At 47.1% G+C, this 288,358-nt stretch overlaps 1 protein-coding gene across 2 annotated transcripts; it reads left to right on the top strand.

The window, feature by feature from the left end:
- The first annotated feature begins 55,297 nt into the window (after positions 1-55,297).
- Positions 55,298-210,574, top strand: ARNT2 (aryl hydrocarbon receptor nuclear translocator 2). Of its 2 annotated transcripts, XM_065872437.1 has the most exons (19): positions 55,298-55,319; positions 64,713-64,827; positions 71,881-71,928; positions 84,865-85,078; positions 88,724-88,937; positions 122,709-122,811; positions 125,566-125,631; positions 125,974-126,059; positions 164,336-164,412; positions 166,558-166,692; positions 169,184-169,258; positions 176,568-176,719; positions 186,708-186,780; positions 188,040-188,163; positions 193,534-193,633; positions 197,124-197,262; positions 197,948-198,113; positions 208,746-208,882; positions 210,476-210,574. In XM_065872437.1, the coding sequence occupies exons 2-19, from the start codon at positions 64,715-64,717 to the stop codon at positions 210,572-210,574; spliced, it is 2,121 nt and encodes a 706-aa protein (XP_065728509.1). In that variant the 5' UTR covers positions 55,298-55,319; positions 64,713-64,714. The 2 variants fall into 2 exon arrangements, with proteins under 2 accessions (XP_065728509.1, XP_065728507.1); XM_065872435.1 differs by lacking the exon at positions 55,298-55,319 and having other exon boundaries at positions 64,715-64,827.
- Positions 210,575-288,358: the final 77,784 nt, after the last annotated feature.

The following is a 288,358-nucleotide window of genomic DNA, read 5'->3' as shown; positions in this document are numbered from 1 at the left end:
CTACAGTAAATGCATCTGACAGCATTTGAGCTATCCTTTTTTTTTTTTTTTTTTGGTCTAATTATAAAGCGTGGGGCTGAAATCATTTGCTTTGATTTACCCAATTTCCTATTGTCAAGTGCTATGTCTGTGCTTGATGTGATTATGTTAATGTGTTAATTAAGTTCAATGTCCTTTGTTGTACATTCTGCTTTCAGCAAAACAAGAGTAGTTCTCAAAGTATGTTTTCTTTGACTGTGTTCTGGGATAAATAGGGCAAAATACCTTGGGAGGGCAGGAAATGTTATCTTTTGGGCTGAGCTGGCTTCGATACAATTTAATTTGAATAATTGAACATATTTATGAGGTACAAGAAGCAAATAAAAAAAGAGCATTCAAGCTGTGTGTGTGCCTTGCCGTCACCATTCGAGCTGCAGTAACAGTGAGCATGCAGCTTCGTGGGTCATAATGTTTTGGGGGGAACACTGGGGACACAAGCCGAGAATATTCTGCTTATGTTTTCCCCAAAGCTATCTTTTCCTTGAATTTTTTTTTCTTTTTTTTTTTTCCTTGAATTTATATCTTGTATTTTTTCTTGACTCAGTTTACAGAGACATTTTCGCTATCTTGCATGTTAATATTGCTTCTGATTTTCATTTCAAAATTCCAGAAAAAGACCTGAGGCCTAGGTCTTGTCTGAGATAATGAATATTTCTTAAAAGAGACCGAAAGAATCCGTTGTTTTAATTTGCAAATGGTCCCATGAGTAGAAAGAACTCAAGAATGCCAGTTCCCTGCTCCCAAGATTATCTTGATGGGCTTGAAGGTATCTGGTTAACCTGCACTGCCTCGAGACACAGCCAGATATCTGTGTGAGTGCTCTGTATTAGGGGACTCATAGGGCAAAGGAAGTTGACACCATAATATCAAAAACTGAGCTGTGAGCTGTGGGGTGCAGACTGGCTAAGAGCTGGGATGTGCAGTCAGACCCGAGTGAAGATCTTGGCTCTGTCTTTTACTTGCTTGGTGAGTTATTTAATCACCCTCAGCCTCTGTTTCCTCTTCTGAACAATGGGAAGAGTACTGTATTTCATAGACGCCATCAATTGTAAAATACGTTATTGATTGATGTACCACAACAAAAAACACACATGCACAAGAAACAATGACAGTTAAACTGACATGATACTTTCTTAGCATTGAAATTTTTATTTCATGTTATTGAGAGATCTTTTAGATTTATTTAGAGACTTTTTAGAAAATCATATATCACTCTTATGCATATATTATTTATTCTTCTCCTAAAAGTTGGTCACATTCAGTGTCCTTCTTCTGAATCGCTTTCACCGCAGAGCTGTCAGTGTCCATGTTTTTCTTTACAGTATAATCATGTGGGCCATCAGCAGTGTGGAATTTGGAGCACTTCTTGCAAGAATGTCCTACTGTTGTCTTCAGGACATTCTGCAAGTCTTGATGCTGTACTTTCTTGTTCCTACCAGAAAGCATCAACAAAAGGCTTTTGGTCCAAGTTGTGTCTAGATAGAGAAAAATGATTGTGTCAATGTGACACGGACTGTGAAACACCACTGACTGTAAGATAAGTCTCGATTTCAGAAACGTGCATCCTAAAATCCACGAGATACTGTAGCAGCAGTTTCCTCCCAGAGTTGCTGTGAGAAAAATTCAGATAGAACCCTGGAATGGTGCCTGGCACTTATTAAGCATTTAGTAAATAGTAGCTATTAGTAATGCTACGATAATACTTTGTGATGGCTAATTATTATGTGATGGTAAATTATCAAATAATTTGATTAATAAATTATACCCAGGCTATAATTATACAGTTATTTGAGGAATGTGTGTATGTTTGGTCTCAAATAAATGAAAAATTGAAACCAAAGTTTATACTAAATTATGTAGATAACTCAGGTGTACTAGATCCCAACTTGGAATAAAGATTCAGCTGGTTATGTTACTCATGGTTAATTAAGATCACCCCACCAGCAATGAATTCGTTATACAACTTAATTATGACACAGTCATTGTTACAGCCAGTTCAGCCATGGACTCAGATATATGATCCACGGACAAAGACTTTTATGCTTTTAAAATGTCGATGGAAACATCTCACCACGACACACCCATTAAAATGGTGAAAACCCAGAGCACTGACAACACCAAATGCTAGCGAGGATGTGGAGCAACAGGAGCTCTCAGCCGCTGGTGGGAGTGCAACACGGTACAGCCGCCCTGGAAGACAGTTTGGCAGGTTCTTACTAATTTAAACATACTTTACCGTTTCTCACTGTATGACCCAACAATCACACCTCTTGGTAGTTACCCAAAGGAACTGAAAATTATGTTCACACAAAAGCCTGTGCGTGGATATTTATAGTAGTTTTATACATATTTGCCAAAACTTGGAAGCAACCAAGGTGCCCTTTAGTAAGACGAACCGATGAACTGTGGTACATCAGATGATGGAATATTATTCTGTGCTAAAAAAAAAAAAAAAAAGCTATCAAGTCATGAAAAGACTGGAGGAAACCTATCACTAAGTGAGTGAAGCCAATCTGAAAAGTTACAGTGTCCCCCAGCATCTGCGGGAATAGGTTCCATGACGGCCCTTGGATACCAAAATCCACAGATGCTCAAGTCCCTTATATAAAATAAAGAAGTATTTGCATATAACCTACACACGTCCTCGCATATACTTTAAATCATCTCCAGATTCTAATACCTAATACAATATAAATGCTATGTAAATAGTTGCCAGGTGAGCAGTAAAGTCAAATTTTGATTGTTGGAACTTTCTGGAATGTCTTTTTCCTAATATTTTCCATCAGGGATTGGGTGAATCTGTGGATTTGGAGCCACAGATGCAGAGGGCTGACTGTACTGTATGGTTCCAACTATGTGACATTCTGCAAAAGGTAAAACTTTGGAGAGAGTAAAATAATCAGTGATGGCCAGAGTTCTGGGCAGGGGGCAAGGGGGAGGGAGGGATGAACAGGTAGAGCACAGAGGATTTTTAGGGCAGTGAAACCACCTGTATGATACTATATTAGTAAGATCAATGTTGTCATAAATTTGTTAAAAACCCACAGACTGTACACCACGAAGTGTGAATCATTCTGACCATAATTCAAAAAGATACATGCACCCTAATGTTCATTGCAGCACTATTTACAATAACCAGGACATGGAAGCAACCTAAATGTCCATCAACAGAGGGATGGATAGAGAAGCTGTGGTACCTATATACAATGGAATATTACTCAGCCATAAAAAAGAACAAGCTTGGGTCATTTGTAAAGATGTGGATGGATCTAGAGACACTCATGCAGAGTGAAGTCAGAAAGAGAAAAACAAACATTGTATATGAGCACATATATGTGGAATCTAGAAAAATGGTACAGATGAACCTATTTGCAAAGCAGAAATAGAGACACAGATGTAGAGAATGAACAAACGTATGGACATCAAGGGGGAAAAGGGTGGGTGCGTGGGATGAACTGGGAAATTGGGATTGACATATATACACTGTTGATACTATGTATAAAATAGATAACTAATGAGAACCTACTGTATAGCACAGGGAACTCAGTGCTCTGTGGTGACCTAAACGGGAAGGAAATCCAAAAAAGAGGGGATATACATATACGTAGAGCTGATTCACTTTGCTGTGCAGTAGAAACTAACAGCATTGTAAAGCAACTATACTCCAATTAAAAAAAAAAAAGAGTGAACGATGATGTAAACTATGGACTTTGAGTGACTACGCTGTGTCAGTATAGGTTCATCAGTTGTAACAAAGGTACCGCTTTGGTGCATGTTGCGCGCAGGGAGGTTGTGCTTGCGTGGGCAGGGGGTATATGGAAGCTCTGTACTTTCTTCTCAATTTTTCTGTGACTCTTAAAACTGTTCCCCGAAAAAAGTCTACTAAAGAAAAAAGTGGAAACATTTCTAGATTACAGGAGACTACAGAGACATAGCAACATGTGACCCTGGATTGGGCTCTAAGTCAGAATTCTTTTTTTCTATAAGGAACTTTTTTTGGGTAATATGGGGGAAAAAAATGAGTAGATAATTATTTCATCAGTGATAACTTCTTGATTTTAATAATTATAATGTGTTTATGTGAGAGAGAATCCCTGTTCTTGGGAAATACACACTGAAGTAGTTCTCAGAAAGGGCTGCAATGTCTCCAGTTATTCTCAAATGGTTCAGAAAAGTAATGTGAAGATGTATATATATAGAGAAAGCGAGAACACAAGTGCCGTGACATGTTAACAATGGAGGTGAAAGGTAGGATAGCTCTTTCTACTATTTTAAAGCTCTACTATGAGCCTGAAATTATTTCAAAATAAAAGGGAATAGAAAATTGGGGAAATAAACCACTTCAAACGAGGTAAAATGGATGCAAAGTGTATTAAACTCATTTTGGGCCAATTCTAAATTCCCCCCCTCTCTGACTTTTCATTATTGATACGCACATTCATAGAATTGGAATCATAGTGTTTGTTTCTTTCTTCCTGCCTTTTTGTTTTTGTAACCCAACATTACTTCACATAAGCAGTGCCTTGTGTTGGCAGAGTGTAACAACCAGCCACACTCTAGGGGCAGTTTGGAACCTACTGTGTGCCTGTGCCTCGGTGGCTTAGCTGCCTTACTATTGTTAGGAATTTCAGTTATTTCTCAACCATTTATTGATTCCTTAGTGCTTGACTCTATATATCTATCATTTATGTATCCATTATCTATCTATCCATCTATCTAGCTATTTTATACCTATCTATCATCTATATCTATTATCTATCCATCATCTATCATCTATGTATCTATTATCTATCTATCATCTATCTACCCATCTACCTTGCTATTATCTATCTATCATCTATATCTATTATCCATCCATCATCTATCATCTATCTAGCTATTATCTATCTGTCTATCTATCCTCTATATCTATTATCCATCCATCACCTATCATCTATGTATCTATTATCTATCATCTATCTATCTATCCATCTACTTGGCTATTATCTATTTATATATCTATCATCTATATCTATTATCCATCCATCATCTATCATCTATGTATCTATTATCTATCTATCATCTATCTATCTATTTATCTATCCATCTACCTGGCTATTATCTATTTATATATCTATCATCTATATCTATTATCCATCATCTATCTATCATCTATGTATCTATTATCTATCATCTATCTATCTATCCATCTACCTGGCTATTATCTATTTATCTATCTATCATCTATATCTATTATCCATCCGTCATCTATCTATCATCTATCTACCTGTCTATCTATCTATCCATTTATCTAGCTGTTATCTACTTATCATCTATATCTATTATCCATCCGTCATCTATCTATCATCTATGTATGTATTATCTATCTATCTATCTCAATACTAATACCATCATCAGTAATTGTGAGAAACCGATTCCCTGTGCACTTCTTGCTCTTGCACCTGCTCTCACTTTCTCACTGAATCTGTGAGTTCTGGCCCCTGGGCATCTCACAAAGCACCACTTAGAGGTCATCAGGTATCCTTGAGAAACACAAAGCCGAATCGCTGACTAGAATAGCTTCTGTCCACACAAAATCCCTTCATATTTTTTGGAGACAAGGCGAGGGGATAAGTCCAGTTGTCTGTGTGCAGCAACGTGAATGAATGAAAGACCTGGGTGAGCGTGTTCGTGTCGAGGAGCAGACTGTACACCTATGGCTGCAGAGGAGCAAATACGTTCATTGCGTGTTTTCCTTTGCAAGGGGCACATGACATATTATAATTACCATACATGAGCAAGGTGTAAGGAGCAGCCGTGAAACGGGTTCTCACCTGTGAAACCTGCGTGTCCACCGCCGAGCTCAAGGAGTAGCACATGACAGATGTCTAAGCCCCATGCGCCCCAGCCCGGATCTCCTTCCTCTCCCTCTCTCCCTACTTTTCTGAGTCATGCGCTTATTATTACACTGCTAGCTTTTTAATTTTACCACATGTGTATGTATCCCTTAACCATGCGTGTTTTTAACTTTACGTAACCAAAATCATGCTTACGTATTCTTCTGAAGCTTATTTTTTCTTATTCAAAGCTGTTTTTAAGACTCAACTGTGTTGATGTTCGTAGCCGTCGTTCATTCGTTTTCACTGCTGTGTATTGCTCCACTCTGGAGCACACACCACACCGTGTTTGTTCATTCTCTTATCCATGGCTATTTGGGCTGTTTCCAGTTCGGAGCTATTAAATAAAATGCCGCCATCAGCATCCTTTTGCGAATCGGCTGTGTCCCTCTGCATCCTTGTGCAATTTGGGGGCTCACCTGCTACTGTGACCCAAAGAGCTTCCTTGCCCAATTGTTGAGGGTATAAAACACAAAGTCCAATCATAAACCTTAGGAAACCCAACTTTGTACTTTAGAGAAGTTGTTTAGAGACGTCATTTCAGTTCACTACTGATCTCACCAGAAAGTTCAACAATCTGGGGTCGAATCTGTGTGCTGACATTGTCAACAGGATGAGGGACAAGGCACTCATCACAGTGTGTGTTCAGCTAGTGACCAGCGAAACCACAACAACCGGGTCTCAGAGCGGGCAGCCTGCAGGCTCCTGCCATCTGCGTGACCAGAGCTTATCTGGGGCGTTGAGGGCTTACCAGGGAAGTTACCTTTCTAGTTTGTATGTTATAACATCTATCAGTAGTGAGGGGCTCTTTTTTGCATACATTAACACTTGGAGATTGAGTGAGCAAGCATTTTTGAGTCTGATCAACCTGGGTTCAAAGATTTAGCTCTGTGACCTTGGGACAGTTGCTTAACCTCTATGAATATCAGTCACCAGGTCTGTAAAATGATAATAAGCAAAGATTTACATAAAGGGTTAAATGAAATATATACAGAAATAATTTTTCTCCCTTTAGGCACCCTTTATATAGGTATATGTGTAGATAAAGACGCAGATAGTCACATGACTACAAATGTCATATGGTTGTCCTATAGATTGTGTTGATTTAAATTAGACATTGGTGAGACCAGGATCTTCTCCAGGGAGGTCACGGGATGCCCAGCGTCACGTCGGGGCATGAACACTGCCCATGGTCTCGAACATTGTTTTTTTTTTTTTTTTTTTAAGCAGAGCTCGTCAGATGTTGAGGGACAGACTGAACTGACCAAATGCCAATCTGTTTTTAATAGGGAACATAAATACCACGGTGCTCCCAAGGGTCGGCCAGTTCATTACGTCCTTAGGTAACCAGATCATAGGTTGAAGGCTACGAGGGCAGGGGGGGGTGTGTGTTTTGGGGCGGAAGAGGGAGCGGGTACAGGCCAGATGCTGAGTGATAGGAGATTAGAAAGATGGCCTTGAGGCCAGTATCGCTGAGTCATGACAGCCTGATACATCCAAGGGGAGGAACCAGCCACATGAACAGATCCCAAGATTCCACTGGAGTCTTGGACACACTTTGCTTTTTGCGTGTTGCTTGATAAGGCTCCTCGTAGACCATTCCTTTTTGTTGCCGAAGGAGTTCTTGAGTATGTTTGTTTGTTGGTTGGTTTTTTAATTGTTAGCTGTAACTAGTCTATTCTTTGTTTATTTGAATATGGATTTATCTTCGGCAGGGCTTGCTTAGATTTTCTAGTCCCGTTCTTTCTCCTTTAGAACAAATAAAGTTCTTCTGTCAAGTCAATGTCCGCTTTAAACAACTTTATCTATTTTATGTTGACTTCCCACCCCCTGAGCTCTGGGCTGGGGGTGGAGGTGGGGGTCCCATTCTCAGCACAGGATCCCGTTGCTCTGATCAGAACTTCAGAAATGGCCATGGCAACTCGGCAAACAGCTCCTCTCTTTGGGCACCGTGAGAGGGTGACTGGGGAAGTTCCCAATTAGGAATGCACCTGAAAAAGAGAAAAAAGTGAGGGCTTCAAAGATACCTTGTATTAACAATGTCTGGGACCTGTCACAGCGAGGATGCTACTGTCCTGTGGGTTGGCTCTCCCTCTGACCGAATTCTCCTGAGTTATGTCGACAGAGTGCCAAGGGACTATACAGGGGCCAAAGCCGAATTGTTCTCACAATGAGTATAGGGATAGTCAGTATTACTTTTCCATTCAAGGATCGTGTAAGACGAATATAATTCGATGGACAAATATTCTGTTTAAATTAAAAGTTTAGAAACTCACGTGAAGAAGTGGAGACCATGTGAGGATCTGTGCTTTCTCCTAAGCACCTCCTTGGTCATTTTCCCTCAATCCTGCAGGATGCTATGCTTAAACATGAGGATGAGGAGACCCAGCCCCACCCTTGCTATCATCCCACAGTCTCTGTAACAGGGAACCTGACTTACAAGATTGAGAAACCCATGCTTAGGGAAGGGTACCATTATCAGTCTCATCCTTGTCTTATCCATTCCCCGGGAACAGCGGAGAGGAACCCACGTCTTGGTAGGTCAGGAAGGGAATGCGTGTTTCCACTTTCAGTTCTCTAGGGAAGCTGGAAAACCAGGAATTGAGGTGGGCTCTGAACTGTCTGAGGGAGGGATGTTCCCAGGTTTCTGGGAGCTGGAAGACATTGGGACTCTGGACTTCAAGGAGCAGAGAAGGCTAGAGCACTGGGTGGTGAGAGGTGTGCACGTGGAGGTAAGGCCAGGTACGCGGTACCAACATGCCCCTGGTTTGTGCTTCATTTGGTTTGGCTTGGTTTTCAGTTGATGGCAAGTTGGTGTTCAGTGTAAGTGGCAAGTGACTTACCAGAGAGAAGGGCCAGTTTCTGGAGCGGTTGGCACATGGGCCTGTAGTTAGAGACACTCTTGAGTTCTGGTCCCATTCACAGGTGAGAAGAAGGCACAGAGTTGCCCTTTGTAAACAAGGAGAGCTGAGCCTGCCCTAGAGCCAAGCCGGGACGGCAGCCAGGGTGTTGGCAGCAGTGCCCAGTAGAGCAGAAATCTAGCAGGGTTCCTAGAAGAGACAGGTGCTGACCAGGAGAGAAGTCTGGACTAAGATGTGGCAGGGAGGTGGCCACCTGGGGTGGCAAGAGGCAACCAAGACAGATTCGTGGGAAATTCAAATTCCTCGAGGACCCCCAGAGATGCCTAGGCACGGGAAACCTGGTGAAAGACTAGACTTCTTGCTAATAAGGTGGGTATTTGTGTCGTACTCTGAGGCACCATAATGGAGGACTAGGGATTTCTTCCCCTTCCTTCTAGCCATAAGGTACCCACCTTGCCCAGGATGCTAACATGGTACACGTCTCTTGCCGTTTCTAACCTTTAATTGCCTAATAGATACAATAAGCAGAAAGAACTGGAAAGTTTCAAAGGTTTACCTCTAAATTACACACGACATGGGCTTTCAGGTTTACCTCTCAAAGTCTATGACTGTGTTTAAAACAGGTAGATATTCAGAAGACCAAAACCTAACCCCTCAATGAGTGAGACCGAACATTTGCCAAATAAATGTTCTTGAACAGAAACAGATTCCCCTCTCACAGTGTGACCTACAGGAAGGGAAGTCATTGTCACCTGTCTTTTATGTGTAGTAATTTGCATGCTAGTGATTGAACAGTTGCAGACCAGTTGGTCGGATAATGAATTCAGTCTAGACGTGTTGTATCAGAGTAACCAGTGTGGATGCCAACAGAATGTCGAATATCACTTGGAAAGGGAGATTAATCATTAGCCCCATTAATTCACTTGGTATTTTTAAGCAAAAATTACCTCTGTAAATGTATAACATGGGAAAAGACCCAATGCATAATAGTATTACCTACTAAAACACCCGGAGAATCTTGTCAGGCTGAAAAAGAAAATCGTTGTCCTTTGTGAGGTGGTTTCCAAAATGGATTAATACAAACAGGAAAGCGGTTATCTATCAAAATATGAATAATTTCACATAGGTTGTATTTCTTCACTAATAAAGCCAAATCAAAAATGCCTGAGCCTGTGGAATAGTAGTGTCAGAGTGATGTGAAAGACTGGGGCACATAGGAGAGGAGTTGCTCTAATTCCTACTGGAAATGGAGTTGCTGCAATCGTTCTCATGCACCTGGAGAAAAGGAAGGCTTACACTGCATGCAGCGCTGGGCACTGGGTAGAATATCTTTTTGTATACTCATTTCCCTCTTGTTCTCTGAGGGTAACTGATGTAGCTTTTAATATGGATCAGAACTATGGTTACCAATGGGGGGAAAGGGGGGGTGGGGTGAATTGGGAGATTGGGACTGACATACATACACTACTAGGTGTAAAATAGGTAACTAATGAGAACCTGCTGTATAGCACAGGGAACTCTACTCAGTGCTCTGTGGTGACCTAAATGGGAAGGAAATCCACAAAAGAGGGGATATATGTGTACGTATAGATGATTCACTTTGCTGTACAGCAGAAAAGCGCAACATTGTAAAGCAACTATACTTCAATAAAAATTAATTTGAAAAAAGAAAGAAAAAGAACTATAGCAGGAAATTAAAAATAAAAACCCAGGCAAGAGGAGTTAAAAGATAGAGCTGCTGGGGTTCCCTATCGCTGGAAACGTGTAAGATGTTGCAGAGAGAAGCAACATTTCGTTCTGTGTATCCTATCAAGACAGTCACAGTGGGGAGGCACGGTGGGTTATATGATCACTCATGTCTGATAAGATACTCAACTGATCTGATAAGATACTCAACCACTCACTCCATAAATATAAGATACTCAACCACTCACTCCTTCTTATGGGTCAGGATATGAGCTAGGTACCAAAGGAGAAAAAAAAAAGAAAAATGAAGGCAGTAGCTCACAGCTTAATGAAGCAAAAACCATATAAAAAAATCAATCCCAGTGCAGCGAGATATATGCTAAAGTAAAGGAAAAGGAGGGATATGGAGCCCCTTCATGAAAGAAGTCATGGAGTCACTGCTTGGAAGGGAGAAGCCAATCAACAAATGGTGACCGATGAGTGAGAAGGTCATGGGGGAGGGGCAAAGGAAGCATTATGTTGTGTGTAGGAAATGACAAGTACTGGACTTTACTGGAGCACAGTTGTTGGTGGGGGGTGGAGAGTGAGTGTCAGAGGTCAAATGGATAGGTAGGTGGAGCGGATACACGAAGGTCCTTTCCAAAGGCTCAGCCCTTGGAGTAACTGATAAGTGCTTCTTTTGGGGCTTGCTAAATCACCTTCTGCATTCCTCTTTGTTAGTTTTTTTTCTCTTTCTTTAACGTTTACCCACTTTGCAGTGGCCGTCCATGGAAACGTCCCCTAGCCTTTTCATCCTTCTCTCGGAACAGCATCGCCGTGTTTTTGAGCACTGCTTCTTTGTGGCTCCAGCCACAAGGTTTCATCAGGAGCTGCGTTCTTCTCACACGATCAGGTCTCCTATCCCAAGATGGGACAGTCAAGGTCACCTGCCTCCTGGGCACGGCTGGGCTAGAGGTAGGCATCCAAGCCAGGGCCAGCCTCAGCTGCTCTCTGTTCGTGGGAGCCAGAGAGTTTCATCTCTACAGGTCAGGAGCTATGTTCTGCACTGTGTGGAGGAAGGTGGTGTGTAGTGAGAAAGAATGACCCACAAAGAAGAGGAGAAGAGAAAAATGGGCACAGTGAGTCCTGGCAATGTTCGGATGCTTGCTTCCAGTTTCCCTGAGGTCTAACTGGATCCCTGTCTTCTGTGCTTTTCTCACTCTGTGGATTATCTGGTGCTCACTGGGCTCACTCCTTTGAGCCAATATGAGTTGGGGAGTTGCTGTGGTTTTGCATTCCTTTTTTTTTCTTTTCCAATTTACCCCATCTTACCCTAGGCTATTGAACCTTACCTCTCTGATGACAGCAAAAATATCAACAAATAAGTTATACCAACCACATGCCAGATAATGTTCTAAGCTTTCTATAAATATTAACTCGTTTAATTCCCACAACATTCCTCTCAGGTGAATGCGCTCCATTGTCTCTGTTTCATGGATGACGAAACTGAGGCACAGAGCGTTTAACTCCCACAGCAGGTGAGTGGAGCTGCTGAGATTTGAACACGGGCTGTCTGGCTTTGGAGGCCAGAGCAGCTGAGAGTCTACCCTGCTAGGCTGTCTTTGCTTTACGTGGTAGATGAGGCCAATCCAGATGCCACCGGCAACTGAGAAAGTCAGCAAAAGGGCAAGGGCAAGCACGTGCTGCCCCAGTAAAACTGTGGAACTCAGACTTGGACTCGAACCCGGCCACAACCCAGACTGGAACTTGAACCCATGGTCTTTTTTTTTTGAATTTTATTTTATTTATTTTTTTATACAGCAGGTTCTTATTAGTTATCCATTTTATACCTATTAGTGTACATATGTCAATCCCAATCCCCCAATTCATCCCACCACCACCACCCGCCCCCGCCACTTTCCCCGCTTGGTGTCCATACGTTTGTTCTCTACATCTGTGTCTCTATTTCTGCCCTGCAAACTGGTTCATCTGTACCATTTTTCTAGGTTCCACATATATGCGTTAATATATGATATTTGTTTTTATCTTTCTTACTTCATTCTGTATGACGGTCTGTAGATCCATCCATGTCTCTACAAGTGACCCAATTTCGTTCCTTTTAATGGCTGAGTAGTATTCCGTTGTATATATGTACCACATCATTCGTCTGTCGATGGGCATTTAGGTTGCTTTCATGACCTGGCTATTGTAAATAGTGCTGCAGTGAACACTGGGGTGCATGTGTCTTTTTGAATTATGGTTTTCTCTGGGTATATGCCCAGTAGTGGGATTGCTGGGTCATATCGTAACTCTATTTTTAGCTTTTTAAGGAACCTCCATACTGTTCTCCATAGTGTCCATATCAGTTTACATTCCCACCAACAGTGCTGGAGGAACCCATGGCCTTTTAACCCATGGCCTGGTCTCAGGACTTAATGAAGCTCAGGTTCTTGATGTCTCGTTGCAGAAAGAATTCAGTGAGAAACAAAGTGGTAGGTAAGAAGTGGATTTATTTAGAGAGAAACACACTCCACAGACAGCGTGTGGGCCACCTCAGAAGGCGAGAGGCCCCGAAATATGGCGTGGTTAGTTTTTATGGGCTGGGTAATTTCGTAGGCTAATGAGGGGGAGGATTATTCCAACTATTTTGGGGAAGGGGCGGGGATTTCCAGGAATTGGGCCACTGCCCACTTTTTGGTCTTTGATGGTCAGCCTTGGAACTATCATGGCGCTGGTTGGTGTGTCACTTAGCTTATGCTAATGCATTACAATGAACGTATAATGAGGCTCAAGGTCCACTGGAAGTCAAAACTTCCGCCACCTTGGATCTAGTTGGTTCTAACCAGTTTTGGTCACGTTCTATGGCTATGTCGTTCTTTTAATGGTTGCCCACCTTCCCTCACGTTTCACCAGTACCTAAAGAAGTTCAGGCCTTAGGATGAGAGCATGAGAGCAACTCCCAAGAGACAGACATCTCCAGGGAGGAAGACTATGCCTGTCCCATTATGGTCTAGTCATCGTCTCCAAACCCACTCAATCATAGCCACATGCTTTCCCCTTGGGGCTGGGTGACTCTGGCCCATGCTAAGAGGAAGAGCTGTGCTCAGGCTAGCGGAGCAGAATCTTACGGTCCCACACTATGGCTGAGAGTAAACAACAAACCTCACATCAACATATCTTACATTAGCATTTGTTGTTGTTCTATCAACAACCAGAAAAAGCTTAGCCTGCACTGCCACTGTGCTTTTTGTCAGTTCCTTCTTGAATTTCTAGTAGCATTTGCTGTATACATTTTCATGTCATGCTTCCTGGTCTCTTGCTATGTTAAAGTTAAAAGAAGATAACAATTCTTGGAATCATTATACATTATACAGTGGAAGTCCTGTCTCTCATATCAAAGGGATACGAAGCAGAGGCAAGGTGATTTCTTCCCCCTACCTAGTGTTATCAGCACTGTGGCCTACGCCCCGAGTCATTTCTGGGAATACCGTACCCAGAATCGTGTGCTACGGGCTCAGCGGTTCAGCGTTAATTAAAAAAAAAAAATGCAAATCTCAGCTTGAAAAGCAATAGCCTCCTTTGGAATTTAAAAGAGTTCTAGGTTGCTTGAACGTTGAGTGGAATTCCTGAGCCTGCTAACCGGTCACAGTCTACTAGCTCTCATAATTAGCACAAGACCACTGTGCTGTGCAAACGCCACTCAGTATTCAACAATGACTAACTGCTCCATTTCAGACCGCTTACTTAAGAGTGGGGGGGTTTGCATCCACCGAGAGACAAGAGAGATGGTGAGGGCCCAAATCACCCACTCCTCTATCCCTTCACAGAACCCTGCCCATTCCACCCCTCCACCCCCCACCCCCCACATCCCAGCATTGTGGGTGACTCAGTTCCAAGTCGTGTTTGGCTACTGAGCTGTGTGACCTTGGGAAAGTCACTTCCCTACTCTGAGCTTCAGTTTCCTTATCTGCAGACTCTGGGGGCTGAATTGGGTGATGCCAAAGGTCCCTTCCACCTCTAAGATGTAGTGACTGGGGGAGAGGATCTAAGATGTAGTCACTGGGGGAGAGGATGAAATGCCTCCGTCTCTGTTCAAACGCAGACATATTTATTACTTACTGAAAACCAACAGCACGGCAGACTCCAAGCAGACCATGGTAAGTGTCCCAGCCTCTTGTAGCTGTCCATATTCTACCTTTTATTGCCATGGACAAATGCAAGAAGAAGGACTAAAGATACCAGCAGAGCAACGTTTTAGAAAAATAGGCAGAGGGCAGCAACACAGTTAAATATATGTGTGCGTGCAGCTATAATGGTCATGTTTACTACACTTTTATTTTTTAGGGAGACTATTAAAAATGTATTTGCTTGGAGATAATACCAAAATGAGCCACATGTTGTGGATGGTGTGTGAACACCAAGGAGAGGGCCTTGCTTACCTCTGAGGGGTGTGGAAAGTTGGAGAATGCAAAGAGCTTGGTGGGAGCAGGGGTACAGTGATGCTGGGGGCTATGTAAAGATGCGCCACCACAGACAGAACTGCCAGTGGGGAGCGGGTCCTAAAAGAGGATCGTTCTGGGTAGCAGAAACATTGAAGGTGGATTTTTACCTTGCTTGAGGATTGCAATAAGCCTCCTCTTCCACTTACCCTAACAAATCTTCAGTCAAGTATACTGTGTATTTATTAAGTGCACATGGGTATTTGAGGGTGTTGCTGGTTGGGAGTATGTGGAAGAGAGCCTGAGCTCTCATTTGACTGATGTTGGGGAAATCAGGGGCAGCTACTTGGATGGGGTGGTCCCAGCTGGTACCTGAGTTGCCCTCTGTCTCCCTCTCATTATCTGTCTGGAGCTGGCCCATCGTGATGCCGGATGCACACATGCCTTAAGTCTTCACCTGAAGTGTCTTTCTTTTCCACCTCTCCACATTCTGCTCATTTCTTCACGGCCTAGTTTGTGCTTTCTTGATCACTCCACCCTCTCTCTGGCCTCATTCATTCACCAGTGACCACAAGGTGCCCCAGGCAGCTGTGTGCTTCTTGAGTGCAAATACCTTAGAAGTCCAGGGAGGGCAGAGCCCCTGTGGCTCTCTTTCCACGGTCTGGCCAATACCTAGCTTTGTGCCAGGCACACAACAGACATTCAGTTTCGTGGAATCGATAAACAAATGAATATTAAGCACGTGTTAGTCAAATCAGTAGTGTCAAATATTCTCCGGAAGACAATGCTTATGCGAAAATATATCCCAAGCATTTTTTCTCTACCCACCCCTCCAAATGCTTCTTCATAAGGATTTAAGACAGTCCGATGTTTTTGCAAACATGTCTACATTTAGGGGCCATCTTGTCCTTTGTGGCTCTCACTGGGATGTGTTCATTCTTCCATGGAACCTGCACAGGGCACCCACTAGGGTGCCAGTCTTCTTCCTAAGAGCCAGCCTACCGTCTGGCAGAGAAACGATCCCTCCAGGCTCCCTACAGCCTAACTTTACCAGGATATGCCGACAAAAGCATTTAGAGAATCTTTTAAATGCTCAGGTGGTCGTATAAGGCTCCTGCAAGAACTTCAGGTGATAATCAATGACAGCCACCGAGCAAGAAGGAAAGCAGAGCTGAGAGCCTTTCTCACAGCCAAATCATCCACAAATTCCCGGGCCGCTGCCTCTGCCAGGGTGTTTGCTGAGTGCGTCAGCTGTCCGTGGCCGTGGCCTTGGAGGTGCCCGTGGCCTTGGGCGTCTCTAGCCGCGGGAGCCGAGCGGCACGGCCCTGGCATGCTAAGTGGGCAGCACTGGGGCGCCTTTGTTTCTCTCCGTCTCCGAGACCCGCGTCCCTCTGCATCTTAAGAGGCTGCCCCCCACCTTCTCCGCCCCGGCCCTCTGGCCTGCGGACAGCGCCCCTCCGTGATGCGTGCCGGACCCCCGGGGGTGGGGGAGACCCGGACCCAGCGACAAGGGAGGGGGCGCGCCTCCGGCTCGAGCCTGGGCACCTGCGCGGGCCCGAGGGGGCGGCCCCAGACTCGGGGGTCGCCCCACCCGCCCGCGGCCCCAAGTCTCGCGGTGCTGCGGCCTGGCCGGGTGAGCCGCGGCCCGGCACCCCCCGCCGCGTGACAAAGGCTGAAGCCGGAGGAGGAGGCCGAGGAGGGGGCGGAGGCGATAAAGGCGGGGGCGGCGGGCGGCCGCGGCGGCGGGAGAGCGCGGAGGCAGCGCCCGCCCGCGCCGTCCTTTGTGTGGCAGTGGTGGCGGTGGCGGCGGCGGCGCCTGGGCCTGCGCTGGCCTCGCCTGCCCCGGGTGGGGCGCCCGGCTCCGCGCCGCCCCTCCTCGTCCCCGCCCGGCGCGCGCCGAACCTTCCGAGCAAGATGGCAACCCCGGCGGCGGTCAACCCTCCGGGTGAGTAGTGGCCGCGGGCCCCATCGCAGCCCGCAGGCCCTGCCCGGGGCCGGAGTGGGCCGGAGGGACTGGGCGCGCCGAGTGCCCCCGGGAGCGCGGAGCCGGGCGCTCGACCACCCCCGACCACCCCTGGGGCAGGGTGGGGGGAGCGGCTGTCATTCTGCGCGGCAGCCTCAGCATCAGCACCAGCCGCGGCATCTTCATCCCGGTCTCTGACCCATCCCGGTTTCCAGGACGCGCCAGCTCCTACCCGCGGGCGGCGGACGCTGGCCTCGCATCCCTGGGAACCAGAAGGGCCAGTCCACGATCCACTTAAGTTCCGAAAATGCCCAGCTTTGCCTCCCCCATCCGACGCCTTTTTCTCTTCCTGTTGCGGCCCCTGTGGCATCAGGCGTCAGCCGGTCGGGGCGGGTAGGAGGGTACCGCGTTGACCGAGGGAAAAGTTTGGACCCAGGATTCAACAGGGTGCAACTCCCCGGATGCTCCCCTGCCCGCCCCGCTCCCCAAGCGCTGGTCCTTCGAGCCCTTTGCGACTAGCTACTATGTATCCTGATCTTCAATGGACACACACACACACACACACAGTCTGTAGAAAGGCAGCGTGGAGAAGCCCAGGCCGGTTCAACATCCTCTGCTTTCTAAGGCTGACCTGTTCTCAGGGTGCCGTCTATGACAACTGTGCTCAATGGGCAGATTTCAAAAAATGGGAAGAGTTCATGATCAGGTGGGAATATTGACCTGCTTTGGAATTGCAGCAGGGAAATTCTATTTTAGTTGGGAAAATGCCCTACCTTGTGAATAGGACAGCCTGAAGGGTGTCCGAGAATGGAAAGGGGGACACCTAGACAGACTGCTACAAAGTTTTGGGTGCTGTGCAGTGACTGCTATGGCCATGGCATGGTGCTAGATCCCTGTGGAGGATGCAGGGAGAGTAAGAGAGAGGCCAGCCGTCAGGGAATTCCCCGTAGAGGGAGGTTGTGGGGTGGGTGGGAGGGTGAACACCCACAATGCCTAGCAAAGAAAAAAATGTGTCATACGAGTTAGAAGTGAAGGATTCCTTCCATCTAAAGTGGTAAGGGAAAGGCTTTTGGAGGTTGGACATTTTAAAACTGGAGTTTGAAGAACTGGAAGGTTTGAATACACAGAGCCCGGTGCTGAAGCGACTTGCAGGTACAAGGGATGGCGTGAGCTATGGTGGACTTACTCTGAGCATGTGTAGATGCCAGTGGGTGTTTAGAGCATTAGGGGTATAAGAGGGAGCAGCGGAATATCACACAGACTGGTTTGGCAGTGGCCAGGCTTTAGAGGGCTTTGAAGGACAGGCTAAGGAGTATGGGCTCTTGCCCTACACATTATGAGAGAGTTCTCTGTGGTATTGAATAGGGTAGCCACATGGTCACAGTACTTGTGGAAGATTAATTTGTCAGCTAAGTTGAGGTACCATGGAAAGGAGGCAGCAAGACTGGAGGCAGGGAGGTGGGGTCAAAATGAGGCGGGTGCTGGGGAGGTGAGACTTAGCGGCACTGGCTTGGAACAGAAAGAGGAAGGACAGCACCATTGGGCAGGTGGAAGAGCTCCGACTTGCACTGCTTAGATTGGGGGTAAGGGTAAATGGGGTGGCCTAGGAGGCACTGAGGTGGGGTGTCCATGGAGACACCGAGGTGAAGAGCCTTAGTAGTTCCAAGGACGGAGGTTGCATTAGCAAAGTAGGGAGTCTTGGAGGAACAGATGAGTTCCCTGTCCAGACGCTGAGTTTGAAAACAGCTGTGCCAGTTTGCTTGCGACCGAAGCCTGCCATTTCAACCTGTTCAGCTGCTTAAAAATCAATAGCAACTTGATCGATTTAAATGTTATGACATTAGAAAAAGCAAAGGAAGTTAAATCAGGATATTTTAGTCCAATGTAGGTTTATGTTGGAAATAGGAATAAAATCAGAGGCAATGTACATTATATATAAATATATATATATATATATATATATATATATGTTTACACATATATGTACATACCATTACATCTCTGTTTAGGGCGTTTTGTCCATAACATTGTTCCGTGAGCTTAATGGAATAAATACTGGGCAGCTGCAGGGCTTGGCGGTGCTGAGCACACAAATGTCTGTGCCTTGGACTGTGGGACACTTGAATCAAGCAAGTGCAGGGCATTGTTTTTATCATTTGAAAAATAATAAAATAATTTGGCTTGCTTGATGGACAGTGATGTCTGTGTCTTTTCTCTGTTCGCAGAGATACCAGAGATCTTGAGCATGGTGAGACCTTCTCAAGGGGAAACTCCTTGAGGGGGTCGCCTTTTCTCTTACCCACCCGTCTTTTCTTTGAGTGGCCCTCCGCGGTAACCCTCAGATCTGTGGGGCAGGTTGTTCTCTCACTGTGTGAATCGCGAACCTCTTTGGGGAAAGGGTGTAGTTTCAAGAGATACAGCTGAAGGTTAGAGCCCAGAGAGAGGTTTCAGACTTTTCCTGGCAATTTACCATCAAGAGAGGCAAGGTGTCCGAGCTGGACACCCAGAGTCCACCTCTCAGAGGCATGAGTCATGTGATGCTTCGTTGAATGCCTCCTCCTCTTTCTCCCACCTCCCCCCCTCTCCCCAGATGTTGTTGCTTTGCAAAGAATAAGAGCTCAGTGAACACAGGCAAATGCACTGGGAGGCACCGAGGTTTATTTCTGCTGCTAATCTGTGTCCAGAGTACAAAGGTGACAGGCCATCACTTCCCCACCCCTACCCATTTGTTCCTTTTTCTGCAGCTGACCACTGCACACCAGCAGACCCATTTGCAATGATGCTTGTCTGTGATGTACGGCAGGGGCACTCTGGGGTCTAGGTAATGACAGATGAAGTTGGAATCTTCCTGCTCTCATGTATTCAGGTGATCTGAGCCAGGTTCAAACCTCTAACCTGCCCCTTCTAGGTCCCCTGTTTGGGTTTTCAGATTCTACCAGTTACTCTGGGGGAGGAGTGGTCTTTGGAGAAGGAAGGGTTTGTCTTCCAGACATTCTTCTCATGGCATCTGCCACAGTACCCCTGGTCTGGTTCCCCTCTCCTGGGGCCTCTGACCCCTCCCTATTTCTAGGTCATTGCAGCCCCTACCTTCGTTGCTGATATTATGGTAGTGGCTGATTTTCTCTATTCTTTCTAGATAGGAAGAACTTATGTCCTCTAGACTAGAGAATGGAACTCTAGAATCTTCTGTTCCGTATATATGTATTATTTGTTTCACTTCCTTTGGGTGATTTTTAAGCATTTCTGATTTGTATTTAATAATGAAGGTTTGAATTAGTTTCATGCATGAAAGGGTACGTGCAGCTGCAATGGCACAGTTCGGAAGGGGACTGTTTTTCCAACTCCATTGTTTCCACCTTAATCTTGTGTAACTTAAGCATGAGGGACTCAGGTTCAAATTCAGACCAGTGATCATTAGGAATTATGCATTATCGGAGCACACTCCAGAATGATTATTTGCAGAGTGTTAATAAAGCTTGCACATTTTTAAACTTCAGAGGTATGTTTTAAGAGATTTAGAATTTCTACTTTTTTCTGAAATCAACTATTAGATTTTTTTTCCCCTCCAGGTTTCTGGTCTCTGGCATTTTAGTTTGGAATTGATTGTATAGTGCAGAAGATTCTTGGCGCAAATTGCCTTAGATGGAGGGATATTTGGGTCGGTTCAGCAAACATATTGAACACCTTTGACCTTCCAAACACTGTGCAGGGCGGAGGGCAATGTGAACATCCCTTCCTCAACCTCTGGGAGTTCTGAGTCTAATAGGGGAGACGTCAAGACCAGGTTTATAACAAAAGGTGGAATGAAATGAACTTGACTAGGTGTGTATGTATCATGAGAGGAAGCTTTGTAGAGAGGTAGCTTCTGAAACTGGGCCTCTCAAAAAGAGAGAGTTTGGCCTATAGAGAATTTAGGAAGGGTCACAGAGAGCTGGGGGTGGGTGTGTGGTGGGTGGATTTGTGAAAGTCTGGGGAACCGTCAAGTGGTTGTCTTCTCAGTGCTCTCAGGGACCCAGATGGACCCCCAAGAACGATGGGGTAGAGTTAGAGCTTTGGAGAGATGCTAGCTGTGATTGCAAGCTGCCCAGCAGCACTGCCTCAGCTAGAGGTGGAACACCCAAACGAGCTGAACGTACATGTCCAACGTCTTTACACACTGCATTTCGTGCTTTCTAGAAGTCTCTTGATTGCAAGGTACATCATTATTTTATGTGCTTCCAAGAAAAACCTGCTGCCAGTTCAATGATGACGTACTATCAATCGTAAAATGCTCCTCCGTTTCAGTGATGTTTCAGAAGATCGCATTTAGAACCAGTAAAATACCGTGCATTAAGAAAAAGTCAATTTTGCTGCCTCACCACCTGTACGTAAAACATATGGTCTCTTTTTCCAGTAAAAAATGATACAGAGTTTGCCCTTTAGGCATGTGCCAGGGAGCCCAGTGATGAACCAACAGCCTTTTAGCACTTGTCAAAACTTAGGAGTGATATCTAAAAAAGAGATTGATTTATTCCTCAGTCAGTATTTATTAAGCAACTAGTATGTGTCGGTTACGGGGAGCTGCGCTAGCTTGAGGTTGGGAAGAGCTGGGCTGGTTCGAGGAGCCAGAACAGGCCAGGGGGGCCGGAGGACGGTGGGTGAGCAGGGGCGACGGGGGTGTGGGAGACCACTCACGGAGAGGCATGGATTGGGGTACGGGGTTGAGGTTCCATTCTAAGAGCAACAGAGAGCTAGACAGGTATTGAACAGTGGAGACACGTGATCCCACCCTCAGTGGCTGCTGTCTGGAGAGCAGATTGGAAGGAGGACAGCGGAGAAGCAAGGGTCCCGTTAGATGTTGCTGACGTGGACGGGGGGTGGCATTGGGCGTGGAGAGAAGGAGATGGAGTTGAGATATATTTGGGGGCCAGGACGCCATGCCGAGCAGCTCCAGGGGCACTAGTTATATCCTCGGCCATCCTTGCAGTCGGGCAGGGCGCCTGCAGCACCTCTTTTTTGCGGGTAGCACCATAACTGTAGGGTACGGGGTTGGGAGAGGGTGCTGAGGGGGAGGGAAGAGTCAAGAATGAGTCCCAGCTTTCTGTCCTGACAGCTGGGTGGTGGGAGGTGATGGGGAGATAGTGAGGCACACGTGGCTGTGGGGTGTGCTCGAGGCTCCTGCATTAGACGGTTGGGTGCAGGTGCCCAGGAGACACAGAGGTGGAGCCGCTGGGGAGACCGAGGGCCGTGTGGGCCCAAGGGATCTGGGCTGGAGAAATAAGTAAAGAGCAGCTTCTCTAAATGCTTTCCTTGGGGAAAGAGATCAAGGAGAGTGGAACACTTGGACCAAATCCCCTCAGTTCCCCAGGAGTGCCTCCGTTACTGCTTCATCGTCAGCCTGTGCTGAGATTCACCAAGATGCACGGAGGAATAATTTCTGTATCTTTTCCAGAAGCATTACGCCACTCACAGCGTCAACTCCGTGCTGGGCCGTCCTTAGGAAAGGAACGTCCAGCAGGGTTGCCCAGGAATGGGATATGCTGTGTGAGGAGCTGAGGGCGCTTTCACACACAGGCGGGTAGGAGCCGTGCAGGTCAGGCTGATGCCCTAGTTGAACTTCTTGTTCAGTGAATAAAAATGGACTCACGCTTCTAGTCAAGCCCTTCCCCACTGGAGGGCTTTTGCTTGTGCTGTGTTCCTCTTCTTGGGATGATAAACTGCTCACCTGTCCCTTCCTCCTCTCTCCCACCCCCTCCCCACACCTAACCATTTCCCCATCCGCCTCCTTTTCTTTCCTTATGGCCTCAGCTTGAATTCTTACTCCATTGGAGAAAGCCCTCCTGACCCCTTTATCCAGGTAAAGTGTGCCTGTAATGCATTCCACCAGGGCCCCCGCAGGGTGGACTTGGGTTGGAGCTCTTTCCCTCATGCGGAATGAAACAGTAAATCACCTAGATGTTTGATCCATGCCTGTGTGTCCTGCAGCTCTGGGAGCCCCCTGAGGGCAGGGAAGGCACCTGTCTCTGACGTGGCCCCAGCATCCATCATATTGCCTCCTGTACAGCGGGCCTGCGGGAAGGTTTGCTGGTGAGTGAACGTCTGGACGCCAGACAGTTGCATCACAGTTTCGTGTGTGACTGCTTTGAAATGCCCACCTTGAAGAAAAGAAAGCATGTGCAGTGTACCTGTGGTCTCTGAAACCAAATACACCAGTGCCGTCTAATCTAGATTCGGATTTTTATTGGTCGGAACTGATTTTGACATGAAAATCCTACCAGAATAATCTGTCCCCACACCAGTGCCTCTAGACTTTATAACAAGGCCTTGGAAACACAGATATTATCCTTCTCCCCAGAAGGAGGGCAGGGCAGACTGGTAGTAGCCTGGAGACCAGCTGGTAGTGGTGGAAGACCCATATCCCCACCAGATTCCCTGTGAAAGCCCCACAAAGGTCCTCCCCTTTGGGGCCTTCTGCTCTGTGTGCGAAACTGTTGCTATGGCTTGTGTAACCACCAGCAGTTACAGATAAGGTCCCCCGGGCTGGCTCTCCATCCAACTGCCCCCCCGGAGGGGCTGACACGGGTCCCAGAAAGGCAGCATTGAGGGGCCACAGGCCCTGGAGTTGGAAGCGAGACCCTTTGCAAATAAGTAGAGTCTGCGTGGCTTTCAAGACTGACTGTAACAATTGGAACATTTTTCAGGGAAATCCACAAAGAAGCAAAAATGTTCACAAGTAGGTAATTCCTGCTCTTGTACATCGTACAGTAACGTGGGGCATCTTTTACTGCTCCAGTTGTGTTGTGAGAGCAGCTAAGCAGAGCCTGGGAGGGGTCTTCTCCTAGCCCCCGCTGAGGAGTTGGCTTCTCTCTTCCCCATAATCACTTTTCCTCCTGAACACAAGAAAGATACGTGTGGATTATGAAACATTTGGAAACTGTACATAAGTGCCAAGATAGTTCTACCACCCACTATTAAGAGTTTTGCATATGTTATTACAGACTTTTAAAAAAATGTCATAAGTCAACACAAAATAGAATTGTTCAGAACGTATCATTTTTTTCCACCTTCATTAATAGGAACAGTGTATCTTACCAGAGATACTGAAGTGTTCTGATTTATGGCCTTGTCATAATTTTTTTACTTAGTTTCATATTTAGGCATGTAATATTCGGTGTGCTTTTCCACTTGTCAAAATTATACACAACGTTGTAGTGTACATCCCTGTACGTAAATATATAATTACATGACTTTTTTCCTTAGGGTAACTGCTAGAAGTGGAATTAAATAGCCAAGTGGGTTGATATGTTTTTATTTTTATATTGCTTTCCACAGAGGTTAAACCAGAGGCTCAAAGGGGTTCAGAGACTCACCTGGGGTCCCTAGGGCATACATGGACATGAGCTCAGATGCTCTGCTTCCAGCTCTGGGCAGGGCCCTGCAGCCCCCGCCAGGCTCCTCTCTGCCCCCCGGGTTCTGTCTGCACCCCAGCCCTGCCCTTACCCGTTCCCTTCTTTCACGTGGCCTTCCCAAACACACGTGCTATAACTGTCCTGGAAACCTTTGATCCCTGTCTGTTGTCCGCACATCCTCCTTGTTTGAACTATCCATCCCCCACCAGACCACCTGGCTGACCAGCCCCCAGACTCAGAGAGCACGGGGCGTGGTAAGGTGTTGTCCTTCCTGCCTGCCTTCCGTGGCATTAGACGAGCTGTGGTGGTTACTGCCGCTTCAGATACAGATTCAGGAGGTTTTAATAACGGAGGGTAAATGTGTTTGCTTTTGGTTTTGATGATCCCTGCTTTTCTTCCACAACTCTAAAAAAATAGAGACCAGCTGCAGGTGGCACTGGGCACCTCTGCACCCAGGCTCAGGTAGCAAAAGGAAAGGCTTGGATATTGGCAGCCTGGGATGATTCTGGGGTACTGTGTCCAGGGTGAAGAGCACCCCGGGGGGTTGGCCCAAGCCAAAACCAAGTTCAGTAGGTGGATTCAGAGCTTTCCGGGAGCCAGGTCAGTGGAGTGCCTTGCTGGTAGCCGAGTGAGGGACCAGAGGAGAGGAGGGAAGTCTTCCGTACACGGGGCACTCCTGGGGGCCCTACAGTGACCTACTCGTGGCCATCAGAGGTTTCTGTCTGGCCTGCCAAGCTGCCCTAACAGCAGTTAAGGAAAATCCACTGGAATCCATAAATGATTGATTATTTATCAGGAGAGCCACGTGGTCGCTCCTTACAGGCAGCAGTAGATGAGCTGGGTTCCAGACTTGGAGGCAACAGCAAGTAGCAAAGTTCATTTTGCCCCCATTTATTTCATTCATAGCTGTCATCAAATGCTATTCTCTTTCTTCTCTCGGAGACTCTGACTGAGCCAAGTGGCAGAGCATCTAAGAACCCTGGCCCAGGGGGGCCAGAGGTGTGTCCACACAGTGCCTATCGACTGGGAGACATTCCGGGTTGTTACGACATCGGGGGCGGGTGGGGAGGTAGGGTGGGAGGTGGCATCTTGGGGGTGGAGGCCAGGGATGCTGCTAAACATCCTACAGTGCACAGGGCAGCTCCCACAGCAAAGGATGACCCAGCCCCACATGTCACCAGTGCCAGGTTGAGAAACCCCGGTCTATGCGGACAGGACTTCTCATGAGCCTCTGGGCAGTGGCAACTGGGAAAGGAACCCAGGAGTTCCGTGGGGTACACAGCTGGCAGAAATGAAGGGGCTGGCCCCCGAGACCACCACTTCAGAGTACGAAAACATGGTGGCTTTAGAAACAAGATGGTACTTCTCAGAAAATTATGATATCCATAATGGAAGTTAATTTAAATGTGAAATAACACAACTGCCCGAATTTTTTATTATTATTTTTAGAACAGCATTGATGTTTCTATCACATCAGCAGGTTTAAAACGAGGCATAGTCTGGACTCATTTGCCATAATTTGATATGCTTGATGGATTCCAAGTCCCAGAAAGAATGAAATGAATGAATGTGATCAAGGATCACAGCTGTGTTCTCTCTCTTTGAAAGCATTTTACATCTGAAAACTTCTAATTTGTTTCAGCCAGCCTTCCCCGGGCACCCCTCTGCCACCCCTGCACAAAGGGTGAGGTGCCCAGTGCGGGGGGTGGCGTGTAGAGAGATGCTGAGCGAAGTAGGTTGGGCTCGCGTGTGTTCAGCCAGTGTCCACAGCAGGCAGGGGCAGGACAGTTTTATGCAAATGAGTGGCGGCTTGTTAGAGGGCAGGAGCGAATGTGACCCCGCCCCCCCCAGCTCCTCCTGAAGAGCAGAGAGAGCGTGTGTTACAGGAATGGCTCGGGGCGCACGGCTCGATTTAGCACCAGAGTACGTACCTTTTCCTGAAGTCAGCCTCACAAACCACAGGTCTCTGTTTCCCGCTGCCTGCCCGGCGTCTTGTCCACCTCTCCCTCACGTTTTGCGAAGCCAGCGCCTCCTCCACGCCCGCCTCCCCCAGGTCCCCTGTGGCAGTGAACGGCACCACACTCCATTCACTGGTCCAAGCCCGACATTAAGTATTTTAATTACTTATCCACCTAATTAAACAAATATTAGTTGAATGCCAACTCTGTGCTCACAGTGGTGTGCAAAGCCAGGCGTGGTCCCCGCCCCCGTGGAGCTCACTGTGGGGAGAGTCGGCCCTTTATTAAACAGTCACATGTACAAGGGTATTATTTAAGTTATCAGGAAAAAGAAAGGTGTCTTTGTGTCCAAATGCAACAGGAAGCCATTGAAGTGTTGTGAGCAGGGCTGTGATGTACTGGGAGGTGGATTTTGAAAAGATCCCTCTGGCTGTTGAATCAGGCCGGCCTGGTGAGGGCATCCATCCTCCCCGTCCATGGAGGGGACCACCAGGGCCTGCTCACGTGGCAGTGGACATGGAGAGAAGCAGGTGGATCCCTGAGATATTTAGGAGGTAAAGCCAACAGAACCAGATGATGGATCGGATTGAGCTGATAGAGGCGGCAGTGGCTAGGTTCCCCAGTTCAGTCACGGGAAGGGTAGGGTGCTGTTTCCCAAGACGGCGAACGTTGATGAGTTGCTGGTATTTTGGTGGAGGTGGCAGGGAGATGACAGACTTGGTCTTGGGGCATGTTGAGTTGAAGACATCACGAGTTCAAGGCATCCAAGTGAGGATTTGCCAGAAACCTCAAGTTGCTTCATTTCCCTTTTAGAGTTGGGATTTTCTTTTTTCACTGTGGTATCCCCAGTGGCTTGAATGAAGCCTGCCACATAATAGGTGCTTAATAAATATTACTGAATGAATGAATGGATGGATTGGACTCCGAGTCCCCCAAATTGCGAACCAATGAGAAGGAGCATGGCCACTACAAGGTTCCTTTTTTGTTTTTAGTAACTTTCTATGCCGAAGTAATTTCAGGCTTACAGAAAAGTTGCAAGAATAGTACACAGAACTCCTGTATTCCCATCACCTAGATTCCTCAAGTGTTAACATTCACCACCTTTGCCTAATCAATTTCTTCAGTTTTTCTCTCTCTTTATTTTCCTGAACAATTTGAGAATACATGGTAGACACGATGCCCCTTTTAATTCTAAATACTTCAGTGTGTGTTCCTAAGAGTCAGCGCATCCTTCTACAGAGCTACAATGTATGATCAAAATCAGGAAGTTAGTGGGACTTCCCTGGTGGTCCAGTGGGTAAGACTCAGCGCTCCCCAATACAGGGGGCCTGGGTTCGATCCCTGGTCGGGGAACTAGATCCTGTATGCATGCCACAACTAAGAAGTCTGCAGGCCACAACCCAAACGATCCTGCATGCTGCAGTGGAGATCCCGTGTGCCGCAACGAAGACCCGGCGCGGCCTAAATAAATATTTTAAAAAATGTTTAAAAAGGAAGTTGGCATTAATATAACAGTATCATCTAAGCCGCAGACCTTATTTGTATTTTACCGTTGCTCTTCATAGCCCAAACCTTTTTTTTTTGGCTCCAGGTTTAAACCAGGATTACAAGTTATGATGTCCCTTAGTCTCCTTTAATTCTGGAATTATTGCTGTCTTTTTTGGTTTGTTTTTTTCCCTTTCATGGCTGTAACATTTTTGCCAAGTACACGCCAGTCCCTTTATAAAATATCCCTCAATTTGGTTTTGTTTGATGTTGCCTCACGATTACATTGGGATTTTGCTTTGAAAATTTTTATCAAGAAACCCCCCTAAGTGATATTATATCACAAGGCTGCTTTTAGCAGGCATTACTTAAAAGCGAGTCTCTGAGTCGATGAAGTCAAGGTCCTGTGCAGATAAAGCTAAGGAATGATTAGTGGTTCCACGTGCCATTCCCTACGTGCTTGGCAAACCTCTTTGGGTTCTATACACCATATATAGGTAGCTGCAGATGCTCCTTGTTAAGTGCCGGTCCCAGGGTTTTTGGGTTTTTTTTAAAAGCCTGTGAGGATAACAGTTTCCTAACTAAATATCAACTTCACTTGACAAATAAAATAATTATAATCTAACTGTGTAAGGATTATCATATCTCTAATAAAGTCAATAGGAAGTTGACGTGTTTAATTACCCACTTTCCTAACATATAGGTTGGAAAGCTTTTCAGGTAAGTTACTCATGAGCAATGCCTGAAACACACTGCAATTAACAATCGGATCTTCCTTCAAGCAGTGATTAGTGTATGATTCGTCCTGCTCTTTGTGGCTGGTGCATATCCAGGTTTAGATGTGTATTTGTGTTTACTTTAGGAAGTGAATTTGCTGCTGCATTTTTTTTTCTTTTCTTTTTTTTGGCTGCACCACATGTGAGATCTCAGCTCCCTGAGCAGGGATCCATCCCGGGCCCCCTGCATTGGAAGCGTGGAGTCTTAACCACTGGACCACCAGGGAAGTCCCCTGCTGTTTCTTCTATAGTCCACTTAAAAGCAAGTTTGCATTTTATTGTGACTTCATAAAGAAAGACCTAGTGACTTAAAAATCATGTATTTTGGGTGCATAATTTGCCTGCAGAAACTTGCTGAGTTTTTCCCCAAGATCTGAGAATCCTCGTCCTCCCCCCTTCCCTCTACCCCCTCCTCCCTTCTTTCTTTCTCCCTCTGTCTCTTTCTCCTCCTCCTTCATCTTCTCCTCCTTTCTTCCACTTGTCCTTCCTCCATTCCTCCCTCTCTCCCTTGGTCCTTCTTTCCCTCCCCGCTCCCCCTTCCTTTGCGTCAAAGATCCGAAGGAACCAAAGAGGTTGGAAATGTTCGGGTCACCGCAGTAGCTCATGCTGGGTCACCTTGCTACAAGTATTTAAAAACCCAGACTCCTCTACTGTGTGAGTGGTGACGATGTGGACACCATCTACTAGGGGACAGTAGAGGCAAAGGTCTCAGTTTTCCCATCTGTAAAATGAGGTGACTTCTTCCTTGAGCACTGACTGTGCTGTGTGCTCAGGATTCAGAGGGGAGCAGAACACTGCCCCCCGGGCTCGAGGCAGGCCACGGCGGATGCGGTGACCGTGGCTCGTGGGCTGGCTGGTCACCCTCTCGTGGCCGCTGCCTCCTCACATGTACAGTGGCGCACCTCATTCGGTTGCACTGTGGATTAGACGGTCCTGTTTAACACCTTTTGGGATGGGACCTGGCACCTGGTACACACTGGGTCAGTGGTGACTTTGCTCCCTGTAATTGTTTTTCACGGGGGCGCGGAACAGGGCCCAGGGCTCAGAAGTGAAGGGCATCTTTCCAGCTGGGCAGGGAAAACTTGGGGAACAAATAACCAAATGTGCTTATGAAGGCAGGCAGTCTGATGTTACCGGGGCTCTTCTGTGCATGTGGGGATCACAAGCTGTCCCCGCTCCAGTATTCCTGCTCCCAGGCTCAATGCTGGGGAAGTCCCCGCCCTGCCTGTGTTCCTTATAGCCCTGGGAAGAAGTACATGAGCCCCAGGGACAGTCCCTCCCCCACCCTGCTGGACTCCAGGCTTTTCCCTCCTGTCGTGTTGTGACTGTCGTTCTCGCCATCCCTCCCTGTTTGCTAGACTTTCTGCCCTGGTCCTGCCCCTAAGTGCAGACCAGTGTGTAATGCCCTGCCCCCCACTTCTCTGCTCCCTGTTCTCACTGGCATAGTGTGGTGGGGGAAGGGTCCCATCGCCCTAGAACAAGTCTCCCTCCTGGCCTCTTCATACTCTGGACAGACTGGGATGGGCTGACCACCCAAGAGGGTCCCCTGTTGAATGCCTAGGGCTGCTGTGACCTCAGACATGGTGCCTGGGCGCCTGGAAGTGGCCTCTGCAGGTGGTGGCTTGGTGCCCCTGTCTCCTTCCACCTCTTGAACTGGCGCCACTGGGCCTCAGGCTGCATCCCAAGACATTTCAGTTTTGCACAGCCCTTTGTGGACAGACTAGGAGTTAAGACGTGTGTCTTCTTTGTTCAGGTTTATTCATTCGTCTGCATCCATTCAACAAATATTCATTAACTGTATGCCCTTTATTAATCATGGTGCTTAAGTGCTGGGATTATACTGGTTAGAGAGAACGGCGCAGTCTGTGCCTTCAAGCATTTACAGTCTTGCAGAGGGCAGCTCCTCCCCTGAGTCATTCAGGCTGAATGTTCGCACGGGATCTGTTAGGCCCATCTACCACTAGGTGGCGCAGTCACACAGGTAGCTCAGTCACTCAAACTCGACATGCCTCAGAATCACCAGGAGGGTGGCTTGTTAGTACCAAGTGCCGCTCTGTCCCAGAAGCTCTGTCAGTAGGTAGGGGTCGGGTCAGAGAGGGGTTGGGTTGACATTTGTGTTTCTGACAAGTTCTCAGGTGATACTGCTGGTCTCTGGACCACCCTTCAGGTCCACAGAAGCGGAAGCAGCTAAGCCAATACTGGGCCCACTGCCAACTAACTCAACCTGTCTCAAGGCTTGTGGATCTGTGAACTTAATGGATCGTCCCGATGGCTGGACGTAATAGCCTCATTTCACAGATGAGGAAGTTGACAGCTGGTAAGAGGCAGAGCTGAGACTGGCTCCGATTCTGATCCTAAGTTCACCCTCTTTCCACTGTCACACTGGCTCTCCCTGGGTGCTTTGGGAGAGAAGGAGGAAGCTGAATGAGCGGACCTGGGGAGATGTGAACTAGAAGTGTGATAGGCATTCCAGGCGGCAGGAGAGGTGGGAAGAGTGCTGTATTCGTGCCCGGTCCTGGCTCTGTCCGGCATGGGCCTGGTTTGTGCCCTTGGGCACCCCACTTTTTCTCTTTGAGCTTTTATTTTCTCATCTACGAAATGAAGGTTTGGACCGTGGTGTGGGGATTTGTTTCATTTATTGTGCTGAGTATTCAGTGGGCCCCTTCAATCAAGAGACTGACTTTAGGGCTGAATTTTTTTTTTTTTTTTTTAAGTAAATTCTTTCCCTCTAGCCTCTCTTTCTGGAAATTCTGTTAGTTAGATATAGACCTCCTGGATTGATCATCTCTCTCTCTCCTCTCCTTCCCCAGCTCCTTGATTGCTTTGGGGAGGTTTATATTTCTTTAGAAAACAAACCTCCAGTCTCATTCCTTGGGGGAAATGCCAGCTTGTTGGCATTAGGGGTTAGAAGTTCCTTACTGTCATTAATGGTGTGTCGGGAAGAAAGAGGGGATGAGGCATGTGTCACTGGCCCTCCTTTAACTGGAAACGGTGGCTTTTAAAAGAAGCATCTAGATTCACTTTTCTTTTAAAAGAAAATGATTCTCTAACTGTGTAAAACAACAGAAGCCAAACTATACCACCATGTACTACTACTTACAACTTGAAAAAAGCGATTTAAAGGTTTGAAAATAGAAGGACTGACCATGGTCTGTCAGGCCAGTGCAGACAAAAGGAAAGCTGTGATCACAGTTTTAAAATCAGTAAAAAGGAAATTATTGCCAAAACATCTAATGGTACAAAGAAATTGTTACCCTATAATTTATTGGTTTTGAACCTTAATGGACCCAACAACACTGTGTAACTGATATGAATTTCTTATGATACCTTGCGTGGAAACCCCATCTTATTGCTTTCTCTTTACCCATCAAATTAAACCTGCCTCATCTCTGCCAGGTTGGCTGTTGGAACATCCATTTTCATTTTTCCGGGGAAGATACACCCTTTGGTCATTTATGACACCTTTGGACCTTACACAACTCAGGAAAATTGGAAACAGGCGTCTGGTCTTTGGTAGTTCCCAGTGAGATGCTCATTACCCAGACCCTCAGGTCTGATTGAAGGCAACCTGCTGGCTAGCTGTCATTTAGTCCAAGTGGGCTGTCAGGAAATTATAGCATTGAAAAATAAACAAAATTAGGAAACTGATGGATGAGTTAAATAGCTACTAAACACAGATGAATAGGGAATTAATGAATTAGAAAGTGGAATGAAAGAAATGACAGAAGTCAGCATAGAGATCAGAGTTAGAACATATCAAAGAGTGGCTATGAGACAGAGACTAGGCTTCCTACTTCTTTTTTTTTTTAATTGAAGTATAGCTGATTTACAATGTTGTGTTAGTTTCAGGTGTACAGCAAAGTGATTCAGTTATACATACACATATATCTGTTCTTTTCCAGATTCTTTTCCCTTATAGGTTATTACAAAATATTGAGTATAGTTTTCTGTGCTACACAGTAGGTTCTTCTTGGTTATTTTATATATAGTAGTGTGTATAAGTTAACGCCAAACTCCAATTTATCCCTCCTCCCCGCCGCTTTCCCCTTTGGTAACCATAAGTTCGTTGTCCATGTCTGCGGTTCTATTTCTGTTTTGTGTATAAGTTCATTTGTATCATTTTTTTAGATTGCACATGTAAGTGATATATTTGTCTTTGGCTTACTTCACTTAGTGTGATAATCTCTAGGTCCATCTGTGTTGCTGCAAATGGCATTATTTCATTCTTTCTTTATGGCTGAGTAGTATCCCATTATATATGTACCACATCTCTTTTAAAATTTATTTCTTTACTTATATTTATTTTTGGCTGCGTTGGGTCTTCATTGCTTTGCGCAGGCTATCTCTAGTTGCGGCGAGCGGGGGCTACTCTTCCTTGCGGTGCACAGGCTTCTCATTGCGGTGGCTTCTCTTGTTGTGGAGCACGGGCTCTAGGCGCACGGGCTTCAGTAGTTGTGGCACGTAGGCTCAGTAGTTGTGGCACACGGGCTTAGTTGCTCTGTGGCATGTGGGATCTTCCCGGACCAGGAATCGAACCTGTGTCCCCTGCATAGGCAGGCAGATTCTTAACCACTGAGCCACCGGGGAAGTCCCTGTACCACATCTTCTTTATCCATTCATCTGTTGATGGACATTTAGGTTGTTTCCATGTCTTGGCTATTGTAAATAGTGCTGCTGTGAACATAGGGGTGCTTGTATATTTTCGAATTATGGTTTTCTCTGGATATCTGCCCAGGAGTAGGATTACAGGGCCATATGGTAGCTCTATTTTTAGTTTTTTATTTTATTTTATTTATTTTTAAATTTTTATTGGAGTAGAGTTACTTTACAATGCTGTGTTAGTTTCTGCTGTACAGCAAAGTGAATCAGTTGTACATATACATATATCTACTCTTTTTTAGATTCTTTTCCCTTATAGGTCATTACAGAGTATTGAGAAGAGTTCCCTGTGCTATGCAGTAGGTCCTTATTAGTTATCTATTTTATATATAGTAGTATATACATGTCAGTCCCAATCTCCCAATTTATTTTTAATTTTTTAAGGAACCTCTATACTGTTCTCTATAGTAGCTGAACCAATTTACACTCCCACCAGCAGTGTAGGAGGGTTCCCTTTTCTCCACACCCTCTCCAGCATTTATTGTTTGTAGACTTTTTGATGATGGCCACTCTGACCTCACTGTAATTTTGATTTGCATTAGCTTCCTCCTTCTTATGTGCATGAATTAGAATTCCAGTCAGAGATAGTAAGGAGAACAGGGGTGGGGCAATATTCGAAGACAAGAGGCTGATAATTTCCCAGAAGTAACGAAGGGCATTGAGCCTGAGATTCAGAAGCTACAACAAATCCCGGAAAAGATACAAAGAAATCCCAACCTAAACAAAATGTAGTGAAAATAGAGAACACCAAGGACACCGAAAAATCCTAAAAGCAGTAACAAAGAACAGGCAGATCACCTACACAGCAGTGGCAGTGACAGCCGACCCTTGAACAGTGCGGGGGGTTAACCCACATACAGCCTGTAGTCAGCTCTCCGTATTCCCGTTCCTCTGCGTCTGTGGATGTAACCCACCACAGACCGCGTAGCTCTGTAGTATTTACTGTTGAAAATATTCACGTATCAGTGGACCCATGCAGTTCAAACCCGAGTTGTTCAAGGGTCAGCTGTAGGTTGATGAGTGACTTCTTGACAGCAGTAATTCAAGCCAGAAGACAATAGGATAATAATTTCAATACGCTAGTTGAAAATAATTGTAAACCTAGAATTCTAAACTTTACAAAATTTTTCTTTTAAGAATGAGAGGAAAGTAAAAACATTTCAAGATAAATAAATCAAGAGAGTTACAGATTTCATCAAAGAAGCTTGTAAAGGATCTAATTCTGGGAGGTGGTAAGTAACCCCAAATGGAAGTTCTCAGGCACAGGGAGGAATGCTGAGCAAAGAGAGCGATGAACACAGAATAAACACATGTATGCTTTGAATATAAATAAATAATACTAACATGTACTTTATGGGGTGATCAGAGGTAAAGCTATGCTATTCAGGATTACTGAACTCTGCCAAGTATGTGTAGTCGTATTTCTAGAGTAGTAATTCATGCATATAGAGTATATAACCTTCGAACTAGCAGAACAACAAAGAACAGAATGGTGTATATAACCCCCATCTCCAATAAAACAGCAACAAAGGAGGGGAAAAGAAACAGAAAAAGTGGGACAAAAAGAAAAAAAGCAGTAGAAAGAAGTCTGTACATGTAAGTAGTCCCAATAAATTAATAAGCCTTTGTTTCTGGATTAGGAAACAAAGACTGTCAAATTAGATTAAAAATATATACATATAGCCACATGTGGTTTACTAGAATCATATTTAAAGTGTAATACAAGGAAGTGTGAAGTTTTTCCATTGGAAAAGTTTACAGCTTCAATAGGGCGTGTTTTATTTCTTAAGGTGGGAATGTTTTGTATAAATTTCGTTCCCTTTTGTATATCTTAACATTTTTCATAAGTTAAAATTTAAAAGTCAGCTTAGACCAAGTTAAATATCAATGGAGAAAATATTTTTAAAGTATGTGAGGAAGAGTTAATATCAATGTATGTATATCTGTACACGTGTGTGTATGTATGAGTGTGTGAGTCTATGTGCGTATACACAAACAATAAAAGGAAGACTAAAACCTTGAAGACCATTTTTGAAATAAAGAACTAAGCATTTCAGAAAATAAATAAAAATAATCACAATTATGTTTAGATTCATCGATAACTAATGAAATAAAAGTCAAAACAAGGTATACATTTTGCCTGTCAGTTTGGCAACAGTTAAAAGCACTGTAAAATCTTGCGTTGGCCGGGAAGTTCGTTTATTTCTGGTGGTAGTAAATGTGTCAACTCTCTGATTCAAGTATGTTAATCGATTTTAAGAAAATAATCAGAGTGAGAAAATACCTCATGCAGAAATGAGTTTTGCAGTGTTGTTTATAAAACTGGAAGCAATCTAAATGTCCAACAATGACAAATAATGGTTAAATTATTTGTATGTATTTTAAATGGCCTATCATTTAGGCATTACAATGATGATATACTTCTATTTTTATTGACAGGAAAAAGCTTCATGATTTATTAGTTGAGAAAAGTAAATTCTATACATAATATGATCTTATTCACATGAAATATATCTATTTTTATTTGTATTTATATATGTACAGAAAGGGGTCTGGATTCATATTCAACAAAAAGTTAACTATGGTTATCTCTTTTCGTGTAAGCTTTTTTGGTCTTGTAATTTATAATCGAATAAAATTTTAAATAGAGAATGTGTTCCTAACTTAGAGGCCATATTTCGTACTGTGTGATTAAAAGCAGTAGCTTTTAAATCCAGTGTACGTTGGTTTGCATGCATTTTAGCTCTAGCCGTTACTTAGCTGTGTGACTTTAGGCAGATTACTTAGCCTCTTAACTTTGGTTTCCTTATCTGTGAAATGGAATAAGAACAATACCTAGCTTCTGGAGCAGTTGAGCTGGACGGTGTCTGTGCCCAGTACATGTCAGCTGTTCCCATTCCTGGAATCATTCTGGCTCTGAGGACCATTTCCACATGGAGCTGAGACATGATTCTCAAGTGATCTGAGCAAGTGAGCAAGGGCAGCTTTGAGCAGTCAGTGTGGAAGCACACAGCAACTCGTAACACTAGGAGCACATACCTGTCAAAGGAATGAGTCACGCGATCGGTTATGTCACATGTCCTTTTCAGTGTCTATCGAGATAAGCACAGGTTGGTTTTTTTTTTCTTAGTTAAGCTATTAATAGATTTCCTAATGGTGAATTATCTGCGTCTTCCTGGAATAAAAGGTACATGGTAACACTGCATGGCTCTTTTAATGTTATTATTGTAAGATATGCTGGATCTGATTTGCTAAGATTTTATTTAGGGCTTTTCCATCCATATTAATGAGTGAGATTTTTCTGCAAATACAGAATTTGTAGTGTAGCCAGTGAAGTGTTGTGCTTGTCCAATAATTCATCATATATACAGATTACAAATATTTATTGTGTGTGTGAGAGAGACACAGAGAAGAAAAAGGAGAAGAAGGAAGGGAAGGGGAAATGAAGGGGGGAGGAGGGGAGGAGGAGGAGGAGAAGAAGGAAGGGGGAGGGGAGGGAGAGAAGGAGGGGAGAGGGAGAGGAGGAGGAGAAGGAAGAGGGGGAGGGGAGGAGGGGGAGGAGGAGGAGGGGAGGAAGAGGGAGGGGAGGGGAGGGGGAGGAGGAGGAGGGAAGGAAGAGGGAGGGGAGGGGAGGGGGAGGAGGAGGAGGGGGAGGGGGAGGGGGAGGAGGAGAGGGAGGGGAGGGGAGGGGGAGGAGGAGGAGGGAAGGAAGAGGGAGGGGAGGGGAGGGGGAGGAGGAGGAGGGGGAGGGGGAGGGGGAGGAGGAGAGGGAGGGGAGGGGAGGGGGAGGAGGAGGGGAAGGGGAGGAGGAGGGGGAAGAAGGGGAGGGGGAGACTCAGAGAAAATAGAATCACAATATATTTGCCAGGATTCTTTCACTCTCAAAAGACAGACGGCCAAGTTCAAACTAGCTTAAACAAACCATGCAGGAATTATTGTTCATAAAGTTAGGATCGCCAGGCGGGCGTTTGGCTTCAGATAAAGATCCAGAGGTGTTAGCACTGTACCTACGGCACTGTTTATCTTTCCTTCGGTCCTCTAGCCCTTCCTCTTGTGCTGGTTTTAATGTCAGGCAGGCTCTCCCCGAGTGGTGGTCCAGTTACATCTCATCAGCGAAACTCCTGCAGAAGTCAGATGATAGCACTGAGCCAGGGTCTGTTGCCAGGGGATGCAGTACTCTGACAGACCAGATCTGGGCATGTGCCCACCCCAGGAGCCCTCTTGGGGTCCCACTTGAGCCACATGGACTGTGAGTGTGTGTGTGTGGGGGGGCATATCTCAAACGTGATTCTCAGCACTGTCACCAAAGTGCAGAAGGGGACGGGACAGGCAGTTCAACAGGTGATTGATTATCTGTAATTGATCAGGTGCTTTTGTGTGTCCCAGGTTGTGGTTACTTCATTTGGTTTGCACACCACTCCCTTGAAGTTTTGGTTTTATGTCACTTTACTCCCGTATTTATTGGGGAGATGCTCAGAAGCTTTCCCACTTTGCCAGGACTATAGAGTGGTAAAGTCAGTCCAAGTTGAGGACTCCTCTCCCTCAGTGGGGCTGCTTCTCCGGTCAGGACAGCCTGTGCCATGTCTCCTGGAGATGCTCTCAGGCCAGCCATGGCAGTGTCATTGTCAATGTCCCACGTGGTTTTACTATGGCACCCTCTTGTCTGTAATAGTGCTGTAAAATCTACCTTCGGGTGGAAGCCAAAGTGATTGTACCCGTACTGCTTCACTATCACCTAAAACCTTTCCTTTCAGTTGTCTGAGTCATAATTTTCCTTTGGTTTATTGACAAAACAGCTTTTACTGTTTTCCTCCCAAAGAGCCCTAAAAAGACAAACAGGTAGAGAATGGATTTCTAATTTGTCTCACAAACTCAGGCTTCCAGACACAACTGAAACCCAGAATCTTTGCTTCAAAGAGGCGAATGTGGAGCTGTCTCTATCTATGGTTGCTTCCAAGAATCTGACATGAATTTTGTAACATTCCTTGTGAAAAATAAATCTTGTTTTGCAGCACAAAGCGCTGAAGTTGAAGGATCACATAAGACGTACAGCAAACGAGCTGTTAAAATAAACACTTATCACAAAGATGTTTTTGCAGAGTAACTTGGGATATTAGCCCATATCCAGCTGCTCTTGACCAAGTCTTGGCATACTGAGTGCTTTTGCTTTACAATATTGAAGGTCTGCTCAGAGTAGCCTTGTTTCTGTCAAGATGAACATAAATGAGATGATCCAGATGAGGATGAACAGGGACTCAAATGCCTTTAAATAGCTCAAGACAAGAATGTCCTTCTTGGGAGCCTGAAATGCTGTGTAATCTTTGACTTCTTAAATGTAGAGCAGACTTCCTGTTTCTGCGAGTGTGGCTCACTAAATGGCTGTTTTAAAATCTGAAACCCTAAGACGCACGTTGCTTTTCCACTCTCTTCGATGAAGATAGCTATGTCAATAGCATCTCTACAGGATGACCTCTGAGGGTCGTGATCCATATTTGCTCCCTATTTCAGGTTCCCCAGTCTATCCAGGAGGCTCGATTGAATTAAGTACTCTTTAGAAATGGAGATTTACCATTTATTTGGTGTATGGATAAAAGCGAAAAGATGGAAATGCAATTGATTGCCTTCTGTGGCCAGGGAGGTAGGTTCTTGAGGTCCATGCTTCTTCTCAAGATAAATGTGGATTATCGGTAGCTCCTAACAGCTCCTGACTCATGCTGGCCCACATATTTTCCTTCTTTTTTTTTTCTTTTAAGATTTTTTGATGTGGACCATTTTTCTAAAAGTCTTTATTGAATTTGTTACAATATTGCTTCTGTTTTCTGTTTTCGGTTTTTTGGCCTTGAGGTATGTGGGATCTTAGCTCCCCAACCAGGGATCGAACCCACACCCCCTGCCTTGGAAGGTGAAGTCTTAACCACTGGACCTCCAGGGAAGTCCCCTGGCCCCCATATTTTCTACTTTGAGCGTAACTGGACAAGTAGAGTTGGGTTTTAGGATATTATCTTAATAGGATACCTAGAACAGCGATCATAGGAGCCCCAGGCTGCCATCAGAATTCACCTCGTCCTGACCCTCTTTCCACCAGAGCAAAACCCAACTTCTTAATGGCCCCTTTCTCCCAAGGCCACTACCTAGGAAGGGGCAGGGCCGAGGAAAGGGAAGACTTGGTTAACACGAGGGTGCGGTCATCATTCGCTGGGTTGTCTTCCCTCGGTGTCCACGAAGAGGAAAAAAGTTTTCACTACTCTTAATCTGGTTAAATTGTTTAGAACACCTTTCACAAATGAGAGGCATTCTTTTTGCCTAGGTGCTGTTGACCACCTGTATTCGCTTGGGCTGCCATAACGAAATACCACACACCGGGTGGCCTCAACAACAGATATTCATTTTCTCACAGTTTGGAGGCTGGGAAGTCCAAGATCAAGGTGCTGGCCCGTCTGGTTCCTGACAGGAGCTCATTGTCTGGCTTGTAGATGGCCCACTTCTTGCTGTGTCCTCACATGGCAGCGAGACGGGGGAAGCAAGCTCTCTGGTGTTTCTCATAAGGGCACTGGTCCCATCGTGGGGCCTTCACCCCCGAGGTCTCATCTAAACCTCATCACCTGCCAAAGGCCTACCTCTGACTACCATCACATTAGGTTTTAGGGCTTCAACATGTGACTTCTGATGGGGACACAATTCAGTCCGTAGCACTAGCACAGAACTAGTTTTGTTAGATGCTTGTTGTAGTGACCCACGTTTGGGGCAGTAAGGTCGTAAACTCGGGTGGGAAGAGTGAGAAGAAACAGACGTCAGGAAGGGCAGTGAGGAGGGGCAGCAGGCCTGCGAGGTCAGGGCTCTGTGGCCGAGGCTCATCCTGCAGACCTGAGCTTGTGTGCTCTGTGTCCCTGTCTCCCACTCTCCTAAGACATTTAAAAATTACTTCTTTGTTCACAGCTCAAACTGAGTCTGTATGGGACCATCCCACTCGATTTTGAGTTTGTGGCAGGGCCTGGCATGGTACCTGATAGAAGATGGCTGCCTGGAAAACCTTAACGGAAGGAAAGCAGGGAGTTTTGAGCCTCAAGACTGAAAACAACTGAGGTTCTGCTGATGGAAAGAACGGGAGTCAGCTTACCAGATGGTTCGGGAAGGAAAAACTGAGTTCCGTTTTAGAATATAAAGATTGAGGTTAACCGTGGAACCTCTAGTCCATACATTATTGCCAAGTAGTTGAAGATCATGTAGTCATACGTCTTAGGAAGATACAGGTCATTTATTTTAACCCTGTAGTCACAGCAGGGATCCTTATGATAAAGCCATGGCCCGATAGCCCCCCACCCCAGGCCCTGCTTGGTGCATGCCCTCTTTGGACATGTTCATTTATAAGGCATTTAGACATTCCCGTCCCAGCTCTTGGAAAGTTCTCTGCTAGCCCTCAGTTCTACTATAATTCCTCCTTGTTCCTGTCATCTGAGGGCTTACAGTCTGCATCCAGCTTCCCTTCCTGCTGCCCGGCCAGCCCCGCTCTGCCTCACCGTGTCTCTCTGGCATTTATGGTTAGATCACCCACCCTCAGCAGCCGGTCCTGATGATGGTGAAGGGCAGTCTCTGCTTGTCTATCGTATTGACCTGCGGGCTGAGTACAGGGACTTAAACACCACTGGTGTTTGCATAATAAGGACTGTACTTGTCTGATGACTGGGTGGAACACTCATTGTGGGCCAGGGGCCCAAGATCTGGGTGCTTTCCTCCAGCCCTACGAGAGGCAGTGCTGTGGAATGGTTCACCCTGACCACGCCCTTGCACAGACTCAGAGGACGCTAGGGAAACTGGGTAGTGTGAGCCATACTCGTATGTGCATTGCCATATCGACCTACTGACCGTTCCTCGGACATTATCCCATGAGGCATGAGTACGTGGGTTACATCATTTACGGATGCAGCGGGGGTGGGTCAGAGTGTGGCTCACCCAGCTTCACAGGTGAGCAAAGAAGGGACCTGGATGTTCTTGTGTTCCAGCCTCAGCATTGTGTTCAACCTTACACCGCAGTTGTGCAGGGATTATCTCAGCTGCTTGAAAACCACTGTCCGCTGAAGTGCCCTCAGTTGATAGATGTGGGACGTGGTACTGAAGGAGGGTCCAGGTCACACAGAGGAGGAAGTGGCAGAACTGAGACCGTAAGCTTTGTGGCCCACATCCCTGACACACGCCTCCGCAAAGCAGATTCTTCAGTTTAATAGGGGCGAATTCCGTTCTCTTCTGGAAGAGCTATGCAGAGGATTCTGAGGAAGCAGAGAACCACTGTTGGTTCAAAGTGAACGTTATCCCTTTGATAGGCAATTCCCAACTTTCATTCTCTGTCATCTGCTCATATCCGCATCTGGCCCCTGGATCTAGAAATAGACAAAAATAATTTTGTGACGTGCAATGAACTTAACCCTCAATGTTTATTTGACACGTCCTGCAGGCCAGGAAGTGGCCTGGAAAATATGGAGGGTTTACTTGACACAGTGTAAGCCACCAGAAGGTTCTTTCTTCTCAGAATGCCTTTTCTATATTCCAAGCCTCCTTTTAGGATAGAAAGCAGAGGGAATGAACTTGACTGACTCAGCTTTTCAGAACAAAGGGATGCTGTGGCCTAATACTGCTGGGTCGAAGTTCCCAGCAGAGCCTCCGCCCAGTCAAGAAAGCCAGGCCCTTTCTCGTGCCAGCCAGGGTCACGACCACCATTCTGTCCTAGGAAGCGGCAGAAGCACCCCTGCACCCCTGCCTGGCATCTCGTCCTTTTCCCTACCCTGCCCCCCTTGGGGTCACATCCACAGGACATCACTGTCCTCTGAGAAGTGCCAACAGGGCAGCCGGTGAGGGACCACCAGCCATCATCAGGATCTTTTCGTCCCCTCAGAAGGGTTCTCTTGCCATTCAGGCTCCTCCCCAGGATGAGAGCCACGGTTCCTGGTACCACCATGGCTTCCTAGGCCTTCTGACTCGATACCACAGCTGTGACTGGGCTTTCAGCCTCTAAGATGAGTCAACAGGTCGTATGACGATGTGTGTGGTCCCGGCTCTGAGATCTAGGTGGTCTCCCCACTTCCCAGGCCCAACCAGCCTCTCTTCTCCCCTGTCCCCCAGCCATGCTGGCCAGTTTCCTGCCAGACCCTGGATCTAAGGTAGACCCGTGGGAAAATGGAAAGGTCAACTATGTGTCATTTGTATGGTCAAACCAGTCAAACCCATAGCAGAGCTCCTAAGTCAAAGTTCTTCCCCTCCAAAAGCTCCCTGGGTGTATTCCCTCTTGGGATACCCCAGAGCCAGGAAGAACAAGCCCAGAGGAGACAGAGCCCAGAGGACCCCAGATGCCACCACCGCCAGTCTCAGATTTGACACGTAAATGGTTTCAGGCTCTCCTTCCTGGCTTCTCCATACCCTTCTCCTGATGTCTTTGAAGGGTTGGATCTGCCTGATGCTTCAGGGATATTGGTTGTGACCTTGGGGTTTTGCTCTGCTCGGGTGGTCTCTTTAGCTTTAGTGACACAGAGAAATCGTCAGGATTGGGGATGTGGGAATGAGGGTCCTAATATCCTCCCGCCATCCCCCCCACCGCCAGAAACTTGAAAGCAGTCACTTAGGCAGCCGGTCCAGACCTTGGGTGGGGGGAGGACGGTGTACCTGGGAGAGCCTGTGCAGCTTTCCCTGGTCAGCTCACCCACGAGCTCAGTCTGCCCCGCTCTGTGCTGGGCCCTTCCTGGGTGGTGCGTGCACAGGGATGAATCCCACATTCTCCTGCCCCAGACCACGTCCTAGGGGGGTTTTCCACCAGCCGACACTCTGCTCGTCTTCATTGATACCATCCACCAGGATCCAGTATCACACCCCCCGCCCCCCTGACCTCCCGCCATGGGACAGTGGGCAGCAGTCAGGGCAACCGTGCAGTGGAATTCTTCTGAAGAAAAACAGTCATCGCCCGTCGCCGCCACCCCATCCCTCCAACGCAGTAAGTCCCCTACACACTTACCTTCAGGTTGCGAACTTTCAAAGATGCGAATGTGCGTTCGCACATCCAGTCACGTAAGTTAGTTCACGTGTCTGGCGAACATTGTCACGTGGGTGTATCCTGTACAAGTGGCTGTGCTTTCGTGTACTTTACTGTACAGTACTGTTTAGAGTACCGTCCTACAGTATCTTTATTTCAAACCCAGGAGGTCCAGAAGCAAACATAAAAGCAGCAGTGATGTAGCTGGTACTGTACTTTTCAAGGTACCGTGCTGTAAGATTAAAAATGTTTTTTTTTTAATTTTTTGTGTTTCTTTTTTATGTATTATTTGTGTGAAAAGTATTATAAACCTATTACAGTACAGTACTATACAGCCGGTTGTGTTAGTTGGGTACCTAACTTTGTTGCACTTACGAACGCGCTCTCAGAACGGAACTTGTTTGTATGTAGGGGACTTACTGCAAAGGCAACAACAAAACCAGAACTCAAACCCCGAATTGTCCCTGCAAAGTCAGCAGCCCAGGCCCTGCGATTAGCAGACCGTCTGCCTGCTCCGCAAGGTCTCCTTCCAGAGGCCCTGGCTCTCTCCCGACTGGTGGGTTGCCGGGAACAGCAGGTTATGATGGGTTACATGGAGTCTTTATGGCCGTTGCTCCTGCCCATGTCCCCGTCACGGGAGGACCAGCCCCCCGCCCCCACCCCGTCCGCCATCTCCAGGGCAGTCTTCCCGAGGCCCTCTTCCCGCCAACGCCTTTCCTCTGAAAGCCCCTTGGCCTTTCCTTTCCCCGGTAGCTGCGGGGCTTCCTTCAGGATCCTGAAGGCGGCACGGAGGGGCCCTACCTGCTCTGAGCCTCTTCCCAGAACGCCCGTTTCAGGACCGTCCCTCGTCGGGGCTATGGGTAGGGATGGGCGGAAGCAGCTTGGCCGGCGCTTCTTGCAGGCCAGGCCCGATTCCTCTCTCTCTGTTGCTTCATCTTCTGTCCTCTCCTGTGCATTTTCCCCTCAGGCCTCGTGGCCAGGACAGCCCCATTGCTCACTGCCAGGACCCTGGTTGTGCAACCCAGCCAGCTGTTTCTCAGCCCCCAGCCCGAGCTGTTGTTCCCGCTCATCCAGCTGCTTCTGCAGGGCTCTGCAGCCTTCTCTCACTGCCTGCACTGCTGTTGGCAGCTCCTGCTGGCCAGCCAGCTCTCTGGTCTTGGTGCCGAGGGCAGGCTCTGCATCCCTCATCCTCCTTGAAAGATCACCCGGAGGCTGAAGCCCTCTCTGGCCATGCTTGGGTGGCCTGCTGGGTGGGGATCATCTTGCAGGAGGCCAAGCAGTAGAAGCAGCTCTCTGAAATGACCAGCCACCCCTTGATCTCTGCCTGGGCCCCTCCTCTGCCTCGGGGTCAAGTCCAGGTGTGGTGGCCCCGGTCCCCTTCTCAGGTGGCCTGATGGAACTGACCACAGACCTCGTGAGGGTTTGACTTGGTGGAGCCCTCCTGGGAGCTCAGCCTCAGAGATTGGGGGTTTTCTCAATAGGTAAAAATGCAACATCTGTTTCCCATCTAACTACTACTCTTTTGGGTGTGGACCGTGATGAAATACACACACTTGCTGCGTTCGCCGGCATCTCTGGGGCACAGTGGGAGGGCAGTGCCGTGCCCACCGTCAGCTGCATTAGAGGTAGAAGATTCCTCAGCTTCTCCTGGGACCTGCTTTGGCAGGAGACTTGGGCTCATTTGCTTAGACCAGGGGTTGCAAATAGTGGCCGATGGACAACATCTGGCCTGCCTCCTATTTTTCTATGGCCCACAAGCTAAGAATGATTTTTACATTTTTGAATGGTTGGGGGAAAAAAGCCCCCAGAAGAACAATACTACAAAATGTGAAAATTATATGAAATTCAAGTATCATTTGATAAATTGGCACACAGCCAAGCCCACTCATTTACATACCATCTATGGCTGCTTTGGGACCATAACCTCAGAGATGAGTAGTTGCCACAGAAACTGTGGCCTGCAAAGCCCGAAATATCTACTCGCTGACCCCTCACGGAAGAAGTGTGCCGACCTCTGGCTTAGATGGTCTGGACTGAGGGGGACTTTTCTGCTTGGGCCAGAGCCTCTGAGACACAGAGTGATGTTCCCATGAGCTCTTGGAGCCTGGTGTCTTCATCTGTAAGTAGAGTGTGGTCTCATGATCACTGAAGGCCTCTCCAGCCCAAGCTTTCCATGGTTCTAGGAAACCTCAGTAGCTCCTTCACCAGGAGCTCACCCACTCCTCCCTTCAAGTATCAGGGTCCTGGCAGAAATTGGGCCATGGGGAACAAATCCATTTGGTTTTTGGTACCAAGGAGCACAAAAACAATACAGTAATCACTTTGAAAAGAAAACTGACTTTAATGCCTTGCATGTAAACATTGTTACTCTTTTGCACATTTTGTATTTGTAGAGTCACTCACTGTTTAAAACTGAATGCACAACGTGTTTCTCGCATGATGGATGAATTACATTCATCAAGGAATATATTCAACAGGGAAACCACTTTGTTTCATAAAACTTTTCAAAGGAGATTTTATATCTCTGGAAGGATAGTGATTTCCTTAATCACCTTTTTGTGGGGTGTGTTCCCGTTTTTTTTTTTTTTTTTTTTTCTTCAAGTAAAGGCATGTAAAGAATGAGAAGAATTGCACTTAAAGAATGAGAAGCATTCTTATTTTTTTTGTTCCTGTTTGACAAGATTTCCTGAATGAGAAACGCTGGTCCTTCCCCAGGCGACAGCATGACACTGGACGTCTGTAGACTTGAGGGTGTGTATCAATATTGCCTTTCTCTGCTGCGTTTTCCTATGGAAAGTTTACCTCATTGACATTCATCGCTATGTGGAGTCACACAGTCGCATGTGACTGCACCTGAAAACTTGAAGCCAGAGATAGAGTCCCGAGGGACAATACCAGGGCAGAGGGACCTCTGAAAGAGAGAGTTTAGGTGAAGGTGTGCATATGCTTTTGTGTCGGGAAGAGGGTTGGCGGGAATCAGAGATGTCAAAGGGCTGAGAAGTGGGACCAGCAAGCAAGGGACAGAGGGAGGAGTCAAGAGAAAATTGACAAGGGGTGGAGAGGGAGGGGCTCAAGGGGGGACAGTAATGCACCAGGAGTGCAGGGGAAGGGGAGTGGAAGGGGTGGGAGGGAGAGGAGAGGAGGGAGGGGAAGGAAATGTACAGGAGCAGGACGATGGAGGTAAGCAGGCGGGAAACCAGGAGCTTAGACTAGAGAGGTAAAAAGTGGTACCTCAAGGAGATTTTACATGACTTTTTCTTTTTTTTAACATCTTTATTGGAGTATAATTGCTTTCCAATGGTGTGTCAGTTTCTGCTTTATAACAAAGTGAATCAGTTATACATGTACATATGTCCCCATCTCTCTTCCCTCTTGCGTCTCCCTCCCACCCTCCTATCCCATCCCTATAGGTGATCACAAAGCACTGAGCTGATCTCCCTGTGCTATGCGGCTGCTTCCCACTAGCTATCTATTTTACGTTTGATTGTGTATATATGTCCATGCCTCTCTCTCACTTTGTCCCAGCTTACCCTTCCCCCTCCCCATATCCTCAGGTCCATGCTCTAGTCAGTCTGCGTCTTTATTCCCGTCTCGCCCCTAGGTTCTTCATGACCATTTTTTTTAGATTCTATGTATATGCGTTAGCATACGGTGTTTGTTTTTCTCTTCCTGACGTACTTCACTCTGATGGACCTAGAGACTGTCATTCAGAGTGAAGTAAGTCATGACTTCTTCTTAAGTCCTGGGTGCAAGGTGGCAGGTGGGGAGAGCACATAGCAGGTGGGAACGTCCAAGGCCACCTTCTCCTTGATTCTTTCCAAGTCCTTCTCCCGTGAGGCCGCACCTGGACTCTACCTGCAGGTGAGCTGCTGGTACCAGTGGGGTCTGTTCACCCGCTCATGCCCATCCCTCCCGGGACGGCTTTTACACTCCCCAAAGCCCACTTTCCAGGGAGCTCCCCATCCCTTGGTGTCTGCAGACACAGCAGGTGGCCAGCATGGCTCCTCCTGGCCCTGTGTCCTCCCTCCTGCATTTACCTCCAGGCTGCTTTTCTCAGATGCCCAGCGTGCCTCCCCAGCTGCCAGCTCTCCCCCAGGGCTTCCTCCGTCTCTGGGCTGTAGCACTTGCTCCCTTATATTTTGGCTTTCAGTGTTCAGGAACCCTTAGGCTCCAAGATTCAGGGCGTAGGAACCGCCCCCCACCCCCAAGAAGAGCCACTGTCTGGTCCTCTTGCTTTGGGGGTGGCAGAACCCACGGCTGCTGAGCAGGGGCCATTCAGGCTTTTGAACTGGCTTCCTTTCACTGTGGGGTCCCCGTCCTCCCTTCCCCACCCTTCTCATCCGTTCCACTTCCTCCCAATCCAAACAGCAGTGCCTCCTGTGTGTCTTTCTCACCACACTCCTCCATCTCGCGCCTGCTTCCTCCCCTCTCTTCCTCCACACGGAGCGGGCAGTCATAAGGATACTGTATCCAAGGTCGTTACCGGGTCAGACATGGGTGGTGTGTGGGCTACAGAGACGGCTTCGAAGCTGCCATTGGTTACTTGGCATTGATTTTGCACCTGAATAATTGAGAACCTTTTATGTGCCCCTTGGAGCAGCACTCAAGAGTAAAATGAATTCCTCCACCCATTCATTCGTTCACGTGAAATATATGTACCGAGGGGCCTGGGCGTCCCATCTATGATGCTCTGCACCAGTGAGCAAATGACCTCCATCCAGGTGTCCAGGAAACCTCCACTGTCTTCACCCAAGTCACCCCCTTCCTTCGTCCTTCCCTGTCTCTGCCCAGCTCTCACCATTATAGCGCTTCCCCCTCCTGTCTTTACCCAAGGACACGGCGGGGGCTTCATCCAGCCTGGGTGAGCCAGCTGTAGCTGAAGTCCCAACTTCTCACCAGACAGGCACTCTGTTTCTCGTTGACCTTCAGACCAGAGGTGGTGTTTTAGACTGTTTAAACTGCTATAACAAGAATACCATAGACCAGCGGCTTAAACAGCAGACATTTATTCCTGACGGTTCTGGAGGCTGGGAAGTCCAAGATCAAGGCGCTGGCCTCTTTCCCCCTTGCTGTGTCCTCATGGCTGGGAGCAGAGAGACAGGGAGAGGAAGCAAGCTCTCTCCTGTCTCTACTTACAAAGAAACTAATTCCATCATGAGGGATCCATCCTTAGGACCTAATGACCTCCCAAAGGCCCCACCTCCAAATACCATTCCACTGGGATGAGGGTTTCAACATATGAATTTGGGGGGGACACAAAGCAGTCTATAACAGGCGGGTAAATCACTCAGAAGAGCAGTTGGGATCTGAGCATTCAGCAAGGCTTCCAGGAACCCTGTTCTACGGGACCCAGTTCATCTCAAACATGGCAACAAGGAGAGCATGGCAGTCGTTGAAAGATGTGTCGAGTCCCTAAGAAAAATGAATAGACACTGCTCCCTGCCCTCGGGGACTAGAGACCCAAGCTCAGCAAATGACATATTGTAACAGCCTGATCTCGCTTCCACCCCGTGCCTCCAAGGGTCTCCATCACAGTGCCGCCTCCTTAGGGTTTGAGTGAAGGTACGGAAGTGTTGCTTGCTGGGTGCTTCGGGGAGTCTAAACTCGGCAGTGGTGTTCCCAGGTGACCCACATCCCCCAGATCATTAACCATCTAGTGTCCTGGTGGGGGTGCGTTTGCTTCATGGTATATGGGTCCTGGCGCCAGAGGTGTTTACCCACCCCTTTCACTGTGGCGTCCAGGACCCGGCGTCCACACACAGCTGCGTGCGGTCTGGTTTAATATATGTGCCACTCTGTCAAAAGTGTCCTTGTTTGGATGAGAATTGATAAGGCCACGGTATCTCTGAGACTCTAGTCTGACTCGCTTTGTCCGTCGCTTACTGGGTAAGCAGTGTTCACCACGAGTCCACCGGCTCATTGCCTCCAGAGCCTCTGGACCTTTCCCACGCGTTGCTGCTTGCGGTGTGGGTGTGCTGACACCTCCAGTTCCCGGGGCTCTGTGAACCTACCTGTGTGTCACTTCTCACACAGCCACGTGGCCTGGCCTCTGCTGGTCCTTCTTCCCTCACCTTATCAGGCTCCCTCTTGCCTTTCTCTGTATTCACCGCCTACACTGTGCCTAGGACCTGGCAAGTGCTAGGTAAGCGTCGGGGTGTGTTTGAGAGGCCGGCACAGCTGTGAGGAGTTCAGGACCGGGTCCTGGTTCTGAATGGTACCGACTGGAATGACCGGCCCCCTGTGTGTGCAAGGGAGGGGGGCCTTCGCTCCCCACGGCCCACGGGCGTGGAGAAGTCATAGACTGGGGGTGGGGGATGAGGGGCAGGCCCAGGCCTCTGGCCACCGCCGTCCCTCGTCCCCGCTTCTGAGCTGGCAGCAGCATGTCCCTCACCTCGAATGACTACTTTCCTAGTATTTCTTGGCTGGAGTCTCACCTTCTCTGTTCCTCTTCTCCTGTTTTTCTCCTCTCCTCTTGTCTGGCCTCATCTCCCCATTCTTTCCACTTTCCTGAATATTTCAGATTGTTTACCACGTATATTTACTACTGTTCTCATCAGAAGAGAATAAATACTATCTCACCTGGGAAATGGGGATGGTGATGCTCCTCTCACAGCCCTGCTGTGGGGCTCAGCAGGTACTTCATCTTGGAGCCGCGCCCCCTTCCCGCCCACCACCCCTTCCCCTTCCTCCAGGGCGAGCTTGCTCAGCTGTAGATGCTGCACGACTTCCCACCTGCCGGCCTCTGTTCCACTTCCCAGCTCTGTGCTCTGAGTTCCCAAGCAGCCCACCCACGGGTCCAGCATCCCATGCCTGCGCCTTCCCTTTCAAATCAACCACTTGCATTGTACCCCCATCATAAGAGGACTGTATTCTAAATTGTAACAACTTAGAGATACAGAAAATGGTAAGTGGGAAATAAAAATCACAGGTAATCTGACCATTCAAATATAGCTTTGTCCCCTTTTTAGTGGATTGACCTCAAGACACACACACACACACACACACACAGAATCTTTCTCTACTGTATGTGTGTATTAGAGGCGCATTGAATTAACTCCATTGGACCTAATGCTGAATCTCTGAGCATCAAAGTCAACGTTTGGTTGTGTTAGAGGCTGGAGCTGAATATCACCATCGTTGAATGAAAGCCAGACATTTTACAAAAGTAGGTTTTATTGCTATTTTATTATTATTAATTAGTAGTAGTTACATTGTGAAAGGTTGACATCTGACTCAGAATAATACATGGGCACTGTTCACGGCTGACTGCTCCTGTGTTCGTCCTGCTGCAGTCGGTGATACTAAATAGATGTTCGTTTGCGGTTGAGTTTGGGGGAGGAACGAGAGGTATCAGGCGGACTTCGTATTTCCCTAACATCTCCTCTTTTTTCTCTTTGTTTTCTTAACTACATCTAGATTGATGATGATTTCCTCTAGGATGTACTTGATTTTGAAGGTTTTCTCTCGTGCAGTTTTGAGGTAGCAAAGTTGACAAAGCTGGCTACTAATTCATCCTTGTACAGATACGAAAACTTCCAAATAAGAATTTTCCTTGAAAGATGCATGGCCTAAACAGATAAATTGTAAAAATTTAAAATCTCGACAGTTTATTGCTATGAAGGCCAGTACATATACCAAACAACTCCACAAAGATATTAATTAGAGGGCTTCCCTGGTGGCGCGGTGGTTAAGAGTCCGCCTGTCAATGCAGGGGACACGGGTTCGAGCCCTGGTCCGGGAAGATCCCACATGCTGCGGAGCAACTAAGCCCGTGAGCCACAACTACTGAGCCTGCGCTCTAGAGCCTGTGAGCCACAACTACTGAACAAGTGTGCCACAACTACTGAAGCCCCCGTGCTCCGCAACAAGAGAAGCCACCACAATGAGAACCCCATGCACCACAATGAAGAGTAGCCCCCGCTCGCTGCAACTAGAGAAGGCCCACGCGCAGCAACAAAGACCCAACGCAGCCAAAAATAAATAATTTTTAAAAAGCAGTCTTTCAAAATCTCTAAAAAAAAGATATTAATTACAGCATACTCTGATAATCTCTTTTATTCTGCTTTGTATTATTATTTATGGTTCTGTAGACATCTTAGCTCAAAAAGGATATAATAGTCTTCCTAAAGGCAGCAAGCTAACACATTCTCCCTTAATATTTGTATTATTTCCCCATTTTCTCTTACATTTAAGTATTTGAAAATTCTTAATAATTGGTTTTGCACGTAAAATTAATAGCTTTCAGCCTATGGCAATGAATTATCACACATTATACTCCTGCAACAATATAGTTATAAACCATCTGATAGGGAGAATTGAAACGTATATATAAGGAGCTTTTCAATCTTAGTTCGTCTAGAATGCCTATTGACGTTTGAAAGTGAACATTCAGACTTGAACAGTAAGTTTGCGTGGCATGCCTTGTTTTGGGATTGCTGTTGATATACTATAGATGTAGATAACAGTGGTGACCCATGTGATTATAGGGTCATTGATTACCCACAAGTTCAGGGACGCCAGAAACGATCCTGAAATGGGTATTCCACTGCTCGTCCTTTCAAAGGTCGAGGCATTCGTTCAGAAGCAGGGCAAATACTGTGACTGAAGCTGAATTTTGATGGATCCCTGACAGATATATGTTTGCCTCTAAGCTTTTGTATCCTGCTCTATTAATGTACCCTTAGCATTTTCCTATAACATTATTCTTTGAAATAATAATATTTAATGGCTGAGTGATTTTTATCTGTGTGGGTATTCCATAATTTATTAGCTTTTCACTTTATGTCAGACGTTTTAGTTCATTTGGTTTCCTTTCAACTTCAAACTGTATTTGGACAGTCAGCGCACATGTGAGTCATTCCTTTCTTCCCTTACCCTTCGTATCCTTGGCCGCCATGCCAAGGCCTTGGCAGTAATCAAGAATTGGCCTCTTCCGTTTCATACAGGAAGGTCTCTCACGTATATTCATGTCTCCTCCTGCCTCAAGGAGTTTCCTTCAACCACAGCCTGGGTTTTAACTGAAGATCCCTCTAAGACCCTCTCGAGGGCAGCCTGTCCACTGACAGACCCCGAGCCTACAGCCCAGGTGACCTGGCCTGTCTTCTGCCTGACAGATGAGACCCACTTCCCTCTGATGGTCTCTGGCTGTCGTATTTGACTCAAGCATGGGACAATTCGTGGTGGCGGCCCCGTTGTGATTATATATGTGGGCCTTTGTTTGTCATGTCCCAGAAAGTGGCCAGATTGAGTGTGGAGCTCACTCTTCCTGTCTTCCTCCAGAATCATGACCTCATCGGTAACCTCCCTACCTTTCTTCCTCTGGAATTGTTGGTTGCCCGTCTTCTTCTTGGGTCTGTGTGTTTTACCCTTTTTATAAAGTTCAAGGCAGGGATGCAGGGCCTTCAGCCAGGAGGGTGGGCTTGGACACTAGTGGGAATACAGGTGCTAACGCCCTAGTGGGCTCTGGTGCAGTGTCCGTGTTCCAAAGGGCACAGCACTGCCCACTCGGGCCAGGGAGCAGGGCTCTGCGTAAGCCAGCATTGGTAGCTGAGGTGGGAGGGCATCTCCCAGGCTGCCCTGGGACTGGTTCCAGTTCCCTAATGCCAAACCTGCCTGCTGGCTAGGAGTGACTCAGGCCCACAGCCAGGGCTCTGTGTACAGGAGGGAGACACCAGCTGATGGAGGAAAGACCTGGTCTCTTCCTCCTTTCCTGGCTCCACTGGCCGTCTCTTCCCATGTCTACCACCTCCTGCCCTGCTGCAGAGACCCCCACCCAGCCCGCCTTTGGGTGAGGGCTGCCTTACAGAGGATAGATACACGGCTGGTTAAAGTCTAGCAAGGACCTGGGGTCAGAGTCCCCTGGCTCTCGGTCTAATGATTTTTCTGTGCCTTGTGCTACAAAAATCCCACCCTGTGGAGGGCCTTTGGGAGTCATGTGCCCTTCCTTCCAGAAGTGGAAGGGACCCTTTCTCCGTTGCACGTCAGGAGGAATCTTTTTTGATCTCTGCCTGACATGTTTTGATAACAATCTAGAGATTTCAGCATACATTGTGGTTGCACGAGAAATCCAAGTCACCAATTTTTCAGAACCTAAGCAGTTAACATTAGAAATTTTGCCGCAAATAAATTGATCAGTATGCAAGAGAGTTGTCACGGCTGAATCATGGTCCACAGTTAAGGTAAACAGATCTGTGATGACATTTTCTGAGCGGAATACAAATGCAGCTCACTTCCTCCCAGAGGTTTCTGACATTTCTTCTACACGGAAAACAGATTCTCCCAAGAAAGTGCTGGTCACAAGGAAGAAAGATCTTTGTTTAATCCCTCTGAAAAGGTATGGCTGTGATATTTGATGTGCTTTCTACGAAAAGAATTGTTCTAAGAGAAACGAATCGTGACGAGAGCGTTTTTCTTGGGTTAGCTGTCCCTCACTCCCTCCCAACCATGGAGAGACCCTTTTGGTTTTTGTTTATTTGAACGGTCATTAAAATACTATGTCAGGGCTTCCCTGGTGGCGCAGTGGCTGGGAGTCCGCCTGCCGATGCAGGGGACACGGGTTTGTGCCCCGGTCCGGGAGGATCCCACATGCCGCGGAGTGGCTGGGCCCGTGAGCCATGGCCGCTGAGCCTGTGCATCCGGAGCCTGTGCTCCGCAGCGGGAGAGGCCACAACAGTGAGAGGCCCGCATACTGCAGAAGAAAAAAAAAAAAATTATGTCATTGTATTGTGAGAGTTTGCATGTCAATAACATTGTTTTGCAACGTGAAGATCAAGGGATATTATTCTTATTTAGGTTCACATGAAATAGTGGGGGAGGGAACAAAATGTTTTTTCGTTTCCTGATGTTCTTTTCATCTGTAATGCTCTCAAGTTTCACATTTTCCCCCAGGTTTTTGCTCCCTATACTGTATTTTAGGAATTCTATACACTGTGTCTGCATTTGAAACGTGAAATAGTCCTTAGCTAGATGCTGCATTGTAAGCTAGATCTGTTTTCTGTATTCTGGTGAAGTTTCAAAAGCCTCAGTGCGTACTGCAGTTGAAATGAGCTGAAAACCTGCAACTTTGTGTAAGGGCAGGCAGTCATTCCATCCCTGTGTGTAACGGAAACAGCATTTCCTGGGTTGGGGGCCATACTGGCATTTGGGGTGGGACTGCTGTAGGTGGAGATATTTCTGTCTATTTGTGCATTTGTCGTTGGTTATGACCAGGGATCTTGAGCAAGGAGCTATACAAGACGGTTGCATTTGAGGTGGGGGAATAATTCTAGATCCTGTGGGGAGTTGCAGTTGGGGTAAAAGGCCAGAAAGCTCCAGTGACTGGACATGAACAAGAGGGCATGCCCCTCAAAGCAGGGGCATGAATGAGTCTGTTCACAAATTCTGGAGCAATCAAAGGAATACACTTAGGAAAAGGGTGTCTTTTATATCATGCTTCATTCCTCCCTGAAGCGTTTGCTGTCCATTGCCAGGATAGCACAGGTGTGGCCTCCTCCAGGAAGCCTTCTTGGATCTTCCTGGTCCTTCCCACTACCCAGTGTCCAGTCTCTTGCATAGCACACAGCTCTCAGTATGAAATTACCTGGCTCTGGGTCTCCATCACACTCAAGACTGAACCTGTCAGCGGCAGGATGGGGTCTTTTCATCTCTGACCGACCAGCTTGTAGCACAGCTCCTGGCTCAAAATCAGAGCTTTGCAAATCCTGTGTGTAATTGAAACAGGCCCCATTTTCTTACAGCAGCTTCTGCAGAAGGAAGGGATGTCCTGATTAACCCCATTTCTTAGTTGGAGAATAGATGGGGAAACTGAGTCGCATAGAAATGAAGCCAGACTAGAACCAGATGCCTATTTAGTGCGTGACCCTCTGAATAAATGGACCGAGGAAGGTGTAAGCGATCACACCTCTCCTTTACGTCAAGTGTATGGTGTGGTAGATGTAAATATGCAACCGAACCAACCGTATTTTTCTTCCTCCTCCAGAAATTTTTTGCCCCATGCAGTCTCAGTGTAGGAGGATCAGGTGACCAAGGCTTTTTAGAGTCTTCCTTTCTGGGCTCTGACAGTAACACATCATGTATTTTGAGGCAGTAACATCATTTCCTTCCTCCTGAATGCCCTCTGGGTGGCTCCATCATTCAGGCCCTGTTATCTGTCATCTGGACCGCTGTGACCTTCATTCATTCACAGGAGAAGTACAGGTACAGTAAGAATGAATCACCAGAGACCAGACCTAGAATGGGAGGGGAAGGGATTGGCCAAGGACAGGCTTCCTTGGAAAAGTGATGTTTGAGCTGAATCTCAATGACCGTTAGGAGTTAACTTGATGAAGAGATGGAAGAGAGCTTTCTGGCCACAGGACACAGCATGTGCAAAGGCCCTGAGGTGGGAGGGAACACAGTGTGTTCATAAGATTGATAGGGCTGTGTGGCCAGAGCCGAAGAGGTGGGCAGGAGAGGTGGACAGCAGCCTGGCCACACAGGAACTGGCTGATCGTTGCAGGGAACTCCACACTTGTGCTGAGAGCAAAGAGAAGCCGCTAGAGGAGAGAAGTAAGAGGTGGACTGGTCAGCTCAGACTCCTGTGCGAAGAGTGGGAGAGTAGATGCCGAGGGATCAAAGGAGGAGGCCCTGCGATAGGCCAGCAGAGAACTCAGAGGACGGAGAGACCTTTAGGACGTGACAGCAGGTCTTGAGAACTGGATTTGGGAATCATCAGCACAGAAATGGCATCGATGCCGGTGCTTGAATGGGTTCGCCTGGAGGGAGAACGGAGAAGAGGGAGTGGTGTAAGTGCCTGGAGGCCTGTCGGAGGAGGGGGAGCTGGCCAAGGAGAGGAGAAGGCGGGCCTGAGAGGTGGAAGGGAGGGGATGCGGCCCCTGGCAACCCAGGAGAGAGTGCTGGTGATGGTGAGTGGGCAGCTGCACCCCACAGAAAAGGGCGGGGGCAGAGATGAGACCCCTGAGATGACGCCAGCTCCCTAGCCGGGTGACAGGGACAAAGGCCTGACTGCGGGGGATTGAAGGGAGAATGGGAGGTGAGGAGACCCTGAGGGGAGACCCGAAGGGGAGCAGTGACTTTGCCACATGTGGCAACTTTTTTTTTTAATATTTATGTTATTTATTTATTTATTTGGCTGTGCTGGGTCTCACTTGCGGCATGTGGGCTCCTTAGTTGTGGCATGAGGGATCTTAGTTGCGGCATACATGTGGGATCTAATTCCCCAACCAGGGAGCGAACCCAGGCTCCCTGCATTGGGAGCGTGCAGTCTTACCCACTGGACCACCAGGGAAGTCCCTACACGTGGCAACTCTTACTTGTACAGTTGACAATTCCTCCTCTGCTTTTAGGATTGACATGCATGTTGACGTGGTGTTCTGGTCCGTAGGATGTGTTCATGTTTCTGTGGCACTAGAGCCTCCCCTTGTTACGTGTGGTCAGCTCTCAACTGCGGGGGAAGTCAAGGTGCAGACCATGACCGCCACGCTTCTCTCAGTGGAATTCCTTGCCAGTGCCCGCCTGGGTTGCCCACAGGGAACCAGAGTCAGGTGGGCGCGGTTGGTTCATCCGGGATTTCTGGGCTCCCTTGCTGGCTTTTGTGAACCCTCTGAAGGCAGTGTGGAGCTGGGTGGGACCGTGGGGTCCCAGGGCTGTGACGGGGGCACCTGCTCAGGTGAGGCTCTCCTGGGTGAGAGCACGGTGTAGTGAGGAGGGAGCCGTGTCCACCTCAGTCCAGGGCGGGGGGTGTGCATCTGTGGAGCCCCGCAGAGACCTGGGAGAGGGGGTGGAGGCACACTTGGGGCCTGTCTGCTGACCCCTCCCTGGGCTATGGGTGGGCCAGCCACTTAAAGGCAGAGCTCTCAGCAGGGAGGCAGTGTGAGGTCAGCACAGGACGAGGACCGCGGCTCAGGCTGCCCGGGTGTGTGGCAGCCCCCGTGTCTCCCTGTAATAGCATCACCCTGGGGGGCATTTTGCACGTGGGGCTGCAGAGGAGTCAGTCCCGTGGCCACCCCCCTCTTCTGTGGCCCACTGTCACCCTTCCTGCACTCCTTTGAGACAGAGCCATAGAAATCAAATCACAGAAGTGCCCTAATTCCTTACCGTAAGAAAATGATTGTAAGTTTTGTTAGTGTCTGTGTGTGTGTTTTACTTAGCAAACGCTTAGAAGTGCTTACTGTGTGCCGGACATCATGCTAAGTGCTTTATGGGTATTAGCTTTCTTAATCCTCATAGCAACCTCATGAGGGATTTACTATTTCTTATTATGCCCATTTTATAGATAGAAGACTGAGGCACAGAGAAGCTAAGTTTTGCTCAAGGGTTATGTAAAAATACAGACACACACACACACACACACAGTGTCTGCTTTAAAAAATATTCTTTTCTTGGGGAAAGTCAAAGGGGAAATAACTTCTGCTAGGCATCTGTTATTTTTATTTTTTATTTGCCAGTCTTCTTTATTTTTTTTTAAACGACAGAAATTTATTGTCTCACAGTCTGGAGGCTAGAAGTTTGAAATCAAAGTGTCAGCAGGCTTGGTTCTTTCCGAAAGCTCTGAGGAAGACTCTTTTCCATGCCAATCTCATTGCTTCTGGTGGTTGCCCACAGTCTTTGGCATTCTGTGGCTTGTAGACTGCCAGGCGTCTTAAATGAGTGATCTTCCTTAATCCCCACAGTAACTGTGCATGATGTGGGGATATTCCTTTTTTTATAGATGAGGAAACTGGAGCTTAGGGATGATGAATAGCTTGCCCGTGACCCCAAAGCATGGACATTTCCTGCATGTCACGCAGCTTCCACCTGGGCCTGTGATTTAGAGTCTTGATGTTACAGCGTCTCTGGTTGCCCCCACCCCACCCGGGGAAGGGGTCTGCTGGCCGCCCAGCCTCTGCCTGAGCACCTTGAGGGGCAAGGGCCCAACAGGGGGTGGCTGAATGGCGAGAGGCCGCTCTGCCGCTTCGCAGTCATGTGACCGAGGCATGGCCCTGACCTCTCTCTGCCCAGGTTCCCTCGTCTGTAAAATGAGTTGACTTTATACCTCTCTTGTAGGCTGGATGTAAAGCACACGTGAAGAGCTTGGGACATAGTGAGCACTCAACATAAGTCTTATTACCTTTATACAGAAATATTTTACATATTTTTGTATAGGATGTTTATCATTATTATTAAGCCAGTCCATTGCATTGTTGGACACTCTTGTTATTAAAAAGGTATCCCCTTCCTTTATCTCTGTCTCATTCGTTCACTGCTTCTAGCTCTCCAGCTATATATGCTTTCTACTGTGGCTTACAATGAAACCCTTTAAAAATACGTATTTCTCTGTTTGTGGTCATTAAATTAACACATCATTAGATTAATGTTAAATTAACACATGTTGAAGAAAAAAACCTTGTATATTCAAAAACAAAAAGAGCTTTTAGGAGAAAATAAAACCCACCTATAATTCCCACAACAAAAATAGCCAAGTTTAACACATTGGTGTACTTGTATCTGCCTTCCGGTCTTTTTCTGTGCATATATTAAGTACGTACACACACACACACACACACACACACACACACACACACAGCTGTGGCATCCTCTTGTGAAGCATGGGTAACTTAATGTCTCTTGACACATACTGCCAACTCATCCTTCACAAAGGCTGTGTTCATGTACACCCCCAGGGGCAAGGTATGACCATGGCCACATTGTCACCCAGTAGGTATCCGACTCGATTTCCTCTCTGCTCAGTGCTACGGTCAAGGTTCCACTTTTCTTCCTTTTGGAGTGAAATTCAATAGCCCTGGAGCAAGTCAACAATGGGCTTATGGGGATACTTTCCATCTAAATGTATAATACCAGGCTCTGGGACTTTCCTGGTGGCACAGTGGTTAAGAATCCACCTCCCAATGCAGGGGACACAGGTTCGAGCCCTAGTCTGGAAGATCCCACATGCTGCAGAGCAACTAAGCCTGCACTCTAGAGCCCGCGAACCACAACTACTGAGCCCGTGGGCCACAACTACTGAAGCCCATGTGCCTAGAGCCTGTGCTCTGCAACAAGAGAAGCCAACGCAAATGAGAAGCCCTCACATCGCAATGAAGAGTAGCCTTCACTTGCTGCAACTAGAGAAAGTCTGAGAGCAGCAATGAAGACCCAACGCAGCCAAAACAAAAAACAAAAAAAAACAGGCTCTGCCTTGGAGAACCTCACCTCTGTGTGAGGGTCTCACCTGGTGACCCTCACCCGGTGAGTGACCTTCCTCTGGCCACCTTTCCTGGGTGGGTGTCCTAGGAGATTTGGTAACTTACATTCGAGTCATATGAAAAAGTTACCAGATCTGGGGAGCAGTTGTCATTTTTCCAAAGAAGGCTGACAGCTGATTACATTGGTAGATATGAACATAGATTACAGATGAGAGAGACATGTTTTTTATATTTTTATTTGAATGTATTAAGAGTGGCTCCTAAAAGACATTAGAGAAAAGTTTAACCTTTAAAGTGAATTTTAGTCTCATCGGTTGCATCTTTCACTTGGTTTGTTTCGTATCTAAAACTCTATTTTAGTTACCACAATGGCATTTGATAAAATGAGACATCCGTTCCTTGCCAACACTAAGAAAATGGGATAGGAGCAGATTTCCTTGATGTCATAAAGCATATTTGTCTTAAACCAGCAGGTCATTACAATTAAATTCAAGGACCAAGCAAGTTTGCTTACCATCACCATAATCATGATAATTTTAATCATTGCTTCCTGAGAGTCTTTTTCCCCTCCCAGGCGCTGTGTTAGGCTCTTCATATACATTATCCTTAATTTTTAAAATGATCCTTTGAAGTAGGTTATTGCTAGGAACTCTTTGAGTTGTGATTTGAAACCAGGTACGTTTCACTGCAAAGCTCTGTGGCCTTTCTGGTACCCAGTTATTGGTCATTACTATTGAATATTCTGGAAGTTCTGACCAGTGAAATAAGACACGAAAAGAAATTAAACCTTTAACTATTTAAAGTGAGAAAGTAGTGTCATTATTTGTACCCCATAGGATTTGTAAAATTAGAAAATTCAGAAGAATTAATGGTGGATCATTACAACAATTTAAAAAATTTGGTGAAATGGCAGGACATGTGGCAATGGCCCTAGAGACTCTGTAGCCAAATTTTGAAAGCATAATACATACATAGAACAGCAAGGGAGGGGAGGGCAACACCTATCTTAGCTGCTGGTCGAATCAGTTGACATCAAGCATGACAGAGTTATCGTAGCACAATTGTCTTCATAGCTAGTAACCAATCAGAAAGTAATCTGGGAAAGGAGATCTCATTCACACTAGTAGCAATGATCATAATACACAACACAACATCACATCATAATAACGTCACAAAGTACCTAGAAATAAACTGAATGAGAAAGTGGGGGGGATCTATATGATGAAAATGCAAGACTTTTTATTGAGCTAAAAAGGAAGTCTTGAGTAAATTCTAAATGTTGCAAAACTGTCACTTTTCTCCAAAATTAATTTGTAGGTTCAAGATAATCCAATTAATTTCCAAAGGAGATGAAACTTTGTATCTTAATCAAAATATTCTAAAATTTAAACGGAAGAATAAGCCAGAAGAACAAAGATAATTCTGAAGGGTAAGAGCAGTGAGAGAAACTTGCATCACTAAGTATGTTATAATGGTGCAATACTAGAGCAAGTATAGATAACTGGGTAATTGACAAAAAAAGAAAATAGATATTCTAGAAACAGACACAGTTTCTATGTACAAATAAAATGTAAAGACAGAGGGAGCATCAAAAAAACTTTGGGGGAAAAGGAAGGACTCAAATAAATGAGGTTAGGACAATTGATCTTTTCTTATGCTGTGGACTGAATTGTTTCATCTTCTCAAAATTCATATGTTGAAGCCCTAAGCTTACCACCCCCCCACCCCCCATTGACTGTATTTGAAGCTAGAGCTTATGGGAGGTAATTAAGTTTAAATGAGGTCATAAGAGTAGGGCCCTAGGATTGGTGGCCTTAGAAGAAGAGAAAATGTGACGACACGGAGGGCAGGTGGTCTGTAAACCAGGAAGAGGATTCTCACTGGCACCCAAATTGGCTGGCACCTTGATCTTGGACTTCCCAGTCCCTGAACTGTGAGAAAATACATTTCTTTTGTTTAGGCCCCCCCATCTGTGGTATTTTGTTATGGCAACCCAAGCTGACCAATACATCTTAAAACTCTACCTCTTAAAGCTTTCTCTAGTATTAAAAAATCTCTCAAAAAGAAAAAAAATCTCTCAACCTAACCTAAAAAAGCAAGCAACAGATTGGAAAAATATTGTAAAAGATTTTCAGAAAATGTGGCAAAGCTCTAATATCTTTGTCATAAAAAGAGATCATACAAATAGATGAGAAAAAAACCTCTGAGTCTCAGTAGGGAAACGGGTACATGATATACAGATGCAGTGTACAGGAGAAAATGTAAACCTAGAATGAGTCAGGTCTTCTTAGAAATGCTTTTTGAATGCGGGAGTGGTGAGGGGGTAGTTTTGGACATTGTGGATGGTGAGCCGCCATCCTTCTGTATTGTGTGTGCAGCCCCCTTTGCTGGAGATGTGTATGTGCCTCTCATTTGCAAATTATGTCGATGTATTTGCACATAAGGCTCCCTCGCTCCCTTCCCCTTATCCCATGGTGCATGGGCTCTATGACACACGCATATCACATGTAAAGATTGTAGCCGACTCAGCATATCCACCACATGGCCTTCATGAAGCATACACTTTCTCTGTGGTAGAAACTACTTGTGTCTGCCTGTCCACTTGCACTTGGTATCTCGCACCAAGCCTGGAGGGCACAAGAATATACCTAGTGGGGTCTGATGGAGGCAGGCTGGTGTGGGCCTGTCTTTGCAGAGCTGGCTCTTTTTCTGGGCCAGTGAAACTTAATCATGGGAAACAGTCCAGCAGAATAAGATGCTGATGTGACAGCAAGACTGGGCCTGCCCCTGGCCCGGCCCCTGGTCCACCGTGGGCACCCGTGGAAGTCACTTAATCTCTTTTTCCTCGCTTCCCTCATCTGTCTGAGGAAAGGATTGGACTTTCCGTATTCCTCAACCCTTGCCCTATAGCCAGGGTTTTTGTGGAACTTCACCATCTGCACCTTTGTTTTCCCCAAATAAAATGGGACAGATACCAGCTTCTTTCCTAACTGCACATTGCCTTCCGTTTTCCACTCCTTCCTCCCCACTCCCCGCCTCCGAGCTGGAGGGTAACCACACAGGGAAAGGGTGGGCCTTTCCAGGTCTGCAGACAATGGCGAAAATCTCCTCCAGCCTGACGTTTCCTTAACTCAAAGGCAGGAATGAGGTAGCTGACTTTAAAATACTTAAACTAGTGTCACGTGGAACATGAGTTGTTCGGAGAACACATTTTAAGAGTTTCCACCATTAGAGACCTTTATGATACGCTGGCTTAGTCACAGGTAAACAAACGTCCTTATATCAGGACTTCTCGGTGTGTTTTTTGGTGGGCACCGAAATCTTTGAGAAGGGGGATAAGTGTGTGACTTTTCCCTAACCTGTTTGACCACGCAACCCTTTTTCCTGGAGAATCTTAAGAGCCTGATGTTTTGTGGGACTGACTTTGGGAAGCGGTGACTTTTGTTTTCGCCCATGTTTGCACTGGCAGTGATTCAGCCTTTTAATTTTGGGACTTAATGGACTTAACGTGCTTTGGCCTCCATTGCAGAAAAAAATACAGATTTCTTATCAGAAGCAGGCAGATATAAGGTTATGAGGTCATTGCTGTTCATACTGCCTCGCTGTCACAAATCCAGTACAGGAATTGTTTAGAGAGGAGAGGATTGCTTTAAGAAAGGGATTTTTTTTTTCTCCTTGAGTACTTTCCAATGTGTACATTAGTTAAAAAAAAAACAAAAACAACAACAACAAAAAACTAATAGCTCTCAAATTTTTGTGAACATAGTGGAGTAGCTAAATTAAGATTTTGTTTATTAGTACTGTAAAATTCTTCTACAGAACTTTTGAGTGGAGTAGTTCAGGTTGACCTTAGAGTATGTTTATTAAACACAGTGTCTTCGGACATAACTGTGGATCAGCTGTCAGATCCCTCCGTGGTTTCTGGGAGGGGGCAGAGAGCAGTAACTTAACACTTCTGAGCATCACCAACGTTCCTTCACTAACAAGGGCCCAGATCCCTGTCTTTATCCCAGACTGTCTTTCTGAAATACATTTTCATAGACTGTTGCTTCCCTTCTGCCCTGAATAAGAGTTGGGCTGAGAAAATAGAGCCCCGTGGAAGTCATTCCCAAGAACAATAAACAGGATCAGAGAGGCCCCTGGAGTATTGCATTTGTCATTTAATGGTCTGAGGAAAGGTCATCTGAGTTCAAGAACTCTCCACAAAGTGGGAAGGAGAAATTCTTTAACTGTGGTTTCTTTGACATTAGGGGTGTGTACCTTGGCCTTAACAAGCTTCTGAAAGTTTCTAGCTTATAAGCAATAATACATTATGATAAAGATGTACTGGAAAGGTACTCTCGTCTAATGCCAGACATACCTGTTCTTTTTTTAATTGGAGTATAGTTGCTTTACAACGTTGTGTTGGTTTCCGCTGTACAATGAAGTGAATCAGCTATATGTGTACATCTATCCCCTCCCTCTTGGACCTCCCTCCCAACCCCCGCCATCCCACCCATTTAGGTCATCACAAAGTACTGAGCTGAGCTTCCTGTGTTTTATAGCAGGTTCCCACTAGCTATCTATTTTACACATGGTAGTGTATTTCTGTCAAACCTAGTCTCCCAATTCATCCCACCCTCCCCTTCCCCGCACCGTGTCCACATGTCTGTTCTCTGTGTCTTGTGTCTCTATTCCTGCCCTGCAAATAGGTTCATTTGTACCACACCCAGAGTCTGTCATACAGAATGAAGTAAGTCAGAAAGAGAAAAACAAAGACATACTTATTCTTTAAATTAACATTTCTTCCCAGAAAGTCCTGGCTGTGGAGAGCCGTTGTCACTGGCTTACCGTGCAGCCCGAAGGGATGCTTTTAAGGCCCCTGGACCTCACTGTCCTCGTCATGAATGGAGGGCCAGGCAGGGCTCCGTATTCGGGGATTCTGAGTCCATATTTAGAGAGGGGAACAGACTTTCTGCTTGAACACAGATGCCCAGGGTGAGGACCGAGCATCAGTGGTGGTGCTGCAGGGGATTGGCTCTTTTGGTTCTCTGGGTTGGCCCCATGTGGGCTACCAGTAGTTGGGACCAGCAGTGGGGTCCTTCCCCTTAAGCTTTGGCCACATGCCTGGATTCCTGAACGTCTTACCTGCCTCCAGGTGACAGGAGACAGGAGCTCTTTATGAAAGCTAAGTTAGCTGCGCGAACTCTTTTTTTACCACCTAAACTAAGTATGGGCATACTGCCCAGGGATATCCTTTTCCAGACAGGGGAAGGGCTCAGCTGTGTCACGTGACTAATGATGGGCCCAGGACCCAGGTCCCTGGATTCTCCTCCCAGGTGGTGCTTTTGGTCTGCCGGACAATCTTCTTGTTTATTCTTGGACTCTTCTGGCATTAACAAAACCTCTCATCTTTGCTGAATTGCAGAAATGGCTTCGGACATCCCTGGATCGGTGACATTGCCCGTTGCCCCCATGGCGGCCACTGGACAGGTGAGGATGGCCGGGGCCATGCCCGCCCGCGGAGGAAAGCGGCGTTCTGGGTAAGCAACCTCGGTGGTTCCAGGAATTGGGCTTAATACATGTTGAGCAACACTCTTGACCTGTTAGGAAAATATTGTCTCTCCCCGTCCTGGAGAATAAAAACTCAGCAGTTTGTATCCTGTTTAGATTTTGCAAGATTCCTAACTATGCATGTGATCTGCCTCTAAGTGTTTTGGGGCCTCAGCACCCAGCTGGGGACTTCTGTTTGCTTGTCCTTGTGGTGAGAATGGCTCTGTGATCCTGCTGGGCTTTGCTCAGGCCATCTCTCTGAGGGAGGGGACTTACCCATCCCTCTGCCTGAGGCCACCAGCCGGAGGGCAGCTCTCAGGTCGAGCTTCAGCCCCTGTGGGCAGCAAAGATCCCTCTGGTGCTCTCTGTTCTTTGCTCCGTCTACCCGTCTTTGCTAGGTGGTGTGCAGGAATTCCTTTCCAAAAAACTGGCTCTAGCCCAGCACCTAAAGGCGGGGCAGCTTACATTGACCTGCTCTGCCAGTAAAGTTGGTAACAGTGTTAAGTTCCGGTGGGACCAGAAAGACCATCATTCCTAAACTGATGGAGCCCAAAACGACATCTACTCATGATGTATGGTGTCTGTATAGCTGTGCAGAGATCTACGAAACCGATCAACCAACAGATCCCTGCAGGAAAAACATAACCGACATTTTCAGACTCTGTATATCAACCAACCCCTTTCCTTCATTGAATCAATTTTATTTTCAATGAAATATTTGAGAGACAAATACTTTCATGAAATAGAATAGACATTGAAATAGAATGAAATATTTGATAGACAAATACTTTCATGAAGTACAGTCAGTTTGTCCTATTAATGCAATTTCCAATAACCCAGGTCTCCCCAGGAAGACAAGGGTCCAGGCTCATTTGTAAAATGGTCCATCATTTTAAACCTAAGAGTCGCTTTTAAACCAGTGTGATTCTTAAACGGGGCTCGGGGAGGGGGAGCAGTATGTTATGAGGACCTGGAATGGAATGGAGTAGGATGAAAAAGCCTCTTCAGCGTTATAATTTGAGACGGTGAAAAGACTGCTGTGTGTGTAGTAGTCTTTAAAAGAAGGGCTAAGATTTTGGTGATTAGTGAGAGGGTAATGGAGTCTGGTTCCCCAGCTTTCTCCCCTCCATTCAGCTCGCTCCCCTCCAGGGTCAGCGTTCCTTCCAACGGGACCAGCAGAGCTCTCATGAGCAGTGTGGTGCCTGGGGCAGAACTCCTGAGATCAGCTTTAGAGTAGGAAGCAGCCTGCCCTAGGGCTTACTACAAACCCAGACATCCTCTTTTAACCAGCTACTCTTGGAGTGTGGGCTGTTGAAAGAATGCACTTGATGTCAACATATAAACTTACTGAATTTTTTTTTAAGATGCCCGGCCTTTTAAAAATTATTTTAAATGTCTGTGCTTGCTAACTTCCATTCCCTGGGGACAGAGCCTCATTGCTGGCCCAATCCTTTTTAAGAAGAGGAAGCACAGGACTCTTTTTGTTTCTTTTTTTTTCTGTATATTTAACACTTCTTTTAAATTTTTTAAATTTTATTTTATTTATTTTTTTATACAGCCGGTTCTTATTAATTACCCATTTTATACATATTAGTGTATACATGTCAATCCCAATCTCCCAATTCATCCCACCACCACCCCCCCCCCACCACCACTTTCCCCGCCTTGGTGTCTATACGTTTGTTCTCTACCTCTGTAGCACAGGACTCTTTGATGCAGGAAGGTGGGCTGGGCCAGGGCCAAGGACAGGCAGAGATGCTGGGGCCCAGTATTTGCAGGACAAGGAGCCCTCTCCGTGCAGGGGAGTCGTCGCTGAGCCTCTGCCACCCCTCCCGCAGGGTGTGTGCTGGGCCTACGCTTTGCTCAGGGCTGGGCTGTGGCGAGCTGAGGCTCCTGCCCTCCTTGACCTCCGAGTTCCTGGCGTCCAGACCCTGACATCTGCTTGCTGCCTGAGCTGATGACCGGACAGTGGACTCGGTCTCCTTTCTGAAGAGGTCCTCCAGGCTGCCCCTTTCCCTACCAGGTCACACATACACGGCGTGACACTGGAGGTGGAGGGGGACCTGGGGTGGACTGAGACAGAGCCCAGAGGTCACTTCCACTTAGAAGCAAGGAAGCACCACAGCAAGCAAAGAAACCAGAGATTCAAGGAGACCCACAGCAACTGCTGGCACGCTACCCAACCAGCAGGATGAGGGCCCGCGCCTCCGAAAAGCAGATCAAGGAGCCGACCTCCTCCGGGGGCTTGTCCTTTATTCCCCTCATTTTTGGAACCCGTGCGCCTGCTTCCTTTTCCCCATCAGAAGGAAGAACAGGCAAACCGCGCTTCCTTCTGCTAAGCCCCTGTGACTGAGGGATGTATCCTCTGCGTCTCAGCAAGGAGACCTCCATTTTTACAGGGCAGTTTCCATGGTAACTCTCACATCTGGTATTTTACGTGTTTTGCTGAAATTCTGTGATGGAGGCCGCCGCGGTTGTAGAACAACCACAGCAGTGGTAACGCTCCGCAGACCGCAGCCTGCGTGCTCAGCCCTGACGAAAGTCACATTCATCAAAAAGCAGGTCACCCCGGGCTTCCCTGGTGGCACAGTGGTTGAGAGTCCTCCTGCCGATGCAGGGGACGCGGGTTCGTGCCCCGGTCTGGGAGGATCCCACATGCCGCGGAGCGGCTGGGCCCGTGAGCCATGGCCGCTGAGCCTGTGGTCCGGAGCCTGTGCTCCGCAACGGGAGAGGCCACGGTGGTGGGAGGCCCGCGTACCCAAAAAAAAAAAAAAAAAGGCAGGTCACCCCACTGCGGCGCCCACCCCTGCACCATGGCGCGTTTATGCACGCTCCCCCGTCACTGCCATGGTGTTCTTCCTCCTTCTCTCCGAGACTGTGGGGCACAGCTGGAGACGCAGGGAAGGGGAGAAGGAGAGAGCAAAGGAGTGGGGGGTTGGGAGAGGTAAGGACCTGCCTCCTGCCTCCTATTCCCTGCCTAGGTCTTCCCGCTCTGACCTGGTGATTCCGGTGGAGGGACGTGTCCCAGATTCCCAGGATGACCACCCAGCCCTAGTGTTTCAGAGCCAAGTAGAAGTGACCCCTCGTGGGGTTTGGATGCCCCGGCCACATGCCTGGCCCAGCGCCGTGGATCCTCTGATGCTGTTTCCCTGTCCCCTGACGGCTCCCCCAGTAAGCATCTCAGCAAGCAGCGTGCTCTGCTAGCAGTTGGGACAAAGGTGAAGGTTCAGAAGTTTCAGATTCTTTGAAAAGTGGTTCCACATGTGTGGCAGAAGTGACCAGAAGCAAGTCACCTGGATTGCGTTTTTGTAGAGAACTCCCTGATTCCAGTGAGGCGGTGGGACGGCATGGGGTGGGGGGCATCCACAGGGCACACTTGGTGCTTTTCAAGTGACAGGGGAAGTGGCTGTCATTAGACAGGTTGTGCCCATCCCCAGAGTCAGCCCTTGGTGGGGAGGGAGGGTGAGGCTGGAGGGCACTGGGTGTACCAGCCCCTTCCCGCTGCCTTGGAGTCAAATGTTGGGCTTCTAAAATATCGTCACTGGAGGGAAACGATTTCCGAATTGTGTGCGGCCAGTAGGCCAGCGTCTCCCTGCAGTCTAACCCCACGGCTGCTGGAATGTGGTTGAGTAAAAGACATATTACATAAGCAGATGTTTTGCTTGGTTCAAATTTCTGCAGTAGTGTTGCTGTAGCCCCAGTCAGCTGGTCTAGGCCCTGAAGGAAGGATGTTGGCTCGCACCCGTGTCACTTCTCTTTTTCAGCAGCAGCTTCACGCTGGCCTGGGGTCGCTCATTTGCTGCACTCTAGAACCAGCCTTGTTGGCACGGCGTCTCATCTTCTCTCATAAGAGCATAAGTGAATGATTCGCTGACTCATATTTGATGATGCATTATTTTTATTATGCAATCGCTGTCAGGCAGGTCCGCAGCACTCACTCTTAACTAGCTGCAGGCTCAGCAGTGCTTTTCACGGCTTTTTATCGAGGTTAGAATCCATGCTCAGCAACAGGAAAGTGAGGTAAAATGCATTCTCAGCCCACCTTTTGAGGACCCTTAGATCATCCACTTATTGTACCGAATTCTTTAAAGTGAATACAAGAGGACTTAAAAGTCATGTTTTGATTTCTCTCCCTTATTATCCAGATGCTTAAGTATAATAGAGACACATAAAAGACACACAGGATGATTTACTCAGAGTTTTCATAGCAGAAGAAAAGCACAGCTATTGTAGTCATATTTAAAGTGGAGCATTTGAATTGGTGGCAGAAGACCCAAAGGCAGCGTCTCGGCAAGCACTCCTCCGAAAGATCCCTCTGTCCTCAGAAGTTGAATTTTTTTCTGTGTGGCTGATGAGCAGTGAGACCGCTTTGGGGTCAAGTGAGTTACCCTGAGGATCTGAACGGTCGTTTGTGTCCTGATTTCTCTCCTGAGTTCACGCCCACATTATGCGTTTCAAAATTCCTAGATGTGATGGCAGCACACGTGCGATCACACGCATACACAGGTGGGAAGGCACAGTTTCGCGGTCCCTACGTTTTCGTAGCCAGATCCTGCTTCCTAAGTTTTCAGTAGACTTCAGAAAACTCTGGCTCCAGAGCCTGACCGCCCCTCTCTTACACTCTCTGCTCAGCTGGGCTGACCTGATCCAGACTGGGACCGTTTACCGTATGGCTTGCTTCCCCATCCGTCTGCTGCATGAGGTTCAGGTAAAGAGACAGGCTGTCCTTAATGAAAACTCTGGTGACCAACCATCCTGGTTGGCCCAGGACCTTCCCAGTTTTAGCACTGAAGCCCAGTACCTCCACAGATCCCCACATTCTGGGAAAACCGGGACAGTGGGTCTCCCTAAATACCCCAAAGATCGTGCAGCCTGAGGAGGGAAGGCTGACTTAATCAACTGTATCTTGCAGGAACCAGATTATCACGCTCATATCAACTTGACCTGAAAGGCATTTTAAAGATAAACTGTGCATGTCGCACCCAGTTGAGGCTTTGCTAAATGCTTGCATAAATCCATTAGAATTTTGAAAGTGCCAGTTCTTTTTCTTAACACTAGTCTGTTTTTGCCAGCCCAGGGGTGTTAAGTAACCTGCATGTCTGCAGCAAAGTCGCTCTTACCCGTTATGAACACTGGGTGGCAGTGTGGTTCCGTAGCTCTGCAGAGACCCAGAGGCTCTGGGAGCAGGATTTTTGGTGCTATCTCCCAGACGTGGTTTTTCAGGAAAGGTGAGGTGATGGCTTAGTAGCTAAGCAGTGCATTGATGACTCTGCTTCATCTAGAAAGTCGTGCGTTCAGCCACCATTTTCCCGCAACATAGGCGACTCTGCAGCTGCTGTCTGGTGCCCGGCTGCCCAGTCTGCATTGTCGGGGATGCATGTCTGTCTCTCCCAGTGGTGTTTTAACTCTACTTTCCCTTTCTTATCACTTTTCTTCCCGGTCTTCCCTCCTCTTTGTGCAGAAGTATTTTTGTTAACATCGCTGTCATCTCTCCCAGTTATGTAATGCCTTTTGTTCTTTTATTCCAAGCAGCCAGTGCAAGCCCTGGTGCCTGGAAATCAGGGATTCCAAATTGGCAGGGGATCCCATCAGTTCAACTCAGATTAGAACTCTGGCCACCCTGCACATAAAACAGTACAAAAATAAACATGTGATACCATTTTAAAGAAGACAATGTTCCTTTGCCCTATGTCATCACAGTCTCTAGGTCCCCCAAGTAACCCCAAAGCCTAGAGAGTACGATTTATCTCATTAAGGGCCTCTCCCATGTGCTTGTCCCGTGGTGGCTCTTCCTATGCAACTGGCCATTTCCTGGTGGCCTGGGTGCCCTGTGCCTTCCCCCCATCACCCATTACCCACTGGGGCCCCCACCCTGAGAGCTGAGGGAGAGATCACATTCCCTGTGAGGCCAGCAGCCCTGGCATATGCAGCTGTGGTTCTAGAGCACACCCGCCATTCTGGTGGCAAGCTGTTGGCCACCAGGCAGGCCGGCCTCCCTTCTGCTTGGGGTCCACGGAAACTGTGTCCCACTTAGTCCCTCAGTTCCACTGAGAACAAGATGGGGCATGCAGTGGCTCTGAGACGTTCTTCCCCCAAGGAATCCCACCTCCCCCAAACGTCCAGGAGAGCGAAGACATCTGTACCATTTCTGTTTTGTTCCCGAAGACTCTGGGTACACCTTAAATAAGTACCTGCTCTGCTCTAACATCTTCAGGAGTAAAATTAACTGACCTTAGAGAGAACTGTTTTTTGTTGTTTGTTTTTTGAGAAGGAGAGTTTGGGATATCAGTTAAAGAAATATCTATCAAAACTTTTTGTTTTATGTGTATTTGGAGAGGCCCAATGAAGTGGGAATCTTGAGTATTTATTGGGTGAGTTTCAGTAAGCAGACAGGCACTTTGAGTAGCTTGGGCCCCAAACGACTGTTTCTCCCGCACACCCATTTACTTGGACCTGGAGTTTATAGGATAATGGCCTTAAATGCCCTTTCCATGTTGACTCATCCACACCAGCCAAGTCCTCACATGGCACACCCAGTAGTATATGTTTCCCTCATAATCCCTTCATTGCCCTTAAAACTTCCCGTTTTTGAAACCCTCTTGGGCTTTTCTCAGTCTGTTAATATACCACAAAATAATTTAAAGCAGGAAGTCTCCCTGTGGAATAAATGATATGGAGGGGAGCAGGTATCCCCAAAGGTGGTGGGAGATGAGGGGTGTTGACTTTTCCAGCACAGCCTGAGCAACCCACTGGCAGCCTGTATAGGGTTCTAGAAGGGTTCGAGTTGATATTCCAGCACTTTTGCAGAAGTCCCCAATCATATAATTAATGGCACTGGTGCTGTAGACCTTTCATTCTGCCCTTTCTTGTCTCGAACCTGTACAATGACTGTGTAGAGATACTGTTTTTTGCACTGCCAAGGGTTGGGATTGTTGGAGAGCAATCTGACCAAATAAAACCCCCTGTGTGTGTGACACCAGCTCATGTGTCCAGTTAAATGTCCTACGTATAATGAATGCTCACTCGTGATCTTGACTTTTCAGAATGGACTTTGATGATGAAGATGGAGAAGGTCCCAGCAAATTTTCAAGGTGAGTTTACTTTATGTTCCCTAGATTTAAAGAAGCCAAGACCATTTATCACCTCATCGGGACCAACAGGGGTTTAAATGTCTTTCGTCATTGAAAGAAAGCCGTTGCCTCATTCTGTGCCAGTACTTGGCCCGGGGACAGGTAACTATTATTAGCAAACCTGCCAACCCCAGCCTGGATGATCAAAAGTTAAGTAACAAATTATTAACTCTTTTGGCTTTTTGAATTAAATACTGACTGCCCATTTCAATGGATTCTTTTTTAAAAGACAGACCTAGAGTTCAAGTTTAGAAAAACAGTCAAGATAAAGCCTCTTTTTCTACCGTGGAAAATAAGGAGAAATATAAGAAACCTGGGTGGCCCTGTTCTGGATGTAGGATATAAAACTGGACCTTAAGTTCCTAAGAGCTGTATCACTCACTGGCCACATGACAGCATCTCTAACTAGGCTCTGTGGGGCTGTCCTGAGAACAGACCGCCTCACAGAAGGATACTGGCCCGTGGGAGCCGGTGGTGGTAGATGTACCACATACATACAAGGCCGGCCCAGCCCCATGGCTTTTTTTTTCTTTATTATTTTGTTCAAGTTATGGGAGGAAGTTTGGCAACATGGAGAAAAGGGCAAAGATCATTCCATCAGTCTTAGCAAAATGCCCATCTGTACTCAGTTTACTTATGGAAGGGCCTGCCTTGACATTCCTCCCCCGCTGCCCCATCAAAGCACTCCTAATTCTTGGTGGTTGATGCATTTGAAAACGTACCCCAGGTTACGGGTACCTTTCTCCGGTATGCACAGTCCACAGTTTGGATTGACAACCTCGGTTATTTTATAAATGTTTTTAGCAGAATGATGTCCATATTGAGCCCCGGACCCATGGCCTCCCCCAGTTTGCTCGTCCCCATGGCAGTCACTTTTGGCTGGCTACCTTTTACCCGTGTTGTGGGTGTGGATTGAGCACCCCTTCCCCAAATCCAAGAGGAACGTGCGTCTCGTTCCTATTCCTGGGCTTCCTGGCGTCTCCAATCCATAGAAAGTCTTGTCACTTGAGACGCTTTCCTCCCCGAGAACTTTGCCTTCCATCCTCCCCGCTCCGCTTGGGTGAGAAGGACAGAGAAGGTGGAGCACGCTTTGACCTCGAATGACCCCGGAGTTTCTAATCAAATCAAGACACGAGTTTCAACAACAAAAGCGTGTATTAGTTTTCCCTTGGTGCAGACAGAACCCCAGCTTAGGTGGCCACCCATTTCTTAGGATAAGTTTTAATAGCAGGGAGTGCTTTGTTCCCGAAAAGAGAGCTAGCCTCGGAAATAAGGGCACACATCTCCCCAGCCTAGTTTGCGCTCGCCTTACACAGCCTCCCTTTACAAGGAAACAATGACCTGTGGTTTCTCTGGATCAGAATTCCCCTTGAGATAACATTCCATCGCTTGTTGACCTCAGGAAATGATGGTTCCTGGGTCTCAGAACAGAGGGAGGAAGAGAGACGAGGAGTGACGTTTGTTTGACATGGAAGATCAGTGTCAGTGATGAAATAACAGTGCAGGGACACAGAGAGCTCATTGTTTGAGGTCCCATCAGGAAGAAACAGAAACCCTAGACTCTGTGAAACTGTCTTGTAAGCCCGCCAGTGAGTCAGGTTGTACATAGTCAGGGTTCAAACCTAGGCTTCTGGGAACCGTATCCTTTCCCCTGCACATGGAAAATAAGAGGGAAAGATGGGACATGCTTCACTGTACACTGGTACCCGCGGAAGCCTGGGCCCACTTCAGTGTGTGACCATCGGAGAGTTGATGGACCTGTCAGCCGGAGGGGGCATCTGAGCTGCTCCCAGCTGGGGAGGCGACTGAGGCTACCCACCCTCTGCTTCGCGAGCTGTTCTGGCAGCCTTCCAGGAGAGGGTGGGAGAGACTGCTACAGGCCGTCTCCTGCCAGTGGCGGGCGTGGCCTGCCTCGGGGCCACTTCTGTTTCCTGCTCCCGTGCTTACAATCAGCCTAGGGAGCCCTTGGGCGAGGCCCTGCAAGAGAGGGTGGCTGAGATGCGGGCATCTCACCAGCAGAATTTGCTGTCTCAGAATCGGGCCAGGGTGCTAGGCTGTGATTTCTGTCCCCCTGCTGTGTGTGCAGCCAGCTTTCCCAGGGCTTCTCAAGGGTGGTCCCAACTCAAACGTCCGACCTCTCGTCAGACGCCGCGTCTCAATTTCGGATATGGGAAATGCGGTCACAGCCACATAGGAGGTAAATCAATTGGGTTTGGTTCCTGCCTGATCACAGCAGGTCTCAGGAAGAACAAGGTAGTAGCCATGAAGCTGCCCACAGCCACCTAACCACACACATGCACACGCGTGCACATGTGCGTGTGTGTACCCAGCCGCCGCACACAGGTACACACATATGCACGCGCACATGCGCACACACATGTGTTCCAGGGCCAGAAACGCCCTGAGGCCCGCTGCACCATCCCCAGGCCTCAGCCCTCCTTCCCACACCGGTTCATGTCGCTCTGGGGGCTGTGGGACGCAGGACAGGGCTCTGCTGACCCCGGATGCTTCCCACCTCCCACACAAAGTCACGGGCAACCTGGTGGGCAGAAGCCAGTCTGCAGGGGCTGAGGACTGCACTGGGGGCTGCAGAATTGAAGCCTGGGGGAGACAGCTCGTTGAGCAGCTTGGATGTGGATAAAAAAGGAAGAGGGCATTTGGGGCTTGGGGAGGGAGACCACTCTTAAGGATGGGAAGAGACCAGGAGCACGTGTCCACGGGGAGGGGGAAGAGTGAGTATAAGCAGGGATTTGGAAGGTTCTGGAGTGGGGTTGGGGAGAGATGGGTCAAGGGAGTGGGGGAGGGGAGGGCTGGATCCAAGCCCCGCAGGAGGACCGCCCAGCCTTGGCCGCAGAGGGGAGGAGCTGCAGGTGTGGTTGGGTGTGATGCTGCTGGGTGTCTGGAGAGTTGAGGGGCTCATTCTGGTGGTTCCTCCTCTCTGGTTAAGCAGAGGCCATGTGCTGTCAGCGGCAGAGGCTTAATGGTGCGCCTGAGAGAGAAGTTTGGGATGCCTGGGTGGAAGAGATGTACGAGCTGTACTGTAGACCCCACACCCTAGCACACTGTGTTAGCGTGTGGTTTTCCCCCAGCAGCGCCCAGCTGGTTGGATGCCGGGGAATGCAGACGGCCTGTGCACTCAGGCCTGGGGGGTCCAGCAGGGGGGCGGGGTCAGCAAGGTGGTTGATGTTGATGAGAGGGCCGTTGAAGAGGTCAAGCTACAGGTCCAGCTGCAGAAGGAAGAAAGGCCAGGAACAGAGAGAAGTGAGGGTTGATGACCTGGGAGAACATGGAGGGGAGTAGACTGGAATACAGCTCGTGCCACCCCACGTTCGTGGTCTGCAATTTCAGTCAGGGTCTAACGTTTTTACCTCCGTTTCCTCCATTAGCTTCGTTGGAATTCAACCTGGGGCATCCCAGACTTCCCTCTCAGGCACACCTGTAAGCCTCTGCCCACTGCAGATGAACGAAGAACCTTCTGCTTTTGTGGGAATCTGAGGGAGCTGGAGAAGCAGCGGGTGTGTTCACGAAGTGGGGAGTCGCAGCTCTGGGAGAGGTTGGCCGAGGCTCGGGTGGGGGGATGGCTGCTGGAGACGAAGGGGGACGCGGAAAGTGATACAGCCGGGCGGGCTGGTGCAGGTCCCCGCTGTCGCGTGGGCGGCTGGTGGGGACGGTGACAAGGAGCCTGGAGGGTGGTCGACACAGGTATGTGGGAGCGTCAGGGGAGTGGGCGTTCGGAGCCGGCCTTTCTTCCCAGGCTGGGCTCCACCTCATGCCTCTGGGAATTCCAGTTGCCAAGTCATCCTCCTGTCATCGGTTGGGGTTGAGCTCTCCATCTCTGGGGAAACTGATTATACACCAGGAAGTGTTTCTCCGAAGACGAATCTCCCGGGCGGGGGTGAGTGGGGCTGGACCAGCCTTTGGGGAGGCCAGCGTGAGCCCCTCCCTGACCCCGTCCCCTCGCGGACAGCCCTGGTCTCCCTGGGAGGTGCTGGCAAATCCTGCCCAGCAGATCCTGCATCCCTACACTCGAGGAGAGGCCAGAACTCTTCCATCATGCTGAGTGGCTCAGGGTTCTTCCTACTTTAATGCCCCCTCGGTGGATAATCTAGTGAGTCCCAAAATCTCCTCTTGTGCCTGCAGCTGGGCCCAGTGGCGTCCTTTTTTTTTTTTTTAAATTCTTTTTTGTTGTTGTTGCTTTGTTGTTTTCATTTTGGCTGCGCTGAGCGGCCTGCGAGATCTTAGTTCCCTGACCAGGGATTGAACCCGCGCCCCCTGCATTAGTAGTGTGGAGTCTTAACCACTGGATCGCCAGGGAAGTCCCTCAGTGGCGTCTTGAATACTGTTTCATACACAGGACAGCTGGCATCCCAGAGCTGTCATCAAGAGAGTCAACTTTACACACCATGCTCTCCGTGTGACTTACATATATGTACATACACGTGTACGTGTATGTGTGTAATGTTCATTAAAACAGAAGAGTGGAAACATGAAAAATAGAGATCTTTTTAAATGTTGGGTTTATATCTTAGGAACAACCAAGTGTTCACTCCCAAACCCTTAATTTTTGTCGCTACGTGCTATCCACCTGATTTTTGCCATGTTCACACTCATTCTGCACCCTTTCTCAGAAGACCCAGGAGATCTCGCAGGGAGTTCTCACATCTGTTACTGTGAATTCTGCTATAGTGCATGGGACCATCTACAAACCTGGAACTAAAAGACCTCGTTGATGAGTTTTGTTAGTCTCTCTTCCACCCTTCACCCTTCACCCTTCACCCTTCACCCTTCGAGGACCGGCTCCAATTGACCTTCCCGAGGTTCCATCCATCATCTGTGTGACTCTCAGCTGTTCCCTGGGGACACAATGGCACCCAATTGCAGCAGTCCAGAAGGAGTCCTTATATTTTTTTGTAGGGTTTTGCCAGTGAACCTCTGACATTATCTAAAAGTAAAGCTGCCCACGCTAGGAAAGTTTCCACAGAATTGACTTTTCCTTTTTCATCACACCCATTTTGATATTTTCCTCTTGGTTTTGTGCAGTATTTACGCTTGTGGGCATTTTTTTTCCTGGCTCTGTGGGTTGTGATGATGTTTTAGTTTAATCTTTCCCTGTGAATCTACCACCCTGTTTTATTTAGAGCTCTGATATCAAAACCCCATTGATAAGGGAAAACTATGCAATGTGGGATTGTCCTGCAGAGATCTTTCCTGGCAGAAAAAGAAAAAGATTGTCCTTTCCCAGAATTCTCAGTCTGTCCCTCTTAGCTGAGAGAGCTGAGCATTTTGTTTCAAGGTGGGAAGATGGTCAAAGTACTTCTGATGCAGAGAGGGCAGCTGGGAAGGAGCAAGGATTGCCTTTTTTTTTTTTCTACTTTATTTATTTATTATTTGGGGCTATACTGGGTCTTCGTTGCTGCGCACGGGCTTCCTCTGGTTGCAGCGAGCGGGGCCCACTCTTCGTCGCAGTGCACAGGCCCCTGATTGCGGTGGCTCCTCTCGTTGCGGGGCACGGCCACTAGAGCGCGGGGGCTTCAGTAGATGCGGCACATGGGCTTTAGAGCACAGGCTCAGGAGTTGTGGCTTAGGGTCTTAGTTTCTCCGCGGCATGTGGGATCTTCCCGGACCAGGGCTCGAACCCGTGTCCCCCACATTGGCAGGCGGATTCTTAACCACTGCGCCACCAGGGAAGCCTGGATTGCCCTTTTTTGTTGGACTTCATCTTATCAGTGACCTTGTGGGGGACACCCTGGATTGGCCACGTGGACTCCGTTTAGAGCAGGGAGAGATTCAGCTGAGCCTTCCGCCACTGCCGAGTAAACACCCAAGGTGAGCACTGCCAACCTTCCCAAACGTTCTCCTTGCCTCGACAGCCTTAGTTCTTTTTTTTCTGGACTGTGATTTTCTTTTCTTTCTTTCTTTCTTTTTTTTTTAGTTGGAGTGTAGTTGTTTTACAATGTTGTATTAGTTTCTGCTGTACAGCAAAGTGAATCAGTCACATGTATACATATATCCACTCCTTTTTGGATTTCCTTCCCATTCAGGTCATGACAGAGCATTGAGTAGAGTTCCCTGTGCTATACAGTAGGTTCTCATTAGTTATCGTTGTTTTTTTTTTTTTGCGGTACGCGGCCCTCTCACTGTTGTGGCCTCTTCTGTTGCGGAGCACGGGCTCCAGATGCGCAGGCTCAGCGGCCATGGCTCATGGGCCCAGCCGCTCCGCGGCATGTGGGATCTTCCTGGACCGGGGCACGAACCCGCGTCCCCTGCATCGGCAGGCGGACTCTCAACCACTGCGCCACCAGGGAAGCCCCTAGTTATCTGTTTTATACATAGTAGTGTATACATGTCAATCCCAATCTCCCAATTTGTCCCACCCCCGCTTTCCCCCTTGGTGTCCATAGTTTGTTCTCTACTTCTGTGTCTCTATTTCTGCTTTGCAAATACGTTCATCTGTACCTTTTTTCTAGATTCCACTTATAAGCAATATTATACGATATTTGTTTTTCTCTTTCTGACTTATTTCACTCAGTATGACAATCTGTAGTCCATCCATGTTGTTGCAGATGGCATTATGTCGTTCTTTTTTATGGCTGAGTAATATTCCATTGTATATGGGTAGCACATCTTCTTTATCCATTCCTCTGTCGATGGACATTTAGGTTGTTTCCATGTCCTAATAGCGCCACAGTAAACATTGGGGTGCATGCATCCTTTCGAATTATGGTTTTCTCTGGGTATATGTCCAGGTGTGGGATGGCTGGGTTATGTGGTAGCTCTATTTTTAGTTTTTTAAGGAACCTCCATATTGTTCTCCATAGTGGCTTCGACAGCCTTAGTTCTTACGAACCAGTAAAGTCTGGCAGAGAAGTTGGGTAGAACCTGGCATGGTGTAGCCCATGAGCAACCAAATTACGAGGGGGTTTAGCTTGAGACCTTCTCGTCGTTTCAGTGGGTTGGGGTTAGGATTGGAGTTAGAACGCTTTGGAATGAACTCGTTTCAGGTGGAGCCAGCCCTCTGCCCTCAGGCCCATCTGGACCAGTCACCCCTTCGTAGATGTTGGGCTCTCATGCCACTGACTTCAGTTTTGATGCCCTTCTTTCCTTGCTCAGCAACCCCAGCTCCTCCTGCTTTTCTCCTGCAGAGACTAACCTAGATTTGCAATGACAGTACCTGGATAACCCCAGACTTTGTAGAGAAGGGGAGGAAATCGTTTCTGGAGTCGTAAGTAGTCCTGAGCTGTGTCTCTCTAGAAGCCGCCAGGCCTCTTCTTCCCCATAGAGCCTTCGGTATCTTTGCCTGTCAGTCTCCCCGGCTGTTCCAGCTCTGAGGCTGGGACCAGTCAGCGCTCTCCTGAGGAGCCTAGTTCAAATCCTGGGACGTCAGTACCTCTCTGAGCTCAGGGTCATCTTCCACAAAGGGCGGCCCTGAGGACCAGAGCAGTGACCAGCGGGAGAGGCCTTGGGAGGCTGTGGGGGAAGTGATCCCACCGGAATGGGGATGATCAGAGACTGGGCCTGGGCCTCCTCTGTGCAGGACTTGGGCTTTCTCAGACTCCATCTCCCTGTGTCTTGTGTGAGCCTTATCTTCAGCCTAAACACCGGGGTATCTTGCAGCTGCTTTGCAGAAAACCATGCCGTGGATGGCTCCTGGGGGTGGGGTTCCTGCCTCCTTCCCAAGGAGGAAACATCTTTTGCTCCTTCTGCAGAAGCCTTGGAGCCCAGGGAAACCGCCTCGCTGGATATGCCTCTGTGGGTCCCCTCTGCAGGGCCTGTGACCAGCGTCACTGTGGGGCTGCCCAAAATGCCCTCCTCGGGCCTTCATGGCTCTCACGGTGCCCTGCCGTGCCACCCAGGAAGGGCTGGCCAGGACAGGAAGGGTGTTCCCTGAAAGCTTGCAAGATACAGTCTCCCTCCTGTTGTCAGGGAGGAGGAGCCAGGGCCAGTCTGAGCCTGAGGCAGCTGCCAGCCGGCAAGGACTTGTGTGGAAGCCCCCCAAAATCTGGAACCCCCCCAAATCCTCCCCCCTTGGTCAGGATGGTTCCCCATCCCAGTCCTGAAGGACAGATGGTCTGCACCTCTGCAAAGGGTCTCCTCCCACAGTCTGACTCCCCCCGTGGCTGGAGGGGATGGATGCTTCTTTTACATGAGAAGTGCTGAGGACCTTTACCGAATCAGACCTTTCCTGCTGCTTGGCCGTGTGTATCCAAGTGGACAGAAGAGGCGTTTTGCTTGTTTCCTGCTGGTCTGTTGTTGAGACCATGGTGACCTGGAGAGCAGCGCGTATGTCAGGAGGTGGCGGTGGAAGCTGAGGTGTCATAGAGGAACGTGGCCCTGGTCCCACCTGGAGCAGGGCTGCTCTACCAACAGTCCTGTCACCTGTGGAGCTACTAAGCTGGCAATGGCGGGGGGTGGGTGTCAGCACTGACTTCTCAGGTTTGGGACCTGGCCGTGTGGGTGACCAGGCCCAGAGGGAGCTGGCCGTGTCCCTGATGGTGTCAGGCTGTCTGCCACCCCCAGGGCTCACAGCTGGTGACAAGAGCAAAGAGAGGCAGCTGGAGGACTTAGGTTTACCACACGCTCCTCTCAGCCAGGCCTGCCTAAGGGGCACGCAGGGTCTTGGGGCCCTCGGGTTCCTGGAGATTTCTCGGGACTTTTGTTGTAAGCCCTGTTTGTTCGTAAGTCCGGCAGAGTTAGCCTAGGTCCCCAACTAACACAGTCGGCTCTCTAGTACTGCACTGGAATAGGTTTATAATACTTATCACACAAATAATACATAAAAGACAAACACAAAAAATAAAGAAAACATTTTGACTCTTACAGCACGGTACCTTGAAAAGTACAGTAGCACAGTACAACAGCTGGCATGCAGGGGCTGGCATCGAGTGAGCAGGCAAGAAGAGTTACTGACTGGAGGAGGGAGAGGAGGTGGGAGACGGTAGAGCTGAAGGATCGTCAGCGACAGGAGACGGAGGACGAGCTGCGATGTCACTCACACCTGACGTAGATGGCACAGGTTCTGGTTCCTCGCTGGAATCAGATGCACGTTCGCGTCTTTGAAAGTTCGAAACTTGAAGGTTTATATGTGGGGGACTCGCTGTGCGCAGGGGCTGTGTCCTTGCCTGCCCACTCTCTGTTGCCTCTGCTGGTCTGTCAGCGTCTGTCCTGCCTGCCCGTCCCCAGCGCTCAGACCTGAGGTGCCCCAGGTGTCTCAGGTCTGTGGTGACCGGGAGACCTGGCCCCGGCGTGGAGCTGTCCTGTCCGTCTGCCTGTGCAGGTCTGTCGTTCCCTTCCCACCAGAGATGGGAGACTCAGCTGCCATCCGCGGAGTTGAAGGAAGATCTTTATTGAGATTTCCAAAGCACACCCCTATTCTGCATTTAATCAGGATGGACGTATCTCACTGCTCGTGAGATAATCAGTAGCTCAGTGCTCCGATTACCCTTAGGAGCTCAGCCTTGGGAGCCGAGTTGGAAGTGAAACCCAAGGCAGTGTGCAACTGCACTTCCTCTTTCTTGTCCTTAGTTTCTGCAGCCGTGCTCCTGGGCCAGGCTGGGGGCCCTCTTGTCCCAGCAGAGGTGTTACAGCCGACGGCTGTGCCTGCATCCTTAGCTGTCACTGCTGCAGAGCCCGTGCCCCGTGCCCACGTCCAGAGGGGCTCATTGCTTTGTTGATGCTGCATGTGGGGCACACGAAACTCAGATGCCAAGGGCACAGGCTGCCCCTGCAGCTCCTCCAAGCAGACCCCGCATCGGCCCGCACCCTGTGAAGGAGGTGGCCTGGGTCCTGGGGACACGTCCTTCTGTTTTCCCAAGAGGGTGTTTTTCCTGTTTCTTGCCTCCGTGATCTTTCAAAACGGACCTATATATACATACGTGTATATGAACAGACATATACATATTTTAATAGATTCAGTAGCTACGCTCATTTATCTTGTTGCTAGGTAACTGGCAGCTCTTCGTCATTTTGACCTTCTGTTGGTAACTCAGTCTTATTTCGTGGAACGATTGGAGCATTTTCTGCACTGGTCAGTCAATAAACAGTTGCCCTCACGTCTCCATCAAGCACCTGATCTCATGAGCTGGGTTTATCCAGTGCAGTGATGAAATTGCTTTAGATCCATGTTTAAGAACTTCACAAAGACTCTTCCCCCCAGATGTTTACAAGGCGAGATGGTCTGCGGCTCTTTTGGAAATAGGATCAGAAGCAGGCGTGCCCTGGTCCAGTCTTGGCGCGGTTGCTGTGGTAACTAGCCAGGGGCTTGGACTTGGCCCTGTGGGTTTGGGGCATCACTGAAGGGCTGGAAAGGGAAGAGCTGGGTTTGCGTCTTTAGAAACATCCGCCCAGTCACAGCACGCAGACTGAACTGAGGGCGATGAGATGAAAGAGGTGACCAGACTGCGGAGGCTGGTGGCACCGAGGTGAGGGGGTGAGAAGTGGTGCCAGCCGGTGGGCGTGGGCCGGGAGAAGGTAGAAGAGAACCGGGAGGTATTTAGAAAAGATCTGACGCAGACTGAGTGTGAGGGGAAGAAGCACTTCACGGTGGGCTGCCCTGAAGGTGAGGAAGAGGGGACAGCGCATTCCTGTGCTGTGAGGCGAGTGAAGGAGCTGAGCGCCTGCTGGAACACAGGGCGGAAAAGTGGGTGGGCCCCGACTTGGGGTGCGGGGGGGGTCCTAAAAATCAAGCTGAGGAGGTGGAACTTAGACGGCAAGCCGTAGGAGCAAGTTAGGGTTCGGGAGTGTCTCTGAGCAGGAGATACGGGGAAGCATGTCCAGGGCCCCCCAGCAGGGATGTGCATCCCGCATCGTAATGTACTGCTCCTGCGTGGCCAGAGTTTCTGTCCGACACACCCTTCAGCAGTCCCCGGCGGCATTCTCTGCACACCATCTCCGCTCCTGTCTGCCTCGATGAGGTGCAGGCTGGCAGGGTGGAGAGCACGCCCCCGAGCGAGCTCACCCAGGCCCTCCCGATGCACGGTGCGCAGTGGGCCAGCGGCTCCAGGCCACCTGTGACAGGTGTGTGTGGAGGGCACAAGTGGGTGATGGTGATGAAGACTGGGGCACACAGGAGTCCCCTGACCAATTGCCCCCTTCTCCCCACTGCCCCGTCTCTGTGATGGACCCCCTCTGCTTGGTTGTCTTTACTCTCTCCACAGTATACGAGCCCCTGCCCAGGAACCTGAGAGCCGAGAGCCGTTTCTCCTGAACAGCAGGCATCCTCCCTTGCCCCGGGCTGCCTCCGGCGGTTTCCTGTGCTCCCTAGTCTGCTGCCAAGGGCCCTCACTATGGGCAGGAGGGGAGACCTTGCCCCAGGAGTCCCCTTGCTGGCCTCCGCTGCCCTCTCCTTCTGCCTCCCCGCAGGACTCACCCACCTCCGAACCTCTCCCCAGCAGCCAGCTGAGGGGCGTGGGAGACCCAGGCCCTGTTACCAGCCCAGCTTCTCACGCTCCTCGTTGCTCGGCCCTCTCCTCCAAGCCCCAGGACCGCCCCTGCGCCCAGGCCTGTCTGCTCCTGCCCACAGAGGCTGCATCCCAATTCCAGCCCTTTCTTTGATCCTGCTGATTCTCCCCCCAGAATACGCCCCCTTTACCTGCTCCCTCCCAGCTCCTCCCCCAGCCCTTCCAGGAGCACCTCCCCCTCTCCTCTCTTATTCTCTCCTGGGGTCTTTACTTTCCATGTGCCTCTGGGAGCATTTAATCACATCCTGCCTTCATTTCTACTATGCAGGTTGATGTCTTACCATCCTAACTGGTACTTAGCTGCTTTAGGATAGGAGCGGGGCATTCCCTGGTTCCCTCGTCCCCTCCCCTCAGTGCTTTTTGTATAGAAGGTGCTCACCAGGCCGCCCGGCTTAGCTCGTCCCCCTTGGTTTGTTCGCGTGTTCACGTGACCCCTGCCTGTGATCAGGCCTGCCTGGCGTCTGCTCCCAGCCTGGGAGGGTGGGGTGCGAAGCCCCGTGGATACATGCAGTGTGTGAGGCAGCCTTGCCTGGGGTGCTTCCTTTCTTGCTTAGTGTCACCCTCATACTTTGAGCACCTGTGAAACCCTAAATCCTAACAACGGACGTGTGATGTACTTTTAGACAGTTCTTTTATCCAAGGGGACAGCTTTGTCTCAGTGTCGTTGAACTGGGTTGGCTGTCACTCCCTTTCAAGCCTAGAGGCGATAATCTCGAGACAGAAACATCCTATCATCCCTTTTGCTAGTTTAGCATCTTAACACGTCAGTGAGGGTTGCTCTCTGCATTCCTGGCAGCGCTGGGCTTTTTAATCGGCTCTCCGTTGTTCAGCGAGCGGGGTGCACCTGTTCTGTTACCAAGCTGCAGAGAACGTGTGGCACATACTGCAAAGCTTGTTCACAACTTACGTGATGTGACGTAGGTCTGTGGCGTGGCTGTTCAGTGACACCAAGAATGGCAAGGCTAGACGTGTTTCTCACTGCGGGTCAAAGTAAACCACGTATTTGAGCAGATGGTAACTACATTCAGTGTGTGTGCACGTGTGTGTGTGCGCACACGTCGCGTGTACAGATCCGTGGGTGCACGTGGAAAGCATGTTGAGTTCGCTTTGATGCCTGAAGGATAATGTCTTCATTCTTTATGCTTATTAAAAAGTACTTAGGTACATGGGAGCAGTGGAAAGCTTTGAGTACATATTTAGAGGTGAGTCTGAGGCATCTGTAGAAGCCTGTCCCCACCCCACCCCCCCGAGAAAGAAACTTGCTAATGTGTCGGGGAGCTGCTCTGCCCAAGATGCGTTCAAAGCCACTGAATTAGCCATTACGAGCTAGTCTTTTGGTTACTTGGCGTTAACGATGTACGTGCCGTTTTACACCGTCAGACAGTAACCCCCAGTCTGATCCTTCTCTTTCCCCCTCCCCTGATCTCGTGCTTTCGGGAAGAGAGAACCACAGTGAGATTGAAAGGAGGCGGCGGAACAAGATGACCCAGTACATCACCGAGCTCTCTGACATGGTCCCCACGTGCAGTGCGCTGGCCCGGAAGCCAGACAAGCTCACCATCCTGCGCATGGCCGTCTCGCACATGAAGTCCATGCGGGGCACCGGGAACAAGTCCACAGACGGCGCCTACAAGCCTTCGTTCCTGACGGAGCAGGTACCCCGTTCGTCCCTCACCTGCGTGCTTTTCTTCCCCGGTAATGGCATCATTGGAAGGGGAGAGAATGACTGACAGCATCGCCAAGATGAAATAAGCTGCGTGGGGAAACGGGGTTAAAGGCTGAGGTAGGGACGAAACCAGGGAATTTTATTTCCATTCTTCACTAGGAAACGCTCTTCCAGGGGTGTTTGTCTGATTTTGCGTCCTCCGCTTTTTCAATTTCCCATGTACCTTCATAAGGCATCACTCAAAAAAAAGACATGTGCTTAGCATGCTAACATAGGAAAAAGCCAAGCAAAACCACAGTTCTTCTGTGGTAGAATAGCGGTGGTGATCATGAAAGTTTTGGTAGCTGTCACAACAATCATAGTGGCAAGGATCCTAACAGCCAGCACTTAGGCCTCTGCCCTGAGCCGGGGTCAAAGTCAGATCTTTCTGTGCAGGATTTCATTGAATCCTTATTCTAGCCCGAGGAGGAAGCCTCTGTAATTCATCCCTGCTTTAGAGATGAGCAAGTGGGGGCTTAGAGAGCGTCAGTCCCCTGCTCAGTGGTGGGGCCAGGAGTTGACACAGGTTGGTCAGACCCCAAAACCATGTATTTAACAGCTGTACCGGTAGCTGCGTAGTTGGGAAGAGCAAACCCAGGAAATGGTCAGTGGGAAGTATTTTGTAACTTGACCGTTCCCTGCGCTGGAAGGCCTGTGTTCTGGGTCATGGTTCTTCTCCATGCTGGTCAGTAGTAGCGCAGATCGTCAGATGCCCTCAGCTTCTGTTTGCTCATCTGTGGATGAACATGAGCTCTCTGCCTTCCTGACTCTGAGGGGTACTGCAGGATAAAGGAGATGATAGACTTGAGAGCACTTTGTATATGGTGCAGGCAGGGGAAAGGGAAGTGATGTGCTGTCGGGGATGCAGGTAGGAAGTGTTAGGTCTCGTCGGGGGCTTCTCGGGAGAGAGCTGGCCCTGGCAGGCTGTGAAGGAGCCCCAGAAGATGCACAGAAACGGGAGAGGAAGGGATTCGACACGAGCAGACCAGTGAGCACAGAACCTTGGAGGAACAGGTGAGGAAGGCGTGTCCAGAGACAGAATCGTTTATTCTGCCAGTGTGAAGAATCTGTTCATGTCACAGGACTTAGGTTTAGAAAAAGAGCAAAGGGAGAGGAGCTAACGTGTATTCCTGTGTGGCAGGCATTTTAGCAAGGGCTTGGGTCACCCCAGGGCCCACGTGTTCCTCAACTCGAGGTGTGAGGAGGTGTGGCAGCGGATTGGCCCTCGCTGGGAGGCCACGGGGCCCGGTGGTCCTCTGTAAAAGGACCGCAGTGATGGCTCCCACCTGGCAGGGTCGTGGAGACAGGTCAGGGAGGCAGCAGAGGAGAATGTTTAACACAGGGCCGCGGTGGAATGAAGGATGGAGAGCTGGCAGGTGAGCAGACAGAAATGCATTATGCACCTCCTGACCACTAGGATCGTGAAAAGCTTTTTCTCTGCATTTCTTCAATCCTTACGTGGACCTGCCAGGGTCCATATTTGACATTAATCTCTTTACCTGTAAGTGACTGAGTTAAGAAAGTGAAGAGAAGAGAGAAGGCAGTGATGCAAGTTCCATGAGTCCTCCCCATCTTTCTCTCTCGGTTCCCAGGTAGGCTGTTGATGACAACAACAGCTACGTGTGTTAAGCGCCTGCTGTGTGCCAAGCCTTTACTAAGTCCTTCACGTGTAAGATCTCACTGAACCTCACAGAATCTCACTGAAAAAAATGTGTGAAAAAACGGAAGCCGAAGATGCTCAGTAGGGAGCCCAGACTTGCACGGTGAAGTGGAAGGGCCATAGTCGATGGTCTCCTTTTATGCCACAGTCCGTGCCTTTAGACCTAACTGTTGGCTTAACTGGAGAATACAGGCAAGGCTCATTCTGGATTCAGGGCACAGGACCTTGGTCATGAGTGACGTGCTCCCAGAAGACAAAAACCGGGGAGGAGGGTGTAGAAGGAGGGGCCCGTGATGAGGGTGAGGCTCTGTTCCATAAGCCCTTCCCACAGTCCTTGCAAAAGGGCTGAAACTGTGAAAACCTACATGGAGGCATCAGCGTCCACTTCCTCTCCTCCAAAGACAGAGAATTCTCTACTTTCCCAGACAACCTGTTTCATTTTTTACCGTCCTTCCTGTTGGCAAGATCTTCTCCATACTGAAGGTAAAACCGCTGACCCAACCTTCTGAACTGAGTAAGCATCTAAGAGACATGGAACAGCAGAAGTGCCAAGCAAGAGAAATGGACAAAATAAACTTTCCCTTAAAAAAATGCTTGTACAGCCTGCTTCCACCCTAGATTCCCAGACAGAGGATGCTACAGTTCTGACTCAGTCAAGGACTCAGAGACACTGGCAAATCACCCCAGTTTCTGCTCCCCAGCAGACTCACATTTTCTAATTTTCGGGCTTTTGGAGCCCCCTCGGGACGGGCAGTGAGGGTGGGGTCAGGTGCTCTAGACTCTACATCTTTGCCTCCATGCAGATGGCCCTTACTCTGTTGTTACAGAGGAGCTTCCACCTAAGATTACACGTGAACAAAGGATTCCCAGCAAAAAGTGCTTGCCAACCACTGACTGGAAGGATCCCTTTGTTCTTTGGGCCCTGAGCAGTGTGTGAGGTTGTTAGAGAGGTGGCTCTGGACCCCAGCACACGGGGAAGAGATAGCCCCCCAACTCCTGCAGGAACAGAGCCCCTTTCATTCAGCAGGAAAGGGCTCCTGAGCTTGATGGGAGAATGACAGGGTAGGTAGCCACACCTGAGCTGCCTGCAGGCCCTGCAAAGAGAAGACTTTATAACAGAGTTGACTTTGCCCCCTCTATGTCCCTCTCGGGATGATGGCCAGGCTTCCTGCCGCCCATTCATTGATCCCAAGCAGCTTCCTTCCTGCCTTCACTGACAGTCATGAGCTCTGTGAGTGTGACTCCAGGGCTGGTGCAGTCAGCCTCTCTTCTCACCGTAAAGTGACATGGACAATGCTAGGTGCCCCGCCACCTTCTGGGATTACTCTGAGAGTCTGTTGAGATGTTGGCTGTCAAGGAGTCGTGAAAGTTTGACAGACATGCAGATGTAAGGTGATACTCTTACATCTGCCGCCAGCATTCAGCTCAGAAAGGAAGGAAGAGAAGAAGAATGAGTGCACTCTGAGTGTGGCAGGTGGTGGCTGGGGAGACACCTGGTGCCTTTCCTTCTCTCCTCCCACTTTCCCATGGTCCCTCCCTCCCTTCCATGAGCCCCGTGTGTACCGGGCCCTTCTGCTCCAATGACGGGACTGCAGTTTGAATATGTAGGTGAGGCCATTCACACCTCTGACAACACAACACCTCCCTGGTGATCACTTCTTGCTCTCTCATTCCCCTGGGCTGGAAATTTCCTCTCTCCCTAAGAAAGGGCTGGTTAAGACAGGGTTAACAGTGTTTGGAGTAGCTGTATCTTAGGACTAGTATAAGCTTCGTGCATTTTTACAGCTCATCTTCCCAAAACAAACAAACAAAAGCCCCAAAACTGTTTGTGTATCACAATGAATTTCTGAATAAAAGTTGAAGTTTGCTAATAAGACTATTTAATTGGCCTGGGTTTGTCCATGCTTGGTCCTAATCATGATTTTTTCTTCCCAGGAACTGAAGCATCTCATCCTTGAAGCGGCTGATGGATTTCTGTTTGTAGTGGCGGCTGAGACAGGGAGAGTGATTTATGTGTCTGACTCCGTTACCCCCGTGCTGAACCAGCCCCAGTCAGAGTGGTTTGGGAGCACCCTCTACGAACAGGTGCATCCTGACGATGTGGAGAAGCTGAGAGAGCAGCTGTGCACCTCAGAAAACTCAATGACAGGTCAGTGTAGCTGTCTCTCTCTCTCTCTCTCTCTCTCAAGACTTTTCCCTGGAGAAAAATTTCTTTCATTAAACATATCAGGAAGCTGGAGGTCAGAAAAAATTGCCTACAGGTGAGGGATGTATTTGACTTAGCTTGTGTAATAGCTTCATTCATCCTGTAATGTTTTAAAACTTCATTTTTTTTTTTGCGGTATGCGGGCCTCTCACTGCTGTGGCCTCTCCCGTCGCGGAGCACAGGCTCCGGACGCGCAGGCTCAGCGGCCATGGCTCACGGGCCCAGCCCCTCCGCGGCACGTGGGATCCTCCCGGACGGGGACATGAACCCGCGTCCCCTGCATCGGCAGGCGGACTCCCAACCACTGCGCCACCAGGGAAGCCCAAAACTTCATTTTTAATACATCATCTTTTTCCTATATTTTACCTGCAATTAGGGCATGTCGCCTCTAGGAAGCACTCTTGACACATTAGTCACACCACATGCTCTGAAATGAGGGTTACGCCTCAAGTGCATGATTATTTGTGAACCTGATTACAGGCACCGATTTCCCAGACCTTACTTACCGGAAATGAAATTTCTCATTGAGACGTTTAAATACAGTCAGCTCTGCTCTAAGCCAAAATGCATGTCATAAAAATCACTGCCGTAAACAGAACCATGAAACAAAACCCACAGGGCTCAGTGGGAGAAAGCGGGCTAGGAACACAACACTCAAAAATTTGTCAGTGACAGGTAAGAACAAAACGAGGAACCTGATAAAAACGGGGGCACGGCTTGACACGTTCGATGGTGAAGAAATTTATAAATATCACCATAAATACGGCACTTGACCTTGAAACTGACTTGAAGTTTACTTACGGAAGCGAGCCTCAGAAGGGCTGCCACTTGGGTGTTCCTGTGAAATGGTGTGAGGAGAGGCCTGCGAAATAGGCAGAAATCAAAAGCTGTAACACCAGATGCTGGACAGGTTATGGCTCACAACACACACGGGAAATTGAGGCAGCTGCCGTGTGCACTTTGTGAATTCCTATGTGGCTGAGTTCAGCTGGGTGCAGCTTTCTGTGTTCATCTAGTATGTCTTGCAGATGAAACCATGCATAAGCAAACACAAAATTCACATTCTGCTCAGATTGTCCCCCGATGGATCAACGGCACTGGAACAGATTTGCGTTTCCAAAACAAGCGTTATAGTGGAGCTGACTTATACCGTAATACTTGTATTCCCCTTTATGATAGGTCTGTTTGTGCAGTGGTGTTCTTCCTGCCACACTGAGAGCTGCTGGATTCTCATCCACTTCTGTGTCTGCCTGCAGAGCCTTACTCAGTGCTTGGCATGCAGTAGGCGTTCAGCGGAAGCCTGGTGAGCAAATGAGGCAGTGCTTTGCTCGTTGTATAGTCTGCTAGGGCTGCCATAACAAGATACCACAGACTGAGTGGCTTAAACAACTGACATTTATTCTCTCACAGTTTTGGAGGCTGAAAGTCCAAGATCAAGGTGCTGACAGGTTTGGTTTCTGGTGGGACCTCTCTCCCAGGCCTGTAGACGGCCGCCTTCTCACTCTGTGCTCACATGGACTTTCCTCTGTGTCCACACATCTGTGGTGTCTCTCCCTCTTTATTTATTTATCTTTGGCTGCGTTGGGTCTTCGTTGCTGCGTGCAGGCTTTCTCTAGTTGCGGCGAGCGGGGGCAGCTCTTCGTTGTGGTGCGCGGGCTTCTCACTGCAGTGGCTTCTCTTGTTGCGGAGCACGGGGTCTAGGTGCACGGGCTCAGCAGTTGTGGCTTGCAGGTTGTAGAGCGCGGGCTCAGTGGTTGTGGCGCACAGGCTTAGTTGCTTCACGGCATGTGGGATCTTCCTGGACCAGGGCTCGAACCTGTGTCCCCTGCATCGGCAGGCTGATTCTTAACCACTGCTCCACCAGGAAAGTCCCACTCCCTCTTTCTTCTTATAGGGACACCAGACCTACTGGATTCGGGCCATACTCTTTTGACTTTATTCACCTCCTTAAAGGCCCTGTGTCCAAATACAGTCACATTCTGAGGTTCTGGGGGGCTAGGATTTCAAGATATCAATTTAGGGGGGACACAGTCCAGTCCATAACACCTATGATAAGACTGAATCAGATGTTGTCAAAAGTGACAGCAGTACCACTGTTTCTGAACGGTAATAGTCATTTTCTCAGTGTTGGTTATCGACGATACATGAAAAGGAGGGAGAAGATAAAGGCTCAAGGTGTGAGGACAGAGCCTACATTGTGCTTATCTCGTGTCTCCTGAAATGGTGACACGTGACCGTACTTGTAAAACAACGGCGCTGAAACAGACGCAAAGAAAGACGTGCTCTGCCATCCCCCAGCCTGGGGTGAATTAGAGAACTCCCTGTAGAAATCGTTGGGAACACACCTTGTAAAGTTAGGTATCTGGGAGGGATGTGAAAGGGAAATAAAGCAGCCAGGAAGTGTTGGTTTGACAGCTGAAATCACCTTCTGTGGAAAGAGCTGTCTTTTTCCAGACTTCAGTGTTTGAACACAGGATGTGGCTTTTTGAAACCAGTCAGGAGACCCAGCTGGGGCAGTTGGTGGGGGAAGTGATGGTCAAGGGCAGGTCAGGCTCTGGGTCAAGGGTTTAGCCAGCGGGCTCACCAGAGTTGGGTGGACACTTCTGTCTGTGGGAAGTCTTAATGTGTCTGGCAATGTTTAAAGGGGCAGAGTGAACCACATTTGGACAGAAATGTCCCTGGAGTGGACTCTGGATGGTGGCCTTGGCGTCCTTCACCTCCAAAAAGTTCCTTGTGCTCTTTTTTCTTTTTCCTTTCCTCTCTTCCTTCCTTTCTTTCTTCCTCCCTTCCTCCCTCCCTCCCTCTTTCTCTCTCTCCTTTTTTTTCCTAAGAACACTGAACACGAGATCCCTCCTTACTCCATTTTAAAGTGCACGTTACTGCATCCTTAACTATAGGTACAGTATTGAAAGCAGATCTCTAGAACGTACTCATCTTGCATAACTGAAACTTTATACCCATTAAGCACAAACTCCCCATTTCCCCTTCCCCCCAGCCCCTGGTAACCACCATTCCCCTCTCTGCCTCGATGAGTCTGACTACTTTAGGCACCTCGTATAAGACGAATCAGGCAGTATTTGGCCTTCTGTGACTGGCTCATTTCACTTAGCATACTGTCATCTAGGTTCAAACCTATTGTCGCAAATGATAAGACTAACTTCTTTAAGGCTGGATAATATTCCATTGTATGTATATACCACATTTTCTTTATCCATTCATCTGTCAACGGGCATTTGGATTGTTTCTGTATCTTGGCTATTGTGAACAATGCTGCAGTGGACGTGGGAGTGTAGATAGCTCTTTGAGATCCTGCTTGCAGTCCTTTTGGATATACACTATAGCCAGAAGTGGGGCTGCTCCCAGGCGGGGTTGATTCTCACCCAGGCTCTCCTCATATAACAAAAAAGGTGTTTACTAGAAGCTCTAAGTTTATGTTTGACTGGCTTTGCAACACCAGCAGAAACTGTTAGCCTTCCCAGTACTTCCAGCAAATGTCCCAGGATTGGCTCTCTTGGATCAGCTTGGGACACCCTATTCCGGTGGCTAGGGAGTCTGAGCTTCTCCATCCAAGGCACTTGGACCCAAGAGTTGGGGAGATGTGATTTCCCAGAGGAAATTAGGGCAGTCACTAAAAGTTGGCCCTGGCTGGGAGAGCCAGGCTCTGGGCGTTAGAAGTGATGCCCATGGGGAAGGATGGGCGTTCTCCTGGAGAACGGGGAGCACCTTCTCCTCTTGCTGGGAATGCTGGGGATATTGGGGTTACAGGATTCTGAGCTGAAGATGGAGCCAGTGTCAGTTATGAAGGAGGGCAGTGATCAGGTAAAAGTTTGATGGAGGGAGGGGCTGCCAAAATAATTACTGTGGGTCTTGGAGTGACCTGAGCCCCAGCTCACTGTGTGGAAGGAGAGGAACCAAGGAGAGGCCCAGGCTTTCTAGGTGGTGGCAGAGCCTCTGACTATAACTGGATGTGCCCGAGGGGTGGGGTCAGAGGGCAAGCAGCACAGAGCTGGGTGCAGAGAGAGCGAGTCCTTCTCTGTATCTTCCATGATCTATCCCAAGACCCCACCCACTCACCACCACTGTGGCTGCGGAACTCTGGAAAGCGCTGATCCTGGTGAGCAGAAACTGGAAACGCCTTGTCAGTGACCCTGTGCTGTGCAGGAAGTGCCTGGCGGCCCCAGCTGGGAAGCAGACGTGGAAGAGGATAACCCGTGGCCTTGTCAAGACTAGGTTTATTTGGCCCATTTCCCCACTCTGCTCTTCTGTGGCTCTGTTTCTGCTTGACTCTTCCTTCATTCAGAGAATTGGGTCAGCCTTTTGGTTCAGTAGAGGGAAGAACTTTGCAATAGTTAGGACTGTCCAAAGGCACAAAGAGTGCAAGCCAAGGCTGGATTAACCTTCCTTCCTTCCTTCCTTCCTTCCTTCCTTCCTTCCTTCCTTCCTTCCTTCCTCCCTCCCTCCCTCCCTCCCTCCCTCCTTCCCTCCCTCCCTCCCTCTCTTCCTTCCTTTCTTTTCCTTCCTTCTTTCCTCTTTCCCCCTCTTTCTTTATCCAGTCACTACTTTTTAAAAATCATTGGGGACTTCCCTGGTGGTGCAGTGGTTAAGACTCTGTGCTCCCAACGCAGGGGGCCTGGGTTCGCTCCCTGTTCGGGGAACTAGATCCCACATGCATGCCGTAACTAAGAGTTCACATGCCACAACTAAGGACCCTGCCTGCCTCAACCAAGACCTGGTGCAACCAAATAAATAAGTAAATAAATATATATTTTTTAAATCATTTATTCATTCATTCAACAATTACCTGTTTTGCATGGCCATAGAAAGGCCATTTGGGTTGCAGCCTCTCCTTCCCAGTCACCGACAGGAGTTTCCAGCTGTTGTTGAATGAATGGACCCCCGTTTCTTAATGGTTCCAAATTATTTGTGATAATCTGGGGAGAGCCCCAGCCAGGTCGGTCCCTGAGGCCTTTGGCTGGAAAGCTGCAGTGCATGATTCACAGGTCCCAGTCAGCTGTGATTAAGCTTCCCTATCTCCCCGAGAGCTTCGCTGAAGTCCAGAGATACTTTCAGCCTTGGATCACAGGATTTGGCCGGGCCGTGGTCCGGGCACAGATAGCAGCTCACCAGGAAGCCATGCTCAGCCGGCTCTGCCGGCTGACCTGTCATCACGCTGTTTCTGGGAGCGGTTAAAGATGCCGCATCTGCTGTGCAGTCTCCCTGCTCGTCCGCGAGAGGCGACGCCTTTGGGACCCATCGCACGTTTTGCTTTTATTTTCTCACTCAACCCTAACAGTGAACTATTAATAACTACAACAAACTCTCTTACATTCTTATAGCACGTTTTTACCACTTTAGTGGATATGAGCCCAGGCTGCGCCTGCATCTCCTAAGAGCATCTTAGAAATCATAGGCCCCCTGGGCCTAGACTCAAGATCTACATTTTAATGAGATCCCCAAGGGATTTATATGCACATTCTAGATTGAGAAGCCCTGAACTAAAGAATTTAGCAAGTTGTGGTTGGGGTCTTGCAGCTGCTGGGGTCGGGGACATCCTTCGACTGCTGGGACCGGCAGGAAGCGGTGGGATTGGCCCCAGAGACCTCTTGGATTTGCCCAGCTCTCAGGCCCGAGGCCAGGCCTTTGGGGAGAGCAGTTGGAGGAGCAGCCCTCGGAGGCTTGATGCCCAGGGCACTGGCTGGCCAGGCAGGGGCATGAGCGCAGCCCTGGGACCTTGCTCTGCAGTCCAGACATGGCAGACTCTCCACCAGGGTCAGGAGGAGGTTTGCAGGGTCGGCAGTTGGCATCCTCCCCTGCACAAGAGGAGGAGAGCAAGGAGCTGAGGGCTGGCTCACACTGCGCCCTCACGGATCCTCTGGAGCAGAAGCAAACTAGTTACGCATGGCACCGCAGAGGACAGCAGGCCCGCCTGGGAAAAGAGCTGACGGTAGTCAGCGTTCAGCCTCACCCACCCAAGGCAGCTGGGCCTCCGTCGTAACATTTTGCAAAGGAGGGCAAGGACAAAACTGTGTTGGACTCAGCCACGCAGTTGGGTCCTTCCGGGAAGAATGTCAGGCCAATAATTGGTCCCCCAGGGGTCCCATGAAGTCCACCCCTGTGATATCAGCTCTGGAAAAATAGAGTCTGTTTCCAAATGTCAGTCATGAAGGTAACTTCATGAAAACCATACTTGCAAATCTATAGCTTATTTTCTTTGGAATAGCCACACTTAGTCTTTGGACTAACGCCAGACTCAGCTCCTAAACACATTCATCAGTCCCTTTCTTGCCATATTAGGTAACGTAGATAAATGTGCCCCCCCCCCAAAAAAAAATCCTTATTTTATCTGAGTCAACTATTAACACTGTGATTGGGTTTCTGCTGTTTTGAAATAGAAATAAAGTGTTTTAGTGGCAAGCAAAGCATGTTTATTTGATTCAGGCTCCTTAGAAATTGCCCAGTTGTGTAGTAAACACGTAGGCCACCGGAAACAGCGTTTAGAGTTGGGTCGCCAGAGGTGCTTGGTAAATGCACGTGAGAGCGCAGTCGGAGAATCACGAGCTGGTTAGTTTCATGTCTTCCTAGTGACTTTTCCACTAGAAACCGCAACCTACTTAGATCTGTTATCCCAGGTGTTTCTCTGGCGCCAGTTCAGTTCTTTCTCATTGTTAAATATTTATACAACCTGCCTTGTTTTGCTTTGCTACATACATAGCATGTTGTTGCTGCTGAACTGTTTGTGTTTTTCTCACATATTTTATGTTGAACGATATTTCATGAATCTGGACAGATTTCCAGCTTGGGTTGCTGGGTTCATTATCACTCTGGTGTCACCGCGGATAAAGGAGTTGGGCATTGTTTTCACACACGTCGCAGATTGTGGCTGGACGGCCAGCTTCCCTGCCATCAAGGAGAGCAGAGAGAGCTCACCCCAGCCTGCATGTGTGCTCACCAGGGCGGCTGAGGGGTGAGATGGGGTGGGCACGGGGGCTGAGGGGAGACCACTGGGGGCCGTGGAAGCATCCCTACGCTTGGAGTCAGATGGACCTGGTGACAGTTCAGTTCATGGCCCTTTATTTTGTGTGAATGACTTAATCTCCCTGGACTAAGTTTCCTCACCTGTAGATGCAGACAATAATATGCCCCCTACAGGACTGCGTTGAAGCATGCACAACAGGACATATGGGATAGTATTAATGACTGTGTTTGAGAACTGTGGAGATTTCATGCACTTTTTTTTTTGCGGTACGCGGGCCTCTCACTGTTGTGGCCCCTCCCACTGTGGAGCACAGGCTCCAGACGCACAGGCCCAGCGGCCATGGCTCACAGGCCCAGCTGCTCCGCGGCATGTGGGATCTTCCCGGACCGGGGCACGAACCCGCGTCCCCTGCATTGGCAGGTGGACTCTCAACCACTGCGCCACCAGGGAAGCCCTCATTCACTTTTAAATAACTGAAAATTGTATTTAAATTAATTATATTGTGTTAAAATTATATTTAAACACTGATGTGGATCAGTGGTTTTCCAAACTATCTGTCTTGCTTGCTTTATTTCTCTTCTTACCCCTATAAAACCTGTCTTAGGATTTTGGGAGCCAGCCTGGGTGGGGGAAGTCAAGGTAACGAGGGTGTGGGAATTATCCTGGGGCGGTGATGCAGACAGGGGTTAGGATGGTGTCTTAGTTTCCTTGAGATGCAGTTACAAATTACCACAAACTGGGCAGCCTAAAACAACAGGAATTTACTCTCTCACAGTTCTGGAGGTCAGAAGTCCAGAATCGAGATGTCAGCAGGGTCGAGTCCTCCTGTAGGCTCTGGGGGAGACTCTCTCAGCTTCTGATTGTGGCCAGCAATCTCTGACGTTCCTTGACTTGTAGACACATCACTCCCATCTCTGCCTTCTCATCACATGGCGTGTGTGTCTCTGTGTCCAGAGTTCCCTCTTCTCACAAGGATGCCAGATGTACTGAATCAGGAGCCACCCTGATAGAGTATGACCTCATCTTAACTTGGTTATAGCTGCAAAGACCCTATTTCCAAATCTTGTCACATTCACAAGTTCTGGGTAGATGTGCATTCTGCAGACCTACCATTCAACCCAGTACAGGAAGTGCAGGGGAGTCGGAGATTCAAGACATGCTTAGGCAGCAAAACCAACAGGGGGAGATGATCCACTGACCCTAGTTCTATCACTACCCAAATTATGTTTAAAAAGCTGATGATCTAGGGCCTTTGGTGACCTTTTGTTGCTGCCTGGATTGTCACTGACAAGTTTCTTCCACCAGAAGTGAGTTGGACTGGGGAGAGCTGGAGGTACCCCCTCAGTGGCCCCGACTTGTCACGTTGAATCAAGTCACAAAGCTCATCCCTTCCCGTCATGCGTTTGCACCCCAGTGGATCCCTTTGGACCCATCAGCCTGCTTTCACGATCAGCTTGGCTACAATGCAGAATGTGCTCAGTGTACGGTGCTGGGAAGCAAAGAGACTCAGTGCTGTGCCTTGTGTATAACTGTGGGTCACCCTGCAGCGTGAGTCGACAGTGTCACGACCCCAGGACTGGGTCTTGCAGCCCAGTGGGTGGGGTGGATTTTGCGTGGCCCTCCCCCAACTATGCATGGCGCTCCTTCAGATCTGAGCCTCAGCAGAGGTAGGGCTGTGCTCTCCCAGTTCCTCTCCTTCATGCTCGCCCCCCGCTTCGCTTCCTTCTGGCTGGACCTGCTGACGCTCGCCCCCATCCATCTGAAGGAGGGGGAAGCCTGCCCGATGGCAGGATACAGAGCAGCCTCTCAGAGTTGGTGGGGCCTGGCATTCAGTCACCCCTCCCGACCGGGATGGGCAGTCTCATTCCCGCCTCTCATGCTCCCTCCAGCTCCTAGCCTGGGCTTCCGTCTCTCTCTGCCTGCCCTCCTTCCGACCTGATTCACTGCGTGATATCTGAGTCCCGCCCACTGCCCCCTGTCTTGGGCCAGACCTACCACTTTGCACTGTCTTCACGGACAGAGCAGAGCCAGCCACAGTCCAGAGCCAGGGCCAAGGCCGTGTGGTGCTGAGAGCACTGGAAGGTCGCCACGGCTGAGGGCAGGCTCAGACAGGGAGAGAGCAGGGGTCCGGGTCAGGGCCTGAAGCTAGAGAGGGAGCTGGGTGATGCTAGGATGGCCGAGGGCAGGGAACAAGCAGGGCACATCTGAGAGGGGAGGTGGAGTTTGTCCTCCAGCTTGGGCCGTGTTCTGTGACACAGACCTGGCCTGCTCAGGCCTGTCTCTGCCCGTCTTCAAGGTATAGAATCAGTTTCCAGATGTAGGACTTAGAAGGTTGATGCAGCCACTGTGCCTGCGTTTCCTGAGGCTTCCTTTGGAGTCGGGCCCTGCAGCTAGGGCAGGGCACCCATCCCCTCTCCAGACCCAGACTCTTTCCTCTTCCTGTCCTTGCCTCCCCTTGTCTCAGGACCTGTCCTGCGTTGTCCGGAGTAACAGCTTGTTGGGAAAGGGTCCAAAACTTAAGTGTGCCCAGCTTTACAAGTCTGCAAGAGGCCTGCCTAGGAATGGCACTGAATGATCGGGTTTTCCATTCATCATGGAGCACACCTCTGCAAGAGAAGTTACGGAATGGCGCACAGACTCCTGCAGAGGGGCTTCCAGGAAGGCAGGGAGGCATCCAGGGATGCAGGTGAAACAGCCGCCACTGGGAGTCTTGTGTTCATTGTATTTATGTACAGCCAAGCGGATTCTCCCCTTTGGTCTTAGAGAACCAGCCGCTTCCCCTTCAAGTGAGGGCCTCCCTGGGTGAATCGAGGGAGCCCTCGGCCTCTGCCCAGGCTGTGCCAGGTTTGAGAAGAGAGGGGAGCAGGGCTGCCATATCCAGGGAGAGAAGTAGTCTTTTCCCAGCTAGCAAGAGCAGTGAGTCTGTCCTGAGAAAGGGAGAGCCTGAGGTTAACGTTCTTAAACAGGTCAGCATACACATTTTCCATCCCATTATAAAGGTATGTGAATTAGACTTGAGAACTCTAAATCTTGCTTCAAATTCACGCCCAGATTTAACCATATCAAAGAACCACTGGTGCGTTTCTCTGAAACGCTAAAATCACCCCCTAAAGATCTGTTCCCTACATGCTCATTTCTGTATCCTGGCTTTTCTTGAACTGAGGCGCTTGAAACACAGCTGCTTTGTAAATAAGTTTTTAAATTCCCAGCCCCTGACACAGTGGTTCTCAAGCTTGATGCACATCAGAATTTTATTGGATGTTCTAAAAATTCTAATGTCAGGGCTTCACCACGTTTCTCTGATTTTAATTAATTGTGTTGTGGTCAAGCCCAGGCATCTGTATTTGTAAGAGCAGCCCTGGTGATTCCAGTGTGAACTAGAGGTTGAGAATTGCTGTATCCTGGTGTATCCCCCGCCAAATAAAACCCAATCCAATCAAATAATACGGCCCCATCTGTTTTACACTAGGAGGGGGATTTCAGCAAGATCAAAATAACAAAGAAACAAAATGTTAAAAATGTAATCGTGTAGCAACACGGTTGAAAAATGAACAGCTTCAGCATTTTAGAACCTGTTTGCGAGAGTCTTGATTTCTTAATGAGGTATCTTTTGTCCTAAGTTTGATGCTCAAGAAATAAAGACCTTTTTTTCCTTCCATGTATGAGAGGAAACTATAACAAAAATAATCTATAAGTAGCATTGTTTTTAGGCAGATGAAATTATTTGGAGTTAGTTTAGGACATTTGAAAAGACACATGGAGTCATTGCTTCCTGCTGGTATGATTTCGGTTTCAGTAATATTCTCACGTGATGGTCACATTGTGTAATGCTTTGGTTAAAAATAACTTGATTGCAGAAACCCCAGCGTGATCAAGAAAATTAAAATAGTTTCCTTTGGTTTCACTAAAAAGAGACATATTTCCTCTGAAAGGTGGTGACTCACGCCAAATGGTTAAATAGAAATGCACACATAGCACTGACCTTTCCTGTTTATTGCTCTCTCAATAGAAGCTAATTGAGGAAAACATCTACATTCGGTTTTCCCTTTGTTTTTTTAACATCTTTATTGGAGTATAATTGCTTTACATTGTTGTGTTAGTCGCTGCTCTATAACAAAGTGAATCAGCTCTGCGTATACATATATCCCCATATCCCCTCCCTCTTGCATCTCCCTCCCACCCTCCCTATCCCACCCCTCTAGGTGGTCACAAAGCACCGAGCTGATATCCCTGTGCTATGCGGCTGCTTCCCACTAGCTATGTATTTTACATTTGGTAGTGTATATGTATCCATGCCACTCTCTCACTTCGTCCCAGCTTACCCTTCCCTCTCCCCGTGGCCTCAAGTCCATTTTCTACGTCTGCATCTTTATTCCTGTCCTGCCCCTAGGTTCTTCAGAACCTTTTTTTTCTTTTTTAGATTCCATACATATGTGTTAGCATATGGTATTTGTTTTTCTCTTTCTGACTTACTTCACTCTGTATGACAGACTCTAGGTCCATCCACGTCACTACAGATAACTCAGTTTCGTTTCTTTTTATGGCTGAGTAATATTCCATTGTATATATGTGCCACATCTTCTTTATCCATTCATCTGTCGATGGACACTTAGGTTGCTTCCATGTCCTGGCTCTTCTTTTCTTATCCACCAGTTTTCTCAGGCTGTGATCCGACGGGTGGGTTTCAGTTCTCCCCTCTCTGGTGATGATGTAAGTTACTCTCCAGTGAGTGACTGACAGTGTCATTCTTTAACCTTGAGTTGAAGGCTCATATTCTGGGGATCTAGAGTCGCTAGAGCTGTGCATTGTATGGACCTCAGAGGTCACACGGGCTGACTCTTCTCTGGATCACGCAGCTCCTTCCAGAGCACGCCTCTGGAGTGGGCGCCTGACTCCTTCTGGAATGTCCACAGGGGCAGAGCTGACGGCCTCGGCAGACAGCCCTGTCTGCTTTGGGATAATATCCCTGTGCTCAGTCAGTTTGGTCACCCCAGCCCCTGTTCTAACCAGCACAGCTGACTTGTCTGATAGGACTGGGAGTCTGCACACACGCATACAACACACACACGTGGGGTGGCGAGTGAAGGACATGGACTTGGGAGACAGAGTCTGCCATGAGTCTGGGTCCTGGTTTCACTCTCGCCCGGCGAGGCAACCTTGAACGGAGGCCGGGTTCTCCCTGGGCCTTGGTTTCCTCCTCAGGGTTGGCGTACAGCTGGTGCCTAAGACGGTGCCTGGCCTGTGCTGCGTGCTCAAAGCTCGTGGGCATCCACTCCCTGCAGCCGGCAGCCTTGGTCTCAGGTGGAGTCCCCAGACACCACGCCTGGTTGGGGGTTCGTGCACACACCTCCTAAAAGAGCCCCCCGAAGAGGAATGGTGAGGGAGAGGCAGTGTGGGTCAGAGGCGGCGCCACGCCAGGTTGGGTTCAGGAGAGGTCAGCTTCAGCCTGATGCCACAGGGAGCTCGTGCCAGAGTTTGTCCCACCCGGAGGAAAGGAAGACGGCTGTCATTGGTCACAGACCTCGAGGGGAGCGTGTAACTCCCGGGCACCTTTAGGCCGGGCGGCTTCCAAGTGGCTCCAAGCACACGCCTCTGAGAAGATGCACGTGCGAGCCGTTAGCTGAAGCACCTCCAGCAGCTGGAAGAGGGATCTGCTGGTCAGATGGTACAAGAGATCCAGGGAACTTGGCTGGGACAATAGCAGTGGCCACGACATCCCTCGAAGTAAAGAAGCCCGAGGCGGGAGATGACGATCCTCAGGCTTGCCCACAAAAGCAGCTGAGGTTTGTCCTAGACAGCCTGACAAAGCAAGTCTTTGGATTCGCCACTGTCCCAGCTCTCTAGCACTGGCAACAGCCAGGCCCAAGGCAGAAGCCAGCTCCCAGGGCTTGACCACTAAGTCTTCATGGATGAAGGGGAAACCTCTTCCTGGGAGGCAAATTGCATGTCTTTATTTAATCCAACAGATATTTATTTAGCACACGTCACTGTGTTAGAAACTGAAAATACAGCTGTGGGTGAAACAAACATGGTCACCATCTATGATGGAGCTTTTGGTATGGCTGGGGGAAAATAGCAAACATGGTCAGACGAATATAGAATTTAAATGGTGATGTGTTCTAAGGGGAAAAAACAGGAGTCTAAACACAGTAAGAGGGGACCCCGGCTCCCATGTTAGCAGTAGTGGGGAGAGTGGCACAAGGAAAGTCCTCTCTGAGGAAATGATTGTTAAGTTGGGACCTGAAGGATATGAATAGGGATTAGCAATCTGTAGGGCCTGGAGTGTCAAGAACTTCCCCAGCCATGGGACCAACACGTGAAAAGGCCCTGTGGCAGGGAAGGTACTGTCGAGTCTGGGGAGGTGAATAAGGCCATGGAGTGCGATGGGGGAAAGGCCAGGCCAGTGGCAGCCACGGAGGACCATTACTCATTAGAATTTACTCAAAGTGCAAGAAGCAGTCCCTGAGCACGTTATCATGCTCCGATTTTCATTTTTATGCGTTTTCTGGTGCAGGGAAAGAAATGGTTTTATTTGGAATCCAAGAATGAAAGGAACTAATATATACATACTACCTGAGGTGCTCTGTGAAGTAACTTCACAAATATTTCTCACGTAATGCTCATGACAAGCCGTTTTTTGTTTCTGTTTTTTTACATGTGGATATCCAATTGTTCTAGCACCTTGTTGAAAAGACTGTCCCTTCTCCACTTAATGGCCTTTGCATCTTTGTCAAAAATCACCTATCGCTGTGTGTGCCGGTCCATTTCCGGACTCTCTATGCTGGTCTATTGATCTCTTTGTTCATACACCGGCTCCACAGTGTCTTGATCACTGCAGCTTGATCATGAAGTCAGGTAGTGTTCATCTTCCAACTTCTTCTCTAGAGCAATTTTGGTTGTCTAGGTCCTTTGCAGTCCCATATGAATTTTAGAATCAGCTTGTCTGATCCTACAAAAAAAGTGTGATGGGATTTTGATTGAGGTTGCATCAAATCTATTAATCAATTTAGGAAGAACTGACATCTTAACAATACTGAGTCTTCTGACTCGTGAGTACTGTGTACCTCTCCATTTATTTAGTTTCTCTTTAATTTCTTTCAGCATTATTTTGTTATTATCATGGTACAGATCTTGCACATCTGTCAGAGCCTCTCTAAGTATTTTGTATTTTTATGCTTTTGTAAATGGTATTTTTTTCATTGAAAGTTCTAATAGATGGAATATAGAAGTAGAATTGATTCTTTTTCTTGCCTGATTGCATTGTCTAGAACTTATATGTAAAATATAATGTAGAAAAGAAGTAGTGAGAGTGGATATCTTTGTTCTTTTTATGATGATACAAAGTATTTAGTCTATCAACATTAAGTATTATCTTAGCTTCAGTTTTTCATAGACCTGAGATTTGAGTTAAGTTATCTTCTACACAAAGTTTGCAGAGTGTTTTTATTACAAACTGATGTTGGATTTTGTCAGATACTTCTGTGGCATCCATCATGATAATAGTATGGTTTTTCCTTTTTAGTTTGTGCATGCAATGAATTACATTGTTTGATTTTCAGAAGTAAAGCCAATCTTGCATTCCTGGGGTAAACTTTACTTGGATGTGATGTATTATACTTTTTACGTATTGTTGGATTTGACTTGCTAACATTTTGTTTAAAAATTTTTATGTCCATGTTCATGAGGGATATTGGTCTGCAGGTTTTTTGTTTTGGGGGGTGTTTTTTTCTGGTAGTATCTTTGCTCTACTGTCTTGTCACTTGCATTGACCCCTATGAGAAACCTGCTGTCATCTTTACCTTTGTTCCGCTTTTCTTCTCTGGCTGGTTTTAAGGTATTTCTCTTTGTCATTGGTACTGAACAATTTGATTATGATTTGGCTTAGTACAGTTTTCTTATGTTTATTACGCTTGGGGTTCATTTAGCTTCTTTGGTCTTCAGGTTTATAGTTTTCATCAAATTTATTTAAAATAGCAGCTATTCATTCTTCATATTTTTTTTTCTATCTCCATCTTTCTTTCCTGTTTCAGGGACTCCAGTTACCTGTATATTAGACTGGCTGAAGTTGTTCCACAGTTCATTGATGCTCTTTTTATTTTATTATCTCTGTTTCTTTTTCTTCTTAAAAATCCTTTTATCTCTGTGTATTTCACTTTAAATAGTTTTTTTCTATGTCTCCAAGTTCACCACTCTTTCTTCTGTGATACCTAATTTGCTATTAATTCCATCCTGTGAATTTTTTATCTTAGACATTGTAGTTTTTTTTTTTGTTTGTTTTTTGTTTTTTTTTTTTTTTGCGGTACGCAGGCCTCTCACTGTTGTGGCCTCTCCCGCTGTGGAGCACAGGCTCCGGACGCGCAGGCTCAGCGGCCATGGCTCACGGGCCCAGCCGCTCCACGGCATGTGGGATCTTCCCGGACCGGGGCACGAACCTGTGTCCCCTGCATCGGCAGGCAGACTCTCAACCACTGCACCACCAGGGAAGCCCTGACATTGTAGTTTTTGTATCCAGAACTTCAGTTTTTTCAGTGTTTAAGTTTTTACTGTCCTTTCTGATGTTTCAGTTGGTGCTTTCCCTGTCCTCAGATGGTCTCCTCACATGCATGTTCTCATGAGTACACGGGTACTGATTCAAGGGGGACCCTCTACAGATCTCTGGGGTTCTCTATGTGGACCTCTCTCCCTCCTTGTACTCTGTCCTGTGGATTCTAGCTGCTTGGTCTTCCTGGTCTCTCAGCTTGATTTCCTCAACTCAGGGAGTCCGCTGGGCTCAGCCTGGGTGCCCTGTGCCTATGGTGCAGCCTGGAGTTCTCCAGGTAGTGTGGTTGGGGACTGTAGGGCTCAACCTGTGTGTTTCCTATCTCTCACAGATCCCTTTCCTTCACCGCCTCATGTCCAGTGTTTTGAGCACTACTGTTCTGTGTTCAGCTGTTCAGTAGTTTTGTCAGTTGTTTCGACTGTTTCAGAAGGGAAGGCAAATCTGGCCTCTGTTACTCTGTGTTGGTTGGAAGCAGAAGTCCTTATATTTCTTTGAATGTCTCTCCTCTGTCAGCTCTGTTTTGCAATTCCCGTGATGGATCTCCTGACTGTTCCCTCAGAATGTTAGATGTTTGCTTATCACACTCACCTCCTTTTTCTTTTTCCGTGATGTCTGGGGCAGTTTCTCGATGGATCTTTCTAATTCAGCAAATTGAGCTTTCAGCAGTATCGCTTTGTACTGCCTCCGTTTGAGTTTTCAATCCTGAAATCATGTTTTTTATCTAAAACTAATCTTTCCTGGTCTCAGGTTGTTCTCCTTTTATTTATGAAAGATCTCCTCAAATATCGCTGAGATTTGGTATTTCAAAATATTGTTTTCTTTCTTTGGAATGTGCTTCATGGAGTGGAGTGGTATTATTCCAACTTTTCAAATCACTTCCTTCCTTTTTAGGTACTGAATCTTTTCATCTATTAAGTTACCCTTCCCCCTCCCTCACCTTTTTATTCATCCTATGTTCTTAACATTTATTAAGACTTGAGATGATTTAAGTCATTGTATATTTCTTTGAAACTCAATTTGTCTAGCTTGGGGGTCTGGTTGGCTGGCAGGGGCTATGAGGTTGTGCAGGCAGAGGCCGCTGTGTGCTCTGGTTGTGGCAACCTCAAGATGGCAAGGGCATCATTCACTCCTCTCACTAGAATGCTGCCCCTTGGAAGCGGCCTTTCCTCCTCTTCGTGGAGCAGGTTGGCTGCTGTAAGTCAAGGTGATGTGAGAGCTCTGCCCCTGGCCTCTCTGGGTCCAGACTCTGGACCACTTCTCTGCTTTCTGACCCCCTAGTCTCTTTCCTGCTTGCAGATTTAGAGGCTTCTTTTAGGGGACCCTTTCACTTCCTTCCCAGGCAGCCCATTCTTTTGTATTCGTTGAGCCATGTTCATTCTCATCCCATCCTTAGATGTACTGTTTCTTGCAGAAATCCCTCCATGTTTCGGATCCACGTTTCAAGACCCCTTCCACTGTTTTTCTGCATGGGTGCACATCGTCCCTGCTACTTTTGTATTTCTTTGATCATTTCATTAGCAATTTGCAGGGGAGGCGAAGCACGGCCTGAAATTGCCTTCTCGAGCTACATGTCAACCTGGGCTCTTTCCATACACCAGGCAGCCTCTCTGCAGCAGAGGACAGAGAGCAGGGTTAATCATCCACCCTCAGGCTTGCATTTCTGGCATTTTTGTAGCATGATACCCCAAGAGGAATGTATTTCTTTAAATCACACTCCAGCACATTCTAAACAGGATGAAGAATTTGTACTTTGTCTACAGATTAAATAGCAGAAGAGGTGCCGGCCGGCCACAGTGGGGACTGCGGGGTGACGATTTTATAATGAATAGCAGAGCCCCGGGCTACAGCACGCGGCACTCCAGTGAGTCCACGTCATGTTTGGAATGTGAGCGTTGGAGAAAGCTGTTAGGCTCTGGGGCTTTTCAGCGAGGTACGAGAGCTGTTGTTTAGGTGGATGAGATGGTGTGGCCTGTCACGCCTGCTGGTGCTGTCTGCCCCATCCTTGGTACGGATTTGCCCCAAATGTTCTGGTCTTGGGCTTGTCCCTGCACACAAGGCAATTATCCCTTTGATGCTCTGTGCTGATTTCACCGCTCTCCTTTTGCAGAGCTGCTGCCTACTCCTTGCCCAGTTAGCGACTCCTTACCACCTTCCCCAGATGGTGGAGTGGGGAGATGGAAAGATTGACACAAAAACCAGACTGCTTGGCTGGGAGGCTCCTTCTGAGTGTCCGCGGGGCCTCTTAGTCACCGTGCTCAGTCCTTTATGCCAGCCCTAGCCAAGGGTCCCTGTGAGCCCTTTTGCGTATTTCGTTATTTCACAGCCACAGGGAGAGTCCTGACCCCAGCCACTAGCTTCCTTGGTCCAGAAAAGCAAAAGGGCTCAGAGGAGGGATGTTTCCCCTCAAACCTATCCCTACCCCCGAAAACAGTTCACTCTGTGGGTCAGCCAGGAGCCTGGTTCTGCTCGGTGATCATGATTTGCTCTTGCCAACAGTCACTTCTTCCCAGTATTGATTTAGAAAAAAAGCACAACCTAAAAGTTGACAGTTACGTTTTATTCGGAGACCTTACTGAGGACTATAGTCTGGGAATCAGTCTCTCAGATTGCCCTGAGGAGCCGTCCCAAAGAGGTAAGGGAAGAGCCAGGATATACAGTAACTGCCCTACATTCAAACCTGCAAGTTGTGAGCTTTCAAAGATGCAAACGTGTGTTCGCGTGTCCAGTCACGTAAGTTAGTTCATGTGTCTGGCATACCTTGTCACGTGTGTGCATCCTCTACAAGCGGTTGTGCTTTTGTGTACTTTACAGAACTGTACAGAGTGCAGTAGTACTTTATTTCAAGCTCAGGATGTCCAGAAGCAAGCCTCAAAGCCCGTTGGTGTAGCTGGTACTAGTGTACTTTTCAAGGTACTGTACTGTAAGATTAAAAGTCTTTATTTTCTGTGTGTGTTTGTTTTTTATGTATTATTTGTGTGAAAAGTATTATAAACCTATTCCAGTACAGTACTCTAGAGCCGATTGTGTTAGTTGGGGACCTAGGCTAACTGTTGGACTTACAAACAAGTTGGACTTAACGAATGCGCTCTCGGAACGGAACTCGTTCGTATGTAGGGGACTTACTGTACAGGAGTTTTTGCTAGAAACGAAAACAAACAAATAAAACCAGATAGTTGAACATGAAAAAAAATTACGTTAATCACAAAAAAACAGACATCTCAAGGATGTTAGTCCTGGGAAGAAGTGACTGTTGGCAAAAGCAATCATGATCACCGAGCAGAACCAGGCTCCTGGCTGACCCACAGAGTGAACTGTTTTCGGGGATATGGGAAGATGCAATGAGTCTGGGCTCATTGAAATCATTCCTTTGATTTCATCTTAACTATCTGGGGCCAGTAACCTGCTTTTCTCCATCCTGAATCCCCTCAGGGCGCACCATAAGGCGGCCGCAGTGGCTGATGGCTTGATGGCAGGCAACATTTGTTGTTTACCTGAAAGGCAGGCGACAATATTTTGTCCATACCAGCAAGCTTTTTTTTGCTGCGGACTGAACACTGTCCCTGGATACTTGGGACAGGGAATCCCAAGCCTGGTGTCTCTTTCCCTGAGTGTCAGAGGTAGGCAACATTGGATAGTAATGCTAGCCTTACAGGTTTTATTGCTTCTGAAATCGAAATTATTGTTATTCTTATATAAATCATACGAATTTCCCCAGACAGTTCTGGGACAGTTAGAAGTTTTGCTTTTACAATACGATGTGGCCTATGCAAAGCACATTCAACGTTTGTTGCCAAAGACATCAGGGGACGGGTGGGTCTGTCGGAAGCACATTTCCTAAACATCTGGAATCTCTGGCTCTCCTGCCTCTGTGTGAAGGACAGTGGAACAGCCCTGAAGGCTGGACTCTTCTGTTTGCTTCTGTTCATGGCGTTCTGGGTCCTGGGGTTGGGCCCCAGCCTCTCTCCCCCTGAGCTCCATCTGTACCCCATTTGCAGACCCCTCCCTCCACTGTCCTGCACCCTGCTCAGATCCCTTGGCTTGGGACACCCCTCTCCTCTAGCTCCGCCTCTCTGGACCTCCAGGGCTCCTTCTAATGCCTCCTCTTCCAGGAAGCTTCCCTTGATACCCCTTTGTGCGCTCTGACATGAAGCACTCTCTTTCTGCTCTGTGCTGCCTTTGCACTTGGTCTAGACTTCTCCTCCAGCCCTCAGTTGAGTTGGTTGAATAGCTGGCAGAGAACGGTGCCTTGTCTCCCCCTAACTGTGAGCCTGCTGGAGCTTGCACTTTGAAGTTTCTGTGGCATAGAGCCAGTTCATAGATTCTTGCTCCCTGCGAGCCTTTCAATGTTCATGAGCTTCCATGTGCCCTCTTTCGACAATATTATTTTGACAAAAAACTGCTGCTCTGTGTGGTTAATTTCCATCTCAGGGCAATTGGGCTGCCTTTTGTAGTCCCTTCTTGCCCAAATTCACCGCGTGCCAACCACCCTCCTCTCCTGCCAGCCTGAGTCATGAGCGCCGGATGTGATATGGAAGAACCCTACCCAGCATACGGTCTAGGTGGGGAGAGTTTAACACAACGTGTAACTCGAGCTGGGTAAGGAAGCGTCCCTCGGTTGCTGCCATTAGACCGTGTGTCTTTTCTTACGAAACCCCTTCCAGAGCCAAGTGCCAGTGTCCCAGTGTATAAATAGTTGTGAACTGGCTAGTGTGACACACAGCCTGCCATTCATTGGATGTCACCCAGCTTTCCCTGCCTGGATAACCATACAGAACCAGGGGCCCAGGTTACTAGGGGAGGGCCCTTGTTTACTGCCTCTGTGTTGTTGAGGAGATCTCAGGAGCTCGGCTTCCAGTAGCTGCTCAGGTTTCCTACTGCCAAAGGGAGATGCAGTGAGGCTTGAGGTGGGTGGAGGTGCTCTGAGACAGAAGCCGTAGTCCTAAAACTTCAGGGATCCTTTAGAAAATAGGGGGAGAAAAGACTCATGGGACACGCATTGGAGCACATGAAGATTGTAATTCAGCCACCATACAGTCATGACAGCTTAACCTCCGTGGTAGGTGGTGGCGATTCAGGACAGAGCTATTGGACACCAAACGTGTGGGAGACACCTGGCCTGGGGGACACGAAGAGATCCAAGTCATCTGACCAAGTACAGTAAGTCCCCTACACACAAACGAGTTCCATTCCAAGAGCACATTCCTAAGTCCAATTTGTTCATAAGTCCGACAGAGTTATCCTAGGTCCCCAACTAACACAATCGGCTCTCTAGTACTGCACTGGAATAGGTTTATAATACTTTTCACACAAATAATACATAAAAACAAACACACACAAATAATAAAGAAGACATTTTGACCCTTCAGTACAGTAGCTGGAAAAGTACAGTAGCACAGTACAAGAGCTGGCATGCAGGGGCTGGCATCGAGTGAACAGGCAAGAAGTGTTGCTGACTGGAGGAGGGAGAGGAGGTGGGAGATGGTAGAGCTGAAGGATCGTCAGCAACAGGAGACGGAGGGCACGATGCAGTTTCACTTACGCCTGATGTTGATGGAACGCACGTTCGCATCTTTGAAAGTTCACAACTTGAAGGTTCATACGTAAGGGACTTAGTAGCTATGATGTTAGGGAAAAAGGTGGGCAGTATATTCAAAGGTTCCCCAAGCTTGTCCCCCGCCCCCGCTTATTCACTCAAACGTGAATCTAGGTTCTTCTGGGAAGGGATTTTACTGATGTGATTAAAGTCCCAAGTCAGGTGACCTTAAAAAATGAAGATTATCCAGGTAGGTCTGACCCAATCAGGTAGGCTATTTAAAAGCAAATTATGGGCTTCCCTGGTGGCGCAGTGGTTCAGAGTCCGCCTGCCGATGCAGGGGACACGGATTCGTGCCCCGGTCCGGGAGGATCCCACATGCTGCGGAGCGGCTGGGCCCGTGAGCCATGGCCACTGAGCCTGTGCGTCTGGAGCCTGTGCTCCGTAATGGGAGAGGCCACAACAGTGAGAGGCCCGTGTACAGCAAAAAAAAAAAAAAAAAAAAAGCAAATCATTTTATCTGGCTGGTGACAGAAGGGAAAGTTGGAGAGATCCGAAGCACAAGAAGGATACCGTTGCTGGCTTTGAAGGTGGAGGGGGCCGTGAGAAGTGATCTGTGAAGGTCTCCCTGAGAGTGACACCCCCCACAAAAAAAGCCAGAATGGAAATGGGCACTTCAGTCCAACAGCTGCAGGGAACCGAACCTGCCAAGACCTTGAATGAGTTTGGAGGTGGTGTCTTCCCAAGAGCCTAGAGACAAGAGCCCAGCCCAGCCAACACTTTCAGTTTGGCCTTGTGGGACCCTGGGCAGAAAACCCAGTCAAGTCCACCCAAACTTGGACCTAAAGAATGTGAGCTAACAAATAGGTGTTGTTTTAAGCCTCTGGGTGTGGGGTAATTTGCTACAGGGCAATAGAAAGGAACACAGGTATTAGGAGGCAGAGCATTCCCTGGGCTGTCGGGGGTTCCCAGAGGAATAGGAGAGGATCCCTGCCCTGAGAAGCTCACATCCTGCCGTCACCAGTAAATGGTTGCATGTGGATTTGAAATAGTAGAGCAGCGTTGCAGACGAGATCATTATGAATGCATTCTTGATGAGGAAAATGTGAAAAAAGAAAGGCCTTCTTTCTAGAGCAAGAATTTTAGAGGGAAGGGGAAGGAGAAGCGCTTTCTGATACATTTCATCTCGTGACTTCCCTTTCATGTTCATCTCCAAGCATTTGCAACAAGTCAAAACCTTGAATGTGACTCAGGCAGTGCTCCTGGGGTAGCATTAATCGGTGCGGCTCAGGCCAGAGCAGCCTGAGTTCAGCCAGCTGCTCCGCTCGGGCCCCCAGAGGGTTTCTTTAGAATGGAGCTTTCCCACTCCGCCCAAGCATTAACTCCCCCTTCCCAAAGCTGAGTGAGCTTTTACTTTTTGTGAACATGTCCCGCTGAACCAGGGACTGCATTGCTAGCACACCCTGTTCTTCTGAGAGCCTCTTGGAGAACTGCCCCCTACCTCTAAAGAAAAAATGGAGACCTGTCCAGGAGCAGAGGGGCCCGAGCGAGGGACAGGAGAGCTAGGTGACCTCGAATCTAGCAGAGTTTCTCAATCTTCCTAGGGTGAGATCCATCTCTCACTCTGATTCCCTCTGAGATCACCTGTAAAGAGGGACCATAGGTATACAGTCTATCATCCGAACCTGGACACTTTGGGAGTGAAAAGAGGCCCTACTAATAACTATGCTGGGACATTGGGCAAAAGCCAGGACGGGCAGGTGTGGTCATTCTAACCATGCCCGCCCTGAGGGGTGCTGCTCCTTCCATAACTCCATCCAAATATAGACATAAATCCATTCCAGTGATGTCCGAGGAATGGCTGAGACAGGCTAGCATAACCTACAGGTCTCTATTAAATCAGAGGGAAAAACTGAAAAGCAGGAAACACACACACAGTTAAGGATTACAAGGAAAAAATCCTTGCATTTTCCTAGTCTAGGTTTCTGATCCTGAAGCAGCTACGGGCTGGCAACGATCCCCTGCAGATGGCTGACCTCTTGTCCCCCTGCCTGCCCATCTGCTTCCGTTTGGTGGCTGCTATCTTAGCATCTGCTGAGGGATATGGCCTCCCAGTTCCCCTGAGCAATCGCTGCTGTGACGAGCACAGACTCTAGTTCGGATCGTGACTCCCCACTCCCCAGTGATGAGAGACCCATCTTGGCTGAATTATTCAGTATCTCTGGGCTTCAGTTTCCCTATGGGAACAATACAACCTACCCAGGGGCTAGCAAGGAGGGGGTGGTGTTGTGAGTTTCTGCCCAGGGTGCCAGGAATAAAGGGCTGCATTGTTCATAGAGAATTAAAAAACAATAACAAAGCCTACTAAAAGTTCATCTGCTTTTTATTATCACCCTGTACCAGCAGTTCTCGGCAATATCAGTGATAAAATATTTCTCCCCTCTGAGGCTGGTGACTCCCGATGCCCTTTTTCCTTCTCCCCACTCTACCTCGGTACACCACTCTGACCTAATTCCCGGGGTTGTGATGTAGATCAAACAAATAATGCATAGAAAATGTTTAATAATATTTTATGATAATAACTGGTCCTTCCTAAGATCCTCTAAAAGTGAATCCCTTGTCTTTCCTTTTCTGTCAGAGGCCAGAGATTGTTGTATTGGTCTGGGCTATTTGGCTGCAAGTAACAGAAATTAAAATTGAACTACTTTAGGCATTAAAGAGGGAACTTATTGGCATCAGTGATTTGAACACTGCGAAGGAACTCTTTCACTGGTTTATGTCTTCACTGCTTTCTTAGAGTCAGCTTCATTGTCTTAGATCCAATTCTCCATGAAGCTGGAATCTTGGCTGCTGAAAAAGCTGTGCTCAGATTCCTAAAGAAAAAGGGGAGAGGTAGAAATGGTCACATTTTGCCTATGGAGGATTCTGATTGGCCTGGCTGGACCATGTCCTAGTCTTGGAGCCAGTCACTATGGACAGAGGAGGAGTGAGGTCCAGTGATTGGTCCAGCTTGTGTCAGGTTGCCCAGCCCTCACCCATTCACTGTGGGCACAGGGTGGATGAGGTGCTATGATTGGCCTGGCTTGTGTCAGGTACCCAACACTCAACCAATCACTACATCCCAGGAGATGGGATCTTATAAGATGGCAGCTTCTTGTTTGACTTCCATAATAAAGGAATGGCACAAGGTAACCAACAAGGTCCTACTGTATAGCACAGGGAACTCTACCCAATATTCTGTGATAACCTACATGAGAAAAGAATCTAAAAAAGAATGAGTGTATGTATATGTAGAGCTGAATCACTTTGCTCTACACCTGAAACTAACACAACAATGTTGTAAATCAACTATACTTCAATAAAATTAAAATATTTTTTTTAAAAAAGGAATAACACAAGAACATTGTGGTGGGGGAGGTTCTGGGTGGATAGAGGAGCAGTTGTCCTTAGCAACTCTACTGCCCATTCAGAGACCCCCGCTTCTGGTTTGAGAAGAAAATAGCTTGGCTACAACTTCAGAATTGGTATATTTGTACCCTCAGTTGTGTCCAAACACCTGCCAGAGATAATGAAAAATAGGAAAATGTACCCACCCTCGGTAACAGAAGGCCCATTCTCTCCCAGGCTCAGTAGCTGTAGCTCATGCTCTGGAGTTTGTTCTGGAACAGGCCTCGTGCACTCTGCTTAGGTTCCTCTGCTGTGGGGTATTTGTTCCTGTGTGCACAGCTGCTGGAATGGCTGGGCTCAGCCTTTTGAGAATGAGAACACATTGTCACTGGAACAGCAACCAAAGTCTCTTCTAGCCCCTGGGCTCCCATTTCAGGGGCCACACATTTTTGGAAGGACATCAAATATTGTCCATCATGGAGCCGTCGCTTTGCTTTTGTTGCTAATCATTTTCTCTTGTTTTCCTCCTTTTCAAACCAAGATAAGATGTTTCCAGTTTTCTTAAGGATTCTTTTGATGAAATAGTTCTAATTTATATTTGTATTTCTGTTATAGCCTGGGGAGCTGTTTTATGAGCACAAAGCCTTCTTTTGTGATCTTATCCAAGACAAACTTCTGATTCTTCTTTTATCAAAAACTTACTACTGACCAAAATACTACTTAAAAATCAGCTTACTGAAAACAATTATAGAAGGGCCCTCTGCCCATAGAAAAAGGTGCTCTGTTGTTAGACTCTTTATAATCATTCTTCTTCTAAAGTAGGAGTCGGCAAAATGTTTTTTGTAAAGGGCCAGATAATGAATATTTTTGGCTTTGTGAGCTATATTGTCTCTTTCACAACTACTCGATTCTACTGTCCTAGCATGGAGGTGGCCATGGGCAGTACATAAGTGAATGGCCATGGCTGTGTTCCAATAAATATTTAAAAACCAGAGAGTGAGCCAGCTTTGGGTCATAGGTCAGAGTTTGCCAACTCCTGTTCTGAAGCATCTTATGCTTTTTCACTGTCTTTTAAAAAGTATAGTTAAAATCCAGGATGTGTCATAATTCTTCTTTCCATTTCATGGAGCAGAAACACTGAATATTGGTCAATGTGTTAACTGTAGGGTTCACTAGGACCTGGCATTAAGAACCTTAAGAAAATGTTTTTCATTTGATGCAGTAATTCCATTTTCAGGAATCTGTCCTAAGTTGATATGGCTATTTTTTTCTCTGTAGTTATTTACCACAGTATTATTTGCCACGTAAAAAACCTGGGAACAACTTAAGGTCCCGTGGTAAACTGTCTGCTCAAAATAATATCACAGAGCCTTTCAAATAATATGTATGATTAAATCCTTTATGAGTTTATGTTGTAATATAAAGTGGAAAAATATATACCATGAAACCTCATTTAATTAAAAGAAAAGAGCAGGCATGCATAGAAAAAGATTGACAGGAAATACACCGAAGTATTAATAGTTTTTTCTCTAGAGAGGAAGATTATCTGAGTTTTTTACTGCGTGTGTGTGTGTGTGGTGTGTGTGTTTGATTTTTCTAAAAAGACCACTTTAGTTCTAGAATTTTAAAGAAGTATTTTAAGGAGAAAAGTAGTTCTTCAACCTTTTAGCCTGAGACAGTGTAGTATGCATTATTCTAGAATCTTCCTTAGAGAAGCCAAGGGGCAGGGGCTGGGTTGACTGTAGGAGAGCCTCTCAGACCTGTGCTCTGTAGTCCAGGACGGTCATCTTAGGGCACACAGAGTGGCTGCCTGGGGTCTGCCAGTCATTTATATGGTAATTCTCGAAGCGGATTATTGAGCTCTTATGTGTAAGTCTTCGAATCCCCACAGAACCTTCAAAGTAGGCAGGTCTGACCCTGCTTTCCAGTTAAAGGGACTGAGACAGAGAGAAGGGAAGTGACCTGCTCCTCTCCCACAATTGCACCTGCAGGATCTGTGTCTCCCATCCTTCCCAGCCTTTCTCTTTGAAAATGCATACTTCAGGTTTGGGATGTGTTATTCGCTCACTGATGGTTCTGCTTTGTACATCAAATTCAGAAAAAATATCTGCTTCCACAGCTGCTGGTTGCGTTGGAAGATTTCTGGGGCTTCTTCGGAAAAGTGGGCCATTGTGTAACGTGAGACCTGCCTGCTCTGGTGACCGGCTGGGTGCCAGTGCTCAGAGAGAAGCTCATGGCTTCTGTACTGAAAGCAGGAAGAGCTGATGGGTTGGGAGGCTTAGGCACTGGACTCTCTGAATTCAAAGAACTGGTGAAGTGGGAGGGCCAGAGTGAAAGGACTAGCGGGTGTGAAATTTGTGATCCAGAAGGGGATGTTTGAATGTAAAATCTCCAAGGGAGCAGTTGTAGATGCCTGGGAGTTCCAGCATACGGTGGTGGGCGTGGAGTCTGCCGTGGAGTGGGGGGGAACATACTCAGAGTTGAGGAGGGCAAGTACTGAGGCAGGGATGTTAGGTGAGTCCTCCACATGGATGCTGAACCCATCCATGGTGACAGCAGGTCTTGGGGTGAAGAGAAGGACTATGAGTGATGTGCTAACATCTAAAAATGAAAGAGGAGCAGTGACCCGGAGGTTTGAAGACTACAGAGAACGGGAGGGAGAGGGATAGTTAGGGAGTTTGGGATTGACATGTACACACTGCTATATTTAAAATGGGTAACCCGTAAGAGCCTACTGTGTAGCACAGGGAACTCTGCTCAATATTATGTAACAACCTAAATGGGAAAAGAATTTGAAAAAGAATAGATACATGTATACGTATAACTGAATCACTTTGCTGTACACCTGAAACCATCACAACATTGTTAATTAACTATACTCCAATATAAAATAAAACGTTTTTAAAAACTACTGTAAAAAAAAAATAGGGCTTGCAGGTGAACGAGGCTGACATGGTGAGTCTGGAAGGAGCCTGGGGTCATATGAGAGGAGTGCTGGTTTGGAAGGGCTCTGGGGGCCCAGGAAGATGGCACACCTACCTCTGACCCCGTAGCATATGGGATGTGAGAGAACAAGTCTCTTCTCCAGAAGAAATGCTGCCAGGGGAGCAAGCAGGTCAGGCTGGACTGTTAAGTCAGGGGGGCTGGGGAAAGGCCCTCAGCTTCTGAAACGAGCTGAGCATACAGGAGTTTGTTTATTTCAAAGTGCGTGTTCCAGAGGGCACCTAGAGGAGATGAGGGAGGAGGGGAACGGGAGGCTTGGGTCGTCGTGGTTGAAGAGGACAGAGAGTAGAGAGAGGTGACCAGGGTGGCCGGGAGTTTAGGCACCGGCCAAAGGAAAGCAGGATGGGAATCACGGTGACACCAGCCAGTGACAGGATTACAAAGGAGCGAGTCCTCCTGACCCAGTGGATGAGGTTGGGGGTCAAGGGAGATTCTGGAAGGGGTCAGCTTTGGCCTGGTTGATTGTGTTTCTAGGGACCCACTGGGAACCAGTCCTAGAAGTCCAGACCCATGTTTCTAAGCAGACCAAGGTTTCTGTGGGTCAGGAAAGAAGGTTAAGAGCGGTAGAAATAGCAGCTGTGTCTCCATGCTTGCTTCTCTTCTGGGGAGCCCCATTGTAAGTAAGCTCGACACCCAGTTGCCATGGGATGGAGCGTGATTCTCAGTCCATTACACTGGGACTCACTGCCCAGAGCCGGGGGTCGGCCCCCTACCTTCATACGTCTCCCCTGCTATTAAATTTGTCAAAAATCCAATTTCCATAAGCCTTTCAGGAACACACCTACTGCATAAAGTAGGCATGCTTTCCATTCCCAAGGAGCCTGGAATGGGGGTTCGTTGTGCCTGAGGAAATTGGAGAAGCACACGGAGAAATAAACGCTGAAGCTGTTGCCCCTCAGGGTCAGGACAGCAGACCGTGGAAATGTGTTTTTTCATTTCCTCATGTTCCAGGGCTCATGTGCTTCGCAGCTGTGATTTATTTTCACAGCACACTCTGGAATTTGACAGACTTTCATGCTGGCCTGCTTCACAGCTGAAACCATTTGCCATTTGGTAGATGATGAAGCAAGTGACAATTTCCACTAAAACAGCCCTAAAAACGAGACGTCTGTGAGTGAGACAGACAGGTGTCAAACGCTGGCGGGCCTCCTCCGTGCGGGATGGTGCCAGAGCTCCCAGCAGACAGAGAGCCGGGCGACGGGCTTGAACTGTGGGGTGCACCTCCTGCTTAAAGATGCGTGGCTCTGTAGTGGGCATGATGGTGATTACCGGTGTTCGGAGGGCTGCTCACCCCGCACCCTACAGGGCCCTGGTCCACGTGGGGAGCTGGGGAGCGAAGGCTGCAGTGTCCCAGCTGCTGCTGCAGGTGCTGGGGAAGGAGAGTTGACGCCCCTTCCGAAACCCTGCGTGCCGCCCCTGCTTCCTCCCCTCTGCTCGAAGAAGTGGGAGTCACTTGGGGGGGTGGGGCGGTGCCTTCTTCAAGGACCTTTCGATTTCAAGTGATAGAAACCCATTCAGCTACTTACTGCAAAGGTGTGGCTCTCTGACCACTTTCTTACTCTGACGTTATTTTGTTCCTAGCACGTATTTCCTCCCGACACACTCTCCTCCTGTCTCCTCCCTTCCCTCCTGCTCTTTGGTTTTTGCCGTCTATTCACGCGCTGGAATATAATGGCCTTTGCCTGTTTAACTTTCTGTGCTTATATTGGTGTTTACATATTGTAGGTGTTTAATAAATATGTATTAAATGATGGCAAGATGACACCTTGGGTAGATTGTGACAATAAATAGGAGTTAGTCAGGCAAAGGGAAGGGAGGTCCCAAGGCAGCTGCAGGGAAGGCCCAGAGCTGAGAGGTGAGAGCAGCCCCTGGGGACCCATGATGAGTCATTGTATGCCAGGGAGGGAGCTGAGCGGTGGTGGGTGACTGGTCAGCAGGAGGGGGTGACAGGTAGAGTGAGGTGAGCAGAGACCAGATCTTGGGGGACCTTTTAATGCCATGCGGCACGCGGGATCTTAGTAGCCGATCAGAGGTTGAACCCACGCCCCCCGCAGTGGAAGCGCAGAGTCTTAACCGCTGGACCCCCAGGGAAGTCCCACTGGGGGACCTTTGATACTGGGCTGCAGGACTTGGATTTTATCGGGAATCCATCGTGGGGAGCATGAAGGGTTTTCAAGGAGGAGTGTGACAGGATCATTTGTTTGAAGTCTGCTGGGAAACTCACCCTTATCGCTCTCCTTCTGTGTGCAGATCACTTGTGTATGTGTTGTATCACAATCATCCTGAAAGTGAGATCCTGCTTCTCCATTTCGCAGGAATAAAACTGTGGACTAGAGAAGCTAAGTGCTGGGGGTCACACAAGGCATAGAACCATTGTCATTTCTGTGTTTCAAGTAAAGACTTCCGGTAGCTGTGCAGAAGCCTGATTGAAGGGGGCAAGGCTGTTGCAGCACTCCATCCAGGGGAACAGCGAGGGCAGATCTAAGTAGTAGCAGTGCAGATGGACGTGCATAGACCAAGGTGTACAGGAGGGAGAGTTGACAGAATGTTAGTAATTGACCAGATGTTGGAGTGAGTTTTTCATATTCACTATTTAATAAGCAGTTATAGAGCACTTTCTATGAGCCATGCTCACTTTACAGCATTAACCCATTTAATCCTCACAACAGCCACCCGAGCAGAGTGCTATTATTATCCTCGTTTTACAGACGAAGAAGCTGAAGCACAGAGATGTTAGGTAACTTGCCCAGGGTCACACAGTAAGTGAAGGAGGCAGGATTCAAAGCTAGGTCCACGCTCTTAGCTATTAGATTTCTAGATGGAGCAACTGAGTAGTGGGAGTGCCAACGACCAAGGTAGGGAACTACGGAAAAGGCAGCTCTGGATGCTTTGAACAGGAGGACGGATTTGGTTTTGCACCTGTGGAGTTTAAGGTGTCTGAGATGCCCAAGAGACAGTTGGACACAGAGGAGCTTCCCAGAGGTCTGGCTGGAGATGACATCTTGGTGTCATCGGCATGTAGGGCGTAGGGGAGCCAGAACATTACTAGAGGGTCCTGGGGAGAGTGAGAGAGAAAAGGACCAACCCCCCCACACCCCAGGAGTGCCAGGCTGGGCTGAGGAGAAAGAGCCACCACAAGGGCTGAGAACCAGCAAAGGAGAAGCAGGAGAAAGTGGTGTCCTGGGGTAAGAATGTTCCAAGGAGGAGGGACTGTTCAAGGTCAGGGGTGAAAGCAAGAGCAACTGAATAGTGTGTATTGAATGTGGCAACAAACAGGGACCCTGTGGTCGAGGCTGGAGCAGCCTTGTGAGCTGTAGAGAAGGCAGGGTGCAGGGGCCAAGCCATCAGGAGGAGCGGGGCGGGAGACAGTGCACGTGGACAGGACGCTCTGACTGCGAGGGTTAGGGGGAGGATGGGAACTTCAGAAGTTGGCGGACAGGACGGGAACTTCCAAGAAGGATTTTTTATTTGTTCCCCACCCCACCCTGAGACACTCATGATGAAAGATACTTGATGATGTTTGAATACTGGAAGGAGCGGATGGTAGGGAGGGGAGAAGTTAGAAATAACTGGGTTGGAGGGCTCTGGCTGATGGAACAAAGCCCATTGTGGGTGGGGAGGACGCACTGAGATTCAGCACTTCTTCCTCTGAGATGAGAGCACAGCAGGTGATGGGTGCAGATGCGTGTGTGTTTTAACGTAGGGGCAGGGAAACAAGGAGGTAACAATCCATTTATACTAGCATGTTACTTAATGCCAATTGTGTTGAAAAGTCCTCTTATGGATGGGTAAAAACAACTCAGTTCAACTAGCAAGCGTATACAGTCGAGCCTCAGTATCCTTGCAGATTAGTTCCAGTACCCGCCACAGATACCAAAGTCCACGGATGCTCAGGTCTCTTAAATAAAACAGTGTAGTATTTGCGTGTGGGATCTTAGTTCCCCGACCGGGGATCAAACCCACATCTTCTGCATTGGAAGCGTGGGGTCCTAACCACTGGACTGCCAGGGAAGTCCCCCTCCTGTATACTTTAAATCATCTCTAGATTACTTGTAACACCTATATGTAATAACAATATAAATGCTATGTAAATAGTTAATTCAAGTTTCGCTTTTTGGAAATTTCTGGAATTTTTCCCCCCCAATATTTCCCATCCATGGTTGGTTGAATCTGGGAACGCAGAACCCATGAAATACGGAGGGCTGATTGTACACTGAATCAGACACCATAAGTGGTGCTAGGACACAACATTTTAAACTTGGTTCCTTTCTTCAAGGCACAGAGCTCAAGGTCAAGGAAAATGAACATGTAATTAAATCATTACGATACATTGTGGAAAGTGTTATAAATGTCTGTTTCTTCCGCCAGACGTGGTGGTAGACATGATCTTGCACATACGTGTATCCCCTGAGCCTCACAAGATGCCTGTCTCATGAAAAGCATTTGATAAATACTGAAGGAAGGAATGAAGGAGGAAGGGAGGGAGAGAGGGAGGAAGGGAGAAGAAGGAAGAAAAGGACATGAAGCTCTGCCTGAAGGACTTGGAAAAGATTTCCCAGAGGTTGTGACATGTGAACTGGTGCTGAAGGATGAGTAGCAGTTCACCGGGATGACAGTTCACGTGGAACAGAGAGAGAATTTCTGGCAGAAAGGCCATATCTGCAAATGTGTGAGGGCACAAGGCACTTATAGATATGCCTGCCTGGTGAGTGCTTTGATGAGGCCACGGTCCAGAGCTGCACTCTGTACTGCAGGGAAGCCTCTAACCACATATGGTTACTAAGCACCCGAAACGGGGCCAGTCGGAATTGAGATATGCTCTACATGTAAACTACACACCAATTTCAAAGACTTGGTATGAGAAAATGTGAAACACTCCATTAGTAATTTTTGCAGGGATTACATGTCGAAAGGATAATGTTTTGGATATATTATTAAAAGTAATTTTACCTGCTTCTTTTAACTTTTTAAAAACGCTCCTGCTAGAACATTTAAAATTACATAGATGGCTCTTAGTATGTTTCTCTTGGACAGGGTACTAGGAAATGTAGGGGGAATGAGGTTGAGTGGCAGGCAGGGGTCAAATCATGGACTCTGTAAGGACCTCCTGTAAGCAATGCAGTTTTTAAAAAATTTTTATTTTATATTGGAGTATAGTTGATTTACAATGTTGTGTTAGTTTCAGGTGTACAGCAAAGTGAATCAGTTATACATATACATATATATATATATATATATTCTTTTTCAGATTCTTTTCCCGTATAGGTTGTTACAAGAGTATTGAGTAGAGTCCCCTGTGCTATACACACTCCTATATATAAAATAGATAATCAACAGGGACCTACCATATAGCAATGCCATTTTAAGCCAAGGCGGGCACAGTCAGATGCATGTTGTCTAGACAGCTGTCAGCTGTGTGAAAGGTGGACTGAGGAGAGAGGATGCTGGGGGTTGGAAGTGAGTGAGTCTCCCTCGAGGAATGATGAGCCAGACGAGATGGACCGACTGAGTGTGCGGGAGGCAAGGGAGAGGAAGGTAAGATGACATCTAGAATTCTGGCTTTGATTGCCGTTGGATGGAGATGCTTTTGCGTGTATATGGGGAGAAGTGGGTGATGCTGCCTTCGAGGTATACAGTCAGCTGCTGGTGGTTTAGATCTTGGTGCTGGAGGTGTAGACGTAGGGTCATTAGGATAGAGGTGATCATGAAAACCTCGGAGTGGATAAAATCGCATAGGGGATGCATAGAACAAGAAGAGAAGATGGCTGAGGTCGGAGCCCCTGGGGGATGAAGGGGCAGACACGAGGAGAGTGAAGAGTGCTTGTCAGAAGCCAAGGGGAGGGGGGATTTTTGAGAATCATTGTGCCGTTGAGTAAAGTTCTGCCAAGCAGTCAGATGAGTCAAAGAGACCGCGTTTTGGATTTAGCAATGAGAAGGTTGTTGGTGACCTTGGTGAATGCCGTTTCCATGAAGCAGTGGGGGAGAAAGCCGAATTGGAGGGACTGGTGGTGATGGAATTGAACAATGCAGAGGCAGCAAGTGTGGACCACTCTTTGAAGAAAACAAGGCATTTGACTTGTGTGGATTTCATTGCTTAAAGAATGTTGGGAATTCCAGGAAACAAAGGACTTGCGATTTGTGTTGCCCCCTGTGTTTTCATTTGTAGAGCTCTCCCTGCACTTGCACCACCCCCCCAGTCAAAGGCAGAGACTTATGCAAATGTCCTTTTCTCTCTCTCTCTCTCTCTCTCTCTCTCTCTCTCTCTCTCTCTCTCAGGCCGGATCTTGGACCTGAAGACTGGGACGGTCAAGAAAGAAGGGCAGCAGTCATCCATGAGGATGTGCATGGGCTCCCGGAGGTCCTTCATCTGCAGGATGAGGTCTGTTTGGGGGAACAGTGGGCTGGGCTCTGATGGGGTTGCTCCCTTCTCACCTCCGCTGAGAGTCCTGGTGGGCTGTAAGATCACACCTTCACTCTGGTGATGGCATCTGACTGCAACATGTAAGCCTCGTCCTTCTTGGTCTGTCTCACCTGTAAATGGAGAAGATGAGTCGACAGTTGGACATATAGTTCAGGAATTCACGGGCGAGTTTGGGGCTGAAGACATAGAGTCAGGGATTGACGACAGTGAGGTGTACCTAAAGCCCTGAGACCGCATGAGATCACTTGGGAAATGAGTGTTGCTAGAGAAGAGCTCTGAGCTCAGGCCACCCCTGCACCAGGGAGGCAAGGAAGAACCAGCAGAGACTGAGAAGGAGCGGCTGGGCAGATGGCAGGGAACAAGAGAGGGAGAAGGAAGTTTCCAGGAGGAAGGCTGCTGCTGCTGATTCCCAGATACGAGGACTGAGGATCCATCACTGGACCCCAGAGGGAGAAGCAGCGGCAGCTGGAACTGCAGGCAGGTGGGCGAGGCGGGCGCCCTCCTCTCCTCCAGGAAAGAAGTCGGTCCCCGCTGGCCCGGGTACATGCTCTCCCAGGCTCTTCTTGAGCACTTTTCCCGACAAGGCCACCCAAGTCCACACCAATCCTGATTCAGCTCCAGCGCCTCCTGCCCTCTCCGACCTCCTCCCCGCCCCTGCCAAGCTTCCCGATGCTCCGATCTCAGGGCCGGGCACAGTGGAGCCACTCACTACCGTCACCTTCCTCCAGTGGTTTGCTTCTGGGACGGGGACTTACCACTTGAGCATCTGTTGGGAACTATGAAGTTACAGACAATCGATGTTTAAAATAAGTCTAAATTTTCACTAATTCAAAGTCACCTTTTAAAGCAACTCTACTTCTTTTTTTTTTTTTTTTTTGCGGTACGCGGGCCTCTCACTGTTGTGGCTTCGCCCATTGCAGAGCACAGGCTCCGGACGCGCAGGCTCAGCGGCCATGGCTCACGGGCCCAGCCGCTCCGCGGCATGTGGGACCCTCCCGGACCGGGGCACGAACCCGTGTCCCCTGCATCGGCAGGCGGGCTCTCAACCACTGCGCCACCAGGGAAGCCCAAAAGCAACTCTACTTCTTAAACAAAAACTGTTAATCTACGGGCTAGGCCATCTCAGATCACAGGTTGCCTGTGTTGAGGGGAGACCTGCCTCTCTAACCTCTAGCTGAGTCCTGAGAACTGGCAGAGGACTTGAGTATGGCTGTCCTTTCCTCCCAGTCGGCTCCTCTCCAGGCTGAGCCTTTGGAATGCTTCCAGAAGACACGGATGGAATCCCCTTCACCGCCTGCCTCAGGTCATAAGGCGGTGTTGGAGTGACAATACACGAGCATCTCCTTGTGATTTGGCACTGAGTCTGCGCAGACTGCCTTCCCTCTGTTCAGCCCACAGGGGCAAAGCTGGGGGGCTCGACTCACATGCATTAGTGTCCACCCAGGGACAGAATGCCATCAGTTAATGTAGTCCAACACAGCAAGGGCTTTCCACAGTGCTTTGGCCAATAGGGTAAATGCGCATCCTAGCTTGATGGACATTCAGTCTAGCACCAGCAATGTGAATTCCTAATTGCACCATCTAAGCAGTTGTGAATGAATGTATTGGAAGCATCAAGTTCACCATTCCTGAGTAGCCTCCAGTGCCATCATCACTGCCCTATCGACCAGATGCAGGCGGTCCGCTTCCTGCCCTGGTGCCTCTCAAGACATGCTCTAGGTAGCTTTGCCCAGTGCCAGACCCACACTACCTGGACTTACCTGTAAGGTGTGCAGCACTGCCATCTGCTGAGAGCATGGCCTTCGCCTCCAAATAAAGCAGCTTAGTTTCAGGAAGACACTGGGCATCCCCAGGCAGCAATGTCTGTGCAAATACGCTCGTGCTGGCAGCCATCCCAGGTCTCAGAGTATATAACTGGACTCTTATCTTTGTTGTATTGAATACTGAGGCATCCAGGGCATTACCTGCTATGTAGTTGGGAAGCAGAAGCACATGTAAAGAGTGGATGTCCTGAGAGCACGGGTCAGAGGTTGGCCACAGTGCAGGCTTTGGACGTGCAGAGCCTGGATGCTGAGAGAGTTACGGAGAAGGCAGAAAAGGTGCTACCAGAGTGGGCAGTGGGACGCCTTACGTCCCCTGCCTCCCAGAGAAGGACCCCAGAAAGCCCTGATTCCAGACTCATCCCTCCCTGTCCCTACTCTGACCTTTGCCATCCGCAGGCTTGCAGCTGTCTGCTTATTCCTAGTGCCAGGACGTTGCAGGGGACGAGGCAGTTTCCACACTGTGAAGCTAAAGCCTGAGAAGATGCTTCTGTTCATCAATTGGCAACATCTGTTTTGAGTTGATGCCTCTGCTCGGGCCTGAAGAGACACTGTTGCTGTCATCACCCTCTTCCCTTGTTTCCTGAAAGTCACCAAGTTACACTGAAATGATCTGCAGGACGGAGCGTGGCCAGGATCCTCCTAGTGTCTTTCTGGATGTCTGTGGCTCCTGGGCTGGGCCCTGAGGCAATTTCCATGTGCATTTCAGAATGGCTCTTGCCTTCAGTGACAGTCAAAATTCACAGGCACGCAACCCTGATTCTGCACTTTGGAAAGAACTTGGCTACAGGGTGCTCGCATTAGATAAGGCCCATATACTTGCCTGCAGCACTATGTGCTTTATAAGCTTGCCTAGGTCTTCACTCACTCTAATATATTTATCAAATCGTAGGTGTGGAAATGCTCCTTTGGACCACCTTCCTCTAAACAGAATAACCACCATGAGGAAAAGGTTCAGGTCAGTAAGCCTTTCTGTTGTATGTTCTGGGGCTATGCTGGTAGATAGCTTAAATGCAGTAAGCTAAGGAGTAGCCGAACTTGAAGACGGGGCTTAGCCTTGGAGAGCACCAAGAGACCCACACATCAGGATTGCAGTGGTTGAGATGAGAAAGGGAGTTGGGTGGATTTATTTTGCATATTCAGACCATGTAGGAGGAGGGAAAACAGGATGGTGGGAAGTCAAGATTGAAAAACACAAGGCCAACAGGAGAACCCAGTAACTTAGATACCAAAAGAGTCATGGACATCCTTGCCTCACCCCCAGATGTTGAAAGCAAACTCACAGAAGTTCTTTCTCTAGGAATGGCCTTGGCCCTGTGAAAGAAGGAGAAGCCCAGTATGCTGTGGTCCACTGCACAGGCTACATCAAGGCCTGGCCTCCAGCAGGTAAGCAGAACCTGCATATTCATTCCCAGGGGATCTCATGTTATTTCACCTCACCATGGTATCCTGTTAGAAATGCATTCTTTTTTTGTTTTTTTTAACATCTTTATTGGAGTATAATTGCTTTACAATGTTGTGTTAGTTTCTGCTGTAAAACAAAGTGAATCAGCTATATGCATACATATATTCCCACATCCCCTCCCTCTTGCATCTCCCTCCCACCCTCCTTATCCCACCCCTCTAGATGGTCGCAAAGCACCAAGCTGATCTCCCTGTGCCACGCAGCTGCTTCCCACTAGCTATCTGTTTTACATTTGGTAGTGTATATGTCAATGCTACTCTTTAACTTTGTCCCAGCATACCCTTCCCCCTCTGCGTGTCCTCAAATCCATTCTCTACGTCTGTGTCTTTATTCCCGTCCTGCCCCTAGGTTCATCAGAACCTTTTTTTTTTTTTAGATTCTATATATGTGTGTTAGCATATGCTATTTGTTTTTCTCTTTCTGACTTACTTCACTCTGTATGACAATCTCTAGATGTATCCACGCCTCTACAAATGACCCAATTTTGTTTCTTGTTATGGCTGAGTAATATTCCATTGTATATATGTACCATATCTTTATTCATTTGACTATCAATGGGCATTTAGGTTGCTTCCATGACCTGGCAATTGTAAATAGTGCTGCAATGAACATTGGGGTGCATGTGTCTTTTTGAATTATGGTTTTCTCTGGGTATATGCCCAGTAGTGGGATTGCTGGGTCACATGGTAATTCTATTTTTAGTTCTTTAAGGAACCTCCATACTGTTCTCCATAGTGGCTGCATCAATTTACATTCCCACCAACAGTGCAAGAGGGTTCCCTTTTCTCCACACCCTCTCCAGCATTTATTGTTTGTAGATTTTTTGATGATGCCCATTCTGACCAGTGTGAGATGATACCTCATTGTAGTTTTGATTTGCATTTCTCTAATGATTAGTGATTTTGAGCATTCTTTCATGTGTTTGTTGGCAATCTGTATATCTTCTTTGGAGAAATGTCTATTTAGTTCTTCAGCCCATTTTTGGATTGGGCTGTTTGTTTTTTTGATACTGAGTTGCATAAGCTGCTTGTATATTTTGGAGATTAATCCTTTGTCAGTTGCTTCATTTGCAAATATTTTCTACCATCCTGAGGGTTGTCTTTTCATCTTTTTATGGTTTCCTCTGCTGTGCAAAAGCTTTTAAGTTTCATTAAGTCCCATTTGTTTATTTTTGTTTTTATTTCCATTTCTCTAGGAGATGGCTCAAAAAGGATCTTGCTGTGATGTATGTCATAGAGTGTTCTGCCTTTGTTTTCCTCTAAGAGTTTTATAGTGTCTGGCCTTACATTTAGGTCTTCAATCCATTTTGAGCTTATTTTTGTGTATGGTGTTAGGAAGTATTCTAATTTCATTCTTTTACATGTAGCTATCCAGTTTTCCCAGCACCATTTATTGAAGAGGCTGTCTTTTCTCCATTGTATACTCTTGCCTCCTTTATCAAAGATAAGGTGACCATATGTGTGTGGGTTTATTTCTGGGATTTCTATCCTGTTCCATTGATCTATCTTTCTGTTTTTATGCCAGTACCATACTGTCTTGATTACTGTAGCTTTGTACTATAGTCTGAAGTCAGGGAGCCTGATTCCTCCAGCTCCGTTTTTCTTTCTCAAGATTGTTTTGGCTATTCAGGGTCTTTTGTGTTTCCATACAAATTGTGCAATTTTTTGTTCTAGTTCTGTGAAAAATGCCATTGGTAGTTTGATAGGGATTGCACTGAATCTGTAGATTGCTTTGGGTAGTATAGTCATTTTCACAATGTTGATTCTTCCAATCCAAGAACATAGTATATCTCTCCATCTGCTTGTATCATCTTTCATTTCTTTCATCAGTGTGTTATAGTTTTCTGCATACAGGTCTTTTGTCTCCTTAGGTAGGTTTATTCCTAAGTATTTTATTCTTTATGTTGCAATGGTAAATTGGAGTGTTTCCTTAATTTCTCTTTCAGATTTTTCATCATTAGTGTATAGGAATGCAAGAGATTTCTGTGTATTAATTTTGTATCCTGCTACTCTACCAAATTCATTGATTAGCTCTAGTAGTTTTCTGGTAACATCTTTAGAATACTCTATGTATAGTATCGTGTCATCTGCAAACAGTGACAGTTTTACTTCTTTTCCAATTTGGATTCCTTTTATTTCTTTCTCTTCTCTGACTGCTGTGGCTAAAACTTCCAAAACTATGTTGAATAATAGTGGTGAGAGTGGGCAACCTTGTCTTGTTCCTGATCTTAGTCAGTTTTTCATCGTTGAGAATGATGTTGGCTGTGAGTTTGTCATATATGGCCTTTATTATGTTGAGGTAGGTTCCCTCCGTGCCTACTTTCTGGAGAGTTTTTATCGTAAATGGGTGTTGAATTTGTCAAAAGCTTTTTCTGCATCTGTAGAGATTATCATATGGTTTTTATCCTTCAGTTTGTTAATATGGTGTATCACATTGATTGATTTGCATATACTGAAGAATCCTTGCATTCCTGGGATAAACCCCACTTGATCATGGTGTATGATCCTTTTAATGTGCTGTTGGATTCTGTCTGCTGGTATTTTGTTGAGGATTTTTGCATTTATTTTCATCAGAGATATTGGCCTGTAGTTTTCTTTTTTTGTGACACCTTTGTCTGGTTTTGGTATGGGTGATGGTGGCCTCGTAGAATGAGTTTGGGAGCGTTCCTCCCTCTGCTATATTTTGGAGGAGTTTGAGAAGGATAGGTGTTAGCTCTTCTCTAAATGTTTGATAGAATTCACCAGTGAAGCTATCTGGTCCCGGGCTTTTGTTTGTTGGAAGATTTTAATCACAGTTTTAATTTCAGTGCTTGTGGTTGGTCTGTTTATATTTTCTCTTTCTTCCTGGTTCAGTCTCGGAAGGTTGTGCTTTTCTAAGAATTTGTCCATTTCTTCCAGGTTGTCCGTTTTATTGGCATATAGTTGCTTGTAGTAATCTCTCATGATCCTTTGTATTTCTGCAGTGTCAGTTGTTACTTCTCCTTTTTCATTTCTAATTCTGTTGATTTGAGTCTTCTCCCTTTTTGTCTTGATGAGTCTGGCTAATGTTTTATCAATTTTGTTTATCTTCTCAAAGAACCAGCTTTTAGTTTTATTGATCTTTGCTATTGTTTCTTTCATTTCTTTTTCATTTATTTCTGATCTGATTTTTATAATTTCTTTCCTTCTGCTAACTTGGGGTTTTTTTTTTTCTTCTTTCTCTAATTGCTTTAGGTGTAAAGTTAGGTTGCTTATTTGAAATTTTTCTTGTTTCTTGAAGTAGGATTGTATTGCTATAAACTTCCCTCTTAGAATTGCTTTTGCTGCATCCCATAGGTTTTGGGTCATCATGTTTTTGTTGTCATTTGTTTCTAGGTATTTTTTGACTTCCTCTTTGATTTCTTCAGTGATCTCTTGGTTATTTAGCAGGGTATTGTTTAACCTCCATGTGTTTGTATTTTTTACAGTTTTTTTCCTGTAATTGATATCTAGTCTCATAGCATTGTGGTTAGAAAAGATACTTGATACGATTTCAATTTTCTTAAATTTACCAGTGCTCGATTTGTGACCCAAGATATGGTCTATCCTGGAGAATGTTCCATGAGCACTTGAGAAGAAAGTGTATTCTGTTGTTTTTGGATGGAATGTCCCATAAATATCAATTAAGTCCGTCTTTTTAATGTATCATTTAAAGCTTGTGTTTCCTTATTTATTTTCATTTTGGATGATCTGTCCATTGCTGAAAGTGGGGTGTTAAAGTCCCCTACTGTGATTGTGTTACTGTTGATTTCCCCTTTTATGGCTGTTAGCATTTGCCTTATGTATTGAGGTGCTCCTATGTTGGGTGCATAAATATTTACAATTGTTATATCTTCTTGTTGGATTGATCCCTTGACCATTATGTAGTGTCCTTCTTTGTCTCTTGTAATAGTCCTTATTTTAAAGCCTATTTTGTCTGATATGAGAATTGCTACTCCAGCTTTCTTTTGATTTCCATTTGCATGGGATATCTTTTTCTATCCCCTCACTTTCAGTCTGTATGTGACCCTAGGTCTGAAGTGGGTCTCTTATAGCATATGTATGGGTCTTGTTTACGCATCCATTCAGCCAGTCTATATCTTTTGGTTAGAGCATTTCATACATTTACATTTACATTTAAGGTAATTATCGATATGTATGTTCCTATTACCATTTTCTTGATTGTTTTGGGTTTGTTATTGTAGGTTTGTTATTGTAGGTCTTTTCCTTCTGTTGTGTTTCCTGCCTAGAGAAGTTCCTTTAGCATTTGTTGGTGGTGCTGAATTCTCTTAACTTTTGCTTCTCTGCAAAGGTTTAAATTTCTCTGTCGAATCTGAATGAGATCCTTGCTGGGTAGAGTAATCTTGGTTGTAGGTTTTTCCCTTTCATCATTTTAAATATGTCCTGCCTTTCCCTTCTGGCTTGCAGAGTTTCTGCTGAAAGATCAGCTGTTAACCTTATGGGGATTCCCTTGCATGTTCTTTGTTGCTTTTCCCTTGCTGCTTTCAATATTTTTTCTTTGTATTTTATTTTTGATAGTTTGATTAATATATGTCTCAGCATGTTTCTCTTTGGGTTTATCCTGTATGGTACCCTCTGTGCTTCCTGGACTTGATTGACTATTTCCTTTCTCATGTTAGGGAAGTTTTCAACTATAATCTCTTCAGATACTTTCTCAGACCTTTTCTTTTTCTCTTCTTCTTCTGAGAACCCTATAATTTGAATGTTGGTGCGTTTAATGTTGTCCCAGAGGTCTCTGAGATTGTCCTCAATTCTTTTCATTTTTCTTTATTCTGCTCCCTAGCAGTTATTTCCACCATTTTATCTTCCAGCTCACTTCTCCATTCTTCTGCCTGTTATTCTGTTATAGATTCCTTCTAGAGTATTTTTAATTTCAGTAATTGTGTTGTTCATTACTGTTTGCGCTTTAGTTCTTCTAGATCCTTGTTAAATGTTTCTTATATTTTCTCCATTCTGTTTCCGAGATTTTGGATCATCTTTACTAACATTACTCTGAATTCTTTTTCAGGTAGGTTGCCTATTTCATCTTCATTTATTTGGTTTTGTAGGTTTTTACCTTGCTCCTTTGTCTGTAACAAATGTTTTTGTCATTTCACTTTTTTTTTTTTTTAATGAGTGATGCTGTATTCCTGTCTTACTTGGTTTTTGGCCTGAAATGTCCAGCACTCGAGTTTGCAGTCAGTTGGATAGAGCTGGGTCTTGGTGCTGAAATGAGGACCTCCAGGAGGCCTCACTCTGATTGATATTCCCGGGGTCTGAGGTTCTCTGTTAGTCCAGTGGTTTGGACTCAGAGCTCCCACCACAGGAGCTTGGGCCCAACTTCCAGCCTGGGAACCAAGATCCCGCAAGCCAGTCGCTGGGGTTCCCTCCATCCCCTTAGGTGTCCGTGGTCCCCCATTGGTACCTGGTAGGTGCCCTAGTTGTGAGGAGACGCGAATTACGCGTCCTCCTAGTATGCCATCTTGACTTCACCAGAAATGCATTCTTAAAGAAAGAGACAGGAAAATAGTCTTATTTTCCTTTGTAACTGAAAGAAAAAGTGCTGCTACTTGAAACAAAGGTTTCTAAACAGAGCGATCCTGCAAAGGTGGTGGGAGCCTCACAAATCCTTTCTATGATCTGTCACCCAGAGCACTCTGTAAAGTCAGAGTGACATTTGAAATGATAACTGTATTCAAGTCGTTAGAGAAATACAAATCAAAACCACAATGAAATACCTATTACGCTCACTAGGATGGTTCAAATAGACAGACAATAGCACGTGTTGGTAAGGATTTGGAGCAACTAGAACCCTCACATTTTGCAGTGGGGATGTAAAATGGTGCAGCTGCTTTGGAAGACAGTCTGGCAGTTCCTCAAAAGGTTAAACACAGAGTTGCCATGTGACTCAGCGATTTCACTCCTAGGTGTATATATATATATATATATATATATATGTTCAAGAGAATTGAAAGCATATGTTCACAAAGAAAATTGTACCTGAATGTTCATCGCAGTATTATTCATAGTGACCAAAATGTGGAAACAAATCACATGTGTACATCAGTGGGTAAATAAAAAGTGGTATATCCATATGATGAAATAGTATTCAGCAATAAAAAGCAACGCAGTACTGATTCATGCTATAATATGGGCAAACCTTGAAAACATCGTGCCGAGTGAAAGAAGTTAGACGCAAAAGGCCACTCATGATTCCACTTATGTGGAATATCTGGAATAGGCAAATCCATTGAAACAAAAAGTAGATTTATGGTTTCTGGGTTTCTACAGGTGGAGAAAAATTGGGAGTGACTGCTAATGGATATAGTGTTTCTTTTCAAGGTGACAAAAATGTTCTAAATTTAGATAGTAGTAATAGTTGCGCAACTCTGCAAATCTAAAAACCACTGAATTGTACACTTTAAGATGGTAAATCTTATGGTATGTGAATTATATCTCAATAAATCTGTCGCTAAAAGAATATATACAATGTTAAACCATTTGTGGACACTTTATGGCCCCCAGAGTAGTCTGGTCAGTGAATGTTCCATGTCAGCTTGAGTACAATGTGTATTTCGCTATTGTTAAATGGAGTATTCTTTAAATGTCAATTAAATCAAGTTGATTGACAATGCTGTTGAGGACAGCTATATCCTTATTGATTATTTACCTGCTTGATAGATCAATTACTGAAAGAAGGGTGTTTAAGTCTCCAACTATAATAGTGGATCGGCCTATTTCTCCTTGCAGTTTCCTGTTTTTGCCTCACATATCCTGATGCTTTGTTGTTTGGCTCATACGGGTTATGGGTTTTTATGTCTTCTTAAAGAAATGACCCCTTTGTCATGTAGTGCCCTTCTTTATCCCTGATAATTTTCCTTGCTCTGAATTCTGCTCTGTCTGAAATTAACATAGCTTCTCTAGCTTTCTTTGGATTAGTGTTAACATGGTATATCTTTCTTATCCTTTAACTTTTGAACTTTGTCTTTATATTTAAAGCGAGTTTCTTATAGACAGCCTATAGTTGGGTCTAGTGTTTTTAATCCATTCTAACAATCTGTCTTTTATTTGGTGTATTTAAACCATTCACATTTAATATGATTATTGATATAGTTTGATTAATACCTAACATGTTTTTTTAAATTTAGCTGAATGTTTACTTTTTTAATTTTTTATTGGAGTGTAATTGCTTTACAATGTTGTGTTAGTTTCTGCTGTACAATGAAGTGAATCAGCTATATGTATACCTATATCCCCTCCCTCTTGGACCTCCCTCCCACCCGCCCCCCAATCCACCCATCTAGGTTGTCACAGAGCACTGAGCTGAGAGTGAAGTAAGCCAGAGAGAAAAAAACAAATATCGGATATTAATGCATATATGTGGAATCTAGAAAAATACCTAGCATGTTTTTGATTCATTGTATTTGTTCTTTGTTTCTTCTTTTTCTCCCTGCTCTTTCACCTTCCCTAGTTTTCATTGAGCATTTTATATATTTATTTTTCAGTCCAGCTGGTGTTGACTTTATATCTGATTCAAACATTTTATGATCAAACTGTCTAATTCTAAAACATGCCAGTTCAATACCTCATTTGCATGCTATGAGCTCCTTTTTTTAGGGCTTTTTTTTCTTTTCTTTTAAAGAGGCAGCCTTTATTTTAAGGACTCTTACATTGAAGAATTCAAAAACCGGTAGGTTTTTGGAACTTATTGGTCTGTATTTAAAAGGAACTGTTGACAAAGATTCACCAGAAATAATCTAAACAAGCAGGAAAGTACAGTTAATACTACTGAAACCTACTAAAATAATTCCAGGACATACGGCTTATCCGACATCATTGAGCATTTTATATGATTTCATTTTCTCTTCTCTCTTGGCATATCAATTATATTTCCTTAAAATTATCTTTATTGTTTGCCCCAAGTTTGAAATATACATTTACAACTAATATAAATCCACTTTTAAATAATATCATACCACTTCATGGGCAGTGCAAGTACCTTATAGCTAAGTGTCCTTCCTTCCTCCTTCCCATGTCTTCATGTTGCCCTCATTCACTTCCCTTATCCATAGGCTGTCATTGCCCAATACAGTTGACCCTTGAGCAACGTGGATTTGAACTGCGTGGATCCACTTATAAGTGGATTTTTTTCAGCAAATACATATATGTACTGTAAATGTATTTTCTTTTTCCTTATGATTCCTGGTAACATTTTCTTTTCTCTAGCTTACTTTATTGTAAGGATACAATATATAATACATATATCATACAAAATATCTTAATTGACTGTTTATGTTATCAGCAAGGCTCCCAGTCAACAGTAGGCTATTAGTAGTTAAGTTCTGGGGAAGCCAAAAGTTATACATGGATTTTCAACTATGTGGGGTGTCAGCATCCCTAGCCCCCATGTTGTTCAAGGGTCAACTGTACACTGTTACTGTTATTATTTTGAACAAACAAGTCTATTAGCTCAATTGAGAATAATAAAAATAAAATATTTTATTTTACCTTAATTTATTCCTTCTCTGATGCTCTTCCTTTCTTTGTGTAGATCTGAGTTTCTGAACTATATCATTTCCTTCTTCATGAAGAACTTCTTTTAACATTTCTTGCAGGACAGCTGTGCTGGTGATGAATTCTCACCATTTTTGTTTTTCATAGAAAGTCATTATTTCTCCTTCACACTTGAAGGATAATTTCACTGGATATAGAATTTTAGGTTGGTGGTTATTTTCTTTCCACACTTTAAATATTCACTTCATTTCCTTCTTGGTTGCATGGTTTCTGATGAGAAGTCCACATAATTCTTATCCTTGTTTTTCTATATGTAGTGTGGGACTTTTTTTCTGGCTTCTTTCAAGATTTTTCTCTTTGCTTTTGGTTTTCTGCAGTTTGAATATGATAGTGTAGTTTGTTTAGTTTTTTTTTGTGGTTTGTTTTTTTTTCATTATTTGTACTGGTTGGTATTTTCTGAGCTTCTTGGACCTGTGGTTTGGGGTCTGTCATTAATTTTGGAAAATTCTTAGACGTTATATCTTCACATATTTCCTTTGTTCCATTCTCTTTCTTCTCCTTTTGGTATTCTAATTACATGTATATGTTTTGAAATTGGACTGCAGTTCAGGGGTATTCTGTTCTGGGTTTTTTTAAATTCTTTTTTCTCTTTACATTTCAGCTTTGGAAATTTCAACGGACACATCTTCAAGCTTACGGATTCTTTCCTTGGCTATGTCCAGTCTACTGATGTGTCTTTCAAAGGCATTCATTTCTGTTACAGTGGTTTTTTTGTTTCTTTTCCTAGCATTTCCCTTTGATTCTTTCTTAGAGTTTCCATCTCTCTGCTTACATGACCCAACTGTTGTTGATTTTGTCTACATCTTCCATTAGCACTTTGAATATATTAATCATAGTTATTTTAAACTCCCAGGCTAGTAATTTCAAAATCCATGTTGTATCTGAGACTGGTTCTGGTGTTTAGTTGTCTCTTCAGGCTGTGGGTTTTTTTTGCTTTTTAGCATACCTTGTAAATCTTTGTTGATATCCAGACATGATGCATTAGGTAATAGGAACTGAGGTAATTAGGCCTTGAGTGTGAGGTTTTATGTTAATCTTGTGATGAGTTGGCAGTGTTTAATGTTTGAGACATATGTATATAAATATCTACAGATATATAGATATGTCAGTTTTATTTATATTTATATCTTACTTGTATATGTTTTTCTACTTAGACCATAATGCACAAAATTGTCAAGCTGTTGTTCGCCTAAAGGCTGGACTCGAGGACAGGGACTCAGAAGGCGCCAGTACCTTTTACAAGTGTCCAGAGCCTGGACCTCAGCTTTGTAGATCCACTGTCAAGACAGTGCTGTCAAACTGATCAGATGCAGGGTTCTCAGAAAGAGTTTTCCGAAGCTGACATGTTAATCAGGTGCATTTCTGTGATGCCCTGGGGTTTCCTCGCCACTGGCATGGATGCCCATGTCCATTGTCCAGGGAATCTATGAGGTTTGGCAGTACTTGAGACAACAGATTTCTACTGGAAGGTTGTCCAATGAGAAGCAAATAAGAGCAAAGGGATGTGGGCAGCCTGGAGAGAGATTTCCAGCAGGGACTCAGTTCACCGAGCACATGAGATGGCCTCATATGTGCAATCTGCTGAGCAAGGCTCTCGGGCACCAGACATAGCCCATCCCTCAGGGAGCGTGAAGATGTGTTAGTGGGGGACCAGCACGTGCACAGGTGACTCCAGGAGAGAGTGGGCAGGTAGTCAGCCCTGGGACAGAGGAAAGGTCCCTAACGTGCCCCGGGGTCAGGAGAGGCTTCCTGGGCTCCTGAGACCCATTACATAGACGCCCCAGTCCTGCCAAATGCAGCGTCTCGGGACAAGCGGGCCGTCTCCTTCTTGATGCTTTCCTCATTTGAACTCATCATTCTCATCATACCAGGCAATTCCTCTTCCTTTTTCTGGCGTCAAAGTGCTTTTTTCTACCACTTTATTTGAGCGCCAGGCCTACACATCACAGGAAATGCCACCATCGTGGTCAAACTAACCCACAGTATCCTTGTGGATGAGCAGGAGAAAGGAGGCTGATGCCCGAGGTGTAGGCAGGTGACTGCATCCGGAGAGTCTGCCAGGAGGATTTGGGGCATGCTTTTCTGGAGTCGCGTGGAGTTCTGTACCCGAGGGTGCTGGAGGGTACAGGGTCACAGGGGCAGGAGGATTTGTTATGCATTTTCTCCAACGACCGCCCTTGAAACTTTGCCACAGGAAAAACGGTTGAAGGAACCACAAGTGTTTATCTTGGAGAAAGTGAGACATGACTTTTGTCTTCAAGTATTTAAGGGGCTGTCATATGAAGGAGGAATTAAACTTACTTATCATAGTTCCAGAAAGCACAAGGCAGATTTTAACTTAGTAGGGAGATATGAGCGAAAGCTATGAACAGGGTGTTAAATACATATACAAATATGAATACAGACACACACTAAGCATCTGGAAAAAATTCAGCCTCCTGTTAATCAGAACCGCAAGTTAAAATAATTTTGTACCATCTCCTCTTACCTATCAAATAGCAAAAAATTCAAAAGACAAAACACACAGTATTGGTAAGGTTTAGAAAAATGGACACTTTTATGTTCTGCTGATGGGAATATAAATCAGTACAAACCTTCTGTAGAATAACTTGCGAGTATATATTAAATGCCTTAAAATGTGCATTCCTTAATATACAGGAATTGTAAGTTATTTTAGGGAATTGATCAGAGATGTGTGTGTGTTGTATAGTTAAACATTATTTATAATTGTGAAAACCTTGAATTATTGTAAATTTCAAATTCTAAATATCTAAATTTAAATAATAAAGAATTGGCTAAAAATAGCATGAAACATCTACATGATAGGCTACTGGGCAACCATTAAACGGGCATGCTTTCAAAAGATATTTAAGAATGAAGCAAAGTGCTAAGAAGTGTTAAAAAGAAAGACAGGTTATGCAACGTAAACATCACGGTCCCAATTTTATTTTTAAATTATAAATGAATAGTGTATCTATGCATTGAAAAATTGTACATAGAATATTAATCATTGTTATTTCTGTGTAGTAGATTATTGGTTACTTTTTCTTCTCTATTCAGTCTTACATTTTCCAAAATTTTACATGACTTTCATAATCAGATAAAATGACATTTTTAGGAAATCAAGCTGAATTTTCTAAACAGCATTTCAGACAATTGGATTGAGTGGTTTGCACTGCATTCAGAAATTGTGTCATTTTGTCTGTGTTTTGGTTTGGTTTTGTCGTCGTATTTAGTTGTTGTGTTTCTATAAAGATAGAGGTTCTAGAAAATAAACTTGTATCCACACGTGATGATTATATCATGCCTCCAGGGTCCTGAGCTGACGTACCTTGTTCCGCGGCTGTTAATACTAACTCCATTCTTTCACATATAACCCACCATCTTGCACTTACATTTAGATCTCTCAAGACCAAGTGCATGCTTCATTTTCTCAAGCAGTACTTAGCACATAGAATGTATTTCACACAGACTGGATGGATGGATGGATGGATGGATGGATGAAAGGAAGGAAGGAAAGAGTCTTGCCTAGACAAAAAAAATAGTTGACTTAAGGGGATGGGTATTTGAAAGAATTTCTTGCCAGAATTTCCAAAGATATTTATAGAATCCACTTTGCCAGAAATCTTTTGAGAGGGTACAGACAGTCATCTGGCCTAGATGAGGTGACTGAAATGAGGTCATTGGCATGCCTGCCCTAAAATAACGTCATGAAACTGGAGCATTGGAACAGCAACTCACTTGATGCTTGAATGATGCCCCATAAATGTCCACGAGGAATGCTGTCCCTGCTCGTTCATGGGCTTAAGCTCCTTAATTATAAACAATGACTTCGTTAGGAAGTATGAAGATTCCTGAGCGCCCAAGTTGTGAACAATATCTACAGGCCATCTTGGAAATCTCTAAAGGTGAGCAGGAACAGTAGACTTTGTGCAGCGAACAAGGGCCTCGTAAGTAATTCTTCGATAACCCACTCGCAACACGTGTGCTTATTTCTGAACCGGTGAGTCCTGCACTCGAGGTTTTGCCTGGTGCCTGTGACTCCACGGTAAACATAAACACTGCAAAAAAATTCTGCTATATTCCAGAAGCCCTTTCTATTACACAATGGCCTTCCCAGGGCCTCACATCATCTTATACTACATAGGTTTCATTTAAACTATTTGGGGTATGACTAAAGAAAAAGCAGAGTTCCACAGTTGCTTTGTCTAACCCTCCAGTCTCAAGAACAAACGCTGTGTTCAAGATAGTAAAGAAGGCATCACCATAGGTGCAGAAGAAAGCACCCACGATGGGTTGCATTTTACATTTTGTTTATTTTTATTTATTTATTTTTTTGGCGGTACGCGGGCCTCTCACAGCTGTGGCCCCTCCGGACACAGGCTCCGGACGCGCAGGCCCAGCGGCCATGGCTCACGGGCCCAGCCGCTCCGCGGCATGTGGGATCCTCCCGGAACGGGGCACGAACCCGTGTCCCCTGCATCGGCAGGCGGACTCTCAACCACTGCGCCACCAGGGAAGCCCGCATTTTACATTTTGTGAGGTATGTTCAGAGTCCAAGGGAAACTTTGAAATTCTGAAGATGTGAATTGTCTCCACCCCACTGTCATTGCCCCGGCACCTTGCATTTTGAAGACTGGAATCCAGCTTTGAGCCAGAAGCCATTTCTGTAGCAGAGGCCTCTTTTCCAGTAGTCATCATCTGGCATGCTTGGTTCATCACCGAGTCATCCACGGAAAATCTCTGATTAACTGGCAGTGTGTCTGCACAGGAGAGCCAAGGTCTGCCCGGGTGGAGGGAGTGCTTGACCAAGATCTGGTTACCTCCCCTTGGGACCATCCTGGTCAGTAAGAGGCTCGGTTCTCGGTGGCCTCGTGTGCTTTTTCATCCGTGAGGCTGACGCTCTACTTCGTTGTGCCGCTAGACTTTCAGTAAGCCTTGGCCGCAGCATGCCAGAGGCCTGAAGTTATTTTGGGGTTTTAGCTAGAATCTGCAGTGGTCAGGCCTACGTTGTCACTTTACCAGCCCTGCCACGAGCTCATCGACAGCAGCCCTGCACTTCTTGCGGTTCGCTTGTTGAACATAGTGTGTTTGGTTTTTTCCTTCATTTGAAAATCTTCAAAAGCTGCTTGTCTGTATTGAAGACATCCACCCACGAGGCAAAGCCTGGATCCCTGCTCTCTCCCACCCTCAGCCAGCTCTGTCCTGCCCACGTTGCATGTGCACATCAGGACTCAGTCTCCTGCTTATGATCTCGTTCTGATGTCCTGGTGAGACATCAGAGCCATGAACTTAGCTTGTGAGATGGAGAATAACGGTTGGCCACATCTCCCCTCCTCCTCGTTCTTAGGCAGGGCACAAGCCACCCTTCCATTTCCTTCAGTGAATACTTTCTGATCACCTGCCATGGGCCAGGTACTTTGCTAGGTCCTGGGGATCCTAGGGTGAGTCTGACGTAGTAAGCCCTTAAGGAGCTCACGGTGAAGTGGAGGAGACAGGTAGGCTTGCAGGTCATTGCAAAGCCCTGGATCAAGGGTCATAACGGAGGCACTCTTAGGGGAACGCACGTAGGAGGTAGATTCCATCTGCTGGGAACGTCAAGGTTGGCTTCTCACTCCTACACGCTATGGCCAAGCCTCACTGAAAGCCTAATAGGCAGAGTAACCTTTGAGCTGAAACATAAACATAAGGGAGAGATAGGAGTTTGCTAGTTGAAAAAGTGCTTTATAGGCACAGAGAGTGGTATGGATAGGGCAGAGGAGGTATACCGATGATCACAGTTTTCATTTGTGAGAGCCCACTAGGTGCGCGTGCCGTGCAAAGTACTTTATGCACTTCGTGCCTCAGTGTTCACGACAGCCCTAATGAGGTCCAGGCATTGTTATTATCTCCATTCTGCAGAGGAGATGCTGGAGGATTAGCATAGCGACTTAATCAGCCCAGTTCACACAGTAAGTAGCAGAGGTGGGTAGTGACTCTAGGCCTTCCTGATACTCTGATGTGGGAGAGAGATGCTGTCTTGGGAGCTGTGTATAATTCACTGTGGCTGGTATGGAGGATGGCTGGACAGATGGGTAGAGTCAGATCCTGGGGGCGAGGCCTTTTGTGCTAAGCCTGGGAGTTGACCCTTCTTTGCTCTCTATGGAGAGTCACTGAAAGCCACTGAAGGTTTTAAAGATCATTCTAGAAGTTGGAATGAAGTGAGAGGAGGGGATGGATAGACCTGATGGCAGGGGGGCCCAGAGAGGACTAACCCAGGGAGAAATTGTGAGGCCTGAATGAAGGCAGTGGCTGTGCAGATGGAGAGGCACGTGGAGAGTGTACGGACAGGGGGAAAGTGTGAGCTGATGGGGAAAAGCAGGCCACAGTCTGGGGCCGTGCTGGGCACATGGCTGGTGGGTGGTGAGGCTGGGATTCGGTCCCAAGGAGACCGACTCCAGGGACTTCCCTGGCGGTCCAGTGGTTAGGACTCTGCGTTTCCAGCACAGGGTGTGCGGGTTTGATCCCTGGTCGGGGAACTAGGGTCCCCCATGCCGCACAGCACGGCAAAAAAAAAAAACTTTTAAAAATAAATAAAAACAAAACCACGGAGGCCAACTCCAGAGTCTGTGTGTTTAAGAATTACACTAGATTGCCTCCCCCACCCCAGCCAACTAACGTGGAAATAATCTGGGCTTTAGATCCGTAATTTAGATTTTAGATATATGGTCATTATTATTTTACATTATCTACCTTTCAAGAAATAGGTTTGCCATTTGCAGTAAAGTCTGGGACTATGTTACCAACAATTAATCAGCCTCCCTGGTTCCCTCACTCCCCTCCTCACTCCCTGGCTTCTTGACCGTGCTCCCTCCATATTTTGTGTCAGCGCCAGGATGAGCCTTGAAATAATTTCTTCAAGATGGGTGAGTGGGTGCTACATTTCACAGTTCCTTGGACGTGTGAGAAGTTCCTCCTGTTGCTCTTTTACGGCTCTATGGAGGCTTCGTGGGCCACGGGATTCTCCGTCAGAACCCGGAGACAATGCTCTGTCATCTTCAGACGTCAGCGCTGTAGAGAGGCCTGAGACCAGCCTGTAGTTCTCTTTTCTCCGTAGGCTGTTTTTCTTTTCTCCCACTATGACTCTTGTAGTTTGTTTTGAGTTTACCCTTGGAATTCAAGACTTTCAGTTAGATATATCTAGTGTAGATCTGTTTTCATTAATTTTATTTGGAGCTGGATGGGCCCTTAGAGTTTTCACACTTAAGCCTTTCCTCACCAGGGGGAAATCTGTCTGGATCTTTCCAAGTTGCCGCTGCTTCTCAGCCCGCTCTACTCACACCCGGAAGTTCCGTATCCGTTTCCTAGATCTGTTCTCCCTACCACTTGAGAGTTTTGCTCATCATATTAATTTCTTTATCCTTCTGTTCTGAATTCTTGGAGAATTTCTCAGCCCCAGTCTTCTATTCATGATTCCCATTGAATATTTTAATAATTTGGCCATTGCACTTTTCATCTGAACTCAATCCTTGCTGAATACAGGCTGTGCCTTTTTCATAAGCATTATGTCCTCTTGAGTCACACTGAGTAGCTGAATTTAGATTTTTCCTCTCCTTTTTTTTTTTTTTAATAAAAAAGTCTTTTCTTTAGTGGGAACAGTTGCTGTGATTCTTTAACTCAGTCTTCTCTTGTCCACATGCTTGTGATTTTCTTCCACGTGGCTCCCCTTAGAGAGGTCGCCGTGTGGGCGTCCATCATCGAGTGCTGTGCACGGTTCCATCATGGGTCATGTGGATTCTAGGAAGAGCTCTCAGGCCCTGACAAGGGCAGAAGAGGAACGTTTAGCTTTACTGTTACCTGACGAGGAGTCCAGTTTTCTGTAGCTGAGGGCCAGTGGTGGGGTGAGGTGACCAAAGTCACAAGCAACCCTGATGGGACACACTGGCATTCTGCCGCCATGCTGTCTCCTGGGAGGCGTGAGGTCAAGATTGGCTCTCCCTGGAGACTTGGCCCGTTCTGTGCCACTGTCAAGCCGAAGCAGCTCTAAGCTTGTAGGTTGGTCCTGCTGGGGGCCCTTCCACACACTCCCGATTCCTTCATGTGCAGGGAATCATAGCTTACTCAGTTCTTCCCTCAATCCCATCTTGCCCAAACAATACCTCAACAGTTTCTCCCAATTGCTGGTCCTTTAAGGTAATCCTCCCTGGTTTCTGGTACTGACATATCCTTCTCCTATCTCAGACTTTGGTCATTTCCACAGTAATTTGGGACAGACAGGTAGCTACTCAAGTGGTCTCAGTTTGCTCTTAGGAGCCAAAAGCACCAGTTGTACTTTGAAGCTCTGCTTTGCAAAGTGGGGGGATCCAGCTCTTTAGGGTTCCCAGCAGGAACCCTGAAATGCAACATACCTGCAGGTCAGTGATTCCTAAAGTATATTCTGAGATCACAGTCCCCAAAGATACACCATGAAGAAAGGATTCCCTGGTCAATAATTTGAGTACCTTTCTCTCTCCTAGAGAATAGTACTCCAAAGTTGCATATGTCCTGAGAAGGCCTACAGTGATAAAACCTCTTGATCTTTGTTTAAACTATGTTTCCCAAATGTATTTGGCCAGAGAATCATTTTTTTCCCCTAAAACTTATTAATATTCCTCAGAGAACACTTTGGAAACATACTGTGAACAAGTGGCTGTTTTTTCCCCGTGCATTTGGTGGAATGAAAAAAATACGTCTTAATTCACATGTGAAGATGTGAATCCCAGGACAGACTCCACCCAGTGTTACTGAAAAACAACCCAACTTTCCGTGAGTGTTTGCACAGAGTTAATGCAACCCATAGTAAGACATGAAGAAGCCTTTCTGGCCGATGTTAAGTTTCATCCCAAACAGCAGTTTTCAGTTACACTAAACCTGAGTGTTGTTTCTGTTACTCAAGATTTATTTAGACCTGGCATTAGTGGAAAGTGTTTCCAGAGAAAAGGTAATTTAACATCAGGCAGAATGGGCTTGTGAAACCAATTAGGAAATCGTTGAAATCTGTTAAAATGGTAGGATTATCCTGTTCCTATTAAAAACCACTTTGAGAAATGTTGCACTTCCTGCCAGGAAAGCATTCCCTCCCGACACAGTTCTTCCCGGCCCTGGCTTCCAGCCTTGGCCGCCCGCCCTTCCTCAAAGCAGCGTGTTCTTTTCTCTGTTATAACAGTAACCACATGCATTGTGATGATCTGGTTCTGGTTCTCTGTTTCCCGCTCCAGCCATGAACTCCTTGAGAGTAGGAACTGGTCTCATGCGTGCTGAACCCTTAACGTGTAGCATACTGTCAGGCACTTGATAGGTGCTCAGAAGGTATGTCAAACTTGACTGATCGCATGGCCAAACTCTGACCTGGTGTTCGGACCGAGAATGTCAGAGTCAAAGAGAACCGTCAGCGTTACCCTGAGCCAGCCCCTCCTCTCTATAGAGGAAGAATCTAAAACCCTTCAAGGCTCTTGCATCTCAGCTGACCCCAACACTTCTCCCCTCCCCTTGACCACAGCCCAAACCCTGCGTGGGAAGCCTGCAGCCAAGCAGAGCTCAGCTACCAAGAGGCTAGCTCAGAAATGGGATGATTCCATGTCTTTTGACCAGTGCCAGGGAAGGCATTACCAGCATCACAGCAAAGACGAGAGCTGGATGTATTAAGCCCTTTGTGGCAGGGACTGTGCTGAATGCTTGATGTATACTTTCTCATCTGATGCCCAAGGCAGCCCCATAGAGGAGGAACTGTGATTGTTCCTATTTCACAGATCATAGCTATTATTATTCCCATTTCCTGACACTGACAGAGGCCTAAGGCTTTGTAGTCAGTACATAGAGGAGTCAGGGTTCCTGACTTGAGACTCCTCTGGTCACTCCAGAGCTGGAGCCCTTGATCAACAGCAAGTCACCCTGTCCCATAGACTTGTCTTCTGTCAGTGTCAATGCCTGGCATGATGACCATTTTACTTTTAAAGCATCATTTCCTGGAACCAGTTTTGCCACTCAATGCACTCATTGTGAGGCCTTCGTAGTGGCACCCCTGCCCCTGACATACAGAGAAAGTCTTGTCACCACCATTTCAAATATAAAGAAACTGCCTACCTTCCTGGATTGAGAGGTAACCTACAGCGTTCAGCTGCTGTGCTCGGAAAAATTCTCTCCTATGGCTGCAAGTGCCTTCTTTGCTCCACGTGCTTAGGCCATAGACCACTTTCTAAAAGACCCTCACGGTGGCCAGTACACTGCAGGGCAAGACAGGAAGAAGAGCTCAGCCAGCCTGTAACAGAAAGTCATATTATTCTCCTATCAAACCTATTTGCCCTTCGTATCACTTATCACTTCCTCACTGTCCAGATTCTTACTTGGGTGAGATGCACCGGAACAGATTCTGAGATGTGTTTTCCAGGGAGTCGTTGCTAGAATCAATTTCACAGGTGGAATGAACGGCCCTGAAATTGGTGACCGGTGGGGAGCCTTTGAGGTTTTTGGAAAAGGGGCTTGAAATACGGTCAAGGCTGTGCTTTGGCAAGACGAAAGTAGCGATAGAGTAGACCACAGTCAGGGAGAGGCGGGGCTGAAGAGGAAAGCGCGGTAGGAGTACCTGTTGGGAGAAGAGTCTTTGGAGCCCTGGTAACGGGAGGGTCGTGTGTAGGCAGCATCTGGAGGGGGACCAGGGGCTGTGACCAAGGGCTGTTGGAGGAAGAAGCAGCTTCTCCTGGGGAGGGGGTCACAGTCAGGGAGGTGCCTTGGAAGCAGCCACATCACAGAGCCTGTGAGAGGTAGACGGCCAAAGGTTCCGGTCTTCAGTTGCAAAGAGTAAGGTTCCCAAGGACTGAGTAGAAGGAACTTATTTGGGAGCTGGGTAGTTTTGAGAAAGGTGAGCAAGGCCAGGTGGAGGCTGGTCTTCACGGGGGGAAGACTGTGGAGGAGAACGCAGCAAGACACTGATGGTGGTGAGAGGTGATAGCAGACAGGATGTGAGGGCCATGAGGGGGACCGGCTATGGTGAGTGATGAATCAGCAGACTTTGAAGTCATGGAGGAACTCTTGGTGCCAGCCGGCCCCCAGCCTGCCCAAGACAGAAGTATGGTGACCAGAGGTTGGAGCCATGGTGGAGCCCCAGAGCAGGGATGGGTGACAGGTGGACTGCTAGACACAGCCGTAACTTCTAGATGCTTGGTCAGCCCTGGTGAGGGTTTCCAGCTTCTAAAAGGTGGAAATGGGAGAGAAGCCAGTCAATGGAGCATGTCATTTATCTCTGAACTTTTTATAACTGAAAGCTGAAAATAGCAGTGAAGTGCCACAGCTAAACTACGGAGAGGATGAGAGGTTCAGTGTCCTTGGCTTCCTTTGGAACACAGCCCACTGCTTTCCATCGAAATCCCTCCTCTGTCAGGGAAGATAACACATACTCAGGGGCCTCGAAGTGGGCAGGGGGACTGGGGGACCTCATGGCCCACTCCTCTCTGTACCCATGGTGACACCAAGGCTGGGAGAGGGGCGGCTGTCATGCCCCCCGAATTCCTTTCTCCTGATGTCTCTGCTGTACCTCAGTGCAGCTTTATTGTTACAGCCCCTTAGCCCTTTGTTTACAGATTACAATTTACTGGAAATGAAGCTCTATCTTCTGAGTCCAAGTTTATACAGAAAATATTCCTTTACAACTTTCCCTTTAGGCAAAAGAAGATGCACGTTAATTTTCATGACTTAATGGCAGTTAATTTGGCAAGAAATGTTGCATCTCTACCAAATGTTTGAGAATTAAACTTCCACCATCATCACGTGCATTTTCCCTCAATTTGGTAATCGGGGCAGAGCTCTAAAGTCTGAAGTTAAGTACACCACGCTCATGTTTCTAACCTTGTTGGACAGTGAGGTGCAAACTGGGAAAATTTCCCAGGTATGTGAAGCCCACCTTTTTAAATACCAAACACCATGGGGCAGCCTTTTTTTTATCACCTTTTTATTATTATTACTATAAAACAGACCATCTTTGTTAAAGAATTCGAGATCTAGAAAATCTTTAAAAATAAAGTAAAATCCACCTGAAAACCCATTTTTAAAAAATTTTAAGGGGTTGTGAAGTAAAAAGTAAGTCTCCCTTTCCACCGTGGTTCTGCCCCCAAGAACCAGTTCATAACACCCCAGTGCTTCTTATTCTAGACATTTTTCTATATATTAAAACAAATGGAGCTCATATGTGTATATTTCATTACACAGCCTGTTTTTTATTTTTTTTTTACTTTTCATGGATATCATAAATGTTTCCAAGTTAGTACATAAAGCGCTACTTCATTCTTTTAAATGCCTGTGTAATATTCCATCAGCTGCTCCCCAAATTAGAACATTAAGCTTGTTTTCAGGTACTTCCCTTGCGGTCCAGTGGTTAAGACTTTGTGCTCCCAATGCAGGGGGCAGGGGTTCAGTCCCTGGTCGGGGAACTAAGATCCCGCATGCTGCCTGGTACAGCCAAAAAAAAATTAAAAAAAAAAAAAGACCGTTTTCAGTTTGGGGCTCTTGCAAAAGATACCACAGTGGATATCCTTGCACATGATTGTTTGCCTATGGGTGCTGGTGTTTCTACAGGATAGTCTCAGAAGTGGAATAGTGGAATAAAATACATTTTAATAGATACCATCAAATTCCCTTACAAGGCAGGACGCGTGTCCATTTTTCCACACTCCTACCAGCTCTGAATGTTTTCCTTCTTTTGTAAGTTTTGCCAGTCTGATAGGTTTTTTTGGCGGGGTTGCAGATGACATATTTTAAATTGGATGGTCTTCATTAGTGAAGCTGAGCATCTTTCCTGGGTATATCGACTACTTGTATTTTACTGTGAGTTGCTTGTTCATGGTATATGCACATTTTCCTGCGGAGTGATTTGTGCTTTTCTTATTTACCTGTAGGAGGTCTCTATAATATTATGAATATTAATCCTTTGTCTACTATATGTTGCAAATATTTTCTTCTGGCCTGTCGTTTATCTTCTACTTTTGTTTGCAGTATCTTTCATTGCACAGAACTTTTTTTCTGCTTAAATGAGAGGCCCAGAACATGCTGTCATCTTTTTCCCAGATGATTCAGAGCTGGCATGACAAAGGTCCAGAGCTGGACAGGAATTGAAAGGACAATTCAAAGATGTCCTCAGGACTTTTCAGCCCACTGCTGCCTCCCCTGCGGTTGTTGTTGTTTTGTTGGTTGTTTTTTTGGGTTGTTGTTTGTTTCTTTTTATGCTCTGCGAGGATTCGCTGTCCTCAAATTCACCTACTGGTAGGTAATTCTTACTTTCCATGTGCCTATTTTTTTTTTTTTTTTTTTTTGTGGTACACAGGCCCCTCACTGTTGTGGCCTCTCCCGTTGCGGAGCACAGGCTCCAGACGCGCAGGCTCAGCGGCCATGGCTCACGGGCCCAGCCGCTCCGCGGCATGTGGGATCTTCCCAGACCGGGGCACGAACCCGTGTCCCCTGCATCGGCAGGTGGACTCTCAACCACTGCGCCACCAGGGAAGCCCTCCATGTGCCTATTTTTATACTGTCCCATCCAATCACAAATTGCTGGTTCTCATCCTTCATGGTCTAGACAACCAAACAGCACAACTTGTCAGTATCATGGGCAAAAGGAATAAAATAGGTTGTGAGTTGGGAACTGACAGCTTTTCCTGAGAGTAAAGTGCCCAGGCTGTAGTGAACGGCCTTTGACATGTCTGTTAGGGCTGCGTAGAGACCTTATTCTGGTTTGCTGAGATTGATAAACATATAATTTGTTGATGGATGAGGTGCTTTTGTAGGCTTTTTTCTTACATGAGAAACATTTATTTGGAGCCTCTGCCCTCTCTGCATGGGACTCAGAGCCTTGACGCTATATGGAACTGTGCCCGACTCGTTAAGACACAATACTTCACCCTCTTCCCCCTGACGCCATCCCTGGAGACATCTTTCCCCAGTCTCCGCCAGTTCCACCAGACAGACACACCCAATTCTGATGAATCCTTGTCTATAAAGCCTTCACCAGTATTCTCCCAACAACTTCCCAGCCAAGCTATTTGTGTCATGTTGAACTTTTCATTATAGCTTTTTTGCATCTGTCTGTCTTCCCTGCTTATAACAGCGCTCCTGGAAGGCAAGGACCAGATCATATGCATCTCTGTATTATATAAGCTACTGAGCGCAGGGCTTAGAACACAAAGGGGGCCTGGTGAGTGTTTGCTGACTAAATTTCTCTTTGCATCTTCCGCTCATGTACCCTGCAATACCTACTCAGAAGGAACCCAGGTTTACTAATACCACTATTTTAAATTGTTATTTAATCATTACTATTGAAATAATTTGTACAATTTTATAATAAAACACTAAGCTAAGAAAACAGAGGCGGCAAATACGTTTTATTTTATGGCCCACTTTGATGAACTGTTTTGGGTCTGCTTCAATAACTAGTGGGAAAATATACCATAACCAATTAGTGACACTTGTCATGAGTACAGGAACGGGTCCTCCCAGTTCATATGCTAGGTTTGTGTCATGTCTAACCTGTTAGAAAGGCCAAGAATAGAGTATTCACAGAGGTGTTTTGGGTTGAAATGGGTCCCCCTACAAAATTCATGTGTTGAAACCCTAATGTCTAGTACTTCAGAATGTGACCTTATTTGGAAATAGAGTCCTTGCAGATGTAATTAAGTTAAAATGAGATCATACCAGAGTAGTGTGGGCCCCTAATCCAATACAACTTGTGTCCTTATGAAAAGGTAAACCAGTTATGGTATTTGTACAAAGAAACCTATCCTGGCTGACTTTTGGTGCAGGATGGAAATCAAAATTAAACTCTCATTAAAGACTATTTTGTAATTAACCACCGTGGCCCCATTCCAAGACTTAGTGGATGTGGCCAAAACAGTGTTTATAGGAAAGTTGTGGCTTGAAATGCTTTTCTTATTAAGTGTGGGAAAACTAGGTATTTAACATATGAATTAGGAATTTAACTTATGAAAATAGAACTTATTTAACTTACAAACATGGAAAAAGAATAACAAAATACCATGAGCAAGCTAAAAGGATAGAATTAATGAAAAATAGAAATGCTAAAAATTAAACTAGAAAACAAAATTTTTATCCTATTGATAAATAGTTATTCATCAAGACTGGTAAAAGAGAAAACCTCTGGCAAGTCTATTCCTAATTTTTTTAAAAAAAAAGAAAGAAGGGGCTTCCCTGGTGGCACAGTGGTTGAGAGTCCGCCTGCCGATGCAGGGGACACGGGTTCGTGCCCCGGTCCGGGAAGATCCCACATGCCGTGGAGCGGCTGGGCCCGTGAGCCACGGCCGCTGAGCCTGCGCGTCCGGAGCCTGTGCTCCGCAACAGGAGAGGCCACAGCAGTGAGAGGCCTGTGTACAGCAAAAAAAAAAAAAAAAAAAAAAAAAAAGAAAGAAAAGAAGTGCATGTTAAGGGTGAATAGATTTATCAGAGAAAGTTAAAAAACTTATAAGCATAGTGTTCATAATTTAATTGATACATGCTAACATCTTTGGGAAGAAAGCTAATTTCTGGGAAAATTGAATCAAAGCAAGGTTTTTGTTCTCTTTTTTTAATGAGAGGAGATCAAAACTTGGCAAGAAATTGCAAAAGCTGACAAAGAACTGCTCTCCCCAATGGTGCAAGGCCTAGAGGTTTGATGAGCAAATTATTTAGACACTTAAAAAGCATAGGAAGAGATAGCATGTGTACTGCTTCGTTTCTTAAAGTTCGCACAACTTTGATACAAAAACAGACAAGGGCATTTTAAAAAAGAAAACCGTGAACCCAATTTCATTTATGAACATACAGGTGCTAAATGCAATGTTAGCAAATCAAATTAACAGTTATACGTATACATGTTAATTACAAGACTACCTTAGTGCTTTAACATTAGGAAATCTGTTACTGTAATTAATCAAAGGAGGAGAGCTAATTAATTTTAGCTATTAATTTTTTAAAATAAAAAGTTTTTGTAAACCAGTAATAGAAATATGTTTCCTTAATGCGGACAAAACAAATATCTGAAACCAACAATCAATATCTTGCAGAATGGTGAAATATTAGAAGGGTTCTAATTAAAATGAGGAATATGAGAGGAGTGATCAGTATCACCTCTATTAATCAACATTGTTTTGGAATTTCTACTCCAGACAATAACATAAGAAAAGGAAATAGGGACTTCCCTGGTGGCGCAGTGGTTAAGAATCCTCCTGCCAGTGCAGGGGACACAGGTTCGAGCCCTGGTCCGGGAAGATCCCACGTGCTGTGGAGCGACCTGGCCCGTGCACCACAACTACTGAGCCTGCACTCTAGGGCCCGCGAGCCACAACTACTGAGCCTGCGTGCCACAACTGGAGAAAGCCTGCACACAGCAATGAAGACCCAATGCAGCCAAAAATATATAAATAAATTTATTTTTAAAAAGGAAAGGAAATAAAGCATAACTACTTGAAAGGAAGAAAAGAAAGAAAATGATGATAGACTTAACATTACTTGCGAATGATATGATTACCTGAAGAACCAAATCCAATCTACTGAAAATCTTTTAGAAAATTGAATACAAAGACATTTAGGAAATACTAAAAAAATCAGTAACACATTAGACAATAGCATATGAAAAAATACCCATCTATAAAAATAGCAACAATTTAAAATACATGCTAATAACATTAACATGAAATATATTGTAGAAGATTTCTTCACTTAAACTACAAAATAATATTGAAGGATATGAATGTAGCTAATATATGAATATAGCTAAGTGGAGAGTCACGTGTATTCTTTGATATAAAGGTTTAAGTATTACAAAGATTTCAGTTTTTTCTAAACCAATCTATAAATTTAATACAGCTTTAATAATTGCCCCAATGGGATTTCTTTTAATTGAAAATTAATTCTGAAATTCATATGGTCAAATAAATATAAAAGTTGCTAATAACATTTTTTTTTTCGGTACGCGGGCTTCTCACTGTTGTGGCCTCTCCCGTTGCGGAGCACAGGCTCCGGACGCGCAGGCTTAGCGGCCATGGCTCACGGGCCTAGCCGTTCCGCGCGCGGTATGTGGGATCTTCCCGGACCGGGGCACGAACCCGTGTCCCCTGCATCGTCAGGCGGACCCTCAACCACTGCACCGCCAGGGAAGCCCAAAAGTAGCTAATAAAATTTTGATTAACAGAGTACTGGGGAGTAATTGCCTTACCATATGTGAAAATATTTTTTAAAGCCTAAATAATTAAGATGTGATCAATGAATTTTATAAATCCAATTACTGAACAAATATAAAAGACCTAAAACAGACCCAAGTATCTTTAGAGATGTGGTGTGTGATGAAAGATGCATTTTCAGTTAGAGAGTAAAAAATTAGTACATAGTTTGACGACAACTGACTGATCATTTGGAAAACCATCAAATACAGCATATCAAAAATAAGTTTCAGATTTATTAAAGGTAAATATGAAACTATAAAAGTACTGTATGAAAATATGGGTGAATATTTTACATAATCTTAGGATAAAGGTTGTGCTTTTCAAAGAATGACCCCCAAAGACAAAAACCACAGAGTAAAAACTGACAGTTTTGATTATCTATACTTTAATCATACTCTCTGCAGAAATAAACAAAGAAAGCACTTTAAAGGAAAAAAATATAGAAAGTAACTTATATGAGACCCATATATATTCTTTTTCTTTTTTTTTTTTTTTGGCTGCATTGTGTCTTCGTTGCTGCCCGCGGGCTTTCTCTAGTTGCCGCGAGCGGGGGCTACTCTTCATTGCGGTGCATGGGCTTTTCATTGCAGTGGTTTTTCTTATTACGGAGCAGGGGCTCTAGGCGCGTGGACTTCCCTCGTTGTGGCACACGGGCTCAGTAGTTGTGGCTCGTGAGCTCTAGAGCATAGGCTCAGTAGTTGTGGTGCACGGGCTTGGTTGCTTGCAGCAGGGCTCAAACCCGTGTCCCCTGCATTGGCAGGCAGCTTCTTAACCACTGCACCACCAGGGAAGTCCTGTATTCTTAATATATAACAAAAGTTTTAAAATCAATGTGGAAAAAACCCACAAACAGAACTTTTATATGGCAAAAATCACGTACAGGCTGTCCATAAAAGAACAAATGGAAAACAAATACATGTTCAAAGAAAATCAGAGAGAAGCAAATACAACTAGTAATAAAGTACCATTTATACTCTTTGAGCTGGTAATTTCACTCCAAGGGTTTTTATGCTAAAGAAATCATTGACATGCTCCAAGATTTTGTCTAGAAGGATGCAAGTAATTGTATTTCTTGTATGTGTGAAAAACTGGGGAAAAACTAAATGCATTAAGTATAAGAGAGATTGGGTTAAACAAATCACAGCACATCCATACAAGAAAAATGAAAACACAAAAATGTTTCAACACAGTGAAAGGTTTTCTCAGTAAGCTGGAAAGTTTCCAAAGTAGATTATAAAACAATATAAGAAAAAAAAAGACATTTTATTATACACATCTACACACAGTAAAGGACATAAGGATATTAACATAATTAAGGTTAACTTTTAATGTTTGTCCTTTTATTTATCTATAGTTTTCTAAATTTGCTCCAAAAAGACTGAACGGAAACATACCAAGATATCACTTTTGATATTTTTGTGGTAGGTCTTATGAGTGGTTTTTTTACTCCCCTTATTTCTACTCCCTTTTTTTTCAAAATCTTGTTTATGTACCAGCTTCATTGAGATATAATCCACATATCATAAAGTGTACAACTTGAAGTGTACAATTCAGTGGTTTGGGGTATATTCACGTAGTTTGGCAACTATCATTAGAAATAATTTTAGAACATGTTCATTATCCTAGAAAGAAATTCCATACCCATTAGCAGCTATGTCTTGTTTCCCCCCAGTTCTAGGCAACCACTAATCTACTGTCTGTATCTGTGGACTTGCCTGTCCTGCACATTTCATATAAATCGACTCATGGAATATGTGACTTTTTGTGACTGACTGCTTTCACTTAGCATGGTGTTGTTAAGGTTTATCCATGTTGCAGCATGTGTCAGTGTTTCCTTTCTGTTGCCAAATAATATTCCAGTGCCTTGGTTTGCCACATTCTGTTTACCCATTCATCAGTTAACAGGCATTAGGATTGTTTCCACTTCAGGGCTGTTATGAATATTGCTGCCGTGATCATTCATGTACATGTGATTGTGTGGACGTTATGTTTTCATTTCTCTTGGGTGCATACCTAGGAGTGGAATTTCTGGGTCATATGGTAGCTCAGTGTTTAACCTCATGAGGAAATGACAGACTGTTGTCCAAACCGACTGCACCATTTTACATTCCCACCAGCGGTATATGAGGGTCCCAATTTCTCCACATCCTCACCAGCGCTTGTTATTGCATTTTTTTAATTAGAGCCATCCTAAAGGGTATGAAGTGGTATCTCATTATGGTTCCGATTTGCATTTCTCTGATGACTAATGATGTTGAGTATCTTTTCGCATGCTTACTAGCCATTCATATACTTTCTTGAGAGTAATGTTCAGATCCTTTGCCCTTTTGTTAATTGGGGATATTTGTCTTTTTATTGTTGAGTACTGAAAGTCAAAACCCCTTTAAAAGATCATGTGTAGCTTGAGAGCATTACCCAAGCAACGCTTGGAAAATAGAGAAAATCCAAAGATCTGGACGATAATCTGGAGATCGCATATCACTGCCCTGTCAGAGGCATTTCATCAGAAAAGCATGTGAGGGCTTGATCCCGAATCCTTTCCACCTGCCAGTGCCAGAGCCTGCCCCTGCCCTCCTGTGGTTATCCGCAGCCACCTCCAGACCCTGGTGGTCTGAGCAGCGATGATCACAGCTTTCTTGGCAGTTGGGTCCCTACAGCTGCTCGTGGGATTGTGTCAGAGCCGCCTTTACAAATGTTTGTCTCCACTGTGTTAGCTGCCAACCCTTTCATGGGAAAACTGAGTCCAATGTCTTAAGGAGACCCTTCAGACAGGCACATAAATAAATTCCTTTAAGGAAGTTTGGGTTTGCTGAAGATTTTCTGGAAATTCTGCAAACACATACTTGGATCTCATTCACAACTAAAGATTACTTGCCCACTTGAAGGCCCAGACTATTTATTTAATAAGTCACAACTTTGCACCTCATTTGTGCAAAGCCAAGGGGTTATTTTAACATAATCATAGTTGGTGGATTAAAATGCCTTCTTACAAACGAGCCTGTTTATACACTTAAAGGACTTGTAGCTTGGGCCCCCATCAACTCCCTTCCTCTACACTTCTAGACTGATGTACCTTCTAATTGAGACATCTTATTTTATTTTATTGATAAAACCACCACTATTTTATTTATACTCGCAGCTTCTGTGGGCCAGGGGTTGACACAGGATGCAGTAAGGATGACCCGTCTGTGCTTCTCAGTGTCGGGGACCCCTTGTCTAAAATCCAAACAGTGTCACTTCCACTGTATTTTATTGGTCAAAGTAGTCACAAGGGAATCTAACTTCAACTCTTGACAGAAGGTACGTAAAGAGCATTTGTGGCTATTTTTTTTAAATCTGCGAGAATTCTCAGTCAACACTGGTGGAATAAAGAACGAATCAACAAATGGGTTGTGATATCTCTAGGCAGATGGTCTCAAGTATCAGCCAATGAGAGCCTCATCCTGCCCGATTCCTCCAAAGGATAGAACAGAAAAACATGGTTTCTTCATGCTGTCCTCTGCTTCCTGTTCTGGCCAATGGTATTGCACCCTCATCCTAAGTGTGGCAAAGATACATCTGTGCCCACTGCCCACAGATGTACCTGCTACCAGCAGTTGGGGAGTGAGGTCAGGGAAGCGAGAAAGAAGCTGACATTCGGGCCTTGGGCTGGGGACTCCACGCATCCTCTCATTCAAGCCTCACAGCATGACGTGAGCTATTTCATACCCATTTCAGACAAGGAAGCAGAGGGCAGAAGCGGCTGGGTCACTCTAACAGACACCACTGGTGCCCTATGGCACTTCAGCCTCAGCTGCCTGCAGCAGGCGAGCTCAGAATCACCTCAGGCTGACAGCATCCCATGTCAAGATGTGGTGTCTGGGACTTCCCTGGTGGCACAGTGGATAAGACTCCCAATGCAGGGAGCCCGGGTTTGATCTCTGGTCAGGGAACTAGATCCCACATGCATGCCACAACTAAGGAGCCTGCATGCCGCAACTAAGGAGCCCCCCTGCTGCAACTAAGCAGCCCGCCTGCCGCAAGTAAGACCCGGCACAACCAAATAAATAAATATATATATATATTTTTTTTAAAAGCCAAAGCGATGTGGTGTCTTTCTCCTCTGCACCAGGGACTCCCCTGCAAGGGTCACAGTTGGCCCAGTTGTAGGCAAAGCCCAGAGTGTGGAGGCGCTTCCCTGATCTTGGTTTTTCTTCCTTTTCTCTTTCACTCTCCTCACTGTCTCGCCCCTCCTTTCTTGGACTCACCTCCCATGTAAACTATCTGCACTAAAGTCCTGTCTCAGGCTCTGCTTTTGGGTTGACCCTAAACCAAGATACCCACTTGTCCATTTTCTGGAAAAACTAGATTTTGAAAAACTCGGATCTGAACTTGGTTTAGACCACAGAACCTGAGGAGTGGTGTGAGTCAAGTGGCCCTTCGATACTTTTTCCACTGTCAGCCAGATTCAGTGGAAGAAGAGTTGGGCGTGGGGAGAGCGTGAGGATAAAAGAGTGGATGGGACGCTTGCTTACAGTCACTGTTTCTCCTGCAGCCCTCTCTTGAATAAGACTGTTTATCAAGATGGGCATGAACAAATCAGTGAAGGAGGACGTGAATCAGTGCATTCAGTCTTCTAACACTTTAACTTCCTTCTCAAGTAATTTCTGGAACTGCAGTCAATGACAGTAGTTGCCGTACCACTCGTGAGCACTGTAGCACGTAGAGGCCTCTCCCAAGGTGGGTGTAGAGACGTCACACGGACCTCATTTTAATGCAGGCTAAGATGGAGCTTAGCCAGTGTGGCTCCAGGACCCTGACTTCTGTGTCATATATTGTCAGTGGCATATACCATGCTAGAGAACTTTCCATGAAGTGAAACTGAAGAATATGGATCCTACCCCCAAGAGGGTTTAAAAACCATCTAAGACACAAATAAGCTTGAACTTAGATCTTTAGTATCCCTTCTAAGCGGCATATGGTTAAGTCTTGCTTTTTTATCCAGTCTGATAAACTTGGCCTTTTAATTGGGGCATTTAGACCATGTATATTTAATGTGATTATTGTTATGGTTCATTTATGTATCGTTTTCTATGTTCCTATTTGTCCTTTGTTCCCTTTTTCCTCTTTTCCTGCCTTCTTTTGGAATTTTTTTATGATTTCATTGTATCTCCTTTTTCGAATTACTAGCTGCAATTGTTTTGGTATCTTAATGGTTGCTGTAGCGCTTATAATATGCATCTTAACTTATTAGAGTCTGTCTTCAAGCAATATTATACCACTTCACGTACAGTATAACCATCTCACAATAGTGTGTATCCATTTTTTCCCCTCCTGGCTTTTACGTTACTGGTTTATTTCATAGGAAAATAATCTTGGGAATTCCTTGGCGGTTGGGTTCAATCCCTGGTCAAGAAACTAAGATCCTGCATGCCGCGTGGTGTGGCCAAAAAAAAAGAAAAAAGAAACTTACCTGTTTACTCATGGTTACCGTTTCCAGTGGTTTTCATTCCTTTGTGGAGATTCATATTTCCATGTGGTATTATTTCTCCTGTGGCATAAAGATGGTTTTAACATTCTAATAATGATGGTGTGCTGGTGCTGGACTGTTTCAGCTTTTGTATGTCTGAAGAAGTCTTTATTTCACCTTTATTTTTGAAAGATATTTTCACTTGATACAGAATGCTAAGTAGACAGGATTTTTTTCCCAATACTTTAAAATATTATCTTCTTACTTACGTCGTTTCTGACAAGAAATCAGCTGTCATATTTATCTTTGTTCCTTTGTATGTAAACATGTCTCTTTTTTTCCCCTCTGGATTCTTTGAAGACTTTCTCTTTTTTTTTCTTTCTGATTAATTAATTAATTTTTGGCTGTGTTGGGTCTTCGTTGCTGCGCGTGGGCTTTCTCTAGTTGAGGCGAGCGGGGACTACTCTTCGTTGCGGTGTGCGGGCTTCTCATCGCAGTGGCTTCTCTTGTTGCGGAGCACAGGCTCTAGGCGCGCGGGCTTCAGTAGTTATGGCTCGCGGGCTCTAGAGCACAGGCTCAGTAGTTGTGGCGCATGGGCTTAGTTGCTCCGTGGCATGTGGGATCTTCCCCAACCAGGGCTCAAACCCGTGTCCCCTGCATTGGCAGGCGGATTCCTAACCACTGCACCACCAGGGAAGTCCTGAAGACTTTCTCTTCCTCACTGGTTTTGAGACATTTATGATGTGCCCTGGTGTAATTTTCACATTTCTCGTGCTTGGGGTTTATCACCACGCACTTGCAGGAAAAATTAATTTCAAAATTTAATTTAAAAGTGCTGGTTTCACTTGAGAATGTCCTTGATGAAGAAGTAAAAATATTAATAATATTAATTGTATTAAAGTTTGAAATTGTCAGTATGTATAAAGTGACTTCTGCTGCATACCAAAGCATGCTGGTTGTGTCAAGGAAAAGCGCTCGTGCAGTTGTTTGAGTTGTGAGCTGAACTAGCTGCTTTTTTCACAAACACCGTGTTTTTACTTGAAAGAACGACAACAAACTATGGTTATTCAAACTTGTGTGTTTGGCAGATAGTTTTCTTAAAAAGTTAAAATGAGCCTGTCACTTCAAGGAAAGCAGTTGATAGTATTTGTTGTCAGTGATAAAATTCAAACTTTTCAGTGAAAGTTTGAATTTTGGAAAAGTTGTAGCCACCACCATAATCATGACCAATACCTAACCATATCTTCTGATGCGATACATGGTGAAATTAACAAGTGTGATTTTTTTTTTATATTGTATAATGTAATGTGTCAACATTTAGAAGATCTGTGTAATTTGGTAAACCAGTATTTTCCAAATGACCAATACATGATGTTCAGAATCATGTATGGGTGAAAGATCCAGTCAAAGTGTTAGACCAATCTATTCTCATGTAACAGAGTATGAAAAATTCATTGATATAGTCAGTGAATCACATTTCAATTAACCTTTAAGAAACTATCACTTGTCAAGGTTCAGGAAAATGTCAATGAAGAATATCAATAATTACCTTAAAAAACTTCTCCCCCCTCCAACTAGCCTCCATGTGAGGCTATATTTTCTTCATATTCCTCAAGTAAAACAACATATTGTAATAGACTTTATGCACAGCAGATAATAGAATACAGCTATCTACTATGAAGCAAGGCATTAAAGAGATTTTCAAAGATGCCAAACAGTAATTCAGAGATCATTTTTTAGGTATCTTGTTTAGTGGAGAAACCCTTGAGACATTTCCACTAAGTTCAGAAACCAGGCAAGAACACCCACTATCTCTACTACTAGTCAACATGGTAATAGAGGTGTTAGCCCATGTAATTAAACAAGAGAAATCAGAGGCAAAAACTGTGTAAAGAAGAAGGAAAATGCTCTCTATTTTAAATTATATGATAATATACCTACAAAAGCCCAGTGAATCAATAATAAAATTAACTGAAGCAATAAATAACACAATACAAAGTTAATATACAAAAGTCAGTAGTCTTTGTATACATAAACAATACCCAGAAGCATAAGGGTAGAGAAAACCCCATTTATAATAGCAAGAAGGAAGATGAAATACTTAGGATGGGGGGAGTAGGAAGACCCTGAGCTCACCTCCATCCATGGGCACACCAAAATTACAACTATTTACAGAACAATTACCAATGAGAACAACCTGAAGACTAGGAGAAAAGATTTTCCACAACTAAAGAGATAAAGAAGGAACCACAGGGACTTCCCTGGTGGCACAGTGGTTGAGAGTCTGCCTGCTGATGCAGGGGACACGGGTTCGTGCCCCAGTCCGGGAAGATCCCACATGCCGCAGAGCGGCTGGGCCTGTGAGCCATGGCCGCTGAGCCTGCGCGTCTGGAGTCTGTGCTCCGCAACGGGAGAGGCCCACGTACCGCAAAAAAAAAAAAAAAAGAAGAAGGAACCACAGTAAGATGGGTGGGAGGGGCAAACATGCCATATAGTCAAGACCCACATCCCCAGGGAGGTGACCCACGAACAGGAGGATAATCACAATTGCAGAAATTCTCCGCATAGAGTGAGGGGTCCAAGCCCCACATCGGACTCCCTGGACGGAGAGTCCTGCATCAGGAAGACAAGCCCCCAGACATCTGGCATTGAAGGCCAGCAAGGCGTACATATATGTGATGGTGTTGGGAAAATGGACAGCACGTGCAAAAGAGTAGAACTGGACTACTTTCTCACACCATACCACAAAAAAATCAAGATGGATAAAAGACTTAAATGTAAGACCTGAACCCATAAAACTCTGCGAACTAAATATCCTATGCTCTTTGACATCCATCTTAGCAATTTTTTTTTTTGGATATGTCTCCTTAGGCTAGGGAAACAAAAGCAGAAATAAACAAATGGGACTACATCAAACTAAAAAGCTTTTGCACAGAGAAGGAAACTAGCATTAAAATGAAAAGGCAGTCTACTGGATGGGAGAAGATATTTGCAAATGATATATCTGATAAGGGGTTAATATCTAAAATATACAAAGAACTCATACAACTCAGCATCAAAAAAGCAAACAACCCAATTAAAAATTGGGCAGAGGATCTGAATAGACATTTTTCTAAAGAAGACTACAGATGGCCAACAGACACATGAAAAGATGCTCAACCTCACTAATCATCAGGGAAAGGCAAATCAAAACCACAGTGAGATAATCACCTCACACCTGTCAGAATAGCTATTATCAGAAAAACAACAAATAATAAGTGTTGGCAAGGATGTGGAGAAGAGAACCCTCACGCACTGTTAGTGGTAATGTAAATTTGTGCAGCCACTATGGAAACAAAATGGAGGTTCCTCAACAAATTAAATATAGAACTACCATCTGATCCAGCAGTTCCACTTCTGGGCATTTTTCCAAAGAAAACAAAAATACTAATTCAGAAAGATATATGCACCCTTATGTTCATTGCAGCATTATTCACAGTGGCCAAGACGTGGAAGCAACCTAAGTGTCCATTGATAGATGACTGGATAAAAAAGATGTGGTATATATACACAACTAAATATTACTCAGCCATTAAAAAAAAAAAAAAATGAAATCTTGCCATTCGTGACAGCCTGGTTGGACCCAGAGCGTATCATATTGATCCTAAGTGAAATAAGTCAGGCAGAAAAAGACAAATACCATATGATTTCACTTATATGTGGAATCCAAAAAACAAGACGAACAAATAAACAAGGTAAAACAGAAACAGACTCATAGATACAGAGGATAAACGAATGCCAGAGGTATCAAATAAATAAGTAACAGGGATGTAACGTACAGCATAGGAAATGTAACAACTTTTAAGGTGACAGATGGTAACTAGACTTATTGTGGTGACCATTTTATAAAAATATCAAGTCACTGTGTTGTACACCTGAAACTAATATGTCATTTACACTTAAATTTTTTAAAAAATTTAAGTACTTAGGAATTTTCATAAGTATACAAAGTACAAGTATATATGAGGAAAATTTCAGTACAGTTCTGGAAGACACAAAAGCAGGCGTACAAATGGAAAACATCCCCTGTTCTTGAGTAGGACAATTCAACTTTATAAAGATGTCAGTTCTCCCGAAGTTGATTTATAAATTTAATTCAGTCCTAATAAAAATAACAGCAAGCTATTTATGGAGTTAAATAAGTTGATGCTAAGTTCATGTGAAAAAATAAACGTCTAAGAATAGACAAGAAAACAATGAAAAGCTACAAGGGAGGAATAGCCCTGCCAGATACTAAAACATACAATAAATTCTCTGTAACTAAAATCCTGTGGTACTAATGCTTGATGGACAGTTGGCCTGTGGAATAGAAGAGAAAGCCCAGTATTAGACCCAAATACATATTAGGATTTATAGTATGATAAAGGTGGCATCTCAAATCACTGCATTTTTAATAAACGTTAGTGGGACAACTGGATAGCCATTTAGAAAAAGATAAAATTAAATCCAATATATCTCACACCGCTACACAAGAATAGCTCCAAATGGATTAGGGATCTAAATGTAAAAAAGGAAACCATAAAATGTCAGAGGAAAACAGGGCTGACTTTCTCTTTAACCCTGGTGTAGGAAATGGCTTTCTAATTATGGCTCAGATACTAGAGGTAATAGATTGATAAATTTGACTACATAAAAATTATAAATTTTTTCAATCATCGTAAGGGAAGTCAAAAGACAAAGGCTCACCTGGGAGAACATATTCACAACATATACCACAAAGGCTTAATATGCCTGATACACGAAGAACTCCTGAAAATTGAGGGGCAAAGGATCAAAATCCCAATAGAAAAATGGGAAGGGGACTTCACTGGTGGCACCGTGGTTAAGAATCCGCCTGCCGGGCTTCCCTGGTGGCGCAGTGGTTGAGAGTCCACCTGCCAATGCAGGGGACACGGGTTCGTGCCCCGGTCCGGGAAGATCCCACATGCCGCGGAGCGGCTGGGCCCGTGAGCCATGGCCGCTGAGCCTGCGCGTCCGGAGCCTGTGCTCCGCAACGGGAGAGGCCACAGCAGTGAGAGGCCCGCCTGCCAATGCAGGGGGCGCGGGTTTGAGCCCTGGTCCAGGAAGATCCCACGTGCTGCAGAGCAACTAAGCCCATGAGCCACAACTACTGAGCCCATGTGCCACACTGAAGCATGTGCGCCTAGAGCCCGTGCTCTGCACCAAGAGAAGCCAGCACAATGAGAAACCTGCACACCTCAATGAAGAGTAGCCCCTGCTCGCCACAACTAGAGAAAACCCAGGCACAGCAACGGAGACCCAACGCAGCAAAAAGTATATAAATTTAAAAAAGAAGAAAGAAAACCTTTTTTAAAAAAATGGGGAAGACACACAAATAGACAATTCACTAAAAGATAAGATACAAAACTGATCCTCAAACATATGAAATGATGTGCAGACTCACTAATTAGAGAAATGCAAATTAAGACAGCACTGAAATACCATTTCTAACCGATCCAACTGACCAAAATTAAATCCTTATGACAGCATATTCTGTTGGCCAAGACTGGGGAAAAAGGCCTCTCATACCTTGTTGGTGGGAATGCACGTTGATGCATTTGGAGGGGAATTTGGCAACACCTAACAAAACTACATACATATACACTTACCTCGTAACCTAGAAATCCCACTTCTAGGGTAGGTGTATCTTCTGGGTGTATCTACACCTCCAATTCTTAAGAAAGTGTGTGTGCACAAGATTATTCTTTGCAGCCTTGTTTGTAGTTACAAAGTATTGGAAACACCTGAATGTTCATACATGAGAGGGTGGTAGTATTCAACCTTGGTTACTCTACATAATACGGCAATATGCAATTCTGAAAAAAGAATAAGGAGGAGCTCTATGAATAATTACGGAGTGACTTTCAGGACATACTGTGAAGTGAAATAAACAAAGCCCCAAAGAGCATCTACAGTGCACTGCCCTTCATAGGAGAAGAGGAGACAGATGCTCATTTGCGTAAAAGAAATACAGCAAAGGATAAAGCAGAAACATAAGGAGCTGGTTACCTCCAGCCGGGGGGTGGGGGGGGGGGCGGGGGAGGCAGAGAGGAGTGTGAAGAGGGTGGTGGGAATGAGGAGGGAGTGACATTTCTCTGGCCCTTACAGCTAGAGTCGTGTTAACACTCCCTTCACAGTCTGTAGTGATGGGCTGTCACTGTGCTTGTGTGATTCCATCACCGTGAACCTTCGATCTGACCTAGTGCGAAAATACTTACGTTAAGTGTTATGCAGTATAAAAGGGAATTTTCTACTTAGCTCTTGTCTAGGAGATATCAGAGCAGAATGCTTGTTTCACTACAACAGTTCTAACCAACAACAATGAGGATTGTTTTAACCAATTCCTTCCTGTCCAGAGCACTGGTTTTTAGTGCTTAATTATCATTCCCATCACCAGTTTCTCCTTTCTATCCCTCGAAAACCCTGACTTTACATCAGAAGGGTGAACACTGGTTATGTTCTCTTCCCTGGCAAGTTAGTCATTTTGGTTTTGGTGAGTTTTGTTTTTTTGTTTTTGTTTATGATTCTGCCTCTGATGGTCTTTGATTTTTGGCAACAGATAAGTGAAATATTTACATAATTTGAAGTGCCCCTGTACACTTCTTACCGAAATTTCTCTTATAACCAAGTGTTTTAGCCAAGTTTTGCAAATGTATAAATGAATAATCTGTTTCATCTTCCTTAAATCCCTCTGCATCATCCACAGATGCGGATGACAATGTACCGTGAAATTATCAAAAGACATCAGGCAGAGAGAGGAACAGGAAATGAGCGAGGGGTGGTTAATTCATTGGCAGCTTCCCAGACCCTGCAGGGTCAACAGTGGATCTGTATCTTTGACTGTGTAAATAAAATCATGGACACTTTTACCCCTTTACGATTCATCTTGGACATGGCATTGATGACTCTGGCATTTCTCATTTCAGGAATGACTATACCCGAAGAAGATGCCGACGTGGGACAAAGCAGTAAATATTGCCTTGTGGCAATTGGAAGACTCCAGGTAAGAAAAAGCTCACAGCCTTTTTGATCTCCAGGGAAGGCTTATTATTGCAAAGAGCAAGAGCCTGTAGGTTTGGATGCCTTTTTCGAACTCCTGTGTCCTCAGTATCGTTGGGTTCTGTGTCTCGCTCTGTGGGAGAAGGATGAGGCTGAATCTGGGAGAAGAAGGGGGGCAGGGACTCTGAGCCGCGGGCGGCAGAAGCAAGCTGTCCTTGCTTCACTGAGGGCCTGAGTCAGTCCGTCCCCACATGTGCGCCAGTTACTGCAAAGTTGAGCTCTGCTCACATCACACCCGGTTTTTTAAAATATTTTTTATTCAAGTATAGTTGATTTACAATATCATGTTGGTTTCAGGTGTACAGCAAAGCGATTCAGATATATAGAGAAAGATAAATAGAAATATAGATAGATAAACAGATAGATAGATAGACAGATACATAGATTGACACGTAGGCACATAGATAGACACATAGGCACATAGATAGATATTGGGTTGGCCAAAACGTTCATTCACGTTTCTCGGAAAAACCCGAACGAACGTTTTAGCCAACCCATTGCGTAGACAGATATATCTTTTTCAGATTCTTTTCCATTATAGGTTATGACAAGGTACTGAATATAGTTCCTGGTGCTACACAGTAGGACCTTGTTGTTTCACACCCCTGTTTAATCCCCTTGAAAGTTGCCCCATCGTCTGCAGGATAAAGCACTCACTCATCTTACAACCCCACCTCCTCCCTCCCCCTTCATGCCCTGTTCCTAAACCACAGCATGCCCTTTCCACAAGCCCACCGTGCACTTCCCCACCGTTGCAGGTGTCCACGGGCTGTTCCTTCTGCCTGGTATTTCCTTGTTTCCCTTCTTCTCCTTTTACAACTCCTTCTCCTCGTGTTTACTTCCTATTTCCTCATCCTTCAAGATCCAGTGAAATGACTCCTTTATCTGCTTAGTCAAAATGAATCACCCCCTCCTCCCTACACGCCTGGCGTTACGTTTATATGTCAGTTCTTCACTGTCTGTTTTCGTATAGTTAGTTGAGGGCAGTCCCCTTCCTTGCAAGCTCCTCAAGGGCAAAAAATGTGTCTTTTTAGTCTTTTGAGAATTAGATATGCTGAATAATGTATATAAAGTCCACTGGCTTCATGCCTGGCACACACAGTAGCCACTCAGTCTTTCTCCTTGTGGCATCGAGGGCCTTCACCGTACTGATGAAGGGGCCATGACAGATGTAGTTCAGAGGACACTGACCTTTCACATCCCTGGTTTCCTAGGTCTTACCATTTTCAGACAGATGAATAAGCTATTCCATTCACATGTGATAAGCATTGGTTATTCCTTGCAAATGGGGAAGAAAGAACACTGGGTAAATTCAGTTCACAAATATAGGCTTTCCAAATTTTGACCAGTTCCTTAGACTCATTTCCCATCCTTAATAACGGGAAGGCGGGGGAAGGGAGGGGTATTAACATTTCTGAGCACCAGCTGTGTGCCAGGCGTTGTGCCAGGGTTTGACGTGCAGTGTCTCTCTGAACCTCACAACCACCCTATGAGGTTACAGCATCCTAATTCCCAGGGACTGAAAAGGAAACTGGGACTCAGAAATGTAAAGAAAGTGGTCCACTCTTCCGGTTAGTCCAGGGTGTGGCCAAGGCAGTTTGAAACGTTTTAGACTCATTGTACTCATGATCTGGAAGGATCTGTGAAATTAAATCCACATGGGGGACTTCCCTGGTGGCGCAGTGGTTAAGAATCCGCCTGCCAATGTAGGGGACACGGGTTCGAGCCCTGGTCCGGGAAGATCACACATGCCACGGAGCAACTAAGCCCGTGCGCCACAACTACTGAGCCTGCGCTCTAGAGCCCGTGAGCCACAAGTGTTGAGCCCACATGCCACAACTACTGAAGCCCGTGCGCCTAGAGCCCGTGCTCTGCAACAAGAGAAGCCACCGTAATAAGCCTGCGCACCACAACGAAGAGTAGCCCCGGCTCACCGCAACTAGAGAGCCCGCATGCAGCAACGAAAACCCAATGCAGCCAAAAATAAAGAAATTAATTAATTAATTATTTATTTTAAAAATCCACATGGATTTTTCCCATTCTCTAACTCAGTCTCCGTCACCACCCCCCTGTGGATTTCTCCATCCAGGTGACCAGCTCTCCTGTGTGCATGGACATGAGCGGGATGTCGGTGCCAACGGAATTCTTATCCCGGCATAACTCTGACGGGATCATCACATTTGTGGACCCAAGATGCATCAGTGTGATTGGCTACCAACCCCAGGTAGGTGGTTTTGAGCTCATGGCAGTCAGCTAGAGATTTAGTTTTACTTAAAATGCCCCTACTTCATTTGTTTGAGATATTGTACATCACAATATAGGGAAACACAGGATAAAAATCCATCTCCCTACCTGGGTACAGTAATGTCCTTCCAAAGCAAAAAAAGAACATTGTATGCCACTGCACTGCTTAAAATTAACTCTCCATTTTTTGTCCTAACCACTTCGTTTAATCTAAATGATTTTTCTCAAACTAGAATTAAGATGCTCTATGAAAAAGAGGCTCTCTGATTAATTAAGTTTGATTAACACCAAACGGAAAATCTCCTTAGAAACTTTAAAAGTATATTAGTGTGAAAGATGCTGAAAAGTCTTAAAGATGTTCAATTAATTTTGTCTAACTGCTTGTTTCTCAAATGTATTTGGAACCTCTTTTTACAGGGGGCACATTTTCAAGGCCTTTCTTTAAAAAAAGTCCATGAGAAACACAGAAGTCATAAGAAACACCAAAAGGCAGGAGAGATTGTTCCAAATTAAGATAAACCAAAGAGATAAAATAATAATATGTAATGTAAGAGCCTTAATTGGGTCCTCAGCCTGAAGACTTATAAAGGACGTTTGGGAGGAAATGTTAATATGTATGGAATAATGGGTGATTTTATCAAATAACTATTGATTTTTTTTTTAGGCATAATATGGTATATTATGGATTTGTGAGATGGTGTCATTTTTATGAGATACATATTTCAGGGAGAAGTGTCATGATTTCTGCTAATTATTTTCAAATGATTCAACAAAAAATTTTTAAATATATGTGTATATGAAAGATATTTCATTTCTATATATTTTATGTTTCACTTATATATTTATGTTTACATATATATGAAAGAAAGAGAAAAATACAAATGTGGCAAAATATTGACAATTGATGAATCGAGCTAAATGACACACAGGTGTTTATTATACCACCCTTTCAACTTTTCTGTAGATTTAAATTTTCAAAATAAAAAACATTTGAACAAAAAAGAAAAAAAAAAAGGAAAAGAGTTTGGGGTATGTTGATATGGGTATTTTAATTATATATATATATATTTTTATAAATTTGTTTATTTTATTTATTTAATTTTTGGCTGCATTGGGTCTTTGTTGTTGCACATGGGCTTTCTCTAGTTGCAGCAAGCAGGGGCTACTCTTTGTTGCAGTGCACGGGTTCATTGCGGTGGCTTCTCTTGTTGCAGAGCACAGTCTCTAGGCACATGGACTTCAGTAGTTGTGGCACACAGGCTCAGTAGTTATGGCTCACAGGCTTAGTTGCTCCGTGGCATGTGGGATCTTCCCGGACCAGGGCTCGAACCCGTGTCCCCTGCGTTGGCAGGCGGATTCTTAACCACTGTGCCACCAGGGAAGTCCCCCATGTAGATTTAATTTCACAGATCCTTCCAGGTCATGAGTACAATGAGTCTAAAATGTTTCAAACTGCCTTGGCCACACCCTGGACTAACCGGAAGAGTGGACCACTTTCTTTACATTTCTGAGCCCCAGTTTCCTTATCAGTCACCAGGGAAGCCCACATATATATTTTAGAACAGACCAAATTGAAATATTGGGACCATTCATATAATTCTACATCTCTAGGTTGATGCAAACTTCAGATTTTGGATTGGAATGATGGGGAAAATTAATCTCTTTCCAAAATCACCATAACCTCTGATGGCCCTCTGTTTCCAGCCAGATCCATTTATCCACCAGCACCTTCCATGGGCATCTAGATGCTTTTTGGCACACAAATAAGACTTCCTTTCCACTGTCAGTGTCCGCTCCCACTGAGGCCATTTGCGGATTTGGGTTCTGATCGATGACTTAGTTTAAATCCTTTGCCATTTAAGGCACTTCCAGCTGGACCACTTTCCTACAACGCATTTGCCTTTCGACGGTTTATCTTTTTATAGTTGGTTTCATTGCAAAACACTTTTGTTTGGGGTTAATGCTGGGTCCTTTGAATAAAACATAGAGGAGCAAAGGTAGGTAGTAAACAGGCTTTTAGCAAGTACAGTTATTTTATGATAACAGCATCTCTCCAGGCACGAGAGAGCTGCAGTTTCCCCATTTAAACAATTCCAGTTTTCCTAGGCAACACATCTGTCCTCATGCTATCATTTGCGTTCTTTTTGTTTATTAAAATGTTTATTACAGTTTGCCTGTGCAGTTTGCCTCTCCAAGGCAAACAAAAATAAAATTGCATTTTGAAGCTGCTGCTCTAATGCCTTGGCAAAATTAGAAGTCGACGTTGAACATGCCGAAAGGACTGAGGATAGCGTACCAGACGCCAGCTCCATGACTGCTCAAAGAGAAAATTTGCATCCACTTTTTTTCCCCTAATGATGGTGTGAGCTAAAGGGTTGAAGGGGGTGTATGTGAGTGCTCCTGCCTAACGGTGAGATATAAAAAAATGAAATGTGGGATTGGAGATGATTAAAGCTTGTCTCTTTATTTAGGATCTTCTGGGAAAGGACATTTTGGAATTCTGCCACTCTGAGGACCAGAGCCATCTGCGGGAGAGCTTTCAGCAGGTACCACCAGTGCTCACTTACAGGTGACGTAGAAGCCGGCTACACACGGATGTAGTCCTTCGATGTGCCAGACAGGCCAAGCAGGGTCCCACCGAAGGCATCAGTCAGGGCCCCTGCCGTGAAGGGGCTCGCAGTCCAGGGGGGACGGCAGACCATCAGGAAGGAATTTCTGTTCATGGAAGAAGAGCAGAGGAGGGAGAGGTTGACAGTGTGGGGAAGAGGCCGAAACAGTCTCTGAGGGGAGGCAACAATTGGGATGGGTCTTAAAAGATGAGCAGAGAAGAAACGACATTCTAGACTGAGGGGCCAGCACCTGAGATGCAAAAGAGCATGGCTTTTTGGAAGAGTTGTGAGTAGTTCTCACGGCTGGAGTGACACTGGCCCGCTTGTGGGGAGGAGGTGGGCAGTGGTCAAAGATGAGGCCGGTGAGGCCAAATTCTGAAGGGCCTCATGTGCCATTGCGAGGCGCTTAAATTCTCGCCTGAGTCATTTAAGTGCGGATTCCCTTGAGGATTTGAAGTGGAGCAGTGTTTTTGAAAAACAATTTTGGCAGCCCAGGTATGCAGAAGAGACAAGGGTACGAAATAACTGGAACAAAAGACAAATTGGGAGCCTGCTTCAGTCATCCAGGTGAGAGGTGGTGAGACCTGAAATAGGGTAGGAGCAGCAGAGGAGGCGGTTGTGGGGTTAGTGATGCTTTGGATAGAGACAGTGAAGGAGAGAGAAGGATTGAGGATGACCGTGAGGGTCTGAGAGGAAGGCCACACCACTGACTGCATCCCGAGCAGCATTATGATCAGCTGCTGTTTATTGAGCACCTACTCTGTGCCAGGCGCTATGGAAATCCCTTTCGCACACACTGCTTTCCCGAATCTTCACGACAGTCACGGGAGATGGGCATTATTATCTTCATGCTCCAGTGAGTCAAGTGAAGCTCAGTGAAGGAAGAGCACCTTAGGGCAGGCTTCTCACTGAGGACCTGCCACCTCCTGAGCCCGGGTCCACCTGGGAGGAGAGAGAGAGAGCCAGTTTCTCAAAGGGCTCCGGCGACTCGCTTCAGCCCCCGCAAAGAAAAGGACGGGTAATGTTACAGCAGAGGGGCCTTTAAATGACTTTTTAAGAGGGAATAATAGTTCGTCATTCACCTGAGAGAATAAGTCCTTGACATTCTGCTTTACAAGTGTTTCAGAACGAGGGCCTCTGACAGCTGAGCTCTCCTATTAAAGGCCTGGGTATGTCTGCACAAATAGATCTAGTGCTCCAATTACACGCCTCCTGCGCACGCAGATCGCGTAACCCCTCCTGCGCGCTCCGCTCTGTTCTTCCCAGACATCACCAGCTCCTGGTTTTCTTTCCACCTGTCAGACTGCTTTGTCGTCCCTCTTCTGCCTGCGTCTCCAAGCCATGATGCCCTAGGGCTCTGTTACTGACCTTCTCTCCTTCTCTCTAATATCCCCCAGGCGATTTTTTTCATTAAAAAAAGTGTTACTGGAGTATAGTTGATTAACAGTGTTGTGTTAGTTTCAGGTGTACAGCAAAGTGATTCAGTTATACGTATACATGTATCCATTCTTTTTCAGATTCTTTTCCTATATAGGTTATTACAGAATAGAGTTCCCTGTGCTATATAGCAGGTTCTTTTTTGTTTTTTTTTTTTTGCGGTACGCGGGCCTCTCACTGCTGTGGCCTCTCCCATTGCGGAGCACAGCCTCCGGACACGCAGGCTCAGCGGCCATGGCTCACGGGCCCAGCCGCTCCGCGGCATGTGGGATCCTCCCGGACCGGGGCACGAACCCGCGTCCCCTGCATCGGCAGGCGGACTCTCAACCACTGCGCCACCAGGGAAGCCCTATAGTAGGTTCTTGTTGGTTATCTATTTTATATACAGTAGTGTGTGTATGTTAATCCCAAGCTCTTAATTTATCCCTCCCCCCCCCCAGTGTTTCCCCTTTAGTCACCATAAGTTTGTTTTCAAAATCTGTGAGTCTGTTTCTGTTTTGTAAATAGGACAAATACCGGTATGATATCACTCATAGGCAGAATCTAATTTTTTTTAATGATATAAATGAACTTATTTACAAAACAGAAACAGACTCTCCCAGGCGATTTTATCCACTGGATGACTTCAGTCCAGACCATCGCCTGCGGATATATAGGCACCTACCCCACCCTTGCACTCAAATGCCCATTAACCTTCAAACATAGAATGCTCGATTCTCTTCTCACAGCCCACAATCTCCCTTGCACCACTGTCTTTCTGGTTGCAAAGGCCAGAAACCAAGAAACAGTCTTCTCTCCTCCCTTGATCTCCCTCCACACATCCAGCCCATCGAGTGCCCCTGTTACACCTCAAGAGACACCCGTAACCCGCCCCGTTCTCCCTCTCTTCGCTCCTACTGACCTTGCCTAGGCCACCCGTCCATATCTCTCATTTTGACTTTTGCTACAGCTCCCTGGCTGGTCTCCCTGCTTTTACTCTTGTCCCAGGCCAAACCATTCTGAAAAGGTAAATTAGATTTTGCCACGTCTTTACCTAAAAAGTGCCGACGGCTTTCCCGTGCACCTAGAAGCAGGTCCAAGCCCCTTACTCACCACGGCTGCAGGAACCTTGCCCTGCGTGTCTCATCCACATGTGTTCACTACACATGGGCCACCCTGGCCTTCTTATGGTTCCTTGAACACATTATGCTTTCTCCTACCTCAGGGCCTTTGCACGTGTCTCCTCTGACCCTCACTCTTCACGTGACTGACACCTCTTAGCTTTTAGGTTTTAACTCCTGTCACCTCAGAGACCCCATCAGTGACTACCCTAGCTGAGAAAGATCCCCTAACCTCCTTCTCAGTCCCTCGTTTTTCCTCCACAGCAACTATTCCAGTTTTCAATTGTTTTCTTTGTCCGTTGATTTCCTTTTTTTTTTTTTTTTTCTGTCTCCTCTACTAAAACATAAGCTCCCTGTGGGCACGCTCCACATCTGTGCTTTTCACCATCGTCTCCACCACTGGCTATGGTGTTTGCAGGTGGCTGCTCTTAATAAAGTAGTCTAAATGGACCATCACCCGCAGCAGGCGACTTTCAGTTCAGAAAAAACGGGAAATCAGAATGGTTAAACATTCAATAAACACTGCTATAGTACATCTCTTATGCCATCTTTGCTAAATATGTGGAAATTATTATAAACTGTGTGGTCTAGCATCGTCCTCTTTGGACTGGGTTGGCTTCGTTTTCATATGGAAATGAAGCTCTAGCAGTGATGGGACACCCCCCACCAATCACTGTTGGTAACCAGCCAGACCCTTTGTCATACATTATCCTATATGATCCTCAGTCCTTCACAGTATATTATCACCCCCACGTTTTTGCAGTGGAAACCAGGACTCAGAGAGGTTCAGTCACCTGCCCCAAGTCACACAGCAAGGCAATAACAGATCTAGGGCTGGAGGCTGCCTCCTTCCAAAGCATCCATCCCCATCACCGAAGCCCCACACCGGCCTCAACATTTGACAGCACCCCTGAGATTTTGAAAGAAAAAGCAGGAATTTAACATTGATCCCACGCTGGTATCTGGCTTAAGTAACGCTCGCTCTGAGAGCAGCCACCTCATTCCTCAGGCAGGAGGCAAAGCCAAAGCAACCACGCCCTGGAGGCGGCAGCCAGGGCAGGTCACAGGGCTCAGCGGGCAGCGGGCAGCAGCCACGGGGACATCCTGGGGAGCGCCAGGCCTGGGCCCCTCGCTTGTGTTCTTTGGGTTCTAGCCACCAGTGGTCGGGGTGAGGGACAAATGTTGATAAAGGGAAGTGGCTTGTTTTTGCAAAAGCACGGAGGAGGCTATGTCAGTTCGGAGTCAGCCCTTGAACTCTGGATTTAAACAAAAGTATTTGAATGGCCCTGACATGAGACCTTAGAGTGGGATCGAGTTGGTGAGGAATATTGAGGTTGGTGTCTGCTCTTGGATTCCCTCTCTGGATCCCAGCTGACCTAGAAGTCAGATGAAAGAGTGGAACCCAGTGAGATTTAAGACAGGTTCCTTCTTCTCTCCGCTCAGATGCCTTCAGTGGTGACGGTGGTAGTAGTGGTGGTGGTGATGAGTAAAGCTGTTCTCAGGAAGAGCTGGGCTAGGCTGGGTTTATGCCTGGCCTTTGTGACCTAGGACACTAGCATCGCACCTGAAAGAGGCGCAGGTGAACATACCAGCCTGGCCTCCAGGCCTGGACTGTGATACCCACACTGCCTTAACGTGCCTAGTCTCATCCCCCATTGCACCTCAGGTCTCCCCGCCCCCAAACATCCGCTCACGCTGCACCTCCTGCCAGGAGAGCCCTCCCCAGAAGGCGCAGGGTGTTCACTTGCCAACATTTTACCCAAACCCATCTCCCTCCAGGAACCCTTTCTGGATCCTGAGAAAGGCTGTCTCCTCGACTTGCTGGTAACCTGTGGCACCTGATCTTGATCTCAGGTGGCCTTGGCCTGCAGCAGCTTGAAGCAGGGCTTCCGGTTCCCGGCCAGAGATTGAGGTCAGGTCACGGCAGTGAGAGCACCAAATCCTAGCCACTAGACCAGTGGCCAGTGACAAGGCCCTGGCCCTTCAGCTTTGCAGAAAAGAATCCCACAATGACAGGAAGTAGTGAAACAAGTAAAATGTTCATTAGGAAAAAGAATATGTGTGGATAGACACACGGGCGGGCTCAGAGAAAGAATCACTTATAGGGGGCATTTCTTCCCGTTTCCTTTGTCCAGTCACCTTGCTTTGCCCGGTTCTGAGTCCGTATTTGATTTATCTCAGGGTCCTCCCATGTGTGCACGCACCTCTTAGCCAAGGTGGATTCTAGTGAAGAGGCCTACGGGTAGGTTGACATCACCTACTACGGGGTGGCTCCCCTTTCCTTTTTGACCTCCAAGGAGCCTTTCTGCGCGTGTGTAGTCGGGAAGGTCTCCTTGACTTCGAGGATGAGGAATATGTGGTCTTTTATCTCTTATCTGGGCGGGGCCCAGCTCGTCTCTCACTCCTGCAATTTTGGAGTGTCTGCCCACAGCGGGGCAAACTCCAGCTGCTGAGCCTGGGACCCATCTATCTCCTGCCTCAATCTTACGTTTCTGTAGTGGTATTTGCTCTCTCTGAGTTACAGTTACCCATGCACCTGCCCTGCCTGTGCTAGGTGAGAAGCTCTGTGGGGACAAGTGTTCTGTCTCAGCTATAGTGATTCAAGAAAAGACAAGGGGCACAGGGGTCAGGTAGACCTGGGATCCCATCCTGTCTCTGCCCCTCCTTAGTCATAAGGCTTTGGCAGGATAGTTAACTCCTTTGAGGCTCAGTTTCCAGTTACACAAAATACTGCTGTGAGGACTGCGTGAGGTAACACGCACAAGGTGCTTGCCCGTCGGCCCCGAGGCGGGTGCAGGGCTGCGCTCCCTCCCCCGGCTCTTTAGCCACAGCTCCAAGGGCTGAGCTTGCACACACGCCGTGCCTTGGGAGTGTTTGTTACATGGAGTTAAAAAATTTCACACCATCTCAGGCATCCTGCTTAGAGGAAACATGAAAAGGTTCCATCCGCGAGCTTCAGAGTGTGGAAGACGTGGTCTCACGACGGGGGCGCTGCCTGTGTCCCGTGTGCTTTGTGCGGACTCAGAGGAGGACCCCTCAGAACATCGACCTGAGGGGCATGTGGCCTTGACCTCTGGCCAGCTTCCTGTTGGGGCTGTAGGCCGGCTGGCAGGCACCCCCGAGCGCCCGGCCTGGCCTCGCCCCACGGCTATGCTTCCTCACGTGAGGTGTCAGGAAGGGTCTCCCCTCCTTGCGCTTTCGGTCTGGTTTCTTTATCACGTGGACTTTCCCACCAGGGAGCCCAGCACCCTCAGGTTTCATCTCATCCTGCTCCCCAGGGGTAGTGCAGAGAGGATGGCCGCCCCGGCTGCATCAGCCCAGGGCACGGGGCCAAAGATGCATCAGGTCGGCTCAGGAAGTGTGCTCGAGGGGCCTGCTCTGTGCCGGGCCCTGGGCTGAGGGTGGGGGAGACTCAGTGACCGAGGGGTCCCTGCCCCCAGACTGGCTACTGACGTCCAACCTGGAATAAAGCACAAGTGCCTCCCCGACCCCTAGGACCAGGTCCCCATTCTCATCTCTGGTCACACTATGGTCTGCAGTAGGGCCGGCCCGCTGCCCAGTGCCTGGGGCCTTCCCATCCTGAAGGCCAGGAGGGGGCGCTCCTGTTTGCCTTGCTTTGTCCTGGGTGCATGAGCACAGCCAGGCCCAGACGCACCAGCCATCTGTGTCCTTTCTCCTCACGTTCCTGCTTCAGCCAAGAACTGCCCCTGAGAACTGCCGCTTTCTGCGCCTGCGCCCGCCCGCCTCCGCATCTCTGGGTTTCTGTGTGTGATAGATCGTGTGTGTCTGCACAGAGCAGGAAAGCCAGCCGTGTGTCCGCTGAAACACACTTGTGGTTTGGAAGCAAGATCTTGGTTCCTGTCCCAGCTTTTCCACCAAAGTTGTCCAATCTTGGGCAACTTATTTTATTTCTGTGACACTCAGCGTTATCCTCTGTAAATAGTAAAGCCCACCTCACCTGGTTCTTGTGAGGGTTTACATTTGGAAGTATTCTGGAAACCATACTGCAACATAAAAGTAATCGTAGAGGGACTTCCCTGGCAGTCCAGTGATTAAGACTCCACGCTTCCACTGCAGGGAGCACGGGTTCAATCCCTGGTCAGGGAACTAAGATCCTTCGTGCCACACAGCACAGCCAAAAAAAAAAAAAAAAGGGCAATAATAGATACATGCATACAAAGAGATAATGCATAGAAATTAGTTATTTTATTTTATCTCCTCCCAGAGAGTATATTTAATCCAATCTACAATGTTAAACAGAGGTTAAGAATTTCTTAATGAGAGGTATGACTAAATAAACCCATGAATACAATGTCACGACATAGCTGAGTATGAGAGCCTTACTTCACGGGAGCACTGTCACCAAACCCAGAGCGCCCTAGCAGCCAAGGCAAAAAGGGAAACCCTCCAGCTTGCAGAGTTCTCATGATCTGATTTGTAAACGCTGAAACGTTCTGATATCAAATGGGCATTGACTAGTTGGTTTCTCACACGGTGGCGACAGAACAACCTAAATGCAGTGCCCTGCCTCACGGGGGAAGTGGACAGAGGGCTCCCGTCAGGTGACCGCTCTCTCCCACCCCCACCCTCCCTCTGTGCCTGTCTTTGGCTACGATGCTCCTGTCCTGAGCTCCCGCTGGCTGCCTCCCCCTCCTCTGTCTGGCACCATCCTTCCTCCTGCTGACTTCCTTCTCCAAATGTTTGCTCAGGTGGTGAAGCTGAAAGGCCAAGTGCTGTCGGTCATGTATCGATTCCGCACCAAGAACCGGGAGTGGGTGTTAATCCGCACCAGCAGCTTCACCTTCCAGAACCCCTATTCTGATGAGATCGAGTACATCATCTGCACCAACACCAATGTCAAGTACGTACCTTCCCCTCCCGGGACCCCCTTCTCAATTCCCTCCTGAGGTGTGAGACCCCAGCGCTGAGCGATGACCCCCATGGCCCTCCCGCTCCGTCAGCACAGTCGGTTCGAGGTGCTCTGGTTTCCCATGCTGTTTTCTCTGCAGAGCCCAGCAGGGCAGAGCTGGGGGCTTCCTCGTGCCCCCTTCCTCGTGCCTCTGCCGTGTACCTGCCGCCTGACCTGGTTTCGTGGTCCTGCTGCCGGGGGGCAGAGGAGTGAGGCTGAGCCTCTTGGCAGCGCTAGGGTGTCGGGGCAGGCGGCATGGGGGTGGGCGCCCCCGGGACACGTGGTCTCTCTTCTGCCTGACCACTGACGCAGTCCTCCCAAGATCTTTGCTGGCGTCACCACCGCTGTGTCCCATGCATGTTAACGCACAGACCCGAGCTCCGGTCTTGGCCCCCCTGACTTCCCAGCCATGTGATCTTGACTGCTGTGTCCCCTCATTCCTCACGTGTGGAAGGGGTGATAACACCTCCCTCTCAGGTTCCTGTGAGGATTAGATGAGGTCCGGCTCCTAGATACAGATGGGTCATGCCTCCTCTCCGGACTTCCTCTCGAGGAAATAGAAGTCCAGAGAACCAACAGGAACAAAGGCAAAATGATGTTTAGGTGTGTGGCAGGAATTGTAGCCTTCAGGGGCATGCGATGAGCTGACTGGTGAAACTGTCACCGTGGCTCCCCGTACCGGTCAGTGCACTGCCGTCCTCCACTTTCCCAGGTCCGATACTGAGTCCGTGGAGTCTGTTCCCACCTGGCCACCTCCCATCTCATCTGCTAACAGCCCCCCCGGGCACTGATGCCTCCGGGCACTCACTGTGACCTCCTGGCCTCCCTCAGGGCTCTCCATTGCCATATCCCAGCTCCCTGGGTTTGGGGGTTCCCATCTGGGTCTCACAAAGCAGCCTCCTTTCCAGGCAGCACCCTCAGTGTCTCGGCTTTGGCCCTGCTCCTGGGCCACAAGGCACAGAGCTTGACAGGTGGGTCCACACAAGATCCCTCAGAGGACAGGTGACCTGGGTTTCAATCCCAGCTCCCACCTGGGCAAGTCACCTGCTCTTTTGAAGCCTCATTTGCTCATCTGTAAAATGGGGAGAATAACAGAACACCGCCCATCCCCCCCCCCCGCCTCGGATCCTGCGCGTAGACGGTGTGTGTGAATCGCCCTGGCAGAGTGGGCGGTGGGGTCTGCAGCAGTCAGCACCAATGCTCTGGAGGTGGCAGCAACCCCTCTGCCACCTGCCGCGGCTGCTCAGGTTTCTTGGCTTGTTGTCTACGGGCTGCCCCAGATCCGCTAAGTGCGCGCTTCCTTCGAACCCTGCGCACATCGTGTTGCCTTCCAGCGAACAGAGAAGCCAGGGCCCTCCGCGTGAACCTCTCCCTGTTCACGTGGGAGTCTGTCTCCATCCCCTCCACTCCTGCTCTGCTGGCTTCTCCCTCCAGGGCCAAGCCCTCCATTTGCTTTCTAGCTCCCAGCGCATCCTCTGTCTCCCGTGGCCCCTGGGTTCTCGTCCAGTCCCGCCACAGCCTCCCTCCCAGGCCCTCACCTAGCCACGTGTCTTCCTGATCTTGGAAAAACCCTGTCTTGCCAATCCTCCTTGCTTTCCTCCCACCTGGCCCTGCCACCTGTCTGTACTGGAGCCCCCTCACCATGCATCTCTTCTTGACCCCCGAGAGCCTGGCTGTGGCACCCAGCTCTGCTAACTTGCTTTCCCAGCAACCACCAGGGACCCCATCAATAACTCGTTCTCACTGGTCATTCTTCCCAGACTGTCTGGCCAACTCCTCTTTTTGTCTTTTTCTTTTTTTATTATAATATAAATTAATTTATATATTTATTTATTTTGGGCTGCATTGGGTCTTTGTTGCTGTGTGTGGGCTTTCTCTAGTTGCGGTGAGCAGGGGCTGCTCTTTGTTGCGGTGCACAGGCTTCTCATTGTCGTGGCTCTCCTTGTTGCAGAGCGCAGGCTCTAGGCGCATGGGCTCCACAGTTGTGGCTCGTGGGCTCTAGAGCGCAGGCTCAGTAGTTGTGGCACATAGGCTCAGTAGCTGTGGCTCGCGGGCCCTAGAGCGCAGGCTCAGGAGTTGTGGCACATGGACTCAGTAGTTGTGGCTTGCGGGCTCTAGAGCACAGGCTCAGAAGTTGTGGCGCATGGGCTTCGTTGCTCTGTGGCATGTGGGATCTTCCCGCACCAGGGCTCGAACCCGCGTCCCCTGCATTGGCAGGCGGATTCTTAACCACTGCGCCACCAGGGAAGTCCCGACTCCTCTTTCTTTACATCTTATCCCTCGGCTTACTTGATTCGGATTCTTCTTACACCTCCATATTCTAGTCAGGGCTTTGCTGGTGGTGAGAATAACAGGAGGAAACATAGCTGTAGGTCCAGGTAGGCAAAAAGATAATGCTGTTATGTTTTACTAACTGACTTTGTCTAGTCACTGCTTGGTAAACTCAGTCAAATGGAGGGGTTTTTGCTTCTCCCACTTCCCCCGACCTGGGCAGGAGAGGGAGCCAAGCGGCACCTGCTAGTGCAGGCCTATGTCCCGCCCTGGCCTTGGGGAAAATGGTGAATCTCAAGAAACAGGAGGAAGAGTCAGACGGGCAGGGCTCAGGATCCCATGGCTCCTTCTTCATTCCACAGAGGGGATGTGGAGGTGAGACACAGGCCTGACCTCCAGGAGCTCCTAGGATGAAGGTAACAGGTGTGCTCATTGACCTGGAGCCAGGGACGGGCAGTGGGAGCCCCGGGGGACGAGGCTGAAGTGAGCGAGAGAGCAACAGACCTGCTCGGCATCTGTTCAAGCCACAGCTCACCTGCAGGCTCCCCCTGCCTGTCCCGGCCTCTCTCCAGCCCCGCCAGCTGCCTGTACCCGAAGCCGTGGAAACGGGCAGGCCGGCCACGCATTCTGTGTCGCGGGCACTCTCCTAGAACGTTCACCCCTTTTTTTTTGCGGTACGCGGGCCTCTCACTGTTGTGGCCTCTCCCGTCGCGGAGCACAGGCTCCGGACACGCAGGCTCAGCGGCCATGGCTCACGGGCCCAGCCGCTCCGCAGCATGTGGGATCTTCCCGGACCGGGGCACGAACCCAGGTCCCCTGCATCGGCAGGCGGACTCTCAACCGTTGAGCCACCAGGGAAGCCCCCACCCTCTTGATGCCCACCTGTTGACTGGCTCTTAGCGCAAGGTGCCTCCTGCTACGATCCTGTCCCTCTTCTCTTCCATTCATCCCTGCCTGCCTCCCTGCCCCACGCCCGCCGCGTGTGTGGTGCCTGATGTCTGTGGCTTGCTGCGAGAGAACCTCTGAGGGTGTGGCAGGAACAGCCCACCTGTCACTGAACCTGCTCAAGTGCGGGCCTCCCTCTGCAGTGGAGAGCATGGTCCCAGGCTGGGCACGGGGCAGAGTCCTCTAGACTTAGGGCAGAAGAACCGACTGAAGCTCCCTTTTTTGGGGTTTTGGTAGTTTTACCTTTTTCACCGTTCATTCACTTCTAACATGAATACAAGCTTCAGCCATCACGGTCGCGTGCCTTGTTGCAACTCAGTTCAACGCAGTGGGTAGTCACTGAGCACTGTGCCAGGCGTCCAGTAAACTCAGGACGCCTCTGTTCTGGTCTCTGCACCACCACCACCCCGCCTCCCCGCAAGGCTCCCATCACGTGGAGAGCGTGAGAAGTAGGCAGCAGGAGGGAGGGACAGGTAAAAACGCCATCACGAGGGCACAGGGGAGACAGAGAATTCACGCTTCCACACAGGGCCTCCGAGAAAGCATCCCCAGCAGGTAGCAGGGCAGCGGAACCTGGAAGGAAAGTGAAGCCCTTCCTCCTAAAAGCAGTCACAGGCAGAGGCTTCGATTATTTCCTGGAAGTCAGACATCGTTGACAAAACAGAACATTCTGTCCCCGGGGGTGTCCCTACATCTCTTCTCAGGACGATTGCTCCTGGCAGCTCACTGAGGTTAGATGGGGTGATGATGTCCCTCGGCACATGGCCTCACACCAGAGGCCTGAACTATTGTCTGCTGGACCAAAAGGTCTTCAGTGGGTAAAGATGGTAGGAAATGTTTACTGTGGACAGTAGAGGGCAGTGACAACTGTCACGAGAACCGTCCGCCCTGCTTCACATTTGTGGCTAAACGTCGCCAGCAGTAGGCAGACTTGTTACGCAGAGGTCCTTACGTGCTCTGTGCTGGCAGGGCCGGGGGCGGGGGTCGGGGTGGGGGAGGCAGGGGGTGGAGTTGCAAACCCAGTTGCATTCAGTCAGGAGCATTGAAAAGAAACTCCCCAGGGAAATGGAGTGTTAATGGTCAGCATTTGAAGCTGCTGAGAAGAAGGCCTCTTTGTCACCCTTGCCTATTTTCCTGGTACGTTGATGGAGGAAAATGGAGCGAAATGCAGAAAACACAGACTCCCATTTCACACACTGGTGGCACAACTTTGAAACGTGCCCACGTCTTAGGGTCTAGTGATCGACACTGTTTCAGGTAGACAAGCCGTGGGCGTCTTGGTGCAGGAGTCATTCGCACGGCCCAGGGGCTGTGCTTTCCTTCGCGGGGACGGAAGGCAGCCCTTTGCCTCTGCTGGGTGTGAGCCCTGTTTGTGCCACAGCCCCTTGCAAAGTCACTGTGGGTCTTCATAACCACAGCTGTGTGTTGTGCCTGTGTGTGTGTGTCCTTGAAACTCCACCACGCCCGTAGTCACGGTGGGCGTCTCAGGGCCCGCCGTCCAACCCCACGTCTTCAGGGACGGCTGTCTCGGGCCCAGCCCCGCTGGCCGGTAGTTGGCAGGATGTGGGAGCAGGGAGTAAAAGGAAGCAAAGAAGACCTACAAGGAAGGTGTCACTCCTGGTCTCTGCAGAACTTAGAGAAGGGGAAGGGGCCAAAACACCCTGTCACCAAGCCCCATCCTGGCACTTGTCTTGGGTCCTGCCCCCTCATCCACCTGCAACAGACAACCTGGCAGAGAACCGGCCCCCAGGTTCCATCTGGGGTCCTCTCTGGCCCTCCTTCTCCTCCTCTGCCCCTTCTCCGATGACCCCATCCAGGCCTTTGCCATCTCCTGGGTGAGCATCCGTCCTCCTTCCTGACTGGTTCCTCCTGCCTTCCATCCGGCCCCAGACGCCATCTCTAAAACCGCACTCACACTGCACCCTGTCCCTGATCAGAACAGTTCCAAAGCCCTTGACAGGCACCCAGAGTCCTTCACAATGGGCATGCAGACGGCGCTCAGTCAATGGTGGGTATTATTCGCCTCGCTCTGGTCAGCTGAGCTTGCCCAGCCCCTAGATGGCTCCAAGCTGGATTCCGGTTCCACCCAGGGGTGCGATCACACGCTGTCCCCGAATGCCCCCCTAATGGCTGGTTGCTCGCTTACTCAGGCTGAGTAAAAGCCTCCATTCTGGGAGCGTCAGAGATAAATAGACAGCGTCTGCCCGACATCCTGCGCCTTCCCGTGCAGGGAGGCCACACGGACAGGAAGCCTGGGCTTGATGCGTCTGGCTTCTAACCATCAGCTCTAGTCCCCCAGCTAGTGGGCAGGGGCCAGGGGGCAGCGGTCGGGGGCAGTGGCAGCCCGGTTCCCTCAGGTCCCTCCCGTGCACTGTCAGTCAGCTTGCAGCCGAGCTGCCGTTTGTCTCCCTCTCTGGAATTTGCAAGCACACCAAGGTTTATTTTTATTCCGTTGCCGTGAAATGTCCGAGAAAGCTCCTTTGGCTTCTTCTCAGGATGGGGCGGCCTGCAGGTCAGCATTTCTTCCCCATGCACTCGGCTACGGAAGCGGAAACCAAAGGCCAGGACAGAGAATCTGATGTCCGGACCACAGGGGGAGCGAGGTTAGGATCCTTGGGATTTGCCAGCCAAGGCTGAGACTTTATTTTCCTTCTACGGTGAAAGTTGCTTTCTGTGGTCTCAAAGCCCCCGGAAGCAACAGAGCTGAGAACAAACTCCCATCGTAACACCTCAGGCCCTGACCACACTTCCGTGCAAATTATAAGCCCATCTTCCCTGCATCGCAGACCAGCCCCAGGGTACACAGCAGGGTGAGTGGAGAGGTCTGGGTTTCTGCCCTGTTCACCCCACGGCCGGGCCCCAGGCACAGCAGCACAACTGCCCACTCACCAAGATTCTGTGCTTGGACTGGACACCAAGGCTGAGCCACAAGGTAGGAGTGGTCATTATTTCTTGGAAAAATGCTTGTGGGTTGAAGGTTGGGCCCTGGGAAACTTGTGAAAGGAAGAAAGGGTGGTCCACGGATTCCCGCCACGAAGGAGAGTTCACTGCTCCAAAAATCCCAAAGCACAGGTCTTTTTTTTCTCTCCCACCTGGTGGCTCAAGGTGGTGTCTTGTGGGGCCCACAGCTCTGGAATGGGAGGCGTGACGTGATGTTTCCTGTTACACCTGTGGGACAGAGTGCGGGGTCTGCAACCAGACGGACTTGGCTTTGAGTCCTGTGTGCACCACACAGAACTGTGTCACTGAGCCTCAGTTTCTTTATCTGTAAAATGGGACTTTTGCAGAGATGTGAAAACAGTAGCGAAGTACTGGCTCTGGGTACTACACTCAGATTTTAGAGGCCCTGCAAATGAAAGGTGAGGGTGCCCTCAAGATGTAAATCAAAATAAAAGAAAACAAAACTGTCAAGTAAGAATAAGAAAATATAGAAAGTTGTGATTTTTCTATTGATGATTATATCGATTCTTTAAAATGTTTTTGAAATACCCGTTTTTTTGAAAATTATTTTTAGTGCTCCTGTTTCCTGGTGTTACAAGCATAGGCTTAGACTGCCTGGTGGGCAATCTCAGGAAGCTGGTTTTATTGTTAACCTTTTCCCTGGGCTCTCACACCAAGGTGGGAAGACATACTGTGTGCTCAGATAGAACCTCATTCTTCCCGTGTCATGGCCTTAACTCAACGTACCACAATTGCTCGCCACCTTGTCTGTTTTCCTCTGGAGGTTGTCAGCTTCCCAGGGGCAGAGACCACATAGGTTCTGAATCATCACCCTCTCTCCAGTGCCTGGCACAGAGCTTGGCGTAGGTATTTCAGCACACTTCACTGAAGACATGGCTCACCCGGGCTTAGTTCCAAATAAACTATTCACTGGGTCCTCCAACTGGGGTCCTTTTCTAGGATGTCTTCCCTTACAGGGGACACACACGCCAGGGACACCAAGTGAAAGGCACGGCTGGAGGAGTGAATAGTGTTCGGACCGTACATCTCTGAATGCTGAGAAAAAGAGTTGAGAAGCACAATTCAGGTTCTTTTGTGTTTCTCCAGGGCAGAATTGGAACTCAAACTGGGAGTTGTAGGAAGGTAGATTTGGGCTGTTTTGGGGACAGACTTTTTATATTGTTTCTGTCTACAAATGGAGCAGGCTGCCTCGGAAAGTAGCGAGCTCCCCAGGACAGCGGCGGTCGGGCAGAGACTGGCCAGTGGCCCATCTGAGATGATGTATCAGTACTAGGGACTGCTCCAGCTGGGGAGCTGGGGACCAGATCCCCTCTGTTCATTCCGTTCCTAGTTGCTGAGAATAGTCAGGAAAAGGAATGCTTCCGCACTTGATGTTAGAAAGTCTCTTCGTTCTCGGTCTTCACCACCTACCAGCCTGGCGGTTGTGTTGACGTTCGTGTTTGCCCTTTGAGACCTTGTTTCCACACTCTGCCCTGTTATGTGCCCGGGAAGGGCCAACGTTGAACTCTATGGACAGGAACGAGAGGGTTTCCAGTTGTCCGGCCAGTGGAGGGACAGGCTGCAGACAGCGGGGTGAGAGGAGGCCGGCCACCTCCCAAGGCGAGCGGAGGCTGCATCCATCATCAGGCAGCTGATTCCTGCCGGCTCCCCCTGCCCCTGCAGCCCGGGGGGAGGTTGGGCTTCCCCCCACTGCTGCTAGCCCAGGGGTTCTTCAGTATCCAAGCCGAGTCTCCCTTACCACTGTCCCACACCTGCCAAGTAACCCCTTCCCTACACCCTCTTTGATCACCCCTTCCAAGAGCGCCATCCAGTCTCTGCAGCCCGGTAGCCTCTCTGGGCCTCAGTTTCCCCACTTGTAAAGGGAGTTTCTAAAATATCTACCTCGAGGGTTAGCTCACGGTGAGGCTGACGTGAGTTGCGTGAGTGCAGAGCCGTAGCAGAGGGCTGGGGCGGAGGCACAGCGGATGCCGGCGTCTTTGCCCTCCCCCCGGCCCAACTACACCGCTCCTCGGAGGGGGGCCCTCCAGATCCTGCTGATTCAGGTTGCAGTTATCCCACTGTGAGCTCGCAGTGGCCCTTCTGCAGGGACCTGCTCCCCTGACTGAGTCGGTCCACACCAGCCCACCCCTCCGTTCCTCCCCGTGGAATGTCTAGTGAGCTCTCCGTGCACCTCACACCCCGAGTGAAGGCGGGGGGGATCTGTGAGCTGTCCCTCCAGGGGTCCTGCTACCTCCCTGTCCAGGGCGTGGCCAGGGATGAGAAAAGCTTGATGTCCAGAGATGTACAAAGGGACCCCCTAGGATCATTCTTGCCTTAAAATAGTGAAATAGTGAAAACGAAAATCTATCCAATTAATGCAAGCACTTAAGATATTTTTTTCCATGTTCCAAATCTTATTCACCCACATAGGACATAACGTTTGTAGCCATAATCATAGCGTCCGTAACATTTCGTGCTGAACTTTGTCACACACTCTTATCACACCTTCTGGTGTTTCCAGGTGGTCTTCACAGTGGCCACTGCTGGTGACCGTGGAGGATTTCCTCAGCAAATTAATATACGTAGTTTACCAAGCCACTCCCCTATTATAGCCAGCTTTGCGTGGATAGCTCTTGTTTCCTGCCCCTGAATCATCTCCTTAGCAGAAACCCCAGCAGCAGGGGGACCACCTGGAGGGGAAGGGTGTGACCCTGGCCGTACCTCCTAATGTGGTCGCCGTACCGCTTTCCAAGAAGATTGCGTCCACACACGCTTCTCCTACAGAGTGTGAGCTGAGTGGTTTTAACACCAAGCCACCACACTAAGCATGTTTTTACTAACTTAGTAGGTGAAAAATTATACTTCGAGGTTATTTTAATTTGCACTTATTTTGTTTATTTTAGTGGTGAAAATATTTCCCTAATTACTTGCTTGTTGTATGTATATACATGTTATATGTATACATATTGCATATTACATATATGTCTATGCTTGAATGGTCTGTTCATGTCCTTTAAATTGAGGCACGGGCAAGGGTGGGGGACTGATTTTTGTCAGTAATTTGCCAGTAAGATTTTGTCTGACATCCCTGTTGGTGGTTAAGGGTCATCCTGCCCCGTTTGTAGGCTCTGAGCTGCAGGACTCACTGTGCCTTGAAAGTAACCCAGTTTCCATACTTTAAAACGTCAAGCAACCATTCCCTCCAAGTAGTCTTGCGGTTTCCCAAGTCAAGCAGCCCAGTACCGTGCAGAGAGCAGAGCAAGCCGGGGCAGACGCGTGAGGTCAGATCCTGGCTCTGTCGTGTCATAGTCACTTGCTGGTCAGCCAACTGGGACAACCGCTTGGCCTCTTTTGACTTCCATCTCTTAACTTTAATGTGGGGTAAAGTAACCACTGTGAAAATTTAGCGTGAGACTTGGATGGGATGATGTCACCTCCTACCAGCTTACAGGGAAACAAGCATTGGCTGAAGCCAACAGCATCGTTGGGCTTTTCTGAATTTTGCCTTAAATGTTTTTCTCTTTTAATGTTGGTGTCTTTTACCCTGCATAAAATGAAGTCATAAATCAAAACTTATTTCCTAAATATTGGCGGCCTGCACTTGAAAGACAAGGCTTGGGGTCTTGATTTGGGACATAAAAATAATGAAATCAGTCATAACTGAGAACAGTTTAGAGACCTATCGGCCATTGCCGTCTGTGCCCTTGGGGAGCGGGGACAGTTGTGGCTCCGCCCCGTCAGCACCACTTCTGTTCTTCGTGACTGCTGACTCCTTGTTTCCCAGGCAGCTTCAGCAGCAGCAGGCGGAATTGGAGGTGCACCAGAGAGACGGGTTGTCATCCTACGACTTACCGCAGGTGAATTTCTGGAAAGCGCTTTCCCAGTTGGAACTGTCTCCAACCAAAGGACTGCGGACTAAATCTATTCCTTAGCTTGAGCCCCTCAGCTCAAGAGGTGCTGTCTCTCCCTCTACCCACCCTGCAAAAAGCATTTTGGTCCCCAGAGTGGGGCGGGGGGTCAGCTGTGACTCTTCCATGCAGAGCCGAGCCGAGCCATGAAGAGTGTAAAACAGGAAGCGCTAGGAGGCGCGGTCAGCCAGCACAGTAAGTGCCCTACATACGAACCTTCAAGCTGCGAGCTTTCAAAGATGCGAACGTGCATTCACACGTCCAGTCACGGAAGTTAGCTCACGTGTCTGGCGAACATTGTCACGTGCGTGCGTCCTCTACAAGTGACTGTGCTTTTGTGTACTTTACAGTAGAGAGTACAGTCCTACAGTATCTTTATTTCAAGCCCAGGATGTCCGGAAGCAAGTGTAAAAGCAGCAGTGATGTAGCTGGTACTAGTGTACTTTTCAAGGTACGGTACTGTACGATTAAAAAGGTCTTCTTTATGTTTTGTTTGTTTTTTATGTATTATTTGTGTGAAAAGTATGATAAACCTATTACAGTACAGTACTATAGAGCCGATTGTGTTCGTTGGGGACCTAGGCTAACTTTGTTGGACTTACAAACAAATTGGACTTAAGAACATGCTCTTGGAACAGAACTCGTTCGTATGTAGGGGACTTACTGGGACTGAGATGCAGAGGCTGTGTGGGAACTAACCCTAACCCTAAGCCAGCACGGCTTTGAACTGTGTCAGCCCTGCAGCCTCCTCGCTGCTTCTCCCGCCTTTAGTCTGAGCCGCTCTGTTCTCAGCACACTTGTCCGGTCACAGCCTGTGTCTCCCACTTCACCGCCCTGTCCCCTTTCCTTCTCCCATCTCCCCAGGCCCCACTGTGGGAGAAACCGCAGCTCGTGTGGGTATTTGGCCTCTCTCTCCAATTAAACTTTATGTTCACTTTTCCCGATATTTAGACTAGGTTGATTGTTTTTATCTCTCTCCAAGTGATCAGTGGGACTCCAGTAACCTTTCTGTGGCCTCTCGTTCACACCCTCGCCCGTCTGTTCTTGGCTTTCCTGTACAGAAAAGCTCCTGCCCTACACAACACCGAAGGCTGAAACGCCAGCAATTCTGAGGGAGGGGGATCCGGTGGAGGCAAACAGGTGACCTCTGGGAGCATTTGCTCTGCACCTCACACGCAGGTTGCTCTTGTGTTTTCATGTGCAAACAGGTTCCTGTCTCCAACCTGCCAGCCGGGGTTCACGAGGCCGGGAAGTCTGTGGAAAAGGCAGACTCAATCTTTTCCCAGGAAAGAGATCCGCGGTTTGCCGAGATGTTTGCAGGAATCAGTGCATGTAAGTTTCCAAAGGATGCTGAGGTCGTGAGATTGTGGGGTTTATAGTCGCTGTCCAGCCGTTTGGAGGCAGCCACCCTTGAGGGTGAATTTACAGCGACTTCTACAGGGTAGAAAAGTAGCACCGAATACAGGGGTTCCAGTGGATCCTCTCTACTCCTGGCCTCGCCTCTCATTTACCCGTTACCTGGGGCAACCAACCTGGAGCCTCTGACATCTCATCTTCAAAATTTGAGGAATTGGAATAAATGAGCTCTATTAATCATGGTAGAATTTAGTTTTATCAAGACAAAGACATGTCCCTATAAAAAAAATATATATCTTGGGACTTACCTGGTGGTGCAGTGGTTAAGAATCCGCCTGCCAATACAGGGGGCACGGGTTTGAGCCCCAGTCCGGGAAGATCCCACATGCTGTGGAGCAACTAAGCCCGTGAGCCACAGCTATTGAGCCCACAACTACTGAAGCCCGCGCACCTAGAGCCTGTGCTGTGCAACAAGAGAAGCCACCACAATGAGCGCACTGCAACCAAGAGTAGCCCCCGCTCACCACAACTAGAGAAAGCCCGCGCGCAGCAACGAAGACCCAACGCAGCCAAAAATAAATAAATTTATTTAAAAAAAAGAATCTCAACTTAATCTCTAATGCAGAGGGGACCGCATTTTAAAATAGAAATATGCAGTAAAAAGGAAAATAAAAATTATCCAGTATCCTACCACCCAGATTTAATCTTTTTTAACTTTTTAAAAGTCGTGCTTTTTGTCTTTTTCTGCACATGTGAAATCTTTTTATATACAAAATCGAGCTCCTGCTGTTCGGTAGCTTACTTTTTCACATGACAATCTATTATGAACGTCTTTCTAGATTATTAAATGGTCTAAATCGTATTTACCGCCTGCGTAGTTTCCATTGTATGGGTGTTCCACGGCGCATCCTTCATGGTGGTCACTGGGGTGCTCACCTGTGTTAGAACTGCAGTTAGAGAAAATGGCGCCATTCTTGGGACTCCGCTGGCGGTCTAGTGGTTAAGACTCTGTGCCTCCACTCCAGGGGACTCGGGTTCAATCCCTGGTCGGAGAGCTAAGATCCCACATGCGGCGAGGGGCGGCCAAAAATAAATAAATAAATGATAAAAAGGTATAAGAAATTTTTTTAAAAAAGAAAATGGTGCTGTTCAAAGTTCAGGTGTCACGTGGAACCCACGTGTGCAGCTGCCTCGCTCGCCCACTCAGACTGCCGCTCAGATCAGCAACATATAAAACTTGGAAATGTCCTTGTCGGTTCCAAAATTTAGGGAACAGATTCCATTTTCGTGTGATCTGTGAGATACAGTGTAATCGGGATCAGCTGAAGGGAGAAACCGGCCGACTCACGCCATGGAAGCGTGGGGAACGCAGTAATGGGAAGGGACCCCCATTAGCGTCCTCCTAGGACTAAGGAACTGGGGTCAGCACGGGCCACAGGGAGGACAGAGAGGCCCCGGGCACCTTGGAGGTAGCAGATCTCAGGCCTCCTGCTGCCAGCACCTGTAGTGGAAGACCCCAGCCCTCGTGCCCACGTGGCTGTGAGCCAGATGCTATGAAAGTAGGGAGCGCGCTGGAGCTGCCTGAACTTAGAACAGCAACAGAGAACAGACCTGTGAGCATGACGGGTAGGCTCCCCTCCGGTGGTTCCCACCGGCCATCCAGATGTGCCACCCACCCACAGCGGTATTTCCTCGACTTTTATAGAGAAACGTAATTTCATCCAGCAAGAGGAAACAATAGCAAAAGCTCCTCTTCCTCTCAGATAAGCCTGAACTATTTGGTCAGATACCCACAGCATTTCTGGGAAACCCATTTGAAATTTTAATATTATACAAACATAGACCTTTTCCCATAAAGATGACAAAATAGAAAAAAAATTAACAGAAGAGGAAAAAGAAGGGAAGGAAAATATGTAATCCAAGAGTATTTCCACCAACCAAGCTGCTTTCCTATATGAAAAAGCAACGGAAAGACCTTCTCGGACATGCACCATCTACTTATACTTCCTGGAAAAAAATTACTTGCAGAAGACTGTGCTTTTTGTGAAATGAATCAAATATGGAACACAAGAATGGAAGTGATAGGTTGGAAAAGAAGTAGCGATGAAAAAGTGAAACTAGTGACACCTGGAATTAATATAACATTGTTAGAAGATAAAAAAGATATTTTTTTTTTTTTTTTTTTTTTTTTTTTTTTTTTTAAAAAAGATATTTAAAAATAAAAACCAGAGTCAATTCAGCAAAGATACATACTTTGGATCAGGGGACTAGAAACAGACATTTCTCATCAGTCTATACTATTTTATCTCTGACATATAACTTCAAGTATGTTTAAACATAACCACTAATGGATGGAAAAAAAAAAAAAAGATGGAAGGAAAGAGGTCTCGCCTCCAAACCACTTCCAAGAAAAGACAAGGAAATTTTTAGCAACTTGCAAAACACTCAGGAGAAAAATAAAGAGAGAGAGCAAGAAAATATGAATAGCACGAGTAATGAAATAAGTTGATGCCCAAGGGATTCTGACGGATAATTCTTGAATAGTATGGTGCCAAAATGTGATATAACCAAAACAAGATGAAATGAAAGTATGGAACCGGAAAGAGCGGGTGGTGAAGATGCTCTCCAAAAACAAGGAGGAAAGCAGAGAAAGAAGCCTACTGTGTACAGGTAAAAGATGGAACCTAGGGCTTCCCTGGTGGTGCAGTGGTTGAGAGTCTGCCTGCCGATGCAGGGGACACGGGTTCATGCCCCGGTCCGGGAAGATCCCACATGCTGCGGAGCGGCTGGGCCCGTGAGCCACGGCCGCTGAGCCTGCGCATCCGGAGCCTGTGCTCCACAACGGGATAGGCCACAACAGTGAGAGGCCCACGTACCGCAAAAAAAAAAAAAAAAAAAAGATGGAACCTAAAATGAAGATATAAATGTCATGAACAATGAAATGTGAAATCCAAAAATAGTTTGAAACACAAGAGATCCTGACAAAGCCAGATTATAGCAGAAAATTTCAATATGCCTTTCTTCATCTCTAGCAAATCATGTAGATCAAAATAATAAAGATATGGAATACTGAATAATTTTATGTATATATATATATATATATATATATATATATATACATATATATAAAGTGATAGATAGATAGATAGATGTAATTTTGTACCCCACAGATGTCCTGGAGCATTTAGAAAAAAAATGTTTCTTATTTAACCAACCACCGACAAACCTTAAATACATGAGAAAAAGTGGCTTGTTTATAGTCAAGAGAAGTCCAGAAGTCTTCCTAACTCATGCAACTTTTAGCCTCATCTCTTTCTCTCCAAGATTCAAGGCCTTATGATCGGGTTAGCAATACACACCCAAGAGTCTGATCTCTTTCCATCCTGTAAGGATTTCCCAATGAGCACCCCGTCACTGCAGCAAAAGAAAATGGACCAGGAAAACTGCTCAGTGCCTCCGGTTTCTCAAAACGTCGCAGAGGTTTGTTGACACGTGTGGGCTATTCGTCACATGGCCCCTGAAGCCAGCTCTCTGGGCCCCAAGCCTGTGAGCCTGAGCGTCCATCACCTCTCACGCTCACTCAATGGAGGACCCACCCGCTCCGCCCATCCCCCCACCAGCAAGCCAGAGACAGGTGCAGACGTGGGGTCTGTCCAGGCGCAAAATAATTGCCTTTATATCCTTTATTCCAAGATCTTGTTGCAAGCAGGGATGTTAGGGTCTCTAGGAATAAGATGCGTAGGGATTTTGAGATTCTAGGGAAATTGGGAGGGTGCTTCGGAGAGCCCTGGACCCCTCAATTACCAGAGGGAGTGAGAAGGCTCCCGTTCCCACTCCTGTTTCTCAAACTACCACCCTCTTCCTCGTGTTAAGATCTCACAGCCCAGCTGGGATTTGAGCCCATTTCTTCAGCCTCTCTTTGTGGGAGAGACTGCTGAGCTGAGTTTTCTACTTAGAACTCCGTGGTGGCAGAAGAGCGTCCACTATTACGCATCTTGGCTGGGCCTGAGTGTTTTCACTTGTATGAGGAGCTTGGCCTCTCAAAGAAACCCTCGTGGAAGGGTAAGGAACGCAGGTCGGGGCTGCTCCAGGTTAGCTGGAGCACCTGCTGGGTTAGGGCAGCGGGGTCAGGCAGGGTTCTGGGCCAGTGGGAGGAGTGCTGGACTTGGATTCAAGCTCTAAGTCCTCCTTCATTGGCTCATGAGCTTGGACAAACTGAGCCTCAGTTTCCACACTAGCAAGTGATAGCAAACATTTAAATGCTGTTGGCTCTGATACTGGCCCCTGTTCTAAGCACTTAACTTATGCTAACTCATTGAATTCCCACCACAGCCCTATGAGGAAGCTACTATTATTATCACCATCTTTCACTCGGGGGAACGGAGACAGGAGGAGGTTAAATAACATGTCCAAGGCCACACCCCAGATAAATAGGGCAGAGCTGGACGTTAGAGCCTGTCCTCTTAACCATGGCTCTGCACCTTCTCACGCATAAAATGAGAGGTATCGGGAATTCCTTAGCGGTCCAGTGGTTAGGTCTTTGCCTTCCAGTGCAGGGGGTGCAGGTTCGATCCCTGGTCGGGGAGCTAAGATCCCACATGGCAGACTTCCCTTGTGGTCCAGTGGTTAAGAATCCACCTGCCAGTTCAGGGGACACGGGTTCCATCCCTGGGCCGGGAAGATCCCACATGCTGTGGAACAACTGAGCCTGCGCTCTAGAGCCTGTGCTCTAGAGCCTGTGCTCTGCAACAAGAGAAGCCACCGCAATGAGAAGCCCGCGCACCACAACGAAGAGTGGCCCCCGCTCGCCGCAACTATAGAAAGCCCGTGTACAGCAACGAAGACCCAGTGCAGCCCCCGCCCCGCAAAAAAGCACAAACATATAATAAAAGGATCCCACATGCCTTGTGGCCAAGAAACCAAAACATAACACAGAAGCGATATTGTAACAAATTCAATAAGGACTTTTTTAAGAAAACGGTCCACATCAAAAAAATCTTAAAAAAAATAAAAATGAGAGGCATGATACCCACCCCAGGTGAGAAGAACTCCGTAAAATACTGTGTGAGGAAGAACCCTCTTTAGTTCTTTTCGTCTTCCCGACTCTCGGAAAGAGCCTGCCTTACAGCTTGTGGCCCAGCTGAGGCTTCAGGGAACAGCCGGGGGCCCTCAGGAGCAGCTGCAGAGATCAGGGCGGGGCGGGCTGCATGGGGATGGGCTGGGCCGCCCAGGGCCTGTGCCCTCCTGCTTGTGCACGCCGCCCCTGCATCTGTGCTCGGGGCTCCCTGCCCTGGGGTCTGCAGGGCAGGAACTCCTCCAATGTGACCCTTGCTCTGCTTTTCCCAGCGGAGAAGAAGATGATGAGCTCGGCTTCTGCAGCAGGAACTCAGCAGATCTACTCCCAAGGCAGCCCGTTTCCCCCGGGACACTCGGGAAAGGCCTTCAGGTACCTGGTGGGGGCGGGCAGCGGGGCAAGAGAGGAAGAAGAGGCCCCCCTACCCAGTGAAGCCCTGGGTCTCAGAGCTTGGCTCTGCGTGCAACAAATACTACAAACCCCACTTCGTGCTTACGCATCCACATGCCCGGGCCAGGCTCAGGAGTCCGGTGGCTCCGGTTCTGCCCTGTGAGCCCTAGGTGAGTCACCGTAAGTGATGGGGTCAGTTAACTCTGTATCGGATGTGAAAGGTGCCAGCCACTGCGTTGTGTAGCGGTGCCTGCCAGGGAGAAGGGAGTGAGGTGGCCTCTAGCCGGGACCCAGATGGGGCAGAGCTGGGGACGCCTGACAAGGGAGCAGACAGTGCCCTGTTCCCTGGTTCTGAGGCCATGGCCAACCCCAAGGGGGAGAGGACAGCTTGGCCCATCATGCCTGGGGTCTCAGCCTACAGGGCCACTCATGGGAGGTACAAGCAGGATGTCTGGCCTTCCCACAGCTTGGCTCTTAGCATCAGGGACCTCTTGTAGGTCACAGAGGAGGCTGTGACAACACCACCATGACAGTACCACCGGAGGCAAGGCCTGGCTCCACTGCCTGCCGGGGAAACAGGAGCACGGGCTGGGGAGAATGGCTAGAGGAGAGACCCGCAGCATTCAGGGAGGATGTGGGGGTACTCAAGTGAGCGTCAGATGCCCGCAGACTCGCTAGGCAAAGCATCTCCAATGCGTGCCCGGGAGGATGGGGCTCCTCACACAGCCCAGCCTCTGGCTGACTTGGCCAGAGCTGAGTTTTCAGATAAGATGCAGGCAGGGACCAAGACTGGGCAGGTGGGACCAGCCACCCCAGGGAGAGGTCCGGGCTGGGACTGCCCTCTAAGGGGACGAGGCTCATGCTTCCACACTGGTCCATGGACAGACCTCCTGGGGAAGCAGCAGGTAGCTCGGCAGCTGTGCCCTGGAACAGCAGCCTCTGAAATCCTGGAGTGGCTCTGACCAGCCGCGCAGCTGGGCCTCGCTGGATTGCAACCTGTTGGGAGTCTCTGAACAGGCAGCGACTCTCTGGTCTGGGGACAGGAGGACAAGACGACAACCCCCAGTGAGCTGCTCCTGAGCCGTCATCACTGCCGGTCTCCCCGCTCTGGTGAGCGCTGGCCGAGGCTCCAGACTCCTGCCCGGCTGCTGTGTTACTCGTGCTCTCAGCACACGGTGAGCACCTGTAGTTCCGTGCCAGGCTGTGTGCCAGCCCAGGCCCGTGTTCACCGAGTCCTCGGAACACTTGCTGTTCCCGCCCTAACCCCCTGCCGTCTGGACAGAGGGCAGCAGGGACGGAGCGGAGGCCAGAGGTGAGGAGGGACAGCCCGAGGCAGCGTGGCAGGGGGCGGGAGGGCCGCCCAGAAGCAAAAGTCAGGTGGCCACCTGCTGCCAGGGCGGGCACCCAGCCATCGGGGATCAGGAGAGATGGGGAGGCCTCGAGTCTGGGAGAAACGGAACGAGACCTCGGAGGCCTTGAATACCACGCCCGGGAGTTCGGACCCCATCACTGATGACTTGTGGGAGAAGAGGCACTTGAGGAAGCGGAGTCCTGGAGAAAGTTCAGGGTGGCAGGGGTGCAGGGGGCGCAGTGGAGGAGTGAGACGGTCCAGCTGGAGGTGCTGTGCCTGTGTGGACTGTCATCACAGAAACAAAAGAGCGGGACAGGGTGGAGGGCGGTTACCAGAAGGGAAGGCAGGCTGGTGTCTGGACGGCTGTGTAAGGAAGGAGTTCCGGGGGGGGACACCAGCCTCCGTGTGGAGGCACTCACTAGATACTGGTCTATAGAATGAATGGATGGATTAATTAAAGGGGGCTTCCCTGGTGGCGCAGTGGTTAGGAATCCGCCTGCCAATGCAGGCGCCATGAGTTCGAGCCCTGGGCTGGGAAGATCCCACATGCCACGGAGCAACTGAGCCCGTGCGTCACAACTACTGAGCCCACGATCTAGAGCCCGTGCTCTGCAACAAGAGAAGCCACCGCAATGAGAAGCCCTCATGCAGCAACAAAGACCCAACGCAACCAAAAATAAAAAGTAAATCAATCAAATAAATTTATAAATAATAATAATAATTAAAGAATACATGAGGCTTTACGCCTGTGGGATGGGCAGTTTCCTGTAAATCTGCAGGGCCTGAGCTGGTGTGAGTGGGAAGGGCTACGGGATGAATGACCCTGAGCCCCCACCATGTGGCAGCACATCCCTAAGTACGTCCCCAGCCCAAGTCCTGCTGTGGTCCCGTGGGCCCTGTGCGCACGTTAGCCAGGGCACCTTTCCCTGGACCCACAGGGCTTCTGCCAGCTCTCCAATCAGTGCTGGGAGGGAACCGAGGGCCACCCTGCCCCAGGGAACAGTGATCAGAAAAGGCCCTCCGAGCTCACACATTCATCAGGAGGGAGAATGGGAAAGGAGTCCTGTGTTAAGTGAGGAAGTGCTTTCAGGAGGATGGGAATGAAGTTCCCCTTGCTCGTGGTTAGTGCAGGAATGTCTTGTCATCTTTGAGTTCTCCTTATTTTAAGAGGGACCGGATAGCATGGAAAACATATTGTAATACAATTAGTGAAACGGTACCCGGTCTTCTTTACTGGTCTATAACCTTCCATTCTTTACAACCTGGCTGAAAACCCACCTCCACCCAGGCCTTCCGTGATTAGCCCCCTTCTTCCCACGTGATTCGCTCATGGGCACCCAGCACTCTGCCTGTGCGGAGCTGGCCCTGGGGAGGCAGGAGGAAGAGCCTGAAATGAAATGCAAGTCTTCCCTGGTCTCCTTTATCTGTAATGAGCTTGTTGTATAACTGGCGGAACTGGGAAAATCTCACAGAAGCCGTGCCTAGCAGTGCAGCCAGCGTAGGCCTAGGAGCAGAGACAGCGGTCAGGGACTGAGCCTGCGGGAGGACAGGCAGGGAGCACGGGTGACACACACAGCGGGTGTCTACTAAGGACTCATTGGATTCAACTGAAGATTCACTGAAGGGTCAAAAGAGGTAAACAGCAGTTTGCACTGGGATGCGGGCGGGCAGGTCCAGGCCCCACCCAGCAGGCTTCCACTGACAGGCTCTTTTCTCTGAAAGCCTGTGGTCTATTTCCTGAATCCTTAAGCTTTATAGGTGCCCCAAAGGAACAAATTAACCAGAGCACAGAGAGCAAGTTAACACCAAGACTGATTTTTATTCCAAGAAGCTGCTCTCTTCCTGGGAATCATCCGTTGAAAGCAAGAGACACAGAGGTGTGGGATTGGGGCTTCGTAGAGGAGTGAGGGGGAGACCCTGTGGGGAAAAAGAGGCAGCAGTGGTGGGTTGAGGGAGCCCTGGGGGAGAGAAGGAAGACCGGGGGCTCCCCCTGAGGGCCTTCGATCCAGTGATGCACAGCTCCGGTGGGAGAGAGCGGTGCGCTCCGGGAGAGGTGGCCCGGGACAGGGCGCGTCAAGCTGGGGCGTCTCCCCGGGACGAATGCGTTTTCTTCCCTTGCAGTTCTTCGGTGGTGCACGTGCCTGGCGTGAACGACATCCAGTCCTCTTCCTCGACGAGCCAGAACATGTCCCAAATCTCCCGGCAGCTAAACCAGAGTCAGGTGGCGTGGGCGGGTAGTCGGCCGCCCTTTCCCGGACAGGTATGGGTATCAGTGAGGGCACTGCCCCCAGGTGCCCAGAGGGTGCAGAGCACCTGGGCTGTGCTTACTTTGCATCCCAGCTCTGAGAAGGGGCGGCACACTGAGCTTGCAGCTGCCCACCCCGAACGCAGCCGGGCTCCCAGGGGCACTGGCCACCCTAAGGGTACTTTGAGAACTGGGTCCCCAGCAATGGTACCGAATCCGGTTTCAGCAGCCTTTTCTCCCGGCAGTCTCAGGGAAGTCCTGGGGAACCTGGGGGAGGGGCGGGCGCCCAGAGGCCCTCGATCAGGAGCGAGCCTGATCGCTTGGGACCTGCATTTCCCTGGCCCAGGAGTGCGTGAGAACATCAGCGCTGGGACACACGCGGCTCCGTGTGGTCGCTGTGAGGACGGCTGTCCTCTGGGCTGAGGGAGTCCTTGCCAAGGTCCCATAAGCAGAAGGCAGAGGACCTAGATCCTTGTAGCCCTGGGCATGAATATCAACCAGACCTGCGCCAAAGATGCAGGGCCCCAGTGCTGTGGTTCTTGGGCCGGCACACAGTGGCCTGATCCCCCAGGAGGGCCTTTGGAGCCGCTATCGGCCCAGGGCGGGACTGCCACTGCGGGTGGCAGTGACCAGCCCAGGCTGTGGACCGGGTACACCTGCTGCTGATGCTCTCCATCTCTGTGCTTCATCCCGATTGCAGCCAATCCCCTCCCAGTCCAGCAAGACTCAGTCTTCTCCCTTTGGGATTGGAACGAGCCACACCTACCCGGCCGACCCCTCCTCCTACAGTCCTCTCTCCAGTCCAGCCACCTCCTCGCCCAGCGGGAACGCCTACTCCAGTCTTGCCAACAGGACTCCAGGGTTCGGTAGGTGGGGAAGGAGGGAAAGAATGCCTGGGAGCGTCAGCAAAGATGCTTTCTGAACATTCTGAGTTTGGGGGTCTGAGCCCCAAGCTCCCAGAATCCTGGTACCAGGTCTGGAGATTTCCAAGCGCCTCTTCTCTCTGGCTATCTGGAGGCCAATCGTGTCCCTAAGAGACTGGCTGCCTAGACCTCGGCTTTGTGGATTGACTTTATCATTTTCGAGGCTCTGGGACTCTACTCCCTTGCGCTGATGTCATCTGAATGCTATTTTAACCCTTTATGGCCCTTGGCAAGGACTTTTAGGTCGCCCAAGTCAAAAACCCTATAGTCTTATTTCAAAAAACTAGAGAAGTATAGGTTATAGGGATGACCAATTGTGTAAATAAATTGTGTAAGTAATAAACACCGTAAAGTTCACTTTTTAATATTAAAAGAGGGATCCTATCCCACGTAAGAACATCTCGCCTAGCTTTGTTTGTACAACCTCAGGCCATAAAGGGTTAAGTAACCACTTCCTGTGGTGCCCTTCCCAGGAGCCCTTACCACTGCTCACCCTGCAGGTATTTCATGGATCCCCCTCAGCGTGTCTGCCAGGGTCAGGGTTCCATGTCACATGGCAGGGGCTCAGAAGGGACCGTGGGGCTGGCAAGAAGCCCGAGCTGGTGCCCGTCTTCCCGCAGTGCTGTCCCCAGAGAGAGACGGCCAACAGCGTGCTCGGGGAGGGAGCGCAAAGCAGCGCCCAAACATCTGAATTTCCATCTGAGTTGCAGGCTTCCCCTTAAGCCGTGTCAGCCTTAGGAAAGAGCAGTGCCTTGTTCCTAGCCCATACCTGGAGTTGGCAGCTGCTCGCACGCCCTCTCCATCCCCACCACTAATAGCAGCACTTCTGGCCCTGTCAGCCCGAGGTCTCGAGGTCTGGGGCCCAGCATTTCCCGACTCCTTATCTGTGGCTCCCCCTTGGACTCAGCTGTCCCCTCAGCGTGAATCCCATTTCCTTATAGCGGGTTCTTACATTCAGCCTTTAAATATTCTTGCTAGATTAGTCTGTGAGTTTAGAAGCACAGAGCCCTATTTCAGGAAGGAGGAGCCCTGAGGCAATTGCTTTCAAGTCAGCCAGGCCCTTGACAACGTAGATCCACCCTGAGGTTGGAAGCCTCTGGTTCCCAGGAGCAGTCCCGCCTCCCTGCAGTCTCTACATCCGGCTCCCTCACCGGGATATGGAGAGACTTCCCACCCTCCCCCAGCCCCAGTCTTGTCCTGAAGGCGGCCGTGGCACACTTGGCATGCAGGCACCTAGTCCTTCCTGGAAGCACAGGGCCCACCTGGCACTGACCTACTCACCAAGGCCCTCCTGAGTGCCAGGGCCTCCTGAGTGCCAGGGCCTCCTGAGTGCCAGGCCCTGGGCTGAGCCCTAGAAACGGAGGGAAGGAGACTCGGTTCCGACCAGCAGTGCAGACACGGAGGCAGGGGAGACTGATGGGAACAGAGAGACGGCAGGCCAGTGCTGGAGGTGCAGCGGCCAAGGTCTACTGAAGGCAGGAGGGTGAGGAGAGGCTCAGAGGAGACCTGGCACTCACCCCGTAAGGCCTAGAAGCACCTCAGTGTGGCTCTAGCAAGAAAGGAGGGGAAGCCACCCGCTGCCCCGACGACTAGGGCCTTTAGCTCTGTGAATCTGTCTGGTCTCCACTTAGCAAATGCTAGGCCCCGAAGTGCAAACAGAGATGGAACACAGAAAGGACAAAGCGTGGGGCTGAGGCCACCGTACAACCTGAAGACCAAGAACAGGATCACACAAACGGGGTCCAGGCTCAGCAACCATTTTCACAGCTGCCGTCCAGCTGTCTCACACTCGGATGATAACAATAATAGTTATGACAGTAGCTAACGCTTACCAGATGCTTACTACGTGCCCAGCACTTTACACATTTGAGTTCACTTAGAGCTCATGGTAGCCCCATGAGGGAGAAATTATGATGCTTCCCCAAGGCCTCACGGCTGCTCAGTGGTAGCATCACGCCTGTGGAGCCAGGTAGTGCCATCTGAGTCTGTGCTCCCATCACTACCCCATCCTGGCCGTTCTCTCTAATCCATCGTTCAGGGTACCTTAGAATTAACATAGGCATTGGATGTGTCCTGATTTATACTAATGTGAAAGGGGCTAGAACCCTTTCAATGAGTGCATGGAAGAGACTGTAAATAGAGAAAATAAGGACTGAGGAGTTTCTTGGGGCCTTACCATCAATACCTCGTTTGTTAACCTCACACGAGCAGTTCGAGTGGGAAAGGACACAGTTGGCGTGTGTTTGGAAGCCAACTCAGGTGGAGCGATGAGGTGGGGACAGGAAGCTGAGGAGGCGGGAGGCTCAGGCTGGAGGTGGGGAGGAGGACCTTCAGCGGGGTGGGCGCCAGAGTCATCTGTGATGCAAGGCTCCTGGAGGACACCTCCCAGTGCAGGCGGGGGAGGCCCAGGCAGAGGGGTCAGAGTTCACAGCAGGGTGGAGGACCATGGTGTGGAGGTGGCCTGGAGAGCGCGCGGACCACGGGATCTGTGGAGTGTGGGTAAAACAAGCAGCTCCTGCCCCAGAGGGCTTCAAGGGCAGTGGGACCTGACCCCTGGTGTGCCCTCCAGCTGGGTCACACTTCTCCGGGCCCTTTGGCATCCGGAACCTCCTGTAGGTCCCTGGGTGGAACGGACCCTCTTCACTGCCAGGTCTTGTACAGACTGATCCTTGTGTCTGGAGTCCTGGTGGAGGAGAGGGGGCAAGCTTCCGTTATGGTCAGAGAAGAGAGGGGGCATGATTAGGGAAAGGGCCTGAGGGGTGTGTTATTAACGATGGCTGCTCCAGAGCACGGAAGGGAGGGCTGCAGGGAAGAGCAGATGGCAGTGGGGGAGTGGGGAGGGAGCAGAGCAATCTCGGTAAAAGGTCAGTTTCATTAATTATTAAATAAATATGAAACCATTAAAACAGCTGGTGGTGCTTACATTTGCAACGGACATACCCTGGCCCCGTAGGTGCAGATCTGAGTGGCTTCCCCGGGTGTCCGCCAGGGCGTGGGTGAGACAGCTGTACCTCAGGGCCTGTTGGTTGGGCCTGAGGGTTACAAGCAAGGCAGCCTGGAGAAGACCACACCCCATGAAGCCTTACCTTGTTGAAGGTGTATCCCCCACAGGACACACAAGCTACTGGGGGTAAACGAACTTGCCAGAGGCTGTGGGGCTGCAGCAGGTCTGCAGAAGCAGCCTGGCAGTGTTGTGCTCCTACACTGGCTAGAGGGCGCAGGTGGACCAGAGCCAGTGGACCCCCCCCCCCAACCAGGTGGCTGAGGTTTCATGGAGAGCGCCGGCAGGGTGGAGCCGGCCTGCAGCCCTCTGGGTGATTGAGGATGCTTGCTGAAGAGTGGGTGCCCCTGGGCCTCCTGCACGCCGCTGGTAGACACATGCCGGGCAGAAAAGCCACCCGAACCAGAAGACAAGCCACTTCCTCTGCTGTGCCCGGCCTGTCTCTCCAGCTCCCTCTATTGACAAAGCCTAACATTGCACCAGCTAGCAAAGGAGAAATATTTACAGGGTCCATTTCCCATTTCACAAAGCAGGGAGGGCAAAGGAGGGTGGATTTAGAGTTTGGAGGCACTGAAATGATAACTGCCAAAGATTTATATGATGCGAATCCCGGAACTGGTTAGTCCTCTGTTTCAACTACCCGCAGGCGTCTGCTTGTTGATATTACCATGTTTCTAGGAGAAATGCAGGGAGCCAGGCAGACAAGTTGCACGATGAACGTGGTTCCGAGTTGCTGCGGCAGGCCAGGCTTTCATTCCCTGACTTGGCTCGAGGGCTGCATATATGCCTTTTCAGGGCTGGGACTTACTTACATTGTTGTCTTACCACCGTGCTTCCTGAGGTAGTAAGTTGGCGGACACGAGCGTGTCCATTGCTTCTCATTTGTCCCCCATGTGCCTTTCAGTTTAGGAAGAGGTAGCTAAAGTATCTCATTCCCTCATAGCACAAGTCACAGCTGGCCTAGCAGATTTACCTTGGAGAGGAAGATTGAAAGGATATGTCATTCCAGCCATGTCTGAAGATTCTTTCAGGGAGAAATAGGATGAATAATTAGAGATAGGGAAGCAGGGTAGGATATGCACTATGAGAGGGGATTGCAATAACCCGAAATGTTTGCAGACACCGTGCTCCTCTTACTCCCCACCTCCTGCCCCCAAAACTCAGCCCTGGGAATTCTTCAATTTCTATAATTTGAGGGAATTATAGACCATCCCACCCTTACTAGTTAGTGATAAAAAGACAAGATCTTAACCAGATAAAGCAGAAACTAACACACCATTGTAAAGCAATTATGCTCCAATAAAGATGTAAAAAAAAAAAAAAAAAAGATCTTAACCAGAAATCGTGCGAAGCAGGTGCACCTCTTGGCTGAGACCCACAGGGAGGCCCTTACCTGGAAGGCGCTCGTAAGAGGATAAGCTGCCCCTTTGGTGCTCTTTGCTGTCTTTATCCGGCAGGGCTTCTGAGCTGCAGTGCTGTGGACACTTGGCCCCAGATGGTTCTTTGTTTGTTCACAGAGGGTGTTTAGCAGCAGCCCTGGCCTCTGTTTACTGGTGCTCCTCCGTTCGTGACAATGAGAAATGTCTCTAGACATTGACAGTTGTCCCTCCAGGGTGAGGGGGCAAAATCACCCCTGCTTGAGAGCCGCTGAGCTAAACCCAACCGCTTAGGACCTCTGAGCTGGGCTTCAAGTGAACCTGGACTCTTAGGGCAACTTCCAAATCAGATGAATCTCACCCAAAATGTTAGTTAGCAAAAGTGAAATTATAACATTGAGTGCCAATGAATTTTTCTTTTAAGGAAGTTGTCATCCCCTTCCCTCTACAACCTAGAAATCTACAAGCTCCCGAAGATTCTGACTTTTGGTTTAAAAGCCCACCCAGTTGGCCCAGATTGTAGCAGCCTAAAAATATATTCTGCTTGGACCCCTGGGCTGGCAGGTGGCCCAGGCATCCAGCCAGGACTGTAGCAGCCTAGGCCTTGCGCAGGAAGCCCACAGAACACAAGAAACAGAGCGTGGCTAGAACCTAGCTCATGGTTTGCAGCCATATACATGGCTTTGGGAGCAATAAGGGGACACAGGGATGTTGGGTAACACTGGGGCTTTTTCCAGAAAGGAACTTGTGGGTACATCTTGAGGGCGGGCCATGAACATGCCCTGTTCACCATCCGTCTGCAGGCAGGTCAGTCAGGGCCAGGGTTTAGGCTAAGACCCCACATGGCTCTGTCTTCCGGGAGAGGTCGTGTCGTAGTTATGACTCGTTATTTAATCAGAGAGGTCACTAATACAGCTCAGGAAAACTTTCAGTAGCAGAGGCTGAATGGAGGGCTTTCCCCTTTAACTCTCCTACCACATGGCCGGGGAACTCATCCTGCAGATCGTCTTTGGATGTAACTTTCTCCAGGAAGATGCCGACTGAGTCAGGTCTCGCTCCTTTGTCCCTCCACACTGCCCTTGCTTCCCTTATAAGCACTCTTAACAATTCCAGTTGCCTACGTACTCATCTTTCTTTCTCAGTGGATTGGGCCATTGCAATCCATTGTATCCCCAGCACACTGCTCAGTGTCAGGTACATAGTCAGGGTTCAGTATGAAAGCTGTATGTATCAAATGAACGCACGTGGGCTTCAGCGTCAGAAAGATGAGGTTCAAACCCTGCCTCTGGCATTTATAAGCTAAATGAGTTGGGGACATTTCTTGACGTCTTTGAGCCCCGGTTTCCTCATCTGAAAAACGTGGAAGATGGACCCATCTCTTAGAGTCAGAGCGAAGAAGAAATGAAATGAAATAGTGTCTAGAAAGTACCCAGCACGTTGCCTAGCACATAGTCAGTACTCCAAAAATACTAAGTCCTTTCCCTCCCTCCTTAACTAATCTATGCTGTTTCTAAAGCAATCCAGTTCATTGATTTTTTTTTCTGTTGCACACGTTTAAGAAGAGCACTTCCCTCCCCAGAAGTTTAAGAATTTTTATTCTGAAATCTTGTCCCTGTAATTAGTAGAATCACCCCCAGATACGAATGGAGAGCTAATCTTCCTCTAATCTTCATGCCCCCTCCACCCTACCCTGTGTCTGGCTGTCACCGAGGAAGACTGATGAGAGAATGTGTTTTTGTTTCATTATAAGTCAGCGATGTCCAGGAAGCCTCAAAGGGGACTAGAAGTAGAAGTGTACAGAATGTTCATGTTTCTGCTTCCTTCTCCCCTCTTTCCCTTCCTTTTTCCATTCCTTTATTCTTGCCCTCAGCAGATACTTATTGAAGCCTCCTTTATTCCAGGCAGTATACTCAGTAAGTCCTGAGACAGACGTAGATAAGATCTCTGGCCTTAAGTTACTCACCATCTGGGGATGAGTCAGTGTAGCGTGATGGGCACCGTCCCGAGAGACAATGCAAGTGCTGCAGACGAGCGAAGAAGACAGAATGACTGAGGGAATCGGTCGCGCAGGGTCACGTTCGGTCGGGACTTTGAGCGCGAGTAGATTCCTGCAGGCACAGAGCAGGGGAAGGATGCCCACGACAGAGACCACAGTGATGGAGCGGTGTGCAGTGTGTGGGGCGGGGGTTAAGTCTACAACGGCATGTGACTGGGGTGAGAGGGGCTGGGGGCACAAAGAAGGGGGAGATGGGGTCTGAAAAACAGGAACCGTATGCCGAAGGCTCGAGTGTGCCCCCTCTGAGGAACGTGGACGGTGGGGGACTGTGTTTCTTTGTTTTGTTTTCTTTTGGCCGCGCCACGTGGCTTGTGGGATCTTAGTTTCCCGACCAGGGATTGAACCCAGGGCCACAGCAGTGAAAGCACCAGGTCCTGACCACTGGGCCGCCAGGGAACTCCCATGGGGTGGGGGTGGGGGGTGCGGCGAGGGGAGACTGTGTTAGTTTCTAAGCAGCGGATGCCGTTGTAGGAAGACCACCCCGGTAGCTGCGTGGGTCTGGGGGAGATTGGGTGCTGGCCCGGCTCGGAGCACGGGTGGCGGCTGTGAGAATGGATGGAGTGAAGGAGACTGGGCGGAGGGGTGTTAGGGGATTGGGGATGCAACAGAACCCAGTGAGTGACTGGACGTGAGGGGTGGGTGAGAGCAAAGAGTTGACAGGCGTGGTGTCCCCGTCTGGGCTGTCCGAGGAGGTGGGACGATTGTTTTAGGTGTGAGGGGTCCAAGGTGTCTGTCATACTGTTTAGACACATCTCCTAAGGTGGATAGATGGACCCGAAGCTTAGGAGAGAAGCTGCGCTGTAAACACCACCAGAGACGTGAGATGTGAGTCTGCCACTCCCAGGTCCTCCCTTCACGCCCCTCAGCACAGCCAAACATCAGTGCACAAGTCCTGGTACCTCCTTCCCCAGAATACCTCAGATCCATCCGCTTCTCTCCGCCTCACGTCTGGTGCTACTGTCACCTCCTGCGAGGATTACTCCCCCAGCCTCATGCCACCTGGGCTTCTTCCCCCTCACCTTGTCCCCTCGTCCACTGACAGGGTGACCTTCCCAAACGTGAAGGTCTGTGTGCGACGCACCTCAACTTAAGAGCCTTCAGCAGTTCTCTGCTGCCCTCAAAATCCATCACCCTCATGGTGTGGGACCTGACCCCTGGTGTGCCCTCCAGCTGGGTCACACTTCTCCGGGCCCTTTGGCATCCGGAACCTCCTGTAGGTCCCTGGGTGGAACGGACCCTCTTCACTGCCACGTCTTGTACAGACTGATCCTTGTGTCTGGAATGCTTTTTAACCCCACCTCCAAGCCTTACGCCTGGTTAACTACTAACTATTCCCCTTCTGCTCTCAAGTGAAGTCTCTGAAAAGCATTTTCTACTTGCCATAACTAGGTTAGGTATCCCTCCTAAGAGGTTTTTTATTACAGCTCTGCTCGACCTTCTTATAGCAGCTTACAACTGGATGGACATAGCTGCTTACTCCTCTCCCCCGACCATGCTGTAAAGCTCCTAGGAACTGTCTTGGATATAGGAACTGTCTCGTTTCCCAGTGTAGGTACAATAGTCACCTGGAGGCTGGCTCAGAGTGGGAGCTCGGGAAATACCTGCCCAATGAATCAATGAATCAGTTAGTTAGTTCATGGGGATAGAAGAGGTTGCCCCCATCCTGTCTGCTGATCAAAGGGAAGGCCTAACTCAGACCTCTGCATTCAGCCCATGTTCAGGGGCGGAGACATATGTAAGAGCCAGGGGGCACCTGGCAAGGAGTGGCGTAGGAGATGGTGTAGTCGGAGAGGTCAGCCAAACAATTCCAAGAAGGTGGTGGTCATAAGTGTCGATACCCAAGAGAGCTTAACAGTGAGAATTGAATTTGAATTTCTGTTGGGTTGGGCTCGGCTGTACAGAGTTCGCTGCAGAGTGATTGCAGAGCGTGGAGGAGGGAGGGAAAGGTGAGAAGACGCTGTGTGAATGGCCAGCAAAGGGAAGGAGAGGTAGGCATGGGGCTTGAGGAGCCTGTACTCGTCTGCTAGGGCCGCCATCACAAAATACCACAGGCCGGGTGACTTAAACAATAGAAACTTACTTTCTCGCCGTTCTGGAGGCTAGAAGTCTGAGATCAAGGTGTTAGCAGGGTGGGTTTCTTCTGAGGCCTCTCTCTTTGTCTTGTAGATGGCCACCTTTTCCCTGCGTCTTCACATGGTCTTCCCTCTGTGCCTGTGTCCGGATTTCTTCTTCTTATAAGAACACCAGTCATATTGGATCAGGGTCCACCCATATGAGCTCATCTCACCTTAATTGTCTCTTTTTTAAAAATATTTATTTATTTATTTTCCTGCGTCAAGTCTTAGTTGCGGCATGCGGGATCTCAGTTCCGGCATGCAAGCTTCTCTCTAGCTGTGGCGCACAGGCTCAGTAGTTGCACTGTGGCACACGGGCTCTCCAGTTGTGGCATGTGGGCTTAGTTGCCCCGTGGCGTGTGGGATCTTAGTTCCCCAACTAGGGATCGAAGCCAGGTTCCCTGCATTGGAAGGTGGATTCTTAACCACCGGACCACCAGAGAAGTCCCCTTAACTGCCTCTTTAAAGGCCCCTTCTCTGGATACAGTCACAGTCTGAGATACTGACGGCTGGACCTTCCACATATGAATTTGGGAGACACACTTCAGGCCACGTAGGAAAGAAGAGTGGAGAGAATTAATTCATGATGGGCAGGACTCCAGCATGGATCACTGTGGCAGGAAGGTCCTGGAGGAAGCCGGAGGACGTGATTCTATGAAAGAGCTCCTCCTGGCCCAGGGAGTCTCACGAGAGAGTCTCGGGTAAAGGCATTTCAGCAAAGCCAGACGCATTTTTTTTTAACAACAGAATCCTACATACACGATAGATTTAAATCCCTCTTGTGCTGAAATAGGGAATTGTATCCTTCCCTGATTTTCTAAACCCCTTTACCAACTGTGATGGTGCAGAGCTTGAAAGGCACCAGTGGTGGAGCATCCAAGGGAGTGTATGTCTTATTAAAGCCGTTTATATCTCAGGCAGTAGGTGAGATGTATGTGTGTGAGAGGGAGGGATTGATTCTTCCCCCTGCACACCGTCTAGCCATCCCCCAGATTAACCCAGTGTTCACTCATCAGGTGGTGAGTAGGGGCGCCTGTGATCGGTAGGACTGTTGAAAGAGCAAGTGGAGCCACGATGGGGCCTGTCCCGCCACCCAGAGCTTGACAGTGAGCCCATTGCCTCCAAAACGTTATCGAATGGTTTAGCACAAGAAGAAGTTCCTGTGGGGTTTTTTTTTATACACCTTAGGATAAACTACCCCCTCGGGTTGAATCTTTAAATGTTTTAGACAAAATTCTGCTCGTTTTTCTTAGTTTCCGTTTTTCCATTGGGTATTTTTTGTAAAGTGTAGACAGAAGCAAGGTTGCTCTCACTTACAAATTGTAATTTGCTGATTCCCACAAAGAGACCTGTCTTCTTGTCTAAGCTGTACCCAAATGCCTTTCCTCCCAAACTAGCGGTGCTGAGAAACCCTCAGCTAAAGAGATGGGCAGAAAGGGCCATGGCTCTTGACCCCCGTGGAAGGACCTCGTGGAACTCCACATGTGGCTTCAGCCAAGTTGCCCAAAAGGCAGCGAGGCTGCCGGAGGTCAGGGCTTGCTGAGTGAGGCTCTTCCTCTGTCAGGGCCAGGTTCCTTTAAAGAGCAGCCTGTGAGCTGAGGGGCATCTAGAGTGGCAGGGACCGCCTCTCCCTTCTCGCGCATGTCAAGGAGAGGGCTGCTGTCGGCCCCAGACAGGCCCCACGGAAGCAGGCCTCCAACAGTGATCACAAAGGGCCGAGGGCTCTGAGGCTTCCGGCCTTGGTCACCTGGCAGGTGCACACAGGAGAGCCACCCTGTCCAGCCGGTCCCTGCGCCGTTCGCCAGAGAGCCCCCTTTCCTGTTTCACCCACCCAGCTCTCGGGTGCACAGCTAACTTCTTATCTATCAGCCAGCGTGAGAGAGAGGGGCACAGCGAACACAGTCAGCCAGCTCTGGATGGAACACGCCTTTCAGAAATGTGGGACCCTCTGGGCTGCAGTGGTTCTTAGGTCTCCCAGAGCCACGGGATGGCTTTTAAAGGAAGTGTCCTGTGCGTCGGATCTTTCAGCTGAAAGTGGACAAGGTAGCGGGCAGTTCCAAGGGCGGCCCTCGGAAGTCTGGTCGCAGTGGCAAAGCCAGCACCACGGACAGCAGAGCGGTGAGCAGCAGTCCCACCAGCAGCCGGGTCAGACTGAAGTGTTCCAGGTAAATCAGCGAGCACCGCCTTCTCGTAGGTACCGGCGCCTCTCTCTGCTTCCTGTCCCCCTCGGTCTCTGCCTCCCTGCCACAGCACGACTGCCGATAGAGACTGTGAGTGCTGGCCCCTCCCAGGGAAGGTAGTAGCCCTGACTTGAGGGGGTCCAGTAGGAGGCTCGGCTCTTCTCATGAGGCTGCCTGGGCGCCTTGCCACTCTGAGTTTTTTGAGCCGTTCCTGGTCCATCCCTCGCGCCTGGGGCAGCCCTGACCTAAGCGTGCAGCAGCAGTGGACACTGCCGGCAGCCCCGTGGTGCAGGACGCAGCCCCTTCGGGGTGTTCGGAGCTCCACTTCTCAGCCAGAAAAGTTCTCACTGGGGAAAGGCTCCTGTTGGGGGCATGAACCGGCTGATGCTCCATCCACCCCACCAGGTCTTCATGAGGGAGCCCCAGGTGCCTTCGGTCATGTCCCAGAGCCTGCCCCGCAGAGCGAGGATGGGGGAGGAAGCAGCTGGTGGTAGGGCTCTGAGACCCGCAGACTAAGATCCCCCTTCTCAAGGGAGAGCTTTCCCTTTTCCCCACCCTCATCCCAAGCACCTTTCCCACCAGGTCGAGCAGCATCTTCAGAGACAAAGGTCTAGAACCCAGATGTCACTCCAGGTCCGCAAAGGGGCAGGATCCTTTTACATATGCAGAGAGGTACCCTGTCCTATAATGATTAGCCCCTCCTTCCTCCATCTATAAGGCTCAGCCCCGGCCCATTCTTATGCCTCACAACTGCCATGTAAGGCAGAATTCCCTAAGCTGGTTCTTCGTGGTCACGATGCTAAAAAGAATTCTTGGTCAAATAAGTTTGTGAAACATGATTAAACAGACTTATTCGGTTTCTTGACTGCAGGACTTATCAGAGCCTTTATTATACTAACGAAGACTGAGGATTTTTAGGAGGTAGGCAAAGTATACCTTGTTTCCCAAACTCATTTGTCCACAGAATTCTTTCCTCCCAGAGCATCTCATGGGCCAAGAATTGGACACAACACACTTTGGGACATTTGCCATAAGGGATGGAAATATAGCTCCTCAGATTTTCTGGATGGGTAGTCTGAGGCCCAGAGAACTTGAAGGACTTGTTAAAGGTGAAGTCTAACCTTGCAGGGATTTGGCCTTGCCGTAGATACATACAGTGAAGACAGGCCACTCAGCTGTTCACACACGTAGCCCCCCTTTTGCCCCTCCCCATGTTGCAGTGCTGTTGCATTTTGATCGTCGGTTGTATGTACCTTGCTTGGCACCAAGCTGGGTTCTCCCCACCAGTGGGCCTCTTGTCCACCCTGTGTCCTGGCTCAGTTTTAAATAGAGAAAGGTCGTGTCCTGAAGTTGTGTTTGTGTGCTGGAATGACAGCTCCCAGGAGAGAACAGCTTCCCAGGATCTCAGACATTTGAGGACCGTCTCAGAGCATCCCTCAGGTGGCCGGTGGCGTGTTCCTGGGCCGCCCCCTTAGAGAGGTGACCGTGAGGGTGGCTGGCAGGCTGGGCTCCTGGGACGTGCCGGTGCCCGGGAGGATGAGCCGACTCCCCTGCCCTTTCTTTTCTTCTCTCCTGCAGGACATGCTGCCCATGCCAGGAGATCCAACCCAGGGGACCGGCAACTATAACATTGAAGACTTTGCTGACCTGGGCATGTTCCCGCCGTTTTCTGAGTAGCTGCGGACAGAGCGAGGCTTCCACCGGGCAGTGCCCCCCATGCTGTGACATTGACGCCCACGTGAACGGGGCCCCCCCCGCGCCCTGCTTGCCCTGCCGCGGGACCCCCCAGCAGAAGACATCTCACGCCCCGTGTTCCCCTCACTGCCGTGGTGTTGCTCAGCTTCTAACCCACAGCTGCAGCTGCTCGGCCACCGACCAGGAGCCCAGTAGACGTTGGGGGCTGGTTGTATTTATTGTATTTTACCTGTCTGTGCTTGGGAGGCGAGCCCATTGGGTTCTTAAAATCTGGTTGTGAATAATCTCATATTAGACAATTTTCATCTATAAAAAGTTCAGTTACAGCTCAGAGAGCCCAAGCGGCACCCTCAGGCCTGCCCAGGAAGCTGGAATCTGGTTTCTTCTGGCCTTTAACTCCTGTGTCCGGGTGGGGCTTAGGGGGTGTTGGGGAAAGAGGTGAACAGGATGCACAGGCTTTGTTCTCCGAGCTAGAGAGGAGGAGCCTGGGGACACCGAGGTGGGGGGGACGCTGGCTCCTCTGGGCCCTGTCTCAGCCACGTCTGTCTGTGCGTCCGTCGTGCCGTGAGATGTGTGTACTTGGTGCAGTGTGATGTGAATCCTTGTCCTGATGGATGTGTTGTGCCCCGTGTCTGTCGTGTGCGGCCACAGTGAGGGTCTAGAATCCAGGGTGTGTGGCGAGAGTGACATCCCGGATGTGCAGCCCCGTCCAAGCTGAGCAGGAGCCCCTGTGGCCGGAGGAAGCAGGGCTCAGGGCCTGGGCGCCGGGCGGACAGGCTGACCTGAGCAGACGGGCACTTGACAGTGTCACTAGGAGTCCTGGCCGGGAGCTGCTCACTTTGATGGGTCAGTTCTTTGGTCCAAGCCCCCCACGTGCAGATTCAGAGCCCATGAGAGTGCCCACCCTTTCCTCTCTGTGTCTGAAGAGCGGCCTCTCCTGGTTCTGCCAGGGTTTCTCATCCTTGCCCTGTCGGTGAGAGCCGGGCTTTGTCCCCGCCCGATGGCTGCAGGGGGCACCCCTTGAGCTCACAGAGACCCTGGCCCCCATGGGGGTGTAAGGGGGAGGGCAGGGCACCCAGGCCTCCCGGTCCTTCTGTGCCACAGGGTGCCTTCCTGGGACCAAGCTCTAGAGATGACTGAGGGGTGAACCCTGTGCGTGGAGATGGGAGCTCTGAGACGTTCCCCACCAGGCCGCCGGAGCATCCTCTCTTCAGCCGGCTGGGAACAGTGGCATCTCGGGGGGCGGAGGCAGGGGGTGGGGGGGGATTGCAGGGCTCCGGCTCCGGTTTTGGCTCCAGTTCTGATTCTGCCACATACTCGCCAGGGCCTTGAATTCCTCAGGTGGTCTCAAGACAGAGTAAGAGCTGACTTCTAGAAGCTTCTACCTGGCTGACCTCTGAGCCCCCGGTCCCTGGCTTGCTGTGTTTCCCTCAGATTTGAGGAGGTCAATTGAAGAATCCATCCCTCCATTTTTACTTACCTCTGCCCCTCGCGTGCCCTTGACGCTAAGGAAGGAAACTCTCATGTTCTTTTCCTTTCCTGTCCTGCATCAGCATCCCATCAGCTCACCGACTCCTAAAGGGGAGAAACGCTGCCGGTGCGTGGCTGCCTGGGGGCAGCTGGAGGAGCCCATCCACGGGGAAAGCCTCCCCTTCCAGCCGACCCCTGTCAGGCACCTGGCTGGGAAACAACCCTTGTATCCCTCCTTCCATAATTCTGATGGACCAAGCAGAATGGAGTTGCTTCTAGGCTGCCTGAGCGGGGAGTGAGCCTGGCCTGCAGCAAGGAGCCAGGGGAGAGCGTTTGCTCTCATCCTCTGAAAGTTCTGCATTAAAAGCCCAGCCCTGGCTGGCATCCAGAGGGGGTGTGTGCCAGTCTTGCCTGGAGAGCTCCAGCTATAATAGTCCACCATTGTTCAGAATACCTTTGTCCGGTAGCTTTGTGTGATCCCAGTTCCTAGGCTCTAAATGAACACTGATGTTACAGTTTCTAGAGTGGCTCTTAATCCTTTTGTATGTAGTGGTGATAGGACCTGGGGTTTAGACGCACATGATATCCTTTCACCCTTAGGAGCCTTTTGGCTTCTGGGAAAATGGCACGTGGCTGAAACTCCACACACCCAGTCAGTACCAGACCCAGAAAGGGCTCCCGGGCGTGCCCTGCCCCTGGAGCCACCCCTGCCCACCCCTACCCCCAGCTCGGATCTTACCTCAGGCGGTGGGCTTAATTATTTCCCAGAAAGGCACAAGAATAGCTTTTGGATCAAAGAATCGTTTCTCAATGAAATGAAAATGGACTTCTTGTGGCATTTAGTCTCTGGGTTTGGAAGTTTGGCAGGGGATGGGGGTATGTTTGTCTTTCCTTCTGGTTTCAGAGGGCACTTGGGGATTTTCTGAGGGGCACACACTGGTCAGCACGCTGACTAGGCCCAGCCCACCTGGGCTGTGCTGGGTGCTGAGGGGATGCAAAAGGACAGAGGAGGGGGCTTCCCTGGTGGCGCGGTGGTTGAGAGTCCGCCTGCCGAGGCAGGGGGACGCGGGTTCGTGCCCCGGTCCGGGAAGATCCCACATGCCGCGGAGCGGCTGGGCCCGTGAGCCACGGCCGCTGAGCCTGCGCGTCTGGAGCCTGTGCTCCACGACGGGAGAGGCCACAACAGTGAGAGGCCCGCGTACCACAAAAAAAAAAAAGGACAGAGGAGGACAGCCTTGCCCCCAGGGACCTTTCATCTACTTCACCCACTTACACAGCATCTAGGGTGAGGACCACTCAGTTCTAGAAGGCAAGGATTCATGGGCGACTGAAAGCCAGTCATAAAGGGGGAGCATGGTGACTAAACAGACCCAACGTCCCCCTTCCAGCTTTGTCCCCAGAGCCCGCGAGGGGAGTCTGACTGCAGTCTGACCCACAGCTCGAGTTCTCTATTTTCTCTGTTCCCCATTCCACTCTTTGGCTGTGATTCTTAGAAGCCACCACGTGGCCACGAAGGTACAGAGAAGACCCAGAGGATCCCACATCTGAGGGATTCTCTCCCCAAGGAATTTTAAGACAAACTGGAGTGAGAATTAAAGCCCTAGAGGGTCTAATGACCCCAGTTTGCAGAGAAGAACCTCCCTCGCCGGTCCCCGCCCAGCCAGGAGGCCAGGATGCCCACGGCCCCTGCGTCAGCGCGGCCTTCGGCCCTGATCCCTCTCCTACTGGAGACGGAGGCAAAGCTGGGTTGGGAAGGTGAGCAACACCTAGGACTTTGGCTCTGGGACTCTTCCTCACACACACCTCATCTCACAACTACTAGGCCTTCGGCTGGCTTTCCTTAGGCTGAGCAAGCAGAAGGCTTTCCACCCAAAAGGGCCAGACGGTGGCTGCCTGAGCTATTGGTGAGCACGCAGCTGCAGCCACGCTGAGGCTCGGCCTGGACTTGGTTAGGGAACTGCGACAGTGGCTCCGGATGTTCTAGAACACCCTGCCTCTGTGTTGCTCCCCACTAGCTTGGTCTTTAGTTTTGGTTTCAGGGAGGAATAGAGCATCACAAACAGCAACGTTCTTCTCTGCTTCCCGGTTTATCAAATTCCACCCTTCTGTTGTTTCCTGAATACCTGTTGCAACGAGTAGGATTCTGATAGCTGATGGAACAGACATCGGGGAGCGTGGATCTCCTGTGCCAATAAAGAGACCGTGTTCCCCAGACGAGCCGCCCTGGACACTATCAGTGCTGCGGCCGGGCTTGGACGAGAGACGAGTCAGGCCCCGGGGAAATGAGTGTTCCCTTCCAGACACATCAGTACCTGGGCCAGTGGATGAGCAGTGAACCTCTCCCCCGCTGGGCCCACCTGCCCCCTAACAGTTACGACCTGTCATATTAGCAAGACCAAGCCAAGTCACCTAACAGCCCTAGCCAGTAACAAGTCAGGATGGAAATGCTCCTTGTTCTACTAGAAAGTATGGGTTTGGTCATGAGGTCGCTGTGCCCTGACTTGTGTCCTGACAAGTTGGGACAACCCAACTTGTCCATTGCAACCCTTCCCCCCGTGCCAGATTCTCATCTTGCATATGAAGGGAACTGGCTGTCCTCCTTTTCCTCGGCTGCCAGGCGTCTGGGGCAACTTGAAGCAGCACCACACAACGATACAGGCACACTTTCACATGTAGGTGTGCCTGGGTCTTGGGGCCAGAGCCTATGGGCCAGTGACTGTGGAGGTGGGAAAAGGGGGGGTCTCACAGGACCAGGGCAGCTTGCTTCCAGTAACAATCTCATTTTCCTTCAAAAGCGAGAGAGTTCACAGATGAGCTTCAGTGGACCATTTAAGCACTTAATCGTTTCTCTTTTAACCTTTCTTCTTATGAATGTGAACTGTGCTGTGGATAAATCATCATTTGTATTGCTTGAATGTTCTCTATGACTAACAGTTATTAAGTCAGTTGTGTATATGTGTAACTAATGTAACTGCCTTTTAAAATTTCATTACAATAAAAATGGCTTTGCTCTGAACGCTGAATAGCCCAGGCCAACTTTGTAATTGAACAATTCGTAGAACCTCCTCTTGGAGTTTGGGAGATTATCTCGTATTATGCTTCCTAAGGGCTGTGTTGTGTTGTAGCCAGGAAAGGGTGTAGAATACACATATGCTAAAGAGTGACTCTGTCAGGGGGTCTAGCTATGTAAAATTTAAAAAGAAACTAATAATTCTTGGCTTTTATGTTAGGCAAGGCCCTCTAGAAGGCTCTTTGCAAATGCAGTTTTTATTATCATTATAAACCTCTGCTCTGTGGATATTATTCCTGGTTTATAGATTAAGAAACTGGGACTCAGAGAAGTTAAGTGACTTATCTAAGAACACACAGGAAGGAAATGACAGAACCAAGGTTTGATCTTAGGTCTCATTACAAAACTCTGTATGTACTGTCCTCTTCAAACCTCTACAGTAATTATTTCTTTTTAAAATTCTCCCATAATTAAATTAGTATTTTAATATGCTCAAACTTCTAGTAAATGCTTACAGAATCTAACCTTCTCTGTTGAAAGAGGACCATTTGGATTCTAGCAAAATGGCAGACTAAAATCACTTGGAAACTCTTTTCCATCAAACGTTTAGCATTGTTATTTTTTACAGCGTTATTGAGCTACTACTGACATAAAAGAAACTACACATATTGCACACGGGAGGTGGGAATTCCCTGGCCGTCCAGTGGTCAGGACTTGGTGCTTTCACTGCCATAGGCCCAGGTTCAATCCCTCGTCGGGGAACTAAGATCTAGCAAGCAACACGGCACAGCCAAACCAAACCAAACAAAAGCAAGTACTACAGGGAAAGTAAGTGCGGAACAGGAAGTGAAGGTGACGAAATCCATCCGATTCCAAGTTTTGAGAAGTGGTGCACACACCCCATCACCAAGTGATTGTGGTTATTTAAGAAGAAAATATTTTTAAAAATAAAATAAATGTACAGGAGAAAATTTGGCGTCCTTGAGCTAGGCATAGATTTCTTGGATACTAGACCAAATGCATGACCTGTAAAAGAATAAAATGACAAATTGGACTTTAAAAATTCAAAGGTGGGCTTCCCTGGTGGCGCAGTGGTTGAGAGTCCGCCTGCCGATGCAGGGGACACTGGTTCGTGTCCCGGTCCGGGAAGATCCCACATGCCGCGGAGCTGCTGGGCCCATGCGCCATGGCCACTGAGCCTGCGCGTCCGGAGCCTGTGCTCCGCAATGGGAGAGGCCACAACAGTGAGAGGCCCGCATACCGCAAAAAAAAAAAAAAAAAAAATTCAAAGGTCACAAACGTGTATTTAAATGACAAAACTCATGAAATTGTTCACTTAAGATGGGTTCTTTAAATTATGTTTTTCATAAATTATGTCTAAATTAAGTGGATGTAAAAATCATAGCAGGAGAGTTTTTTGTAGAATTTGACAAAGTGATCCCCAATTTCCTATGGAAGAAGAAGACAAAAAAGAATAGCCAATACATTTTAATACGATATTTTAGAAAAAAGAAGAGAACGAATGAGGAAGAAGAAGAGAAGGAGAAAGATGGAACATTCAAACTACGAGGCTCCTGGAAACGTCATAATTAAAAGTGTGGATTGGCATAGAGATAGAAAACTAGATCCATAGAACACCGCAAAGAACGTACAAGTACACACATTCAGAAAAGAGAATATTTGGTACACGTGCCACTGAAGCGAGCCAGAGACTGTTATTTGCAAGAGTCAGCATTACAAATCATGGCGACCGGACAGACTTCCAATAAATGGTGCTGGGGAAAAGCACATAGGAAAATAAGTAATTTTACGCTTATCTTACACAATATACAAAAGATGAATTCCACACAGATGAAAACATCTGAGTGTTAAAAGCAATATATGTAAAATATTTAGAAAAAATCTAGGAAAATATATTTATGAAATCAAGTCAGGGAAGGTTGTTTTTTTGTTTGTTTGTTTGTTTGTTTTTTGCGGTACGCGGGCCTCTCACTGTTGTGGCCTCTCCCGTTGTGGAGCACAGGCTCCGGACGCGCAGGCTCAGCGGCCATGGCTCACGGGCACAGCCGCTCCACGGCATGCGGGATCCTCCCGGACCGGGGCACGAACCCGTGTCCCCTGCATCGGCAGGCGGACATTCAACCACTGCGCCACCAGGGAAGCCCGGGAAGGAGTTTTTAAACCAGGCACAGAGACCACAAACCAGGAAAAAATACTGTTATGTTTAAGCTCACTAAAAAATAATCAGCTTAAAGAAATGGAAAAGACAACCAATAAACTGGTAGAAATATTTGCAGTTCATATACCCAACAAAGTGGTATTCACTTTGTTGAGAGAGAATATTCACAATATAGGGATTCATAAAAATCAATAAGAGGGGCTTCCCTGGTGCTCCAGTGGTTAAGACTCTGCACTCCCAACGCAGGGGGCGTGGGTTCAATCCCTGGTTAGGGAACTAAGATCCCACATGCTGCAACTAAGAGCCCATGCGCCACAACTAAAAGGTCCCGCATGCCGCAACTAAGATTTATTTGGTGCAGCCAAATAAATAAATATATTTTTTAATCAATAAGAAAAATATCAATACAACTCGGTAGATGAATAGCCAAAGAGTTTGAGTTGCCAATTCACAGAAACTCAAACGGCATTAGAGACATGAGAAAAGACTGAACCTCACTAGTAATTAAGGGAAACGCAAAATTAAAGCAAGATAACATCTGTCACTCAGATTTACTAGGCAATTGTTATGAGGATATGGGGAAACAGGGACTCTTCCCTTGCTGGTGGGAAACAGGACAGATGCTCTGACGAGCGTTACACAATATGCCGACACATCAAAAATGTACGAGCCCTATGACTCAGTGAACACAAGTGTCTGTCCTAGGTACCTCCCATGTGTGCACGAGAGGGCCGGTAAAAGAAAATTCACTGCACAGCTTGTAATAGTGAAAAAGTGGGAACCGGCCGAATCGTCCTTTTAGCAGAGAAATGAGTAGACTGATTTAGTCACACGAAATTTGTGTACAGCACTTAAAACGATCTTGTAGCAGCGTGCACACATCCTAAAAACATACTATTGAATCTAAAAGACTGTGCATATTTGTATAACTGAAGGCAGTTACGTATTGTTTTGTGCATAAATAGATATGCAGTAAAAGTTTTTTAAAAGAAGAATCTCATGGATGGATAGGCACAACTGAGGAAGGACATAGATGAGCCCCAGACTGAGCAGCTGGAGTTTGTCCTCTAAGATGAAGATAACAGGAGGATAATAGGAGAGGCTGAGCCCTGCCCAGATAAAAGATAGAGATCACATATTTCTCATTGTTAAAGTCAAGGAGACCTTCCCGACTACACAAGCACAGAAAGCCTCCTTGGAGGTCAAAAAGGGAGTGATGCCAACCTACCCACAGGCCTCTTTGCTGGAATCCATCTTGACTAAGAGATGCGTGCACACACAGGGGTGGACCCTGAGATAAACCAAATATGGACTCAGAACCAGGCAAAGCAAGAAGATTGGCCAAAGGAAGCCCGGAAGAAATGCCCCATATAAGTGATTCACTCTCTCTCCGAGTCCTGCCGTGTGTCTATCCACATGTACTCTTTTTCCTCCTAATAAACACTTTGTTTCACTGCTTTCGCCTTTGTGGGAATTCATTTCTGCAAAGCCGTATGGGTCAGGGCCTTGTCACTGGCCACTGGTCTAGTGGCTAGGGTTCAGCACCCTCACTGCCACGACCCAACCTCAATCTCTGGCCAGGAACCGAAACCTTGCTTCAAGCTGCTGCAGGCCGAGGCCGCCAGAGATCAGACAGAGAGGGAAAGAGGGGAAGGAATGGCTGTGTGGTTGAATTCCTTAAAGCAGATTAAGACAGAGAAAAGAGAGAGGCGTTGATTGAAAATAAAGGGAAAAAGCAAAGTATCTGAAGCAGTTATGGCAAAATGTTAAACACCTGTTTGGGCTTGTGATGAGCACGTAAGAATATCGTATACTTTTTCTCAACTTTGCTGTAGAGTAGAAATATTTAATAATTAAACATAAATCAGTAAATGAAAAAAACAGCTACTTAATCTCACTATGTAGGACTTCCCTGGTGGCCCAGTGGTTAAGACTGGGCTTCCACTGCAGGGGGCACAGGTTCAATACCTGGCCGGGGAACTAAGATCCTACATGTCACGGGGCGCAGCCAGAAAAAAAAAAAAAAAGAAAGAAAGAAAGAAAGAGATCTCACTATGTAGTCAGAGAAATGCAAATTAAAGTAACAATGAGATGGCGTTTCTCACCGATGGATTAGCAAAAGTACAAAATAGTGATTATATCTGCCACAGGTAAGAATACATGGGAAAGAATTTTCTCATGTAATTTTGGTAGAAATATAAGTTTTCACGACTTATTTTGAGGGTAATGTGGCAATATCTGTAAATTTAAAATAAGCATATTTTGATTTAGCTATCTCACTTCTAAACACCCTTCCTAGTGAAATAAAAGCTTTGAAATGTATAGGTAGATATATAAGCATGTTTACTGCAGCAATATTTTCCAGTGGGAAAAAGCGAAACTAAGGCAAAGCCTTAACAGGTGAACAAACTGGAGAACATGTGTAATTAAATATTATATATAAAATAAATTAAATATTAAAATATTATATATTAATATAATTAATATTATATTAAATCTTTAATATAGCATTATTATTAAATATTATATAGCATTGCCTCAATATATTAGCAAATGAAAGCAATAATCAGAAAAACATAAATAATTTTAATCCATTTGATAAAAGCAAACATGAGCAAAAGCTCATTTTGTAGGTTCATTTATGAGGACATGATTGTGTATATATATGTGTGTGTGTGTTGTACATGTAAAGTGTATAAAAATATTCACATTAGACTGTATTTGAAGGGGAGAGAATGGTCGCAGGGATTCTAGAGGTGGAGAGAGTAAGCAAAAATGAAAATAAATACATATAACTGGAAAAGTGTTCTGGTCCCATTGCATTTATATAAAATTCTGTGTGCGTTTATATGCATGAAAGATTATGAAATGATAGTAACCTATCTCAAAATAATAGAATCTCAGGTGAATTTACATTTTATCCTTGTAATTTTTAATGTTATATGTTTTACAAAGAATATATATTACTTATAAAATCCTGAAAAATAATAAAAAGCAAATCGCCTGTTGGAGTAAGAAAATACTACTCAGTGATCTGTGGTGACCTAAATGGGAAGGAAATCTACAAGGAGGCGATATATGTATACGTATAACTGATTCACTTTGCTGTACAACAGAAACTGACACAACATTGTAAAGCAATTATACTCCAATTTAAAATGAAAAAAGAAGAAGAAAGTTAATGACTAGCAGCATACTTAGAAATTTAGATGCCAAGAGGTGGGAGAGAGAAGCATGCACTTATGCAGTGGTTAGAAAGAGCCATAGCTGGACACACCTGTGACAGACTGTACAGTGAAAGAATTGTCAGGCAGGAACAGGAGAGAAGAAATAGTGAATAAAGCCCAAATACTTGCCAGGACCTGGGCTGGTACTTCACCTGTAGCCTCTCTTTAATCCCCCAAATAGACAACTAAACGAAAATACACTCTTGTCATAGACAGAGCAATAGTTATTATTTTCCTGATGCTACTAATAATATACGCCCATCATTTTAAAAGTAGAGAGTATAGGAAAGTATGAAGAATGAAAGATTTGATTCCGATTCATGCTGTTGATGCAGGGACCCAGTGAGTAGGGAGAGGCGACAGGGATGAAGAGCAGTGGTGTGGAAGTACGAGGCTTCTCAGGATTGGAGGGGGGAACAAAGATGCAGAAGCATCACATACGTTCTCACTGTGCTCCCTACACTTCCAAGGCCGCCTCCCAGCCTCCCCGGGGTCCCAACGTCTCCTCATCTTCCACTGCGAGGAAAATAAGGTCATCTCCCCTGTTACCATTTTGAAGCCTAACGGTCGTGAACTTCTACTTCTCCCGCAAACCCTCTCAAGCTTGTTCTCTCCGTAACCACTTGCGTGGCACCTGCCACTTGCCAGGCATGGTGCTGGGGCTACACAGCGAAGACCCATCCCCACCCCTAAAGGCCCCATCCCTAGGGGAGAGAGACGAGCAAACAGAATATGACGTTCCAGAGTGTGCTAAGGGTTTAGGAGGAGAGCACACATCCTACGCCAACACAGATGGCCAAGGGGAGCTGGAGAAGGGCTGAATAGCTTGGAAGGCTGTGGTTAGTATGACTTCACCCATCAGGTCCCAGATGGGGCCCATCAACAATGGAGCCTCCCTACTGGGCTCACAGCTTGTTGGCTCAGCTTTTGCAGAAAGCACTTAATGGGTTCCCGTCTCCAAGCCCGAGACCCTTATAAGTCATGAACTAGGTATGCCACCCCTCAGCAGGACACCAGATTAAAATGACTGGAATGCAGCCTGCCTCTGGTCCTACAGCCCAACTCCTAATTCTTCCCACACATTTCACTTAAGAGTCAAATAAAAATGCCAAAAACAAAGAAACGTGACCTGGCACTAACGGGGCAAAGAAAACAACATTTCATCACAGCAGTTCATCTGTGTGTGAGCATTTCTCTTCCCGAAGTGTCCTTGATGGTAAAAGCCATGTCGACTCACATTTCTCATGGAACTTCCACATCCCTAAATGGCTACCATGTTTTTCATCATGGCCATGTTTGAGCGTAAGCTGGGCCCACAGAACTGACCTCTGTCGGTGATGACGTCACACAAGGGTGATCCCTTAGACCCCTGACTACTCTTCTGGGAGGCGTAGTTCTGAGAGCTGCCTGTGGAAGACACAGAAGTTCACCTAGTCACATCAACTCAGTCAGGAGCCAGGATCCCAAGTGCTGAGAAGACGCTAGAGGCCCTGGAGTTATGTTTTCCTAGGTTCACTTCCCTCTGGCAGAAGGAAGTGTTAATGCACTTCCAAGTCATCAGGTAAGGGTGGGAGGGAGACTTTCGTCTAAGCATGGGTGCTGGCACAGGGAGAGGGGCTGGCTCCCAGGAAGGTGGGACAGAAAAGAGAAACAATCATTGGTGTGGTGGTGAAGAGGTTTTCAGTGGAGGCCAGTTCAGGGGTTTTTTTTGGTTTTGCGGTATGCGGGCCTCTCACTGTTGTGGCCTCTCCCGTTGCGGAGCCCAGGCTCCGGACGTGCAGGCTCAGCGGCCATGGATCACGGACCCAGCCGCTCCGCGGCACGTGGGATTTTCCTGGACCGGGGCACGAACCTGTGTCCCCTGCATCAGCAGGCGGACTCTCAACCACTGCACCACCAGGGAAGCCCTAGTTCAGGGTTTTTTAAAATCAGTCTCTGCCCAGTACATCCAACAGTACATGGTGCTCAGTGACTGCTTTAAATTATAAGGAATTCCTTTGCTGTACACCTGAAACTAACACAACATTGTAAATCAACTACAATATAAAAGAAAAATTGAATTAAAAAATTTTTTAAAAACTATAAGGAATTCGGGACTTCCCTGGTGGTGAAGTGGGTAAGACTCTGCACTCCCAATGCAGGGGGCCTGGGTTCGGTCCCTGGTCTGGGAACTGGATCCCGCATACCTGCCGCAACTAAGAGTTTGCATGCTGCAACTAAAGATCTCGTGTGCCACAACTAAGACCCGGCACAGCCAAAATAAATATAAACAAATAATAAATAAAAATTGTAAGGTCGGATCTTAACAAACGGCACCACGAAACAGAGGAAAGCTTCAAGTGAGCTTTATTAGGGAGCGCTCCCGGGCGAGGTTCACTGGTCCGAGAGAAAGGGGCCAGAGAAGTCGCACCCGGGCGAGGGTTGGGCAAGATTTTATAGGGGAAGAAGGGAAAGGGGTGTGGTGAATCTGGGAGGGCGCAGGGTATTCCTTATTTGGTGGTCTTTTCGGGTATCCTCGGGGACCGTTAGTCCCACCCCTCGAAAGGCGGGAAGGCTGGGCTGGGTTCAAAGTCCCCAGGTCAGTTCCTGGAACTGGGTGGTCCGGAATGTCTCCAGCGCAGTTTCTGGAACTGGGTGGTCTGGAGAATTTTGGTCTGATGCAACCTGTGAATCTGATTGTGTTCCCCTGCCTCGGGCCAGTTGGCCTTACAAAAATAAATAAGTGGGCTTCCCTGGTGGTGCAGTGGTTGAGAGTCCACCTGCCAATGCAAGGGACACGGGTTCGAGCCCCGGTCCAGGAAGATCCCACGTGCCGCGGAGCGGCTGGGCCCGTGAGCCATGGCCGCTGAGCCTGCGCGTCCAGAGCCTGTGCTCCGCAACGGGAGAGGCCACAACAGTGAGGGGCCCGCGTACCGCAAAAAAAAAAAATAATAATAATAATAATAATAAATAAATAATTTTTTTAAGTTAAAAAAAAAACCTATAAGGAATTCATTTTGCTCTAAGTCACAAGAATTTGACAGAAGAGGCAGAGGCAGGTTCCTCAATTGTCCAGATTTACAGTGAGTTCATAATGACTGATAGCAGCTTGAGAGCCTTCTGGATAGGTCTCAGACCCCACGTCTGTGCCAGGGATGGGCATGCACACTTGTATTTTCATTCCTGTCTGCCTCAAGCAGATGGAGAGGACGGAAGTCAGTGGAGAGCTGGGATGGAGACGTGATGAGCACTGGGTCATGATGAAAACTGTCTGAGCTCAAGGGAGAGGGCTGAACCAGGCTCAGCAAGGATTCCTAAAGAGCGACATACAGGGAACGCTCGAGAATCCATGTGTAAAGGCACTTCCTGTCACCTGAGAAAACAGCTCCATGATGCCAGGGCCAGGTGATAGAGAGATGGCATGTTCCAGACAGATAACGTGAAGATAAGAAATGGGAGAGAAGCAGAAGGCCAGGCTGTGTGGCAAGGGCCAAGATGGGGGTGCTGGTCCTTAGTGTGCCCTGGGCCCAAGGATCCTGTAAAAACCACAGGCCCAGGGTCCAAGGGGACTGAGCTTCAGCATGACATCAGAAGTTAACAAGAGGGCTTCCCTGGTGGCGCAGTGGTTGAGAGTCCGCCTGCCGATGCAGGGGACACGGGTTCGTGCCCTGGTCCGGGAAGATCCCACATGCCGCAAAGCGGCTGGGCCCATGAGCCATGGCCGCTGAGCCGGCGTGTCCGGAGCCTGTGCTCCGCAATGGGAGAGGCCACAGCGGTGAGAGGCCCGCGTACCGCAAAAAAAAAGAAGTTAACAAGAAAGTCATGACATGTGATGGGGCTGAGGGAACACAGCCCTTCTGAGCAGACCACGGAGGTCCCTGTGAGTCTGTTATCCTGCTGCTGAAAGACCTCTGCGCATTTTCACACACCCCAGCTCTCTGCTTTCACTCTTTTTTTTGATTGATTTATTTATTTACGGTTACATCAGGTCTTAGTTGCAGCACGCGGGATCTTTCATTGCGGCGTGTGGGTTTTCTCTTCTCTAGTTGTGGTGTGCAGACTCCAGGGTGCATGGGCCCTGTAGTTGTGGTGCATGGGTTCCAGAGCGCATGGGCTCTGTAGTTTGTGGCACGCAGGCTGCCTAGTTGAGGTGCGCGAGCTCAGTAGTTGCGGCGAGTGGGCTTAGTTGCCCTGCAGCATATGGGATCTTAGTTCCCTGACCAGGGATCGAACCTGTGTCACCTGCATTGTAAGGCAGATTCTTTGCCACTGGACCACTCTTGGAAGCTGGGTCTCCTTGTTGAAGGACTGTCCTCAGGTTACTGGATTCTACTTTGCTACAGCACACAGAGCCAGGGGTGCCTGAGATTTTTATATCCCACCAAGAACAGCCCTTTACCAATGACCAACGAATGCAGCAGCATCCATACCCCAGCTCCCTCGCTCCTTGATGGGATATCTCTACATTGTAACTTAGTATATTTTCTCTAGAGCATCCCTGTGAGAATGCGATACACTTACCTCTGTGGAAACCTTATTTGCTTGATACTGTAGCCTGCCGGGTCTTCCTCTTCAATACCACTTCCTGGGGTGAGGTGTCCCTGGGAGCCTCCCCTGGTGTTTGAGGTCAGCTGTCCTGAGTATCCTGTGAGTGCTGTATCTTCTAGATTTGTACAGTTATGGGATGGAGGTGGTGGCAGGTCGAAGTGCCACAACACTCCTTAAGTAAATCACTTTCACAAGGAAAATGATTTCACATTTTTCTAAGATGATACTTCTGAAGAAACCTGTCTCAGACAGCCCGTCTATAACAAACACTAAACGGCAGCAAAATAAGGAATAGGAACATTCACTCTTCATTATTCTATAAGAAAAAAAGAAATTCAAAAATATTTTTAGGGACTTCCCTGGTGGGGCAGTGGTTAAGACTCCACGCTCCCAATGCAGGGGACGCGGGTTTGATCCCCGGTCGGGGAACTAGATCTGACATGCGTGCTGCAACTAAGAGTTCACATGCCACAACTAAGGAGCCTGCCTGCCGCAACTAAGACCCAGCACAACCAAATAAATAAATAAATATGTTTAAAAGATACTTTTAAAGCTATGCATACAAAGAATTTCACCTTTTCTTTTCAATAAAAATAAATTTAAAATTTTAGTAATATTTGATACTGTAGACGTGGAAAAGACTTTGTCCTCAAAGAAACCCATTTTCCCCAGGACTAGGGAAAGCTGTTTATCCTGGTTGACCTGAGATTTTCCCAATTTTAGCAGTGAAAGTCCTATGTCCTGGAAATGAAGATAACCAGGACATCTGTTCACCTACCCAGGACGTCAACATTTCCTGGCAAGGCGCACAGAGCCCTAGAAGAGGAAGGAAGATGCTGACAGGGTATAGTGGAACCACAGGTGTTTAGAGCTGGTGGGGATTTCGGTGATTACAGAGCATTTTTAGGTAACAGATGAGGAAAAGGGGTCCAGACGTTCAGAAGAACTTGTTTCCCAGAAGCTTTGGCAATCGAAGAAAGCTCCTCTCTGCCTGGTTCTTCTAGATGAATAAAGCCAAGAATCAAACCCACAAAGATCTCATTTGTGGGGAATTTTCTACATCACATTCAACCCCCCAGATGTGTGGAGAATGACCCTTGCACTTTGACCCAAAGATGGCTGACCAGGTCAAATGTGCATGTTCTACCCGAGTCCACATCATAAAGGGATTAGCAACTGAATGCAAACCCACCCTGGCAGTTTGGCTCGCTGAAGAGAACGCTTGAGTTTTTGAGGCTGAACTTTCTGAGGAGACCACGTGGTTTTTTTCCCCTGAGGAAACCCTACACAAGAGCTCTTGTCATCTCGTGGGACCCTCTGAAGAGCCCGAGGAGGATGGAGTGACTGAAACCCCAGCTTATCCCTGTGGAAGAGAAGGGAAGAGGCCCAGGGCAGAAGCCCTGGAGTGTGGCCACCACAGAGCGTGTGGCCCAGTGCTTGGCCTGCCACGGGGCTCCCAAGCCAGAGGCCATTTAGGAACAAGCCCGGTATATTAGTTTCCTCGGGTTGCTGCGACCAATTACCAAAGCCTGGTTGGCTTAAAACAACAGAAATTAATTCTCTCACGATTCTGGAGACCAGAAGTCTGAAATCAAGATGTTGGCAAGGTTGGTTCCTTCTGGGGGCTCTGAGGGAGGGTCAGTTCTGTGCCTCTTCCAAGCCTCTGGTGGCTGCCAGCAGTTTTTGGCGTTCCCTGGCTTATAGCTCTGTGCCCCCCATCTCTACTTCCATCTCTACGTGGCCTTTCTGTGTCTCAAATCTCCCCCTCCTTTCTCTTATAAGGACACCAGTCATTGGATTTAGGCCCCACCCAGATAATCCAGGATGATCTCATCTCATGATCCTTAACCTGATTACATCTGCAAAGGCCCTATTTCCAAGTCAGTTCACATTCACAGGCTAGGACTTAGATATATTTAGGGGGAGGTACAATCAACCCATTCCACAAGGCAAGGGGGTAGGGAGAGCTCCAGTTGCCTGGTCTTCCACGAAAACATGCAGGAGTCCAGACACTCTGTCTCAGAAGTGTGGAGGCCCAAACAGTATATCCAGAAATGCCTGGAGCAACGGAAAACATCACTGTTACCGACGTGCGAGGCCAAGGAAAATGTGTGTCGCTTCCTGAAGAAGCACTTGGATAAGCAGAGAAAACAGTTGCATGAGCCGGAAGAGCAGGTGGACGGGATGCAGAAACAGCAGGCCTGAGAGTGACAGCAAACAGCTGGGCATCCTCAGTGCCAGAGAGGGAAAGGCCTGAGGGTGGTCACTGTATGATTCAGACTGTCAGAGAACCAAGTGGGAGGTTCCCGTCTATTCCCTGAGACGCTCCTTTCAGGCACTTCCATCTGCCACCATGGCCACCATGACAATTGCACAGATCTAGAAGACACAGTGCTTACAGAAGGCTTGGAACAGCTGACCTCACACCCCAGGAGACAGGCACCTCACCCCAGGAGGAGGGAGGGGAGGCAGGACCTCCAGCAGAGGGTGACGTTTTCAGGATGCGAAGGACCAGTTGCTCTACTCTTCGGGAATAGAATGGATTCATTGAGAAATGAAAGATGGCGGGGGAGACAGTTTCCAGAAAGGCAGCTCAAAGTTTAGGAATTTGTTGGGGAAAAGGAAGGAGATGGAGCAGTGGCAGGAATTATGGTGAGGTTAAAGAAATGGGGCAATGGAGACCCCTGCCAGGACAGGAGCAAATGGTACAAGTCCCTAAAACCAGCACTGCCTCTTCTTGCCCAGCAATCTCCATCAGAGACGGGAGCAGGGCTGGTGTAAAAACAAAACAAAACAGAACAAAAAACAAAACAGAACAAAAATCAAGAAAGAAAAGCTGTTCTCAAAAATCTGAATCCACCTGGTTTGAGACTAATAGGTTCACTGACAAAGGTTAGGGATTTTGTTCTTTTTCCTTTTTAATTAATTAATTAATTAATTTGGCTGCATCGGGTCTTAATTGTGGTGCATGGGCTTAGTTGCCCCACGGCTTGTGGGATTTTAGTTTCCCCTACCAGGGATCGAACCCATGTCCCCTGCACTGGAAGGCAGATTCTTAACCACTGGACCACCAGGGAAGTCCCTGTTCTTGTTTCTTCTGTTTTGTTCATGTTTTGCATTAGAAATGTTGCCTTTTTATCTTTCTGGAATCTATTTCTTGGAGGCCAAGAATATGCTAGAGAAATACCCTATAATGGACAGATACCTAGGATGTGGTATGGGTAAATTCATCCCTGTGTCTCTACCTTCTAACACAACATCCAAAAAAGCGATCAAAACATGTTTTTAGTTTGATTGAACGTAAGGAAATTTATCCAAGGGCAATGATGGATTTGCCCATTGGGGTACCGTTCTCTCCATCTGTAGGCACCTCCTTGGCCTGGAGATAATGGTGACATGTCTCACAAAAACAGAGGGACTACAGGTTGTTGACCTAAATTTCCAGTTACAATTTTTACTTTTGGGGGGTATCATTCATGCAAAAGCGTGGAGCAAATCCCAGAGAAATTTCCAGTGGGCCCTGGAGACTCCCAGATGATTATGGATCAATGGCGAATGTTAGAGTAGGAAGAAGACCAAAGGAGAGCCTGGATCACCTCACATTTGTGTATTGGACAGGATCCCATCTCCAGTTCCTTTGGCCCCTGCTGCCTGACCCAGTGTCTCTGAGTCTGGAGAGACGCTCAGCCTGGGCTCTTCCAGGAGGGAACACACACAGGAACACCTGGGATAGGCAGGGACTGGACTTGGAAGTCTTGTTCAGAGACACAGGCTGTGTGTGGATCTATACATCACGATGGTTGATGCTGTTTATTTATTTTTTTGCTTCCATATGGGCCTGTCTGATTTGTGTGGCAAATCAGAAGAAGAGAGGACTACCATTTTGAGAGGAACAGTAAGACAGTGAGGCTGATTGAGCCTAGAAAGAGGGCGGGTCCACTCAGATTTCAGAGATAAAGTCCTCTGTCATTCATCCACTGTAGAGGGTGTTTGGGGAAAGCTAGGTCACGGCTACAGCACTGAGCTGAGATGAGATCAGCATGGTGTGGGAGCAGGAAGTCATCCATGGGGCAGAGCACCACGTGCGTGTGGAGGACGTTCAGCTCCAGGTCAGAAACCCACAATCACGGGCTGCCAAGTTTGCATTTCTCAGCAACAGTGACGTCCCGTGAAGGTGCTTCTCTAATGGGGTGAACGAAGGGTGGAAAAGGGTATTTCCAACTCGAACAAGATGAAGATGGACATACTCCGGAGCATCACAGGAAGTGTCCGTGCTGACCCACAATAGAGAGAGGGCTGGCATTCCCGGTGTGGGCCAGAGGCTGTGTTGGGCCACAGCAAATGTGCAAGAAGCGTGGAGCTAGAGAATGCTGCCTTTCCAGAATAGATGCACCAGCCAATGTATGTTCCCTCTTTTTTCTGTTCATAAAGAAAAACAAAAACAGAGGAGGGAGTGTGTTTTGGAAGGATTATTCTGGAAAGAGGATGGTAGTTACATTTATCAAAATTCTTCCAATGACACACGTTGCATTTTTCAAATGGAGATAAAATTCACATACCACGTTAAATTGTACAGTTCAGTGGTTTTAGTCTATAAACAAGGTTGTGCAACCATAGTGACTAATTCCAGAACACTTCATCACTCCGTAAGGAAACTCCACACCCCTCCTATTCCCCTCCTCCCTTCAACCCCAGCAGCCAGTAATCTACTTTCTGTCTGGATGGATTTGCCTGTTTGGTACATTTCATATAAATGGAATCCTACTAAATGTGGCCTTTTGTGTCTGGCTTCTGTCATTTAGTGTAAGGGTTTCAAAGTTCATCCACGTTGTGGCATGAATCAGAACTTTATCGCTTTTATTGCCAAATAACATTCTCTTGTATTAATATACCACTTCATTCTCTTAACAGCCTTTCAAAGAGCAAAAATTTTTAATTTTTAACCAAGTTCCAACTATTAATCTTTGCTTTTGTGGATGTGCTTTCGGTGTTCTTAGCTAAGAAATCTCTAACCCAAGATCACCGTGGTTACCTCTATGTTTTTCTTCTAGATATTTTATCATTTTAAGATTTATCCTATTCTTGGATACTCCCTCTCCATATGTATTGCTTCAAGTGGTTTATTTCCTCTTTGTTTTTGTTTCATTTTTTTCTAATTTTGGAGGAGGGCAGCATTCTCAGCTCTATGAGATCAGAGATCTCTGTCTGTTTAGTTCACTTATCTCCCCCAACAGCTGGAAATATTACCTGGCACATGGTGGAGACATGATATTTGATGAATGAATGAATAATTTCTGAATTTCCCTCTCCCATCTGCCAGAAACACTTCTGCTTCCTCATCTTACTTGGTAAGAACATCTTCTACTTCGTATTCTTCTTCCTACACAATGGACTGCATTGTTCTAGGTGTTAGACATCCTCCCTGTCCTTGAGTTCATAATGACAGAAAGGCCTACAGAAGAAGGAACATATCCAGATTACTAAGAGAGAAAAGACGTTAGAAGGTATATCAAAAATACTTTCTACACTAGGCATTGTTGTTGTTGCAGAAGACAGATTTATTTGATCCAGATTATTTCAGAGTTATAAGCTAAGCCTTTCCTATTAACAATATGGGCCTTTAGGCATTAGAGAATTAGCTAAATTGAAACTGCAATGAATCAGAAAAACAAACAACCCAATACAAAAATGGGCGGAAGATCTAAATAGACATTTCGCCAAAGTAGACATACAGTTTGCCAAGAAATAGATGAAAAGATGCTCAACATCACTAATCATTAGAGAAATGCAAATCAAAACCACAATGAGGTATCACCTCACACCGGCTGGAATGGCCATCATCAAAAAATCTAGAAACAATAAATGCTGGAGAGGGTGTGGAGAAAAGGGAACCCTCCTACACTGCTGGTGGGAGAGTAAATTGATACAGCCACTATGGAGAACAGTATGGAGGTTCCTTAAAAAACTAAAACTAGGGCTTCCCTGGTGGCACAGTGGTTAAGAATCCGCCTGCCAACACAGGGACACGGGTTCAAGCCCTGCTCCAGGATATCCCACATGCCGCAGAGCAACTAAGCCCGTGCGCCACAACTACTGAGCCTGCACTCTAGAGCCCTCAAGCCACAACTACTGAGCCACGTGCCACAACTACTGAAGCCCATGCGCCTAGAGCCTGTGCTCCACGACAAGAAAAGCCCCTGCAATGAGAAGCCCACACACCGCAACGAAGAGTAACCCCTGCTCGCTGCAACTAGAGAAAGCCTGTGCACAGCAACAAAGACCCAAAGCAGTCAAAAATAAATACATAAATAGATAAATTTTTTTTTAAAAAACCTAAAAATAGAACTACCATAGGACCCAGCAATCCCACTACTGCGCATATACCCTGAGAAAACCATAATTCAAAAAGAAACACACACACACAAAGACATGTACCACAATGTTCATTGCAGCACTATTTACAATAGCCAGGACATGGAAGCAACCTAAGTGTCCATCGACAGATGAATCGATAAAGAAGATGTGACACATATATATACAGTGGAATATTACTCAGCCATAAAAAAGGACTGAAATTAAGTTATTTGTAGTGAGGTGAATGGACCTAAAATCTGTCAGAGCGAAGTTAAGTCAGAAAGAGAAAATATTGTATGCCAACGCACATATATGGAATCTAAAAAACGGGACTGATGAACCTAGTGGCTGAGCAGCAATAAAGACGCAGATGTAGAGAACGGACTTGAGGACACGGGGGAAAAGGGGAAGCTGGGACGAAGTGAGAGAGTAGCACTGACATATATACACTACCAAATGTAAAATAGATAGCTAGTGGGAAGCAGCCGCATAGCACAGGGAGATCAGCTCGGTGCTTTGTGACCACCTAGAGGGGTGGGATAGGGAGGGTGGGAGGGAGGCTCAAGAGGGAGGGGATATGGGGATGTATGTATATGTATAGCTGATTCACTTGTTATACAGCAGCAACTAACACACCCTGTAAAGCAATTATACTCCAATAAAGATATATAAAAAAAACTGCAATGAGATATCATTCCCCATCTATCAGAATGGCTTAGATGAAAAATAGTGACAACACCAGATGGTGGCAAGGATGCGGAAAAGATGGATCGCTCAGACCTTGGTGGTGGTGAGTTTGCAAAATGGTACAGCCACTGGGGACCTGGTAAGAGAAAGTCCAGCGGTATAGCAAAGGCAGAATCCAGGTGCCCTTTCTGCAAGGCCTAACCCCCAAGAGCACAGACCCCAGGAAAAAGGAGGTCCCCAGACCTCGATCACAAGGCAACACCTAGGTTTCAGAAAAGCTCAGTGAATAGAGTGGGCAGCAGGTCGACCTTATGGTTCTGGGCAGAGCCAGTAGGTGAGGTCAAGAGGTCCCAGCAGTGGGCAGAGAACCAGGGGGCAGGGAGCTGGGAGGCCCTGATGGACACTTCTTATAGTGCAAGCACATGTTCAAGGTCCTATAAGGATTCTAATTCGAGTACTCAGCCCTGCTGCACTTGTACATGCTGGCTTTATACAACAGTCTTAAGAATAAAAAACGGGACCTACATGTGCTGTCCTTCCTCCACTGGTCATTATCACAGGGATACAGACTCTGTCCCATGAGAGCTAGAAAAGACCATTGCAAGTTTCGGTTTTGTTTTTTGCGATACGCGAGCCTCTCACTGTTGTGGCCTCTCCCGTCGCGGAGCACAGGCTCCGGACGCGCAGGCTCAGCGGCCATGGCTCATGGGCCCAGCCACTCCGCGGCATGTGGGATCTTCCCGGACCGGGGCACGAACCCGTGTCTCCTGCATCGGCAGGCGGACTCTCAACCACTGCGCCACCAGGGAAGCCCATAAGTAATGATTTAACATTAAACTGGGAACATTCCATTCTCTTTATCCTATCCTTCCGTACCCACTCTCCACTCGGGGAGCAGGGAGGGCCTCTATGTATCCTGCTTCTAGGGGGGAATAGAAAGTACTTTAGATAGAGAGATTACATATAGACACTTTGGAAGATTCAGCCTTTACTGAAAGTTTGAAAGAATTTTCTAGGCATTCTAGGATCTAGACTACAAAAATACAAAGCCAAGCCTGGAGGGCTGAGGGGAGTTTTTACTTCCCTTTGGGTACCTAAGATTCATGATGACCTAACAGTGATCTTCTTACCTGCAAGGGTTCCGAACGTGTCACCCCCAAACATGTCATTTTGGCATATTGATTACTTTTAATTAAAGGTCCTTGAGAAACAGCCAGTGCAAGAAAGGCAATCTGACCCTCCTTTGCCCCCTGAAAGCAGAAGATAAATCTCCCATGTGAAGTTGCCCTCCTGTACCAGGAGGGTAGAAATTATCCTCATCACAAGAGACAGGGAATATAGGGCTGAGAAAGCTGTATAAAGATACCTTGTTACTTTTTCACTGTCTTACTATTCCGGGCCTAAATTTCTTTGTTCTGTCAATTCTTCACAAATGTATTGTTTCTTTATCTGCAAGGAATAAAAGCTTCCTGCTCTGGTCACTTGAGTCTCATATTTTATGGGGGTCCCATTTATACAACCATAATTCAATTTGTTTGTCTCCTGTTAATCTGTCCTTCTATTACAGGGGGTGGATCTCAGTCAAGGACCTAGAAGCATGGAGGGAAAATTATTTTTCCTTCTCTGTGCACCCAAAAACGAAGTGAGAGTTTGAACAGAGAGCAGAAGAGGAGATTCAGAATGGGCAAGACCGGAGTGTAGATGTAGGTGGGTCCATGGTCATCTCACAGAATACTAACCCTGGTGTAGACATATGTGTGGGCATCCCAGTGGGGCTTGTGCCCTCTTTATAACAAAGTTCACCACCTAAACAGGAGGTCAGCCATGGTCAGGGTGGTCCTGAGGAAACAGCAAGAGCCCCCCAGTTCCCAGGGGGATGCGGAAATGCTGAGAGAGCTGGCGGCTGTGAAAGGTGTGGGGCCACAGCAGGGATGACCACGGGAGACTTTGTACCAAAGATGGGGAACATAGACCTGAATAGCCAATACCAGCACCCTCAATACCAGCACCCAGTGTCTGATCCTGGCTCAGTACAACACCCAGTGTTTGATCCTGGGTCAATAGAGCACCCAGTGTCTGATCCCAGGTAAATACCAGCACCCAGTGTCTGATCCCAGGCCAATACAGCATCCAGTGTCTGATCCGGGTTAATACAGCACCTAGTGTCTGATTCCAAGTTTGCCAACACAACAGAAGGAGGTAAGGACAGAAGATGGCACAGATAGGGGAAGCAGCCCCTGCCAAGATACCTCTTGGTCCCCTAGAAATTAGACCACCTGCAGGGAGCTGAAAAGTGGAGTGAAATGGGGAGAGTCTCAGATTTGATCTGAAAGATACTAACTTTTAAAGCAGAGTTGAGTGAAAGAACAAGAGTTTTCTACCATCTACCGAACTAAGCTGAGTCCAGTCTCAAAAAAATAAAGTTGTATTCACATGCAAAAGAGGTATGGCTGTACCTTGTTGACGTGCCGCAGTGACAGCAGTGGAAACTTGAACGAGGAACTGTCTGGCAGCCACGAAAATGATCCACGTGAAAAGGCTGGAGCAGCCTGCCTGAATGTGGGCATAGCCGTGAGGTGAGCAAAGAACTCCAGATTGTCTGTTCATTTTGGAGGCAGTGCCGTGTGGCTTTGTGTGCACCCAGCCAGCGAGTACAAGGGAGGTGTGGATAGGGAATTCAGGAACACCAGATTTCGGGGATTTCCTAGACGGAAGATGCTAAGCCCAAGGTGTGTCTCTAGGAAGAAGAGGTAGGATGACCACTGACTGTGGTCATGTTCTCTCTCGTTCAAGAGGCCCCAGCACTGAACGGACTAACGGATACCCCCTCAGATTTCCAGCCTTTGAGAAGATCTGTAGCGGTGTTTGACCATCAACCCAAAGCGATGGCAGGTGTCACCCTGGAGCCCATGCAGACTTGTCCAGGATGTGTGAGGTCCCATCTGGGAAGCAGGCAAAGCGAGGCTGCAGGACTTGGACAACCTGCTTCTCCCTCTGTGTCTCAGCATCTCTAAGAACACAACCAGATTAATAGCGCAGGCGTGGGGAGGGTTGTCGAGGAAGGGGGCCCAAGTCCAAACAGCACAGCAGAAAGGGGTATCCCTCCTCCAGGGATGCATGTGTGCCTGTGTGTGTCTGTGCATGTGTGTGTGTGCACGTGTGTGTGTGTGTGTGTGTGTGTGTGTATGGCAGGGGGCTGGAGGTTGTGAAGCAGAGGACTCCCTCCCCTGTCTTCCAGACTGCCTCCCCTCTTCTTTTTTTTTCTTTTTTTCTCTTTATTTATTTCATTTTTGGCTGCGTTGGGTCTTCGTTGCTACACGTGAGCTTTCTCTAGTTGCGGTGAGCGGGGGCTACTCTTCCTCGTGGTGCGCGGGCTTCTCACTGCGGTGGCTTCTCTTGTTGTGGAGCACAGGCTCCTGGCTCACGGGCTTCTGTAGTTGTGGCGTGTGGGCTCAGTAGTTGTGGTGCACGGGCTTAGTTGCTCAGCGGCATGTGGGATCTTCCCGGACCAGGGCTCGAACCCATGTCCCCTGCATTCGCAGGTGGATTCTTAACCACTGCGCCACCAGGGAAGCCCCCCCTGCTTCTAAAGACAGCCCAGCAATGAACTGGAACTTGCTGACCCCGACTGCTCTGTTTCTGGAAGGAGAAGAGAGGAACATTCTTTTCACCCTGTTCCAGAAACACTAGACTAGCAGCTCGGCCCATTTTTACTAGATATACCATCAGAAGGGCAAACCCTCACTGCCGACCCAAAGTGTTCTCACCCAGCCCTTCCCTCGTATTCTTCACTAGGCCGAACTCTGAAGGACTTTGGAGGTCTCCGAAGTCCCAGTCACGTATTTTAGCCATTGTGCAGTGTGGTCCCGCCTATTTGTCCAGCCTCGTTTCTCCTCCTTTGCGTCATCCTGTTTCCCAGTCCCACCTGACTGCTTGTGGCTACCTGTATTCCTCTGCTCTGCCTGCCGCATCGGAATACCACCAACTGGGTGGCTTCAACAACAGAAATGTATTATTCTCACAGTTCCGGAGGGTGGAAGGCCAAGGCCAAGGTGCTGGCAGGGCTGGCTCCTGGTGAGACCTCTCTTCCTGGCCTGCGGATGGCTGTCTTCTAGCTGTACCCTCACATGACCTTCCCTCTGTGTTCCTTCGGGGAGAGAGATCTCTGGTGTCTCTTCCTCCTCTTATAAGGACACAGTCCTATAGGATTAGAACCCTACCCTATGACCTGATCTAACCCGATTGCCTCCCTTAAGTTCCTATCTCCAAATACAGTCACGTGGGGAGTTAGGGCTTCAACATATGAATTTGGGGAGGCACAATTGGGTCCCTAACACTGAACGCATTTCTGCTTTCTTGCCTTTTTTCCCCTCTTTTTCTTTTCTTTTCTTTTTTATTTTCTGGCTGCATGGTGTACAGGTTGAGGGATCTTAGTTCCCCGACCAGGGATCAAACCCACACCCTTAGCAGTGAAAGCGCAGAGTCCTAACCACTGGACCACCAGGGAATTCCCTCTGTTTTCTTGCCTTTGCTCATCCCAGGCCTCCAACTGTCTGCTCTCTCTACCCCCATCCCGACTCTCTAGCTGCCAAAATCCAGACCGATTTCCATCGGTTCCCTGACCCTCCTGACCCAAGGGATGTCTCCCGTTTTTACCCTCCATTGCACTGGGAGTCTCTAAGGACATGCAATTTCTGTCTCGATTCCTGAAATTTGTGGACTTATATTTGTTCCCGCCTTTTACTGTGAGCGACCTGCGAGGAATGCACACGTTTTATTGCATTTTTAACCATCACGGCACCTGACATTGGTTGCTCAATAAATATTTACTGAACTTAATCAAAAAGGTGGAGACATGCTACTGCTGAGAGTATTCATTCAAAAGAATGAGTGTATCATCTCCGTTAGCCATCCTTGTGTACATTTTCCCATGATGAGCCCGTGATGCTGTGTTGCAATGTGTCTAGCGCTATGAGTTTCCTATGGCGATCGTAACAAATCACCACACGCATAGCGGTTTATTATACTCTAAGAGTCCTGGAGGTCAGAAGTCCAAATCCAGTCTCACTGGGCTGAAACCAATGTGTCCGCCAACGGGTTCCTTCAGGAGGTTCCGGGGAGAATCCGTTCCTTGCCTTTTTCAGCTTCTACGGGGCTGCCTGCATTCCTTGGCTCAAGACCCCTTCCTGCAGTAACTCCAGCCTCTTATTTGCCCTGTCACGTCTCCAACTACCAATTCTGATCCTCCTGCCTCCCTTGTATAGGATTCGTGATTCCACTGGGTCCACCCACATAATCTAGGGTCATCTCCCATCTCAAGATCCTTCACTTAATCTCATCTGTAAAGTGTCTTTGACCACGTAAAGTGACCTATTCGCAGGATCCAGGAATTAGGATGAGGGCCTCTTTGGGAGGTCATTGTTCAGCCGACCACACCTCCCAAGGGAAGAACAGTCTCATTCAATCAGAAGCGCTGTGGTCATCAACAAGCAGTCATGTTACAGTATGTTCTGTTCTCAGCGTAGCTTTGCAACAGGCCGAGGAGTAGGGACAGGCATCCTCCCTGTCTGTCTCTCCGGACAGTCAGGCCTGCCGCACTTGGGTGTTCTCTACTCCACATTCTTGTACTCCGTGGTTTTCGGGTATAAAAGACGGTAACACAAGGCTGCTCTGCAGATGCAAGGAGGTGATGCCTGCAGGCAATGCTCCATACACCTGCTTCATGTCGTAAAATCTGTTTCACGTCATTCATGTACCGCTCCGTCAACCCCGCTGTTTCACGCGTCCTCCGCTCACATACCTATGACACCTGCAAGTGCTGAATTTGATCGTGATTAAGTAGGCTCCGTGATGGAAGCCATGTTTCCTCCACTGGCCGACTTAAATGAGGGCCTCCTGAGTTCCAAATGCAAATGACTCACGTTTGACTGATATGCATACAATTCAGGCATGTCTTGTTTCACTGTCATTTTCAAGGTCGATGGAAACTCCCATCAAACAGACACACACACACACACACACACACGCACACACACACACGCACACACATTTACCCCGGGACGCTTGGTTCTGCTAAGTCATCAAACATTGAGTGACCCCGCCGCCCCATGAGGACATGACCTGGGCAGCTGGTGAGGGCCCTGAAGGAATGGAGAAGGGGTCGTTGCTACCCTGGTGGCTCCGCAGCCCCTCTGCAGCCTCCAAGCCCAGGCTCGTGCCTTCTAGCTGGTCTTCCACACTGTGGCTCACAAAATGTCTATTTAAAAGGGCAAATCTGATTGACGCCTCTCTTCCGAAAACCCTCCACGCTTCCCCCACGGGACAGTCCACGCTCTTTCACGTGGCATTCAAGGTCTGCCTGTAAGGCCCTGCCCATCCATCACTCCAGCTTCATGGCCAACTCTTGCCTCCCTCGCCCACTGGACTGCCCTCTGCTGCTCTTGAAGCAGCCTTCATGCCTTTGACTACGCAGCAACTTTGCTTCTGATGCCCTTGCCCTTAACTAATGACCTTCCAAACTTAGCTCAGGAAGCCTTCTGTGGCCCCCCAGCCTGACGAGGCATTCCTGCTCCATGCTCACACGTGGGGCAGGGGCCGCTTTGCATGGACACAGCTGTATGGTTCCCTTAAGGACAGTGACTGCCCCACTCGATTCTGTTATCTCCAAAGCCTCATACAGTGTTTGGCACCCAGTAGGAGAACTGGATTGAAAAGAATTCAAGAAACGTGCATCCCAGCCGAAGGAGTTAAGCTACCCTGTCCTAAGCTCTCTTAAAGGTGTGGGCTTAGCTCCCTGATATCGGTAAAGCAGCCCATAGATGCTGCAGTTTATAAAAATCTCCCTTGGTGGCAGTAAACTGTTAAGCCAACAAGTCCAGAGCTTTAGAAACTCCCAGAAAAGGACAAAAGTGACGGAAGCTGGTATTCATTACTCAACACCAACATTTGTTTTCCAACCAAACGGGATTCTTGATTAATGGTTTTGTAAATCATTTGGGAAATATATAAAAACAAATTAACGTGATGTTCTCTGATTCCCAAATCCCTGCCAGCCATCGTCCGTAACATCACCATCAGGCATCTGACGAGCATCTCTCCTCTTTGCCCAACACTTTGGAGTCATGGAGAGAAATTCAACAACCTGATTTGAAGCAACAGTCTCGATGAAGGACACATTTGATGTCACTGATCCCAGGAAGACACAGAACAGTCACCATCTCCTGCCTGAAGGCTGATGTGTAATTCCAGAGAGCTATTTTATTTATTTCTTCATTTCCTCTATTCCCTGCCCTCAAATGGCTTTGGAAAAACAAAAAGATAAATTTTCCTACCAAGATTTGACTCAACTGATGTATAAGGCAATCAACAACCAGTGAAGATTTCTTATAATAAATGTGCAACAACAGCTACCTCTTGTTGACACTAAATGTGCTGTAATTTATCCCTAACAGTATCCCAGTGCGGTAAGGACCATATTCGCATTTTACGGATGTGAGAGCTGAGGCTCAGCTTTACCGAGTAAAGCCAAGTAAGTGACGGAGGCATGATTTGAACTTGGGACAGCTCTGACTTCGAAACCATGCTCTGAGCTGCTGCATGCCGTGTCCGAGTCCACAAACTCTGCCCCTTAATCCATGAATTGATTCAGATAATCCTAGCATCCAGAGGTCATCTGACCCCATCACCTTTCTCACTACCCACAGCATCTCTGCTAAAGCAGCAAGCTCATTGCCTCCCACGGTGGCTGGATCCAGCTCTGCTCAGCAAACGTTGTGAGCCAAGCCTTTCCCAGGTTGAGTTCAAATCTACTATCGCTCCTCCCATTAGTACTAGTTTTGACCTCTGGGATCTCACAGAACCATCTTTCACAAGACGGCCCTTGGGAAGACTGAAGACATGATCCACCGTCCCGGGCTGTATCAGGACACAGGACTGAGCCCAGGGAAGAAGCTGAAATTAGAGAAGGGACTGATCTTGAGTATGTCAGTTACACCCAGCATTGTTGCTACTCCACGTAAGGTCTTGAGCCAACATCCAAATTCTCCATCTGCCAAATGGAGCTGAACTTAGACTTTTTCTCCCCTGGGGACTAGGAGAGGAATGGCTACTCTCATAATGGTCGTCCAGAGACACACTGAGTGATAAGGATGGGCCCTAGCAGGGTGAGATGCTACAACAGTGGGGTCAGTCGCTGGGCCTATCCCATCCCTCACTGCATCCAGAGGGAGCCTCATGGAAACTCAGTGGCCAGATGTAATTAGTGGTTCCCAAGCCCTGTTCCTATCTGACAAGGCTAGGCTCCCCATCTTAGAGGTGATGGTTGTGTTTTGGTTTGACTCTTCCCCTGTTCCTTTCTCTTCTCTTGCTATTGTGGTTAGTGAAAAAGAGTTTAGTACAGGGTACAGCAAACTTCCTCTGCAAAGGGCCAGAGAGTAAATATTTTAGGCTCTGTGGGCCATACAGTTTCTGACACAACGACTCAACTCTTCCATTGTAGCAAGAAAGCAGCCATAGACATAGGCATAGGTCAATGGGTGTGGTGGCATCCAACAAAACTTTCATTTTAGAAACTGAAATTTTAATTATATATATATATATATATATATATATATTTTTTTTTTTTTTTTTGGCCATGCAGGATCTTCCCTGACCAGGGATCAAACCCACACCCCTTGCAGTGGAAGTGGAGTCTCAACCACTGGACCACCAGGGAAGTCCCATTATTGTATATAATTTTAATGTCAACAATATTACTTGATTTTTTTCAAATATTTAAAGATTTAAAAATCACGTAAAGATTGCCAGCCATGCAAAAATAGACAGAGGATTATACTGGGTCCATGGGCCATAGTTTTCAGATCCTTGGTCTAGGATGTTTACTGATCCCAAGTGTAGCTGGGCTGAGAGACTCTAGACCACATGATCTCCCAAATGTTTGACCCCAGACTCTGAATCTGGGCCATGTGCAATTTATATCCCAATGACTCTTCTGGAAATAATGTGTATCCTGGCTCCACATGGCTCCTTCCCCTGCAGCTCCATTTCTCTGCCGAGGGCCGTGCCAAGTCCAACATCAATTGCTTCATCGCATCCGTTTGCATCTGAAATTTGTGGTGTCACTCCTTGGAAGGCTTGGCCTGCACAAGAGGAATATTTGACAGCTGCCTGGAGCTTTGACTCATCAGTGAAAAAGGGCCTAGGGGAAGAAATATGATTAAGAGGAAACGTGAAGGTTTAGGGACAATAGCAATTTGACAGGAAAACGGGCACTTGGGGAAGCAGGAGTGAACCAAGAGTTGGGATGGGCCATTGAGTTGGATCAGTTGAGGACTCAGTAGTTCTTCCTGGAGTTGAACACTGATCTCTTCCCATCGTAAAAAGATTTCTTAAACTTAATGTACCGTTTTTTGGCGCTGTGATGTGAGAGTTTTTGGTTGCAGCAAGTTGTTTTCCTAATCTGGAATTGGATGTTTTGTGTTCTGCTAAATATTGTTATTTCTTTTAAATGCTTTGTTTGTTTTAGGAAAGTCCCAGGGCTCTTGTTCCTGTTTGCATGTTGACTTGTTCGCCAAAACTGCTCCGTTGAATTCTGTTCTTTCCTGCTTTCTGTGCTGCCTGGGAAAAGGAAGACCACACGGTTAGGGTGGAAATAGCAGGGACCTGAGTTGGAAGACAGGGGGTATCACTAACCAACAGGTCAACAGATTCACCTTCACTGTTCATTGTTTCATACCCAGGAATAGGTATAAACTTCCCCAGGCACTGCATCATGAAGGTGGGTGAGAGGTACAGAGTATTTACAAGTGTCAGGTCTTACTGCTCATGGAAAAAAATCCAAGGTACTTTTGCCAATCACGTTCTGACCCACAACTCTGAGGAAGGAAATGAGACAAGTTTCCAAGTTGTCAGCAAAGTGATTACATGAACCACACGTTGGAGCCATTGTAAATACGTATCAGTTCACAGATTATGGGAAACGTTGAAGGGCTCTCAGTACATATGATTTCACTTATACTAGGTATCAAGTATAATCAAATTTAAAAAGACAGAAAGTAGGATAGTGGTGACCAGGGGCTGGAGGAAGAAGGGAAAGGGCAGTCAGTGTTAAACGGGTACAGAGTTTCACTTTGGGAAAATGAAGTTCTGGAGATGGATGCTGATGACGGATGCACAGTAAGGTGAAGGTACTTAATGCCACTTAAAAATGGATAAAAAGGTAAATTTTATGTTTTGTATATTTTACCACACTGAAAACATTACCCATTAACAAAAGAAATACAAAACATACACTCAAAAACCTCTAAAACATTGTTGAAAGAAATTATAGAAGACCTAATAAATGGAAAGACATCCCATGTTCATGGGTTGGAAGACTTAATATTATTATGATGGCAATACAAATTGATCTACAGAATTAGAACAAAAAATTTACAATTTGTAAGGAAACACAAAAGACCTCGAGCAGCCAAAGCAATTTTGGGAAAGAAAAATGGAGCTGGAGAAAGCTGGCGCCCTGACTTCAGACTATACTACAAAGCTACAGTAATCAAAACAGTATGGTACTAGCACAAAAACAGAAATATAGATCAATGGAACAGGATAGAAAGTCCAGAGATAAACCCACACACCCATGGTCACCTAACCTATGACAAAGGAGGCAAGAATATACAATGGAGAAAAGACAGTCTCTTCAATAAGTAGTGCTGGGAAAACTGGACAACTACTTGGAAAAGAATGAAATTAGAACATTCTCTAACACCATACACAAAAGTAAACTCAAAATGGATTAAAGACCTAAATGTAAGACCAGATACTATAATACTCTTTGAGTAAAACATAGGCAGAACACTCTCTGACATAAATGGCAGCAAGATCATTTCTGATCCTCTTCCTAGAGTAATGAAAATAAAAACAAAAATAAACAAATGGGACCTAATTAAACTTAAAAGCTTTTGCACAGCAAAGGAAACCATAAACAAAATGAAAAGACAACCCACAGAATGGCAAAAAACATTTGCAAATGAAGTGACCCACAAGGGATTAATCTCCAAAATATACAAACAGCTCATGCAGCTCAATATCAAAAAAACAAACAACACAATCAAAACCTGGGTGGAAGATCTAAATAGACATTTCTCCAAAGAATACATACAGATGGCCAAAAAGCACATGAAAAGATGCTCAACATCACTAATTATTAGAGAAATGAAAATCAAAACTACAGTAAAGTATCACCTCACACCAGTCAGAATGGCCGTCATCAAAAAATCTACAAACGATGAATGCTGGAGAGGGTATGGAGAAAAGGGAACCCTCCTAAACTGTTGGTGGGAATGTAAACTGGTACAGCCACTATGGAGAACAGTATGGAGGTTCCTTAAAAAACTAAACATAGAATTACCATATGACCCAGAAATCCCACTCCTGGGCATATATCTGGAGAAAACCATAATTCGAAAAGATACGTGCACCCCAACCTTCATTGCAGCACGATTTACAATAGCCAGGACATGGAAGCAACCTAAATGTCCATTGATGGATGAATGGATAAAGAAGATGTGGTACATATATACAATGGAATATTACTCAGCCATAAAAAGAATGAAATAATGCCATTTGCAGTGACATGGATGGACCTAGAGGTTGTCATACTGAGTGAAGTAGGCCAGACAGAGAAAGACAAAAGACAATATGATATTGCTTATATGTGGAATCTCAAAAAATGGTACAAATGAACTTATTTACAAAACAGAGTCACAGATGTAGAAAACAAACGTATGGTTACCAAGGAGTAAAGTGGGGGGAGCAATAAATTGGGAGACTGGGATTGACATATACACACTACTATATATTAAAGGGATAACTAATAAGAGCCTACTGTATAGCACAGGGAACTCTACTCAATATTCTGTAATGACCTGTATGGGAAAAGAATCTAAAAAAGAGCGGTTATATGTATATGTATAACTGATTCACTTTTCTGTACAGCAGAAACTAACACAACATTGTAAATCAACTATACTCCAATAAAAATTAAGTTTAAAAAACCCTATAAAACATTGTTGAAAGAAATTATAGAAGACCTAATAATTGGAAAGACATCCATGCTGGTGGATTGGAGGACTTGATATTGTTAACATGGCAATACAAAGAGATCTGCAGATTCAGTGCAGTCCCTATCAAAATTCTACTTAGCTTCTTTGCAGACATTGACAAGCTGATTCTAAAATTTATATGGAGGGGGGTTCCCTAGTGGCCTAGTGGTTAGGATTCTGGACTTTCACTGTCATGGTCCAGGTTCAATCCCTAGTTGGGGAACTGAGAAAAAAATGTATATGGAAATTCAAGGGACTCAGATTAGTTAAAATATCTTTAAAAAGAAGGACAAAATTGGAGGACTCATATTCCTAATTTCAAACTTACTGCAAAACTATAATCATGGAGAAGCCAGTGTGGTACTAGCATAAGGTTAGACATATATAGATAAATAAGCTTGAACTGAAAGTCCAGAAATAAACCCTCACATTTACAGTCAATTGATTTTCCACAAGAGTGACAAGACAATTCAATGGGAATGAATAGTCTTTTCAACAAATGGTACTGGACAACTCTATATCCACATGCAAAAGATAAAAGTTGGACCTCACTCCTTATGCAAAATTTAACTTAACATGGATCAAAGATTAAATGTGAGGGCTTCCCTGGTGGCGCGGTGGTTGAGAGTCCACCTGCCGATGCAGGGGACGAGGGTTCGTGCCCCGGTCCGGGAGGATCCCACATGCCGCGCAGCGGCTGGGCCCGTGAGCCGTGGCCGCTGAGCCTGCGCGTCCGGAGACTGTGCTCCGCGGCAGGAGAGGCCACGACAGTGAAAGGCCCGCGTACCGCAAAAAAAAAAAAAAAAAAGATTAAATGTGAGAGCTAAAATAAAACCCCATACACTGCTGGTGGGATTATAAAATGGTGCAGGCACTTAGGAAAACCGTTGGGCAGTTCCTCAAAAGGCACACAGCAATTCCAGTCCTAGAAATATACTCAAGAGAAATACAAACATGTATCCACACAAAAACTGGTGCAAGAATATTCATAACAGCCAAAAGTGAAAACAACCCAAATGTCAGTAAACTGGTGAATGGATAAATAAAATTTTGTGGTATATCTATACAATATAATATTATTCAATCATAAAAGAAAAGAAGTACTGATTCAAGATACAACATGGATGAAACTTGAAAACATTATTCTAACTCTATTGTATTCTAAATTAAAAAAGACCACATATATTTTATTTCAGTAGCATAAAATACACAAAATAGACAACTCTAAATCTTTTTTTTTAAATAAATTTATTTATTTTTGGCTGTGTTGGGTCTTCGTTGCTGCACGCAGGCTTTCTCTAGTTGCAGCGAGCAGGGGCTACTCTTCATTGCGGTACGAGGGCTTCTTATTGTAGTGGCTTCTCCTTGTTGAGGAGCACGGGCTCTAGGTGTGTGGGCTTCAGTAGTTGTGGCACACGGGCTCCACAGTTGTGGTTTGTGGCCTTACTTGCTCCACGGCATGTGGGATCTTCCTGGACCAGGGCTCGAACCCCTGTCCCCTGCATCGGCAGGCGGATTCCTAACCACTGCACCACCAGGGAAGTCCAACAAATCTAGAGAGACAAAGTTGATTCATGGTTGCCTAGGGCAGTGACTGCTAATTGGTACGGTTTCTTTCTGAGGGGATGAAAATGTTCTAAAATTGATTGTGGTGATGATTGCACAACTTTGTGAATATACTAAAACCATTGAATTGTATATCCTAAATAATGAATTTTGTAGTTTGTGAGTGATATCTCAAAAGAGCTGTTACCAAAAAAAAGTATCCATAATCGTTATTAGTATTTTGGTATATATCTTTATGTTGTCTTTATGGCCATTTTCCCCCACATATTTATACATTTTTAAATAAAATTAGGATTGTAATGTTTTATAGCCTGTATTTTTTTGTGTGTGCGTGTGGTATGCGGACCTCTCACTGTTGTGACCTCTCTCGTTGCGGGGCGCAGGCTCAGCGGCCATGGCTCACGGGCCCAGCCGCTCCGCGACATGTGGGATCTTCCCGGACCGGGGCACGAACCCGCGTCCCCTAGCATCGGCAGGTGGGCTCTCAACCACTGCGCCACCAGGGAAGCCCCTATAGCCTGTATTTTTAATTAACTATATACTTCCATGTCATCAGTCTTCTACGAGATTATTTTAAATTATTTTATTGTATTCATTTTATGGATGGACCATCACTTATTTAATCAACACCCAATAGTTAGACTTTGTTTCCAACTCTTTGCTCTTTACCTAACATTATGATGAGCATCATTTCAGGTAAATTTCTTAGCCATCCATAATTAGTCCTTGGTATGGATTCTAGAATCAGGAATTATGGTCAAAGTATATGCACATTTAGTCATTTTTTTAAACATAGTACCAAACTGTTCTCCAAAAAGGAAGTACCTAGCACATGAAAAGATGCTCAACGTTCTAACCACTAGAGAAGTGCAAGTCAAAACCATGAGAAACCATATAGCACTGTACACCCACTAGGATGGCTCTGATTGAAAAGACAGACAATAACAAGTGTTCACAAAGATGTGGAGTAATAGAACTGTTTTATAACACTAGGGGGAATGTAAAATGGCGCAGTCACTTTGGAAACCAGTTTGGTTTCCTCAAAAGTTGAAACATAGAGTTATCATAAGACTCAGTAATCCCACTCTTAGGTATATACCTAAGAGAACTGAAAACTTGTTCACACAAAACTTTGTACACGAATGTTCATGCAGCATTATTTATAATAGCCAAAAAGTGGAAACAATCCAAATGCCCATCAACTAATGAACGGATAAACAAAAAGTGCTATATCCATGCAATGGAATATTATTCAGCCATAAAAAGGAACGAAGTACTAATACATGCTACAACAGGGATGAATCTTGAAAACATTATTCCAAGTGAAAGAAACTAGAACAAAAGGCTACATATTGCGGCTTCCCTGGTGGCACAGTGGTTGAGAGTCTGCCTGCCGATGCAGAGGACACGGGTTCGTGACCCGGTCCGGGAAGATCCCACATGCCGTGGAGCGGCTGGGCCCGTGAGCCACGGCCGCTGGGCCTGCGCACCCAGAGCCTGTGCTCCGCAACGGAAGGGACCACAGCAGTGAGAGGCCCGCGTACCACAAAAAAAAATAAATAAATAAGGCCACATATTGCTTTTTCCAAATATATACAATGTCCAGAATAGGTAAACCCATAGAGAAAGGAAGTAGATTAGTGGTTGCCAGGAGCTGGGGAGGAGGGGGAAATGGAGAGAGACCGCTACGGGGTACTGGAGATTTTTTTTGAATAATGAAAATATTCCAGAATTAGATAGTGGTGCTGGCTACACAACTTTGTGACTCTACTAAACACCACTGAATTTTATACTTTAAAAAGATGAGTTGAGGGTTATGTGAATTACATCTCAATTTTAGAAAGCTATACCTCTTTTTACTCCCAGTCGTAGAGCATGAAGATGATTATTTCCTTGCACCCTTTACTTCTAGCTGGCATTTTATCCTTCTTAATTTGATAAGCAAAAATGTCTTGGGTGTTTCAACTTGCATAATCAAAGAAATTGAACCACTTCTTACGGTTATTGGACATTTGCATTTCATATTTGTGAATTGTCTGTTTAGTTTTTGCCCCTTTGTCTTGTAGGTGTTCATTTTCTTCTCACATTAGTTCATGAGATTCTTCTCTATTTTAAGGATTTTAAGCCTGTAACCTTTTGTCATAAAGTTGCAAATATTTTCCCAGTGCTTAATTTTCCTTTTAATTTTACTTGTTCACTCTTTCAGTCAATATTTATTGATGCCTCCTATATGTCCTATGTGAGCCTTTTGACTTAATGCAAATAAAAATATTTGTGGGGTGATTGCGTTACTCTTTCTCTTTATGCTTTCTGACTACGCTCATATGCTTAGAAAAGACTTGTCCACGTTAAATCCAAAAGATGTGAAAAATCTAATTTTCTCTTAGGATCTCTTTAGTTTTCTTTTTTACATGCAGCTCCTAAATTTGTGTGGAATGTTTTCACCATAGTATGTGAAGGGAGCAGTGCCCATCACAGGGGTCCTTGGGAGGCTGGGGACCTCTGTTCCTCGTACACAGCTCCCTAGATGCTCCATGGATGCTTCAGAAGCACTGGGGGTAGGGTAGGGGTGCCTACTTCCGTCCATTTTTGCTTCCCAGCTCACTGTGTCACAACAGTGAACATTTATTACCCGCCTGTCACTGTGCTCAGTATCTTTTAACGAATCAGGTCACTGAAGTCCCACACGACAGACAGCATCTCTGTTTTACAGATGAGAAACTGAGGCTTAGAAGCTTAAGAAGTTGTCCTAGAATTGAGAGAAATCTGTCACCAACCCCTGCCTTCTCGGATCGTGCTATGAAATGTGGGAAACCCAGAACCCAGAGAGAAGGCTCCATCTGATTCTGAGATGTAATGGTGTACATCACTCACCGCGGGGCAAGCATCTGTTGAAATCCATCTCTGCTCCCTGCGCGCCCTGGGTATAGCTGATGGGCACAGATGAGTAATGCGAAACCCCTGTCTTCAGGAAGGTCACTGTTTGCTTAGTCCCTTAGAGAATACGTGCAGCATCATTTTGCCTATTTCTAACCTGATGAACCCTCCTAGTTCTATTCTTACCTAATGTAGCAGAAACCTGGGTAAGCTTTTCTTACACTGTTTCATGGGCCAACGACAAAATGCCTCTTACTTCCCTTAGCCTTTGGACAAGCCTCAGTCCTCATTCCTCTGGATCTCAGCCCACCAAGAGCAGTCAGTCTCCATGGTGACAGGGTCAGGCACTTGAGACTGCCCCCCAGGGAGCTGGTAATGGCCTTCTGAGCGATAGCTTTGCTGCTTGCTCCCCAACCCCACCCACTTACCCTTCGCCCTGGTGGGGGGGGGGGTTGAATGTGTGGTGGGGGAGGAGTTGGGAGGACTCACAGTCTGCTGCAGGGGCTGCAGAATCCCCAGGGCATCCTCAAGGCTGAAGCACTGCACCCCAGGCATCTGACATTCACCGTGTCTGCTGTCCTATGGGTGGGACTTGCTACCTGCAAGAAGAGGTTAGGACAGACTGATTTCAACCAAACACGGCCCATCCCCAGAAAGGAAGTTAACCAGGAACTGAGACTGGCATTTTTTTTTTTTTTTTTTTAGTTTTTAGCATCTTTATTGGAGTATAATTGCTTTACAGGGTGTGTTAGTTGCTGCTGTATAACAAGTGAATCAGCTATACATATACATATATCCCCATATCCCCTCCCTCTTGCGTCTCCCTCCCACCCTCCCTATCCCACCCTTCTAGGTGGCCGCAAACCACCGAGCTGATCTCCCTGTGCTATGTGGCTGCTTCCCACTAGCTATCTACTTTACATTTGGTAGTGTATATATGTCCATGCCACTCTCTCACTTCGTCCCATCTTACCCTTCCCCCTCCCCATGTCCTCAAGTCCATTCCCTACGTCTGCGTCTTTATTCCCGTCCTGCCCCTAGGTTCTTCAGAACCATTTTTTTTTAGATTCCATATATATGTGTTAGCATACGGTATTTGTTTTTCTCATTCTGACTTACTTCACTCTGTGTGACAGACTCTAGGTCCATCCACCTCACTACAAATAACTCAATTTCGTTTCTTTTTATGGCTGAGTAATATTCCATTGTATATATGTGCCACATCTTCTTTACCCATTCATCTGTCGATGGACACTTAGGTTGCGTCCATGTCCTGACTATTGTAAATAGAGCTGCAGTGAACATTGTGGTACATGACTCTTTTTAAATTATGGTTTTCTCAGGGTATATGCCCAGTAGTGGGATTGCTGGGTCATATGGTAGTTCTATTTTTAGTTTTTTAAGGAACCTCCATACTGTTCTCCATAGTGGCTGTATCAGTTTACATTCCCACCAACAGTGTAAGAGGGTTCCCTTTTCTCCACACCCTCTCCAGCATTGATTGTTTGTAGATTTTTTGATGATGGCCTTCTGACTGGTGTGAGGTGACACCTCATTGTAGTTTTGATTTGCATTTCTCTAATGATTAGTGATGTTGAGCATTCTTTCATGTGTTTGTTGGCAATCTGTACATCTTCTTTGGAGAAATGTCTATTTAAGTCTTCCACCCATTTTTGGATTGGGTTGTTTGTTTTTTTGTTATTGAGCTGTATGAGCTGCCTGTAAATTTTGGAGATTAATCCTTTGTCAGTTGCTTCATTTTCAAATATTTTCTCCCATTCTGAGGGTTGTCTTTTTGTCTTGTTTATGGTTTCCTTTGTTGTGCAAGAGCTTTTAAGTTTCAGTAAGTTCCATTTCTTTATTTTTGTTTTTATTTCCATTTCTCTAGGAGGTGGATCATAAAGGATCTTGCTGTGATTTATGTCATAGAGTGTTCTGCCTATGTGTTCCTCTAAGAGTTTGATAGTGTCTGGCCTTACATTTAGGTCTTTAATCCATTTTGAGTTTATTTCTGTGTATGGTGTATGGAGTGTTCTAATTTCATTCTTTTACATGTAGCTGTCCAGTTTTCCCAGCACCACTTATTGAAGAGGCTGTCTTTTCTCCATTTTATACTCTGGCCTCCTTTATCAAAGATAAGATGACCCTATGTGCGTGGGTTTCTCTCTGGGCTTTCTAACCTGTTCCATTGATCTATATTTCTGCTTTTGTACCAGTACTGTACTGTCTTGATTACTGAAAAGGCTGGCATATTTTTAATCAAAATGTGTTCCCTAGACCAGCAACATTAACGTCTTCTGGGAACTTGTAAGAAGGGTAAGTTCTTGGCCCCCCAAGGTGGACCTACTAAGTCAGAAGCTGGGGATGGGGTGGGCACAGCAGTCTGTGCTTTATCGAGCCCCCCAGGTGATCGATATTTGAGGGCTGTTTCTCTAAAGCAGTGGACTCCAAATTTAGGTGCACTTTGGGCTCAGCTAGAAGCTTCAAAAAACAGCTGGGGCTTCCCTGGTGGCGCAGTGGTTGAGAGTCCACCTGCCGATGCAGGGGACACGGGTTTGTGCCCCGGTCCGGGAAGATCCCACATTCCGCGAAGCGGTTGGGCCCGTGAGCCATAGCCACTGAGCCTGTGCGTCCGGAGCCTGTGCTCCGCAACGGGAGAGGCCACAACAGTGAGAGGCCTGCATACCGCAAAAAAAAAAAACAAAAAAAACCCAGCTGATGCCTGTCCCCGTAGGGGGCTGCAGCCAGCTTGTACCAGCTCGCAAGAGGTGGATACAGGGAATGGATGACATTCTGTGGGCCAGAGCAGTAGAAAAAGAGACTGGATGACCCCTAGAGGAGAGAGCTAAGAAGGAGCTGGTGCTACCTAGAGTCTGGGATCTAGATGCCCTGAGGCTGAGGCTCCCATACCCGTGCAGCTGCCCACACCTTGGTGCCCCGGGAAGTCAGGGCTGCGTCCCTGCTGCCGTGGTTGAAGGCAGGCTGCCAGATCAGGACTCCTGCTGGCCCTGACACCACCTGAGCCACAGCCCCCAGCATCTGTCTGGAGAGACTGTTGACATCACGGCAGCCTGAGCTGGAGCCCAGGAGTCCTCCCTCCCCACTGCTGCTGCAAGAACGACAGCTCGGAAAGCCTTCTCTCCCCATCCTCCAACCTCCTGCCAGTGCCGCTCAGGGCCAGAATCTAACCAGTGTGCAACATCTGCATGCAGTGTGCAGGGCCCAGCTCCTGCCACACAGCGCAGCCCATGGAGGAATGCAAAAGGGGCTGAGGGCCAAAATGACCAGCATAGGGTGGGTGGCCGAAACTTTCATGGCCTGAGGTAGCTAAATGGAGCAGAAAGCATCTCAGTTGCACCCCAGGCAGAGCGTAAGCCAGGAGAAAATTGACCTTACAGATATAGATTTGCTTGTCCATTCTTTTTTTTCTGACTGCGCCGCGTGGCACACGGGGTCTTAGTTCCCCGACCAGGGATCGTACCTGCGCCCCCTGCAGTGGAAGTGAGATCTTAACCACTGAACCGTCAGGGAAGTCCTAAGAAGTGACATCTTTTAATAACGTTTTCGCCTCTGGGAATATGGTACGGCTATTTATTTAAATATTATTATATGTTCCGTAGTGATAATTTGCCGTTTTCTTTATACTGGTCCTATACTTTTTGTGCTAAATGTATTTGTAGTTTGAGTACTGTTTCGTGTGTTTTTTTCTGTGGAGATTTGAACTGGTTTTGTATTCTGTTTTTCTGTTTAACTAGTTAGTGATAGCTTAGGGGAAAAGCATTTTTGTACATTTCTTTTATAGCGACCTCGCTAAGTTTTGTTTTGTTTTGTTTTTGGCCTCATGGCATGCGGGATCTTACTTCCCGGACCAGGGACCGAATCCACATCCCCTGCAATGAAACACTCGACCTCCAGGGAAGTCCTGTTTGTCCATTCTTTTACTCACTCATACATTCACACATGCGTTCGTTTGCTGTTCGCCAATCTAGCCGACAGTGAGACCTATGATGGAAACTTCCCTCCTCCCCTCTTTTACACCCTATTGATCCCGAGGTTCTGTGTGGGCTTCTGGTATTCCCTGTAATCATTCGTCCCTGCACAGAGACTGGAACCAACAGCAACAGAGGAGGGGGTGAGGACCCTGAGATGGGCTCTGTTCACAAGCCCGTAGAAAGGACTCTGTGAATGGACCACGAAGCTAGTGCTGGAATTCCTCCAATTTTGTCACTACTCCAGGTTCAGTGTACACTGCGGAGAGCGAAGACTGCTTTCACATCATTCTTTTTATTAAAGAGGCAGAAGCACACCTTCTCCTTGAGGGAGCGGGACTTTCTCTGGCACCGAATTTTAAATAGAATTTGTCGCGTGGAGCTTTCTACGACACATTGGCCCAGCAAAGTCTATCAGGCCTCTTCTGGTGGAGGCATCAGAGAAAAGCCAAGGGGCCAAGAAGGAGTCCTGTCTGTCGAAAGCACTGTCTCCTGCAAGTGCTTGGGAGTTTTGGGGAAGAACGTGTGTTCTGGGGAGTGGACCTCAGTGATGAGATGAGGCCCCCTAGTGCACTCAAGCCTCAGCTTTTGCTCATCGTAAGCACCCAGCAGGTTGTTGAGATGGGTGGTGGATGGATAGGCCAGGGATGGTCAAGGCTCTGCTGAGTTGTTTCCTGCAGTTCCCATTGCATCCTTCTGGGAGAAGGGATGGCTGATGATGGTGAAAAATGGCCCTCTCCCCTGCCCAAGCAAATCCTCCTCCTTTAAAATCACCCTTCCAGCTCCTCTGGAAAGAGCCTTAAACAGAATCAGAGAGGGAACCTCTGTCTGAGTTGAGCAGGGCAAATCTGAGGGAAGGGAATGAAAGCACTCGAGGAAGATGTTGCTCTGCAGGTCAGAGTGGCCCCAGTGAACAGAGGTGGGCGTTCCAGAGAGGAGATTCTTGTGTAGCTGAACGGGTCTTGGTGAGCTGTCCTGGGTGGGGTAGGCATGGAAACTAGGGGAGACGCAAGGTTGAGTCTCAAGGAGAAAGCAAAAGACAAAAAAGGAATCTGACCTGAAGGGTAAACAAAGTGAATAAGCAATATGGAGTAAGAGGATTCATAAGGCAGGCTGTGAAAAAATTCCCAGAGGCAAGTGGGGAGGAGAGGAGATGCAAGGGCAGAGAAGGGGGTGCAACATCCCTAGTTAATTTCCACATTACCCTTTCTTTCATTTTCCTCACGGATGTGGTGGGACTGGAGTTTCTCCAGTTCAGCTGGTGGAAAGCTATATCCTAACAGAGACTTTGCAAATGCCAGAGCCAGGTTCCCACGACCACTCATCAGGCGAACTCTCCCTGGGAGCTGAGTATGAAGCCATCTGTGGTACGCCGAGGAACGCACACCTTCTTATCCGCATCTCTGGCTTCTGGATCTGCAGGGCAGGCTGCTGGAACACAGAGGGGGATCAGTGGAGCAGAACAGAGGGAAAGATGGGATTAACACCCTTGAAAAGCAGGTGGAATTGGAAAGCCACTGGGTTTATGAACACTGGTTCCTTTCTGTGTGAGCGAATACAGGGCATGTCCTAGAGGAGAACCGATGGGTGACTCCCACCCAGAGGGACCAAAGCTGATCGGCACATTTCTACTGTTCTTGGCTACAGCGTTCTGTGGCCAGAGTGGCCATGATGCAGAGACTCGGCAGGAAGAGGAAAGCCATAATTGTGTGCGACATGACATTCTGATGGCAGAAAGTCAATAACTCATATGAGAATTCTCTAAAGGTCAAGTTGACAGTCTCACTGTGTTCTGTAGAGATAGCAAGGGAAATATTTCATTTTCTGTTTGATATGTGTCATTTGGCCATCCGGAGTTAACATCGACTTAGTGGGCCTTGGTGGAGTTTTCTTCCAAAATCAAGAGGCAAATAGCCTATCAGAAGGCCCATGGTGACCATGGGAGGGAGAACATCTCAGAGACCACGAAGCCGACCATACGTGGAGGCGCCTGTCGGCATTAGGAATGAACCATTCTCATGAAGGGAACTACCGGAGGGCCATGAGCATGGAGAGATAGATAAGAGAGTTGGATGATAAAATCCAGGTGAGTCATGTTCCAAGGGCACTGTGCCCCTTGGGTCTTACCCTTCCATAGGCTGCTTATTGATCCACCCTCTTATTTGCTGCTCGGCAAAGCTGGGGCACGGACTCTGCAAACTCCATTTCCCAGATCCCCTTGCCAAGGCATCCTTTGAGATTTTGCCAAAAAGAAGCATTAGAGAGAAATCGAAGAGAGGGGAGGGGAAGAGGGACTTCCTCTCTGTTTTTCTTGTTCGTGGCTGAATCCTCGCTCCAGCTTCCAGCATCTTTGGGTACTCCCAAGACCAGCTGCCTGTGGAATGCCAGGTCTGGAGTGAATATAAAGGTACTGTTTTAAGAAGGTCTAGAATGTCATCCAGAATGTGTTCATCAGGCTCTGAAAGACCAGGGTGAATGTCACCGTAAGGGGCAAGGGCAAGTCCTGAAAGCCAGCCTCCTCCTTGGATATGGAGGACGAAGAACTCAAAGAGACAATTCAGAGGAACAACTACATGTTGTTAAAACGAAACATAATGCAACCATGCACATACACAAATGTTCAACTACGCCGATAATTTTTTTTTAAAAAAAAGGAACAAAGAATCAATATTTATTTATTTATTTTTGGCTGTGTTCGGTCTTCTTTTCTGTGCGAGGGCTTTCTCCAGTTGCGGCGAGCGGGGGCCACTCTTCATCGCAGCGCACGGGCCTCTCACTGTCGCGGCCTCTCTTGTTGCGAAGCACAAGCTCCAGACGCGCAGGCTCAGTAGTTGTGGCTTACAGGCCCAGTTGCTCCGCGGCATGTGGGATCCTCCCAGACCAGGGTTCGGACCCGTGTCCCCTGCATCTGGCAGGCAGATTCTCGTGTTGACAGTTTAATGTAGATGATAACCATTGACTCTCAGGAAATGATTATTGTTAGACACAAAATACATTATGTAATGGATTGTTTACTAACATATTATTTATGATAGTGAAAAGGTTAAACTAAATACCTAATAGAATGATGTTAATTATTGTAAATCCACAATATGAAACACTGTTTAGACATTTAAAGGTCTAAATAATACATTTAGAGTGTACAAAATGTACTATTTAGACTAAGTGTAAGAGTGCATTTAAAATGTCTAAGTTAAAATAATCCTGTAAACAAGAACCTAGTGACATATAAAAATGTTTGTAGAATAATATTACTTAGTAAAATAGAAAAAAGCAAAATTTTTTTTTGCCTGCACCACATAACATGTGAGATCTTAGCTCCCCGACAAGGGATCAAACCCATGCCTCTTGCATTGGAAGTGCAGAGTCTTAACCACCAGACTGCCAGGGAAGTCCCCGAAGAAAGCAAATTTAAAAACAAATAGTAGGACTTCCCTGGTGGCACAGTGGTTGAGAATCCATCTGCCAATGCAGGGGACACAGGTTCGAGCCCTGGTCCGGGAAGATCCCACCTGCCACAGAGCAGCTAAGCCCATGCACCACAACTAGTGAGCCTGCGCTCTAGAGCCCGCGAGCCGCAACTACTAAGCCCGCGTGCCACAACTACTGAAGCCCGCACACCTGGAGCCCGTGCTCCGCAACAAGAGAAGCCACCGCAATGAGAAACCCGCGCACTGCAACAAAGAGTGGCCCCTGCTCTCCGCAACTAGAGAAAGCCTGCATGCAGCAACGAAGACCCAACGCAGCTAAAAATAAATAAATAAATTTATTTTAAAAATATAGCATATACATTTAGTATGATCCCATTGTATTAAATACATGCATGTATGTGTATATACGTAAGAGATATTTTTTAAAGGGAAGTTTTAAAAAGTCCTCTTGCCCAGGTCACACCCCAAACCAATTAAATCATCATAATAATTTACTGGGTGGGACTCAGGCCTCGGTAGCACCTCAGGAGATTACAATGTACTGTCAGGGTTGCAAAACACTGCTGTAAGCACACCCCGTCTCAACCTATGCACTCTCCTCTACACCTCTATTTAAATTTTTTAATTAAATTGGTTCAATTTAATTAATTTAATCAAAATTTGGTAAGTTCTGATTAAATTGATTTTTTAATTTAATTTAAAAATTTTTTTAATTTAATTTTTAAATTTTTAAAATTTTAATTTTTGATTAAGTCAGTTGGATTCCAATTGATTTTTTTTTTTTTTTTTGGTGAGCATTTGGTCTTCAAGAAAATAGACAGTCCCCGTGTCAGGCTTGTAGCAAAGAAGCCTGGAGCATTTTGCTGGGGTCGGAAGTGTCTGGAATGTCTCCGTAGGCAGCCTGACCTCCCCTGAGTAAACCGTCCTCCTCCGCCCCCATCAGAAGAGCAAAGGGTCTATCTCCGTTTATTCCACCATGTTTTTTATTTTTTAATTTATTTATTATTTTGGCCACACCAGATGCAGGATCTTAGCTCCCGACCAGGGATGGATCCTGAGCCCCCTGCAGTGGGAGCGCAGAGTCTTAATCATTGGGCTGCCAGGGAAGTCCCCACCACCATGCTTTTTTAAAAGGAGTAAGGGGTCAGGTGGATCACAGCATAGAAGAGGGGACTGAGCTGTCTAGTTGACTCTGTAATTATTTTTGCAGGGAGCGATTCCAAATGTTTTCAAACCTCAAAATGGCATCGAGCAACCTCAGGGAACTCAAAAGGTAGGCCCAGCAGTGGGGTGGGAGCCTCCTGAAAACTGAAGAGCTGCCTGCCTCTGGCTCCATCCAGCCTCACCCAGCTTGGTCCATCTGTCAGGATGACCTCCCATCACTCAGGGTCCGGTGGGGATTACCACCTGCTGTCTGTCGCTGTTCCCATGGAAGGCTGTAGGGGAGGAATAGTCATTTCCCTCTACCCTTCTAGGTTCTGTGGCTGAGACCCCATGTATAACAGACAGATTAACAAGGGAAAAACCCTCAATGCTCTGTGGTGACCTAAATGGGACGGAAATCCAAAACAGAGGGGATATATGTATATATACTGAGTCACTTTGCTGTACAGCAGAAACTAACACAACACTGTAAAGCAACTACACTCCAATAAAAATTAATTAAAAAAAAACAAGGGAAAAACCAACAGAAGTTTAATAATATGTATGTACACCTCATGTATACATGGGTGATACCCAGGAAAACTGAGTGAAACTCCCTAAGATGTCCCAAGCTACCACCTGAAACACCACCTTCAGCTAAAGGCAAAAGAAAGAGGTTGGGCGGGGCCCGGTAGGGGAGGTGACCAGGAAAAGCCCAGTAAACAAGGGTAAGGTTTGTTCTGCAGATTTAAGCTGGTGCCTTCTCTACTGTTACACAGCTTCTGGAGATTTAGAGCCTTCTTTCCCTTCCTCCAGGAAGACATCCTTACAAATGGAGACTTCTCTTACATATGTAAGTTTCCCTCACAAAAAGGCAACTTCTGTCCTGTTTTCAGAGATTCTCCAGTCTGCCATTTCTTAAAAATAATCAGCTCCAAATAATCTTGATGCCAAAGAGGCACTTTCTGCTCCCCTTCTCTTTTCAATTTTTAAAAATTTTTATCCAAGTAGAGTTGATTTACAATATTGTGTTAGTTTCAGGTATACAGCAAAGTGATTCAGTCATAGAGATCTGTATATATATCTTTTTAACATGCTTTTCCATTATAGGTTATTACAAGATATTGAATACTGTTCCCTGTGCTGTGCAGTAAATCCTTGTTGTTTATCTGTTTCAAGTCTAGTGGTGCCTATCGGTTCATTCTGCCGACTTCCTTGTTTCCCGTGGGCAGAGCCTCAGCCCCACACGATCCCCACACCTATTCCGGGTCTCAGCCTGCTCCCGGTGGGTGGGTGTGAGACAGGCTGTGTGTAGTGTGGAAGGAAAGAGCACAGGAAGAGGAACCAGAGGTCTGGATTCAAACGTTAAGTCCCTCGGTGCTCTAGCTGACTGACCTCAGCCTTTCCGATCCCCACTTTTCTCGGCAATGAAGCAGGAATAAGCGTTTCCAGCCTTCTTCACAGCTTTGTGTGTGAGCGTGTGTGACACCTGCAGTGGATCTCAACCTGGCTGCACACTGGAATCAGTTGAGCTTTGAGAAATACTCGTCCTACGCCCAGAGATTATGATTTCGTTGGTCTGAGACGCCTCTAGTGCATCGGGATGTTTCAGAACTTCCGGAGGGATTCCAGTGCACAGCCAGGGCTGAGCCGCCCTGCTCCACCGGATGTGAGAGGCCTTTTGAACAGCAGACACAGCTTTACTACAGTGATTTTCAAAGTAGGGAGGGGACCAGCAACTACTGGTCCCCTTGTTAGAAATGTCAACTACGGAGCCTTAACCCAGTATTAGGAATTAGTGACTAAGAGCAATCTGTCTTTAACATGCCCTCCAGATGATTCTTGCAGTGATAAAATGGGAGAACCGCTATTTTTTTATTTTTTTTATTTTTTTATTTTTTGCGGTACGCGGGGCTCTCACTGCTGTGGTCCCTCCCGCTGTGGAGCACAGGCTCCGGACGCCAGCGGCCATGGCTCACGAGCCCAGCCGCTCCTGCGGCATGTGGGATCTTCCCGCACCGGGGCACGAACCCGGGTCCCCTGCATCAGCAGGCGGACTCTCAACCACTGCGCCACCAGGGAAGCCCAAGAACCGCTATTTTAAAACAATAGTCCTAAACCGTGATTGTTCAGTAGAACTTGTGGGGGAGACTTTAGCTTGAAAACAACACTGATGCCCAGACCTCAGAGGGTGATTCCCATTCAGTCACTGGGAGTGAGGTCCAGTCATTGTTTGTTTTTTCGGTTTTGTTTTGTTTTTAAGTTTTCCAGGTGATTCTAATGCCACCAGGTTGGAAAATCTCAGTTTTTTTTAAAAAAAGCTCTTTTTGAGTAGCAGAATTCTCTAGAAGGAACACACACACAGCAGAAGACCAGGCTGTGTCTCCAGCTAGCCGGGAACAGATGCCGAATCTCTAATGTTTATAACGTGATGGGATTCATCTCTTTCATTAGTGACCTTTGGTTAGGTTGAATCATTTCCTTTGGAAATAAGAGAAAATGCCTCCATTGTTTTTAACAAGTTCTCTTCATCTTTGAAAATATTTTGTGAAATGACTTGGAAGCCTCCAACTTCCTCATGATTTTGTCTCTACTGACCTAAGCAAATGATCACATGATGTCACTGGGAAAACTGTTGATTTAATGGGGGGATTTTTCACAACGGATGTGAAGGCTTTCTTAAACTTCACCCATTGCAACTTTACTCCACCCTGCCCCCATCCCATTTTATGGCCAGGATGCCGAGACCCAGAGAGGCTCCATATACCTTGCTGGGGTTGAGCAGAACATTAATAGCTGAGCTGGGAGTGAGGCCAAACTCTTGCCACCTCCTCCAGCTTTATTTTTGCCAGATGACACTATGTGGGTGATAAACATTTCACTGGAATTTTCCCTAGTGTCACCAGATCGCTGCCTGGTGCAGTAATAAAGTGCAGGGCCTCTTGGTATCAGCCTGCCCAGGTTCAAATCCTGGAATGCTAGCTGTGAGCATTTTGATAAGTTACTTAACGACTCTGTGCCTCAGTTTCCTCATCTGTAAAACGGGGACGCATAGAGTTCTTGTGAGGATGAAACGTAAGGCACACAGAAGAAGAGAGCCTTGTGTAGTAAGTGACAGTCATTTTTATGGTCCACGAGGTGCTTTGCCCCATTGTTTTTGCACCAACCTCCAGCCCCTCTTTCGCTTCGGCCTTACGTCCCCCTCCTGGGACTCCCTTTCCCACACTGTGTCCTGGGAGTCTGTGTGCTGGGCCAGAAGGAATTGGGCCCTCTCACCTCAATAGCAGGAAACGCTGCTCAGTCTACAGTAAAGTGGGAGGGTGGAAGTTTGGGACCTGGGAGCAAAAGGAGGGCTCTCGAGATCAGGAATTCTGAGCACTCTTGTTCAGAGCACAAATGTACATCCAGTCCATCAGCAAACCTTACTGACTGGACCACTTGGGATGATGACCTTGGTCCAATGGGGACCATGAGCCTTTTGGACAGTTATCTGAGAACTTCCCATCATCAGATACTTGGACTGGAGTGCGGACACTGTTGTGGCCACAGTTTGGCTCCTGAGGTGCCATGTGACATCGAGCTGGACACCGGTCTTCTCTGGCCCAGCCTCCCCATTGGCCCAGCAGGCACAGACTGGTTATAAAGTGCTATGACCTTGTCACATTTGATCCTCACAAAAACTGGTAGCGAGGGTGGGTGTTGTTACCCTATTTGATGAAGGTAGAAGCCAACTCTCAGGAAGACTTGCCCTAGATCATCGTTTAATACAAGGAAGAGGCACAGGGGAAGAAACCCCCCTACCACCCAACACCACTCTGTTTTCTTATACCCACCACCATGGGCTGACCTCATGCCCTCATCCCTCCCCTCCACCATCCATGTCCAACCTCCCTGGGCTTCTCTCCCTAGTCCCTCCTTTTCCATAAAAATCTATCTTTTTTTCTCCACGTCTCCACCAGGGCCTAGTTGATTTTAAATGGTGTGTTGGTTATATATAAATTATATATATATAATTTTTTAGATTCTTTTCCACTATATGTTATTACAAGATATTGAGTATAGTTCCCTGTGCTATACAGTAGGTCCTTGCTGGTTATCTATTTTATATATAGTAGTATGTATATTTTAATCCTAAACTCCTAATTTATCCCCTCTCTACCCACTTTCCCCTTGGTAACCATAAGTTTGTTCTCTATGTCTGTGAGTCTATTCTGTTTTGTAAATAAGTTCATTTGTATCATTTTTTCAGATTCCACATATAAGTGATATATGATAACTGTCTTTCTCTGTCTGACTTAACTTCAGACAGAGATGACCTAGTATGATCACCTCTAGGTCCATCCATGTTACTGCAAATGGCATTATTTTACTCTTTTTTATGGCTGAGTAATATTCCATTGTATATATGTACCACATCTTCTTTATCCATTCCTCTGTTGATGGACATTTAGGTTGCTTCCATGTCTTGGCTATTGTGAATAGTGCTGCAAGGAACATTGGGGTGCATGTATCTTTTTGAATTATAGTTTTCTCTGGATATATGCCCAGAAGTGGTATCGCTGGATCATATGGTAGCTCTATTTTTAGTTTTTTTTTTTTTTTTTTTGGCGGTACACGGGCCTCTCTCTGTTGTGGCTTCACCGGCTGCGGAACACAGGCTCCGGACGCGCAGGCTCAGCGGCCATGGCTCACGGGCCCAGCAGCTCCGCGGCATGTGGGATCTTCCCGGACCGGGGCACGAACCCGCGTCCCCTGCATCGGCAGGCGGACTCTCAACCACTGCGCCACCAGGGAAGCCTCTATTTTTAGTTTTTTAATGAGGCTGGGCTTTAGGCAAAGTGAGCCAGCCTGGCCCACAGTGAGTTCACAAGTTACCACTTTCAGGAAACTGAACTAATATCTAGCACAGCTTCTTCAGACGAAATGCCACTCCCAAAGAGAATGACTGACTCATGCATGACAGAAATTTCTGGTGCCTTGGCATGCCAGAGATACAGCTGCTGCTGTAGATGAAGCTGGCCCGTGGAGGGTGGAAGGGATGCAGGAAGTACCGGGGCTAACTTGCTGGGGGTACTTCACTCCACTTCCTGACCTCAGTTTCTCTGTCTATACAATGGATGGTGGAACTAGGTGCTGGCTGATGTAACGTCCAACTCTGGTGTTTCCGTCTTCCTTAATGTCCCAACACCCACTGCTGGGGGTCTGTGGATCTTTGGGATACACTGGTATTTTGCCCCCCTCTCTCCTATATCCCTTATGAGGAATTCCAAATTACTTTAAATTTTTTCTTTTTTTCCCCCTAAACGTATGGTTAATCATTTAGTAAGAAATTTAATTATGCTCTAATGAATTGTGTTATAATAAAAAGTCTAATTGGAGGTTTTGTGGCTGTGTCACCACCCACCCTCCATCCATCCATTTTTTCTTTTTTAAGAGTGTAATTGCTTTACAATGTTGTGTTAGTTTCTGCTGTACAATGAAGTGAATCAGCTATATGTATACATCTATCCCCTCCCTCTTGGATCTCCTACCTCCCCACCTACAATCCCATCCATCTAGGTCACTGCAGAGCACCAAGCTGAGCTCCCTGTGCTATACCATAGGTTCCCACTAGCCATCTGTTTTACACATGGTAGTTTATATGTCAAACCTAATCTCCTAATTCATCCCACCCTCCCCTTGCTTCTCTCTTCCATAGCTTTGAAATATTTCAGGCCGTTTTAACCTCACCCAGGCTTCCATTGTCCTGTTTGCCGCTTGCAGACAGAGAAACTAGAAACAGGAAATCAAAATGTTGGATTCAACAAATATTACTTTAGTGGCAATTGGCTGTCAGATGCATGGAATGAGCGCAAAGGGGGTGGGTCTTGGTTCTCTCCCTCAAGGCCCCAGACTATACGACCCAGTCGCGGTGGAGCCAGATGAGGGCCACAAGAGGGGAGGAACCAACAACCGAGGGGGCTTGGAGGAAGGAGATTTGCTCAGTCTGGAGACGCCTGGCCAGTGAAGAGGGGGCAGAGCCGGTCCTGAGCAGCAGGCCCACTGAAGGCGGAAAAGTGGGTCACTGTGGGGCCTTCCTTTGCATTTACTGTATAAACAAATGAAACAGCAACAGTAGAAGTCAGGGAAAAAGAAAGACAACAGACAAAACACCACAACTTTTCCACTTAACACATCAGACATTTTTATTTTTCCAAGTCTTTTTCCAGGCCCTGGTGACATTTATGCAAAACTGTTTTGTTGCAGTAAACACTGCAAGGCCTAATTCTGAACTCAGCTGTTCTCACTTAGCCTCACATACCAGTACATTTCCATGTTGCTACACAAACTTCATCGGTTTAATAGCTGCCCTGAATTTCACTGGCTGCTTTCACCAATGCCACGAACAATAGATGAGTGTACAGCTTCCTGAAATCTGCATGATTATTAATATGATTCAAAAGGTTTACTGACTTGTTAAACACTGAACTTCATTGTTATATTTTTCTCATTTCCTTGATAATGAGGAAGGTTAAATATGTATCAGGGTATTTTTAAACTCCTATCATAGTTTATTTCCTGAAATTCCCAGTACAGAATTTCTAGGAATTAAGGCAAGAAGACAATACTACTCTTAAACTCCTGTACCAAAGGTTTCCCAGAGAAATAGTATCGGAGACCTCAGAGCGATACCCAGCCAGGGACTGTATTAAGTTATTCAGTTCCCTCAAAGCGACAACTTAAAAATAACCATATAGAGTTTGTCTTAAAAGGAAGTCTCTAGGTAGTTGCAACCTTTCAATGGAGTAGCAGTCTAATAGAAAGAAAGAGATCCTATACTGTGGCCGTAGGAACTAGGTCTTGAGAAACTAAATTTGAAAATTGTATCTCCTCTTAATTCGAACGATCTTTGGGTTTTTTGCTTGCCTGGACCGGCTGTGTGTATTAGCTCTTTGCATTGGGTGACCAACTGCCCTGGTTTACCCAGGATTGAGGAGGCTCCTGGGATGCAGCTTTTGGTTCTAAAACCAGAACCAGATGATCGCCATATCTTTATATACTAGGTTCAGCTATTGCACAATTAGTATTTGATGCTTTCCTTCCCACTCTCCCAAATAAGCCTTCCTTTCTTTTTGGTCCATAAGAGAATAAGGTCACTGTAAAAATAAATGAAATAAGGGCTTCCCTGGTGGTCCAGTGGTTAACACTTCACCTTCCAATGCAGGGGTAGTGGGTTTGATCCCTGGTCAGGGAACTAAGATCTTACATGTCTCATGGCCAAAAAACCAAAACATAAAACAGAAGCAATATTGTAACAAATTCAATTAAGACTTAAAAAAAAAAAAAAGGTCCACATCAAAAAAAAATCTTAAAACAATAAAAATAAAAATAAATGAATTAACACAGTTTAAGCACTCGGAACAGTGCCTGGGACAAAGTGCTTAATAAATTGGAGAAGAGAGGGCATAGCCTATTGATTCGGATTGTATCGTGTGGAATCAGACTGCTTGAGCTCCAATCCTGGCTCCTCCATTTCTCCCTCTGCAAAACTGAGATGACAATTTCCTGTCTTGCAGGCTGGTCCTGGAGGTTCCGTGAGCTAATACACGCAAAACACGTAGAACAGGGCTTGGCCATGATTCAGCCTCCAAGCATTAACTACTGTTCGTGGAGGTAGAAATAATAGTAGTAAGTACCTACAGATGCCATTATTGACCACCTGCTATATGACAGGTGCTGCTAAGGTGACCAGCTGTCCCAGTTTACCTGGATCTGTTGTGGGTTTAGCACCGAAGGTCCCATGTCCTGGGAATCCCTCCAGCCCAGGTAAACCAGTGGCTTGCGTACCATAAGAACGTTAAATTATCTCACTTCTGTGAATGAAAAATGTTGCTGCCGTATCAGTAAACAAAGAATATTGCAGCCACCAAGACATCACATTACAGCGGCCCCAACGGTGCACCCTGAGGGGACTCAGAAGAGAAAGCACTGGTCCCAGATAGCAGAGGTGCACATCAAAGGGATGATTTCAGTGAGCCCAGACTCTTGCATCTTCCCATACAGAGAAGAGCGCTAAATTCTTTAGCTTGAGATACCTGGTTCACTTCAATTAACAGTGATCTTTTGATGTTCCGACCACCTGGGCTTTGTTGAAAAAACTCCTGGCTCCTCCCATGCCTCTTTGGAGCAGTCGCACAGCACTACCTGAGAGTCCTGGCTCTTGGGCTTGAAGTCCTCAGAAAGTCCACCAAATAAAACGTAACTCTCAACTTTTAGGCTGTGCATTTTTTTTCAGTTGACAGTTTATCCTCCCAACACCCTCTGCATTACACATAGAGAAACAGGGACTCTGAGTGCTGCAGAAATTTGCCCAAGTGACACAGGTAGCGAGGGGCCCAGCCAGCTGGCCGCAGAACCTGAAGTCACCTCCGTCTATGAACAGCGTCTTTGCTGGGAAGGAGCTGGATGCTGCCAGGAGGCTGATCCATGGACACCTGAGATCAGCTTTTCACATTTTTCATATTTTCTCACCTGCTGGCTCTCTGTACACTGACGTCAACCTCACAATGTCTGTGGCTTCTGTAGGGGGGGGAGACAGAGTTTTGAGAGCCACTGTCACCCTGATGCTTAGGGACACCATCGGCTGGTGATCACACAAGTGCCGGAAATGTTGAGTGAGAGGCTGAGGCCACATACGGGTACCCTGTCGTCTTACCTCTTCCTCGAGCCTATTGACCGAAGTGCTGCAGACCCCAGGAAGCCAAGATCAGGCCGGCAGGGACTGGCATTGTGTTTTTAGACGGTGTTTGGCAGAGAGAGCAGCCTGCGCTACGTCTGTGTGGTACATATACTCTGGGAGTTGAGGCCTCCTGTACCTCATCCTGGAGCCTCCGGACCTGGTGCTGGACGGCCCTCTCATCCCACCGTGACTGGAGCCGAACCTCACTGTCGGTTCAGATGGACGATCCTGCAAACACAGTCCCTCAGTCCCTGCACAGTGTCTGTTCCGGGGCTGGCGGGGCTGGCGGGCAGCCTCCAGCTTCCCTCTAGGATGCAAGCCCCGGGAGAAAAGCACCATTAGGGGGTTCGGCCGGGAGGGAGGGCTGTCTCCCTCCCCCGTGTGTGCACCGCTGCCTTTACCTTGAACCCGCCTCAGGTCCTTCTCCCTCTCTCTCGAAAGACAGGGACTCCTGCAGGCAGAGACCATGCCTGACTGTGTAGGTGCCCGATATTCTGTCTCCCCGCAGGCAAGCGCAGACGCCTTAGGGTTGGTCCTACGCTGTGTGTAGCAAAGGAAAGGAACAGTCTCTAAGGATGGAACGATAACGAGAAGACGGTTCTATGAGATGTAGCGAAGTGCTCTACACGTAACCCTCACAACGACCCTAGGAGCAGGTGAGTGTGGATGCCCACAGCTCTCCTTTTGCGTTCCGTGCTTCTGCTAATGCAAACAAAAACCACGTTGCCTTTTTAATTAATTTATTTATTTTTGCTGTGTTGGGTCTTCGTTTCTGTGCGAGGGCTTTCTCTAGTTGTGACAAGCGGGGGCCACTCTTCATCGCGGTGTGCGGGCTTCTCACTATCACGGCCTCTCTTGTTGCAGAGCACAGGCTCCAGACGTGCAGGCTCAGTAGTTGTGGCTCACGGGCCTAGTCGCTCCATGGCATGTGTGATCCTCCCAGACCAGGGCTCGAACCCGTGTCCCCTGCATTAGCAGGCGGAGTCTCAACCACTGCGCCATCAGGGAAGCCCTCTTTTTGCCTTTTTTAATTTTTAAAATTTATGTATTTTTTTGGCTACGTGGCATGTGACACCTTAGTTCCCCAACCAGGGATGGAACCCACGCCCCCGGCATTGCAAGAGTGGGATCTTAACCGCTGGACCACCAGGAAAGTCCCACGTGGCCTTTTTTAGCCATTGAAAACTTAGCGTGAGTTCAGAGGAGAGGGATAAGGAGGGTGAGGGGCCTCGAAAGAGCCAGAGGAAGACTGTTTAGGCCGAGCTCACAGGAGACAGAGACCACTGAGGCCTCCCAAGGAGCAGCAATGCCCACCCTGCAGGGCTCTGCCAGGCGGCCGCTGGGAAGGCCTCCAGAGCCTGCAGAGGCCATGGCGGGGCGTCAGGAGGCCCCTGTAAAGCTGTAGGACCGGCGAGGGGTGGGAATGGGGACAGGACTCAAGACACTTGAACTGGATTAGAAACACAGGCTGGTGAATTTGCACAGTCAGGATAAAGCAGAGGGTAGCTGAGCCAGCGCCTCTGAGATGCTATTCTCCTCTTGATTCTGGGCTTGGACGAGACTATAGTCAAAGGATGCCATCACCCAGAAGGAGCCCAGACGATGAGGAAAGAAACAGCTGCTTCCAGAATACATCCTTTGTTTATTCACTATAGCATAAGCCGAAGGTGCCTGCAGCAGTGGCGCTGCCTGGGATAATTTGCAATTGATAGTTTCCACGACCTTCTCTAGATTTCCCCCTTTTTTCTTCAGTGGACAGAATGGGGATGAGTAATTGTACCTGACTTCACTATGACATCAACTGGCGCATCTCCTCAAGAAGACTTTTGTCTGCTGACTGCCCTTCAGGGGAGTATGTTTATATTTATGTCTCGTTTATTCTCCTCCTCTGTGGATTGTGGTTTTCCGGGAGAGAAGTAAATTCCGTTTTAGGGGATAGTGGAAAATCCAATTGTTCAATACACGATAAATCCCATTTCCTATCCTTTTTTGCAAAAGATGAGCTGTTCAGGGCTTCCCTGGTGGCGCAGTGGTTGAGAGTCCGTCTGCCGATGCAGGGGACACGGGTTCGTGCCCCGGTCCGGGAAGATCCCACGTGCCGCGGAGCGGCTGCGCCCGTGAGCCATGGCCGCTGGACCTGCGCGTCCGGAGCCCGTGCTCCGCAACGGGAGGCCACAACAGTGAGAGGCCCGCGTACCGCAAAAAAAAAAAAAGAAAAGATGAGCTGTTCAGTCATGTGAGGGAGGATGATTGAGAAATGTGAAGTTTCTGATATCGCTGCCTCGTCAGTTTCTGCGGTATCTCTACCTGTCGTTTTTACCTTTTTATTTTAACGACATTAGCCTTCTCTGCCGTTAGGTTCCTTTCACCAGAGCATCCATCTGTGTTCATTGATCACTCAGATCCTTACAAAGAGGCCCCACCCTTCACTTTGTCACCTTCCACTCGCATGCCTTCTGCTTTGGAAATATTGAATTACGTATCACCTTCCAGATATGCTGTGCTCTCTCCCACCACCAGGTCTTCACACGTGCCACTGGCTTTGCAGGGAATGCCTTTCCTTTCGTTACCTGCCTGGATCACTCCTCTATATCCTTTAAATACAAGGTTATCCCTGCCCCTTTCTCCTGGAAGCCTTCACAAGCCTCTCCCTGAGAAGGTTGAGTGTCCCTTTGCAGGCTACAGCCTTCTCCGTTCACCTCCGTCACATGCTATCATAACTGCTGCTTGCTTGGGAACTCCTTGCAGGCAAGGACCGTGGCTTTGTGTCTTCTTCAGCCTTGCATCCCAGGGCCTTCATATTGTACAGTGCACAGAGTAATGGCTCAATAAATACACATTAAATAGAAACAAATATCTGAGGAGTCAATTTGCTCTGCCGCCTCCTTCATGAAGCCTTCCTAGATCCTTCCAAGCTGGAAGGCATTTGCACCTGTGGGCTTCCTTTGCCCTCTACCTGTTTCTCTCTTTTACCCCCGATCCCTTTCTCACTGTCCATTCCACTGGCAAACTGCCTGGCACTTAGGAGGTGGTCACTGAGGGAAAGTTCGTTGAAACTGAGCTGAATTTGCTCACAGTGGCATGGAAAGAAGCATTTTGGGATATTCCACATACCAGGACAAATTTTTTTTGCTCTTACATTGTAAAAACAATATATCTAAGAATCCAGGACAGAGCATTCATTCTGAGACTCAGTCACCTGCCTGTGTAACATCCTCATCTTTCACTGGTTATAAAGTTGCACAAAATTTGTTGCAGCTGTCATTGTTTTGAGGTCTGCAGAATTTTAAAGATCTAGGGAGTTCCATGGTGGCCCTACTGGTTAGGATTCTGGGTTTTCAGTGCCGTGGTCTGGGTTCAACCCTTAACTGAGATCCCGCAAGCTGTGCGGTGTGGCCAAAAAAAAAAAAAAGAAGAATTTTAAAGATCTAGAATGTGAGCGCTGGTATGGACTTAAAAGGTTATCTAGGGACTTCCCTGGTGGTGCAGTGGTTAAGAATCCACCTGCCAATGCAGGCGACACGGGTTCGAGCCCTGGTCCAGGAAGATCCCACATGCCTCGGGGCAACTAAGCCCGTGAGCCACAACTACTGAGCCTGCGCTCTAGAGCCCACCAGCCACAGCTACTGAAGCCCTTGCGCCTAGAGCCCGTGCTCCGCAACAAGAGAAGCCACCGCACCGCATTGAAGAGTAGCCCCAGCTCACCACAACTAGAGAAAGCCCACACGCAGCAACAAAGACCCAGCACAACGCAGCCAAAAATAAATAATTTTTTTTTTAAATGGGAGGCACTCAACTTAAAAAAAAAAAAGGATACAAAGGAACTTATTTACAAAACACAAGTAGAGTCATGGATGTAGAAAACAAACTTGTGGTTACCAGGGGAAAAATTGGGGGAGGGATAAATTGGGAGACTGGGATTGACATATACACACTACTATATATAAAATAGATAATTAATAAGAACCTGCTGTATAGCACAGGGGACTCTACTCAGTTCTCTGTAATGGCCTATATGGGAAAAGAATCTAAAAAAAAATAGAGTGGGGACTTCCCTGGTAGCATCGTGGTTAAGAATCCGCCTGCCAATGCAGGGGACATGGGTTCGATCCCTGCTCTGGGAAGATCCCACATGCCACGGAGCGACTAAGCCCGTGTGCCACAACTACTGAGCCTACGCTCTAGAGCCCACGAGTCATAACTAGTGAGCCTGTGTGCTGCAACTACTGAAGCCCGCACGCCTAGAGCCTGTGCTCCACAACAAGAGAAGCCACTGCAATGAGAAGCCCGTGCACCGCAACGAAGAGCCCCGCTCTCCACAGTTAGAGAAAGCCTGCGCGCAACAACGAAGACCCAATGCAGCCAAAAATTTAAATTAATTAATTAACATAAAATTTAAAAACAGTGAATATATGTATATGTATAACTGATTCACTTTGCTGTACACCTGAAACTAACACAACATTGTAAGTCAACTATACTTCAATAAAAATTTAAAACAAAGATTTCTTCTTTGATCCCCATTGTCTCTTATGAGGCACTTCTCCTACCTCCCCTCCTCCCTCCTTCCCAACATCCAGCTCCTTCGGTCTCATTCCATCTGAGAATCTGACTTGCCCACTGCCTTCCTGGTCACTCCTCCTGTATTCATGGAGGAATTGGGCTCCTGTCTCTGTAACTTCCTCTCCACCTCACTCCTGCCTTAATCCTTGGTAACTCCAGTATCTAACTATTCAGTGTATTGGCCTTTCAATTCCTTAAGCTTCTTACCTTCAGCCCAGCACAGCCCCTTCTTCCCATCATGATCTCTAATACCCCGCTTTCATAATTCTTTGAGCTGGGACTTCCCTGGCGGTCCAATGGTTAAGACTCTGTGCTTCCACTGCAGGGGGGCATGGGTTTGATCTCTGGTCGCGGAACTAAGATCCTGCATGCCACATGGCAAGCCAAAAATTTAAAAAAATAATAAAATTCTTTGACCTGAATCCCTCAATCCCCCTCCCTCTTTTCCCCATTAAAATTTCAACAGCCCTTTACCTCCCTTATGTCTTTGTGTGTCATCATTACAATCCATTCTTTAAAATATCTTCATTCCTTTGTTCCTTTCTCCCTCTATCACATTTAGGCGGCCAAACTCCAATCCTAGTTGAATCCACCTTGTGGCTTTCCTAGTCCTCGTTCCTGATGGCCTGAATGTCATTGGAGGAAAGTCCAGAATCTGGATGACTGGTTCACTTTAAAGGTCATAACTGCAAGCTGAAAACAGGCAAGCAGCACCACACGGCAAGTCCTTTTTTTTTTCTTTAGTAAATCTGCTTTTCTCTTACAGTTTTATTATGTCAGGCTACTTCTCCCTCCATGTCCATCTGATGGCCAGATGTCCTTTTGGAAGCTCTGTCCACTGAGACTCTCTCTTCCCTTAGTGCTGTTTTCGGGACCACCCATGAGTGTCTCTGTGGGGGCAGCAGTCTATTTTGGGCTAGAACCAACAAATTGAGTTGATTGATTCATGTATGACCCAGGCATCGGTTTTTCCTTCCTCCATCAGCTAGCTGTAGAGAACCTTCTTCAGGAGGCCGTGGGTGGGAGCTGTTGCCTTGGCGCCACAGAAGTGGATGACTTGGGAGATGTCTGTTTGCAGAGTTCACTTGTGCTCTCCAGACCTGTTCAGGCCTAACCTTAAATGGTCAGTTCCCATTGTGCCCTGCTATTGTGCCCACCCCCAGCTAATGACTTGGTGGGTTTGCCAGCTCTCAGAACCTACTGGTCCTTCAGTGACTCACATCAGTCACGCAGTCTCAACTGGGACCCAGTAATATGCCTGGATCTGCTTTTCAAATGGAGAATAGTTCTCTGCTACGGATAGCGTGGCCTTGTTCCAGAACCCTAGGGGGCTGCGCTGGACCCGCCTACCTCACACGGTCCCCTTGCCTGCCATGAAATCCTCTCACACCTCGGAATTTGCCAGGTCATGTGGCCCCAGGGGCAGCACTGCTCACATCACATCCTGAACCTAGGGCAGAATTCTCTCCTGCTCTGGGCTCTAGCCAGGAAGCCTGAGCGAGACATAGAAATAGCTCATTCACACCAAGACACTCTTTTGAATACTTATTTGCTTCGCACTTAGGAACTTAGAATTCCTATGTTAGCATTTAGTAACATAAAGTTAATTTTTTGTCACCTATCATTTCTTTTAAGTGTCCAGGCCAGCACTGTCCAGTAGAAATATAATATGAACCACATACATTAAGTCTAAATTTTCTAATAGCCATGTTACAAAAGAAACAGGTGAAATGAATTTTAATAATATATTTTATTTAATCCAATATATCTAAAATATTTTCAGCATGTGGCACTAGCCACATTTCAAGCGCTCAGTAGTCACCGTGGTGAGCGGCTGTCATACTGGAGAGCTCTGATCCAGACCCCTTCTCGAGAAATTCCTCATATTCATACACAACTTTAAAGGTTACAGAAATTCCCCATGCCTTTTCTAGTTTGTTCTGAGAGAGAGCTCAAATAGGTTTTATCCCTTCTATGTTAGAGATGAGAAAACTGAAACTCAGAGAAATGAACTTATTTGCCCAAGATAACCCAGCTAGCATGAAAGCAGCGGAGGTGGGACTCAGATCTGGCTACTTCTCAATCTAATTATGTTTTGAATAGAGCAAGAGGTTCCCAAACTTGTCTGCACATTCAAATCACTTGAGGATCTTTTAAAATTTCCAAAGCCCAGGCCACGCACCACATGGGTTAAGTCACAGTATCTGGGGTGGGACACAGGCACCAGGAGTGTTTGAAGCTCCCTGAGGGTTTCAGTGGGTAGCCATGTCTGGGAAACACTGGTGTATATATCCTTGATACTCAAAGTGTGGTCCATAGACTAGCAGCATGGGTGTCAGAAATGCATCATCTCAGTACAGCACAGGGAGTATAGCCAGTATCTTATAATAACGTTAAATGGAGTATAATCTGTAAAAATATTGAAACACTATGTTGTACACCTGAAATAATACAATATTGTAAATCAACTAGACTTCAATAGAAAGAAAGAAAGAAAGAAAGAAAGAGAGGAAGAAAGACATACATCACCTCAGATCTTGGCCAGACCTGCTGAAACAGAATCCACCTTTTAATAGCATACACCAGGTGAGTCCAGTACACACTAAAGTTTGAGAAGCAGTATATAAAACATGCTATTCTGCTTTTAGATGAAAGAAAACAATGCATTTTTATTGTGGGGGACTGTTGAAAATGGCAGGAGTTGTGACTTCAAGTTCGTAGCCTTTATGTTTTCATTAAATTAGTATTATATAACTGTAATGTTGTTTTCTCGATTTTATTATGACTGTATTTCTGAATGATTATGAACCCCTTATCTATTGCATACATGTGACTTGAAAAGACTCCAGAGAAACAGTCCTAAATCTCTTTCCATCCATTTCTCTCAAGCTTTAAATGGTACTGAAACTTTGTTTAACAAAATGAAAATTTTTCCTCATTCAATCAGCAGACTTACTGAAAATTTACACTGTGAGTGATGTGGACAGGTGAGATGGGGAAGAAAAAACTACTGACGTGGTTCCTGTTTTCAGGAGGCTTACAGTTTGTAGCAGAAAGCTAATACACCCACCCAAATAGCTACAGAACAGAAGAGAATGTGGGTTATGAAATGAGGATGCTTAGATAAAGTGTCCTGTGATTCAGAGGTGGGAGAGGTCACTTCCTGCTACTGGGATTAGAGAGGCTGTCATTAAGAAGTGGCCTTTGTGCTGAAGGATGTAGACATTCAGGAGTGGAGGGAAGCTGTTTTTACAGGAGAGGACACCCTCTCTGGTGGGGCTTTAATCCTTAGGGCAATGTTGATGTGTCTTAATTAGGACGCTTGGTTGTAAGGGACAAAAACTCAGCCCACTTCCTGGTTAAGGCAGAAAAGCAGATTTTTGGCTCATAGAATCCATAGATTGAACAACCAGGAGGTGGAGAGGCCTCTGGAACATCAGGAACCACAGACTCAAAAACTGCCAAGACTCTTTCTCCTTATTATTATTTTATGTCACGGTCATCCTCTCTTATATGGAACTGGCTTCCTCAACATGACAGAAACATGATTACAAAAGTTCCTATCTTTTGTTGATATCCTACACTCCCTAATACCAGAGAATAATACCCCAGATATCTGGTATTTGCTTCAAAATAACATGGAAGGAAAGGAAGCAAGATAGAAGTAGAGCTGAAACAAGGTTGGCCATGAATTGATCATTGATGAAGCTGGTTATTAGGTACATGGGGGTTCATTACGCTATTCTGTCTACTTTCATATATGTTGAAAATTTTCTTTAAGTTAAAAAAAAAGAAAATCCTTGAGAAGGAATTAGCAATATGTTAGCCTGCCTCGATCCTCCCTCTGAATCAAGCCATAGTAACCAGGGGATGTGATGAACTTGGCAACTCTTATGGTTGGGACTCCAGGGTAGCCAGGGAGGGGCTGTTCTCAGAAGAAAAGGTGGTTCTGTTTCCAGGGGAAAAGGAAGGGAGGAATCCGGGGTAGAGAGGGTCTGCTCCATGCTGGCTCCTGGCTTTATGACCTGCCTCTCTCTCTTTCCATATTTCTGAGCATCATCAGATTATCCCAGCTGCACGTCCCATGTGTACCTCTAAGTTGATAGGATCAAAACCAAACTCTTGATCATCTGCGGGGTATTCTTCCCCCATTCAGTTGCTCCAGACAGAAATTTCTGAGTCATAATCAACTGATCCTGCTTCCTCACAATCCCCCATCTCAGTTTCATCAATTCTGCCCCTGAGATAATTCTGTGCTCCATCTTACCCTTCCTATTCCCAGCTCCACTACCCGAATTCCGAATTCTCCCAGCCTCGATCCCACCAAAGCCCATACTATCTCATACAACACAGCACAGCTTCCTACAACACCAACTCAATCATTTCATTCTCTGCTTCGTTGTACCATGACAACCATAAGACATTGGGGTCATTCAAAATCTGGTCTTAAACTCCTTTTTTTTTTGGCCACTCCACACGGCATGTGGGATATTAGTTCCCCAACCAGGGATGGGACGCGTGCCCCCTGCAGTGGAAGCATGGGGTTTTAACCCCTGGGCCACCAGGGAAGTCCCCAATAAATATATTTTTAAGAGCTTCTTTCCATTTGCACCCATTGGGGTCTATACACCAGGTACATTTATTCTTCTGTACTTTTGTATATGCTGCTTCTCCTATATGAACACGCTGGCCGAATTCTATAAGCTTGAGCTTAAAACCCACTTCTTTCACTAAAATCTTCTCTCCCTTCCCCAGCAGTGCTCATTCCTCCTGTGCCGACTTACTTACGCACCCTTTGTAACACCATACGGCAATGATCTTTTCTGATTTGCATTCTTTTACCCTCAAGCAGCAACCCAGTTTCAATCATAATGAATGTACCCCCTATACATAAAATAGTGAGTGAATGTCTCAATAAATTTTAAAGCTACAACACAAAATAGGCTCTCTTGATTACAAGGGATCCCCCAACTCTAGTTCAGCCACCCACTGAAGATTGAACTTTGTGTGTGTGTGTGTGTGGTACGCGGGCCTCTCACTGCTGCGGCCTCTCCCGTTGCGGAGCACAGGCTCCGGACGCGCAGGCTCAGCGGCCGTGGCTCACGGGCCCAGCCGCTCCGCGGCATGTGGGATCTTCACGGAACGGGGCACGAACCCACGTCCCCTGCACCGGAAGGCGGACTCCCAACCACTGCGCCACCAGGGAAGCCCTGAAGATTGAACTTTGATATAATCAGGTTCAGTGAAAGGGAACTCTCTCCTGACATGCCCATTCTACTTTTGGAGAGCTCTGGTGTGGCTCTCCCTTAGACTGACACTTGAATCCTGCTGTCTGCCACTCATGCCAGGGACTCCAAGTTCTACCCTAGGAACCTCCAGAAGGACAATCGGACTTTTGAAATCAGCTCTCATGTTCTTCAGTCTAAATATCAAACGTTCAAGGGACTTCCCTGGCAGTCCAGTGGTTAAGACTTTGCCTACCAATGCAGGGGATGTGGGTTCAATCCCTGGTCAGGGAGCTAAGATCCCACATGCCTCGTGGCCATAAAACCAAAACTTAAGACAGAAGCGATAGTGTAACAAAGTCAATAAAGACTTTAAAAAAGTGGTCCACATTAAAAAAAAACTTAAATAAAAATATCAAACGCTCTTTGAAGAATTCTTCAGAAGGCAGGGTGTGAGTAGCTAAGCCTCTGAGCATGCTTCAGCCTGTCTCCAACTATCTGGATGTGTGGCTCCAGACTGCATGCAATACCCAGGTGTGGTCAGATTGGGAACAGGACCTCAACAAGGAAGGAGTGAGAAGGATTGTGAGTGATATTGAGGGCACACTTGACATTGCATAACCCAGTACAGTTTGTCATAGCAATGCTCAGTGGCCCATGATGAAGAATGAAAGAGACAGGTGTTTGTGTTTATCCAGGGCTAGAGACTGGCAAGAGAACAGCCCTGAAGGATCACGGAGAAGAGGACCTCTCTTGAAATCCATTCCATCCAATTATATCATCTTCACGCCATCATCTTGGTCCCCCCGTACCTTGAAGACATTGACATCTAAAGTGAATTTGTTAAAAAAAAAAAAAGGAATTCCCTTGTGGTCCAGTGGTTAGGACTCTGAGCTTTCACTGCTGAGGGGCACAGGTTCAATCCCTGGTCAGGGAACTAAGATCCTGCAAGCTGCGAGGTGCGGCCAAAAAAAGAAAAAGAAAAAAAGTGAATTTGTTCAGGCTTTCCTCTTGACCTTCTCAGGACAGATTGATGTATTTTAAAAATCTATCTCTTCTCCTTATTTGACACAGTGAAGGATAAGACACTTTTCATGTTATTTTCCTAATAATATGTTGCTTAAAATTGGATAGATTCATGATCCCTTTAAGAGAGATTTCATAAGAAAATAAACTTTGTCTCATCAGACTTTCAGAAATGAAATGGAGTTTCTAAGTCATCTATGGTTAGGGTTCTCCCATAAGTGTGTGAGAATCAAGCTTCAAGGCTGGGTGCCATGAAGGAATGGGTTTCCTAGATCTTTACTCTTGGCTGGAAGAGTATGGGGTGGGGGGATTGGGAGGGAATGTGTAAAACTCTCCCTTCCTAGGTTGACTATTTCAAAGAAGAAGAATGGTGGAAATTAAAGCAGGGGTAATTTCTTAGTCATAATGGAAAAATTTCTGACTATCAGAGTCTTCAAATAACATTGCAACCAAGTCAAACATCAACCTTCTTTGAAATAGCGGACGAACACTTGACTAGGGAGGGAATGCCCCTCAAGAGGGTTGATGACTCCTTATGTCATGGGGACAATGGGACCAGATCAGAAGGGTTTTTGACTGAATTTAGAAGAAGAGAGAGAGGGAATTCCCTGGCAGTCCAGTGTTTAGGACTCTGCACTTTCACTGCCGAGGGCTCAGGGAACTAAGATCCTGCAAGCTGTGCGGTGTGGCCAAAAGAAATAAATAATAATTTTTAAAAAAGAAGAAGAAGAGGGAGACAAAAACCTAGAAAACCTGTGAAACCAGGTACTGTGGAAGACAGGTTCAAGGTATACAGGAAGAAGCACATGATTCACACAAGAAAATGACTTGAATGATTATATGAATGACACATACAACGTCTGCTGCCTGCATAATAATGCACATTTCACTGGTAATGTGGATTTGAGATCACGGTGTAGTGTAGTAAATACAATCTTGTAAGAATAGGCTGATTTGGTGTGATAGGAGCTCAAGATAGGAATACGAGGATTAAAAAGGGTATACAGGGCTTCCCGGGTGGCGCAGTGGTTGAGAGTCCGCCTGCCGATGCAGGAGATACGGGTTCGTGCCCCGGTCCGGGAAGATCCCACATGCCGCGGAGCGGCTGGTCCCGTGAGCCACGGCCGCTGAGCCTGCGCGTCCGGAGCTTGTGCTCCGCAACGGGAGAGGCCACAACAGTGAGAGCCCCGCGTACCGCAAAAAAAAAAAAAAAAAAAGGGTATACACTTTTTAAACGACCAGTTATAAGGGAAAGTGCACTAGCGCTGCAGACCCACAGAGCATGACCGTATATTGAGGGCCAGACACTGCACGGGGCCCTGGAGATGTGATGATAATTGAGACAAACATGGTTCCTGCCCTCTTGGAGCTTACAGTCTAGTGGGGCTGAAGGTAGAGAGGGTGACCTATTTAAGGAATTGAGAGAAGGTTCTTGTGAGGTAGGGAGTAGTTAGAGACAAAGTTAAAGAACTCAGAGGCCATATGAAGGAGTCTAGACCTTATTTTCATATCAAGGGGATATCATTGTAGGATTCAAAGCAGAGACACGACATGATCAAATTTTATGGGGGACAAGAATTGAGGCAGAGACTACAAGTTAAGACAGCAATCTAGGCAAGAAAGAATCATAGCCTGGGTTATGGTAGGGATGGATTCAAGTACAGTTAGGAATTAGAACTGGCAAGATCCAGGTCAATTGGAAATAGAGAGTGAAAAAGAAGAAGGAATCAAAGACAATATCAAAATTTCTGGCTCTGTCATTCAGAGTTGAAAATATGGGAAGAGGTTCTGGCTCACTGAATGCGGGTTGGGGGAAAAAAGCTCGGTTTTGGACATGTTGAATAGAAGGCGTCTGTGGATCATTCAAATGGAGATGTCTGGGAGGCAAGTGGAAGAGCAATTTAAAGATGTGGGGGCAGGGACTTCCCTGGTGGTGCAGTGGTTAAGAATCCGTCTGCCAATGCAGGGGACACAAGTTCGAGCCCTGGTCAGGGAAGATCCCACATGCCGCGGAGCAACTAAGCCCGTGCACCACAAGTGCTGAGCCCATGAGCCACAACTACTGAAGCCCGAGCGCCTAGAGCCCGTGCTCTGCAACAAGAGAAGCCACCGCGATGACAAGCACGCACACTGTAACGAAGACCCAACGCAGCCAAAATAAAAAAAAAAAAGACGTGGGGCAAGTGGTGGGCTACTATTCATGATTTAGAAGTTGAGATTATCCAGAGAGAAGCCCTCAGAATGATATTATGCATTTGCCCATATCTGTGAAAGGGAATTGGAAGCACACTGCAGAATATGTACCGTTTTTTTTTAAACACCAATTCCATTCATACTTATTCCACAACAACATTTTATTTTAAATAAATAAATCTATAAGGGTTCGGTGCCCTGGAGGTTTTAGTCTGTCAAAGTAAGAACATAATTGTCTTCTTGGGGGACGTGGCAACCATCAAGAGCTAAATGGAGAATGGAGATGTCTATTAATATTTCAAAAAGAGTTGTATTATTATTGTAAACATTGGAGTCCTAGTTATTGATTTAGAAATTATTGACCTTAAAAGTGTATATCCCTCATCCCTGACTTTTCATTTTTCTTTCTCAGCTGCTCAGGTTGGGGAAAAACCTTTCCTAGCATTTTACACTCAGATGGATTTGCAGAGGGCCCGAGGAACTGTAGAGGTCCAGTGTCTCTTAGAATTGCCAACTGGTGATAAGGTTATATGCTGTAAAGACAGACACAGTGCTCAGGTCAAGAAATTCTCTTGACTTATCAAAACTCTTAAGAATGCATCTCATCATCTCCTGGGCTTAAGCTGTATCTCAGAAATTAGTGGGATGCAAATTATTTGACTTGCCTGTTTGCATAAGATGCCCTTGCCATGCTTCGGGGCATACCAGATACAATCATACCATAATTACAGGAGCTCTGGGGACTGGCTTCAATTAACCAAGCTTCTTCTCAGTTATTATTATATTATCCATATTTATAGCATTTGACATTTCCACAGTGCTCTTTAATCATACTGTATGTGGGTTGCCTTAATCTAAATCTTTCAACATACTTGGGATACTGGCTGTTCCTGTTCTCTGGATCTTCCAGATGGAGAAACTAGGCATGGACCAGTATCCAATGATAGAATTTGAGAGTTAGTCCCAAGTCATTTGGACAGGCCAGTGGTGGTTAAGCATTCACACCAAAAAGCAAAGGCCTGCTGGGTAAAGTTGGGTAGGTCAATGGGATGCTAAGACATGGGACTGAAGGCAAGAAGACACTGTCTTTAGTTCAAAGGTCTGAGGACTGGACTTGCCCAGCCAGAGCAATGGAATCTCTGGAGCCAAGTGTCCTGGCAACCACTATTCTATCAAGGCAAGAGCTGTTGTAGCACTTCTGCTACCATTAAGCTGAGTTAATTCTGACGCCCTTGCTCCTTCTTCCTTGGGTCTAATAGTTCTCTAGGCTCTCTTGGCTGGACAGTGGAGCTTGGGGCAGGGAAGGGAGGGCTGTCTGAATCTGAGATACTGAATATAGGGCCCCACAAGTCATGTGGGCTGTCCCGTCAAAGGAATGGGTAACAAGAGAATCTGTAAGAGGTTCGATGGGAGGGAAGAAGGGTGAAGGAACAGGAAGTTGTAGTCAGGGAAAGGAATGGCAACCTCCCAGGAAATGAAACAGTGCCACGTAATAACAAGGGCCAGGTGGTGACAACGTTTAGGTCAGAAGAAATGAGGCAGCAGAGAATTGTGAGGTGAGGCTCTTCACTTGGAGTGCTGTCACTGTGAGCACCACCTTCATCATAGGGAAGGGAGGCAGAGAAGGGAGGAGAGAAGGAGGGTAAACCCGCTGCAAAAGGAAAACCCACCACGGAGGAGAAAAGCACATTCCTGGGCTAGGCAGGTACCAACACTGTGAAAGCCTGTGCAACCAGATAATATGGACTCCAAGAGAGAAGAAGAAATGGTTCTTGAGGCTGGGGTGTGGGTTATCTTGTTCATCTTTGTATTTCCTGCAGAAACCACCATATTTCTGGCACATAGTAAGTCTTGGTAGAGCTCTGCTTAACTCAATTGTAATAAAATTATTTTCTCATGTAAATGGAAAATTACTTTATCTTTGGGATGTTAATCTTTGAAGAATCTTCAACTAGCCAGAAGAACGTTTTCATTATTCTAAAGTACTTTCTTTCCTCCTTCCCCCCCACCCTTGTTTGGTTTATAATAACCTTTATTATTCCTTTTAAGTTATAAAATAAAACACGCCCAGAACTAAAAGAATATACACATCTACCAGAAACAACCAACCAACCAAACCAAAACAAAACCCCCATAATCTCATTGACCAGTGATTTTTTTTCTGGGCCTAAAATTTTAAAGTGTATTTACATATTGTTGTACATATTTTTGTGTTGTTCTCACTCAAAATATTGTGGCTATTTTCCTATGATAACAAATATGGTTCTTTCATTTCAGTTTTAATGGCACATACTGGTCCATTGCCTGAATGTGCTATCATTTTCTTTTTTAGACTTTGATGTTCTCAATGTTTTGCTTTGCTTTTTTTGCCCTTCTAAACTACGCTGTCATAAACATCCTAGTATTTAAAAATCTATGCGCAAAATGGATTATTTCCTTAGGCTAAATTTCAACATGAATGACTTGATTACCAATTTGACTTGTTTTAAGCGTTTTGATATATATTGTCAAGCTTCCTTCCAGAAAGTTATATCAATTAATACTTCCACCAGGAAGTTGTACCTGAGAGTGCTTCCTTTTCTATATCGTATCCAACAGAGCACTAGTGTTTTTTATTCCTTTTTCTTTTTTTTAATTTGGGTCAATGCAAGAAGGTTAAAAGTAAACTTTTACAATTTGCTTTTTTAAACTGTGTCTAAACTTTTTTCATATACATATTGGTTATTTGTACTCCTTTTTATAAAATGCTTGTTCATATATTTTGTCCATTTTCCACATTGGGGTGTTTTGTCTTTTTTTTTTAAAATGAATTCATGGCAAATATTTTGGCCTAGTTTTTCAAAATCCTAAAAGTCAAAAAAATGTAAATTTTTTATTATGGGAAATTTCCAATACATACAAAAGTAGAGAGACTTGTATATGAAACCTTCATGTACTCATCAACTCAGCACCCAGATTCGACAATTATCAACTCATAGCTAATCAATCTTGTTTCTTTTTTTTTTTTTTTTGGTAGCAAATCTTCAACATCATCTCATTTCATCGGTAAATATTTCAGTATATAGAAGACTGAAAATTATGTAGTCAAATTCACCAATTTTTTCCTTTGTGGTTTCTGCCTTTGCTGTTAAGCTCAAAAATATATAAATTTTCATCTGTATTTTCCAGTTGTCGTTTGGTTTCCTTTTAAAAAATCTTTGATTTTTTTGATCCATCAGGATTGAACTTTATCTTTTTTTCAAATATTTAACCAATTATCGAAATAAGTTAATATAATCCTACAAATTTGGAATATCAACTTTATCACACCTGAAATATTTACAGACAGCTAGATCTGTCCGGTCTTATGCTAGTATTACTTTTTTTGAGTATGTTCTTTCATTATTATAAATTCCCTGAATAACACTATAGATCAATCATTCATGTACACTGTTTTCATGTGCAATTATCCAAAATTCTGGAAAAAAAAAACCAAAGCCTTAAAATTGAAGCCTTGATATTGTTCATTATCACCTTAAAATTAGATTTGCAAGCTCAGCATATGAAAGGCTGTTCCTTCCCACTTCCCATTTTAAAAAAATCACTTATATAAACTATTACATCTTTGCACATTAAAAAAGCAATTAGAAATTACTAGAAATTGAATTCCAATAACTAGTAAATCTGTTTTGGATTCCTATTACGTGCTAGGACATAATGTTTGGTGCTGATTGTACAGGGAAAAGCAAGATGGACACAACTCCTATCTTCAAGTATCTTACCAAGTCCAAATTCTGTGATTAATTTCAGGGACTCTGGACCTCCTATTAAGAATCCGTGAATAGGTGATAGGATGAGACTGGTTAGAAATGCAGGTCTGAGGACCTAATCATCCATGAGAAGAATGGAACTGTGAAAACACCTATCTGTGTGTTGCTGGTGTTTTATTTCTTTCAATCCTTATCTCTGCAGTGCTTTCTCAGCATTTCATGGATCTCCTGAGCTCTCCCCAGCTGGGTTCCAGTGACCTCATTTACAACACTTTTGATAAGAGCCCTCCGGCTGAAAAAGGTTCTGGGAAAAGGTACTTTGCCTCCAAAAGCTTTTAGTTGAATGGTGGGCCCTTCCCCTAATTAACACGGGCTTAGATTTCCTGGAATTGCCTCAAGTGTCATCTATACTATTTTCAAAATTATAAGCTTGATTTTCTTCACATTTCCAATGCATTTAATAGATATCGTCTCAAAAATCTATCCCATCTTCAGGCATACTTTAATATTTTTTTTAAATGGGGGAAAAAGCAGGATTCAGGCAAAACTGTTCTATTGTTCATCAACCAATATTCTTTGATTTTATTGAGAAAGCAGTTAAGAACAACGTAAGATCTTTTGTTTCTGATTCCTGAATCCGATTCCTAATTATTGCATGAGGCTACGGGTAACAAAATACTCAACTACAGTTACATAAAGTGACTTATCATTCTCACAGAATAAGAAGCCGCCGAGATGAAGGCAAAGCTGGGCAGCTATTCAACGATGCCACGAAGGATCTAGAATTTTATCTTTCTTCTCCACCATCTTCAACTATGAAATTCACCCTCATAGTGGCAAGGTGGCTCCCATAGTTCTAATAATAATAATGCCTGCAACCCAAGTGGGAACCAAGGGGAAGGGCAAAGAGGAACATTCCAGATGAGTCTGGCTCTGTTAAGTCTTTCCAGAAGCTCTGCAAAACTCTCCACATAGAGACTAGTAGCCAGAACTGTGTCCTGTGGCCATCTTCACAGCAGGGGAGGCCAGGTGACTGTGCATCTTAGCTGGGAGCATCGTTACCCAGAACAAAACCTGAGCTCTGTTGATAAGAAAGATGGGGAGAATGCCACAACTCCTCATACGGAGGGCGTGTGTAGTCTATTCCTGCAGGGGGATGCTGGCATGGGCTTTGGACTTCTGTGTCTTCCACAAAGCCTGTCCTTCAATAATACTGCCCAAAACAGAAGGTACAGTCTTGATCTCTTGATGCACTCACTAAATCACTCACTCATTCTTTATTTGATCAATTTAATAAATATTTACTGAGCATCTTCTTTTAGCCAGGCATGGAAGAAACAGTGGTGACCAAAATAGGCATGATCCTTGCCCTCAGAGAGCATCCAGTCCTAAATTTAAAAAAAAGAAAAGAAAAGCAAAAGTAAAACAGGGCACTCATTTTTTTTTTTTTTTTTTCCTAATTTGGCTGTGCCACCCGGCTTGCGGGATCTTAATTCCCCGACCAGGGATTGAACCAGGGCCCTGGCAGTGACAGCACCGCGTCCTAACCAGTGGACCACCAGGGAATTCCTGGGGGGCAATGTATCTTAGATTTCTCTTTTACCTTTCATCGAAACCACCATATTCAGTTTTGAAGCATAAATCTCCTCCTCTTACGGTCAGTGAAAAATGGATCATTCTCCTCTACACTGCTGACACAACTGAGGCCATCTCGACCCACTCAAAATCAAGCCGACCGATCTGGTAGAAAAGTTCAGTGTGTAAAGGGCCAATACTAAACAATTTGAGACCAAGGCATTTAGCTACTTGGAATATCGTTTAATTTACGGACCCAGACTGGCTTAGCAGGATGCAGAGTTAGTCTGAGCAGCGGACCAATGAGCTTGTGGAGGGCAGGAGGGACTGTGTCTTAGCCACCTTTGCATTCTGCACATCAGCTCAGTGACCGAATCATGGTAAGTAGCTAGTAAATACGTTTGCTGATCTAGACCCAAACTTAACGTCTTTCTCTACTAAAATGTAGGAAGAGCCAAAGAGACATTCTTTAAGGGCAAAGTGAACAGCTAGTAATCCCTGACTTTTGCATTCTATAGGGCAAATTTATTCTTCCTGTGCTGCATGTTGAAGTTCGCCAACCAATATGCCAAGGCACGCAGCCACATTTGTTGTGGGTGTGAGAGGCGTGCAGATATTGAACCCCTTCTGTCTGGGGAGGCTGAGCCCCCCTGGGTGGGAGGGGGCATTGTCTCAAGGGGCCACACAAACTTGACCATGACTATGTGTGGCATGGGGTGAGAAACATTTGGGAGCTCTATTCTATGGCACAGATAACATTTTGGTTTTAGGTGAAACTTCATGAAGTTTGAATAACTTAAAAACAGACTTCAAATACATAGTTTGAACAGTCTTTGTCAACCAGATTTTTCTTTAGCCAAGTTTTTGAATAGTTCAGAAACATGTAAAAATGATTTGGTGAAGACATGGTCTTTTGAAACCAGGCCTGGAAGGTTATTGAAATCAATATGGGCAATTTCATTTAAAAAAGGGTCTCAATTTAATATTCCCACAAACCTGAACCAACATACTCTCCAGGGAAATAAATGCTCTGTTTGTTTTTTTTTAACATCTTTATTGGAGTATTATTGCTTTACAATGGTGCGTTAGTTTCTGCTGTATAACAAAGTGAATCAGCTATACGTATACATATATGCCCATATCTCCTCCCTCTTGCATCTCCCTCCCACAATAAATGCTCTTTGAATCCACCTCTGTGTAGCCTTCCAAGAGGATGAAAATAAAAACCAGGCTTTTATTTATTTACTTATTTATTTATTGGTATTTTACTCCATGACACTCCACAAATCCTTTAGGGATGTAAAAAAACAAATATCTGACTTTAAAATTTTCCTAACAATATTAACACTACTGCTACCAGGCCATCTGGAATATAAAGCTGGTCTCTTCCACCAGCTGCACGTTATACGCACCTACTTGGGACTCTCACTCTTTCATGAACTGCCATGCTATTCAAGTCCCATCAAAAGACAGATGAGGAGAGCAGTATTGGAGAAAGACTGACCAAGGGGCATGTTAAAACACTTTTTCATTTCAGTTCCTCAAATCCTATTTTATTCTGAATAAGACTAGGGAATAACACACTTGGCTATCACCTTACCTTCCCACAGAAATATCACCATGGAACCAGGATTCAAAACCATTCCCTTAGCTTTTACAGGGATTTGGGGTTTTTTTTGATTGTTCTGTTTTGTTTTGAATGCATGGGGAAAAGTGTTCTGAATCTTCTGCCAATACTTTAATTAAATTGTAAGGTACTTGAGAGCAGGGGCTGTCTTATCTTTATAGCTTCAGCACAAAAGTTCTAACATCTTAGGTGCTGTGAGCATGAAAAACATTACGTCAGTATATGTTGAATACAAGAAACAAAGTGCCTAAACAGTAGCAAGTTATAAAGCTTTTTAGAAAGGGAAACCTAATCTCCAGAAGATAAAATTTGGTTTGGGGTGAAACATCACCAAGTGCAAATAACGTTAAAATAGCACTTCAAATATTTAGTCTGAACAGGCTTTGCCAACCAAGTTTTCTTTAGCCCAAGTTTTTGGACAGTTTCAAAAACATTTAATAACTATTAATATTTTAGTGAAGAAATAACCTTTTAAAACCAGGTCCTGAAGGTTATAGAAATCAGTATGGGGACTTCCCTGGTGGTGCAGTGGTTAAGAATCTGCCTACCAATGCAGGGGACACAGGTTCGATCCCTGGTCTGGGAAGATCCCACATGTCGCAGAGCAACTAAGCCTGCGCTCTAGAGCCCATGAGCCACAACTACTGAGCCTGCGTGCCGCCACTACGGAAGCCTGTGCACCTAGAGCCTGTGCTCCGCAACAAGAGAAGCCACCACAATGAGAAGCCCGTGTACCGCATCGAAGAGTAGTCCCTGCTCACAACTAGAGAAAGCTCGTGTGCAGCAGTGAAGACCCAACACAGCCAAATAAAGAAAGAAAGAAAAAAGAAATCAGTATGGGTAAATTCATTTAGATGAAGGTGCTCAAAAATACACCTTCGACTGATGGCGCAGTGGTTGAGTCCGCCTGCCGATGCAGGGGACATGGGTTCGTGCCCCGGTCTGGGAAGATCCCACATGCTGCGGAGCGGTGCACGTCCGGAGCCTGTGCTCCACAACGGGAGAGGCCACAACAGTGAGAGGCCCGCGTACCGCAAAAAAAAAAAAAAAAAAAAAAAAAATACACCTTCGGGGCTTCCCGCCTGACGATGCAGGGGACACGGGTTTGTGCCCCGGTCCAGGAAGATCCCACATGCCGCGGAGCGGCTAGGCCCGTGAGCTATGGCCGCTGAGCCTGCGCGTCCGGAGCCTGTGCTCCGCAACGGGAGAGGCCACAACAGTGAGAGGCCCGCATACCACAAAAAAATTAATAATTAAAAAAACACCTTCCACAAAAGCCACAACAATGTTTAAATTCTCCTGGATGTCTGTGAGTTAAAACAACAGATCCAGAGTGGTGATGCTGGCAACTTTCATGTGTTTAGCTGCCCTGCTGGCAGTCCAGGAAGGGTATCTCCTGTCAATTCCTGAAAGAGAATTCAGCTGCCAATTCAGGAGGAGAAAGGAAGGATAGAAGGCTCTGCGAAGTTGGCACCGGAGCTTACTCAGTCTCAAGGCACTGAGAGTAATATTTGGAGGGGGGAAAAATTACTTAAAGATGCATGCCAAGATTACAATGGATTTAAATCATTATAAAATCTTTCCTGATCAAGACCATTAAAAATCCGGGGCCCGAGAAACAAGCCTTGAGAAACTAGCGCTGTAAAGGACGCCTAGCTGCTACTAGAAAATCTAAGGCCCGTGGGATTAGAAATGACAACGGCCACGTGATATATTGCTAACTATACAGCGCGGCCCTGTTATAGTAGCTGACTTTTATAGATACAGGGATTTACTAAAGGCCCAGTCATGTCCCTAGGAAAGCAATACTGTGGCTACATATGCAGAAACAGCCTCCTGTAACAGGGAAATACAGCGATCGCCGCTCTACCCCACACCACCAGTACCCTTTATGGTCCTATGACTTTGGGAAGAGGCAGTTCAGAAAGCACCATGGACCCAAAGAGTCAAGTATTTCAGGTTCATTCCAACTCTCTTCCACTCGTTAAATTTTCAATAGGTTCCCAAGAACCTCCATGCATGAGAAAACTTGGATTTGAGGAAGGGAATTTCAGGGGGAGGGGAGAGAGGGGAATGGTCCGATCGGGGAGGATACCCGCGCCACTTCCACTGTCCGGCCTGGGGATCGGCCCACCTGCCCCACGTGCCTAAGCCCGGCTGCCCCGCTCCTCCGGGTCCCTGCGCTCCCGGAGAGCCCCTGTCGGCCCCAGGTCGTGCTTCCCAGGGGGCTAAAGGTGCCGGCGCCCCCTCCAGGGTCCCCTCTGGGGATCTAACCCCTTGCCCCCCACGCAGACACCTAAGCCGGGCGCCCCATGTTCCGGGCCCCGGTCCGTCCCGGGAAGGAGGACTCGCTTCCCAGGCCAGAGCAGGTGCCCGCGCCCTCACACGCGGAGTCGGAGGAGGTGGCCGGGGAGCCCCGCCCAGATGCCGAGCCCGGCGCCGGGGCCCGGCCGGGGCGCGGGCGCTCGGTAACCCGGAAGTGGCGGCGGTGGCGGCGGTCGTGCGGGAGCGGGGGCCTGGGGGCGGTGCGCTCG

The sequence above is a fragment of the Phocoena phocoena genome, chromosome 2 (assembly GCF_963924675.1).
Source record: "Phocoena phocoena chromosome 2, mPhoPho1.1, whole genome shotgun sequence".
In the NCBI taxonomy this organism is placed as follows: domain Eukaryota; kingdom Metazoa; phylum Chordata; class Mammalia; order Artiodactyla; family Phocoenidae; genus Phocoena; species Phocoena phocoena.
This window is presented reverse-complemented; position numbering and strand designations above follow the sequence as displayed.

Coding starts and splice junctions, on each gene's coding strand:
- ARNT2 (XM_065872437.1), top strand. CDS start 64,715: ATGGCTTCGGACATCCCTGGATCGGTGACATTGCCCGTTGCCCCCATG. Junction 176,720..186,707: donor TGCACCAACACCAATGTCAA/GTACGTACCTTC, acceptor CTTGTTTCCCAG/GCAGCTTCAGCAGCAGCAGG. Junction 193,634..197,123: donor CACTCGGGAAAGGCCTTCAG/GTACCTGGTGGG, acceptor CTTCCCTTGCAG/TTCTTCGGTGGTGCACGTGC.